Here is a 279328-nt window from a genome sequence, read left to right on the forward strand (position 1 = left end):
TTCAGTGCTCCTTTCCATCTCTCCCACTAGCAAAGCCTGTTCTCCTGATGGCAGTTACAGGTGAGGGGCATCAGGCATCCTGGGGGAAGGGATGGGGTCAGCCAAAGGCAGGAAAAGCCCCAGAGCCTGGGAACAAAGGGGCAGCACGAGCCCCAGCTGTGGGTCTGGGGGAGCTGCCCCTATCTCAGTCCTCACTATTTCAGCTGATAAATATAAGCCCAAACAAGGCCCTGGCAGGGGGTTAGTCCTTCTGCTGACTGAGGAGAGGCAAGAAAACAGCAAGAGAGCAGCTTTGGGCTTGGTGCTGGGGGGGAAGCGGATGCTCTGGGAGTGGATTAACCCCCAGCACCAGCAGTGGGAGGGCAGGGGGTGCCAGGGGTGTTATTTACTCACCAAGGAAGCAAAATGAGATGAACAGGACTTGCCTAGGATTAACTGAGCCCAAAAGCCCCCCCAGCTTCACTCCCTCACTCCTGAGAGCAGAGCCACACAGCTCCCTGGGCTTTTCCCTGGAGTGCTCCATGGTCCTTTACCTGCTCTGAAAGGATTATATTCAATTTCCAACTGGATACTGATTCCTCTTCCTGGTTTGGGCTGTTTCTTTGCTGGCATCAGTGCAGAGTCAGGCCCTGGGATGAAGAACAGCTGTGCCCCATATCCCAGTTTGGGGCATGGCCTGAGTATTTTTGGGGGAAGTCATGATGTAGAGGCAAACTACTGGTTGCATCCCATATCCAAGATCCCGTATCCTGATGCTCACTCAGGACATTTTGGGGCCCCAGCACAGACCCCACCAGCCTGGGGCTGTCCAAACCCAACCTACCTCTCCATGTGTAGGAAAATGGGAATATTACAGCTCATTCTGCTAGGAAAGGAAAGAAGGGCTGGCTCTGCCTCAGGCACACAGTGCCCTGGACAGTGGGCAGGAGTTGCTGTAATTTGATATATTAGAGCATAACCCCACCTCTTGTGCCCCTAGGACAGGGTGGGGGCAGGTGAACACTGACACAGCAGCTGGATGCTCCCCATCCCACACAGCACCAAGGGCTCTCAGCTTCAGCATAAGGAAAAGAAGGTGATTTCTAAGGGAGGTGGGGAAAGGGGCAGCACTGGCTGCTTTGTATTCTGCTACTGCAAGGACAGAGGAAATGAGTTTTCTTTAAGCAAGCTTTAAAAGGACAGGAAATATCCTGGTTATTTCAGGCCTGTCCTCAGCTTACCCCGGGATGGGAGAAGGGTCAGGCTTCAGGGGCTTAACCCAGGTGGAGCAGGGTAAGGATGGGGCTGGGGATGGAGATGGGAATGAGGGTGGAGATTGTGATGAAGATTAGGGTGAGGATGGGGCCAGGAATGGAGTTGGGCATGGGGATGAAAATGAGAAGGATGGGACCAGGAATGGGGTTGGGGACAGGAATGGTGCCAGGGATTGAGCTGAACTCACCTGGGACAGGTGCTCAGCACTTGGGAAATCACTGCCAAGTGATGGTGGCAGAGGGACAGAGCAAAATCACTGCCAAGTGATGGTGGCAGAGGGACAGAGCACATCCCCAGCCCATGAGTGGAACATCCACAGTGGTTCAGGTTTCCCAGGGCTGTTCTGGTCCTACCCCAGCACCCAGAGCCATCCTGGCAGAGCCAGTGCTGGCACAGCATGCAGCCTTTATCTGCCCCACATCCCAGCCTGTTTGCACTGGAAGTTTGTTTTATCACAGAACCACTTTAAACTCTGCCCCTTTTGGGAGCCCTCTAGGTGAAAAGTCAGTAAAACACAAAGGTGGTGTTACTCTTTTGTCTTCTTTTTCTAAAAGGTGGAGCAGGACCCTGGCAAAGTCATCTTGACATCCCCAATCAAACAGGGAGGACCCCACATTTCCAAGAGACTCCAGCCCAGCCTGCTGGAAATGTTGGAGCCGATTCAGGTCAATTAAAGTTGAGGTTTTTATTGAATTAAAATGTGAAAGTACATAGAGCCAGCCTAGTATTTGGGCTGTTATTTTTTTGATGTTAATTTTTTTCACCCCACTCATGAAAGTGATTTAGAAGGTGGTAGGGATTGCTGGGCTGGAGAAGACCTGGGAGATGGTTCTGGAGCTTGGAAAGGACATGAACATGTTCCTTACACCTGGGAGTGTCAGCAGCAGTTCGGACGTGAGGAATAAAAGTGCTTCTGGCAGCAGCAGCCAGGTAAAATCCAGGAAAATAGTTGGAAAGCATTCCTCATGGGATGCACTGCCTTGGCTGGGGAGCCCAGGTTGTCTCCAAGGCTGCCTAAGCCTGGAAGGAGGTGGCTGTTGAGCTCCAGCTGGGATCCAACCCCTGAATTTGCTCTGATCAGCACAATAACTCACATTGGCAGAGTCCACCGGGTACAAAAACATTCATTAAAACAGGGCAGTGTCCCACCAGCCCAGGGATCACCAAGGCCAGAGCAGAGGAGGAGCCCAGTGGGGTCTGGACCTTCTCCCCATTTTTAATGTCTCTGCAAGATTTTCTTTCCAAAAGCTCCCGGCTGCGGCCGGCTGTGCAAGCCGAGTATTTTTAGCAAGTATTCATGCGAAACAGCTCGGGATAATAATTTGCAATGTAAAGTTAGAGGCTTCCACAAAAACTCAGAGTAAGCAGATTTGGGTCAGCAGGACTTTGTGCTGATTGTGCTGAAAGGAACCATCCAGCCAGGTCCAGGGGAGCCACATGGGGCTGGAGCTGGGCACTGAGTTTTCTGGGTAATAAACTCCCACTGTGCCCACAGGACCAAAACCTGAAATCCTTCCATGTGCTGTGACTCTGCAAAGTCACAGATAAATAATGTCACAAGGAAATAGTCACATCCAGCATGACAGCCACCAGGAGTACCCAGTGCCTTTCTGGACTCGTATTTTCCCCCATCTCCCTTGGGCTCTTTTTGCCATCATTGATCCTTGAGCAGGAGGGAAAAGCTTTGAGAAAACAGCATTAATAAATTCAGCTCCTCATCCAGGGGTGGGCAGAGAAGGAGAAGGGTTTAACACCATGTGCCCAGGGGCTGCAAAGCTCTGTTTGGGTGGGACTTTTATTGCTGTGAGGATGCCACAGCATCCAGCCCAAGTTACTTGCACCAGAATAATGAGGGAAAGAATTGTCTCACATTTTTAATTGTTTCAATAAAGAACAGAAGCATCTCTATAGATGGGACAACTGGGCACATCCTTCAGGATGACACCATCTCATTTTCTCACACCTCTGTGGCCCAGAGAAAAACCCTCCATGATTTTCCTGCTTCCTCAGGGTGAAGGAAGCTTCTGTCTGAAGCAACCAACCAGAGTAAATTGAGGATGAAATGTCCCAGCCCCAGTAGGGATTTTTGTCAGGGCTGGGTTAGCACCTACCAGTGGACAATTTCCACTTCTGTCCAGTTCCTTACAAGTGGGGCAGGAAATGCCACTTTAGTTGAAAATGGGGTTTAGGTGTTTAGACTTTGTCATAAAGGGTTATAATTAAAATTTCACTTTAAAATGGACTGCTCTTAAGCTGTGAGTCCATAAAATATGTGATCAATTGCAATGTGAGGCCTCGAGGGCTGCCTGCAAGCTTGGTACAGAACTCACTCTTAACAGAGATTTGATAGCAGAATTAGAACTGCAGCAACTGAGAAAAAAACCTCAATACCACATGGTGCTGTTCTCAAAATGGCTTTTTCCAGTTACATTCTGCTTTTACCAGCTGTTATGGGCTAAAAAAAGTCCTACATAATCATAAATGTTAATAAATACAGTACAAGTACAGGCTTCTTTCCCTCTGTTTTGCTGCCATTCTTTGGGGTCCATATTCTTTATGCTCTTTTCTGTACCACAAATACAAGTTGGTGGTTTTTGTTTTGTTTTTTTTTGGTGCTTTTTTTTCTTTTCCCTTTCCCTTGTGTGAAGAAACACCTCTGCAATCCCTAAGATTCTTGCTTTGGGACATAATTTTGTCCTCACACCAACACCAAACAACTCCTAGAACTATTAAAAAATAAGTGCTCAAGCCACATAATAATTATTTTTACTGTGTTTTAAACACACAAACATTAGGGCACCATGCACCCTTGTCACTGTATGCATCTGAAATGTACACTTATGGGTATTTTCAGGCAGCAGAAGTACTTTTAACATTTTCATGAGGGAAAAAGTCAAAACCAGGGAATGGCACAGCTCATCAGCACCAGCTCCTGATGAATGGGTTTGTTCTGCTTTCCCTCAGAGCCAAGGTTAAAGCCCTGGGCTCATCCCAGGCCACAACACAACACAGAGGTCAAAACCCTTTGGAAGAGGGAGATCCTTTTACCTGGGCTTACTTCCCAAAGTGTGTGACTCTGTGCCTCTGCTGGGTGGAATGACACGGACTGACGACGTGAGCAGCTCCGATTGCAAATAAAAAAATCTTTATTGCATCTTAGAAGCAAGTCTTAAAAAAAAAAAAAAAGAAAGAAAGAAAGGAAAAAAAAAAAAAGAGAGAGGAGGAAAAGAAAAATTTTCCATGCACCTACATCCTTGGGACTGTCACCAGAAAATGATGAACATTGTAAGACAGAGACTCTATGCATACACGTGTAAACAATGGTTATTTCTTCTACTGGAATAGCAATTGCACTGTAAGATCCCTTCAAACGTGGCAACAACCACCAAAGCCTTGGGTTTTCTCCATTCTTTCACTTGCCTCCACTTCCCAAAGAGCAGGCAAAGTGGAACTGAGGGCAATGGGATGAAATAGGGCTGGAAGATAGATAGAAAAATATATTGTTCGCTGGTTTTTATTTTGTGTTTCTGCTGAGCAGGATATTTACAGGTACACAGGTCCCAAGAGATCATCTGCTTCAATGACAATGTCCAGTCAGTGTCTAAGTCTCAGTGTACAGGGCTCCCTATCTGGCTTTAAGGCACTTTATTTCATGTATTTTCTCTTACCTTGCTAGGTGTTAACTCATAGGGATCACACTTTCCTTGTATTCAGCCTCCTCATCCCCAGTTCCTCTTAGAATACCAAAAAAAATTCCTAAACTCACTGAAGTCATTCCAAAAATGGTGAAGAAATTGGGGGGAGGAAAAAAAAAAAAGATTCATGAAAAAATATTTTAGAAAGTAATCTTTGGAGATCATTTACTGTAAGTATGATGTACACTACCTTATCAGTGAGAAGATGCAATACATTCCTAATATATATATATATATTTACACACGCATATATATATATATAAAATATTAAAATGACTAACAGATATTCAAGGAAAGGTCAAGAACCTAAAACAATGGATATTAAATAAATTAACGGTCTAGCAGATACAGAAAAAAAAAAATCCCAAAACAAAACTAGCAATCAAATGTAATAATTGTTCCCAATAACATCACGTGACCGAAGGAAATCGACGCGATCGGGCGCGGGACACTCGGTGCAGAGGAGTTCCCCAGGCTCTCCTCAGGGATCTTGGACTGTTCATTGTGTGCTGTCCTTTGGCTGCCAGAGATTCTCATCCCCAGCCCCTTCCCCTCACTCCTCAGCATTCCCTGGTCCCCGAGCTCAGCCTCGGAGGGCGGCTGAGGACAGAACACAGAACCCACCACGGCTTCCCCAGACGTTCCGAACACCAAACACAACAATCTCCACAAGGACGAACCGGATCACGGCTTGTGCTTACTTCCTTCCCTCGCCTGCCCATCCTAAGTGGAGGTGTATTTGTAAACTGAAATAATCAGCTACTAGGGAAAAACAAAAACCCCTCCTGCGATTACCACCCTTTCTCATCGCCACAGCGACTCGGATTTTCTAACGCAATTTGAGAATTAATGGCTAATCCTGAACCAAAGGAGCAGAATCTTTGCACGGTAGCAGTCACACCAAAAACATTTAGACACAGCTTTTTGTCACTTGGCTTTGCACGCTCAGGTCCACATTTACAGAATCCCAGCCGTGCAGACGGCAACGGAAATGGTAGGAAACAATCTTTTGTTCATAAGGAAATTCTAATTCAAGTCAGATTTCCGCTGATCAGATAACTCTTAAACAATTTTTTTTTTTTTTTTTTTTTTTTTTTTGTTTGAAGGCAAATATTGATCACAGTTTTGTTCAAAACCAAAAACACAACAACAAAAAAAACCCAAGGGCCTTGTTCTTCTCAAAACGAGCGCTTTGTAAGAAAACAACGATGATTTCTAAAATATATCCTGTGTGGTCTTTTAAAAGTGAATTATCAAAAAACATTTTCCCAAAAATAAATTAGATAATTAAAAAAAAAGTCTTTTCCAGCATAGCTGGACATTAGGCTGTCCTCACTGAGCCATTAGTATTGCTGCTTTTCCCAAAATTTGGGTCGTTTTTTTCAAACCATATTTCAGCCAGCTGTTGTGCGGACCCATACGTTGAAGCTTTGGACCCCAAGCACATTTTATATTGTTTTGGATCAAGATTAGGGTCACAAAAAACAGGGTGATGCACATGGACTACTCCAATCTCTTGGCTTCTGAAAGTTTTTAAGCCAGCTTGAATTACTTTGTTAAATAGATCTACATCTTCAAGGCCCCAACCTTGGATGGAGACATCGAAGCCACCCGCTCGAAGAAGGTCACCTTTGTAAATACAGGTGATACCAAAGCCATAGTTCCTCCAGAAACCTGTTTTCTGAGTGAAGGCAAAATGATTGTCACTAGGAACCTTTCCACTATAAACAATCTTTGGATCATACTGGCTAAAAATGATGGGAAAATATACTTGCTGACCCAAAACTGTGTTGGCTCTACACCGCTGGAGGAATTCTGTGGTAAACACTAAGTCAACATCACAGAAGAAAAGTAAAGACTCGTTCTGGAACTGAGAAGATCCGACTTCCAGAGCCAGGGCCCTTGAGAACTCCCCCGACACCGGCAGAACCTGCATGTCAGCCTTGGGGTATTTGGAGCGGTAATCTCTCATCAGCTCGATCTGCTTCGCTTTGTCAGGGTTGGAGTTGGAATTGAAAAGCAGGACAACCAGCTTGACGTTCTGGTTTGGAATGAGGCACGTCTTTTCAAAATTCCCCATGAACCTCGCAAACATGTCGAACCGTCCGGACAGAGGGATCAGGATGTTGATCTTCTTGTCTTTGAGCTCCTTCCTTTCTGCTTTGGACCTGCTGAGCTGGAAGGGGACAAACATCTTCAGCGAGTTGGAGAGGAAGGACAAGGACCCAGAATCCTGGTTGATTTTGCTGGCCAGCTCTTTGGCATCCATCTCTTCGTGCTCCATGAACTGGATCTTGCTGAAGGTCTGCTGCAGGTACGCGTGCCTCCTCACGGGGACCGTCATCTTCTTCCCCTTGTGCTTCTTGTAGAGAAGCAGCAGGTCCAGCACGTACTCTGCTCCGTACATGGGGTTCACCCTGCGGTATCCATACTGTATCTCCTTGAAATCGATGATCCTCCCCCGTGTCTTGGCGTTGGCGTTGATCATTTCCATCACCTGCATCACGATGTCATCCAACGCCTCGCGCTGGGACGAGTCCATCCCTCTGCGCGGCGGCTGCCCGTCGGCGCCCGAGTACAGGTATTTCCCTGTAAGGAACTCCCACTCCAGGATCTCCTCGCGATGGCGGGGCTGGAAGCGCATGAAGGAGGGCGGCATGCCCAGCTGCAGGTCCTCCTTGTGGATTTCGGTGTTGCTGTACTTGCTCATGAGCACGATCTCGCGGTGCAGCTGCACGGTGCGGTGGCGCAGCTCGGCGATCTTGCGGCTCAGCATGTAGCTGTGCAGCCTGTACTGGTACGGGGGGTTCTTGTTGGGGTGCAGCGTTATAGCTCGGTGGATTTTGCTGTTCCTCAGGTCCCGGATGTAGCCTTTTTTGTTCTTCTCATAATTCTCATAGAACAGCTGCTGCATCTGGGGAGAGAGAGAGAGAGGAGAAGTCAGAGTCTGGGCAGAGCTGACCCTGTGAAAGTTTGCCCACGCTACCCCGCTGGGAGAGAATTCCCCCTCGCTCACAGGGCCAGAAGGCTTTCTGAATAAGCTGTTCTTGGGTTTAGGCACAGGTTGTAGCAATACCAGCTGCTATTCAAGGAAATTAAGAGGATTATTCATTGTGAACTAGTGAAAGAAACATCTATCATGGATTTGGGATTACTACAGCCCATTCTAGAGGTATCACTGGCGGCCAAACAATTCTGCAGTAAGTCCATTGTAAGCTCATTTCTTCACAACAACACACCATCACCAGGAAAATAACACCATGAAGTGTTCACTACAAAACTCTCGTTATTCATTTGTTTCCCATTGTTTCCATATTAATAATAAAGAAGAATAAGAAGAGATGCCATGTACATACTAAGCAAATCTGACAACACCTTTTCCATTACACCCAAATGCCATTCAGGCATTAAAAATCCAGGTTTAGGCATTAAAAATGCAGGTTGCTGAATGTTTTAGTCAAGATGCCAAATATGTTACCTCAAGTGCTGCAATGCAAAGCTACAGCTGTCATTTTAAAATGTCAATGGACAGTAAAGTGCACCTGAGATTCCTAGAGTTACAGAAGTCAGGTAATACAGGATGCACATGTACACCAGAATAAAGACATCCTTAACGTGGCATTTGCTATTTCAAAACAGGAACACAGTGAGCTGAGATTAGATTCACAAGTCTTAGGAAAGCAGACCAACCAGCTTTACAGTCCTCAGCAGCTCAGGCAGTAGCTGATATCGTGAAAGGCAAACCAGGATGATAATGTAGAAAATAAACTGAAAATAAAACCTTGAGACCAAAGGCATATACCAGCATAGATAATGGAAATTTAAAAAGACCACGGGCAGATTCTATGTCACAGCACAAATGTCATCAACCTGCCAGAGCTGACACAGCACCCTCATTCAATATGGGATCCAATCTCTGTTACTGGCAGTGGAATCTGCCACAGGAAACACGGCAAAAAAGTTTCTGTAAAAGGGCTGTACAGGTCAGCAAAGAGCCAAACTCAAAAAAAGAACCAGGGAGAAGGTCTCAAATATGATGGCAATCAAATAGAGCACTAAAAAGGAAATCACCAGCACAGAAACCTTCCTTTTACCAGCTGCTCAGAGCCAGCACAAGTCCTGTTTTATTGGGCCTTGGGTTGCATTTTTCCCATTATTGTGGACAGACACTGAAGCTCAGGGATAAACTTACACCTGGATTTAACTGCTGCTATCTCAACAAGCTGGCTGTGTGCATGCTGAAACCTGCCACTGGGCATATCGCCGCCGACAGCACGGAGCAGGCTGAGCCCGCTGGGAGCAGGGGTTTGAATCTGAGCAAACGTAAATCACTGCGAAGGAGCGAGGGAGGGATTGCAGCAGGACTGAGAAAGAAAGGACGTTTATTTCGTGGGTCACCACCAGTCCCCCACCCCCTTCTCCTTCAAGTTCACCTTCTTCCCGCTCTCCCCAAGTGATCCCTGCTGCGTGCACGCTGTCTGGGAGCAATCCAGGCCAGAGGATGGATGGATCTGCACAGCAACGCAGCCAAAGGAGAACATCTTGGCCATGGCCCCTTGGCAGGCCTCAGATGAGCTGCCTGTCGAGATGTATAATATCCCTTTAGAAGGCATGCAAGATTGAACAGAGCACTACGGGCAGAGGTTAGCTGGTCTAATCCCACGTCCAGCAGAGTTAACCAAACTGAATGAACCTCATGCTTTCCCAAGAAACACGTTTTTTCCACTCACCCAAAAGACTGTTCTTCATTTGTATCCCTGTATTGTTTCCTCTAGTAATGAAGCTTGATTTTTTGGGTCACGTTGAACCTGGCTGTTGCTGTGAAGGGCTCTGAGACCTTAAATCACCCCCACTTAGGGTCAGTCCTGTGAGCATCATTTATTGCAGTGGAGAGCTCTCACGGGAAGAACAGGATCAGTCCAACACTGCAGGACCCACTTATTCTACTGACAACACTGACCTATCCTCTAAAACTATGCACATGTAAAACTACAAGTATTAAATGCATATGGTAACCAATTTCACTGACATTTTAACAACAACTATAGGCCGAGGCTTTTCCAGGAGTCCTGTCACATCAGATAAAAATTCTTAAATCACATCATTAGGCCACCATTATTTAAACAAAAATTGACAACAGGATTTAATTTCAAGTCTTGTTTTGAATTTATAGGACAACAAAATCAAGACCATGCAGCCTGAATGCATTTACTCCAAAATTGCTACCTAGGGCATTCTGAAGAGGAAACCATGACAAGCAGAAAGACTTTCAGATTACACAACGAAGTTTTAATAGAATACTGATGGGTAGGAAAATGTTATGGAACATCCCAGTGCAAGTAAAGATAGGAACCCCTGGCAAATGGCACAAATTAAAATTAAGAAGCATGTTTTACAGCTCTGGCTTGCCACTCAGGAGTAACCCCTTAGGTAGACTGGTTACCTTCTAATACTCCTTCCTACCCTTTCCCAAAACTAGCTTGATTCAAAAACGGAAAATAAAACATATCTCAGCAAGCCTTTAGTGGGCTCCAACACAAAGCAATTTACAACTGAAACATCTACTATCATGCACCTTGCCCCAGCCAAGAAGGTGACAACTGCCCGAGCCCTGCGCTCCAGCCAACCCTGCGGGGCAGCTAATGAGAAGCACCACAGTAGCCAGGCTTTTATATAATCCCATTTCTCAGGAGAATGTCTTGCAACGCTGGCAGAGTCCATGCTTTCCCTGTGAAGTGTCCCCCTCTCCCACTGCAGTGTCCCCCCATGTCCCCTGGCACTCAGCAGGCTGCAGCAGGCACAGGGTGTGCCAGGATCCCCGCGGGGAGCCAAGGTACACCCCACACCAGCAGGAAACACAAAGAAGGGTGCTGGAAGGGGTTAAACAACTCCCTACAGAGAGTACAAGGAGTTACAAACCATTTCTTCACAGTGACACCAAGTGCTGCACACAAAGCCCAAGTGGCCAGTGGCCAGCAGAGCAGTTTAACCCTTCTCAGGCTGAGGTGCTGGTAGACACTGGACCCAGGGCCACAGAAGGGCTGTGAGGCCCCAGGGCTTTGTCCCAGAAACCAGCCCCACATGGATTCTGTTTGCTCACCCCCACCTACAAACTTGAAGGAAACGAGCAGCTCCCTCCACGTCGTTTGACAGCTCCACCAACACTGATTTGCCCAAATCATTAAGGCTCCCCAGCACTGGGTTCAATCACACACTGGTTTTTGACTCCACGCAACACTGGACAGCCATAAGGAAGATACAAAATCAGAATTAACTCTTGTGTACATCATCAATAGGTGGGTGGAAGAAGGCCATAGAGAAGGGAATACCTGTGATTTATTTGCTCCTCCCAGTCACTAAACACAGACGTGGGGAGTGACACAAGCCCAGGACATGCACGTCTCCCACAGACACTACATGCCAAATTCTCCATGCCTGTTACCAGAGTCCTCTCTGAGAGCTGAACTCTTGCAAACTCTTCTTCTAGTGAAACAGGTTTCTCTATGATTCTTTTTTTTTTAAAAAAGAACCTTTCATGGATATTAATTTTGCAATGATTATATTCTAAGCATGCTTTATTCTAGTGCAGAGCACTGAGAGCATAGGGATACAAAGAAGAGCTACTCTTTATTGACCACTATTTACTCTAGACCTGTTGAAGCCTTAAAAACCCTAATGTTCCCCAAACCATTAGAGACTGAATGTTTAAACTGTGGTACAGCTGTTGTGGGCACTGCTGGCTCATATCCAAAAGCCCAACTGAAAGGAGAGAGTGTTATGTTCTTCATTTTAAATGAAGAAGTCTTTTGCAGGCCAAAAAAAAGTGTACTGGAGAAAATGGACTTTAAAAATAAGACCAGTTTATGCAGAAACTGGCCTGCAGCCATGGATTAGCCCCCAAGGGCTTTCTCTCACAGCTCCAGATTGTGCTACCAGAGCCCAGAAAACACAGCCCCACAAGCCTCATGAACAGCAATCATGGATAAGACATGTTGTATGGCAGGTTTCAAAATGCCCAAGATGGGTTTCAATACAAAGCCCAGCTAATTAAAAGCCCAAATGATGGTTAATGTCACCTAGCTCAGAGCACTTCTGTCAGGAGTGGGTGAGGATGTGGGTCCCAGTGTGGAGCTGTTCTGCTACAGGAGCACTGCAGGTGCTGGGACAGCCCCCACCCTGCCCCACAGCTCTGCAGCCAAACCCAGGCAGGATGCTCAGGTCCATCTCCTCCTTACAAAGATGTGCCACAGCTGGTGGCAAGGGGGCAGCTCCTGCTGAAGTGAAATTAAAGTCCTTCTGCTACCATGTCCCAAGGAACTGCACTAGCACCATTTTGCCACTTTGCACTGGCTAACCACAACAGATCTCCAGTTTTCTGGTTTATACATCACCAATATAGCTCAACTGATGAAAAATTTTGCCAAGGGAAAGGAGCAGCAGGGTTTTGTGACTTCCCTCTGCTGGAGGGGAAGACTGTAGGGACCTCCTGGATACGACTCTCTGTATTCAGGGTTCTTTTTGTTTAAATCCTGATGCTTTATATCCCACAGCTAAGCACTGACATGACTGAAGCCATTCCTTCAGAGAGAGTTATTATGGTGGAGACAAACACGAGGAAGTAATGGATAAACACTCACTTCCAGTGAACCTGGCCACTCATTCATGGCTTTAAGCTCCCCAGTTGCCACTACAGGAAGGGATGCAGGAAACACCATTTGGTGCTGGGAGATCAGACTTCCCTCTCAGCTGGCAAGTGAAGCCCTGAGCTCTGGAGCACGATCAAATGATGTGATTCTTCAGACAAGTCACTTTTCACACAAATTTCATCATGTACTGCTGGTTCACGCTTGCTTTGTTTCATAAAGAGAGGCAAGAAAATCATCCTGAGCAGCCAGTACCCAAAATTTCCATGGCTTGGGGTAGCAGAGGCAGATCCAGCTGTGACCTCTGGGTGCAGTAAGCCCAGGCATGCTCTGAAGCAAGAAGTTTATTCTGCACAACACAAATGCCTCTTCTTATATGATCCTAAGTGGAACAGTGCTGGTCTCACTCAAGAGCCTTGCAGTGCCTCCTGCACTGCTCTCCTCTCCAAAGTATTCCAGCAAGGAAGCCAAGAACTCAGGCAAGTTTCAAGCACAGCAAACTCAAGGTCATTGAATTCCCAAGGAATCTGTGAATTAGGAGAGTTACTGCTGGAGTTCAAGCTTTTGTGAACCATACCAAGTAGCTGTTTAATTAAACAACTGTTTTTATCCCAATCCTTTCTTGTTTAAGCAAGTAGAAGAGCTTAAAAATTACTTATTCATTTACAGTTTCTCAAACCCAGCGGCCTTTAAAGTATTTCCAGCTTGGCAAAGGAAAGAAGAAAACCTGCAAAAATGAATGGGTCTTCAAAACTGGCATCGAGTACCTCACCTCTGACCCTGAGCTCCACAATCTCATTACCCAAAACCTACACGTGGGAGCAGTCCAAGGCACTTGGGAACTGAGATCCTCCAGCCAGGAGGCAGAGAACTTCCCTCCTCCTGGCCCTGCATTAAACTGAGCTTCATCCTCCTGGTCTAAATGAGGATACAGAAACCAGATAAAACAGAATGTGCTAGTTAGGATATTTAGATTTAACAGTGTAAACCTTAGGAGAGCTGGATGTGATTGTGAGTTTTTAGTCCAAAAGGTTCTGATTTGACAGAAACAAAACCAAGTAAAATACCAGTAAACATTAACAAATGTTCTACACTACAGCTATTGAAGGAGCAGAACATGGTAGGTGCAAATGAGTAATTGTCATTGGGATTGCCTGAGAAAGTGGAATCCAAAGTTGCTTCTAACATAATTTCCAAATTACGAGTCCTGGTGCAAAGTGCTGCTCCTCACAAGGCTCGCCCTTGCTCAAGTCAAGGCTCTGACCCATGGGGCAAATGATTCAGCTCTCCCTCTCCAGCCTCTGTCCCAGATCCAAACAAAACCAGGGATACAGAGACTCCCCACTGATTGCTCATTTTAAGGCCACACTCAGACTTGCCCGCTGAATCTGCTGCATCTCAGCATTTCTTTTCCTTGTTGTCAACTCCACACTTTTACTCCACAGTACAGGCAGAGCACAAGAAAACTTGTTTTTCATTATGCATTTCAACAGGCCCATGAAAGCCACAGCCACAGCCCTGGAAGTCTGTATCTGCTCTTTCTCATGCAAAGTGTTAAGATTCCAGAGGAGCAGCACATGACCCTTGAAGGGGAGTTTCTTGGAGATGATGAGCAGAAAGCTTCTGACACCCTGGCCAATATATTTTGGATGCTAAAAACAGAGTTAGAGGGATGCAGTCTCCTCTGAACACAGACTACAGAAGAGAAGACCTCTTCTGGACTGCTGAGTGATTTTCCACCATGTGTTTTCAAGAAGCAGTAATGTAATCATTTAGAAATACTTTTGTTCATGGAATTCAAAGATTCCTATTTGGGAGCTACTTTCCACATCCAGTGGTTTTGTAGGAGCTGCAAGCCATGATGGCTGAGGAGCCTTTCTGGTCCACTTGGCAAGGCTACCAAAAGCTGCTGCTTAAAGGGGAGTGGAGAAGAAACCCTCTGCTTGGAGAAATTTCAGCTGCAGCCCAGGCAGCCACCCACCATCCCAGCATCAGCCCAACATCAGAAATCCAAGCTGGAACAGCACAGCCTCTCTGCCAGATTGGATGGGGACAGCAGTGCTCCTGCAGCACACACCACCCCAGAGCTCTGCCAACACCAGATTCTGCAAGAAGCCCAGGGCAAGCACTGGCTCCAGTGGGTCTGTCTGCAGGATCCCTCCCTGCCAGTCCTGCCCACGTGTGCCCACCAGCACAGCTTCCTGCTGCTGCAGGATGTTTCAGGAACCTCCACCCCAGAGCAGGCACACAGAGACAATGTCACAGTACCAGCACTGAAGGACAGGGCTGAGGCAGTCAGCACAAAGCTCTGAATCTCTCTTGAGCCTTCACAGGGGATTACTGGGAATTTAATTAGGCAAAGATTCAGCCTCACAATAGTTGCAGTTCTTCCCTGCATGTAAAAAGGTGGGGGTGTATTTTAAAAAACAGATTCATTTGCAAGACATTCATCACTTACAGCTTAAGCAGAACCATTTTGGATGAGGAAAGCCACAGCCCCTTTTTCATGGCAACAGCCCAGCCTTGCTGTTTCTGATCCCTTGAGAAGATTTGTGTCAGGAATAACCTTTTGGAAAGGGGCAGGAAAGAAGCTGGGAATGCTGAATTAAATCCCCAAGACAAGACCAACTGCCCAACTGCCTATGTCAAAGCTGCAGCTCAGAGCTGCAGTGCCAGAACAGTCTCAAAGACAGAGAGCATCTTCCATAACTTCATTTATAAATCCATCTGCATCATGCTTTCCTAATAACTGATGGTAAAGGCACTTCTCTGCCAGTCACATCATATCAGCTGATGAAAACTGACAGAAAACTAGGAAATATAACATTTCTAAATTCCTCTGCTGGTGAACCCTCCTCCCAGATGCCACAACAGCCACTCCAAGGGTGCTGCTGTGCTGTGCCTCTGCCAGGCAAGCAGCTGGAAGAAGGGATGTTGTCCAGGAGGAACTCTTGAAACCTCAGTCCCTTCCAAATTGCCAATGGCCTGTCCCTAGGAGGTGGCAGCTGCACACCACTTGAAGCTGGTGGGGTTATCTGAAACACAGAACCAGCCAGTAACACTCTGAGGGCTCTCTCTGTCCACTTGGTCCTGCTGGACCAACGAGTCTCCACTCGTGTCTCACCGGTGTCACCTGGTTTGCAACAGCACAAAGGACACGGTGATGGTGAATCACTGAGCATGGCACAGCCATCTCTCTTCCAGGCTTGGATTTCAGTGAGTGCTCCAATGGTGCTCTCCAGCTGCTTTTTCCAGGGTCATGCTGAGATATCCGTGGTTGGCTGCTGCTGAAGGCTGCTCTGCTCCAAGCGGGGCGGGAGCTGGCAGCACGAGGCAGTGCTGGGTTTCCTGCTCAGGTCTGCTGTCAGCAGTAATCACAGTCACAGAAATCACAGAATATTCTGAGTTGGAAGGGACCCAGAGTGATCACTGAGTCCAGCTCCTAAGTGAATGGCCCATACTGGGATGAAACCCACGACGTTGGTGTTATTAGCACCATGCTCCACCAGCTGAGCTCATCTCAGTACACCCCTCCCTGGCATCCAGCAATGAAGCAGGAGCTCAAGGTAAACTGGATTTAAAAGAAATCTCCTTTTACTCCTGTTGGTAGAAAACTAGAACAAGGAATGGAGTTCCCTACAGACCTCCCACAGAACCAGTGCCCAGTGCAGACACATTTGTGACACAGGCAGAGTGATTCACTCCTCTTTCACCCGCCTGTGAGCTCAGAGTGGTTCTTCATCTTCAGTCTGGTTTTCCAGCAGAGCCACCATTGCTGGAGCTGGTTTGAAGACTGCCTACAAGGGTCTGGACTCAATCACCAGCTTGTTTCACACGGGGAGCAGCACAGGGTGACAGCTTCCAGGGCTCACCAAAGCTGCACAGCATTGTTCTCAAGTGTCTATATGAAACGCGTGCACTTTTTTTTTTTGCCCAAAGAATTGTTTAGCAATTGCTCCAAGGAGGGGAGGAAAATAAAGTCACAAACCCTTGTTTTATGTGGAGAAGCCACATGTTTCAGTCAGCCCACGAGGATCCACAGCTGAGCCCTGGCCTGGGGATAGCAGAGCTTTAGGAGGCTGTGATGGTAACAAGCAGTAAGGCAGCTGCTGCAAAAAGAATTTCCACAGTGAGATGATGATTGCACAAGGGTTCCTCTGCTGCTTGTACCATTACCACGCACGACTTACAGCCTTCCTGCTCTTCTGTGCTGAGTTTAAAAACAAAATCTGCCCTTTGTCTCATCACTGGAAAACACATGTACATCATCCAGCGGAGACGTGGCACTGCCAAAACCAATCCATGACAAGGTCTCTGCCTCAAACAGCTCTGCCATCTAAAATAAGTGCAATACACAGCAGTTTGGTTAGAAAAGACACAGCTCCTTGATCAATAAGGGATCAACAAGTGAGGTTTGCCCATTCAGAGGGTTGATAAATCTCTCAAGAATTTGCCTTTCATGCCCTGTAACCCAAAAGCACCATAAATTGCGTATTAATAGCTCTAACTACAAAGGTCGCCTATTTTTATTGCTTGCTTTGCTGAAGCACAAGGGATAATATATTTTAAATAAGTCACTTTTTAGGAGAAAGCAGTGACTTACTAATTATTCATTTGGATAGGTTTACCAGGGTGGGTGCAGATTCAACATCCTGGAAAGAAAAATGGTGAGAGAAGGGAAAAGGGGTGAGAGAAAGGAAAAAGGTAATGAAAGAAGGGAAAAGCACTGCTGCACATGCACAGGTCTGGGACCAACCCATTCCTCTTCTGCAGTTTCACATATGCTCAGAACTAGAAGGAAGGCAACATCTTTCTAGGCAGCCACAGTTTTTATTGTCCTCCTGTCAGTGGAACAACTTTCTCATGATTAAAACGAGCTGTCAGGCAGACTGGCATTTCCCTCCTGGCCGTGTCCAAGCCAGCCCGTTCGTTCAAATATGGTTAAAGATTTCTCACAGTGTTGCTGGCTAACTGTATATGGTCTGAGGTTTTCTGGAAGTTTGCTGTCTGGCACAGCTTGGACAAGGAACAAGCAGCATTACTCTGCAGCACTCTGTAACCAAGTGCCTCTTGCATTACACACAGTCTGTCAGAGCCAGAGCTTCACCTCCACAGGAGTGTTTAAGCCTTGCTGATGTTCACCATCCATCATCCAGCTCTGACAAAAAGAATATTCAACTGCTCCCTTTGTAATGCTCTAAATTAAAACAGGAGATCTGGATGCTGATAAATGCAATTATGCTGAATGTAAATGCATTAGAAATGGAAAGGGAAAAAAAACAATCTCAAATACTCACACAGCTTGGGGAAGGATTTGCTAATCACACAAGTTAACTCTCTTTTGAATATTAGCCACTCATACAAAGAGTTTTTGGGTGTTTGTAGGGTCTTCTTTGCTTCCAACCTAGAGCACACTTTGTTCTGCTGGCTGCAGCCAAGCTGCCACAGCTGCAGTTCTGGTAGAACAGACCTGGCTCCAAAACTTGTGCCCATTTGCCTGCAGCCACCACGGCTTGGCCCCTCCATCCCTCCAGCTGCCATCCTGCAGCCTACAAGCCTCAGCTTGCACCCAGCTGCTGCTTCCTTTCCCTCTCCCTTGGCCACTGCAGCCTTTCTAGATTTGGAAACCAAGCAGCTTGGAGGACTTTATAATTTTCATTAGTGACTTTCCCATACTCCACTGCCATTTTTCCACTCATCTGGGAGACAGGGGCAATGGGAGATCTCCTGGGTGGGTTTGCCTGTTGGGTCAAGGTCCTGCTGCTTCAAGCAACCTCACGTGTGCTCAACAGAGAAAGGCAGGGAGGGAGGAAAAGCCATTGCTGAGAATGCAGAAGGAGCTTTAGCCAACAGATGGAGAAGGCCAGTGGAGTTTGCAGCCTCCTTCTGCAGACAGCAATGCCTTGTCTTCTTATGACCCATTTTTAGTTGCTGATCGAGGACATTTCAGGGATTTGACTCATAAATAGCAAATTGCTTGTGCTGGCTTTGCCAAAAAGCCTTCTCCTTGCTGCAGGAAGCCTGGGCTGCTTTGAAGTAGCTCCTGAACCAAGACAATTTACAGCCTGACAGCTCAAAGCTGCACTGGAATGGGCCCTGGTGTCCTCAGGGGGTTGTAAATCAGCGCGGCTCAGAGGCAGGCAGGGCAGGGTGCATGCATGGGGACTGTGTTCCTCTGCTGGGCCACAAAGGCACGGCCACAAGGGAGCCAGAGCCCTTCAATGGGGCTTTCAGAGGGACACACAGCACTACTTTCTGCCCTTTCCTCAGCACTCCTCCGAGATGGACTTGTATCATCTGAACTGCATGTTGTTCCCGAGCTCAGTGCGGTTTTGAGCTGAGCTAATCCGGGCTCTGACGTGCACCCTGTGAGCAAAGAGGTGCTCCCAGCTCCTAGCCAAGAGCAGGCTTGGAAACCTCCACCAAGAGCAAGCTTTTGGGAACAGGCTGACCTGGTGGCAGAGGGATCCACGGCTGACTCAGTCCTGGGGGCTGCACCTTGTGTCAGAAAACCACATGGGCATTGACACATTATGTGAGTCTTGAAATAGCAGCACTGCTCAGCACAGCTCATCTGGCAGGGCCCAGAGGCTCCCCCAGAGCTCTGGGTGGGAGGACAGCTCTCACTCTGCTCAAGGACATCTGTCAGGGACATCCTCCAGAGCCACAACCTGAGTTGGGATGCCCAATCCAGCAGTACTTTTCTCTAAAGCCTACAGAAAGAGCTTTGCATGGATCTCACCCCCATTTCATGGCTGTTTTGCCCATCCCTGTTTGGGGTTTTCCCATCCCAGAGCCAGGGAATGTCGTGCAGGCTGCAGGACCGTGCTCTTCATCAAGCCCTGCCTTTGCCTTGTCTTGATGTCAATGCCAAAGTCAAATAGAATCCACCCACCCAAACCAGATGTTAGAAACCTGTCTCTCTCTCTTCAGCCGTCCTCTGAGGTCTGGCCTCCTGTCAAATGCCTGAGGCAAGAGTTTTCTTTTTTATTTTTAAGGCAATGATAATACGTTCAAAGGCTCTTTCTTCTTTTTGGAGAGAGCAAATCTACACCTGGTCCAGAAGTGCTTCAATACACACCAACAACTAACAAATCTCTGCCTCTGAGAGAAGTTTGGCTACTTGACTTTCAAAATAGTTGTTTCCTCCCTTCACAGAAATTTTAACAGCTAATTCAGTAGTGCCACTGGAGCAGAGGCGACAAATCAAACCAAATCTGTTCAGTGTGCCACCTTTTTGTTCAGCAAACTGTCAAAAGAGAATTTTTATTCTCCCCTCTGGAATGGCATTTATTTCTACAGATCTTTAAGCCAGAAGAATACAGAGATAATCTCCTGGACATTTGTTTTCCATGGAAACAGCGCATCGCTGGATATTTCTCACAGATAAGAAAGGAGAGGAGCAAAGACACAGGGACAGTAGAAGGGAGAAGGACAGATCAGACCAGAAGGGGCAAGTTTGCAGCACCATTGTGTTGTCTCATAGTACTTCTTAAGCAAGCACCTCCTTTTGGGTACTTTATGTCCTAAAAAAACCTCAACACGTACCAGGAGTCTGTGTTGCGCAAAGATGAGAGATGGAAAGCATTATGCTGACCTTAAAATGCAGCTCAGGGGCCTGGTGCATCCCAGACTGTTGAGTATTAGCATTATCCAGAAAAGCACTGAAAAATGCATTGCAGGATATTGGAGAAATCTATATCCGGATATTAAACCTAGTAGTGAGTAAACTGTGAGGAGTGACTATCACAATCTGGTCAGACCACAAGCTTAACAAAGCCTAGGAAATAAAGCACTGTGACTAATTTGAAGCACATTAAAAGAAATCACATACAAACCCACATACAAATCCATCAACTCCCAAGGACCCTTCTCTGCCTCGTTTAGAAGGGGAGAGGACACAAACACATGAGATTTACACAACATGCTGTACTGCTCACTGCTTTATGCTGATTTCCAACCAAAGTACTGCCTGTTCTTCAGGACTGGGATTTCACACTTGGAGGATTTCTAAGAAAGAGGTTTTATGGCTGGGACTGAAGTGACGTGGCCAGAACACGAGGATCCAGCAGAGTCAGTGCCAGCCTGACAATGCCTCCCCACCACAGCAGGCACTGTCCCCTGGCAGCAGGGATGAGTGCCCAGGTTCTGGGACCCCCAGCAGAGAAACAGCATCATCTTAGCAGATGTACAATGTTATTTGCAATGAGTCAAGAATTCTGTCAAAGAAAACCTTCCTCCCTCTAGAAGTCCAGCTTCCTGGGCTCTCTGCAAGTTGGATTTCTCCTATGGTGCTCTCCTGTCCACTCTGCAGGGGACAGAAACCACCCAACCCATGAAACGTCAGCCTCTCCGTTTTGTCAAAAGGCTAAAGTAAAGGGAAACTAAAACAACCCCACAGCATCAAAAAACCCACATCAAAACCCAACCCCACCCACAACATCCTTCTTAGCTTCATCCCTCAGACAACTCACACTGGTGCTGAGACTGGAACTGTCTTGAAAGGACATTTATCTGCTCTGGGCCTGCTTTGTGTTCCACAGGAGAGCAGCTGGACAGGGATCAGGTGGCTCAAGGCCATGAGAAGTGTGTGCTTACAAGAGCTGATGGCTCACTCAAGGTGGAAGCAGGAGCTGAGCAGTTCCTATCTAACAGACGCCGTGTTAGATAGGAAGTGGTGAAATAAATGCCAGCCTGGAAATTTCCTCACAGGATAAGAGAAATACTGGAGACTGGAAAAGAGCAGATGACAGCAAGAGGTTTTAGTTTATGAGAGTAGTTGAGACCACTGCTAATAATTTGTGCCCTGAATGCTGCAGAATGCCAGAAGCAGAGAATTTTGTGAGTCATGATGCAGGTTTGTAAGAGATGCACTAATTCATGCCACTACTGAATGATATCAAATCCAAATGTCAAATCCACTCCAAACCCAGGAGTGACTTAGCCAACTCTAGATTTGGTTTCTTTCTTCACTTCCAAGTTACAGAAACCATGACCCTGATATAATGGTTTAGGTTTTAATAGCATGAATCTTTTGGCCATAACCATGAAGGAAAAAACCAAAACAATAATAAATCTGTAAGCCTCAGTGGCAAGCAAAAGAATGTAATCTTGATTCTCTTGCCCACTAAATAATTATGCTTACATCATGCTAAAATAAAAGTCTACATCGTGCTTTCTGTTAGTAAAAATACAAGGAAGAGATCAAACTGTCCATATATATGGAATTATAAAACCAAGCCATCTATCACCCAGACCAAAGTATGTAATCACGACCTAACAAATGGAGTTGAATACTCAGCGGAAACCACAGCTCTGGAAGACATTTAAAGGAATATTTCCATTTTCCTAGGTACTATATCAGGTTCTTGGCCAGACATTTTTGATTGCACTGTACTAAAAATACAGTCCTAGTTTCAGAAGACAAAAATTTTCGAAGCATGACGAAATGTGAAAGGTAATTGCAATGCACCGCTGAGCTATTTTATTACATTATCTAACATCTTTAAAGAGTAGATTAGCTCACAGTGCAAACATTCTGGTTTCCCTGATGTTTGAGTCCTGGCAGCGACACAAGCAGCAGGAAGAGCCGTGCCTGAAGACAGGAGAGTGGTGCTAGTGAGCTTCTGGAGCAGCTTTCCTCAGCAGAACAGGCAGCACTTTCCATCCAAGAACGTTGTGGAAGAGCTGCAGCCCTTTGCTGAGGCAGTCTGGGAAGATGCTGGGAGAGGTGTGTGATCTCCTGCCAAGCCCTCCTCAGCAAAACTGAATTAGCCAAAGGTTTATCAGCACCAACTGGGTCTCACTGCTGACATAAACCAGGGGGGAGCTGATTTGAGAAGCTGCTGGAGCCCACAGCCCCACTGAGCACAGTGGGCAAGAGCTGCCTCCCCTCAGCTGCCTTCCTTTAACCCTAACTTCTTCCTACCTTCCTTTAACCCTAACTTCTTCCTCCCTTCATTTAACCCTAACTTCCTCCCTTCCCAGAAGAAAAGCACAGTGCTAATGTGATAATACCTTAAGTTCTAAGGCTGCCCCAAATCAGCTCTTAGGAAAAGGACAAAAGCCTGGTCCAACAGCAGCTGTGGAGAGAGCAGAAGGGACTTGCTACACCTTCACCAAATAACTCACTGCAACGGATGAGATTTGTGCTCCACAAATCCCAGTTTACCTAGGAAATCCACATTTACAATGGCTGTGGTTGTGTGTTCCTTCTACTCCCTTTGCCCTCCCACCTATTACAACCAGGAACAAGGGGACTCCTCCTCTAGCTGCTCCATTATTCCCAGAGATTTTTCCCTTCCTCTTCACTCTCTGGCTGGTTTGTCCAAGAAACAGCTCTGGTTATGCAACAAAAAGCAGTGAGAAAGAACAATCACTAACCAAACTTCGGCTTCCTTTGTGCAGCCAGGCTCACAAACTGACTGCTCCCCTTGTCAAGCACAGGTTAAACCTCCAGAAAACCAGCATGCAGGTGGGTCCAGCATGGCATGGGATGCAGGGAATAAACAAATGTCTCTCAAGAAGGCAAAATGGAGGAGAAATATTTAGGTCTCTAGTTAAAAGTAGACAGTAGCTGCATGCTGCCATCACCCAGTATATGACATTGCAGTTTATTGCCCCATAAAACTCAGTTTTAAGGTCAGTTTGCATCCTGAAGGCTGTTTGCAAGCAGCAATTTAAATGTAGGGTTTCAAACACGATGTTACAAAACTGAAGCCCCATTTTAGACAAGATTGAATGAATTGTATTTTGAATGTTGTTTTTTCTAAAACATGTACAGCCTACCATAAAAACTAGTGAGAGAAACTACAGCCAGAATACAAGGTGTCAATGGTCAAGCATATCCTCATTAGAGGGTGGCCAAGTGATATTTATTTAAAGTGTTACACACTATGAATTAAACATTTATTTTGTGTCACCCAGTAAAATATCTGAACCTCATTTTGGCAGCTGTGCAAATTCTACCTCGACTGCACTGACAACTGACTGTACTTCTTTTGACTTTCATGCAGTCTCTCTTCTTTTTAAGAGAAAAACCTAAAAATCAAGAATGCCAAAAATGCAAACATTGGTGTATCAGCCCATGGTATGCAAAAGGAGGAGGAAAGCAGATCACCACTCACGACATCGCCTCTATTACGGTTGCAGATGGAATTACAGCATGATAATTAAAGTTCTGGGAGACTTGGCAACCTTATCCTGTAAGAGTGACTCTTCTAAAAGATCTGGGAACATGGACTTTCTGTTCCTGCATCGATGGTTTAAACAGGGAACATATTAAACATCATTTGGAGATCTGACCATCAGTTCCTTCCCCCACTAAGGAGAGAAAGAGCCTCACAGGTTTTGGCTTAGAAACCCCTCAGAGATACTCCTGCCCAAGGTGGCTGAAGCTAGAGATGAGATGACACTCCCCAAGAAACCCATGTCAGCCTGCTATTAATACTTACCCAGTCTGAAAAGTGTTTTGGCATGGTTTTAACAGGATTGCAGGATTCATTCCATTTGAAATGCTCTCTGGAGCACATGGCAGAGCAATGCTGCTGTGTGTCACTGTTCCATTGACTCAGCAGTAGAAATGTGCCACTTTTTCTACCTCAGAACAGGCCTGGAGAGCAGAACCAGCCTCTGCTATGCAAGGGTCAGCAGTGGCAGAGGCAAAACAGTCAGTACTAAAGCTCTAACAAGAACTGAAACAGGAGCTGTTGACACCTACTTCCATTGGGCAAAGCACATTCAAAAACCATGTTCTACAGACCAACACTTACTTCAGTGCCTGGCACAGAAAAGAACTGTCACCACATGCACTGGCCATTGGAGGGTTTATGATAGGTAAAGCAAGAGTAACAAGGTAGGAAAGGCACTTACAAAGAAAATCCAAATTTGACCACTAGGCGAGGGTAGTTACTATCTGACAGTATGGAAATGGGATTCCATATTAATTTAAAGGTGTAAGAAGATCCAAGAGCTGAAAACAAGGACACTACACTATCAAAGTGGCTGAACTTTTGACCAGCTTCACCCAAATGAAAAACATGGGCATGATTATAAACTACTGCCCAAATGCTCTGAAATCAGATTAAAGCCTATTTAAAAAAAATATTTATATTTTAAATAAAGTTGCTGGAAGCTGTTGCACAGAGCATCCCACTTGCTTTACAGGTGACCAACCATCCTGTCTGGACCAGAACCCCTAAATTATCCATACAGCTCATTACCTTACACAACTGTCTTTATCTTTCTCCACTTGTCCCTACTACTCATAGCCCTGTATTAATGAACTTTTATTTCAGAGCTGCTGAAGATTCCATCAGGATCAGGGAAGGTTTGGTGTTAAATGTAGTTCTGGTAGCAGAAGATAGGAGTGGAGAAGGTCAGGGGACATGGGGGCTTTACTCTGAGAAGTTGCTCAGCATCTCCCACCAGACCAAGTCCTAAGTAGGATATAGACTTTTTTTGAAGAGGTCTGGCTAGTTATCCATGGTGAAGGTCACTGTAGGTCACCAGAGCTGGTGTCAGGAACAATTCCTATCCCAGGGCAGATGGGAGACTAAATCCTTCCCACAGAGCCTCTCCTACTGCAGTGTCGGATATGCTTCTCTCTTAGGACTACTTAAGCATCTCTCCCCTAATCAATCATCTGTCTGTGGAGACAACCAGGAATTAACCTCATCCCTCCAGAGCAAAATTGGATTAGGCTGAAATTCCCGAGTTAATACGGACACACCTGGGAGAAACTGACCAGCCTGTGATGCACGTGAGATCAAACCAGCAAGTGCTCTACAGGCAACAGCTCCAAACACAAACTCTGCCTCCTTTTCCAATCCCTCGTGCTCCAGTTTTGGGGCAGGGGCAGCGGCCTCAGAGCCGGACCCGCAGCGCTGCTCCTCTGCCAACCGTGGCACCCAAATCCCTGCCGGGGAACGGCCGGGGCTGCGGCACTGCCGTGGGCTGCACCTCGTGGACAATCCATTGCCAAGCCCTGTGCTGAGCCAGCCCCCACACCCTGCCAGGAATGGGCTGAGAGCAGCCCCAGCCTCCCCATCAACGTGGACCTGCAGGCACACAAGATTCCTCCTGGCACGGGCCAGGCCAGCTGCACATTTTATGCTGCCTTGGTAATGACACTGCATTGGAGCAGTGCGAGCCCCAGCCCAGGAGGATAAGAACTGGAGAGCAGGAAGTCAGAGTTAAGCTGTGGGCACAAAAAGTGACTTGGGATTAAGCAGCGTTTTGCTTTGCTTAGACTATTACCCTGGGTGGAGCTCAGCAGCTGGGCCAGACATCCCTGAAAGGCACTTTGCCGTGCAGGACAGCTGGATCCTCTGAGCTTTGTGCTGGACTCCAAAAAACTCCAGCTTTGAGTCTAAAAGAGCAGCAGAGAGCGAATGCTGACTCAGAATTTTAGCTTTTTCCCCATGCCCCACCACATCCCAGCAGTGCTAGAAAGGTGCAATGTTCCCACACCCACGGCAAGAGGATAAGGAACAAGGAATTTTTTGGGCTCACTGATACAGTGAGAAAATGTATCAGAGCAATGCACCAAAGCTCAGCAAATTGTCTTTAAAATGCAGCCTGATTTGTGTCCAGAGAAAACCAGTGTTCTGTACCAATTTTTTCCCCTGTCAGAAGAGCTGCCAGGAGCACACGACGCCTCAGCTGTGCTGGGATGTGGGGAAGCTCAGCAGACAGCAGGATGAGCCTCCCTAAATGAGAAGCAGCAGGTTCAGAACCAGGGGGAAGGGGAGGGAAGGGATGAGAGAAGGAAGCAGATTACTGGCAGTGGCCAAGGCTATACTCATTATATAGAAAGGACATGAAAGGCTTTACTTAAAGTGCCAACGTCAGTTCAGTGTATTTATAAGGATTCAAACAAGTCCCACCGGGCACAACAGCCCGAAGGAGCTTTGTGTTTGTGTAATTTAATGGCTCTTTGTTCACTGAAGTCAAAAAGCAGCTCTGGATTTGGGAGAGTCCCTGGCCAGGCCCAGCTCCCAGGACTAAAAGAGAGTGCACTGAACTCTGGTGGGGCAGCCTGCATTAAAGGGCTGTTGTAAAATAAATCCTCTGATAAGAGCAATTAATGTTATCCTACTTGTGTCTTTTCCCATACTCGCCACTGTTCCTGCTGGCTGCCACGAAGGCAACTCCTCCTCCTGGGAGAAACTGCAAGCGAGGTGGGGACTTTAAAAATACACTTTTGCCAATTTCTTTTCAATCCAGCACACTGAATACAAGATATAAAAAACCACTCTGCAGCCTTTTGTTCTGGGCTGTATTTTTATTACTGGCAAACCCATTAAGCTTGAGGTTTTTCTTATTTTATCTTTGCTTTCAGTTTTTTGGGGTGGTTTTTTTCTTTTTTGGTAATCAAAATGGCAATAGTTTATTATATGCTCTGAGGTTTCCTGCACACAAAAAGAAAAAAAGGCTGTGCTACTATTCCTGTCTCTAATTCATCCCTTTTGCTTGCTCTGCTGTGGGCAAGACTTCAAATCGTAACCAGCAATTTTGTCTGCCTCCTACTTACCAAAAATTACTGCTGCACCCACTGGTGATTCACAGACACACACATTTGGTACCAGGACATCCATCTGAACCAGCAGATGCCTGGCAGCTCTGTCTTTTGGTCATTAAAACATGAGAGCAAACCAGCCTAAAAGGTCTCCCTGATAAACTAGTGGAAAACACACACGTGCTTTCAAAGGGGTTTTAGGCTGATTAGTTGGAACAATATTTTCAAGCCAAGAGGATGATACTGGAGCATTATACATCCTTGAGATATGTTATCTGAAATGTACCATTCTTTGTCAAAATGGATGTCTACACTGGCTATAGCTGGGTTATTTCTAAGAAAGACAAGGAAAGGGAGAGAAACCTCTCCTGCATCAGTGGATTTCAACAGAACTCCAGCTCCAGGCAGCCAGGACATCCCTCAACCTGCGTGGAAGATCACCCTCCACTAAGGCAGGGCTCAGCATCCCCCTCAAGCACACAGAAGTGCTGCCCAACACCAAGCTGTATCTCCATCTTCCACACGGTATCCACAGAAGAACACGCTCATTTGCATCCCCAGAACAATAGAGAAATTAATGAAGATGACTGCAATTCATAGAGCCTTGTGTCTGCAGCAATGGAAAGGTCAAACAAATTAAGACTCTGAATTCTGGGCAGAGATTTCAAGCTGGCTCTCTAACATTTGCAACACAAGGGAATAATTAGAAAACATCCATCAGCTCCATTTCCGTTCACAAGGCTGTTACTGTGAACATGGTGATGAGCTGTCCTCTGCATAGCTAGATCTGCTCTCAGATTATGGTCAATTACTTCTCCTCAAGTATTTCAACTCCCAAACACAAACTTCACTTCCCTCAGCTCCCAGATCTCAGACCAGCCGACCACACACAACACCCCTCGTAGGAGGAGCTCCGAAAGGAGCTGAGCCCCTGCAGGGAACCACTGCAGCTCCCAGGGACATCAAGGATGGGAAATGGTCCCTGCATTCAAAAAAAAAAAAAAAAAAAAAAACTCTAGGTACTATAAAAAAGACAAAAAAGATCACAGGAGCTCCAGGCTGAACACACAAAGCCCACACCACCTCCCTCCCTGTAGCTGTGAAGTCACATTCAAAGGCTCGGTCTCCTTTACAAGGAAGCATCCTGCTGAGCCCAGAGGATGTTTTGGGATTGAGGGACAGGAGAAATGCAGGACACTGCAGTTGAAAGAGCACATTTTGTGTGAGCTGTTCCATGGGAGAGCTTGCACACCCAGACATTTCACTCCCTACAGAGCTGGCACAAACTTATTTTTAACAGACTAAACCAACCTGCCCCCCCTGGGATGTAGAGAGTTGCTCAGAAGAGATCTGCTGGTTTGGCTCTGCCTCCCAACTCCAGGCTTTTTTACCACACAGCTGAGGAGAAGAGTGCCAGTTTCTGGAAATCTGGGTAGGGATCCATAAACCTGGGCAATGTCTCCAGCTATATTGTGAAGAAGGTGCCAGGAAAGATTCGATGCAGGAGCCTCAGCAGCATGACTGAAAGGAGACAAAATCCCTTGCCAGACGTCCTGGTGTGCTGCTTTGGGCTGGGATAGAGTCAGTTTTCTTCATCTTAGCTGGTATGGGGTGTTTTGGATCAGTGTTGATAACACAGGGATGCTTCAGCTATTGAGAAGTGAGTCATGGACCACTCTGCTCCTCATCCCACCAGCAAAGGGGCTGGGGGGGACACAGGGAGCTGGGAGGGGACACAGTTGTGACAGCTGACCCCAGCTGACCCAAGGGATATTCCAGACCATATGAACTCATGCTGAGCACGCAGAGCTGGGGGAAGAAGGAGGGGATGCTTGGAGCAATGGCATTGTTTCTCAAGTCACTGTTTGGCATGATGGAGCTCAGCTTTCCTGGAGATGGCAGAACACCTGCCTGCAATGGGAAGTGGGGAATGAATCCTTTGGTTTTCTTTGTGTGCATTTGTGGCTTTTGCTTTACCTACTGAGCTGCCTTTACGTCAACCCTCAAGTTTTCTCACTTTTACTCTTCTGATGCTCCCTCTGTCCCACCAGGGGCTGTATGGGGCTGGGGCTAAACCACAGCACCTGGCAAGGAGAAAAGACATGATCTGAAGAGCTGGTTTAATATCAAATTCTCCTGTGATCCAGGAGAGCTCCCAGAGAGAAATCAAGGAGGAAGAATGAGGAAGAGCTCACAAGAAGAATTTTCCCCCCTGTGCTGCTGCAGGCAGTTGTAGGACAGGCACCTGCTCACCCCTCAGCTGAGCTCTGCTTTCTTTGGGGTCTCTGTGTTCAACAGGAGCTCAGACTCAACCAGCACCTCCAATGAAGCCCCTTAATTCCCCCATTTGGGCAGCCTGGTCCAGGGGAAGGTGTCCCTGCCCATGGCAGCAGGGTTGGAACTGGATGGTCACTACAGTCCCCTCCAACCCTACCACCCCATGATTCTGGGTACTAAACCTGCCTCCCATCTCCTGACAGAGATCAGCAGACAGTGGGACTCACCTGGATCCAGGATTCCCAAGAATGTTCACTTCCACTCTGCATCATCTCTGGTCCCTCCTAAGCCCACTTCACTCACTGCCTGGCCCAGGAAAGCTCACAACTGATGCACAGTTTTTGTTGTAGCATGGCTGCCAAGGCCAATATTGATATCTGGCCATAATCCTTCCTAACCCTGTGGAGATCTCTGGGAGATCAGCATGTTGCAGCAACAAGGTTTAGGGGTTAATAGGTGCTCCATTAAAAGCTTGCCCTTAGAAGCTTTAAAACATGTTTTTTCCCAAACACTATGACGACATCCCCCACCATGTCATGCCCTTTCCATGCTATCATCTGAGCAGCCAGATGCAGCACTGCCCTTGTCCCACTTTCCCAGCTTGCATTTGTGTCCCTTTTCCCCCAGTTTTTCTTTTTAATTTAATTTAAAATGTTGGTAAGTGCTGGGTTAGCTGAAGCTCCATTACCTAGAAGTGGCACAGAAAGAAAAAAACCCCAGACTTTTCTGGTTTTGGAAATAAAAGTGCTTTGGCTGCCAAAGAAAAGAAAGAGTTACACCCATGTAAAGCTTTCACTTAGGGAGAATTAATACAGCCAACTGTTTTTGGATGGACTACTGGCTAACTACAGTAAAAAAAACAAAAAAAGAAATGAGCAAAAAGAGTCCCAAGCCCTGTCCTCTCCCATTAGACTCACTCCAGCTCCCAGCTTCTCCTGGGTTCCTGTTCAGAGGGAAATCCTCTGTCACCTCTGTCTAGACTACTCACCTGAGTGAGTTTTTACTGGAAGAAGTGCAGAGATGCAGATTCCAGGACCATAAACCTTTCAAGCCACACATGCTAGAACACACATACCAGCTGTATTTTACATGTCTGCAATGGTGTATATACGTGTCTCTACCATCACCTTAGTGACACTCCCTGCTGTGTTACTGCCTTGCTGGCCACCAATTCAAACACTTCCATCCTCAAAATGCTTCACAAAATGCCCCTTTAAAACAGAAGCTGCATCTGCAATTCCTAGCATGACTTATTCTGCATACTATAGGATTCTGGCTTGATTCCTGTCACCTCCCACAGAGCCAGTAAAGCTAAAGATCTGTCCAGAAGGACACGTAATCTTAAATGTAACACTGCTGAACACAGCCATACTACCACAGCTGAGTCCCAGCCTGGGTAATTAGAGATTTTATTCCTCTATTGTCCAACTGCTGACTTCATTACAGACTCTGTGAAATTCTCTCATTAAACTCCCTGATACTCATTAGCAATAATTAAGCAGGGCTGATGCAGGAGACAGAAGAGGTTAAGGAGAAGGGAGTGACTTTTCTTTTCTGCTTTTAGCAAGTCCAGTGCTAGTGGGTGATTTAATCACTCACTTCACAAACCCTGCAGCACTGCAAAGGCTCTCACTGCTGCTCTCACATCCTTCTGGGCTTTCTGCTGCCTGGCTGCTCCCCAGAAACACAGCAAAGCCATTTTAACAGGAACTAGATCAGCCACTCAACAATTTCTTCTGGACAAAGTGGTAAGATCAAGAGGATTTTCTGCATGGACATAACTCTCTCCAGCAACATGAGCTGATGGAAACACATTAAAATGCACCATGTGCAATTAAAAGCATGCTGACTTGAATTTTTCCACTTACAAATAGAAAATTCAGCTCCTCAGTACGTATCCTCCCCTTCCTCCCTGATTTGCAAGTTTCAAATTCTGAATAATCATTATTCTGAATAATTTGCCCACAGGCACAATGCTGAGAAGACTCCTCACAAACTAGGACATCTCAACCCTATTCAAAATTCCCAAGTGCTGCTCCAACTTGCTTATCAAATGTCTGATTCCGGCGGCGTGGAGACAATCAGTCTGTGCACCGGTGGCTCAAATATCCCACACTCTTGCTCAATTTTGTCCTGGGATTTTTTTTTCCCTAATATTTTTTTTTCTGGTTTCCTCTTAAAAAAAAAAAAAAAAAAAAAAAAAAAAAAAAGGCAGCAGCTGTTCCAGCAGACAGCTCCCGGATTTCCCTGGATGTGCGTCAGTGGGATGATGCTACTCCTCAATCTGGCGGCCATCCTTCAGACAGAGGGAAGGAAGACCGTGGTCATATCTAAGCTACTGAAAATCTTGGACATCATCAGCAAAGTAAGCCAGGCAGACAGCTTTCCACGCTTGCACTTTCTAAAAATGAATCATAAAAAGACACGACAGTGGATAGGACAGTTTAAGCCAACCAGTCAAAAATAAGCCAAAGCAGAACAGCACTGCCAACGTTGCTCCACTGTGTTATTTCACATTCAGGAAGGTCTTACAAGCATTTGCAGAGCCTTAAATTAAGCCATCAGCACCAGACTGGACAGCATGTGGACATTCACCACCACTGCTCAGTGAAGCAGCGTGGCGAGCCTCCAAGCTCTGCCTTCCTACAAAGTGCCTCTGAATAGTGCATTTTCAAGCACAACTCCACCTTTAATTAATCCAAGATGTACACTAACTCTGCATCCTCTTACCTCCCCAGAAATACTCAGTTTAAAGTCAGCTTATTGGTTTCATATTGGAAACCCAAGACACAGCCAGGAGTCCAAGATGACACAGCCAGGGCCACAGCAAGCGAGGGAGATGCTACAAAAGAGATTTACACATCTTTGCTGGAAGATCTCAAGAGAAGCAGTATCTGTTCTGGGCCCACTGCTTCCCACAGAGTATGACAAAATCACACTGAGTCAATGTAAATTTGTCATATCCTGTGAGGGAAGAGTTTACCCCACCAGCCAAAAGGAGAGAAGGAGCTGTCAGTCTGTCTTAACGAGGTGCAGCTGATCCCTGAAAGCAGCCAGAGCCCAGATATCATGACACCAGCTGATAAACCCTAAATGAAACTATTTTGCCTCAAGCAATATTATGACAGGGCAAAACCACATCCTTAGCAGACACCTTCTTGACCACGTGCTGAGAAATCTTCATGGGAGTCAACCTAAAAACCTGGCAGGCACAGGGGACTTTGCCCAGTGGCAGTACAGAGGGTCAATCTGACTTCCACTCATGAGGCAGGAATTCTTGCCAGGACTGCAATGGAGTGTCTATGCTGCATGTGACAAGATCTGCTTCACTTCCTCACCACCTCCTGCCTAAAACTTCAACACAGACAACAACATCCTAAAGCTGTCCCTGCTGCAGACGAGCCCAGAAAACGTGTCTGCCTTCAGCCCCTTACAAATGGCTCCTGAGTGACATTCTTCCAGATCAAAATGAGAAGATCCACCCTACCCACCCCCGAAAGGCTCACCACAATTCAGTCTTCACCAAAATGCAATGTTAGACCCACCACAACCAGAGTCACTTTAGGGAGGTGCAAGTGGCCAAGCCCAAGGCCGGCGCTGTGGGCGATTTGGCCCCGCAGTGACAACCCAGATGTTCCCTGTCCATGCCTCCCTCCCTCCCACCTCCTCACGGCATTAGTCACTCAGAAGACATCAGAACAAAGCCACATTCAGGCTTGCCAGATCAGGTTCTGTTTGCTTCAAGACCACAGTGGTAGACAGCTGTTGCACATTCTGCCCCGAGGTCTGAGCGAGCTCCTCACAGGATTAATGAAGCTCTGATCACAAAGGGCCTCTGAAGGCTCCTGATGGAAGTGGGGCTACTGGCACTGCCTTGAACCCCATGAGCTTCATTGTGTGGCCCAAACTCACAAAGAGTTTGGTTCCATCACATTCACATCTGCCCCTCAAAGAGCTGTAGGTGGCTCTTAGGTGACTCTGCAGCTCCTTCACCAGAGGCAGCAAGGCCAGCTCCCTCACCTTGTCCTTGGAGGGCACCTGTGGCTCATGAGTGTCTGGCCATCTTCTGCTAAACTCTCTGCAGTTTCTCCATGACCATTCCAAGCTGAGGGGATCCTATTTGAGATGTATCTCACCAGTAGCAAACATGGTATGAAATTCCCTCATCCTGCTGGCCAGACTTCCAACATTACACACAAACATTAAATCCCTTTGCTATCTGTGACACCAGATTGAAGCATTTCTCCTGTCATCTGCTTTCCTTATTTAAGAAGTGATAGATATGCACACAGATAAATGCACAAAAATCTGGCTAACAGCATTCTCCTGCCTTGAAGGTGTAGATGATGTTAAGTTTATTGGTGGGCAGCCACAAAAGATGCAAAAGCAACATGACAATACTAGCAAGTGTCTTGCCCTGAAGCAGCGCTGTTTCTTGCTTAAAACTAAATGCAAGGGTATTAAATATATTTAAAGCCTAAGGGTTATAAACAGTTCAGTTTGGAACATTTTTACTTTTAGACTATATATGTATTGGTATTTACGTAATCAGAGAAAAAGCAGGGCGGTTTAATCCATAATGGCTTTTTTCTCCCTATAAATAGGCATTTAATCAACAGAAGACAATGCATGGCATCCTGAAAAACCACTGAAATGATCAGATTTGGCAAACAAAGCCCTGGTCTTCCTTATTTTCTGCATTAATTCAGGAAAAGAAAGAACTGGACTTCTTTCAGAACAGTTGTTCACCTTAAGGAGAATGTAAAGAGCTGCTGTTCCACCTCACATCTGCTTTCTGTGGTTGCTTCACACTCAGGAGCACAGCCAGGGCCAGGCAGCACCTCAGCCCCTTTGCTCTCCCAGGCTAGTTCACCTGCTGAGAAAGGTGAAATAAACAAACCTAAAACAGGGAAGGGGTGAGGGGGTTGGATTTTCATTTTACATGCTCATGAGTCAAGAGAAGCTGTGGGGGGAAGGAGCAGAGTCAAAATTATTGCATCCATTAGCAGATGGTTCAGCCTCATCCTACACCTTTCAGCTGACATCCTCCAAGCCCAGAGGTAGTGATGGATCAGCCCTCCCCAAACAGCTGCAGAGGAAGGCCTGAAGAAGGGCTGGAGGTGGGGGGCACACCTCTCCACCCCCTCCAAGCAGAGCTGCCTGTCTGCTCCTCCCTGCAGCCTCTCCTACGCTCTCAGACAGGCTCAGCCCCAGGCAGGCTGCGCTGGAGCTGCAGGGCTGCAGCCCTGGCACCCATCCTGCCTGCCAGGGAGGGCACTCTGCTGGGAATGCTCCAGCACTGAAGGCAAAATCCCAGTGCCAGCCCAGCCCAGGGCAGCTCCCCAGGGGGAGTGAGTGTGCTGCTCCCCAGTGTGCCCCAAAGGGATGTGTTTTCACTCCCAGCTCATCCCAGGGCCCTAAAGGATGGCGCTCTGAGGGCTCCCATGCACCAGGTCCAGGCACCATCACATCTCCATGCAAGTGCTTTGTTCTCATTTATGGCTCCTTGAAGTTGTTTAAAGTTCTTTTTACCCCCCTTTTTCTTATAAAAGAAAAGGAAGATGCTGACAGTGCAAGGGGCCACCCAGGATGTCAAAGCACTGCAGGAGGCCAAAAAGGAAAGTCACCCATCAAACTGTTTGCTATCCTGATGTCTTCTTACAAGAAAAGGCAGTTCCCACAATCAGCCCTATTTACTGCAGGCTGTAATTCTGCCTGGATGGCAGGATGACCTCCTGGATACTGCTCTAGTTGCATATGAATGCATTTGAGGCAACAGTTAAAATTCATGAAGGCAGGTTTGGGGTCTCTCCCTTGCAAACATTCAGAGTCCTTGTGCTGACAGGGATGAGGTGTGTCAGTGCAGAACACACAAACGCTCAGCCCAACGGGGAAAAATTGTGTTTTATGGGGCCAAAAGAATGACAGACCTGGAACTTAAGGCCTCAGCCCGTACCTCAAGACCACAAGCCCCAAGAACAAGAGAAATTTTACTTGGCACAAGCAGGGATGACTGAGCAACAAGTACAAGGAAGGCAAAGGTTTCAATCTCTTCTGAAAATCTCTGCCCAATGGCAGGGAACATGTGGCTCTCAGCCATATTATTTGTTCTAGTTTATTATGCATAGCACAATACAGACAGTAACAAGTGCGTGTCAAGATGTGGCCTGTTAAAAGTGCTGAAAACATTTACTGGGCCAGTAGCAATGAAAAGGTTCCCTACCCTTGTATTACACAGATAGAGGTTTACCACACACAACCCCAACTTGAATGCATTGCCCAATTTGCAGCCAACAGCCCTAAGTCTCAAATGTTTTATGAGCTTGGACTCCTTCTCTGATACATGTGAGCAATTGCAACTGCAGTTGCACTGGCACATCCAACAGGCAACCACCATTGCACAAGGATTGCAAAAGGGTTGCATTTTCCACTGGTTTACCAACGGCCAACGCCAGCCTACAGCCATTTCAGCAGCTTCAGGGAGTGCAACAGAACGAGGCAGGCCAGGAGGATCTCTAGAGATCATCAGGTCCCATCACTCTGCTCAAAGGAGGGCAGCTGACACAGGTTGGTCACTCAGGGCCCTGCTCAGCTGGGTCTGACTGCCCCCAGGGATGGAGACTCCACAGCTCCTCTGGACTCCTGGCTGCCATGACTGACCACCCTTGCAGTAACAAAGTTCTATCCTCTGTTCAATGTAATTTCCTGAATCCCAGTTTGGACCCACTGCCTCTCCCCCAGGCCCTGAGGACCACTGAGAAAAGGCTGGATCCATGTTCTTCACCATTCTGCCAGGTGTTGTGTGTGCTGGTGAGATTCCCCTGAGCCTCCTTACTCCAGGCTGAGCAGCCCCAGCTCTCCCCACACCTCAGCCCCTCCAGCCCCCTCACCCCTTCTCAAGGTGTGTCACTGGACTCCAGAATGTCCATGCCTATCTTGTGTTGGGGAGCCCAGCTCTGGAGCCAGCACTCAGGTGAGCCTCAGCAGGGCTGAGCAGAGAGGAATGTCACCTCCTTGGACATGCTGGCCACACTGTGGCCAGAGAACCCCAGGATGCTGCTTCCCACTGCTGCCAAGACATGGTGACATCTCACACTGAGCTCTCTGCCCACCACATGCCAGTCTGCAGGGCTGCTGCCAGCCAGTCAGTCAGTGCCCTGTGACCTGTGTGAACTCAGGAAAGTTACAAGATTGCTTTTACATCAATTCCCCCCACCCCAGCCTGTATTTGCACTCCCACAGCCAGAAAATCACACGCACACAGCTGACTCACACAGCCCGTGGCACACCCCCAGGTCTGCCCAGAGCCTCACCCATTTGCATTGAGCTGTCACAAAATGCCACCAGTGTGACACCTGAAAGGTTCTTTCCTTGGGGTAAGACAAGTACAAAGTTCAGATCAGATATGGATCAAAAAAATCAGCCTAACATCGTAATTGGTGTAATTAAATGTGCTTTGAACCATTGAAGGAAGAGCACACGAGGAAATAACACTGTGAAACAACAGGTAATGACAGTGTTAGCACAGCAATTACTGTGTGCAGGCTTAAAAGGCAACTGGAAGGTAACAAAGAGAGGGCCAGTCAAATCAAAGCTTGAGACAGCAAGTTAAAAAACCCTCAAACAGCCTTAAAATTGTCTCACTTCAAATTTGCATTCTCTCTCCCAGAGATGATTACAACCTTTTGATCTCTGCAAGCAAGACAAATTATATTACTGTGATTAAAAATTCCAGTCCTTCTGTTGCCCCAGGAAGCAGGACACACACAGGGCACAGCACCGAGCTGGCCCCTGTGACAAAGGTGCCAGAGATCCAGAGAACAGCACAGCAGCATTTCTTTCCTGAGACATCTCAGTTCCTGGGCACAAAGAGTTAAAATCCTAAGCTGCCACGACTTCAAGGATGCTCAGCTCCTTCACCCAGAGTGCAGAGCAGCAGCTGACCAACACAGCCAAGCCAAAAGCTGCTCTCCCAAAGGTGAAACTGCACACACCCCTTATTTGATTTCTCGCTGCACATAACAAAATTAAAAGGGGAGGGGGGAAATCAAGTTAATTTTACCCAAACCTAATGATGAAGGGAAGCCAAACAAACTACCACATCTTTCCTTTTCCTTTCAATAAAAGCTGCCTCTGTCAAAGCCTTAACATCTTCTAAATGCATGTCAGCAAATCCATTTAAAGCTCAAACTCAGAATTTTATTCTTCTGTGACCACACAGCAGAAGAGATCATTCCTCCTTTGTCCTCCTGGAATGATTTGGGCTGAAATCTAGCAAAAACCAAATTTTAAAGCTGGGTCACTCCTTCCCCCCTCCTTCTCATTGTGGTAGGGTCTCAGTAGCAACATTCAGTGTGAGTCAAAGGGGATTAGGGAGAGGTTCAGGAGCAGCACAGTGAGAAAATGAGAAGTGTTACCTTTAGTAATTACCAGAGGAAGACTTTCATGATGTTACCATAGGAATTAATCCTTATATTAATATTTAAAGCATGAACAAAGCAAGGGCTCTGGAAGACACGATGGGGAGAAAGCAGCAATTTACCCTTGCAATGCACCAATTCTAATTTGAGGAAAAGAAAAAAAAAGTAAGCTTGAGACTCCTAAGGAAATTGTGCTGTCTGGGTGAGAGGGCGAGCTCAAAACCAGAACCACTTCCTTCCCCATGACATCTTCTCAAGAGACTGGCCAAACCTATCTAGATTTTACAAGTGTCCAGAGCTGAACTCCTTTCTATACAGCATCTTGGGAACACACACCAGCAACACAACAAAACATGGTTTTCTTAACCAAACCAAACACTACGAGGCAATGAGGCAGGAAGAAAAGATTTCTTTCCAAATTCTGCAGTGCTCTTCTTAGTGAAGACAAAGTTCAGCACCACAGACATGAAAAAGGAGGATGGTGTCACACCAGATGTTAAACTTATCTTAAAAATATTTTTTAAATGCCAGACATCCCCTGCAGATCACTGCTTGACAGCAAGCCTGAGCAACACCTTCTGAAGCAAAAGCAGGGCAAACCTCAAGCAGCCCCAAAAAGATGGGATATAGGGAAGGAATTGTTCCCTGTGAGGGTGCCCAGAGAAGCTGTGGCTGCCCCTGGAACTCTGGCAGTGCCCAAGGAAAGGCTGGATGGGGCTGGGAGCAGCCTGGGATAGTGGAAGGTGTCCCTGACCATGGCAGGGGGTGGGATGAGATGAGCTTTAAAGTTCTTTCCAACTCAACCCACTCCACAATTCTATGACTGCTTTCAATAGAAAATAGAAAATATAGAACAGAAAACAGAAAAAATAGAACAAAATCCTGTGTAAGTGCTGTGACATGGCATATGGAATAAAAACATGGGTCATGCAAGATGCACAGAGAACAGAAAAGTGAGGGTCTGGAGTAGGTCTCTCTTTAAAAACTCATTATTTCAAGAGAGCCTGCAGATTTCAACACCACTCCATGCAGGAACTGTGATCTTCAGTCTCCTTTTCCCTGCCAATTTTCCTCAGTCTTTTGTGTTGTTTTTATTTAAAAAAAAAAAAACACTGTGCACCAAATGCTGCATTTCTAAACATTACACATTCATTCCCTGTTCTACTGGTCTGTTACAAGGCTTCTTCTAGATTCATTCTCAAACCATTTTAAACATTTGGAATATCTCCCATGTGGGGGAAGAGTACAGAGCTCCTGGTCTCTGCAAAGACAGCTCAGAAGTGGAAAAATCCTATTAGCAGCCATTTGGATATTAAAGACCAGGCCAGGGAGCAGAAGACCTTATTGCCTTCAATTTACAACAGAAGGTGAATGTTTCATTTTTCCTGGCACACTAGAAACAATCTGAATTCTGGAGTTGTATGGTGGCTTTGAGATGTGAAAGCAGCTTGCTCAAGGAAAAAATAAGATTTTTAGCTCTTATGGAGGAAAGTGCATGTAAATCAGTTGCTGTGGTTAAAGTGAATAATCAAATTCTTCAACGCCTCATGGTTGCAGAATACTGCAAACAAGTTTGGGGGAGCATGCATGGAAAGGATAGGAAGAATAATAGCTAATAAGAGAGTTCTCCAGCTCCAATTTCCTAAAGCTGATGTCCTGAGTACATCTATGACAGCAAAAATAACAAGTCTCTTTTTTTTTTTCTTTTTCCCTTTCCCTGTTAGCAACAGCTATAAATGTCATCAACAGTACCAGCAGGAAACCTCCACAGAGGGTAGGATGTGAAGAAATAAGATGCTTGCTAGTTTTAGAAACCATTAAATTTGCCATTTCCACTGAACTCCTACAATCACTCCTTCCTGCAAAGTTCAGGGACTCAAAAAATAAAAAAGCCATCCAAGCAGAAAGAGAAAGTGCCTCAGCAGCAGGGAACTGCCACCAGCCTCCCGTGGTGACACCCCAGCCCCATGGCATCACACTGCAGGCAGCAGGAGAGGCCAAATTCCTCTGGGTCAAGAGGTTCAGAAAGTGAAGACTAAGTCCTCTGTTCTCTCCCAAAAAATACAAGATGTTTTCAGAGGAAAGACTGCACAGCCCAAAGGACCTTGTTCTCATGTTTCCATGAAAAATCTCCCAGCTCTGTCTTAGATGCCAAAGAGCAAGGAGCACCTTTTTGGAGAGCTGTTAGTTTCTACCTTCAGAAAGATACTCAGCATCACTGAATTCATTCTACCAACTTCTATTTTCCTCAGAGGCACTGGCTAAGTTGATAAACCCTACAGATTTACCTTGCAAGCTTGTGTGGAATGGGAAGCCAACGGGACAGAGACCAATAGAAACATTCCTGCCAGTTTAAAGAGTGCTCCTTTAAGGTCTGGGGGCTGAACAAATCAACTGAGTACTGAAGAATTACAATTAAACCCAACTCTTGCAAAAATGTCATTTCAAGGACAAACCTACTGCTGGAAACCTCTGAAGAAGCCTGTATGAGCAGCACGAGAAAAATCAGATGCCTTCAGCTTTCAAACACTGCAGCTTGCTGCAGTCATGGGGTGGTTTTGCCTTATGGTGGGACAGCAACACTCAGACTGACTTGAAATGCCTCGGCTCAGCTCCCAGGTACAGCTTCACTCCAGGAAGAAAGTGTTTTTCTCACACCTTCCCACTCAGGCCCTGCTTTCACACCGCCCTGCACTGCAGACACCCACAGGAACCATTATCTGGGAGCCTGGAACTACCCACTTAAAGGGAAAAAAAAAGTGAGAGCTGTCAATGGGCTGCCAAAGACCCAAAATAATTTTAAAATGCAGTCATGTCAGCAATGGTATGGAAAAGCAGAGCACTGCATCCTAAAAAAGCCAGATCTTCACAAGCACCAGGTAGCCTGACCCCAGCAAATACAGGTCTTCATTCAGCAGGTTAAAAAAATGTAATTCAAAGAAAAAAATGTCAGCTGAGCTGCCTCATGCACCATGGATTCTGGTACACTGTCACTTTGACAAAGATTGCTTGTTAATATCAAAAAGCAGAGCAGCAGGAGCAAGAACCAGCTCCTGACAGTGCCTTTAATTCTCCTGCAGCACAGTTTTGGAAAGGAACAAACCCAGGGCTGCACCAACCTTCCCACGTCCCTCCTTCCCTGAATGCTGGGGGTATGACCAAATGCTTTTTGTGTTAAAGGTCAGAATTTGAAACAGGAACAGGGATGGTTTCATGATCCTTAAAGCAGCAAGAGCTTCTAGGTTCACCTGCAGAAAGTATTTGAAAAACAGTGATCAAAAATAAGTTTTCCCAGGTAACACCAAAAACCCAACAGCCCAGAATGTGAACATTTCACATTTTGAAGGAGAGGATGGTCACCCCAGCACAGCACAGCCCTTCACCCACAGAAGCAGAGGCAGAGCAGCCCCAGCCCAGGTGCAGGCTGCACTCCCATCCCTTGCAGTCTGTCCCTGCTGTTCTGGGAGCTGTTTTATTGAGTGTCTGTTCTGGAGCAATTATTGAGTCTATTGGCAGCAAATGCTCAGCAGGGCACAGCCCCAGTGAAGAAGGAGGGTAACTGTGGCTATGGGACATCAGGAGCTGCTGGCTATGGACACATCTCAGTGCTTCCCAAAGACAGGAATGTGCACCTTCTAGTGAAAAATAAAGAGTTTGATGGGTTCATTTGAGAACAGCACTAAATAAAGCAAAGATTCCTGCAGAAATGCATAACGAGAGCTGCAGGTAGATGAGGTTGTGATGCAGCAGAGGCTCCAGGAGCCAAAAAGCCAGGCTGGATTAGCAGGGAGAAAAGCAAAGCAAACATCTGCTGCAGGACTGGTGTTTAAATAGACACTACCTAGACTTCAAAATGAGAAGTTTTCAATAACTGAAACATTAAAGGCCTCTGTACTGTCCATAATACTTTACCACCCACTTAAAAAAAAGTTGGACAGCATTCCCAAAATCCATCTTCATGATTTAAAGGCCGTTCAGGAGTGTTATGGAAACCTGCCTAATTCATCCAGACAGTTTTGACAAATCCAAACCAATGTGTTTAAATGTTTAGCAAGGAAACATTTTTCAGAAGATGTAATACCTTTTATTAGACCAACAGATACAAACAAGGAGCCCGAGGGGCTGGGAAAGCAAAGAGACTGACAAGCTTTCAACATCTAAGTCTTCTTTTCCAGTCTGAAGATGGGCTGTTGGCCTGAAAACCTTTCTGCTCAGACTAAATAATATTAGAAAAAATTAGAAAACTTGGTCCTCCTCTAAGTTCCCTTCACTTGTACACTTAAACTGTCAAGGCTTCCCCACTAAATCGTTAAGTGATGAATGTACCTTTGGACTGCATGCTTGAGCACAGCACAAGGTTTGCAAATCCTTTCTTTAAACAATGAGAAAACCTAAATCCATGTAGGGAGAGTGCATAGTGCCATCCCTTGCCAACCTTTGCTTCCCTGCTCCACAATGTAATGGCAGCCTGGTGTCCTTCACCAGCACATCCTGGACCAGCAATGTCCCAAGGCTCAAGCTGTCAATGTGCTGCTCTGCCCAACTCAGCAGCCAGGGAACACCAGGAAGATGTCTATTCCCCCAGACTTTAAAGGCTTTCTTGGGAATGATATGGCTTTTATAATTTTTAATGGCTTTATTACACTTTTTAATTAATCATTTTAATTAACGATAAGCAGCCGTGTTAAAGTCTTAAATCACTTTTAGCCAGCATTTAGCAAATTGTGTCATTATGCCATAAGCTGCCATTGGGGGAACACAGCTTGGGAAAATTACTGAAATTTTAAATTTTGATAAGCTAACTCTGATATGATTCAATTAGCAAAGCCTAGGAGAAGACATTTTACAGTAACCAGAAGATAAAGAAGATAATAACAAAGACTCAGTATGTCTTGGAAAGTCCATACAAAAAAAAAGATACTAAAAGGACTAAAAATATGGACTAATTAACATAAACATAGCAATAAATCAATACCCAATAAGGAATGGAATACTAATTAATGACAGAGAATTATGTAATTCAGAAAGAATGAACAATACTTCTTTGTTTGCTAACGAAGTATAAATAGGTGAAAAAGTATTGTATCCATATCTGTGTAGAGGCCAGAATTTTGTCAGCCACTCACACAACTCCTGGCCAAAAATAAGGCAGTGCCTTACTTGCTAACATTAAAAGACAGTCTTAGAGGGTTTTATTTATCCTTGCAATTTTGAAGGATTTTGGTAACAGCTTCCCAGGAAAAGCCACTTTTCTGTAGCCTCGTAGGAAGGTTGGGATGGAGGAAGCAGGGCTTACAAAAGTTGTCACCACACACATGACACACTGGAAATGCTGTCATCTCTAAGAGCATGGAAGAGGGAATGCACAAAAAGTCACTCTGGAGCTGTGCTGGGAGAAACACGACCTCAGTGGAACGTGCCCTTGGAATTCCTGTGCTGCCCCTGTGGACTGCAGGACCATGAGGGGTGGCTCCAGGATGGGAACATCTCAGCTGCCCCTCTGGCCTTCTGAACGAGTCATTCTGAACATATTGCACAGCCTTTTAAACTGTCTGTCACTGGGGACATTTGGAATGATGTCACCTAACCACCACCAAGGACAGCCAGGGGCCCTTCCATGAGCTGCACCGAGGATGTTGCTGGATATGAGAAGGATCTTCACCAGAGGTCATGTTTAACAGAACCAGAGAACCCCAGAATGGTTTGGGTTGGGAGGGACCTTAAAGATCATCTCATTCCAACCCCCAGCCATGAGCAGAGACACCTTCCACTATCCCAGGGTGCTCCAAGCCCTGTCCAGCCTGGCTTTAGACACTTCCAGGAACGGGACAGCCACAGCTTCTCTGGGCACCTGTGCCAGGGCCTCCCCACCCTCACAGAAACAAATTTCTTTTGAATATCAAACTTAACTCTGCCCTCCTTCAGCTTAAAGTCATTCCCCCATGTCCTATCCCTGCATGCCCTTGTCACAACTCCCTCTCCAGCCTTCCTGCAGTCCCCTTTAGGTACTAGATGGCTTCTAAAAGGTGCCACCAGATGTGTCTCTTCCATGGTTTGACATTTCTGGGACAGTTTCACATTACAGACACCACCACCAAAGGCGTGCTCGACAGGCAGAAATAAAGATACACCCTGCTGGCCTATTACTCTCAGAATGTGGCCACCCTACCCAAAAAAAGCAAATGCTGCTGCTGCCAGGGGATCCTCTCCAACAGTGAGGCATGGCTGGGCAGCTCGAGCTGCAAGCAAACATCAGCACTGTGACAACTGGCTCCTCGATTTCCTTGCTGAAGGAGCAGAGACCACAGCGAGGGGCAGGCAAGGAAAGGCAGAGCTGTGCCCATCCCTGCGTGTCATCTCACACCCATGCAGTTCTCAGAAGGGTTTGATGTCCCTGCCAAGCAGCTGGCTGTGATTCCAAGGAGACCTGGAGAGGCTGCCCGGTGCTGGGCGGTGGTTGGGCACTCAGCCTGTGCCCAAAGGCCAGCCCGGAGCACAGAGCTCAGTCCAGCCCTGCAAAAGGCAAAGCTGAGCTCTGAGAGCACCTCTGAGGCTCCTCTGCCTGCACTCAGCCTTCAGGAGGGGCTGGAGCAGCACTGGGAGGAGCCCTTCCAGCAGCACTGAAACCTGTGCCAGGTGAAGACAATCTGCAGGGAGACTCAGCACTGTCAAATGCTTGCAAGGCAGGCATGAATTAAAGAGGTATTTTAAACACCAGCTGCCTCCATCCCTCCCTGAAAAAATATGAACCAAAACCACGACCAAATAGGAGGGCTTACAGTCTAACAGTACCTTAAATAAGTAAAGTCAATTTTGCATGTGACTTACATTTTAATACTGTATTAAATTATATATATTTTTCACTGCACCCCTTAGTAAAAAAAAACCTTAAATAGATGCCTGAGGCCTTTTGGGCTGCTATTAACAGCAGAGACAAGAGAGTTTGAAACACACACCCTGCAGGGATCTCTGTGCACGTATCCAATTACACACATTTCTGTTTCCAGAGTCTCCTCCTGATAAGTGTCTGGAAGAAACTGGAATTTCTTCAGCATGCAAAACTTCTGGGATGAATTTAAATGAGCGTCTTCAGCATTTTATGAACAATCTCTCACAAAGAAGCAAACTAAAAGACAAGATTCATCATCCAAAATAGGCTCTAGGTAAGGTTTTGTCATAAAATTCCTGCATGACTTATGGGAAATGTCCATTCCATGGAATGGAAATTGGAAATGGAAACTGGACAGGTATAAGAAACTGCTTTCCCATGCATTAAATAAGCCAGATGACAGCCTGTTTAAGTGGTATTACAGACTGGGCAGAGCTGTCTCTAACCAAGCACGATGTCCCTGCCCTAGGAGATTTGGGGAAAAGTCAGAAATGCCCACTGCCAAAAAGAAAAGCTCTATTTTATTGTCATGGAGGCAGGGCCTGAAACCAAGTGCTAGAGTCAGAAAAGGATGAAATAAAAATAATTTTTTAAAAATTAAAAGGAAAGTAAAAAAGGAAAAATAACTTGTCAAAAGAGATACTTTATTACCATAGAACCTGAGCCAACTGTACAAGAAGGCTTTGCAGCAAGCAAACAGCTCTGCCAGACAGCTGTGAGAACTTCACACTTAACAGACAACCAAGCTCAGCTCTAATCACCTCCTCCAGTGCTACTCCAAGAAAGATTTGCTCAAAATCTGCAAGTTAAAGACAATTCTGTTTATAATTTATAGTCCTGGGATGGCCAAAGGCACTCTCTTACCCCAGAGGAGAAGCCATGAGGCTTGGTAACAATACGAAAAGAAAAATGCAGCCAAGAAAACACAAACAACAACAAAATCCAACAAAAAACCCAACCTCTCTCTGACCTCCAAACTTAACAAGCCAAAAATGAGGTGACACACACAGCAGGCAAGCCCAGGCAGAGCAGAGAGAGCACAAGGCAAAAGGTGAGGCACAAACATGTCCACCTGGAAGGGACACACAGAGGAAACGGGGCTACAGACTCACCAAAAACCAGATGAAATCAACCCAGGGAAATACAGAGCCTTCCATCACACCTTATCCTTTAATGTGGTGGGCTTGCAGACTGAATTTGTACAGCACAGGCCCTTCCAAAGTAAGGAGTCCAGAGAGGGAATAAGTGATTCCCCTAAGCCAGACCCTACAGACACTCAGCATCAGGCTTTGTTGCCCCGAGCTTTGCATTCCAGCTGTGGCAAAAGTTAAGGACAGAGGAAAGACACCACCTCACGTGGGTGCACATTCTGGGAGGGTTTTGTATGCTGATGCTTTAGCAATCCTGCCATTCTTAATCACCACTGTGGTGAAAGGTAATGTGTTTGCCCATTATGGCTTACAACTGGGAAATATTTATGGAATGAGCAGCACGTTAACATGTCTTTATTTCCAGCAGTTAAACAAGGCTTCTGAGAGTCCTCCCTAATATTGTGGACATTTGTTTCAATGCATGAGACTCTGTGCTCAGTTTAGGATTAAACTGTCATAGGGGGATTTACTTATTTAACTGAATACTTGCTTTCTGAGAGAGAAATTCCAGTTGTCTGCTTCTCAGCTCTATCTAGCCATCAATACAAGCCAATTTCAATTTCAGGTTTCCTGAATGCCTGGATTGAAAGAAAAAGAGGTGAAAATAAAAATCCATTTTTTCACAGGAAAAAAAAAATCAGCCAAGACAGACAACAACAAAACCAACAAAATAATCTAGCAGCATTTAAAAATCCACACATGGTTCTTCCAAAAGGTATTGAGAAGCCTCTTCTGCTCAGCCTTTATTACTTCCAGCTTCTTTTAACACACAAACTTGTCAAAGTCTGACATGCAGAAGGGACTCTTGCAGGCCTTTCTTTTGTCTGCTGTCCAAACTTGTTGGATGCCCTGAGTGGCTGCAGAGTGGAAAGGAAGCAGCAGCTCTTGTGGCACAGCCCTCAGCGCCCCGGGCAGATGAACACCCAGCAAGCACAGGAAGGCAAACTCCCTCTCAATGGAGTTAATCAGATCAACAATTATTTTCCATAGTGTCGTCATGTTCAAGCATAAACACGCTTATCTTTGTGCTTAAGATACAGCAAAGGCAAAGCCCTGCTGCAAAAATCCCTTTTTCATGTCTGATTCTGTTGTGGGAGCCGTAATTCTCAGTAGAAAAAAGGATTAAGGACACAGAGTAACTAGAGTAACTTCATTCTGTCCTTAACACTCCAGAATTTTGAAAAGTGCGTAGAATTGCAAATATTAGTAAAATTTAGTTGAGTTTTTTGCTATTTAAGTTTCCATAATAATGTAATACTGTTTATTTTAAAGGCTGTAGGCAAAGGAAAGAGGAGAACATTATCAAGGTAATACTATAAAAATGCCATGTTCCAACTACAAAAATCATTATTAACAACAAGATTTTTGGAAACAACTCCTAAACTGTTCACTTTTCAAAACTGTTTCTCATCTAAAAAGTCCTTCAATTTTAATATTTACTTCCAAAACCCCAATGTAACAGCTATGATGAACTACCAAATCCCTCCCTTTTTATACAGAAAAAAACCCACAACACAAACAGAATGAGCAGTGCAGGGCTGGAATGAACACCAGCCTAACTTCTACCTACAGCTTCAAGGGCAAGGTAATACGATTTGAGTATCAGAGGTAAAAAGGATTCCACAAAGACACACTCCTCAACAAATAAGTGACATCCAAGTGTCTACAAAACCCTTGGAAAGTTAATAAACTACTACAGGAGTGCCTTTTTCTCTGTCAAAAGTCTAATTAAAGCTGCTGGCTTAAAACTAAATACTGATACATACCCATGAAATCACATTTTGAAAAAATGAAAAAAGTTCAGGGAGCCTGGGTGGAAGTGCCAAGCTGCAAGTGCTCTACTCCCTTGGCCATGCCAGTGCTCAACAAGTGTCCAGATTTTAATGAGCTTCCATTTCAGGTTAGATTGGTTCAGCAGGTCAGGCCCATCACCACTTTGGGGTAAGTGGAAAGGCCTCTCAGGTTCAGGAGCAGCCCAAGGCTCAGTGCTGAGCCCAGCTGGGGTTTTCCAGCCAAACACACAGGTCAAAACCCAGCACTGCAGTTAGGCACAGATTAACCAGCCAAACCCATCAGTGCAGTTAAGCACAGATTAACCAGCCAAACCCATCAATGCAGTTAGGCACAGATTTTCCACCCCAAAAACCCAGCACTGTAGTTAGGCACAGATTAACCAGTCCAAAACCCACCAGTGCAGTTAGGCACAGATTAATCAGCTGTGTGACTATTCAAAGCATGGAAAGTTCTCCTTCAAGAGGGAGGAGAACCACAATTCTAACAAAAACTCTGAGAGCCAGAAACCCCAATCCATCACTATTATTGATCACCAGAAGAACAAACAACCCACAACTGCCCTCAAACCTTTAGACATCAGTAGAAAAAGCAGACGTGTCTTTCCACCTTTCCCACCTGCACACGCCTAGCCCCAGGCAAAATCTTTTTAAGAAAGCATTTTAAATATAAAAAGCTCTTGGCTTCATGTTGCATTGTTCAGATGTTCCCTTTCTGCTGCGGTGCCCTTTGGAGTGCTGGAAAGGACAAAGAATTAAAGAGATGGAAGAGGAGAGAAACAAGACGAGGCATTCTCATTAAAAGCAACCAGCCCCATGTATGAACTGAAAGTTCAGCTGACAAAAATATTTAACATCTCAGTCTGGTCAGGGAAGTTTTCCACTGAAAAGTTCACGTTTCCAGGATGTGGAGGAGGAAAGCCAAGATCTGTTGGTGAAAACCAAGACACAGCACCTGCTCACACAACTGGGTACCAGGTTTGGGCAGCTGCTTGAGAAACCTCCCAAGTCCAGTGGGCAGGTAAGAACTGAAGCCACTGACCTGGCATTCCTGAGAATTTCCAAACATAGGAGGGTCCCTTTGGTCTCTTGTGTCCAAGTAATGTTTTCTCCCAAACCAAACAGAAAATCACCAGCATCTCAGAAGCTCTTGCATTAGCTTAAGGCTGATATTACTGAAATACAGCACAGTCAGATGCCCATTTCTTTACCTGATACCAAAAATAATCCTGAATGCCATGAAGCTTCATTAATCACTACCATCAAGTAAGAAGCACCAACCTTTATTAAAGTGCTTTCACATACAGCAGGAAGGGCAATACTTGAACCTGCATTAGCAAAGGGAAAGGAAACACTGCAGATATTACCCTCTCCTGCCAGCAATTAAAGAGGCTCTTCATGGAAAAGCTGCTCTTTACAATGTTTGCCCTACTTAGCATTAGCTCTCAATTAGTAAGAGGCAATGCTCCAGAGGATGGTAGGAATCCAAAGAAAAATACTAACAGGTAGAGTAGAGGTCGAAGGCTGTTAAATGAGCTCACAAGATCCTCTGGATGGCAATAAGAGGAGAAAAACAGACTGAGGCAAACTAAATGCTGTTTCTCAGTGCAAGGCACAGCAAATGGTCCACAAGTCATGTGGTTGAAGGAAAGACTGAAAAGCATCAGAAATTCAAGTCTGTGGAGGAGATGACCCCAACAAACGACCTAAATACGAGTCAGAGTGTGCACAGCAAAGAGTAATGCCTCTGGTTTGAAAGGAGCCACGGTATGACCCCGGAAAACATGACCAAGATTTGTAAAACAATAACCTAAATGTGAAGGAACCAGTTAACAGTGTAACTAAGGTAACTTCTCTGACCCTAGGGCAAGACACTATTTGGCTACAACTTAAAGGAAAAAACCAGAACTCCCAAGGGACTAATGAAAAAGTCACTCAGAAGTAGTTGAGAAATGTCTAGAACACAGCTACAGGATGAGCAAGAAGGAAGTCCTGAGCTCTCCCTTAGGATTTCAAGGCAGGGGAAAAGTGAAGTTTACAGGTGTCATCTCAAGACCAATTACTCTTTTCTATTATAAAAACACCCTGCCCCTTTCCATTTAGTAAATTTCAGGTTTACAGCATATTTTCTTGTTACTTTTCCCAGTTGAAGCCTTTACCAGCCCTTCAGCATAAGGGTACATCAGAACCTTGTGCATCAATAATGTGTTCATTATTATATAACTCTGGCATTTTATATCTCAATTAATGTGCCAGTGTGCACAAGATACTGTTAATTTAATCACCTGTGTAAGTACCAAAGCATTCAGCTGGGCAGGACCGCCTGAACCACAGCTGTGTTTTCATTTACCTTACAACCTCTGATGAACCTAACCAAACAAAAATGCTCAAAACCAATCAGATTTTTATTTGCTCTGCTCAACTACAACATAAATCATGGGAAAATGATCAATAGACTACAGTTCTCAGACTGTCAATGCTTACTGAAAACCAAATGCAAAAATAATTAACATCCAGTAGAAGATTTTTGACTGGAGCCAGTTCAACCAGTGAAAAAGTGATTTTCAAAGCACAGGCCCATGTTCAGTACAACACTGATACCACGTGGGGTTGCTTGTTTTTCAGAAAATACTTCCTGTACTATGGAAATCAAATTCTTCAGTCATCATTTACATGTCTAACACATGGCAAACAATGCAGAAAACCTCAAAGCCTTGATCTCGGTGTTGCAGGAAAGTGTTTATTCAAGTTGCAGGCACCTTGAAGAAGTCAGTATTGTATGTGCATTTTACAAGACATGTCACTTACTAATGTATGGAATGACTTCTGTGGTTTTACATATGTAGGAGCATTTTTCACATCTGCAATTCCTCATTTCTTTCCTCCGCTTTATTTAACTTCCAAACACCAAACTTAGTATTGCCACAAGAATGCTAATCCCTCCCTCTGTCAATGGAGACAGCAGGTAAAATAGATAACTCTTAATAAAATTGCTTCTCCTACCTCCCCATACACAAATTTTCTTCCTAAATTCCCATTTCCCCCCAAGTGCAAGGCCCTTTCCCACCAACAGGAGATCTTACATGGTTAATAAAAATCAGGTATTTTAGGGCTTGACACCCCACCCCCAGTATTTATAAAGGATTTTATGCATTTCAAAGGGAGATTCCCAGCTCGATAATGGAAGAGTCATTACTGGAGCCTAGTCCTGCAAAAGTCCAAGACACTGAGCTTTAATGTCATGCCAATCTCATGCACAGAACAGCTATTTTGGGTAATTACAGAAGTTGTAATAATGCCTTTGGAGTCCCATGAAGTTGAGCTCACTCAAGACATGTAGTCTTGCAGGAAGAAACATTTTTAACTGGGATTCAATTTGTTTTAATAAAATACTGAGAAGCCTATCCTTTAGACATCAGAGGTTTATAGTAGTACTTGTAATTATCTACAAGATTTCTAATCTTTAGCTGATGTACATCAGCATAACCTTGCTACCTGATCAAGTTACACTTATTTACATCAGAGGAAAATTCAACCTTATGCCAGGCCTTATTTAGCAGTACCTCTTGCAACTTATCTGTATTTCACTTTCAGTAATAATATATTTTTTAGAAAATAATCTTAAATGTCATCTGATACAGCACTTGCTGTTTGGAACTGAGCATTTTACCACAGCAAAATTCATTCCCAATTGTTTGCAAATTAAAGACAGTTCAACCCAAATTGATTGGGAGTGCCTGCAGAAAGTTCAAGAGAAACATTTGTCAGGATAAGGCATTTTGGGGACGCTCCTTTTGCTGCAGGACAGGTGAAGGATGAAGGCCTTGGTACATCCCACAAGCACATGGATCTGAGCTTTTTGAGGGAACAGTCTGTTCTTCAAGTAGGCAAAGAGCAGCAAAAGCCAGCAAGAAATAAAAAAAACCCCTATGATAAAATACTAAAAGCTTGTTAGCTACTGTGCACCTTGGCTTTCAGTGACGTCTTCACGTTTCAAGTCCCTTCTGTTAGCCAGGCGTGATTAATTCCCCTTCAGTTTCCCAAGCCTGCTTCTGCTTAGAAGCCAATTTAGCAATTAAATTAATCGTCAAATATTTCTTGCCAGAGAATAAAAAAGAAGTTTCACTCGCCTGGGCAAAACGCAATTCCCAAAGGATTTGAGCATTTAACGAGCGGAACAGTTACGAAAAAATGTAAAAACTGGCAAATCAGACAGCAAAGAAAGAGACAGGAAGTGACAGATTTAAGAAAATACCTCTAAAGTAGAGGAAATGAGTCGTCCTTTAAGAAAAAATCATACATATAAAGCACATAAAACAGAGTATTCTTTGTAGACTTGACTGAAGAAGGAAAGAAAAAAAAAAAAAAGAAGAGATAAAAAAAGGCACATCCTGAATAGCATTAAAAGCAAGGCAGCTTCAGTGGTCAGCCTCTTCTAGCCAAGATGGAAATTTGCATCATTTTAAAAGCAGTGTCCAAAGGCTATCTGCGAAAGAAAAAGTGTGAAAAAAGGACAGAAGAGGCACTAAATGCATGGAGAGGAGTGACTTGAGCCAGCAAGTGGACACACAGCTGCCCGTGTGAAATAAAAGGTCTGCTCCATGCACTGTAAAGTCCTAAGGGTGATAGTCTTGACAGGATAAAAGGAGTTTTTTAAAAAACCAAAATGCACCTCTCGCAGGAGGGATGTGCTGAGAAGAGCCTTGTGCTGAGTTTCTGCCCAGGTGAAGTTTCTGCCCAACTGAGAGACTTCTGCAGGGCTTTACAAACTGGAGGCCGCTGTGGTACCCAAGGTCTGGGGTGCACTTTTATCACAGGCTGGCAATTCTGGGCAATTCCCAGACTCACAGCAGCAAGAACTGCCCAGCTGGACCCACTAAAGTCCTGGACACCCCAGCACTAGGTCACAAAGGGGACTGGGGGCAATCTGAGGACAGTGCTAAGGGCTTTGTGTGACACTGACATTTTTAAAAGGTACCTCAAGCCTTGCTTATGTGAAGTTCAGTCTTTGTTAAACACCCATTTTTTGAAGCTGGTTGCTATAATGCAGGAAATGTCACACATAAAAGAGCTTTATGTGAGTGCAAACATCTTACAGGGCAAATTTAACCTCTGAGATTGTGTGTTCATCCCTACAAAAGAACATTCATTGTCCAGACGTGCTCAGTGAGGTTTTGCTGGAGAGGAGGGGGAATATAAGGAAAAAACACCCTCACTGCATTTTGCAACTACAAAAGGCACTTCTAAGACACTTTTGTATAACTACAAATTCTCTTTCGTTATATCGTTACCTCTTTAAATTAAAATTTACCTGGGTTTGAGTCTTAATTTTTGGAATTATTTGTCTTTCCCAAGGTAGAGAAATGAGACTAATTAATAAATGTGAGAGAAATTAGACTAATTAATAAATGTGAAAGCCTTCTGCCACAAGGATTTCCCTTGAAAGGGCTGTAACAGCAATTCTAGCACTGAGCTGCTTCAAGCAAGCTCTCTGCCTGGTTTTCTCTGCCCATAAAGGCAGCAGCAGCTACCCTGAGCAACAAGCCTGCTACTGTAATACATCACTCATCACAGCCTAACTGGCATGATAAAGTGTTTGCTCGTGAGGGGATTGTGTGGCCAGTCCAAACAAAGACCACTTCATCTTGCATTTCCTAGAAATCTTTTTTTCTGGAAGAAAAAAGCTCACATCCTGAGCTGTTCCTACAGAGAATCTGGGAAGCCTGAGCCACTCCCCAGCCCTCCCCTCTCCCCACAAGGCAGAGCTGCCTGTATGCCCTGTCAAATAACTGCTCTGTTGCAGATCCCTGATGCATTTCATTCAGTTACAAATGAAATAATATTATAATCACTTGGGGTTTTATTACTGTTACCTGGAGACATTGCCAGCAGCTCCCTCCAGCACTTTGCTGAGTGGATGAGATTTGCAGCAAATCTAAAGCAATCAAGCCAGCAAGGTCATCTTTATTGCAGAGTGAGAAATAAAGGCTGCACGAGCCTCACATAGCATTTCACTCCTCTCCCTCCTCATTTCCCTGCTCCCTCCAACAGCTCCAGTTCCTGCAAGCTCTTGGGGAGAAGATGTGGAACTGCTGGAGAGCATCTCCCCATCCCTGACTGGGAGCAGGGATGCACATATACAGATCTATTTAGAGATATTTACATGTGCAAATCCCCATTTCTTCCAGCATTTCCCAACAAACAGAAGACAGAGAAACCAACAAACAGAGTGATCTATCATCTCTCCAAACTATTATCCTGTTAAATTTGCTGTGGTGTGGGCAAGCAGGGATTTACCCAGTAGCAGCTCTGGTTTGAAGTGCACAATCCAGAGATGAGTGTGCCTCAGCACCCTCTGAATGTCCTTGTGGTTTAATTTCCCTTCAGGTCCTAGGAATTTCCTGCTTCCACTGACATTACATGGCTCTGAGATTCCCTGGCTACCCCTGCATGGAAAGCAGAGCTCTCAGCCTTGACCTTCAGCCAAAGTGCTGGGGGCAGGAGGGAAGGTGTGTTTGGCCACCTGACATGGACCCTTCCTCTTGGGCCCTTCTGCGAGGTTGGAACTACATTTCCCAGTTACACCTGGGAGATCTTCCATCCCAGCCTGGTTAACCTGCACATCCAAGTCCCCACTCTCAACATCCAAAGGAGACCTGCCAAAAGCCAGCATGAGATGGAGGGTGCTGCCTTCCCAATGCTACATTGCCTCATTCAAACACCATCTGATGTCCAAGAGCCACATGACAGCTCATCTCCAGCCTCTGAGAGCCCGCTGGCCTCTTGGCCTGCCTCCTTTGGTGGCCAGTGAGCTCTTGATCCCATGAGAGAACCAATGTGGCCACTCCACATGGGAGGTGACAAGAAAAACAGGGCAGATGAGAGCTGGCAGAGCAGCCAGGGAGCTCTCCTAAAGCACAGACAAGTTCTCTCTTTCCCAAGCTGTTTGTGTAAATTGAATTTGCTTCAAGTTAAAACATCATTCAAAAGACGTGGTTCTGCTCTTGCTCACTTAGTGCTGGCCATGGCACTGGGTGCTGTCCTGCCACTCACTGCTCCTCCCTCAAATCTCCTGGCACACGAGTGTTCCCAGGCCAGGGCTGGAGCACACAGTCTCTGCCCTTCCTGCACAGCTCCCAGACTCCCAGCTGGGACACAGCAGCCCCTGTGGGATTGCAGACTCCACACTGCAGCGGATCAAACATGGAAGGAGCTCCCTCCACACTGCAGCCCGTTACCTTCAGCCCAGGCCCACTCTGAGGGAATGAAAAACAACCCAAATTGGATCATCCACATAACCACAGCACCACAGGCCAACGGGGAAACTGCCCTGACAGGACACAGTGCCAACAGCTTCCCTGGCAGGACACGCTCAAATCCAGGGGGCAACTGGATTTGAGGAGAATGGACAATCCCATGGTCTGTTTGAAACGTTATAGAAGACACAGGTTGAATATTAATCAGAAAGAAAAAAGTACTGATCATCACCATATCAATGGGCTCAGTTTAGCTTTCAGTGCTCATTATTGTCTGGTGTGAGGTGCAGGACTGAGTCTGTGCAGATATTTCCAAGCTGCAAAGTCATAGCTACGGTTTTATCCCCAAAGCCTCTAGAAAGGACTGCAGCAACTCCATCAAACACTTGAAGATTTAAAAATAAATTTTAAAAACCCCAGCTCTGCAACAGCATCATTCAAGTGACAATGCTCAGGAACGGGGTCTGGAATATTTTACAGTGATTGTGCTACATTCCAGCACACATATTTACTTTAGCTGACCACAGAGTGCATGAGCACACAGCTCCATGAAAAGGGGTGCTTTCCAGTGTGTGGCAACCGGGGGAGTCTAACCAGAATATTAAGAGACAGCCATATTTTACTATTATTTACCATCGAGGCACCACAAGAACCACTGCAGCTCCTTTCTTCTGAATATAATCATCATATTGATAAAACTGGCAGCATTCCCAAACTGGACACGGCTTTTTTGTCCCACCACACAAAGAGAGGCAGACACAAAGACAACCAGTGACGTTATATTGGCTACCAAAGAAAACAAAATCCAAGCCACTGTTCTTCACTGCACGCTCTCTGCTGGGACAGGAAGAAAACATACTCTAAGAAGTCACTTTCAGACCTGTAAAGAGTTGACTGTTTTGCATGGTAACTAGGCATGAAATTACAGCAGCTCCAATTCAGTGTTTTTCCTATGCTGGCCATCAGTCACGTGCACGAGTGCTCCCACTTGGATTTAACTCTGATGCCACGCCAGAACACATCCCATCAGCAACACACTTGTCACTTCCATGCAGGATGGTTTTGCTGGCACGTGGAAGCAGCTGAGGCTCACAGCATGTTGCTTTCTTGGCAGGTACTCCACCTTGCCTAGGGGAGACAGGCATAGGGGAGTTTTACATCTAGGGAAAATAAGATTATTGTAGCCCATCAGATATGATTTCCGGCTTTAAGGATTAGAGCTGTGTCCCAGCCAGAGCCAGGGAAAACAGCAGGTTGCTCCTTAGCTTGCACCTTGTAACATTTTATTGTTTACCTGCATTTATTTCAGACTAACTTCCTTTCTGAAGCCTATCTCAGTCTTTCTCTGCCCACTCTCACCACACACCCAGCCCTCCCTACTCTCAGAGAAACTGCAATTAGGGTTAAGCACATTTAAGTTTCATATCATCATAAAGTAGTTCCTTCAACATCTTCAAGTGACTGTGACTGCTTTTCCTCCTCCTCCTCAGCACTTCCCACCTCAAAGTTTAGTCCTCTGAAAGGTGAGCACCTGTAAACAGCTCCCTGATTTACCAGACAAGAAACTGCTTCACTTGGAGCAGCAGCTACAAAAGGAGCAACATCTGCTCTGTAAGCAAGCACTCAGCAGAACGTTGCACAAGAGCACTTACTTTAGCCTGCCTGATATTGCAAATGCCAAAGGAATCTGGTTCCCTCGTATCTCTACTCACGGGACCTCTGTTTAGAATATTTGGAATTACTTAGGCTCCAGCACATTAATAAGACCCCCCCTGGGTTTCACTCTGGCTCTCTTGCTTTCACCAGCCTTCACCTCCAAGAGGTTTTTTCCCACTGCTCCACTTTGCTCCCTGGTGCCAGGGAAGGGTCTCATCTGCACCCCTGCAAGCTGGGCCCCTCAGTTTCCTTAGGAAATCATCTCCAGTGACTGCCTTGGGCCACAGTTCAGAAAGAGCTGATGGAGAACCGCAGGTTTGTCTGCAGGGCTCCTCGCTCCCAGCTCAATTCATTCTTCCTGATGCCCTCTGGGAACCAGAGCACACCATGCTGATTCTTTTTGACATTTCTGCCTGTGACTTTTCTGCCCCTAAACAGGTGGGGAGGGGACATTTCCTGATCCCACTCGAGGAAAAGGTCCATTCCAGCAGAAAATTTGGTTCTCCCTCTCCCTCCTGAAAACAAGTCTGCTCCTGCCTCACCTCATTTCAGCCTGAAGGTGGAATTTTAATTGCAGTAACTGGTGAAAGAGGGGAGGGAAGGTGTGGTTTGGCTGCAGGACACAGAGTCAGGACCTCTTACACTCTACACCTTGCCCTGTTCATTCACCTCCTCCTGTGCCCTGGGGATAACCCCGTGCCATGCAGGGAGAGCTGCTGTTCCCCAGCGTGGAAGGAGCATGGGAAAGGTTTGCAAAGCCTTTTGATGGTAAAGCACAAAATTCTAGACCCAGGGTAACAGCTCCCTTAGTGTGCTGGGGAATCAGGTTCCTCCAAGTTTCCCTGCGAGCAAGGTCAAAACCACACTTCAAGTTTGCCCGAGAATGACAGCCAGTCTAAAATTAAGCTGAAAAGTAACTTCTCACCCTCTTGTGAAACAGGCCACAAAAAAGCCTAAATGCATCTTCAAAGCCAAAACAGATCTTCAGCAAAAAAATACTCCCTGGAGAGGGGAGCAAGCACAGGCACACGTTCCAAGGCAGAGCTGGGTGTCGACACCAAGGCCTGGACAGGGCAGAGCTGCTGCTCTCAAGGGACAAGGACTCGTGGTGTAAAGTGCCATGGACCCACCCCAAATCACCTTTTGCCACACTCAGCTACCAAATCTCATGATTTATCCACACTAATGGAGCAGAAGAGAAGAGCAACGTCAAACCAAAAGAGCTTAACATGAAACAGCACATCCCTCTCATGCTCTTCCTCCATCCCACGAGACCTGTCTCATGGTAATTTGATGAAAAGCTGTTTTTCCACCCAAGCTCTACTTTGAGTCGAGAAGCCAGCAGTGACAGCATCAGAAAGCTATTTGGGAATGGAACTGAAGAGCTGTCAGATAGCTTTGTGGGGTTAAAAAAACCAACTTAGAAAACCAAACACAGGAGACAGGAGATGGCAAACCTCAAGATGTCTGAAGACCACAGGAGACAAACTCAAGAGATTCCCAAATCACCAGGACTTTGTCAGTTTACAGAGCCTCCTCTCACTCCCTCCCCTACATTTCAGGCGATGAGTGTGCATTTCTGGGCAGGACTGGTTTCAGCCAAATGTCTGTGGAGCAAGCATGAGGACACGTGCAGGAGAAAAAAAGTAACAGTGGAGGCACGGAAAGATGGGGAAATTAATCCAAAGGCTGCAATAAAGTTCAAACATTTTAAGAAGTCAGGGTTCTTTTCCATTTAAGTGCCTGGTGAAGGACTGGGATGCCTCTGTTATGGTGCACACAATGTCCTTCAAGCCAGGTCTGTCTCTGGAGCAGAAATTCAACACACTTTTCCCCAGAGAAAGTTCTATTGTCCTGCAGTCACTGCCAAATTCAGATGTTTCATTCTAAGTGTGAACCAGAAGGATTCCAGTCTGCTTTTAGAGAGAAAATCTCCAGGCTACCGCTCCATCCCAGCTTTGTTCAGGGCAGGACACAGCACAGCTCCCTATCCTCAAAAGGCAAGGGAGGCAACACATAAACAACATATCACTGTAGATCACAGCCTGGGAGCTGCATACCTCAAACACTGAGCAGCGCTAACAGTCTGAGGCACCTCGACAGATGTATGGCCAAGCAGCTATAAAGGAGCCTTTGTGCTGCCTGAACAGGAACAAGGCATTTTCTGTGAGGGACTGGGCCCGAGCACCGAGCACCACGAACGGGGTTACACATTTCACACCTCCCCTGCACCAGGGCAGATGGCACAAGGCAGGATGGAGGAACGACCCACCTCAGGGATCTGCAGGAGCCGCTCTGCAGCCACAAGGAAGATGACTTTGCCCTCAGCTTCCCTCGCCCTCGCTTGCAGGTCCCATGTCAGAAGCGCCTGGTTTAGCGCGGAGCCAACCCGCCATTGAGCAGAGGCCTGTCCCTGCAGGACAGGCCGTGCAAAAGATCATCACAAATACTTGTGATCCACCAGACAAAGGCTTTTCATCCTCATGCTTAAGCAGCCAGCTGCTATTTTATACATATTTTGAAACACACTTTGCATCTTCGCCCTAGTTTCCAGTTCTGAAATTAGGCTAATTCTTCAAGGCCGCAGGAGCCGCGCTGTTATTTTTGGCCTAGGGAAGATAAGAAACCGTGGATGGTTTTCCCTCAGTACAAGCACACACAGCAGCAGCAAACTTCAGGATTCAGCCAAACACATTATTCCACAGGATCAGAAGTGGCTTCCAGTTGGGCACAGTAAAACACAGCAAGAAAAAGTGCAACTGCAAAAGGCTCTCGCAGTGACTGCAGTGCATGTTTCAACTCCAGGGAAGCAAAGACGGGGGGGAAAAAAAGAGAATATTTGAAAAAGTCAAAGAAAAATTGTTCTGTCCAAAACCTGGAAAAGCCACAGTTAGCAAACATTCCCAGGGAAGCAAAAGCCCTGCTGCTTTATGAAGATTAAATCTGCTATTGTCTCACAGTTGTTGGCTGTTCGCTTTTTTTAAAATAAAGTTCCCCTTGGCCAAAGATGTTAGGAAGTATCTTCAATAAGAAAAGGATATAAAAACAAGTATGCCAGTTAATAAATCAGTGATAAGGTTAAACAAACAAGGTAAGGTAAGGTGAAGGTAAGGTTTCTTGACAAATCATCTGTGATAAGGTTAAGCAAATTTCTCTTTTGTCAGGACAGGAAAGATACACATGCAAGGGCACAATATTTTCGCTGACATGGACAATGAATGTGAGAGGTGTATGTTCTGAGTCACTCACGTTGGACAAGACTTTTTTTCAAGCATATGGTCTGAAGACTGCAGGAAACCATTTAAAAAAAATGTGTAAGGCATTTAACCCGCTCTGCATCTTTACATTGAGGGGGACTGCAGGAAAAACCTTTATAAAAAATTCAGACCTTAGATACAGACAGTTCCCCACTGAGTATCTACGCAGAATTACACATAATGTTAATTCTCAATAACCCATCCACCAAGAACTTTGTCCTTCTGAGGACAAAGAACACTGCCCTTATCCAGAGATGCTAAGGGGCGAATTCTGCTGTCCCTTGGGCCAGTATTTTCTGTCTCTGCAAGACAGTAACACACAATTAAAAGTATGGTTACAAAGGATTAAGGCAGCTCAGTTAATGCAAACTAGCACTCTCTCCTGCATTCCTCACTAATACAGTGGTGACATAACCAGCCAAAACATGTAGCTTTAATTCAAATAAGGTTTAAAGAAGTTACTGCCAAGTAATTACACCCATTGAAGGCCCATGAGCAGAGGAACCTTCATTAATACCCCGCTGCCATTCTCGCAGCACTTTTCCAACCAGCTGCACCAATCTGAAGTGGCAACCATGAACAAGAGCAGGCACCAAGTTTTCATGAGCAGACTTGTGCCTGCCTTTCAGAAGACACTGACACATGGCTGAGCACAGCCACGAGGACACAGCATCCAAGTGCTGGCTGCCTCCTCAGAAGGGCTGGGGCAGCCCCGAGGTAGAGGAGCTTTCTGGTAATGTCCTCCTTTATTTTTCTGATAACACGCTTTTCTTTGCAGCTGAAAGAAGGTGACAGTGGCACTTCAGGAACTGCAGGCAGTTTTCTACTACCCTTTTCTGCTTTCTAATGAACTGCTGGCCGAGTCCAAGCCATGGGTTCCCATTTATTTCATCGCTAATCCTAGCCTCTGTGTAAGAACCTGTGCTTAATCCACAAAGAGTACCGGATGCTTCTGAAGACTGCTTCCAAGAACAAAAATATAGCACTCAGCTGGAGCTCCCTAAAGTCATTCAGTAGGAAGGATTAAACCCAGAGACTTGGATGGAACTTAGATCCAGTGGGCATGACCCTACCTGTGCTCTCTTCGTTACACAAGAGCATGTCGTGCCTTTGGCTTTTCCTAAACCTCTTTTTAAGCTAATGACTCCAAAGCACTGGCTCCAGGAGCCTCATCTCACAGCTCTGCACAAACATTCAGGGCTCACATCCGTGTGCTCTCAGTATAAACCAGTACAGACCCAAATGAAGCTCTTTGTGGCAATGCTCCCAGGACACCAGATCACCAAGCACAGAAGCTGACCACTGGAGCTGCACCTGCACTGCAGCCCTGGGAGCGAGTCTCTGCCAGCAGCTCAGGTAAAAATGGCATCACACAGGCTGCAAAGCTCTCTGTGAAAAGGAAAAACTGCTTCCATGCTCACCTGCAAAAGGGAGCTCATTGTAGTGGCTCTCCTCTTACCACCAACACTTCACATCAGGGCACAACATTGAAGCATGGACAAGAGATAAATGGACAAACAGACATTTCCTATCCAAAGAGCCTTTAAAAGAATGGTCCCTCTTAGCTTGGGTCCCTAATAGCAATATAAATTACATGCAGGCATTGATTCTTTTCCTGAAGTCACCATTACCACACCTGCTGCAAGTAACTGGCATGTAGTTCAGTGGGTTCTCAAGAGTCCCCCCATAAAAATCTGTCACAGCTTTTACTTTTGTTTCGGTATTGTAGCACCAGTTTTAACTTGCTCAAGACACAACTGAAAAAAAACACTAACTTGCTCTCAACTGAGTACCAGCAGAAGTTTACCTTCATGCAAAAAAACTTAACCAGAAATAACCAGAACTCAACTTTCAGTTTTGCAAAGGCTCCCAAATACACTTTTGGCTGAAACTTTAAAATTTAAGAAAACAAAGGCAGTTAGTCCCCAAACTTTTCCAATTAAGTTCCCAACTTAACTGTGACACATAAAGGTCATTTTGGCCTAGGCATGCAGGAAGATAATCCCCACCCTTCAGGCAATTGGGATTTCTGGCAAGATTTTAAGAAGTCTCCAGCTGATAACCATGAAAAGTTCACACCACCAGGAGTCCAGATAAGCTTTTAACACAGGAAATTAGTGCAAAATTGTTTTAAGCATTTTCAAGATCAATTAAGATGGTGCAACAGTAAGGCAAAGTAGAATTGAGTTCTCTGCTTCAAATCAGATGGGTTTGGAATACAAAACAGCAGCTCTGGAGCTGGGAGGGGTCTACAGGAAATGAGGTTAGACAAATGCAGGGCAATTAATCCTCTGTGCAGTCAGATTACAGATTCCCCAACCCCAGGGCCACCAGACACAGTCAGAGCAGGGTTTAACTGCTGCAGGTTGTCATCTTGCACCTTCCCGGCCCATCCAGGGGCCAGTGGTTCTCCCCCACAGCCTAAAAAGCCAATCTCTTTCCTGACATGTGAGGTACACTCAGGGACAACACACAGGGAGACTCAAAACAGTCCTCATCTGTAACTGCAGATGCAAACTATGAAAAAAGCAGCCCCAAATGCCATTTTCTGCCTTGTCAGCGCTGGGGGACCATAAAGTTCATCAAGGACACTGAATTTCAGAGAAGCAAAAGATGAACTGGGAGTTTCTGGCTAGGCTGAGTCAGCTGGTGTTAACAGCTCTTTTTGGGATCTCTCCCAGCACAGGCAGCAGACCAGTGACTGCAAACAGTGTGAACTGGGGAAAATGTGACTGTACAGATCACAAATGCATCCTCAGACACTGCCCTGGTACACTGTCAGCCCAGGGAGCAAGGCAAGTGTCTCAGCACACACAGCCTGCTAGGAAATGTTCTTTCCCAAAGCATTAGGAAAACCCTTCCAAGCAGGTTAGTGCTACACACCACTGTGGCTACAACCACTGTCCAGAACAACTCTGGGTAATTATCCATGCTCATTCACTGGAAGTTCACAAGAAAATTATCTTATTACACTAAATTTGGTGGTTGGGTTTTTTTAAAGTAACAAATAGGTGTTACACTGAGACCCATTGTATCCATCCATTTAAAAATTCCAAGCTTTGTTTCTTCTCTGTGATAATTCAATTGTTCCTATTGAAAAAAAATCAAGTATTTCTTAAAACACCATACTCCAAGTAGCAGGTAGCACTGAAAGCGTTTGAGGTGTGTGTTCCTACCCTCCTGTTGGTGACCTCAGCTAAGTTTACATTAAGCCCCTTCCCTCAGCACTTCATTTTTATTTCCCAGCACCAAACAAGTCTGGCTTTTCTCTCCCATGCTCACAGGCTCTGACACCTCCTTGCTGCTGGTGCTTTAAGCTGCTCACAGAACTCGGCTTTAATAGATTGAGGGGAGAAATGCAAATATTCTCTCCAAATTAACACAATTAGCCCCTCCCCCTCCCACAATTACCTTCTTCATAGAGATCAGCTAAAAACTTCCACACTGAGAGCCCCAGCTGGCATTTTATGTCCCTTCAGTCAAGAAAGACAATTTTTAAATCTATTTTTATCACTGTCTAGTCACACAGGACACTTACAGAGATCCTGGTTTTATACAGAGATATCCATGAAATGGTTTATTCCCCCAACCTTCATCTTTTATACACAGAAATAAGCACTAAAGAAAATGGAAAAGGAAACTTGCCAGCTCAATGTTTGGTCAGATATCATTGACCCATAGGAGGTAACTGACTACAAAGGGGTTTGACATTGATTAGATTTAGAATTTAACAGTGTTCTTCCAAGGTCTCCAGTCAGGTGGGATTCCCCTACAAGAGGCAGGGCAGCTCTGATCACAGCACAAGTACCAGAGTCTCACAGCTCCAGCAAGCTGTAAAGTAAGATTTTACCTGCAAAAGCAGGACAGATTTCCCAACAGTTCAAAAGAAGAATACACAATAGAAAGCCTCTAGTCTCAGACTCACTTCCTTCTGCCTATCCCCACTGCTGTTCAACAGAACAAACTCAAATCCTCAACTCTCTTCTAAGGGCCTTAATTAAGACACTGGCATGATGAGCTATTTTCTTAGAGTTCTTTGTCCTGTCATGCTATGAAGGATTAGCCTTTCCTGACTTGTCCTCAAGATAACAACTAATCCTGATGTCTCCCTCAACTCAACAGGCTTCACAGACCCTAATTTATAACAAAATCACTACACTCCAAGACAACAGTAATAGGGGGAAAGCAGTACTTCTGTTTGCTGGATTCATGGCTGAAGCTTCCTTAGAGTCTGCACAACACCATCAAAGTCCTCATTTCAGCAACCCTCAGCTTAGGCATTAGGTCAAGTCATCCAGCTAACTAAGGACAGATTAACCATGTGCTCACAAAAACTAGGTCAGTCCCAAACAGGCTCTACAGCCTGCAAAGGCCTCTCTGTGTCAGCAAGAATCCCCCAGCCCTCCCCTCTGAAAAGGATGTTCTGCAGAAAGTGAGTGGGACCCAGACTCACGTTCTGTTCCAACACTTCTTCTTCATTTCTACAGCACAGAATAAATCTTGACCAGCCTGCATCCAGAAGTCAGTAAGAAACCAGTCAGTAATGTCAAGTTCTCCCTCTTTGAATATCTGGTTCTCAAACACTCAGTTATTCTCTGAAGTGAAAGAGCCAGGTCAGGACTTGGCTGAAGACCCGAGACCTGTCTCCCATTCCAAACCTTCCAAATCCTCCTAACCCACACCTCGGTTCCCCAGACCCAGTCTGCAGCCTTTACTCTCTCCTTTGACCTCTCTGCCCTCCTCCCCAGCAAACACTAAAATTAGACCACAGTGACCACACTACACTGCCTCCCCCACTGTTGTCATGAACTCCCTGTCACATCAGTCATGTATTTCAGTCTCACCCCGAGCCCCATGCATCACCTCCCCTGCCCAGATAATGCTCTTCTCCAGTTTTACCTGTCTGTCCTTTGACAAAGTGCCATTCCTCATTACCTTCAGGGAGCTCAATCCCCATCCACCCCCAGAATGCATGGCCACCCACTTACATCTTAATCTGAAGCCAAAAAGACATTTCTGAGGCGTTCCAAAGATAAAATTTACTGCTGGAGGAAAGATGGCTTATAAACATCCACTCTAAAACTCTGGGCGTGCTTGTATCCTCCCTCTCTCACACACACAATTCACTTCACAGGTTTCTTGAAATTAAGAGATGCAGTGGGCTGCACACACAGCGAGATAAGGTGTCTGTGCTGTCAGGGTTTGTCAAGTTTCCATGCTCTGAATTCAGAAAATGTCCAAGCTTTGAAGCCAGGACAATACACACATAAAATAATGTCTTATTTCAGGAGTGCTGCTGCTGGAAGCTCCTACCACAAAGACAAGTCAAATCTTTCATCTGCTGGCTGGGAGTCCAAGGGGAGGTTCATGAAGCAAGAACAACCAAACACCACAGTCCAACCCCACTGCCCCCAGTGTCTGCAGAGAACAGAGGTGCTCCACAGCACCCTCGCAGCCCCCATCCTGCCCCGCTCCGAGAGCTCGCTCTGTGCTGGGTGTCACTCACCACCCAGCCACAACAGGATCAGTCTCCTTGCTGTTAATGAGAGAAGGCTAAAGCAAAGGAACTGGAGGTCACCCATTAACAGCAGCACCTCTTTCCAGTCTTTCAGATCTGATCAATCACTGCAGGACTATAATTCTTTTTTTTTCATTTCCAGCTGTCTTACAGAAAAGCATAAACTTCAGTTTTGCCCTTGGGAACATCCATCCCAGAAACGGTATGTTCTGGCACTGCCAGTGTACTTGGCAGATATAATGAGCTCTTTAAGGGCTTTTTTAACTTCAGTGAATTTCAGAGTAGCAATTATCTTCAATTACTCCAGATGAAAGACCACACAAAACATTAACTCAAACCCCCCTTCTCCCAAAGCCCCCTGCTATCCCTGGTCACCACTGTTCTACTTTTTCCCCTCACCAACACCCAAAAGGTTGGACCTGCTCTTCCTTGCTACTTTTGTTTCCTGGTGTGATCACTGCCCTTGTCATACCTTCTTTTCCATATTGTAAAAAACCCTGAGTCCTTTCAGGACATTTTAGAGTATGTGTTGCGGCCTGGAGGAAAGCACTGCTTTCTCCACACAGATACACTTGCTGCATCTCACCTAATTTCTCCCACAACCTCAATCAGAACAGGAGATAAAACAGACAAAATTGGTTATTTGTACCTGCCAGAGGTAGGAGAAGATGCTCCACTGGATCCACTGTAGGATCCACTATCCACTATTGCACTGTAGGACACAGAGGAAGGAGCTGGGATCACCTGAAAGCAGCATATGTCAGAAGGGTTTTAAAACAAAAGAAATTAATGAGATATATCAGCACTACCTTGACTTCTAGCAGCTACAAAGAGCCTGTAATAAAATTGTGAAGCTGCTAACCACAAATTAGAACAATACTCAGCAACAGCTGCAAAACAAGGCTGAAACAACACCAAGCTAAACAGCAGTGACTTTGTAATTCAGGTGCATTTAAAGGAAATATTAGATACAAAACTGAGATCAGCAATACTTTTGGGATGGTTTAAATCACAAATGAAAGAGCTTGTCATCAAAAGCAGAACATGTTCTCAGGCTGAAATCCAAGACCCTGCGTGGCACCACATGGCAATGTAGGAGAAAACAAAACTTCCATGTCCCTGTGATCCACATGAGATGGACTGGAAGAACTACTGGTGGGAGGAAAGGGGAGAAGGAAGGAGACTTAAGTAGGCAGTCTTTTCCTGAGAATAACACTCAGCAATGTGCCTGAAGTACCAGTATTCACTAGAAATGCAGAACCATTTCTGAGGAAGTTCACTCCAAGCCTTTAGTTCTCTTCAAGAAAAAGGACCACACTCTATATTTCTTCATGAACTCTCAAGCTTCCTTCTGGAAGCTTCAGAGATTTCACAGCTCCATTCTTTTTGTGACTGTTTTCTTATCGTTTGATGCAAAAACTCTCTGGCTTTGGCTGCTCCACCCTATAGAGTGCTGAGTTTTACAGCCGTTTGTCAAACAGCAGCGACAGTCCGGGTTTCATTTTTACAATGATGATAATCCTTGCCCTAAAGAACTTACATTTAACAGCCATGTCTCATCTGTGACTCACTCAACCTTTGTCAAATAACAGCTCTGAGCCTGGTCAAAGGAGCTTAAAATCCCTTGCAGGCTGCAAACTGCTCTCAAAGCAGCAGCCTGGGTGGGTCAGAGCTGCCCAGAGCCCAGAGAGCTGCAGTTGTCCTCAACCTTGCACACGCTGCTGCTGCTGCTTTTCTGGGCTGAGATGACACAGGAAGTCCAAAGAATGGTGGTGTCAATTCCTCTACTGTGTCTGCTGGAAAGCTCCTGACGGCAGGAAGAGTGTGAACAAATCCTCCCAAGTCTTGAAACGGGCAATAACTGATGCCACTCTAATGAAGTGGTCTGAGAGGCACTGCAGAGAGCAGAGGAGTGACAGAAACACAGGAAGGGGGTGAAAAAAGGGGCTTTGAGACAAACTGCTGGGAGCAGAAACGCCACACAGAGCTGGGCTGGTGATGCAGTCGGGCACACCACCAGAGCCAGGGCCAGGGAAGATGAGCAGCATAGTAAAGACATTGTGGGATCCTAAAATCACAGAAAGGGGGCAGTGACAGTCATGGAGATGAGTAAAACGATTCTGGGCAGGCAGCCCACCACGAGAACAGTGCAGGGAAAAGCCACCCGTGGTGAGGACCAGCAGGGCACTGCACGCCCGAGATGCTAAGAACGAAACCCAGCGAGCTGGGGGGTCACTGCAGAGACCTGAACTCCTCCCTCGTGCTGCCACTCGAGCCTCTTCAGAATAGGACGTGCAGGCTGCAAAGGAGAAGGCTGAGGTTTAGGATTTCTGAGGCCAACACTGCTCTGTCTGCTGAGCCTTGTGCTGTCACAGCTTTTCTTCCAACGGGAATTGTGAAGGATGTGGTGGCTGTGCCCCAGCAGAGCACACACAGATAAACTTTTTGCTCCATCAGAAGCTCAGTGAAACACAACATTTTGCAATTCACTTACAGTGGCCTGTTACTTGATGTTCATGAATGTACAAGACATGGAAAATGTCACTTTTACACCAAGCATTTCTAACACAGCTGTTGCAACAGCTGTGTTTCTTCACACAGCTATTGCTTTATCTGAAATAAAATACCAGGCACATTTCGTCTGGGCAACAAGAGGACCAGATAAAAAAAGATGACAGGTATTTAAATTGAAAAGCCACAACTAAATGAGAGTGGACCTGCTTCTTGCAGAAGCTGTGTGCTTTTGCCATTGAAATGCTTCCTACTCTCCCCAACAGCTGAGCCTTAACATCCCACACTCACGGGTTACTTCTGAACACCCAACAGTTTATACACTTCACACAAACCAATTTTAAGTAATTCATAGCACTTAGGAGAATCCAGCATTAAGGCTAATAACAGAAGCTCATCAAACAAAAGTGATTATGAGAAAGCCCCATCTATTTCTGTCAGACAGCATTCCCAGTGCAGCTGTGGGCTATGATTGGTTATTTCAATCCAATATTTAGTTATATTGAATTTAGGAGCTCTTTGACAGTTTCAATAGGACCAAAATGCTGACCTTCAGTAACTTATCAAATGCCAGATGGTACAGGCATTCACAGCAGAAGTTATTTCAACTCTGAATGTCTACAGTAAAAATTTTATGCTGTTAAAAACTGTGGAAAAAGTTACTGACTCTTTACGAATGGCTAAACCACAATGCTGGCAAAACATAAACTAGTTCCAGGTCTGAAAGCAGGGAATGTGGACAGACACTGTTAGCCCAGAAAGTCTCCAGGCACAAAAGATATTAATTACTAACTGCAGCTGGAAACCTCCTTCCCCTTCCTCAGAGGCTTCCCTGTCGCTGAACTGTGAACTGAAACAAAGCAACAGCTTTTGGGGGCAGAAACTCAGTGCCAAAAGTTAAACCCAAGTCTTTGCCAGTGAAAGAGTGGCTCAGCAGCAGTATCTGCCACTGTCTGTGACCTCACTGTCACTGTGACCACAGTTCCTGTCACAGGGGCAGAAGAGCCCCCCTTCACCACATCTCATAAAAGGACAAAGCCGTAGTTGCGTCAGGTCGTAATGTCTGTGCACAGAGACAAACTGTTCAGCCTCTCTTCTGCTTTCAACTTCTCCCATATTTCTAAGACAGACCCACCAGCATTTACCCTGGTGAAAGTGCTGCCCAAGCCCAGCAGCTGCTTTCAACCAGGCAGTCTGTAAACACCCAGGACTCAATTCAAGGAGCCCAGCAAACCTAGGCAGGAGAAGCCCCTGTCACCCCCAGGGAGGAGCTGCCAGCTCCCAACAAACAGCAGGAGGAAACTGCCACAAGCAGATTCTCTAATTTTTTATCTCCCAAAATGCCAAATTTGCAGGCACATCAGTGTGGGCAGACCGTGAGCTTTGGTAAGAGTGGTGGTTTGCCTCTGCTGACGTCAAGGACTTGCTGAGCAGGCGCCTGCAGGATGGGGCTGCCAACGAGTGCCCGGAGCAGCAACAGATTTGGGCTGCCAGGAGGTAGCTCAGCATGCAGGGTTACAGTGCCAGCCACCATGAGACATTTCCAGTTTGGGGAAAAACTGTCACTGTCAGGGCAAACATCTGTCAGCCTCACACATTTCAACTGCAGTAAGAAACACAGTAATTGTATCATCCATTCTCCATGCTGACACCAAGATGTGCTCGGCTAAAGAAGATAAAGGAGGCTTGGACAGTCAGGACTGCAGGCACTCGAGGCCATTTTGATTTCAGCTTATTCCCTTTCTATCTAAATAAAAGTATCTGTGAGAATAATGAATGTTCCTCCGTTTCCCTCCTTCCTGCTGCAATTCCAAATTTTCACAGGTCTTTCCAAGGCTGACAGGAAACAAAAAGCGCAGAAACCACGCAGTCGGATGGTGATGCTGCAGAGGGAGCTGAGGGGACCTGCTGTGTACAACAGCCACCCTCCCCTCTACCTGCCCCAAAAGCCCCCTCCCCACTGCCCCATCCTTACCTCGTAGGACCAGACGCACTGCACCCCCGCGAACCTGCGCACGCAGCGTCCCACCTCCACGTCCTCGTGCGTGGTGTACATCTCCCGCAGGCACTCGCCGATGTGCGGCACCATCCTCCGCAGCACCTCCCTGCTCATGATCACTCCTGGCCCCCCCATGCAGAAGTTCTCCCCCGGCTCCAGCGCCAGCTTCCCCATCTCCTCCGTGGTGCCGAGGCCAGTCTGGCCCAGGAACAGGGGCTCGCTGCTGTTCAGGCTCCTGAGGAAGTTCTCCAGTTTGTCCCCTTTGATGTAAACGTCGTCGTCAGCCCTCATAAACCATTCGTATTTGTCCAAGTAGTGGTCATGCATGTATTTGAGCATCATGAAGGATTTCTTCTGGGGGGGGTAGGAGTCATCTACACCTGGAAGGGGCACGATGGGGATGGGGATAGAGGTGTCCGAACCCTCGCTGGAGAAGAATTCGACCTTGCCAGGAATGGTTTTGGACCATGTTCTAGATTGGAAAAGACAAGAAGGAATAATTAAATATGCAAACCAGGGCAGGCAGAGAGTGCTGCCACAGACTGTGGCTCACCTGCTTTGCAAATTTTCTTTTTTGAACACCTTGAAAACTTATTTTTTACCACACAAATGAGGGCACTCACTTGGTGCACACAGCAATTGGTACAATATACACAAAATTCTGATATGACAAGAGTCTGAGTACCATTTTTGCACCTCCATGTGTTAGAAAAACAATTTCTGTGACATTAATTTCACTAGTGGGAAGCAGGATTCCTTAAGCACACTCAGTTTTGCACTAACAGTTATTGATCACAAAACACAGATGGGAGCCAATACGGGCCAACAATTGACATACAACTGAATTTACTGCTGTCAGCTGAATTTACAGCTTCCCTGTAAGTTATTCAGCACCATAGCCACCTTCCACTCCCTCTAAGCCTCCCCAAAAGCTCAAATGTACACTCAGAAATACAGACTTCCAGAGAGTAAATTCACATGAACTTTTAAGGAAATGGCATCCCTTGGGAAACCAACCAAAGAGCAACTTCTCCAGATGGTGTGTGGAGAAGCAAAGCACAGAGCATGGAGCAGAAGTAACCTCAAGTGGCTTTGTCCATACCAGCAAAGTTCTAAGAGATGCCTGTAAAACTCCTAATTCCCACAGTAACATGGTGCTACCCAACACCTGCACCTCCAGCAGCTTTCCAGACATTTCATTCCAGGTTCTAGTGGAGAGGAACCTGCATGGAAGAGGAGCCTTTCCTGTGCAGAGCAGCACAGCAACATCTGCTCCACACCTTCCGTGCTCCTCTCTGACAAATCCAACCCATCTGCGTGGGCAAACTGGGTCACTGATAGCAGGAAGAGCTGCAGGATGATTCCTCAAGGCAGAGCACAACCTCCTCCAGGGAGGATTTTCAGTCACGTAACTGCTACAGCCTTGCCCTCAAAAATTATTAATTTTAAGCTTGCAGTACCATTTTCTGAGATTCTGTCTGGGATAAGAGATCACATACCCCTCACAGAAACTCACAGAAAACTATTTTAGTTGGTAAACCAACAGGTTTTGCCCCTTTTTATATACAGGGAGAACAATCCATAATTCTGTTTGGTGACTATACTCAGAATATAACCTAAAGCTGATGTGAAAAGACTCTCAGGGTAAAGGACACAGTATTCCCTCAATGCATCACTGTCACTCTGACCAGATGCCTCTCAGCACAGGCTTCTTGCCAATACCTGAGCAGATTTTGGGCAGCACAGACCATCTGAAATTTGAAATCTCCAGAATTAGCTATGATATAAAGCCTGAAATGTAAAAATACTTCAGGAGAAATATTCCTTAAGTTCCATCAAAAAATGCAGAGGTATTTAATGAGATTACCTAAACATCAACTTTGACACCTTAACAGTTTCTCACTAATTCCACTGTGTGTAATGAATATCACCCAATTACTTTAAAAGCTTTGTCTGCTGGATTTCTCACTGCCATGGGTAGTGTTTCATAGCAAAAGTTTAGATCTGAGCTTCCCAGAAGAGCAGAGAGTAAAGCAAATGGAAACATTCCCACTGACTTCACAAGAGAGGTGATGAGGCCTTTAATTATCAATGAAGCAATTAATGCACAGTACTGCTGGTTATAAATCACATCCTGGTAAAGCACTGAGAACTGCCCATTTCAAAAGGAGACACGGTCACATCCTGAACTTTCACTAACTCTTAAGGAAGTTCTGCTGTTTATTTTCTGACACCCACACTCCACATACAAATCATCCACAGCTCCTCCCATATCAACTCCCAGTCTAAGCTTAAAAGGCTTTTCTTCACTAAAGATGCATTTAAATTTTAGTGTTACAGAAGGAAAGGACAGAAGGAGTTAATGACAAATGCAGCTCATCTCATCCACTGAGACACCGCTTTGGGTGGACCCAGGACACTCTGCAGACAACCACCAGCTTGAACTTAGAACCTAAAGTCTTTAGGAAATTTCTGTTTACTTACTTTTTTATTCAAAAGCAAACAATGTATTTTCAGACTTGCTCTTCATACCCTGAAAGATCTGCCTTTATCATGACTATAATCTCAGGGCCTCAGGTCTTCTATCACTCCAAGCTTTAGCTCCTTTCTGGAAGTCATCAAGCCCTTCTGTTGATTTCCAGTTTAAAATTACTCCCTGCTCTACAAATAGGTGCCCTCACCTCAAGAACCACTAATTACTGTCAAGAGAAGAGCTCCCATTCAACAGGAAGGGAACAAAATGCATGCACATCCATAAACCCTGGCACATTTGATTCCTAGTCTCTTTAGTGCACTAAACCCCTCATCCCAAAGCCAGTTTGAGCCCACTTCCCATATGAGCCACATTTAGGTTTCCCATTAGACCAGGGGTAAAACAGAGACATTCCTGCATGTGTGCAGGAATGGGGACAGAAACACCGTGCCCCAACAACATCCACATCCCAAGGACCTGTGTGAGCACCACGATGTCACTCCAGCCTTGGGATCTCATGTCAACCACATCGACTGTGCACCAGCACAGCTTGACTGAGCCTTTGTTCACCTCCTGCAACAACACAATTCCTAGGATGAGACAGCTCAACGTGTTATTTGTGACCGTGGCTTTGTTTGAACCCAAAGGGACGAAACCCTCCCACACGGACAAACAGCCCAAGTGTCTGTGCCAACAGAGCACGGCTCGGGCACAGGCTGAGACAATGGAGTCACCACGGGCTGCTCCTCACGTCGAAGCCACAGCTCGCTGTGGCCCTTTCTGGGGACAGAATACAGGGACAACTGTTTGCTCAGGAAACGTGGTGTTGCACTCAAAGAAGCCAAACCACAGAGGGTGAGATGAACTGTAAGTAGGTTTTTCTGGCCCCAGTTATCAGCAGAACTAAGGACTGATAAATGCAGTTATGAATTCTGATCAAAGCTGCTTTTAACTTTTTTATCCAATGTTGCAAATAATCAGACCTGGCTCCATCACCAGCAATTCTGTAGTTTAGTATGTCACACCTACATTCCTTGCCAGTCCTCCCACCTCCACTGTCGTTTACCTTGTCTGCTCTCATGTTATGGGCAGCAACCTGACCCTTCAGCTCCTGAGCACAGAGCTCTTGTCTCAACAGCTCCCCACCTCTGTGGTCCCACCAACACCCCCTTCCACCAGCTGACATGACTTTCCTGGTCAAAGTTCCTCCAGTATAAGCCCTGCAAAAGATATCTACAAAAGAACTGTATGTTTGATAACAAAAAAAACCCCAGAAAAATATTTTTATTGAAATTTGACACCCTCCTTCTTCCCCACCGCCTTGTCACCCTGAGCTTTTTAAAGGACACATGGACACAACATTTCTGCCACCAGACTCTGTAGCTGCACCTGCAGAGACCACCTGGGCTGCAGTGATCGGTCACCGAGAGCTTCAGTCAAAGCCATTTCAACTCTGTCCACAGAGAAATATCAGCTTGAGAATACAACTGATACTGCCCTGAACTGGTCATTTAAAAACCCTGACAGATCCCAACCTTATCTCCCCCGTGTAATCTGAATCTGCTGCTTAAGCAGGAGGACGTGCATGAATCAGGACAGCAAGGCTCTCTATTACCCTCCCCAGGAGGTAAAAAACCTGCACAATGCTGGGTGGCCTGGTTTCTCTCAGTGCACAGGGCACACAACTCCACAAACCAGAAGGCTGTGTTGACAAGGAAATCAAAGTGAAAATTAAACAAACACAAACTAAATGAGTAATGGCTCCTCAGGAAAAAATCTCTAAGCAGAGGACAGGAGTCCAGTGATGTTCCAGTATTGGTGGCTACCAAATCAGTTTTACCATCCCTCCTTCACCCAGTTTTGCACACTGGATATCCTACGTGTACCCTAGGCTAAGCAAGTCATGAGGAAACTGGGTTGAAAAGATTTTATCTTTTTAGCTGGTTCCCAGGAATTAATGAAAGACAGAAAACCTTGTGCACACCAAGAGCGCTAAAAACCCCCAGTATTTTCTAAAAAGTGACCACAATTGTAGTCTTGAAATGTTGTCAGAAGTTATTTCTTCATTTTAAAAGAAGCTTTAAAGCACAACTTGCAGCAGGAGCAGCACAGATCTGGGATGTTTTCTCTACAGTTTCCAGTATTTATTATTTATTTGTATTATCTTGCTTATCAGCTCTGCAGACTCGGCAGAAGCACAGTCAGTGGCATTATGCAGACAGTGCTCCCTTTGTAGAGACTCAGGCTGAAGACTGACAAAAAATGTATTTGCTTTTTGTCTGCAGCTCAGGAAGTTTCCCTCAGAGGAGATCAGAGGAATCATTTAAAGTTTTGAGAAATAGTCATCTTGTATAATTATGCTGAAGAAAATCATAATTTGTGAAGAACTCAGCAAGACAACAGACATGAAAGACTGATGTCTTGAGTGCAGCTAAATTCCATGTTGAATTAGGGCTAGTTTGGCATCACCCATTCTTCCAACAACATTTGCTACAGGGGAAGCAATGAACCACAGCTCAGGCAGGAGAACTGAGCTTGGAAACCAGCAGGATGCTCCTGCACGTGGTATTGTAGATAACACATGGGAGGTCACCAAAAACAAGCTGTTTTTTTAAATTTCCAGATCTCTGTCACTAAGATCTGCATTACAGAATTCAAATTTTGAGGAAAAGTTCCTTTCAGGTTTCTGCAGGACTGCTTTAACAGAGAACCCAAGCAGCTTCCACAGCTCTCTGAGTCCTTTGAGCTAAACTCCTCCAATTTTAAGTGATGCTAGTTTTCTGTCCATGCATATCCACCTTCCTTGTGGACACAGGGACAGAAATGGATCCATCACCCACAGACACACAGTTAGTGGGCCGGGCTAAGATCAGAGCCCAAGTATCTCAGAGTTTTGAGCCATATGGTTATTTTGGGGGGGTGTAGATGACTTTGTTTTACTTACCCCCTGCCCCTCATATCAATGACAGTTGCTCTATGTGTTTCTTTCATATAGTTCCTTAAACATCCTCACAGATTTTAGGTTACTGGCCAGAAATGCCAAGTACATGATGTTTCTGGTGGAGGGTACCTGAGCAGGACACTGAGTTCTCACTGCTTCAGTACTGTGGTACGATTCACACATGAAGTGAAACACGTACTGAGCTGGCACGACACTCAAAGTCACTTCACAGGGCCCCCTCCCAAGAGGCAGGAGCTCCACAATCCATCACATCCCCTCACCAGCGACCAGAATGGGCCAAACCACCCGACAGATGCAGATCTGAATTTGGGAGCAACGCACGTACAGTGTGTATGCGCAGGCTTAGAGAGACAACACAAACCTCCCCCCGCACCCAAATCCTTCTGCTGCCTTTCACTTAAGCTCTTCCGAGCACTCAGGTATTTGTATTCCAGCTTCCTGTAAGCCACCACCAACTGAGGCAGCACGTTGGAAATGGAGCCTCCGAAGGGCATCCTTCTGCCACCGAGCAGGGATGGCTCAGCACAGCCCCGGGCATCACTCATGGTCCTCGTGGCACTTGACGGTGCCGTGGGGACCGTCCCAAACCCAGAAGTGCTGCGGCTGTGTTCCTGCAGAGATGCTGCCAAAGGCCAGCCGCTGACATCTCGCCATTAACTGCATTCACACCACTCTCCTGCCACGTTTCCCAGGAAATCTAGTTGCTACGCAAACGGAAAAAAAAAAAAAAAAAAAAAAAAAAATGGGTTAACTGCCTGATATTTCTGTTCCTGAGACAGCAGACTTAAATCTTCTGGGAGACTGCTTATTCCCATCCTCTCCTTCCTGCAGCTCTTTTAGGACAACTCCCCTCAACTGCAAAACCATTAGCACATATTGTTGCACTTTCCCTGAACCCCAGCCATCCCTTTAACTCCTTCCTGCCCAGCTCTTTTCCTGACTATCTCTTCTCCTTCCAAGTGACACCGTGGCTCCTGCTGCTGCACTTCACCGGCCTCCCGGAATGGAAGCTCTGCTAACCTGGCTGTCAGATGCAATCACTGCTGAGGCTGCAAATCTGCCCTCCGAAAACCTGTGGCTCTAAAGCTCATTCTCTGCCTCCCAGACTACAAAAGCAGGACTGTTACAAAGAGCCGGCGGCTCCCGAAAATCCAGCGGGCCTGGCTTGCCTTGCAGTGGTCATTTCGCTCATGATTGATGTTCAGGAAGTGGATTGCTTCCCCTCTTGTTAGACCCTATCTGGATTCACAGCAGCCAGGATCAGCAAATGCTTTCCGCTCCGGTCCCTTTTAGCTGCGTCTGTAAATGGCCTTTGAGCCACAGCAATTTGGAGGTATTCAGCCTCTGAATCCCTAATTCCTTTCAGCGTGGTATCAAGGCTCTGCACACGCTGCCACCCCGGGAATGCCTTGCTAGCAGCTTCCCATTTCACTGGCTGTGCCAGCGATTCAGCTCACCAGGATGCTTTGTCAATGTAGTAATCCCAGCAATTGTCTGCTTGAGTACTTCATGGCAATCAAAAGCCATTTAAGATTTCAGGTTTGTCTTCCTCTTCCCCCCTCCCCATCTTCCCCCAAAGATGTCTTCCTGTCACCAGGACATTAGCTCATTTCTTTCACCAACGGAGGTGAGAAAAACGCATTTAGCCCTATTAAAAGTTCTTTATCCGTCTCTTCCAAGAACAGACATCATCTCTAGAGGTTAAACCAAAATAGCAGTGTAGTAAAAAGCGATGCTCAGATCTCCATCTAAGGGCTGAAGGAGCCCGATTCCATTAGCTGAATTTGTTAAGTTGCATCTTTAGCCATTGTTTTGTGAGAGCAGATGTCGCAGATCTTGTTCTCTAAACCCAGCTCCGCCACAGCACCAGACTGTTCAGCAAGCACAGGCAAAACCAGGCGAAAACAAGAATCCTTCCCACACCAGCAAAGTGAATTTCTCCCCAAAGAACACTCTGGACAACACAGTGATAAATTTCCCTTTTCCGAATTCTTGATGCAAAATCTGATGGATGCTAGACAAAGTATTCTGCCATAAAACCTGGTATGCGATGTCCCAACACGACTCCAGCCTCCCTGTATGTAAATCTAAATTGCATAGCCTGTGAGATTTGCAATCCAAAATGCTCCATCCCACATGGTGAAGGAGAACATAACCCTGAAGAAACAGATTCCTTCACCCATTTCAAAGCATCAATCATGTGCTTTCTGTAACTTAATTACAGGTCTACTGCTGGAAGAAGGAATTAAGTTTCCATTAAAACCATCGCTGGTGGACAATATGCCTCAGATTGCCCAAATAAAGCAATTTTATTGCATTGGATGCTGATATAAAGACAATTTCCTGAAACCAGAGCTGAGCTGGAAACGATGGTATGATGGCCCATCATACATAGCTTTGCCACCCTGCTCTTACTGGCCAATAGGGCCAAGTACTTTTCAGCCAGGGCAGGCAGGATATGGAGAAGGGTTTGTTCTAGCACAAGACTAAAGGGGATGTTTTATTAAAGATCTGCCCCAGAGCTCCTGGCTGCTCTTCCGAGGGTGCTGGCTCAGCCAGAGCTGGGGTATACCCGAGCTGAGATTTTAGCTCTCTTTCAGATTTCCCAAGCAGGCTTCCCATGCAGCCTCCCAGCACTGCCTGCTGGCGCACACACCGGAGCAATGAGCATATCACAGCACATTTCAGCAGAGCACAGAGTTTCACCAAAGCCACAGACACATCTCTCACAGAAGAGATTATTATCCTGATGCTGCCGAGGCTTTGGACAGAATTCCCATTAGCCTGTGGCACTCACGGCCATGCCCAGCCACACCTGGGGACCACGGCGAGTGGCACGCAGTACAAAGCACCAAGATTGCTCCTGCTCCAAAATCAGGTGTGCTCAGGTAACAAACACACGGCTCCGAGCCCCTGGCTCCTGCATTAGCTCAACCAGTCTGAAGCACGGAGTGCTTCGCCCAGGCTGGCTCTCCTCATCCGAGCTGCTTCACTACCTGGTCCAGCCTCAGCAGCGGCTGCAGAGAGCCGAGGTGGGTTTTATTCTTTGTTCCCAGATGCCTTTTCTGGGTGTCATTCCCAAGCACACGCTTTCGGCTTGGCACAGTGGTCTTTATCCAGGGCATTACAGCGGTCCCCAAACTTTATTTCTGTTACCGTCATGCTGTCAGCTCGCTCCACAAGCAGCAGCCAAGGACCGTACCAGCGTGGCGCAGCTGCGCCCAAGGCAGAGGCACCGAGGGACGCACTTTGATGCCCGTGTCTCCGCCGGTGACCGGCACTCAGCGTCCCCTCGCACCGCCGGGGATGCCTGACCCTCAGGCAAGGTCACCGCGACCACCTGCCAGGTGGAACCTGGCTGAGCCAGACCCTGCGGGAGCGGCAACGCGGCTCACTGGACCCCTCGCGTCTCAGCCGAGCTGCCCGGGCAGCGGAGCCGCGCTCGGGGCACCGCTGCTGCCGCAGCCCGCCCGGAGAGCGCCCCGGGGCTCGCTCAGCGCGCCCGGGTGGGAGCGAGGAGCGCTGGGGCTGACCGTGCCCCGAGGCTCGCTCGCACCTGCCCCGGGGAAGGGCGAGCGGTCCCCGAGGCCGGCGGGGGCATCTCGGCTGCAAGGGCATCCCGGGCCGGGAGGTTTTACCCCGGGGGAACCGGCCGACCGGCCCGAGTCCAGCTGAATGGGAGCGAAGCGAGCCGAGCCCAGCTCGGCTGAATGGGAGCGAACCGAGCCAAGCCCGGCTCAGCTGAACGTGGCCGAACCGAGTTGAGATGAGTCGAGCCCACCCGAACCGACCCCGAGCCCATCCCAGACCCCAGCCCAACGCAGCCCACCGGACCCCCATCCCCGCCGGGTGCCCCCGGCCCCCCGCCGCTCACCGGTGCGCGGCCACGGCGCGGCTCCGCAGGTACTTCTGCGCCGTCATGACCCCCACGAAGAGGAAGCTCTGTGCCGGCGGGCCGGGGCGGCGCGGTGGGGCGGCGGCGGCGGCGGCGGGCGGCGGGCGGCAGCCCTGCGGGCGGGCTCGGTGGGGCCGCGCCGCCGCCGCCAGCTCGGAGGCGCGGGGCAGGACGAGGCGCGATGCGAGCACGAAGCCCAGCACCAGCCCCAGCAGGACGCTGAGCCAGGCGCGGCGGCCGCGGCCCGCCATGCCCGCCCGGCCCGCTGCTCACAGCGCCGCCGCCGCCGCCAGCCGCGCCGAGGCGCCCAGCGCCGCCATGGGGGAAGGGGCAGGGACGGGAAGCGGAGGGAGGGGAGCGGGGGGCCGCCCGCCTCCCCGGCCCTGCCCCTCGGCACAGGCGCCGTGTGCGGCCCCGCCGCGCTGCCCCTGGCCCCGCCCGGCCGTGGCGGAGCCGCCGCCGCGCAGCCCCCGGTGCGGCCCCCGCCCCGCGGGGGGCTCCGGGACTCGGCCCTGGGCAGGGGGCTCCGGGAGCCGCGGTGTGACCGGGGGCGGGAGCACCTCCCTGGCTGGACGTCCCGCCCCATCTCTGGAAGTGTTCCAGGCCAGGTTGGACGGGGCTTGGAGCAGCCTGGTCTGTGGGAAGGTGTCCCCGCTGCCCAGGGCAGGGAGTGGGATGAGATGAAGGTTACGGGCCCTGCCAACCCAAACGTGGTTCTGTGACAGGGACCGGCACCTTAACCAAGCATTCCACACGGGGGATAGGGAACCTGGCCGTATCCCACACTGAGACCTCGAACTGGGACCCCAGAACCTCAGCCCAGCTGTCCAGATCAAGAGGTGCAGGATGCCAGGAGAATGTGGATGCTCTGGGGACAGGGACTGGTACGCTGGACATAACCCCAGGATAGGCATCCCAGCACCTGCGCCAAGCCCCCGTGCAGAACCCTGGCTCAGATGCCAGAACTGGGAGCCCAGCCCTTCAGACTGGGATGGGAAGACAATGGGGACAGATCCAGCATAGGCACCAGGTCGGGTCCCTGCTGCCCAAGGCCCAGCTCTGCCCCATGGCACAGAGTCCAAGGGGATGCAGGTGGTGAGGAGCAGCCTTCCAGCCCTGTTTGCCTGGCACTGGTGCATTTGTGCAGCCCAGGCTGTGGTGACAGGGAGCCAAGGCACAGGCACACTCTATTTTTTCCCACCTTGCTAATTAAACCAACCAGAAATAGGTCAGTCTGTTTCCATCCGCAGGCTATAGTGAGTACTCAACAGATTGAAGACTTTATTGCATGAGGATTTCTTTTTCCTTTGTCCACACTGACTCTCCCATGTGTTTCATCTACAGAGCACTTCAGTTTCAAATGCTGCAGCCACGAACCCCTCACATTTCACAGGAAAAAAACCTTCCAGTCTCAACAGAAGAAACTTATCAAGTACTACCCACTGACCTCCTGCTTATCATTGTGGTTTCTTCCATTTCCTGCCCACTTTGGCCTTTCCAATTGCCAGTCTTTTCCATTTTAAATTTTATTTATATCATGATGTCATCCACAGTGAGCTGAAAAGAAGAAAGGCTTGGTGTAACGGCAGCAACTTCTTGAGCAAGAACCATTGCAAAAGAGGATATCACACCACATTAATACTCTAGAGTAATAAGCCAAAGAGTGACATCCATGACAGACTTTTTATGATCACAAGTAACTGTCTCTCTTCTGGGATTGAGCAGGTAATGACACAATGTGCTTATCTAATGAGCTCAATGATATGTCTTGAAAAAAATGCTTTTGTTTGGGGTTTATTGCTCTTGTGATGGTGCAATCCTCATACCGAGGTCAGCACAGATGAACTCGTGATGTCAGGAGCACAAATAACACAAGGAAAGTGCCACCAGGATTTATGGTATTAAACAACAGTAAAATTGAATACAAATAGAAACTAGATAAGGAATGCAAACAGTGAACAGGAAGGAAGAGCAGGACGTCTCCTTTTGTTTGCCCATGGGCAGAACAGAGATGTATTGAGTGAGATGAGTTTGTGTGAAGAGGCAGAGAAGACCTAAATGGCGAAAGAGAGAGAAAGGAAGAGCGGCCCAAACTGGAATACACACAAGGCAGATAAAGCCAGGAGGAGCAGGAACACCATTGCTTGGCAAAGGCCAGCTGGACTGTCCTTTCCACTCTAATTCCTTTCTACTTTCCAGGGTTTGCAATGCTTCACAATTATTTCTAACTACTGGTGCACTGATCCTTTCCATCAAGCCTGGGGGTATCCTCAGCCTGTGCCACTCTGCACACGTGGATCTTTTATTGCACTTAAAAAAGGTTCTTCATTAAACTCTGCTTCTCTCCTCTCCCCACAAGCCTGATCATCAGGTCCTGAAATACACCACACCAAGAGACATTCAAGTTACAAAAAAAGCAAGACCACTCCTTTCCAAGAGAGGCACATGTGGCAGGTCCATGAGCAGGAATGAGATTACTCTGCCTGCTCCAAATCAGCTGTAAAAATCTCCTGATTCAAGGGAAAGCCACTGTGGCCTATGAATTGCAGGAAAAGGCAGAGCTAGCGTGGTTAAAAAGCAATAAAAAGGAGAAAGGTTGGGGCTGGGGCTGAGGAGCTGTCAGTTGGCTTCTTCCCACAAAGAAAAGAAGTTAGTCATCAGAGCTGAGAACTCCGTGCCACTTCAGCACACATGGAAATGATGAAGCAGAGCAGCACATTCCCCTGATGGATCTCCTCAGCCCAGAGCTCTCCTGGGCACCTTCCCACCTCGCTGCACCTCCAGAGCAATTATGGTCCTGGAGCTCCCCACGTGCAGGGGTGGTCAGAGAATGCTTGGGAAGGGGCAGGAGAAGGAAAGGGAGCTTTCCTGCTGCCAGGATTTGACCTGCAGAGGCACAGTCAGATTTCATACGAGATCACACCCCAGCTCTAAGGCTGAGATGTCCAGCTGTGAAGAAGGGGTGCCACCTGGGAATGCTGCAATGCTCACCCAACTCCCACAGCACATCCACATGCCTCCCTTTGTGTCATTTATTGTGCCAAACTCACATTTCAAAGTTCCAGGCAGGGACTTTGCCCCTTTTACTGCTTCTGCCCCTGTTCTCGCATAGAGCAGCTGCTGGAAAAAAAAGGGAGAAAGTAGATTTAGGGAAAACTTGAAAAGCATGGCTTAGTTCTTCCAGTGGAATTATAATACTGTTACCTGCCTAGAGTGTATTTTTAATCTGGATGGCAGCAAAAGGTCATACTGCATAATCACATTTAAGTGCCATTCCCTATTAATACAGCTCTTGGTCTCAATAGCTGTCACTATGTATCATGGTTACCATATATTAAAAGACATGATATTTTTCTTTTGTAACACAGTCTACAAGCATACAGGCATTTTTATGCAGCATGTTTTCAGTTCCTTTTGGGATGGCTGGAGGAGGTATTCTGAGGGCTCTCTAAAATCTGCAGAGGATGCACATGGTGTGTGCTCATCCCCACGCTCCCATCCCACTCCCTCCAGCAAGATTAGCACCCGGCCCAGCCACTGACAGCCCACTTGACAGGCCCACATGGTTTAGATTCATAATCAGATTAACAAAACAGTAATCCTATTTTTAAACAATGAAGAAGCCAAGTCCTTGAGCTGCCTCTGTGAGTGTGTGCATACAGAATAAATGTCATCCTTTTGGAATAAAGAACCTAAATACCAAATGAAAAAAGTTTCTTCCACATAGGAGACTTTGTCCTGTAGAGGAAAGGAATATCTTGCATTATTACCACTTCTTTTTCCCACTGATGTTGATCTCCAGTAAGCCCACTTCCAATACTTGCAGAATTTACCTTCTGTAAGACACATTCTTTACCACATTTTAAAATAATAGTTACCAAAGTGAACTACTCCCCAAATGCTCCAGAAACTTTAATTATGAATGTTCCAGTACTCAAACTTATACTTTAAAAATTGCCCAGGCACTGGAAAATGAGCACACTTCATATATTCAATGTAACAGACTCATGGTGGAAAAAATCTCACTGGGCAACCAGTAGCATTTGTCTCTGTCACACTATTTCCAGCACCGCTGCATTTTCCCAAATGATGCGGAAACTCCTTTCTCAGCTCCAGCACCCACTTTTTTCCTTTTTTTTTTTTTTCCCCTCCCCATCCTATTCTAGTCCTGCCAGGCCCAGTCTCAAGCTGTGCTTGGGCAGATGACTCAGAAGAGCCCCTTCTGCAGGAGCTGTGCCTGTTGTGAAGGGGCTGTGCCCGTTCTGCTGTGCCCGTTTTGCAGGAGCCGTGCCCGTTCTGCTGTGCCCGTTGTGCAGGAGCCGTGCCCGTTCTGCTGTGCCCGTTGTGCAGGAGCCGTGCCTGTTCTGCTGTGCCCGTTGTGCAGGAGCCGTGCCTGTTCTCGCTCCCAGCGCCGGCCCGACATTGCCATCGCCCGGCCCAGCCCCGCAGTGCAGCGCGCTCGCCTTCCCGGCCGGGAGATGCGGGAATGTGCAAAACCCTCCTGCTCCCCAGGCAGCTCCTCGGGTGCCTGCTCAACCTCCAGGTGCCACCCGGCTGGTGACAGGAGCAGCGCTGCGGGGAGCGATGAGGGCACTGATGCATTTTTAACGTGGTGCTGCCAGACCCGAGTCAAGAACGCACTGGAAAAGCCCAGTTTTAAAAGTGAGCATCACGATGTCAGAGCCTAAAAAGCAGAACACCTAAAGAAGTGGCAATTACATTACCTAAGAAATGGAATTCACAGGCAGTGTTGCCCCCTCCCAGTATGTGACAAAGCTGTACAATCCGATTTTTTTGTTTTTTCAAAGTGCATCTTTTAGGCCAAGCTGACAGTAACTCCCCATTTTAATGCAGGGTACTAGAATAGATTTAAACACCCGGTATTTCAGGGTATCCATTTCCCCTCCATTCTCTTTAAATAAAATTTTTCAAGTTCTTTTCCCTGCCTCCCTCCATGACTGCTACGCACAGATCCAGCTCAGAAGCTCAGCTCAGTAACCACCACACAGAAAGAATCTATGCTAGAAGGGGTGAAATTGTACATTTACCAGTGGAGATGTTGCTCTGTGCTGAAAGTGCTTTTTAGCAGGTGTGCACTTCAAAATAAAATCACAGCAATCAATACATGAGAACAGCACCTTCCTCCCTGCCAGCGCCTTGCCACAGAAACCTTCAACAAATTTGTATTTTCCCCACCAAAGCTGAGCTAAGGGCACCTATTCCACTGAAGACATTGGTTTCTCATTAAAAAAAAAACAACAGAAGGTTTTGAAGTTGCTGCCTCTGGAGCTGGGAATATGGGCAGGGTGTGTGTCAGGCTGCCTTGGAAGCTCTCACAAAAATCAGCTACAGCAGTGCAGCCGGGCCAGGACACCACCCAGCCAGCAGCCTGTGCCTCTCCTTTGTGGTTGCAGAGCTGTTCCAAAAGCCAAGCTTTCATTCCACACAGGAGGGAGGAAAAAAAAAAACCCAAAGCTTCAGCCCATCCAAGTCTAGACCAGCTTTTTTTACAGCTGGAAATTGCATAGTTTCAGTGTTCAGCTATAGCAGGGACAGAAATACACTGAACCCCACTTGTGGCTAAACTGATCCCTAAAAAAGTGCCACTTTTTAGCCTGCTTAAGAGCACAATTCATCCAGAAGGTGGATCTGATGCTGAGATGTGTGCTGATGTGCAGCCAGGCTTGCAAGGACCCAACTGCACAAGAAGGGAGCTGCATGCTTGAGCAGGAGGCAGAAAGAAGAGCTTTAGAGGGGTTTAAATGCAGCCAGTACAACAGGGCTGCTGGTGAAATGTACAGGAGACTCTCAGGCAGGATGCCATCCCCCTTCAGAGAACTCTGGAATGCAAAGTCATCTAGGGAGGGGAGTAAGACACAACCCCCCCAAAAAAGCCAATCCAAACACCCAAGCTGAGGACCAGCAGTCTGAGCACAGAGCCACTGCAGAACAGCCCAGCTCCTTGAGTTTTGAGTCTGAATAGTACAGAGCTGCATAAAACACAGCAGATGAGATTTGTTAGTACTGGCATTTCACACCTGCACTCAGATTTTGCAAGGAGAGCAGTTCCTTGCAGATACAGGTGCAATTATAATTTTCATTCACATTGATCTCTGATTGAGACACAGATAACTCTGGAACACCTGGGAACAGCTCTGCTGACAGATTCCCCCATTGCACTCACTCCCCCAACCCCCTCTTCTGTTTGTTATTAAAAATTTCCAGCATAAGAAACATATTTTTTAAACACCCAAGTATGCAATATCACTTTTAAAATCTTTCCCTCATTTCACAATGTTTTTTAAAGGCATAAATAAAGCCAAATAATTTTTATGAGTCTGACATCGTTTGTTGCTTTGTTCAGTTTTAACTCCAGTGCTCAGGAACTCCTGATGAATAGTTAAGAGAACTATGCACAAACCAGATCTCATCTGCAATTTAAAGAAAACAAAAAACTCTGCTCCTCCAGCATATAAATCATCTAAAAGCAACAAAAAATACCAAGCAAGTAACATCTTCAGAAATTTTTTGTGCCTCTGAACACTTGCTTGATTTTTGGATTTTTTAATACCCAAAACAGATTATTCTTCAGTGGTTAAATACCATTATACAGCAGTGAAATAGTTTATTACCCAGCTTCTTCCAGATAGAGGTATTTCCAGAACATCTGCATGAGTAAAGCAAGAGGCTTCTTGCATAACTGCTCTAGTGGGGGGAAAAAAAAAATCTCCTGAAGGCTTTTTAATATGATCTTTCATAATTCAAGTTCTTGGGAATTCATACCAAACCAGGAACAATGGATTCATTAAATAGTTCACTTTCACCTAATGCTTTCTGCATGCTTCACTCCTGAGCTATAAAGCAGCAAGCAACCACCTTTCCATAATGCTTGTGGTCAGGGGAGAGCTTTCCATTTGAAGTCAGAGGAAAAACCCTTCCCTCTTGTGCAGGTTGTGAGCCAAAAGAAAAGTTTTATGAACTGAGGTTCGTCCTCCCACCCTGCTCAATAGCTTAGAAGTGTCTGACTAAGAAAAATTCAGGAACTTGAGAATTAAAATTAAAAAAATAAATAAAGGAGAAAAAAAAGTTGAAGCTTCCAGAAATATGCACTTCATTTCATTTTCACTTGACATGTCTTATTAAACCTTAGAATTGGGCAAAAAGCCATATCCCTAGTCCTAGCCAGAAGCAAGTCTTGAGACACACAGAAAGATTAGCATATGCTCAGTTAACACCTGCTTATTTATTTTGCAAATGTTTTTACTCAATTAAATAAACCCATCCCTGACCATTTTATGAACACAAGGATTTCTGTGTCTTTAAGACAATCACCTCCCCCATTTGTTTTTCTGAAGACAACACCCCAGTCTGTTGCCTGTTTCCCCAACACAAGGGAGAAGATATTCCCTAAGGCATTACAACTTAGTCCTCTTTCCTGAGGAAGACTCTTCAGATTTAGAAAATATCCCTCCCCACCTCTGTTTCTTTTTGCCTTCTGAAGGATTAAAACCTGAAGTTACATACACTGGCCTCTGAATGAATTTCCACAGGAACATCAACAGCCTCACTTCACCCTCCACACACATGTGACCAAACACTTTGTTGTGTCCAAAACAAAAGGTTCTTGGCCTTACAATTTCATTACCAACTTTAAAACTCTCTAATTTCTAGTCAAGACAAATATCAACATGCATATAAACAGTATATTCAAAGCTGACACTCATATCTATTGACAGGTACAAATATTCCAAGAGTAAATACTCAGTAACAAGTGCTCAGAAAGCCCTAAGCACTCAGTTACCACTGCTCCCTACCTCAATGCCCACAGAGCAGCACCTGGACACAGGGACACTTGTCCTGTGCCAACAGGAATTATTTCACTCCTTTCCACAGACAACCTGGATTTTATTTGTCTGTTGCATTTCAGAGAGAAAATCAAGGGGATGGGATGCTTGGAAAGTTTGGTTATGATGACCAGTTGTTTTCTGTCCTCAGTGCTGGACACACACCAGAAGGATGAACACCACACACTCCTTGCACCCCTCACTTGCCATGTGACACTGCCACTGGCCAGAGCCCTCCCCAGCACACACCAGCCTCAGCTTTGGTGCTGCACAAGCTGCAGCAGGGTCACTTCATCTCCCACCTTGCTTTTTACACATTTATTACACTAGAACAAATGTCTTCTATAAAAAAGATGGGGTAGAAAACCACAAGATTGCAAATACTAGATTTATGATGTTTGCAATTATATTTAATATTAATAGTGTATTGTTTTTACAAAGCAGTTGAAATAAAAAAAAAAGAAAAAAGGGAAAAAAAAAGGAATAGCAAGAACCCCCTGTCTGCTGTCTAGCATCAGTAATCCTCACTGGTTTGTTTACCATTTATAAGGAAAACATCATTCATGCTGGCTTGTCACAGAGACTCTTCTGCAGTAACTGGTCTTTGGTGCAAATCCGTGGCATTTGTCAGATCACCTGTGCTTTTTCTGGAAGTCCCTCTACCTAAATTCAAGGTGTCTGCCAATGATAATATCCTTCCTCTCTAAATGACTGTGTTTAGCTGGAAGGTAAATCTGGTAACATGTCTGAGGATGGTAAATATCCTCATCTTACTGAGGTAACGTGAGCATAGATAATGAAATTTGCCAGAAATCCCAGATCTCACAATCCCAGGTGATTCACCTTGGCTGGAGACTACACTCCCTCTCTACAGAAGAGTGATAATGAACTGATTATGCTGAAATTGTTTCTCTCTTTGCCCCCTCTAAAAGGATCAGCTATTTTTCTGGTTTAGGATCAGCCAATGCGTTACAATTTGGAAACGGTGTAAATCAAACAAACAAAAAACTGTTTTAAGTTAACAAGTGCACTAAGCCAGCCCCAAAGGAGTGCCTGTGACAGGCCAGCTGCAGGCAGTGGGACAGGGGTGGGATCAAGCCTGCTAGTGCCAGGGGACACTAGGGATGTTAGCCTCATCCACCTGCTGACGGGCCCCGCCGGCCGGGCCTCCAGGAGCACGTCCCTCCTCCTTCTCCAGACAGGGGGTTATAGCCTAGAACACACAGGAGAAATCCACTTAATATTCATCCTCCACAGCCCTTCACCAACACACAAGGAACACCAAAAATAGATCTCATAATATTTACACCTTGCTCATACTTCACACACGCAGCATTTTAGGGAAAATGAAAGCACAGAAAACATCCAGACTTGAGAGGGTTTCTTTCTTTAAAAGCCATTGCTAAACACTTGTGTTTTAATTTGATCAATTTGGATTAAATTAAATTGAAATGAATTACCATTTAATTTTTCTAAGTCTGCACTAAAGCTGCAGTGCTGCTCTGCAGGATAAACAGAGCAGCAACAGCAGCTCCTAGAGTAAACTCTGCAGAGTGTATCTGTTCTGCAAGAGCCTCAACAGTCAGGGACTTAACACAATCCTTTATTCCAGTCCTGCAAGGAATACTCTGAAGGTCAAAAGGTAAATCCACTCATTAACACTGCAAAGTATTTTTTTAGAGCATTTGAAAGGCAAGCATAGGCAGTAAGGCAAATACACTTTAGCTGAACATCCTAATGCTGTAACCATGGGAAACTTCACGTCAGGAGAACACACTCAGAAAATTACAACTTGGCAAACATCTTCAATTTGTTCTGCACAAACCTAAGAACCCAAATCCTAGCAGCACTGCTAACTTCAAAGCAACCTGCTCCACTGAAACTCCCAGCATCACCTTCATCTTTGAAATTTGTTTTTCTCATATCAGCCAAGTTTTGCTTTCTAGCTTAATTGAGCAGCTGAGCAGCACAGATGGTTCTTTCACTTCATGCTGATCTACCTCAGGAGAAGATCTGAGACCTCTAATTCTGTAATGGGTTACTTAAGCAAGGACTTTGCTGAGGATTAAACTAGGACAGGTAGCAGCTGGAAGGGTGCCCACACCCAGCTGCCCTGATCCTGCCTCTCCCCAGGGAGGTAAATATCCCATGACAGAGATACCAAAGATAGCTGACAGCATCAGACATCATACCCTCATAAGATGAACCAATCTATTTGATTCCTTCAAATGCCAGGAAAAATACTCAAAGCAGAAATCCCAGCACTGCACTGTTGTTCAGGTTTAGTATATTTAATCAAGAATAAACAGGTCTCATACAACTAATCAAGTCACTAAGCACTGCACCCTAAGTGGGCTTCCTTTTCAGCCTGATTGAGGCTGTCTGGATGATCCACTCCACCACAGAAAACTGTCATTAAAATACTCCCAAATTAGCACCTGCAGCTATGGCAAGGGCTCTTGGGCTGAGAGGAGAGGAAGCAGACTGCCTGCATGGCCAGTGAGCCTGGCATGGGCAATGTGAGGCCATGGAAAACACTTCATCCATCAAGATGGTTCCAGCAGGTGACTTAGTTTAACAGTGAGACCTTCTGGTGCTTTGTGAGAGTTGGTAAGATTTTATACATCCACAAGATTTGTATTTCAATAGGTCAGCTCTGTGGTATATGAAAAATAAGGTCACATTTTACATAATAATTTCTTTCATCATCTGAATCTGCATAATACAAAGTAAAATACCCTCTTCCTGCATTCAGTCAGTACTACAGGTGCTTTAAAGGCAGACCAGATACTAAATTATCGAACTTACAAAATAATGGGGGAAGGATCCCAGAACTACTGTAAGAATCTGTAATTCTGAGGGACAAAAATCTCAGTAAATTATACCAAAGCATATTTACAAAAAAACCTGACACATTCTTTTCCCAGGGAAAAGCACTCCCAAAACTTCCTGCCAGCTTTTGTACAAAGGACAGAGCAGACCAGCTGATCATAGATAAAGAGCTTGTTTGTAAGGAAGGTTTTGTTTCTTCCTTGAAAAAGACAAGAAGTATGTACAGAGTCCATAGACACAGCTGGAAAAATGCCCTGTCCCAAGCTCAGAGTGTCTGAAGGATTCCATACTCACCACCTCCTCTCAAAGGCTTCTTGTTTGGTTTAGATTTCGGGACTGCTGAGGCAGAGGCACCAGATTCTACTTCTTGCTGTTCAGAAAAGCAAAAAGTTACTCAATAGGAACTTCAGCTCCCTGAATGACAGGAACACAACTGTGACCTGATTAGCATGGCTGTTACCTGATTCAGTTTCAGGTTTCCTTTGTAGCTCTTTCCTTCCTGCATGCTCTCCCACATCGCGATCTTCTGCCGTCGCCGCTCCTCCTCCAGCTACAGAACAAACCCAGGACACAGATTTAATCTTAACTTTAATCTTAAAACTCAGATTTCAGAGCCAACAGAATCCCCAGAAACAGCTACAACAGACTCATCAAACTGTATTTATCTGATGCACCATCTCTGAGATTATGGGAGAATTTACTCCTTTTATACAGCCACATCTCTCCCCCTCCTCAGGATGTACTGACTGAGCCTCCAGCTTCTTTTGGCCACCTGATGCTTTAAAAGATTTTGAAGGTAAAACAGAACCAAGTGGCAAGTTTAAACCCAGAGTCTGTGAAAAGTACTAAGTCAAGAATATTGCAGTAATTTAATGCACAACGTGGGGTTCTACAGAAGAAAGAAAGGACTTTTCCTTTGTTTTTAATGCAAACATTACTTGAAGCATCAGCTACAAACTGAGGTCTGAGTGTGTGACTGCAGAAGCAAAACCAGAAGAGGTAGGATGATGATCAGTTATTACTATGCTGATCACACCCATTTTCTGCACTGCCCCACTCAGCAATTTTGCTATTCCTCGTGATCTCAAACTGTAATACAGACCCTTAAACTGCAGCAATGCTAAGCCACATTTCTAACACTTCTATTTGCCTTTCAGAGCAGAAAACACACATGTGCCATGGGACAGTTAATTTAAAAGCCAGCAAAACCCCTCCAGCCATTCACTGCACCCACAACAAAGCTCCTGCAGGTTCAGATTTACCTGTGAAAAAATGAACACCAGGCCCACAGCGACCTGGCCCACAATTTCAATTTGCTGCTGTCTTTTACAGCAACAAAGTGTTTAATGACAGATTTATGAGAAAAAGAAAGAAATGCTCTCTGGTTACCTGTCTTTGCTTTTCTTTGTATTTTTCTGCTTGTGCATTCAACTCCTCTTGCATCCTGAGGCGAGCTGCTGCCAAAGCTTCCTGCCTTCTTACCACCACATCAGGCTCTAGGAAACCAGGAAAGAGTTTGCAAAGCTACTCAAAGTAAATCCTAGATGGTCTCCTCAAAGAATTGTAATAAGGAATGGCTCACATCTCTCCCTGCAGCTGTTTTGCAGAAAATCACAGCTCAAGTTCAGTTTCCAGCTAATCTTTCATAATAATTTATAATGCTGAATTAAACTTCAACATGTTTTACTGTTTTAAATCAATTACTTCAACAGGATTTTAATAAGGACAAAAGGGTACCTAACCATAAAATTTAAACCTCACACTTCAAGGACACTTCCTTCTATTTCTGAAGGATTTGTTAGATACAAATTAATTCAGAAATATCACTCAGGCTTTGCAGGGACCATTTTTACCCAGAGAACTTCTTTTACGCAGAAGGATGAGGCAACCAGCCCACATTCACTCCTACTCCTTCTGGCAAAGGGTCCTGCTGGTGTCAGTGCAGCAGTGGATTTAACGCCCTCCATCAGCAGAGAAATCACTTACAAACATGACACACATCTCAAGAGACACCTGGAGGTCTCAGAAAATCCACACTGAGTCACCACTGCTCTTCATGAGTGACCTGTGAAGGTCAAAAGGAAAATTATATCCCCCAAAAAAGGCAAATGTTGCCGTTTTCTTCCAGCAGCTGAAGCATCTCCCCATTTGTTTGCCTCATTTTTTGCTATGATCCAGTGATGAATATGAAAAGGAAATGTCAGTACTTTCAAAAATTTCATTTTACAGGCAGTTTGGGCAATTAAATAGCCATTTAATTATCATCACAAAAGAACAGCAGGAGGATAAGAGCACACAAATAAGATTTTACTGTGGGGCCAATGTGCCCAAGGGATCAGTGCCAAGCACTCATAGATTTGGCAGGTCCACGAGCACAGCCTGTGCTTTTCAGCAGGATGGTGACTGTGTGAGATTTACAACCTGTGCCACACTCCCAAAGATAACACAGACTGTCACACCCCAAACGTACACAGTCCTGCCAGAACAGGAACTGGGAAAGAGTAACTGGAAGGGGTGATGAGTATCAATGAAAAGTGAATATTTACAGAAGTATTTTCTCCAGGATTTAGATTTGGGTGTTTTGGCTTTGTTCGGAAAGTCTAGAAGTAATTTGGTAGCTGGCCACAGGTGCTGCTAGCCTCCATCCCCTCAGCTGCTGCCCACCGAGGAGCAGATACCCCAGAGTGACGTCCCACTCCTTCACTCCCAAGCACGTTCCTTTGGGACACAGCTTTTCCTTCAGAGCCTTTTACGAACACTCCCCTCGGCCCAGCCTTTCCCGGTGATCTCCTCACTCGCAGATCTGTGGGCTCAAAGGTGACCCCGAGCACCGCTCACCATTAAACCCCTCACACCGGGTCCCTTCGGGCTGTCACCGCCTCCCGACCCCGGCGCGGATCCGAGCGGCCTCAGCCAGGGGGCCGGGCCCGCAGGGGCCCCGACACCGCTCTGCACTCACCCTCCGCCGCCTCAGCCGCTCCGGGCCGGCCGCTCGACCGCGCCGCCAGCCCGCGGGACACCTTCTGCACGAGGAGGTACACGGCGACGGCGGCCAGCAGCAGGTACCAGCCATAGCTGGACAGCACCGAGCCCACTGCCAGGAGACAGGCCGGGGGTGAGCGCGGGCCGCGCGGCACGGGGCCCACCCGGGCGGGGGAGCGGCGCCGGCTCCGCGCCTGGGCCCCGCCGCGCCCCGCCCTCACCCCCGGCCCGCGGCCCCTCACCCGTGTGCTGCAGCGCCTCCAGGCCGCCCCGGCCAAGCGCCGGCCCGGGCGCCGCCGCGGCACCGCCGTCTCCGAAATCCATCGCCCGCCGCCACCGCCTCACGTCCGGGCCCGCCCCGCTCCACCAATCACCGCCCCGTCCGCCGCCGCCTCACATCCGGGCCCGCCCCGCTCCGCCAATCACCGCCCTGTCCGCCGCCGCCGCCAGGAAGCGCCGCGCCGCCACTGGCAGAACGCCAGGAGAGACGTTTGGCAGCCCCGACCAATGAGAGAAGGGGGTGGGAGAAAGGCAGCCAATCAGGGTGCGCCGAAACGCCTTCCGTCCCGTCCTGTCCCGCCCGGGAAGCGGATGCCGCACCACCAGGAGAAAAAGGGACCGTTCGTTTATTGAACAGCGAAATCCGCGAGAACGGGGGCGGTGGGCCCCGCCGGGGTCACCGGCACGGCCCGGGACGGGAAAGGGCTCCTGGGGGGACCGGAGCGCGGCACGGCCCGGGCTACGATCCGTTTGGCACTGTGTCCTCTTCCATTTCTTCTTCACCGTCCTCCGATGGGCCTGAAAGGACACGTCAGAGTTTTAGGGCAGCTGCTGCAGACGTTGCTGTTCCTTTTCCCACCCCTCTGCAGAAGAGTAATAACGTTGACGTTTAAAAACTCTACAGACAGGAAAACCAGGGAGCCCTGGTGTACAGAAAACTGGTGCTATGGCCGGCCTGCAGCTGAGATCCATCTCTGCAGAGCTCCCAGACTCACTGCTGTACCCACACCTGAGGCACTGATGCTCTGCAGAGGTCCAGAGAGACTCTAATTCATCTAATTTTGTTAAATTGATGCCTCAGTTTTAGCTTTTATATTTTTCATATTCTGTGCTGCTTTAGTCTGTGCTTCTGAGCTTCACATGAGGGTTGGTGAGCTCTCTTCACAGAGCAGGGAGACAAAACAATTCCTGCTCTAGCTGGGCACTAAGGACAAACAATCCAAATCTCAGCCCAGGAGCACAAACCCCGTGGGCTGGAGAGAGAAAAACAAGCAGGGTGGGAGTGCCTGGGCTAAAGCTGGGCTGGGACAATGAACTGCAAGGTGCAAATGGAGCAGAGCTGATCCCAGGGAGAGACCCTGTGCCCGGCCGTGCATTTTGGGGCCATTTTGGGTCATCTTGGGTGCAGCCCTGGCTGGGCTCTTGTGCTGCCCAAGGTGGATCCATTGAGGCCTCCTAATAAATCCCTACTTTATTCTTTATCTCTGTCCAGCCTCTGCTCTAGGTCAGCCTTCACAAAGCACAAAATAACTGGGATGAACTTTGAAGTCATCCAATGCAGCAAAGCCCCTTGTTTGGCACCTGGCTCTGCAGGGAGTGCAGGGGACAGCCCGGAGCTGCCCCCAAGGCCAGGCATATCACAGAGCCAGGGATGTGCTGCACAGATGACAAACTCACACTCTGCCCACCCTACAGAGCTCACATGCAGCATCAGGAGGTGAGGAAAAGAGCTGGGCTGTGTTTAAGGAAGAGCAGAAGCAGAGAGTGACCTGGTTTGCGCTCCCTGCCGGGGATCTGTCCCGCCTGCAGCAGCCCCTTCAGCCGCTCCACCTCCGCCAGCGTCGAGGCGTTCGCTATGGCAGTCTGGGAACAGAGAGCTCAGTCAGTCCTCACACAGCCTGGGCAGCCTGCTCACAGCCAGCACACAACCCAGACTTCTACCAGCTAAGGCACACCGAACACTTTGGAAAGTGCTACTGAATTCAGGTTCTAGAAAATTCTACAAATGACAAATCGTTACCTCCCCCTCCATTGGAAGAACTCTAAGCTCAGGTTGACATTTCATTGAAGTTTTCAAAATACAGATAGGTCAGGAGAAAACTTACAGGAAAAGACCCTAAACCAGAGCCAGAACACGCTGATCTATTTGTCTGAACAGCACAAAGAAAACTTTTGTTCAATTTGGATCCATGACAGCTTTTCTCCTCCACTTTTCTCCTGACATATTTACCTTAATTGCCTCCACGTCCCCTGGGGAGGGCCCAGTTTTCTTTTTGTCTGTTGGCAGACCAGCCCCTGGATTGAAGCTTCAAAAGGAAGAAAAAAGACCTGTTACACTTTTTGAAGAGTAGCTGCTTCTCTTGAATTGAAATGCTTCCAAACTAGGTTTGAAAGCATTTCATTCCATCAAGTGTAGTATCTTATCTTTGTTAACAAACTGATACAGTGAAGAATTGCCTCCTTCAGAAACACCAGCATCTTGTCCTCACTGTCCCACTCCCCCCACCTTTTCATCTGCTCCGAGGCAGAACTTAACTTTATTCATCAGGCAGTTGACAAAAGCTCTTCAATTTGGATGTTGTTGAACACTCAGCTGCTCTGCTGCCATTACAAAAGCAGGGTGGATAAATAAAGAGTAACTGAAAATAGGGTTTCTGTTCCCATGTGTCAAATGTGGAATTACAGCAGCCTAAAGTAAAGCCTACGTTAAACTGGAATTCATCTTAACAGTCAAAAGAAAAAGGTTATCTGCTGTTGCTGCTTTAAGGAGATCACCTGACCTGAATCCCTTTCCACTCACAAATTCGAGCTCAAATCCATCTGTTATAGGTTTAAATGCTAAATAAATTCAAGACATTTTCTATTTAACCATGAATTTGGAAATGCTGTGATCTGAAATCTTATTACCAAATTCGTTGATCAAAACATATGACGTACCACTTAACAATTAAACTAAATAAACATATACTGTAATAGCTTAAATAAAGATTTTCATTTGTATTTCATCTCCTAACTACAGCAGATTTTGCAGTTTATTCCCAAAATAAATACATAATTATTTATTTTGGGAAATAAGCAAAAGAATTTGGCCAAACAAAACCAATCATCTAGGAGAAAAATCCCACCAACCACAAATTAAATGATGGCCACCTCTCTGCAGTTAAATAACAAAAATAAAATTAAGGTTTCCTGCTTGTTGCCTTCAGTGACTCCACCCTGACCAAGTTAACACTTTCAGAAGTACTTCTGAGATGTATTCACCAACATCCAAAACTCGGGGTGCTTGGACAAGGCACTTGTGGCTCCCAAAGCTTTTGAGGCATCCTGCCAGCAGCTGATATTTCAGTTTTCTGCCTGATACTGCACACAAAGAAAGTGGTGTTTCTGAAGGAGGATGCCAGTGTAAATTTGTTTGTTTTATCTTACGTTTTTGCTCTCCTGGCAATATCCTTTGCAAGCTGTGCACCCCGTTTGCCCTTGAACATTTTCTCTGCCTCCTGTCGCTCCTACAGCGATACCACACACACACACACAAAGTTAATTTGAGAACATCACAGTTTGCAAAGCTTCTGTCTTGGCCAAGAAAGACACTTTGGCTCATCCTCATCAGTGAAATTGGTACATGGAGATCAGAGGTAAGAACAAGCAGATAAACATTGCCCAAATACTCAGAGATTTATCAACCTCATGCTCTTAATTTTAAGAGCTCTTTCCCACACTCATCCCCCACCCAGTGGTGTTTGCTCATTTCTTTCTCTAGAGCTGTCTCCTACCAACACCAGAGGGACAGGAAAGAGTAACACTCAACAAAGGCACTAGAACTTAATTATTAACATAACTAAACAGATTATATCCTTAACAGAATGAAACCATAAAAGAAAACAATGAGAGCGTTGTTGAGCCACTTACAGAATTTCAATAAAATTTACAACTATGGCTGTTAGTCGTGAATTTTCAAGAATGCAAAAAAACCCCAGAAAACCCAAAACCACAAACACCAAAAACAAAACAACCCCAAAAACAAACAAACAAACAAAAAGCAAACAAAAAAACCCCCAAACAACTAACACCCCCCCACAAAAGACCAATTAAAAAAAAAAAAAAACAACCAAAAAACCCCAAACATTTAAATCAAAAGCAAGCGGACTTACTTTGAGCTTCACTTTTTGAAAATCCAGCACTCTGACCTGGGGAACTTTATGAATTAGATATAATCTGTAATGTTTCTTATTTGTTACAGGATTCCTTAGAACACTGTGAAGTAAATAAAGGTTACAAAATATTTTAAAATGCACTTGTATTGAAATATATTAATATACTTGAAATGCATCATGTACTTCCTGCTGTAACAGACAACAAATAACACCATGAAATAAGCCTAGTGAGTGCTTTGATATTAAGGAAACTATTGTAAAAGCTTGCACTTTAGCAATTCAGTAGATTTAACTGAAGGATGACACAAAGAACAACCTCAAAATAATCATAATACTCCCTCCAAAAAAGTAACTGAAATGTCACTTTTCTCTCTGGACACTGATCAACTGAAAAATCACAGGACAAACTGTGTTTCTTTCTTTCCCTCATACCAAATGTAGTATTACTGAAAAGTCCTTGTTTACATGTATTTTAAATTATTTTTTATCAACAGATTAAACCTTTTGGTTTTAGGTTTTTGAAGGTTAAGTTCACTTCAGCACTTGTGTACTGGTTTCTAGAGCTGTTAGATCTCATTAACCCAACAGTCTGTCACAGATATAAAACCTCAGACATTAATTACCAGATCCGCATGAAGAGCAGAGCAAACACTGTTTATCAATTCAATTTTCAGACATAAAGGATCTGTCACAGCTCATAAAAAGTAGAACATTCCTGACCAAAGCAAAGGACTAGGCCAGCAGCAGAGCTTAAACACCAGATAAAGAGCAGCTTTTCTTTTTGGGGTTACGTACCTCAGGTAAGTCAGGGATTTAATAGTTGATAATGGATCCAGTTCACCCTGGGTAAAGGGAGCACAGCAAGAAATTTTAAGGCCATTTAGCAAAAAAATCAAATATATGAAAACAAAGTTTCTGAACTCATATCTATTTTAGAGATTAATTAAATTACTGCAATTATTTTAATAGGAAAACCACTAAGCTTTGTGACTGCTGCTTCACTGCATGATGCAAATCGTGTTCATTAAAGCATGTACACAATTAACTACTGCCAAAACTGCAGGATATTACTCTAAAGGGAAAGAACCAACTATTACCAAAAGGATATGGCACTACTCTCAGAAAAATGGTTAATTAGAGGGATGAAAACCACAAATTTTCAGCTTGTTTAGCTTTATCCTGCATGACAGCTTACCAGTTCAGCAATGTTGTTGTTGGTGAGAATGAGCTCTGTGAGGCTGGGCAGAGCCTGCTCCAGGTTCTCACCAATCCGACTGAAGAACAACAAAAACAAAGGTTTCATTTAGGGCAGAAATTAGCAATGCTGGAAATACACAGAGTAACACAGAGGATCTCCCTGTGAACAACCCAGGGTGACACTGGCAGAAGTTTGGGTGAGCATCCAAAACACTTTTCTAATAAAGCTGGCAATAAATCACTGCAAGAATATTAGGAGCAAGATGAGACTGAAATCCATCCCCTTGCAGGAATCCCTTTTTTCTTGTCTTTATGGAGATGATTACTGAAATCCAAAGATGTGGCCAGATCCCAAACTCTGCATCTCACTGTCCTGGCTGAGAAACAAACACTGACTTTTGCACTGAATCAGGAAGGAAACTGAAAGAGGGCTCACACAGTGCTCAGTGCTGATTTTACTGCCTGAAACAAACACTCCTGCCCCTGCCCAGCACTGAAAGACACACACCCCTCTCTCCCAAGAGCATTTTCCTCTGCCCAAGGTCCCAGAAGGCCAAAGCAGAGCCCCTTACCAAATCCTGTTGTTGTTCATGAGGAGCGTTTTCAGCCTCCGCAGCAGGGGGAACCCATCCAGCTTGCGGATCTCGTTGTCAGAGAAATCGATGGCATCAAACTGGTCCAGAGTGGCCCCCAAGTTCTCAATGACTGGGATTTTATAGCCTGGAGAGGGAGTGCAGGGCAGGGATTAGATGGTGCCCACAGAGCAGAGCAAAGCACAACAGAGTGTGTGGGGGCAAATCGGGATGGACTGGGAATGCTGATAAGGCTCAGACAAAACACCTCGGGATCGACTCTGTTCCACACAGCTCCCAGACCAAACCCTCCCCCTCAAACCCAACAGCCCTCATGGCTTTTGGAATCCTTCTTCCTCCCCCTCAGCAAAACACCAGGTCCCTGCCTGGACGTGTCCCCCGAGCCAAACCCACCTTTCCAGCACATCCCTCGTGCTGAGGCACATCCCACCACCACAGCACATTCCTCCCACATTTCCCCAGTTTCCCCTTCCTGAGGGTTGGTACGAGACGATCTTTAGGTTCCTTCCATCCTAAACCGTTCTACCACTCTGTGATTCACCTCTCACATGCCCCGCAGGTTCCGAAGCCACTGGACCCTCTTTAATCGCTCTTCATTCCCGGCCCCCGGTCACTGCAGCCCCTCCAACAACATCCCCGACCTGCTCCGGCAGCTCCGGCCACGGCAGGCGCCAGGCCCCATTGGGAGATCCACCATGGACCCTCCAAACCCCATCACAGCATCTCCTCCGGGACCCAACACTGTCCCACCACCAGGCTCCATCACTGACCGCCCCACCACATACACCCCACACACCCGGGCCTCAGCCCTCCGCCCTCGCCTTCCCAGCACAGCCCCTCACGCCCCGCGGGGCCCGCGCACCGCGCAGGTCGAGCTCTCGGTCGCGGACGGCATTGGTGTACTGTGCCGCCTGCTCGATCAGCTCCGCCGTGAGCTTCACCATCGCGACACACGGCGACAATCGGCGACAAACCGGGACACACGGTCACACACCGCGCCAGGCCGCCCCGCGCCGCCGCAGGAGAGCGCGCCGAGCGCCGAGCACGCGCAGGCCGGGCAGGCGAGCGCCGAGACAGCGAACGGCAGAGACCGCCCCTTCCCGCCCCGTACCGGCGTTCCCCTTCTCCTCCGGGACTGATATAGCCCCAACACGCCATCTCTGCGTTCCGCTTCTCCTCAGGGACTGACACAGCCCCCAGCACCCCATCCCTGCGTTCCCCTTCTCCTCAGGGGAGATACAGCCCCAACACTCCATCCCTGCGTTCCCCTCTTCCCAGGCCAGCTCGCAGCCCCAGCCTGAGCCATGGCTCACAAGCCCAGGAGGGTCTTGGCTTTGCTGTCAGCACAGGTGCCCCCAGATGTCCCCTCCTACCTTGTGGTGTTTCCAGGCGCAGAATTATCTGCAGAAATGCAGGCAGAGCAGGAACCTGCTTCACGCCATGGCTGGAGGCTTCCCTTCAGACAGAGCCGTGCTCGAGCACTTGCTGCTCCCCAGGGCACTTTCAGCTCTCAGTGCTTTCCATGCCTCCCAGCAGCAGGTCAGCCTTTGCTCCTGGACATTGTGTTGCCCATAAGCACCTTCCCCCTGCAGCTTTTGGGGCAGTTTCTCCACCACTTCCATGTGCATTCCTGGGCTGAGATGCTGTGATGGGCTGGGAACACCCCACAGGCTGCAGCACCACACACACCCTTTATCTGTGAGACAAAACGTGCTTGCAAATGTCACTACACCCCCCTAACCAGCTTTGGGAATTTGGGGAACAGCAAGGAAGGGCTGGGAGTAGCTCTGGGGGAGCTGAGGTGGCTCTGGCTGCTGTGTCTGGCCAGGAGCTCCCTGCTCTGAGGCTGGGGCACTGCCTGGCACCACTGGAAGGGCTCAGCTGGAGGGTGAGCCACACTGCAGGTGACTGGACTGATAGTGACGTGTAAAGGGACATCCCCAGACCTCCAAAACCTGCTGAATGTCACCATTGCTCCTGGGGAAATCCTTCCCAGGCCTTCAGGGCCTGCAGAGCAGGACGAGGAAGGATGATTTCTGTCTGTGCTGCTATCGAGGGAAGGATTTTTTTTGTGAGCCATGACATTTCTGTGAACCCAGAGGATGTGATAACAGGCTAAACACTGCTGCCACGCTTGGCACTGTCTGGCATGGCTCGTGCTTTTCTTTTGGGAGCTTCTCAGGGCATCACCCCAGGCACGACACCCGCCTGTCCCCAGGACTGCAGCGTCAGAGCTGGCCCTGCCAGGGATCAGCTGGGCTCAGGCAGCTCCTGTGCTTCCTACTGGGAAAACTCCCTCACCAAAGCTGTATGGGAAAGCACAGAGTCAGGTTTTTATAACAGCTGCATTTGTTTTATAACATAGGAGGGAGCAAGAACAAGAGGGAGCTGTCACAAGGAAAAACCCAAGAATTAGCAGTGCTGTTGTATGTGACTCAGGCATCATGCAGCGTTAAAGACAACAGAGACTTTAGTCATTTGAGGCAGTTCTTACAAGGAGACTCTTTCCAGCCTCCTGGAAAGCAGGTCCTGCCTCTGACAAGGCCAAATAAAGCATGGACCTGTCTCCCTTAGCACAATACATCTGTTTGCCTCAGCTCTGCAGCCACAATAGAATTGTAATTGCGAGCAGATGGATTTTGGGTCTCAGACGCTGCACACAAGCTCTCCACAGTCCTTTCTTTGCAATGGAAACTCAAAGCAATGATTTTTAAGATCTGTGCTCCCCACCTGCCAACTGCACAATGGCAGATGGCCGTGGCTGCAGCCCCACGGCCAAACTGCAAACGAGGAGTCAGGCTGTGCTATGATTTTCCAGAAAACAGCTATTACAAATTTGGCTTTGGTGCCAAGAGACAACAGAGAAATGAGCTTTAATAAATTGCCTAAATATGCATTTATCTGGAAGACACAGCCACTTTGATCCTCTGAGCATACCAGTCAGACTTTAATAGCTCCAAGCAAGTATTGCAACAGCTTGGAGAAATAATCTGAATTTTATTACTTTACAAGAATGATTTCTGAGGGAAACGCTGGAAGCTGATGTTGTTGCATGAATTCAATGTGCAGAATTTGTTTTTCTTTCCCTGGCAGGCTGGAAGGCAGCAGAAAGCAGGATAGAACTGGGACTGCTGGGGACTGGTCATCTTAAATTGCATTGCCTTCCCCAGTGTGTATTTTAAGTTATGTCAAGATGTAAGAGTAAGCATTTTCCTTTCTTTGTAGCATTTCAGTAAATCTAAATATACCAGGGAGCAGTATTTAGAGGCAGGCTGCTGTGAGCCAGAGAACTGGAAGGCTGGCACAGTAGTCCTGATCCACAACTCCCATTTTCTCACTAATACAGCAGGAGAAAGGAAGTTTGGTATTTCCAAGCAAAGGGGCAGAAGCCAGGAGTGTGTCACCCCAGTTCTGACCTCTGGTTTGGCCTGAGACTGGAAGGGAAATCCTGCAGCAAAAGGAATCGCTGTATGTGATTAATTCACATTTATCATCTGATGAATGTGAAGACCAGCAAAGTGCAGGAGCCCAGAGCTGCACATCTCTGAGAAAGCATCTTCCCTGTGGGAAGGCTCCATTCTTTTCTTTTTTTCCCCACTTAAAAAGCTCAGTTCCAGATATCTAGGCACTACCCTGGGCACTTGGCCCATGGTTGTTGCAAAACCAACACAACAAACAAAGGATTCCACAGCTCCCTCCATGCCCAACCACACCAGCAGCTCCTCTCCTTCCCAGATGGCCAACAGAGAACAGTGGCCCCGTGCTGGGGACTGCAGTGGGGAACTGGGGGGCTCAGGATGCTCCTTGTATGAGTGGGAAAGGGGAGCAAGTCCTTCTGCCAGCTCATCCAGGATCCCCCACACTGGAGAATTCACCCACCCATGCCCCAGCACAGCTCCAAACCCCAGTGAGATGGCCCTGGGTGCACCAGCCCAGCCTGGCACAGGGCAGGTATTCAGGATTTGAGTTTCTTCTCAAGGTTAAAGACCTTTACAGCAACAATAGTGAGGTTTTTGCAGATGCAGGTCATCTGTTCCTGAGCATTTCTCCCCCAGGTGCTCTGAGCTGAGCAGGAGCACCAGCCAGGGGAGCTGCTTTGTCCAGCAAAGTAAGGACGTGCAGTGCCTCCAGTCAGGGCTGCATGAATTTGGAAAAAGCACAGAATCATTTGTCAGGGGAGATCAATAGTTTATTAACTTAAAGATCAGTTCACCAAAGCTCTGTCTTTCCTTGGATTTGGTCCAGGCAGGTGAGGGCTGGAGACAGTGTGGCTTTCCCCTCCTCACCTGGCTGAGGTGAGCTCTTGTGGGCAAGCCCAGGCAGGGCAGGTGTCGTTGCAGCCAAAACCAAGCAGGGATTATCCCAGCTCCGTGTGGAACTGGTGACAATTCGTACTGGGAATTTCACTGGAGAAAGGTTTAACTCATTAAAACTATTAACAATGAAAATCAGAACATGCAGCGTAGGAAAGAGTGTTTACATATGTCTGGTGCAAAGAGTGGCTTTGCAGGGTCAGAGAGGAGAAAAGGAGAAGGAATAAGACACAAAAAGATACCCCACTCCCATATAAAAAATAGTCCACAGAGAAAAAAACCAAGGATTGTATAAGTTATTTTTTAAAAATCTGTAAAACAACATAGCCAAGGATATTTTAAACACAATTATATAAACACCACATGACTTACTATTAAGAGAGAGCATGAAAAGGTTTGTTTCGGGGAGGGGTTTTGTAGAATTAAGTTTCCTGGCTGGATCCCTGGAATGTCTCATTTGGGAAATAGATGCCCAAGAAAAATCACTGCCATGAACAGGAGGATTTTGTGAGAAAGAGAGAGAGGGGTGTACCCAGCAAAACAGGGGGAGGATCGTAACGCAAAATGCCAAGAAAGATTAATTGGGACAACATCTCGTTTGGAGGAAAGATTTAGCTTGTTCCAGAACTGACTTGATCAGCAATGTACAAGCAGTCCCAGGAGGGAAATGCATTTCGTGGTAAGGCTGGTCTGTGTGGACAACCCGCCCAAAACCCTACAAACTCCTTGTAGGCACACACACGGGTTTTGCCTGGCTGCAGTTACCTGCAGGGCAAAGCCCTGCTGGGCTGACACACCTGCAGAGCCACGTGGGGCAGCTCTGGCTTTGGTCCTCACACCTCCAGTTATTGCCACGGCCAGAGGGAAGCGGTGACCGACGGAATCCGAACAGGAGTGCCGGAGTGGGCTGTGGGCCATGCTCCGGAGCCACCTGGTTCATCGTTTACCTATGTACAGAGCACGGGCTGGCAGTGCAGGGTTAGATCAGCTGGACCTGGCACGAGAGGGCACCAAAAGTGAGCCAGAATGGGCTCTGTCCTCGCAGGTGTGTGAAGTCCTGCCTCCCTCGTGGCGAGGGCTCCCGCCGGCCGCTCGGAGCGGGCGGATCAGTAGGATTTCTGCGAAGAACCAAGTGTGTGTACATGGATTGTGCACTGGTCCCTGCTCACCAGGAGTGTTTGAGAGTGTTAATATCACCACTTGTCTGCTGCTTCCAGGCCTTGATCACTCAGGGTACGCTCCAATCTCTGCTTAACATATTGCTATAGAAACGCGCCGACAGTGATATTAAAGCTATCAAACTTACGAGCGAATGCTTGACAGCACCATGTAAACTCTCCCAAAGCTGAAAAAATAAACTTTTGTCCTAAACATTTGGCAAAACTGGGCTGGCAGTCAGTGGAAGTCCTGGATGGATGCAGCCGCTGAACTTTACCCGGCCATAAGACACGTCTGACAGCAGAACTGCACAAACAGCTTCTTTTCACAGAGCTTGTTTGATTTCACCATCTCACAGAAAGTCTTGTCAGCTGGGAGGCCAGAGTGAGGAACAAGAGAAAATGAGAGCAGATTAACATTTTAAATAAACAAACATTGCACATAACAGGCGCAGCAACTGTGCCAGTGTTGGGGGAGCCAGAATTGAAAAGAAGTTGCTTTTTAAGAGCATCTTTCACATGGTTTTAATGAAGGAATAAAGAAGCTTTGCAGTGAGTGGGAGAATTAGCCCCAAGACTTAACTATAACGAAATACAAGTGCTTGGATATGTTTGAGCAACAGGCAGATATCCAGAAGCAATGCCAGGTGAGCCGCCTGCCCCCCACAGCTGGAGCCCAGCCCGTTGCAGCCATGCCCCAGCAAGCCCAGGAGCTCCAGCACTTTTAGCTTTAAATGGTGAAGGGAATCCCCCAAAACCTCCCAATTTTGCTACCAGGAGAGCGCTACTGTGCCAGCAGTTCTGCCACTTACCATTGGTACAGGTTTCATTTGTGACACAGGAACCACCAAGGAGGCTGTAACCTTCCTTACACCTGAGGCAGTTTCCACTGGAGCCCTCACAGGTTGAGCAGTGGTCATCACACCTGGGGACAGAGACCTTGCTGTGGCCTGAGCCAGCACCAACACCCTGGTCAGGCCACCCTGAGTGGGCTGTCAATCAAAAGGCATCTGCTGGCACTGTGACAGCCAGACCAAACCAGAGGATGTGGAAAATGGCAAATTTGAAGCTTGAAACATTATTGAAGCCCTGAGTTTGGTGAGGCCAGCTCAATGCCCAGTGACAGCTAGTGCCAAAAGGCAAAAGCTTTTGGGAAGATTCAGTGGGACATGCACCTCACCTCCCAGCCATCCCAGCTAGAAAAAGATCTGCAAAGGGAAACTGTGCTGCTCTCATCCATTTGCTCAAAGAGCTCAGCACTGTGCTTCCTGTCTGGGGACAGTGGCTTGTGGAGACTGTGCCTGAAATCTCTGGGAAGGGATGCTGGTCCCTTGTTCCTCCCAGATGAAGAAACAGTGCAGGTGAGTGAAACCCCAGCGGGCAGGGATGGCGCTGTGTGTTCCCAAGTCAGCTTTAATCCTTCCCTTTCATGTTTGCTTTCATGGGGCTGAATCCACTCCCACTCCCCACTTAAAGCTCAGAGCTCCGGAGAGAGTGGGAGCAAATTGTTGCCTCCTGGCATCTCCCTGTCTCCCGCACACAGCCCTGTGCTGGGCCAAGGAGTGGGGAACACTCCTCCAACCTGGCCACGGGGCAAACGGAGCAGGTTTAATTGAAAGCTGGAATATTTATCTAAATATTGCTGTTCCTCCCACACCTCCTCCAGAGAGCCCAGGGCTGAGGCTGAGCCCCTTCCACCATAGCCCCAAGACACCTTGGCTGGCTCTGGCAGGGGAGCGTGCGGCTCCACTGCTCTGAAATCTACAGGGCAGGGGCATGTGGGGTCCAGCCCCACAGCTGCCCTGTCTCCCTCATCCCTGTTTTAATTTCCATCAAGCTGAGAGCTGTTTCCAGCATGATCCTATCGTGGCTGGCAGTGCTCCCCATCAGCCCTGGCTTTGCGCTGGTGGTTCTGTACCTCTTGCAGACTTTGTTGGGCAGCCCATGGCTGTCAGCAGGGTAGAAACCCTCACGGCAGGTGGGGACACAGCGCCAGTGGGGTGCAGAGCCCTCGGGGGTGCAGGGGGCACAGTCCTCCTCGCCTGGCCCTGTGGGGACAGGGAAAAGGGAAAAATGGCACCTGGGTGGTTTTGGAGACAGTGCAAGCGTGGCCACAGGCACACATGCGATGGGGCACCAGCTTGGCTTTGTCTTGCTCACAAACGAGATGCTTGTTGTGCCACGGGGTCCCACTCATGTGCTTGGCTCCCACCCCAAACAACTCAGCCTCCATCCCAAAAACCCAGCTGGGACCCAGTGTCTGTCTCTCTGCAGAGCCAAGAGCTGCCTACCAGGGCTTGGTGAGGAAGAGCACATCAAAATCCCCTCTGGGCCATCAGCCACCACTCCTAAGCATGGTTTGGATTTCCCCAGGGTGGAAAAGAGGATGCTGAAGTGGGCCAAGGAGGAGCTGGAGAGGGAACATATTCCAGAGAGGAGCTGGGAAAGCAGAGGGACCCGCTCTGATGCCTGTGTGTTGTGGCTGGACAGCAAAGCTCAGTGATGGAGGTGGTATCATTAAAGGGCTTCCATGCACCAAGCTTGAGAAATGGTTATGCAGGAAAAGGAGGAAAGAAAAGGCTGGAAAAATAATTGTGGTGGAGTACCTTCACACTGACTGGAATAAGAATTAGAAGGGAAATAATTTTCTTCAGGGATTAAGAGCCCATTCCCTTCTAGCCTTGCCAACAAGATCAATAAATATTTTGGATTTAGACTAAGGCAATTGCCCATGTATGATAGAAGAGGTTCATGCCACTGAACATGGATTGCCTAGAGATCATATTATCATCAGATCTATGACGATTTCGAGGGCAGACGCAAACATTAACAATGGAAAATAATTGGACTTGCAGGAAGCAAGAAAGGCAGGATTTAAAGGGAATGCTGAGCAATTTGAGGCAGCTGGGGGAAGCCAGGAGCAGCCAGCCCAGCACCGTGGGGTGGCTGGGATAACATGGGATAACACAGGATAACACACCTCAGCTGCCTGACATTTTTATCCGCTGCAAAGCCACCTTCCATCACTCCAAGAGGGTTTTACAGCCTCCCCCGCAACCTTATTAAACTGAAGCACCTGGCTTCGAGGAGATCGAGAAATAAAAAATGGCTCTAATAAAAATGTAAAAACTCCCCTAAAAACCTTTCCAGCATGAACATATACCTCACAGGACATGCTGGAGACTTGGGATTGCTTTCCCTCAAGCACGCTCTGCCTCGGCTCAGGGTGGGTACACTGGGGATTGGCACCTGCTGCAGAAGGGTTTGGGGTTTTGCACGGGATGCTGTGGGGCCAAGGACATACCTGTGCTGGCGGGGCAGGTCTCGCACCGCTGGGCCTCCCGGCTGAGGTACATGGCAGGCTGGCACTCTGGCACACAGCTCTCCCCTGCCAGGCTGCCAGAAAAGCAGAGAACATTTGCACCCAAAGCTACAGGGTATGGGGACTCAACACAGCCCATTCCCATCTCCTCATCCCCCAGTGTCCTACGGCATCCTCAGCCTGCAGCGCAGGAGGTGTTGGAAACCCAGCTAGCGTTTTAGGAGAAATTAAACTCCTGCCTGGACCAAAGGGACAGCTGCCGGTTCCTTAATTAAGTATCCAGGAGGAAATAGAATTTTTTTTTTTCCCATGGGCAGCCAGCCAGGCTCTCCTGAAGACCTTTTGCACCAGTGAGGCTCCCTGGAATAAAAGGAAATTGGTTCAGCGCTGTGGCTGGGCTGGTGCTGCTTCGCCGTGGCAGGGATGATTTGAAGTCCCGGCTTAAAAGGATATTGGGCAATAAAAAACAAGCACCGTGTGGATTATGTCTGACAAGTGCCTCCACTTGTGCTTTTCTGAGGGAGTAGATAATCTTTTGGCAGTGGGAATTTCTTTGTCTGAGCGAGCCCCACAGCTACACCATGGCTCTGGCTCACTTACAGTGCCTGAACACTGCAGACTGCTATGGGATTGTACTTCCATGAATAATTGGGGACAGAAAACAGCCTCTCCCTAGTGCTGACATTGGGCTCTGTGTCCCACAGATGCCATGGGGCCAGCAGCAGTGGCACCCAGTTGTCCTAACAGGGTCAGGGCTGCCCTGCCTGCAGGGCTGGAAAATCACTGTCCTGTACTAGCCCCACTCAACAGGTACATGAAATAAAATTTTCAGCATGGATGAATCTGAGGGAAGGGTTTCTGCATTTGCAGGGAGTATTCTCAGCCTCCCTGAAGCAGCTCAGGCTGGTACCAGCTCTACACAGCACTTACCCACCACCCTGGAAAGAGCTGGGGAAAAAGAAATTAAATTTAAATCACGGTTTTCAGCTAAGAAAGAGACGCTAATCACCACCTTTAAATTCCCAGACCTCCAGCACACTGCACCACAGCTGCAGCACTATGGAAGCAGGATCTCTGGTCTTGAACTTAATTCACTCTCTAATTTCCCATCGGTTTTCCCAAATTTAAACCACAGGTATGAGTGCTGCAGGTATGAACTCCTCCCATGCTGGTGTTTTACCTGAATCCCTCTTTGCATGCTGTACATTTGTCTGCTTCGCCGACACATTTTTTACAGCTTTGATGACATTTCAGACAGCGTTTCTGACCTTTCAAAAAACAAAGCAAAGCAGGGAGAATAAAATCTGGACTGTGATTTGCAAGCAGCAGTAGGAGCTGCAAAGCCCCACTGCACCCCAGCACCAGCTCCCCAGGGTGGAAAGGCACATCCCTCCCCAGCAGATCCCTGCTATTGCAGGTGACCTTATCTGTCGCCGCTTGCTAAAAAGAAATATGCTTTGCAAGCAGCCAGGATCATTAATTAGCGTTCTAATTAAGAGCTTTGAGTTGAGCACCTCTGCTTTGCACCACCCTCTGAACACCCAGAGGTTTCCCTCCTCCCTTCTCTGTGCAAAGTGTGTCAAGAGGGAAATTCAAAACCAATACTCAAGAATCAAGGTGTGTTCTCCACCCAGAGCACTTAAAATAGAAGCAACCCCTGCACATCTTCATGCTGCAACTCGCAAGTGATAAACATCCTTACGTTCCTCGGCGTAGAACCCAGGAGGACAGAGCACCACGCAGGTGCCCATCTCGGGGTGGTGGTAGAGGTTCCTCTTGCAGGCCGTGCACTGGCTGGGTCCCCTCCCGACGCAGCGCTCGCAGCCCTTGTGGCACCGCCGGCACCTCCGGGCGCTGTTGTCACCGAAGAACCCAGCGGGGCACGAGCTCACGCACATCCTGGGGAGAGGGAACCGGTGGCATTGAGCTTTGGTGCCAGCACTGGTCACCTCCTGCCTCAGGCACCCCCCGTCCCCTTGCCTGCAGTTTTTGGGGTGTTCCCCAGCTTTGGCAGCAATTGGAACTTGTTTGCTTCTTGTTCTTGTGATTTACAGTGTCTTGGAAGTCACAGCTCTAATACGGAGACAGGGAATCTCTTGTCCCAGCTGTAGGCAAAGTTTCACTGTGCTGTCCCAAGAGACTGAGGAATGGAAAGCCCAGTTCCTGACAGTTCAGCTGGCTGTCACTTGGGTGTGGGTGATCCCAGCCAGTGAAGCCAAAGCTTCTTCCCCAACATGATTATGTGGTCAAGGTCCTCCAGGACTCTCCAGCTCCATGTCTCTACCCCACTGTACCCTAATTCAGGACAGGGATCCTCACACCTCCTCCACCCATTTAATTTCTCATACACTTCTTTTTCTGTGCAAACATCTATCACCCACACTAAGCTGTGAGACCTGAGGAAAGGTGCTGCTGTCAGCTGGAGACCCCATGGGGACACCCCACCACCACCACTCACCTGCCAGTTTTCACACTGCCCAGGCTGTAGTGGATGCAGTTCAAGCACTGGTCAGCATTGGGGCCATCGCAGCCCTGGTCACCACACTCAGGATGGCACGGACCTGAGGAGGGAGAGACCAGCTCAGTATGGGAGAAGCTGAGCACCATCCAGGCACCACTGCCAGGATGCAGGATGCCCTGAGCACACCCTCCCCGGAACAATGGACACCTGGACCCTTCCCCCGTCTTATTCTCTATGCTATATCTATTAAAGTTCAAATTTTATCCTATCTATCCTATGGAGCTGCATGGCTTTGGGTGCTTGTCTTTCCTGCAGCTCATTCTTCCCAGAATGAATCCCATCCTTTGGCTGAGCACTGGTGCAAGAGCAGCTTTGAAAGAGGGACCTGCTCCTCAAGGAGCAGCAGAGACACCCGCCCCTGCCTGTGCTGGAGGAGGGAAGGTGGGCAGAGGAGCTTTTTTTACCCCTCTGACAGCTGCACCACCAATTTGTGGCTGGGACGGGGCATTTTCCTACCTTCTAATTTCACCATCCTGCTGCCCTGTGCTGGCCACAGGCCCTGCTCCTCCCAGCCCGCCTCAGCCCCAGGCAGGATCAGGCCTCGTGGCTCCCTCAGTTTTTATCAGGGTTTTCATTTTCCTGGGCACTCTGCAAGGGACAACGTGGCAGTGCTTACCCGCGTACTCCTCCTCCTCCTCAGCCACCTCCACCTGGCTCTGCAGGAAGGCGGCTCTCGACGGCTCCATCTCCGACGTTGGCACTTCCAGTGACCTGCCCCGGGACTGGGGCCCACTCAGGGCAGTGTAGGGGTGCTCGCCTGTCCCATAGAAGATGAGGCTCCACTCCTTCAGCTTCCCTGTGGGGCAGACACAACATCAACCATCCCGCTCCCTGTCTCCCCCATCTCTGGATGACCCGGTTTTGGGAGAAGCAGGAGGATGGACTGGACCATCAGGGTGTCACTGCTGGCACAGCAATACAGAAGCTAACAGTGAATACCCAGAAACATTAATGAGCCCCTGAGCTTCCAGCCCACACAAATGCAGCTGTTTAAGCCACTTACAATGGATTTTTAATTCCGTAACTCATCCGAGGAACTGTACCATCACCCAGTCTCCAAGTCCAACACTGGAGAGAACCAGTAATTTTAAAAGCTCCACAATAGAGGATTATTTCTCTCTGACAAAAGCCACCCGGCACACACTGGATTATTTCTTGCTGCTGTTGCTCCAGCCCTCTCTTTGCCTGACACAACAGAAGTCTGAGCTTGGCATCCCCCAAAACACTGTAGTGCACCTGGTGAGACCCCCCCAAGGCCTTACACCCACACCTAGACCCTCCACAAGCCACATGGCTTTGGGGAGAGAGTCCAAAAATGCTTCTGCTTCTTTCCAACACTGTTTTTCTTCCAATTCCCCATCAATGCGAGTCACTTCATGCCTGCAGTGTGCTCGGCTTTAACTCCTAATCCCTGTGTTACCAGGAAGGGCTTAAAATTTGCAATACCCAAATCCCTTGGCTCTCCCAAAGGCATGAGAGGACACACCTGCTGCACTGAGCAGTGCTGGTGTGGAGCCTGCGAAGGGCCGAGCTCCAGCAGCATCAGCTGGGGAAGTACCTTTGCCAAAAGAATTGAATTTGTTTTAAATCTAAAATATCCTGCGTGAGGAAAGCCCAGGCTGCACAGCGCTGATGTGGGGGTGCAGCAGTACCAGCGACATGACACTCATAGTATTTAATTTATATTAAATTAACCAATTTAGTGGTATTAAATTAACTTTAAATACTCATTTCTGCTACAAGCTGGGAGCATCTTTCCTTTTTCCTCCTGCTGTGCCCTCTCTGCTTCAAATCCAGTGCAGACTTTTTGAGGGGATGACTTAATGCACTCATTTTCATTTTGTTTTGCCAAACCCTGATGCCCATGAGGGGCTCAGAAACACCAGCCACAAACTGTGAATACCAGGGCAAAAGCAGCTCTGTGGGCGCTTTGCTGCTGCTCTCCGAGTTCAAAAGATTTGGGGTGAAGGCAGCAAACAGAAACACTTTCTGTGCAATGCACCCCCACGTGCACCTCCCGCCAGAAAGTAGCGTGGGAGAAATTTTTAATATACTCCTGGCTTCCTATCAATGATTGTGTGGATTTAACACCCCCACAGCACACGCCAGCCCCAGGCAGGATGCTTCACGTCCTGCTGCCCCAGCCAGCGAGGCGGGGCCGGATCCTGCCCACATGGCTCCTGTGCTGGGAAGGGGTTAGGGAGCAGGCAGCCAAGCTGGGGAGGGGGGACACAGCAGGGTTGGGGACATGCAGGGGGCCAGGCTGAGCCCAGCCACCCCCCACCAGCATGATGGCAGTCCAGGGAGGATGTCCATCCGTCTGCAGCCTGAGGGGCATGGTCCCCTTGCGCTGTTGCACAACCAACCCACATGCCAGATGTCCCAGCAGCAAAGCAAAACAAACAAACAACAATTACAGCTCTTGGGTTTCCTCGTTTTGACTCATTACAGTTTAATTTTGGAAACCTGGCTCTCGGGTGCAGCCAGTTTACTGCTACTGCTTCTGCTGCGAGAAAACCAGCTTCCAGCTCAGCCAGACCAGCAGCCTCCTGCATTCAGAGCTAACATTTCATTCCCATTTTGAAAATCTGGGCAATACAGTTTTGCTAGAGACCATAAAACTCACAGCAAAATGTATAGCCAAGTGAAGCAGCCTAGAAAGGGATTTGGGAGCAGGAGGGCTTGGTGGGCACTGGGGATCCTTACCTTGCACGGCGGGGTTGCGCACTTGGGATGGCGTGTCGTGGATCTCCAGGGTCCACTCCCCCGCCGCCCGCTCCCCCCAGCAGTGGACAGTCATGAACTCCCAGCCCTTGAATCCTTCATTGGAGTGGTCAAACACCCTGCAGCGATAATGCCACACACCAAGAAATGTGACTTTGAATGTCGTATTTTATCAGAAAAGGTAGATGGGTTGAAATCCCAAATTGAGGATTTTAGGGATCTCTGCACGCACACACCCTTGCACAAAGCTCCCCTGCAGCTGAAACCTGCTCATGCTTCCCACCTTCACCCCAAAACCCAAGAAAACTTACAGCAACCCCCTAAGGAGGTTGCTGCCCAGCCCAGATGCGCCCAGGCTCAGGCTGCTCTCACCTCCTGGCGAGGAGCTGTGACCGTGTCCCGGCCGGGGAGATGAGGCTGATCTGGAGGTCCCCCCGGCGCGGGTGGGCGATGCTGAGCCGCACCACGACGTGCTCCAGGTACAGCACGTGCTGGTCCCGCTGCTCGGCGCAGGCGCTGCTCAGGGTGCTGGCCCGCAGCACGTGGTCAGCTCGGATGTACCTGCCAGGGACAGGGCACGGCATCAGGATGGAGACAGAGTGCCCCTGGCTCCCTGGCATGGATGCCCTGTTAGATGAGACCCTGGTCTCCTGCTGCTTCACAGCAAAAATTATCATATCTGCCATTGCAATTCCCAGTGTCCTAGCAGGGGAATTTGCTGAATTGCTGGATGGTAACCAGATGAGTTTGAAGTGCTTCGAAGATCTATGCCTTATGGGCTGCAAGGGCGCTGCTTTATTATAATTACGAGTGCAGCACTCCACTTTGGGCTGTAATTAGTGTCTGTATCAGATAAATAGCTTCATGAACACACTTGGCTCTGCACTCATTCCTGTTTTGCATATGCAAGTCTCTAAAAGACTTTTCTGATTAACAACTCTCTTGCTCTACAGCCAGGCATTGGTAAATGAGGAGTCACTTGGTCAGATCCCACTCTTCACCCAGTAGGGACTGACCTACCAAGGATGAGATGTGAACCTGAGCTGGAATTCAAAGAGAATTTTAGGGATCCCTGCACGCACACACCCTTGCACAAAGAGAAGAGAACCAAGACACTGAAAATTTGGTAATTTTTGCAACAAATCACCAGTTTTTGATGTCTTCCATCAAGACAAAGCGTGCAGTGTAAGGGTGGAGAGACCAACACATCTCTGGTCACATAGGACCCACCAAGCAGGCAAGGTGGGTTTGGTCTCTCACTGTCAGCCCTCAAAAATTCCCTGCTGATCACTCATCTAGGAAGCAAATTCTTGCAAAAGGGGGAAAAAGAAAACACCCACTGTCAAAGTTGGCCCTGGAGAGCCCTAATGGGACCTGCACTTCACTGAGCCATGCGCAGACCCCACAACACTCACTTGGGCACCCTGTCCAGGCTTCCCACGCAGACGTGCTGGGGAGGAACCATCCTCCACTTCTTGGCTTCCACCACAATAGCGTCAGCATCCACCAGCCCAAAGCCATATAGATGGCTAACTGGAAAGAGAGAAGACTCAGAAACCCTCAGCCTTCCCAGCAGGGATCAGGAGCTCCTCCTCAGCACTTGGTGGAGCATCCTCCAACCATCAGGGAAGGTGTGGAGTTGACCCCATTGGGGTATAAGGTGTTTCAGCACATGGAGCTCATCACCCTGGCCAAGTTACACCTTAAATCCACGCTGACACCATGGAAAACCCATTGCTGGGAGCAGCCCAAGGAAAGTAGCAAGAAACTCTGCAGCTCAAGAAAGTCTCCACCAAACAAGTTTTCCAAATCTCTGCCAAGCAAGAGTTCCAAGCATCTCACCCCATGAATTACTGCCCTCTCCTCCCTGCACTTAACAGCCCGAAGGTAGGAGTGAACCCAATAGTGGCCACCCACAGTGAGTTGTTCCCATAAGTGAAGCTCTGGAGACCTTTATTTTCCCTTGGCTGGCCGTTCTTGCCCTGCCATCCCCACGGCCTCTCACCTTTATGCCCCGCTCCATTGGTTTTCCAGTCGGGTGCTCGTAGGTGCCCCGGCCGCGAGGTTTTGACCAACAGATGCTGGACATCCCTCCAGGTGAGCAGGGGGCTGAAATGACATGTGGTTCATGGGGTGGCTCTGCTGCTCCCAGTCCTCCCAGCAGCAGCAGGTACCCCACTGAGTTTAAAAAAAAAAAAAGGCAAAAACCACAGCAGCCACCCCTCTTTCCTGCTCGAAAAAAAGCAAGACTTGATGATTTAAATGCTGACAGCCTGCCACCACTTGAGGTGCTGAGCAGAGTGGTGTGCCCCAAGAAGGGATGCCACATGCCCATGGGAATTTTAGGATTTACTCCTGGATAAGGCCATTTAGCTCTCAGGCTTTAGGGTAGAAATTAAGCACATCTGGAAGGTTTTCCCCTTTTTTTTTTTGAAGGAGACAGGGAGCAAAGCTGAGGCAGCATCATGGGCTCAGCAGCTCGCTGCTACACAATGCTGAGCAAACCTTCCCTTTAGAGAAATAACAGCAAAAAATTGCTGGAAATAAAACCTGGGTTGTTCATTAAATAGAAAAATTAAACCCAAATCGCCTCTACCTCCCCAGGCTGGGTTTATGTGTTCAGAGTGCTGGACACTGAGTGCTCTGTGCTTCTGAGCCCCCTCATGACCCCAGCTCAGGGAAATTGCTGGAGAATTTTCCTCGCTTTACTTACAGTCAGTTGTTCAGCATCTCAAGCTGGGATTTATATTGCTCTCGAGCAACATTTAAAGAAAGAAATTCAATTTATTCTCTGTTGTCATAATGGAATGCCTGAGCACCAAGCTCTGGTAGTTAATGTTGCGGTTTATGCCTCAGCTAAACTATTCAAAAATTACATCTAAAGCTTTTAATATATTTGTAATGAAAACTGCATCTCCGGAAATGCTCTCACCCGACCTGGGTGTTGGGATTAAACCAGACAAGGAGGAATGGAGCCACAATCACCATCCCTGGATGAGAGTGCAGTGCTGCCCTGAGGCTTATTCTTATTCTCAGCCTTTATTTTATTTCCACTCCATAAAAATAATAATAAGCTCATGAGAAGACACTCCATGAAGCAACACAGGGATGCCCAAAGGCTCTTCCTGGGCTGGGGGACCATGATGGAACCAGGATGGGACTGGGATAGGGACAAGAGGAAAAGAGCATCTTGTTTGAACTAGGGGTGTTCAAAAAATCTAAAATCAAAAATCACTAAAAATCAAGTTCTGTGAGTTTTTGACATTATGAAAAAGCAGTCTTTTTCCCCCAGAAATGCAACACTTGCTGAAAACCATCACTTCTGCTGACATTTCCCAATGTCTCTGATGTTTTCTGACTTTTTTTTCCCGGGAAGTATTTATAAAACTCCCGTTGGAGCTGGCTGTCAGCAGTTTCAGTGCACCTACTGAAAAGCCTGACTGATGTCACCAACCCCAAACTTTTCAATAGATGACAACACGTGAAGAATTAGATCAATGAAACACCTGTGGGAAGATCAGATTCCAAACAACAACACTGCCAGCAAGGAGCCATTTAAAACAACTCTGTCATTTCAGTCACTCTGGAGGAAACAGAACTGCCTTGTTTCTTTCAGGTTGTGCTCACCAGGTGCTAAATGTGGGAAGATTTCTCCTGACCAGGTCACACTTACTTTGCCTCCAAAGCCAAGGCGATGATGCCCGCGACCATCGGGGCGGACACGGAGGTGCCGGTGTGGCCGTCGGTGCAGCGGTGCCGGAGATCTGTGGTGACCTGGGAGAGAGGAGCTGCAGCCCCCAAAGTGCTCCCAGCATGGGCACTACCCCATCCAGCACCCCAGATTTGCTTGGGATGTTGCCAAAGGGGAGATAAGCCTGCTGGTATCCAACCCCTGCCACGACTCCAATGCCATCAGAGGGCACAGAGCCCCAAAAATGGGCTGCAGATACATTTGGTGCATGAGAAAACACCCCTGTACTTACATCTTCCTTTGCTCAAAGGTGCAAAAACTATTTGAAAGGGGAAAAAAATCCCTTTGGGTGTGGATCAGCTGGAGGAAAATGTGGATAGAGCAATGTGAGCTGGTGTGGGTACACATGCAAGGGTGCATGTTGAGCTGGGCCGTATTAAACACTTTCCTTAAAGCCTCCAGCTTCTGATCTTGAACAAGAATTGACATTTGCAAAGGGGGAAAAAATGGCATGTAAAGCTTTTTTCTTTTAAGACAGAGCATAATGTTTGGGTACCAAAAATTTGGAGAGGAGGTGGGGGGCCAAGAGATGCTTTCTCATTTTAAAAGGCTCCTAAGTTTTGAGTTAATCTAGTGATTTCTGATGGGAAGCTGGTTTGGGTTTTTGCCCAACAGTGCTCCAGTAGCACTGGACTGGGACTGGCCACAGCCATGCAGACACTCCGGGTGTGCCATGAAAATGGCATTTGCATTCTGTTTTCTGGCTGGAAATTCATCTTTTGGGGGTCAAAGAAATCATCCTCAATAAAAAAAAAAAAATTATTTACTTGTTAAAAAAAAGCCCACACAATTTTTGGTCAGAGGACCCCACTTGGGTAGAAATCCCCAGACTGGGTAAGGTGCTGTGTTGGTGTGAGATGTTTTACTTCCCAAGATTCAGAAGATGCACAGGGATGCCAGTAACAATCAGCCACGCTGTGACCAGGCCACAGCAGCTGTTGGGACAGAGCAAATATAGCCTGGGTGGCAGGGAAAACTGCACTGATCCACATGTGCATACACTTTCAGGCAGCTTCATGGCTCCAGAAAGTCTCATCTCCCAGTTTGGGGCTGTCACTCCCCTGTTAAATGCCTCAATCCCCCCCTTTTTTCACTTTCAGGCTAAAAATTCTCAAAATTCACTTTTTAAAAAAAAATATATATATACAGTCAGGAAGCACCTTGGGGAACAGGTAAATATTTACACGGGTATTTTTGCAAACCTCCAGCCCTTTCACCAATTTACCAGGGAAAATGTGACATCCCTGTGCAAAAACGAGAGCAAAACCCACTGCAGGCAAAGGACAAAGCCTAGCTCTTACAACTGAGCCATCACCCAGCCCAGCCATGCAGAAAACACCCAGGGGATGCTGCCCCACTGGATGTTGGGGTAAAACTCACAATCTTCCGCTCATAAAAGGCGCCGCTGCTGTAGGTGGTGGCGAGGGTGGAGGCACATTCCTCCAGGTACCAGGGTTTGTAGCCATTCTCAGTGGTGCTGCTGATGGAGATGGTGTAGATGCTGTTGGTGTAGCCATCACAGGAGCAGTAATCGCCCTCTCTGCCGCCGTTCCCCGACGCCCAGACGAAAATGGACCCCAGTCCCCTGCGACCCTGCGGGCACAGAGGGCATGGAGGGTTAGAGGAGGTGTTTGCCCAGGCTGAGAGGTCATCTCAGCATGGGGAGGGGTTAGTCTGGTGTTTGGGTGTTTGGTTAGGGTGGAAGGATGGGTCCCAGCACTCAGCCCCCTGTATCAGTCCCCACTTGTGTCCCTTGGCTCAGTCAGTCCCAGGCAGTGACTCCCAAAAACCCAGCAACAGGATTTTGGCATTTTCAATGGGGGAAAACATCTTGGGTACTCAAAGTCCCTGGACCTCAACATGGTGCTTTTAGGGATGGCCCTGCAGGAAGAACTGACAGGGAACTCCCAAACTCCAAAGCCTACAAAGCCCCTCATGACCCACCAAAACCACCAGAATCCTTCTCCCAGCCTATCCTTTAAGGTTTCTTTTGCATGTCTTTTCTTTTTTAACTCCTACCCTTTTCTCTCCCCCCATCACTTGGCTGGAACCTCTGATAAAGCCATCCCCACTGGGTACAGCTGTGACCCCACTGGGAACTGGGGGTGGGAGGGGTGTGCCTGCTGCCCAGAGCTCCCCAGAGCCAGGGGAAAATCCCACCTGGCAGCAGCAGCTGTGGTGCCAACAAGGGGCCCCTAAAGAAGCCAACACCACGGGAATGAGCCCCATTCACTCCTCCATCCAACCCACTGCAGGACACCCAGGAACAACCCAGCCCTGCGGGGGTTCACAGCAAGGTGAACATCCTAAAAAGGAGGATTTTTGGTGAGCCAAAAGGGTTAGGGGCAGGAAATGAAGTGGCTGGTTCTCTTCCGTGGCCCGTGAGGCAGGGCTCTCCGGGGAGGATGGAGTGCTGCCGGGCTTGGCAGGCGTGGGAGCAGCGGAGCAGCCCCGTCCTCCCCGCGGCTGCTCCTGCCATGGAGAGATTTCGGCGCTCGCCTGGGCAGATCTGGTGTTTACCTCCCTCCCACTGCTCTGTGGCAGCTTCCTCCACAAAAAATAATAATGACAACAATAATAATAATAATAAAGCAGCTTTGCACTGAAGGAATTCGCTGGGATTTATTGTGGGCTTTAGGTGCCGGGGGGAGCAGGAAGGTTTATTACCTGTCTCACCCCCCTCCTGGGGCAGAGGCTTTCTGAGCTGACCCTGCCTCTGGATAGACAGTCTAAGTCAGGCTCTTACTTTATGAAAGTTTTCATTATCTGGGCTGCCTCCCAGCAAAACTGGGTGGGTATTTCCCTAGCAAAGATTAGTGGAGCTGTCTGGAGCTCTGCAAGAAAAAGTGCAATTGCCAAGGGAATTACTGCCCCGCTCCGCGTCACGGAGAGCTCGACCCAGCTTGCCAGCCCACCAAGCCTGCTGCTGGCATCTCCCATCCCACTTTCCAGGGTTTCCTGGATCTCCAAGGAGGCAGCATCCCAGCCCACACACTTGGCACACATACAGAAAACGACCGTCCAGCTCACCCACACCAAAGTCAAAACACCTTCAAGGATGGGTCCCACTGCATGCAACCCAAGCTTTCCCAAATCACTAATTAGAGGAATGAAACCAGACACAATTGGCCAAGCATCTGGAGATGGAGCAATGATTTTGATTGGGATCAGAAGACTGGGAGCCGAGACCTCCCTTTCATCCCTCACCCCGAGCGTCGCACCCACGGGACCCAAGGAAGGCTCAGACCTGCTCCAAACCCACATCCCCTGATGCCCAGGCAGGGCTGCACTGGGGGAAAGTGGGTTTGGAGACAGCACGGTCACATGAGGACATGAGCAGGCACATGAATGACACTACAACAATGCACAGCTAACACCTGACAGCATTTCCTGGTGAGCAAGAGCTCACCACATATTGCAGCTCCTTTGGATTGGAAAAATCCATTCTTTCCCTCTGGTCTCAAACAAGGAACAATCAAGATATCTGTAAGCAGACCCCAAACATCCAGCTTCTTAATTTGCCATCCTTTTAAGACAATGCAATGCCAATGAGGGTCTCCTGGCTGCTATAAAGCCTGAATCTGGGCATCATTTAAACCAGGGAATCCCTCCCTGGCCAAGCTGGGGCTGATCCAGCTCACCCCAGCAGCTCGTGGGTTGGCTGTGGGATGCACAGCATCTCCTGCTTCCGCAGCTCTGCAGGGCCTGGGTGTTTGCCCAACAGCACTCCATGAATGACCAGGATAAATATCCCCTCGTTAGCTTGGGAACTAATAAAGTGTGGCTGGAGGAACAAGAAACAAGATGATAAATTACCCCAGCGCAGTCCTATCGCTAATAGATAAAGGTTATTTTAATGTTTCCATTAAAAACTCAATTTTAAGGATTTATAACTTGGTTACAGCTGTTTGCTCGGGCTAAAGGTGGCAGTTAACTATCTGCTTGCAGCTTCCCTTGTTGTTTAAGGAGATGGAGTTGGCAATTACGAGTGGTGCATGTGGGATAGTGAGTGCTGCAAACACGGGGTGGCAGTGGTGGAACTGGGGTGTCCCCTGCGAGGCAAAAACAAGCATCCTAAGAGAGTGGGGCTGTGCTAGGCAAGTACCCTGTTGCTGCCCGTTTGCTCCTGCATGGAAAAATAAGGTCTAAAAAGCAGCTTGTTCCCCATATTTACACGGCGTGAACTCCCCGGCACTTCAATGGATTCCTCGGCAGGCTCACCGCCCCAGCAGGAAATCAAGTAAACAGTGGGAAAAGCACTCCACCCTATTTTTAGATAAGAGGCCGCCCCAACTCCCGGCACGCTACGGGAAGAGGCAGCAGAGGAAGGAGTGGTGGCAGAGGTTGAAGTGGGGGCTTCACAGCCTGGTCTGGGGCTGCTGGCAATGGAATCCCACTCCCAGATTCTCTGGAGCACCCAGGAAACAGCCACTGTGGAGCCCTGAGCCACTGCAACACTTACCCACAGCACCCACCAAGCTGCCAGAAAGGCCTTTTTCCCAATGCTTTAGCCAATATTGGGCATTCTTTTAAAGTATCCAAAAAGGGAAGGGGCACAGGAAGGCCAGGGCACCCCTAGCAGGGATTGACAGCTGTCAGTCATATGTGATGTTGGCCAAACAAGGACAACAATCCACTGTCAGATCCTGTGGCAACACCCATGTCCCTCCCCAGCCAAGACACAGCCACTTGTTCTGGGTGGAAAACCAGGGGAATGCTTAACATGACAGAGGCCACTGGGAAAGGATACCAGGAGCCCAAAGAGCATGGAGGAGAGGGTTGGACATACTGGGGATTGGATTCTGCTGTTTCCATCCACACCAGCATCCAGGGGAACATTTTGGGGTGCAAAGTTACCCCCCCAAGAACCACTTTGAGTTTCTTATCCCGGCAGAGCTTCACACAACCTGGGGCCTCCCTGCTCTGCCGGGGCCATGCCGAGGGGTCCCACCATCACCAGGCACCTCCCGCCGTCACCACCCTCGGCTGCCAAATCCACCGGAGCTCTTAGGGACGCTGGGAAAAACTAGGAAAAATTAGAGATGATTGGCTCCCCACCCCCAGCCCTAGTGCTGGCATCGCCACGCAGGCCGAGCTGCCCATCCCCACGCCAGACCCCGGGCCGGCCGTGGCCCTTCCCACAGGACAGGAGGAGGAGGGCGAGCGCATCTGGGCGCTCTGGGATCCACACCTTTTTAATGCCTTGCTCAAAAGCCTGTTTGGCCAATAGACCAGGTCCATCAACTGTCTTCCCATCATCATCTGGCCCCCAGCTCGCGCTGTAAATGTCAATGTAATCGGGTCTGATGCCAAGCGACTTCGCTTCAACAACATCTGTTACATCTCCATCTAACATACGAATGCCTAAAAGCACAAAAACATCAGACATTAGGGCTTCATGGCGTGGATGACAGTGTGAGGATTGCAATCAAAGGGCTTTGTTAACGGCGGCGGAAACCGCACGGCTCAGGCGCGCCTGGAATAGCTTCAGCCCGTGGCCCCGCATGCCAACAAGCCTGGCAGCAGGATGCTGGGGAGCTACGGGGAAAGTTTTCTGTGTTGCTGGCTTCATGGCAAGTGATGGAGAAGGGGGTCTTAAAATTCACTTCCCGCCTCCGGTGGGGAATGGGTGGTGGTAGAGGTACTGCACTCCCAGCGACAGAATTCCCACACTAAAATCCTTTTTTCTTCCCTTTTGATTCCTTAGCTAGTGCATTTCTTCACCTGGAAGATTTTGGTGTTTCCTGAACACTCCTGCCCCCCAGCTTCAGGCACATTGGTGGGATGAAGCCTCTCCCCTCGAGCGAGGATGACTGTGACTGTTCCCAAACCCCATCACTGCCCAACTGATGCCAGCGGTTCCCTGGAGAGGGAAAAACCCCAGGAAAAAAACCCAGGCTGTGGTTTTTATGGCCAAAATCAGAGCCAGGACCCCAACACATGGTGGGACAACAATGCCACTCGGGATAACTCTCACTTTCAGCTGGGAATGCCAGCAGGTACCAGCTAGGATGCTCACAGGCAGAGCCCACCAGCCATGGTGGGATGGGCTTGGGGACTGCTGCACACCCCCAGCCTCTGACTGCTGCAGTATGAGAGCACAACCCCCTCTGCTCTCCATCACCCTTTACCTGCTGGGTTTCCTCTCTGTACAGTGGCTAGAGGGTGCCAGGCACCTCAGTAGGCTGCCCAGAAACAGCCCCTTGCAGGAAAAGCAGTGCTGGAAATTTCAGCATCGTATTTTGTCAGCCAGGGAGAGTCTGGTTTATGAAAATGCATTTCCCCTTCCACATGTATTTTGTCTTAAAGCAAACAAATGCAGGCAGATGTCATTCCAGCTGCAGCTGCGCTCTGGACACCAGTCAACTCAAATATCTCCTTCTGACGCTGTCCCCAACCAGCCAAAACCAAGCTTAGAAATGTAAAATCAGGCAGCAGAGCTGTTCCCAAAAAATTCCTCTTTGTCAACAAGAAAACACAAGGAGAAGGGGCGAAGAGCCAAGCCCAGTGTCTGAGCTGCACACGGCAAGGAAAGCCAGCTGAGGGATGGGGTTTGTGCTTGCTGTATGAGGCTGTTCTCATCAGCAAGCCCAAAATCAGCCTAAAGTCAACACAAAGCCAACCCAAAGTCTGCCCAGAGACAGCCACCCACAATGAGGGGCTCCCTGGTCAAATAATGGGGAGCAGGAGGGAGCAGGGGTGGGTGCTGCAAAATAAATGAGCTTTGTGTCACACAGGGAGCAACGCCGACCTCCAAAGCAAGTGTTGGAGGAGAGGGAAGGGGAGGAGGAATGGCAGGAGCCCTTTCCTTGAGCAGTGATGTGTTTTGCCCAGGGCATATGAAAAGCAATGCAAGAGCACTGAAGAGCAGCCAGTAAAATTAGATGGGAGCTCTCCAAGTGTGACAAATAGGCTTCCCCAACAAGCTGTGCTCATTAATCGCTGCTTTATTTGTGTAATCCATCTAAAATCACTCTCGCTGCAGCTATAGCGTATTTTCCTCCATGATCCCAAACTTGATACGGCTCAGACTCTATTTTTCCCCTTTGCCTGCTCACGTTGTGGGAAGCCCCCAGCCCCCAGCCCTCTGCCAGGTGTCTTGTCTCACTCAACACCTCCCCAGCACACCTCTGAGGCAAGGCACTTGTTAAAGGGAGCAAATTAAAATGAGACCCAGAGGTCGTCATTAAGTCAACAAGGAACGCTCGTCTCCACATCTGCTGTAGAGAAAGGAGCATGAAGGGAATGGCCTGATCCAGCAGGATCCAATAAATCCCACCATGAGCTTTGCCTTGCTATGCTGCTGCTTGCTGTGTGCTTGGAGATGGTTTTTTAGAGGCAAGAAGCCTCTAAGAAGCAAAAAGCCATCACACATGTAGGGGGCACAGGAGATGGGATGGGATGATGTGCCATAGCCCTTACAGCCCTACCAGTCCACTCCTCACCCTCCCTGGGGTTATTTCTTCCCTCTGGGAGTTTTCCCAGAACAGACAACCACAGGAGGTATTTGGCCAAGAGCAAGATCCCTGTGAACACTGCTCCCATGCAGACACAACCCTAACAAAAGCTGTTTCCTGCACAGCCAGGATGAATAAGCCAAAAGAAGGAATTAAACCCCGAATCCACCGGTGGGCACTTGGGTCCCTGCTGCTGACAGTCACTTCTCCCAGCACTTGGGTGGTAGGAGGGGCTGCAGGAAAAGCCCCTCTCCTGTTCCAGCCGTGCCAGGGATGGGCTGAAGGCTGAAAGAACCCAGCTCCAGGCATTTGTCCCCTACAGTGTTCCACCAGCCATGTAAGGTGGGACACGCCACTCCCACCCCTGCTAAGATCCTCATGTCCCCAGGGTTGCTTGGGTTGGCCAGAACTGCCAACCAGTTCAGCTAATGCAAATGAACTCAGCAATGCTAATTAGCACTAGGATCCAATTTGGTGATAGAGATTAATTTGCTTTCAACACACGTTACTTGAGGGGCTATGCAGAAAATCCCCCCCTATATGCATCTCTGACCCCCCACTTTCTTGGTGTTTTTCCCCCCTGAGAGTATTTTTGGGATTCTCCCCAGGCCCCCCTGCTCTGAGCAGCTCCTCAGCATCCCCTGACCCCACAAACGAGTGACATCAGCTCTGAACCTCAGCCAGCACCACTGACCACAGCAAACACAGCCACCCCACGGACAAGGGGTCAAAACACCACATCCTCAATCCACATGCACCCTCACAGCAAGGATGCAGCCCAAGCAGAAAGTTTCCACCCTAAATCCATGGAGCCAGAGTCCCCTGCATGCCATAGCACCCATCCTCCTCCCCCAACACCCCTGGGGCTCCCTGCAGCCAAGGCACCAGGGAGGAGACTTTCTCCTGGGGGAGCAGCCTCCCACCTCTCCCCCAGGAGCCCGTTGGTGTGACCAGGGTGGCCGTGGTCCCTCAGGGGGATGGTGAAGGGCAGGGGAGCCATGGAGGTGCCAGCCTCACCTCCGATGCGGGCGTTGTAGGCGATGCCCACGATGCAGTAGGAGTTGTTCGCCGCCGCCGCCACCTCCCCCGCGCAGCGAGTGCCGTGCCTGCCGGGAGAAACCCCCATCAGCTCGTGGCCAAAGCAAAGGATCCCTCCAGCCACACCCCACCCAGTGCCCAAAACCAGCCCCAAGGCTGGAGCAGAGGAAGAAACTGCCCTTACCCAAAACCCAAACCAAGCAGGTAGAGGAAGCTAATGCTGAAAGCAATTTGCTGTTTGCATTTTGCTCCTAAATCCAATTTGCTGTTTGCATTTTACACCTTGATGCAATTTCCTCTTTGCATTTTGCACCTAAATGCAACTTCCTCTTTGCATCTTGCACCTCTACGCAGGCTGCTCTTTGCATTCCTGTTTCCTTTCCACCTGTAACCATCCCACTTTAACTGAAGCCCAAAAAATGCATCCAGGTTTTGTCGTCTCAGCCACCCATCCTGACTTATTGGTTCAATCCCCAGCCAGGGCAAGGAACCCCCTGGTGCTGTATTGGATGGCTGGAGGATTCATTAGCAATTAGTGTGGTTGGAATTTGCATTGAACATAAAGACTCTGTGCAAAGCCCTTAACACAGCCTACTCTGCAGCACTGGGAATGGGGAAAGGGACCTGGAAGTCACCCCAGAGGGGACACCCAGCCTCAGGAACACCCCCAAACCCCTTGCTCCATTACAATTATCATCACATACTTGTTCTCATTGCTGGCATCGTAGCGTGGAGTTGGGTCATGGTCATTCCCATTAACATCGTAGCTTGCAAGAGGGTCCTGAAAAGATTAGATTCACCATTAAATTCAACTTACTAGGTGCTTGTGGTGGCCAGTAGCTGCAGTGATGGCCAGTGCAGGCAAGCAGAGCAGAAAATTACATTTTCCCTTTAGTTTCTGTCTGTTTGCTCGGAATAAATAGTTTTAGGCTGCAGTCCTGAGTGTTTCCCAGGGGAAATATCCTGCTACCTCAGGATGTGCTCCTCTGAACCCCAAATCCTGCTGGCTTCAGCACCCCCCTCCCTCCCACTCTGGCCATGTGGGGTTTGAGCTGGGGCTGAACGGCTTCATGCAGGTTTTTGGCTCTGCCCTGGTGAGCAGAGGGAGGAGGCTGCTTCCCAGGCAGCTGCAAAGGGAGTTCCCCCAGTCCTCTTTATCTAAAAAGTTCATTTCCTTCTTAAAAACATCTCAAGCTTTAAAAAAAAAAAAAAAACAAAACAAAAACAACAAACCTTTTCCTCTAAATATGCCAATGCACAGACTTCAGCTGTGTTTACACACTGAAATTCTCCATAAATCAAGTCATGGTGAGGATCAGCCCCAGTCCATCCCATCCATCCCCCAGCTCACATAGTTCTGCAGGAGGTCAGGGTGGTTCCTCTCTATGCCGTCATCCAGGATGGTGACCACCACGTTCTTGCCCGTGTAGCCCCTCTGCCAGGCTGCCAGGATGTTCATCTCCGACCTGCACCGACTGTTTTTATCACCGCAGTGCTACGGGGACAAACACAGCTGCAAAAGGGCTGCAACCCCATTCCAGCCCATCTAAGCAAACAGCCAGGCTGGGAGCCCATTTAATCAACCAGAAAATATATTTACAACCCACCCCCTGCCATATAACTTGCAGATTTGTTATAACTTTACTCCACAGACCAAACCCATCCTGCAGCAGTTAATCCAGGCAATGCTATCTCCCCATTATTCTTTTCTTCTTCCATTTCAAGTACTAGGGGCTCCTGGGTTTTGAAGTGCTCACTTCCTTTCGGCCCTTAATTTTCAATGAATTTCCCTGTCAAATACAGATCGATGAAACAGGCAGGAGAAAAATTATATTACAAATAGATGGCTGCAGCTCTGGGATGGGTAAAATACAGCAGTGCTGCTCCCAAGTCTTTGCTGTGCATACCATGAAGAAGGGCTGCTAACAAGGGTGAAACACTTCAAACCAGACTCTCAGGTGTATTATTTCACAATTTTTAATTCCTGCTGCCAAGCACATTTGATGCTATTATTTCATTACTGGCTGTGCTGAGGAAAGATTGATGATGCATTTGCTTAGAAATAAATGACCCCCCATAAAGCAGTGACAGGGAGACACCTACCAGGTACCACATGTTGGGCCACACTGGGTCATTGAAGGCCAGGGCATGTGGCTCCCCTCGGACCTGCCTCTTCACCCTCCTCTTCACCTCCTGCTGCTGCAGCCAGTCCACCTGCAAGCAGAGACCTGGGTCAGCACCACCCACGGGCACCGAGCCTGGCATTGCCCACTGAAATGGGATGTGGGATGCAGAAGCAATGCCAGCCTCAGCTCTGGCAAACCCCCATCTCTGCAACCAGAGCTGCTGTGGAGACAGCAGCTCCATTTGGAAGGAGACGGGATGGATGGACAGACAGACAGGGTGAGCTCAGCTCGTTGTGCTGTCTAAGCCAGAGCAGATTCCTCTGCTGGAGCAGCAGAGCCCTGGAGCACAAATAACGTCGCCTCGCAGCGCGTGCCCGAACCCCCCCGGCTCAGCGAAGCACAGAAGCACGCGCTGGAGTCCCGCTGGAGACAGACCACATATTTCAGTGTTTAGTCAAAGTTTTGGAGAAGACTCAGGTGCTTGGCTTAGTTTTTGGGCTGATCCTTCCTGCCGGCTGGGAAGCAGCAGCTCAGCCCTGAGGCAGTTCCACCTGGCTCCAGGCTGCTCATCCTTTGAGCTCCTTACTCCTGATAAAATAACAAAAACTGGGGGCTTTGCTCAAGCACAACACACATTTCCCAAAAATATGTGATGGCCACACACGGCTGTGGCAGATCTCAGGGGACGTGGCCAGCTCCACACAAGTATTTTTGGCAGTGGCTGCGTGTGAGGTGGCCTTGGAGCCGACCACTCTGACATTTGTTTGCGTTCCAGCGGGGCATGACATGCAGAGAGATCAAACGGGAAACGATCTGGAAAAGGCCATGATTGGGAAATGCTGGTGTTTGCCCATGGTGCTGTGGTGGGAGCTGCCTAAGGTGCTGCTTTGGAAGTGGCCATATCCCATCCTTATCAAATATTAACCACCCCCCAGACCCTTATTGCCACATAGGGCTTTCCTGCCTTCAGCATGGAGGTGAAGCACAAGTTTAGCAAAAAAAGGTTATAAAAGTAATTTATAGACCAAATCTTTACAGATGTTCATGCCGGGGGAGAAAGGAGGCACCAGCCAATGAACTGTGAGGGCTTTGGGGCACATCCCTCCTTGCTGGACACTTTCTTCCTGATGGCTCCGGGTCTTTTTGGAGACTACTTATGGGGATGTCTCTATTGTTGTGACTAAGGTTTTGTAACAAAAGGAATAAAAATACAAAGTGCAACTTCTGTTGAGCTCATTTATGTAAAACTGTCAGCTGAACTGAGTTCTTGCACAGTTTATTGCTTTGTGCCTCAGATGGAGGTGGATGTCAGAAACCCGACAGCTTCCAGCCTAGAGCTTGGGTTTTAAACACATATATATTATAAAGAAAAAAAACACTGTTGAAAGGGGGAAAAAAATGTATTTCATAGAAAAATGATTTTCCACGCTGCCTTGGCTGCCGAGAGTGCACCGCTTTGCTTACACAGTGATGGATTTAAACACTGGAAGCAAAAATATAACTTCATGGTCTAGTTAAAAAAAAATAAAAATACATTAAATAGAGGTTATGGCCCAAATAACAGGCTTTTTTCCTTAAAGCACCACTCCCTGGCGGCATTTCCATGAGTCTGGCTGCCCAAGCTATAGCTACCACCTTTCCCCGCTGCTTTGTAGGATGCAGGAATGATGGTAAGGTGTGGGATTTTCAGGGGTTTTGCCAGGAGCTGCCTCACAGGGATGTCTTCATCTCAAACAGGCTCCTGATCGACCCCAGCGCTGCCAGCTGGGAGTCGATGGAGCCATCATGTGTGGACACAGAGGAATCAGCAGTTTAAGGACATTGATTTCAAGGAAGAGTTGATAAATCAGTGTGGCTGGCATGGGAAAATAGGCAAGCAGGAAGAGGCTGGGGCATCCCTGCAACAGCTTCTGCAGCTCATGAAACTCAGATCAACTTCCATTGCTGATCCAGGCTGGGGAAAAGCTACTTGAAAATGTAAAATAAAGGGGAAAAAAAGGCTTTTTAGTACTAGAAATGGCCCAAACTGCTGTAGTCTTGAGGCCTGGGGTCCCAGCTCTACCCTTGCAAACCCTAATTATTGCAGAATCACAGAATGGTTTGGGTTGGGGGGGACCTTAAAGCTCATCTCACTCCAAATCTTCTGCCATGGGCAGGGACACCTTCCACCGAACCAGGTTGATTCAAGCCCCATCCAACCTGGCCTTCAATACTTCCAGGGATCCCAGTGGCTGTGCAGGAGTTAAAGTGGAGATCCAGGATAAACAAGATGGTTCCAGCACATTTGCCATGGTTAAAGAACAGCAAATAATTCAGATGGGGTTGATTTTGCCGTGGTGCATGGCCAGAGGCACAGGAACCAAGGCCATGGCATCCCCTGATGAGGATTAAGAGACTGGAGCAGTGAGGATGGAGGCTCAAGCACTGCATGGACCAACACGAGCATTCCAGCAAGCAAGGGAAGTTTATGGCAGTAAGAGCTGCAAGTGGAGCCCGAAGAGGGGTGGCACAGCATGGTATGACCCCACTTTGCACCCCACTGTCCTTCCCCAGCTCCCACCACCATGAACTATTCCCAAAATTGCTGGATTTGCCACATCCTTCCTCCCTTTCCATCACATCTCGTGGCTTATATCAGCCCCAACAGGAGCAGCCAGCTGCCCCAGAGGTCTCTTGGGACAACAGGGCAGCTCAGCAGCACCGTGGTCACACAAGGATCAGGACCCTGGCTGCTTCCCTGTGTGTCCTGGAGTCTCCCCTTCCCCAGACTTCTGGGGGTGGAGAGCTTGGCGTGGTCCTCCTGCCCAGCTCATGCCACCGAACCCCACAGCAAACAAATAACAGCACTGGAAACAATAGCCCCCAGAAGGCATGAACCACCCAACATCTGCAAACAACCGGATTGGCCGGTTCCTCAGGATTTCTGCAAGATTTGTTTCCATCCTCCCTATTCCAGCTCCTGTCCTCGTGCCTCGAGGTGATGTTTTCCTGCATGCAAGCTAAGCTGGTGCCATCCAAATGCATCACTTAAACGATTTGTAAACGTGCATGGGAGAGGGGGAGAGACAGGACATGCCAACAGGTTTTGAACTGATAAGGAAGGATTAAGAGAACAGGAGTTAATTGCTCCAGCTTGGAGCCCACAGAGCAAGGTAAGGTAAAGGTTAATATGACTAAAAGCCAATTGATTTAGTTTGCATTATAACCAGACTCATTTAAATGGGGGTATTTCAAATGCAGAGAATTCGTTGTTTGCTGGGATGCCTGTGCACTCCCTGAGGGCGAACAGCTTTAATTAAAGCCCAGCACACTTCCAGGGCACCAGGCTCCCTTCGCCGAGGTTTCCCCCGCTGGCAAAGCAGCCACGCGAACGAACGAACGCCTCCTCCTCAAAAATGTGCTACAGACCTTGTCCAAATATTTAACAGCAAATCTCTCCGGAAAGCCTGCGGAGCGCAGGGCTGCTGTGTGTGTCTGGGGAGATGTGGACGGGACCGGGTGTGGAGCGGGTTGGAGATGTCTTGGGAAGGAGCATCTCAAGGGTGTCTGAGCACCCCGAGGATGGCCAGGCATCGCTGCAGGCACCAGCAGCTTGCTACCTAAGGCTACCTTCACCAAAATGGCTTTTTCTGCTTTTATATCCCCCTCTCCCAAAAAAACCTTCCCACCATTAACCCTTCCCCTGCTCTGCACAAGTCACATCTCACAGTGCTCAGGGGGAGCTGGGGGAGGAAAGCAGCCAAAGGGGAGCCCGAACCCTTCCCCACCACCCCAAACCCAGCTCGCCCAGGTCCCTCCTTGCCTTCTTCCCCCCCACCCCATTACTTTTGTCAATTCAGCTGCGCTGAAAATCCCTTTGGATGCTTGCTCTAGGAAAAAAGCAATGCAGAGCTATTGCCAAGGATTTCACACATAGCAACCATTGAGGCAGCAAGTGTTGTGGCAACTGGATCAACACCCCGAGCATGCAACAGCCTTTCTGTCCTGGAAAGCTTTTCCCCCTTTTCTTCCTCCCGGCTTTCAGGCAGATGTTAGTGTTTAGTCACTTTTACGTATTTTTCACCACCGCTCTCCGTGCCCGTGCCCAATGAGTCACTCGTGTGTGCGCAGGGCTGTGGCTCAAGGGTAGCATGTCATCCCGAGATGCTACAGCTCATTCTTGACCCAGATCAAGCCAACAGCCTTCTCCAGGGACAGGTGGGGACCCCCATCCCACCACCCTGCAGGGGCTGAGGGACACTAGGATGCCCAGCCCCGTACCTTGGGGTCCATGCGGAGGAAGTTGTGCGGTCCCCGGCTGCTCAGCGTGGAGCGCTTAAACGTCTTGCTGTGGTGAAAGTGGTAGTAGTCTTCCAGGCTTCCAATCTGCAAAAAAAAGAGGTTGTTTGGGGTGTTTTTTTTAAAGTCTGTTTTCCCGTGGCTGCCCCCCCATTTTGTACTGGCAGCATCAGTGCAGCCGTGCCCTGCACCCCAAATCCCTCACTCCCACAGAGCTCCCGGGGCTGGGGAGGATGCAGGATGCTGGCACAAGCCCTGGTGCCACCACTGTGACAAACAGCGTTGGTGGTCGGACGCTGCACTGGCACAACAGAGCCCGGAAAACATTTTTATGAATTTTCACCCATTAAATGCATCTTTGAAAACTGCCTTTCATCAGCTCCCAAGCAGAAATAATGAGCTAAAAATGAGCTCAGCAGCTGCGGCACAGCCAGGGGAGCTGTGCCTCATCCTCCTGCCTTCTCCGCCCGGCGCTCCGACTTCGCCCTGGCTGCACAGAAGGAGAGGTGATGCGATCCCTGCCCGCCCTGGGACGCTCCTGAGAAGCGTGGGATATAAATGTGCATCGCCTGGAGTGAGGGATGGCAGCATTTGCAGGAGAACACGGTGCCAGCCACACCACCCTGCCAAGCCCCGGGGTGGCTGCGCTGCCTCCGGCCCTCTCAGCCTGGCATCTGGAGACACCACAACTCCTCTTTTTTCATCCCAAAATCACGGATAAAGTCCCGGGGCTATGCAATGAATCGAGGGATCTCAGCCAGACACCGCATGTGAAACATCCCGCGGGGATTCACAGCCAGAGGGACGGGAATGACCCAAAAGCTGCACTCACTGGTATGTGGCTCCCAGATCACATAATTTGTGTACAAATTGGGACTTTGCTATAAATTCACTTTTGCCTGAGTTAGTTTCCTTTTTTTTTTCCACCCCGCCAAAAAAACCCACATTCCATGTCAGGAGCTGGATGTTGGGAGCCAGTGACATTCCCTGTGTCTTGCTCACAGGACCAGAAAGGGCCATCCTACAAGCACCCACAAGGCAACATCTTTAAGACCCTGTGTGACCCAGGGGCCAGGGTGACATTCCTGAGGCCAGACCAGGGCTGGCTGCAATGGAACAGCAGGGAACAAACAGGTTTGTCTGGATCAGATGCTAAAGCAGATGACAACTACTTACATCTTTATCACACTTGATACTTTGAGATCTGCCAGTGTCTCTTACAAGCATTAAATATTTAATTAGCCTTGCTCTGCCTTTTATGCCAGGATGTCATTTCACCAACTTTACTGCTGTTAGTGTGATTTTTATAATTTATTTCCACTCAAATTCATTTAAACCCTCCCTCTTCCCCCTTCACATTGCAGAGTAGCTGGGCATTTTCTTTAACATCCACATAAAGAGGTTGCTCATTGCAATCTGTATTTGCCTTTTAAACCCATTCTTCAAATCCATTTGCACTTAAAGAGAAGGAGGGTGCTTCAACCTCTCCATATTTTAGGGAAACCTTGACAAGGCCACACTGCCTCTTGCTCACTCTGCCTGGAAATCAGAGTACAGGGCTTACCACAAAATCCTGCAATGGATTTAGGGTTTGAAGGGATCTTAAAGACATCCAGTTCCAACCCCTGCCATGAGCAGGGCCACCTTCCACTAGACCAGCTTGCTCCAAGCTTCATCCATCCTGGCCTGAGATGGGTCATTCACAGCTTCTCTGGGCAACCTGTGCCAGTGCCTCACCATGCCCACAGTAAATAATTCCTTCCTAAGTAAAGAATTTCTTCCTTCCTTTTCACAAATAAATGCAAAATTACCACGCAATGCAAAGTAGCAAGAGCACAGGGAAGGTAATGATCTCATCACAGGCTCTGGGGATACATAGCCAGAGCAGCAGGAAAAGAACTCTGTGCCCCACTTCTTTATCCTCCTGGGATTTATGGGCAGAAAAATTAGAAAAACCTTCCCATGATGGGAATACCTTGAAAGTCTGAGCAGAGGTTGGTCCCAGTGGACCAACCTGGTAGACCTCCAGATGTCCTGTTCCACCTAAGATATTCTAAGGAGAAAAATTTGTAAATGTCATTTTTCTTTTAAATGAAAAAGGATTTGTTGGTCCTCCTTGTGATCAGTCAGCTCAGTAAGGGCTCTATACTGCAATCCCATTTCACCCAAACCATTTCATCTGTGCAAAGTACAGCTATACCAGCACTGGTGCCCTCCCAAAGGGTGGATCCAACAGGGAAGGCAGTGAGCCCTCCCCTCCTGGGGACACCACCCATTCCCATCAGGGACAAGGGGTCCAGTCGCTGAGCTCCTGCCTTCAGGAATGTAATTCTCAAATGATCACGGATGTGCTCAGCTCAGTAAGGATCAAGCCAAGAGCTGCGAGATGACAGGAATCCAGGAAAGCTCCAAATACAGCCCAAAATTAATCCCATCCCTCTCCTGCACTGCAGGTGAGACTACTGAGGATGTGCCCACCCTTCCAAAACTTAGTGTTGGACACCACACATGGAAAAATTCATATAAACCCTGCAACCAGGATGGGAAGGGGCTCACCATCACCCCCTTGCCAGCGGCACTGCCCAGGGCTCCGGCACTGTCCCCACAGCGCCCTCGGCCAGGGCCTGTCCCGGCTCGCCCCGGCACGGCCGAGGAACAAAGCCCGGCGGGAGGAATGAGCAGGCGAGGAATGAGCAGGCGTTCGAGGGTGTAAAAGCCGTTTCTTTTGTTTAGTTGTTTGCTTCACTTAAATAGAAGTTGACGCAAGTGATTCCCCAAGGGAAATGTCACTCTGCCATGACCCAGAAGGGTTTAGAGTGTCCTGGCTCAAGGTTTGGGCACTGGAAAATGCTCAGAACTGTGTGTGCCAACCCCAGTAGTGCCTTTCCCAGGCAGTACCGTGTCAGGAGCCTCCAGGATTGCATCGCAGAGGAAAAGATGTCACCAGCCAACAAGGCCAGGCTGAGTCTCCTTGCACCCAGCTGGGTCTTCATCCAGCAACCATCACCTCTCCTCCTCCCTCACCACTTTGGACTCCACTCAAACATCTTCCCAGGGTGATAACATCCTTGGCAGAGTTTCCCAGCAGGTTTTGTCCAGAATCAGACCCCCCAGGAGGGCACATCTCACTGTGGAAAGTACCATCACCAGCAGCTCCACAAGCTGATGATGCAAGAGGAGAACACACCATGAACCTTGAGCACAACACTGCAAATGTCACACACGTGCAGGGAAAGCAGTCCCTCAAGGTTTAACCCTGGACAGGACGCAGTGGAAAAAGCCCAAAAGCCAATGGGGAAAGCTTGGAGAGATGGAGGGCTGAAGGCAGGGCATTGAGAGCAGCTGGGGAAGCCCCAGCGGTGCACGAGCTCCCAGTATCCATGGGAAAGGCGGGAGCCAGGAACACCCTGATGCAACCACAGAAATATTTCCCTTGCTCTCCAGCCTGCACAGGGCTGCCCTGGAGAAAGGGCTCAGGGGGAAAGGATGGATGCTCCAGTGGAGCCACATTGCACCCATGGGCCAAATGCCTCCAGCATCATAGGGATGAGCTCACATAACCGGGATGCTGGGGAAGGAGGGAGGGGTAACAGATGCTCCAGCAGGGAAGGGACACAGCAAAACCCCAAACCAGGAGCTGACGTTAGGCTGATGCAACTTGGGAGAGTGGGAAGTTCAATCAAGATATTCTCTGCCTGAAGAGGGATAAACACTGAAAAGCCCTTTGGGTTGCACAACCACCTTCGCCCAGCCCTGTGACAGACGCGATTGAACAACACATGTGATTTTCTCCTTGGTGGGATGGGAGCTGAGCACACAGGTAGGAGACTGAGGGTGCGATGTGAGGAGTTGTCCCCCACGGGAGGTCACAGACACTGGTGCAGGAGACAATGTGCCCAATTCAGCCTCCCCCAAAAAGAAATTGTTTATGCAGCACCCCGTGACTTTAATTATAGTTAAAAGCAGGGTTGCGATATAAAAGCAAGGTTATAATTTGTAGTCCGGGAGACACCTTGGGCAGGAGGACAACCTGAAGTGTCACCCAGCCAAAAAAGCGCCGGGCAGCGCCATGGCAATAAACTCTGAAACAAACTCCGAGGACACCAGCCTGCATCTGGGATTGCAGAGGATGAAGAAATTGAAAGGAAAATGAGCTGCTGTGCGGAAAATCTCTTTTAAGACACCAGTGTTCTGCGGGGGTTTGAAAGCAAAAGTTCTCTGTGTTCCCGAGATCTCCGATAAAAACCCGGGCCAGAGAGTCCAAAGTTTGTTAAACCCACAAATACAACTTTCCGGGGTGGGAGGAACTTGTGCAACCCCTCAGCGGTGCGGGGCGAGGGCACCCCGAGGAGGGGCATCCACCCGGGGGGAGCCCGCCCCCCGGCCAAAGCGCTCCGACAGCATCTCCGCATCGGCCCCGTTTTCATCACTACCGCTCCGGGGGGCTTATCTCCCGCTCCCGGGACCCTCGGCATCGCCTCGGTCCCGGGAGACCGGGTAGCTCGGCGAGAGCTCCGCCAGCGGGGAGATCTCGGGGTTCATCTCCCGCTCCTGGGATCCTGCCCCGGTCCCGGGAGTACAGGCAGTTCCGCGGGACCCCCGCCTCCTCCCCGGTCCCGGGACCATCGTCGTCGGCTTCCCGGTACCGGGAGTCCCAGTGCGACACCCCAGGAAGCTCCCCGGCGCCGAGATCCCCACGCCGGAGATCTGCCGCAGGCTCTCAGTGCAGGAATCCCCGGCAGTTTCCCGAGACCGCTCCGCCTTTCCGATCCCGGGACCCTCCGTAGCTTCCCGGAACCCTCGGCTCCTCCCCGGTTGCGGGACCCCCGGCGTGAGACCCCCGGCAGCTCCCCGATCCCCCGCAGGCTCTCGGTGCCAGAACCCCCGGCAGCTCCCCGGTGCACCCGCCGGTCCCCAGTGCGACCCCCCCAGCCCCGCATCCCCCGCTGCCGGTGCCCCAGCACCTGCCCGCTCCCGGAGCCCCCCGGCCCCCGCCGCCCCTTACCTGCCCCAGGCTGATGTACCCGTAGGCGGCGGCGAGGCGGGCGGCCTCGGCGGGGCCCCCCCGCACCCGCACGGCCCAGTGGTTGGTGTAGACGGTGCGGGCGGGCTCGGCGGCGGCCCCGCGCCCGGGCAGCGCCAGCGGCAGCGCCAGGGCCAGCAGGCAGAGGCGGGCGGGCGGCGGGGCGGCCGCGCTCCCCGCGCCGGGGCCGGCGGCGGGCATGGTGCGGGGCCGGGCCGGGCTGGGCGGAGCGGGGCGCTGCGCCTTTTAACCGGCCCCGCAGCCCGCGGGGGCGGGGGGATGCTCGGGGGGGGGCGGGGAGGGCCCGGGAGAGCGGGCGGACGGGGCGGCCCCCGGCGCTGCCCCCCCGCGTCCCCCCGCCTGCCGCCGGGCAGCCCCGCTGCGTGCCCGGCGCTGCTCCTCGGAAACCCCCCCGCACACCTCTGCAGCCCCCCTGCCCGACTCCGGGCAGCTCCCCGGACCTCTCCGTGCACGGCTCTGTGTCCCTTCCCCGCATATCTCGGGACAACTCCCCGTGCCCCCCGGCATTCCCCCTGCGCGTTCCGGCGCTGGTGCCCGAGCAGACCCCCTGCGTCCCCCCGCGTGCCGCGGTGCTGTTCCGCGGAACCCCCCCTGCCTTTCCCTGCATGTGACCGAGCAATCCCCTGTTCCCACTGCATCCTCCCCTGCGCGCCCCGGTGCTGCTTGGTGAACAACCACCTGCATCCCCCCGCATCCCTCCTCACTGCCCCAGCACTGCCCTCCGGGTTTACCCCTGCGCCCCACTTCATCGTCCTTTGTGTTCCCGATTCCCTGGGGCACCTCCCCTCCTTCTCCCGCAGACAGCCCCCATGCATCCTCCCAGCTCTGCTCCTCAGGTAACCCATGGCACCCTTCAGAGAGAGCCCCCGCATCGCCCCCGCATCCCCCTGCATGCCCCGGCACTGCATATTCTTTTGTGCATCTGCATTCCCCCGGGCAGCCTTTCATGCATCCTCCCAGATCTGCTCTGCAGGTACCCCCTGAACCCCGCAGAGAGACTCCCCACATTGCCCTTGCATTCCCTCAGCAAGCCCATCGTGCATTCCCTGGCTCCACTCCCAACTTAGCCCCTGCATCCCCCTGGGCATCCAGTCTGAGCCCCCCTCCCCCTCTGTCGCCCTGGAATGTGTTGGCACTCTCCACATCTTCCCCACCCTGTTCTCCCTGCATCCCCGAGGCATCTCCCTAGCCCCTCTGTACAACCCCCACAGGCACATCCCACTGCACCTCCCCCCTGCATCCCTCCAGCACTGCCCCCACATCCCTGGCATCCCCCCTGCACCCCCAGGCAAACCCCAGACAGCTCCTCCTGGGCTTGGGAAAGGCCAGGAGGAACTGGCTGGTGGGGAGGGTTTTGGGAGAGGACTCCAGATAAACCTGGACACCCGAGGGGCACCACCGTAAGCCACGGGCTGGGGCAGACAGCTGGAGTGCTGACTCTGCCTCCCACGGATGCCATTCAGGGAACAGCAGGGACCTCGTGGGATATCAGAAACTGGGCTTTGTTTGGGGAAGGTGGTGGCACACACAAAGGCTGGGCTCAGGAGCAGCCTGGGGATGGGGATGCTCTGTTCCACAGCCCTCCCTGCCAATGCGGGCCCAGGCCGGCAGAGAGCTGCCCGAAATGAAAGGATGTTTCAGTAGCATTGCATCCACTCACATCACAGGAGGGCTTCACCTGAATCATAGCCAAGCTTCAGAAACGTGCCTGGGGCTCCCAGGCCCCTGACAATGAGCAGCTGCATCCACAGGCTCTAGCCAGGATGGTCTCAGGGTGGCTGTGATTCCCAGAGTGGGTGTTGTCTGTTTTCCAGACCCTGGCCAGATTTGACTGGTATTTGGGGCACAAGCCCCACACCCCATCTCTCTGAATACAAACATCTTCCCGAGCCCCAAACAGATTTGCAAAACTTACCTGGGTGTGCAGGGGTGAGGGGGCATCCAAGGAGCAGTAAGTACAACCCATCAGGAAGCTGGAGAGGAAAATCACAGTCTGGTGCCACCCACTTGTACCAGCCCTGCCACCGGGCAGGTGAGCTAGTGAGAGTCTGAGGAAATAGGGAAGTACTCCCAGCTTAGCAGTGAGATTAATCCAAGGGAAATTTATAGGGAGGCTGCTCTGCATCAGGCAGGGCCAGAATCCTCTGGCAGCTCCTGCACTGGGCTGGCTTTGACCCATTTGCAGGCAGCAAATACATGGAGGGGCTAGATGGAGGTGAGTCCCTGTGCCACAGGCAGGCTTATCCTGGGAAATTACAAATATCAGCAAAATGGGGATTTGGAGAGTTTCTGTGTGCAAACAGTGTTGTGCTGGCAGTAGGGATGGGACAATTTGCTGCCATAATTTGCAGGCACTGGGGAGTTGGGTGACTCACCATAAGACACTGCTCACTGAAATCACTGTGGGTTATCACCGCAGGGACACTGGAGCCTCCAGGGCTCACCACCCCACCGGTCCTCACAGTGCCCTGTGAGCACCTCGGGCAGAAATGATGGGTTGTATGTGACCATTCCTTCTGATTATGCAGTGAAGGATGGTTTCCATTAGCACCAGCACATTGCAAATCCAATCCTCACTTCCCATCTGGTTTATGGGCTTTTCCTCAAGTTTCCCATTGATTAAGGTGTGTGAGATGGATGAGCAGTGCTAGCGGGTGCTGGGTGTGCTACGTGTGTGATGCACATCCAAAGAGATGCAGGGGGCAAAGCCAGAGGAGAGGTGGGAATAGATGAAAGAAAACCCTTTGGTTTCATAACATCCACCTCCCTCTGCTGGGGAAGGTCTGAGGGATGCCGGCAGGGGATGCAAAGTAGGGGCAAAGTATCTCCACAGGGAGCAGAGAAGGGCGAATGAGCTCTGGCAGCAGCAGGGAGGGTTTAGGCTATGGCAGTGGGAAAAGCTTTCTGAAGATTTTCAGAAGAGTGAAGACAGGAAAGAGGTTGCCTTTGTGGGAGTGTGTGTGCAAAACCTCATTGTGTCTGTGCTAGGTGATAAAAAAATGGGCAAATCCCAGAACAATCAGGCTGAATCCATGTCTGGGAGTGCTCTGCATCCCACTCCAATGCTCATCAGTGATCATCATGGCCATCAAATCCTAGCTACAAGCTACATCACAGACCTCTCATCCCGTAGCCAGGCCATTCACCACAGCTCTGGATGTATCTGCCTGGGGAATTGTTACCAGTACAAGTAAAACCCTGTGCCCAGCTCAGCGTGCAACATCATGTGAGCTGGCTGAGAGCCTTGCCCAGATGCTGACTGCAATGTTGGGACCCCGGTTTTGCTGCTCCCTGTTCCCTGCAGTACTCCTGACCTGTCTCCCACTGACATAATTTTGAAATTTAGAGTGGTAATTTTCCCAGATGAACCCAAGGGATTTACCAGGGATGCCAGGAAAGACAGACTTTGGCCTCACGTGCTTTGCAGTGGATGTAGACTAAGGCAGAGGCTCTGGTTAACTCTTTTCCTGGGATTATTTGAAAACCTGGAGAATTACAGTGAGCCACCAATGATACAATAAATTTTGTGAGCTGAGAGGTTAAACAGAAGCTGCTGCAAAGGAAGCATGGAAAGAGGCACTGCTGAACCAGTAACATTTAAACTCTCCTGAATAAAATTCATAATAGTCCTGGCATTTTATATCTGTCCATGAATTACAGTTAAAATCCCACCACGTCCCACGCACACTCGTTGCTCTGTACGGCAATAAGATTACAGCGAAGAGCTGGACGAGCAGGGAAGAATGTAATTTAAATGCTGCTCCTTTGAAAACCAAGCCCTTCTTTTTAAGGCACGTTCAGAAAAGGAAAGTATAAATAACGCACCCAGAAGGTGCTATTTTTTCCAGGGGTGGGATGGCAGGGTTGGCACTGAGCTGCCTGCCCTGGGCTGCAGGATTGTCACCCTGTTCCTGCCTGCGGAGGAGGGACAGGACAGTGGGAGCTGCGCCTCTGCCTGCTCCAGCGCAACGAGTTAAGCAAACAAAAGTCGTTTTGCAAACACCCACGGTTCAGAGGTGTCCCTGGGATGCCAGAACAGGGAAGCCACTTGGCTTGGAGCCATCGGCCAGCCTTGCTGGCAGGAGCTGCCTGGTGAAAGCCCCGGCCACAGGAGCCGGGGTTTTATCCTGTGCGTGATGAGAGCCTGTCGACACGGAGATTACAGCACAAATCAGGTTAAAACCCATTTATCTGACCCAAGCAGAGCCCGTGTGCTGGGATGTGCAGAGGCGTGAGTGGGGCCATCGCCGTGCTGATGGCTGCGAACTTGTCTGGGTCTGCCGGAGAGCCGGGCAAACCCCGTCCATGCAGCTGTGCACGGTGGGTAATCCAGGGCATGCAATAATTAAACCAGCACACCTGGAAATAGCTCTTTCTGTAGCTCCCAGGCTTAACCAAATGAATGAAATTTGCTCTGGCGTAATTAAAGCGATGCGATTCAGGATCTTGTCTGCAGCGGGCAGTTACTGCAGCTTGACTCTTCACTCTCCGGTGACAGCCACATGGAAGAACCCCCAGCTCCAGCCCCTGCACGATGGCTCCAGTGCTGACTTCTCACCATCAGGGTGCCCATTAACACCAGCCCATTAACAGCAGTTCATTAACACCAGCCTTCAAACCTGTCCGGCAGCACAATGCCTCCAGCGTCCTCCGGCAGCTGCCCCGGCTCACTCCAGCACACAGCAGAGATGGCAAAACACCGGGCTCTCGGCTGCAGTCCCTGCTCCCCTCCAGGCACTTGTAAATCTGCAGGAGAAATCAGTATTCTTCCATTTTAACTATGTTAAACCACGACACATTTATATTCACTCATCTCAAACAATCTCTTTATTTTTTTTTCTCTGCTTGCCCTTTTAGGTGTCAAAATAACCCCAGACTCACTAGTGGCCAGATGGTTTTGGGGGTATTAATGGTAAAATCCTGCACATAAGTGAGCTGCCAGTGAAACTTGCCAGTGGAAAATAAGATTTGGAGACTCCGTGGAGCTTCGTCCCCATGGTTGATGTGTCACAGCAGCACATGGCACTGGTAATGCCACCACTGCTGTCAGCATGCAGCAGCCACAAGCTTTGCAGCTGGAAAAGCCCTGGGTGAATTCCCAGGAGATTCATGCTCACTGGAAAAATCCTGTCCCTGCCTTTTTCCTTCCCTTTCTAAATCTGGATTAAGCTTTCAGTCTGAAGAGGTGACATCAAATGTGACGGAGAGGAAGGAGGGGATGAGGTGGAGCAAGGCCCAAGGAGGTGTGGACAAGCAGCAACTCTGGGCTGGTGCCCAGCCCTGGTCACAACACTGCAGGGAGAGGGAAATTAATTTCCAAATTCTTGAAACACCCATTTTATAAAACTCTGACCCCTGGCAGCTCTCAGTGAGAAATGGGTAAACTTACAGGGGAAAAAGCACTCCGGCCAGGGTGGAAGGGCTCAGAAGCTTAGGGATCACCAAGGAGGATGTGCCAATGGTTTTCTGCCATCCAGCATCTCTTCCAAGCACTGAAGGCAGCAGCCAAAGGGATTTAAATTGGGGATTAGAGAGGCTGCCTGGCTGCAGTGGCACACTTGGGGTACAGAGCATCCCCAGAGCCAGAGGTTTTAGCTGTAATTAGACCAACATCTGTCCGGCCATGGTCAAGGCTTGTGCAGTCTCTATGTTGCTCCAGGCTGAGCTGGAGATTTCCCACAGGCTCCTCCTGCTCTGCTTTTCTGCAATTTCACAGATATCAGAATTTTTTTTCCATCTGATGAGTTCTTCCTCTTCAGAAAGATTAAATCTTGATTGTCAGGTAGTGCTGTAGCAGGCAAGAAGATTTCCCTACCTAGTTCAAATGTCATCCTAGTAAAAACGCTAGTAATAAAAAATAAAAGAGAAAGGGCCCATTATGGACTCAGGCCTGAAAAAATATCCAAAAGATGGATCCTGAAGTTTAGAAACAATTGAAGCTCAGTGGCCAAAGGGCGCTCTGGGGACTGCTGAGCCCAGCACACACATTCATAGGGTGGGGAAATCAATGAAAGATAATTGACTGTGCGCTGGTCTTGAACTAAAAGGGAACAAACCCAAGCATTTTCACCCATCTCAAATAGGTTTGGGTTTTATTGCTATTTTGGAAATTAGGGCAAGGAAGGAAATGCCCAAGTGAGGGGTGGTAGAATGGGGAGATGCTTCACCTGGAGAGGGTGCTGGGACAGGGAGGGGACCACAGGATGTGGCACCCATCCCACTTGTGAAATAGGAATCTTTCCACCTCTTCTGGTTGTTCCCATCATCCCACTTCATCTGAGAGCACTGTACCAGGGACAAGGATCAGAGTCAAGAGGGTGCTGGCAGTAAACCGAGCCGAGCCAACCGCACCCCTGGGAGAGCAGGTCTTGGAAAAGCCGGTTACACCGGTGCCACGTGGGGGACGTGTTGTCACCATGCAGGGGGAGGCTATTTCAGGTTCCCCCAAAATAGCCAAAGGAAGCAGGCTGTTGCTGTTGGAATGATGGCTCCAGGGCTGGATTTGGGGCTGGGGGTCACCAGGAATGGACAGCTAGAAGGGGCTGGGGGTCACCAGGAATGGACAGCTGCTGTCTGCTCTCTGTGGTGGCTTTACCAGATCAAACATGACTTTTCTATTTCACCCCCAGGTGGGGTGATGTACCAAGGACTTGGCTGTGACTGGCACAGGATGAGCCTCCCCGCTGCATTTTCACTTCCCACCAAAGCCCACTGCACTGGAGCAAGCACCAGGAGCAGAAACACAAGAGCAGAGCAGTGAGCCTGGGAGTGGGGAGATGTAAAGATCAAACCAGCAGCGATTTCAAAATAAAATCCAGCAGCCCAGGGAAAATACGGTGTGTCCTTGCCGAGGCTATCATTTATGCCAATTAAAAAAAAAAACCAACAAACTGGCATGGCACGAAGGAGAGCTGCGTGGTATTTCCTGAAAAGGGTGTGGGGAGCATCCTTGGAAAGCCTGCCCTGCACAATGTGCTTGCTGTTTCCAGAAAAATAAAGTTTGCTGTGACCCACCTGTCCCTGAAAAGCAGCTATTTAGGGCTGGAACATGGTCAGCCTGGAGTCAGTGGCTGGGTCTGTCCTGACTGCAGAGCAGCTGGCACCTTTGCCAGGATTTGGGGTTTGGCATTTACCTGCAGCTTTTTAATTGCTGCAAAATGTCTTAGAAAAAAATGCAGGAGAGCTGCCCAAGCACCAAGTGCTCACAACTGAAGGTCTTTCCTCCACAGCTTTTGGCTGGTGGCCATTAACCCCCATAACAGCCATCACAGAACAGGACAGGAGGGGTTTTCTCCTTGTCACCTTCAGATTTTGGGAGTATTTTGACTCAGCTAGGAATCTGGGGGGTTTAGAGCAGCAGCTTTGGGAGAAAGACAGCTGTGGGAGTGATGGGTGAGAGCAGCTCCATGGGACAGTGGAGGGGCTCTGCTGGCAAAGGACAGGAGGGCCCCCATTGGGAAGGGACAGCTTTTGGTGGAGAAGCGAGTGTCCCATGGGTTTGTGTCCCCTCATCCCCTGGCAAGCTGGGACCAAGACTCACTCCCCATCCAGTGGCAGAGCATGCTTGGGGCTCACCAAGGGCATTTCTGAAGGTTTTGGCAGCATAGCAAGACTTGCCAAAGCCTAATCTTCAAGTGAGCTTACCTTTGACATGGAATTTCAACGGTGGAGTGTGGAAAACAAACATAAACCCATAGTTTGGATGGGTTTTTTTCTGTCTGAGTCCTGCTCAGAAGCTGCAGGCAGGCGGTATTTGGGTGACCAGACTGGATCCAGTGTTCTCTGGGCGGCCACGATGCTGAAAGAGAAGCAGCTCCACCTTAGGGCAGGTGCTGGTGCTGGAGCAGGGCCGACCTCGCCACCAATTCAACCATCAGCCATCATCTGTGGCAGAGACTGGCAACATCTGCTTCAGCCCCCAGCCAGGCTTTGAGCAAACACCAAGGTCTCAAGCCTTGGGATCAGTTTGGGGCTGAAAAATTAGAGATTCCCTTAGTCACATTGAAAAAAAAAAAGCCCTCTAATATTTATTTTCTTTCTTAATGAGGTTGGGGAATAAAAAAGGCTGTTTTCAGCAAATCACCCTTTGCATCCTGCAAAAGCACCCTGAGACCCACAGTGGGTGGAAATCCCACACAGAGCAAAACTCCACAACAATAAAAACTCATCCTTGGTGGAAAAATAACTTAGAAAAAAATTAGGCAAGACAAAGCAGGGTTCTGTGGAGCCCTGGATATATCTGGATTAGTCCTATAAAAATCAGCTGTTGTGGCATATCGGCTTCCCTGCAGGAGACAGCAGGAGAGATGTTAACCTGGTCTTGATTTGAAAGCTGCTTATTAGTCCTCATCAAGCATAATTATGCTTCAAAGCCAAATGAGATGTCCAACTGAATTCTGAACACACGTTAATGTTTTTAAATGTGAAAAAAAAACAACAAAACCCTATTTATTGAATCCCAGCCAGGCTCCAAATGATAAAATAGATGCTGCTAATGGCTCTGGGAAGGGAGGGCTGGAGCTTCACTGCAGCTTTGCCAATTAAATGGTTATTACTGACCAATTAGTCAGGAATCAACCCTGCTTTTAGTGATATCTGATTAAGTGCATCCTGCAGATCAGCCTCAGTTGTTAACCAGGGGAAAGAAACACCTTCTTCCCATCAGCCCCCCAGGATATTCAGACTGGGCAGGGTTTGTGCCCACCCTGTTCATGAAAAATCCCTTTTTCTTCCAGCACTACCACTATCCTGGGGAAAATACATCCCAAGGACCCACCTAGGCATGGCAAAACCTTTCAGAGCCAGGAAGGAAATGGGAAGGAAATGAAGGAAAAGGGGAAAATTAACCACACGCAGAGGGTGGCTTCTCCCCCTGCAGCTCACAGGTTGCTGCTGCCCGGCACATGCTGAGCCATGCCCATTCACAGGCTTTTCCAAATATTATCCCAATATTTTCTTTCAGTTCCCAGATAAATGGGCCTCTTCAGAAGGCTTTAAGCCCGCTCTGTTCCAACATTTTCTTTAAAGCAGCAGAGGAAATCTTTGAGTTGTGCCAAGCTGCTGAATCCTGCTTTCAGGGCTGAGCTGCAAGGGGTTTTCCAACAAAAAATAGGGGCAGTGTTGGGCTTTTTCCTTGTTTCATCAGGAAATATGAAGGAGGCCACATCACCCCTTAATCTTCCTTTCTTCCTGCCTCCTCTCCCACCCTGCAGTCCTTCTTTCCTGTGCTTTCCTGTGGTCTTCAGAAATTTCTGAGCATATTCCCAGATTTCCATAGGATGCTCTGCTCCCCCTGCAGAGCATTCTCCCTCTGAATACCCCTGAGTCATGGGGAAACTCCAGGGGACCTTGGTATCTCCTGTGGGACAGAGACAGCAAGGCCACAGCACCCAAGGGAGCTGAGGAAAGTGCCTATGCAACGGCCAGGGGGGGTGGAGACAGACAAAAGATAGGAAAGCACAAAAAAAAGAGCAAAATTTCAGAAAATGTCAGTGCAAAGAACCCCTTCCTTCCACGGACTGGGTGCAGCAACATGTAGAGGATGCAGCAACCAAAATGATACTGGATGAGTATGCTGCAAGCAGGGAAGCTGGTGTGGCTGAGCAGAGGATGACTGCTCACCTCCTTGTTCTAGGTGAGAAGACAGCTCTGGATGCCGTGGCTGGCTTGGACAGCACCTGGGCAGAGGGAACAGCCCTTGGGCACAGGGACAGGGCTGGTAAGAATCTGTATGTCGATCTGAGGTGCAACAGGGTGAAGGAGTGGAAGGAAAATAAAAAGACATTGTGGCTCTGGGAGTCTCTGATGGGCTGGAGGGGGACAAGAGCAGACCTAGTACGAGGGGGCACTGCTCAAGGTATTTCCTGGCTTCTTACTCAGCCCTACACATCTACAACTTGTGCTTACAGGGTCTGGATGGGGGCAAGAGAGGTGATGCTCCCCAGGCACTGAGATTTGTGGGGTCCATGGCCATGTGTCCTTGGGAAAGGCCACTAAGAACACCAAAGCTGTGATGTGCAGGAGCATCCCCAAATGATACCCAAAGGGGTCCAGCCCTGGTGATGGGACAAGATTGGTGACTGGGGATGGGATGTGGCCCTTTCCATTGTCCTCAGCTGGGTTTCTGCTCCTGGAAAGGGGGGAATCCCGTTTTCCCGGGCCACAGGATGGGGCATGAGGAGGCCAACAGTCCCAGCAGACATGGGATCCATTGTGGCCTCTGCCTGTCCCCGTCCTCTGGAGCAGCGCAAAGGCTGCATCAGCTCATTTCCTCCCGCCGTTCCTTTACCCCTGGGCATCCCTCGGGGCCGGGGCACGAAAATTCCCCGCAGGGCCGTGCCACGGGCGTCCGGGTGCAGCCGGGGGTGTGAAGGAGACGCCACGGTCCCCGGAGCCCGGGGAGCCCGGGGAGCCCCAAGGCTGCCCGCGGCCGGTGCGCCGGGCCGGCACTAGGTGGGGATGGCACCACGCCGCGGGGAGGAGGAAGGGCGGGAGGAAGGGCAGCGCCGGGGCTGGGCTGGGCTGCTGCTGCTGCCCGGGGAGCGGCGGGGCTCGGGCTGCGGGGGACTGCCGGGTTGGGCTGAGGAGGGCTACAGGGAAAGGCGGAGGGGAGGGATGGGGCAGGGATGCGGGCGGTACGGCTGCGATGCTAGAGACAGAGTGGCAGGGATGTTGGAGGCAGCAAGGACCACATAAGGCGTTATTGCCAAGGCTGTGGCTGTCAGTCAGTCTGAGGTCTGAGCCCCTCTCCTCGCCCCACTCAGGCTCATAACGGTTCTTACTGACGTTAATCACATTTTGAAATTTTAGAAAGGAAGTCAGACCTTCTGCATCCCACAGCTTGTTCCATCCATGGCTCTGTGCTAAGGTGGGACACTGGCACAGCTGAGAGCTGGGCAATTGGTCACCAAGCTCTTGGAAAGGCTGGGAGGTGGCCACAGAACTGGGAGAGGGATGCAAAGTGCCTGTGGTCTCAGTACAACCTCAGTGCAGGGCTAAAGAGGGATGGATCCATGTCAGGAGGAAAACTCCATCAAAGGGAATGTGTCACGCTGGCTGCTCAGCCATGCAGTACCTCCAGACCTGGCTGGGACACAGCAGGCCAATGCAATAACCCTGCATGTGAAAGGGCTTACTTGCTGTAAATCTTTGCAGGATTCACTTGATCCAGTCCTACCTCATGAGTCACCACCAAAACCAGGGCACAGTGTAAATCTCACCCCCTCTCTGCTCACAGCAAGACTCAGCTCATTTCCACAGCCACTGTACAAAGCATTTTCAGGGAAAGCATCACCCTGAAGTCCTGAACCAAGAGACAGGATTTTTCCAGCCTCCTCCTGCAGGGACCCAAGCATCAGCAGCAGGAATTTGGCCATCAGCATCTGCAGGGAAACCCAAGGTGAGAAACAACTGTTCATATACATTTTTACACCAATTTTTGAGGAGCTGGTCTCACCACTGGGTTAGGTGCATAGACCACAGCCAAGGAAAAGTTGCCTAATTTTTGCTTCCCCTCTTCTCAATGAAAAAAGCCAACGAACCAGCCCAGTCCTGCGGCATGTCTGTCAAAATCCATGTTCACTACAGAAATGGTGGCTCAGAGTGAGCCACTGAGGTCTGCACCCTCGAGCCAGGGGACAAAGGAAGTCAGCACCACTGGGAGAGGAGCATAAATCAGAATATTGATTTAAATGTAACTATTGATTTAACCCCTTCTGCTGCTCTGTGTTCCTCACATGCTCATCCAAATCAGAGAGAACATAATTTCAGACAAACTCCATGGCTGCTTGCTGTGCAAGCCATCAGTCCCCAAAACTCACGAGTCCCTTTGTGCTCAGGAACCAGGCTGGGGTGGCAGGTAGGAATCAGAATCAGGATGGCCAAGGATAGCCCGGAGAGCAAGAGTGCAGGAAGCAGGGTCTTATTACCAGGGGTCATCAGTGCTACAGGTACCAGATTACACTTTTCTGAGGGTTTGTTTCTTGACACAACAAACAAAAACAGGTTCTGAGGATATTATTTTATATATATATACATATGTATATATATACATATAATATTTTTATATATCCCAGCAGCTCCAGGAGGATCTCAATGCTGCATTGCATACAGGAAAGCTGGTGGCTGCAATGCACCCAGAGATTCTCCCTTACCTTAAACTCAGCCAGAAAAATCCCTCCAGAACCTCTGGAGCTGCAGCTTCACCTTCTCAAAGTGGCATGCACACAGCAGAGGTGTTTTGGAGAGCTCCCATGCTTAGACAGAGTAGGGAGGCAGTGGGAGGTCAGGACTATGGAGCAGGAAGTGATCCCCCCCAAACTCAATCCAGTTTGAAAGCCTGGCAAGCACTAACACTAACAAACAGTCAGTGTGTTTATATCCCACCTTCCTGCCGGAGAGCAGGGGTTATTTTTGGCATATTTTGTCATTGGTGGAGATGTCAGTGAAGGCCAGGAACAGTGCAGAGCTGTCGGGAAAGCCCAGAGGCAACTGCCCCAGGCACAGGATGATGAGATGAGGGATGTGGGAAGCTGCTCCAAACCATTTACACAGGGATTGGGTTTTGCCTGCAGGATGTGGGGCACAGCCCTGGCTTCAAAACACCTGGGGACTAAGAACAGCATGGACTGTCCTATTCCAGCCCTATACCATCCCCACGCTGCTCCCATTCACCCCGTGCAGCAACAGAGCAGGAGTGTCACCCTGAGCCCTCACCCATCAGGTGCTTCACTCCTTCCCACCTTTCCTGCCTGTGCACGAACCATGGCCATCAGCTGGGCACCAACAGTGATGTTCTGGCATCATCAGCCACCTCTTCCAGCTTGCACTCACTGTCTTTCATCAGGGATTACTGCTTATGCTGAGTTGAAACAGAAAAGGAGGAAGAGAGCACAAAGCAGCATTGCTCCTGCCCACTTGCCATTGTGCCACAGGGCTTGGCCACATTCTTTCCACTCACTGCTGGTTTAGAGATAATTTAAACCACTCACCTCCCCTGTTTTCCTCCAGCAAGTGACCTCCTTACCTACAGTTTTGGATCTGCTTTGTCCCTCCTGTGAGCACCAGACGTCCTCTTCAACCTGGACTGCTTTTCCTGACAAAACCAGCAAGATCAGCAGGGAGAGCACACGAGTTCCTGTGAGCGCTTGCAGGCTGATGGCTTTGGCAGATAGCTGGGTCTTCTCTTCCAGATATGTAACTAAAATAGGGAGCATGAGTAGCTGGAAAGCCCAGGTTTGATTTGGGCAGAAGCTTGGACTGGTATCAGCCAAGAGGAAAACAGGTAAAACCAGGATTTTGGCAGGTCAGGAGTTACTGGCCAAACCTCAGACCAGGTGTGATAAGCTCAACTGCCTCACTGCAGCAGGGAATGTGACTGGAAGCACCATCCTTTCACATGGCTTGTCCATGAAACACAAGATTTAAGCCCAGAAAGCTGGTGGATACGTGAAGAAAGGCCTTCTTCCATGCCAGCTTCAGATGTGTGGTCTCCTATCTCCTTCAGCCTTTGCTGCTGCTTATTCCCCAGCATCACCCGAGGCCACCCCCACACTTCTTGTTTAGCACAGGTAGTCTGGAGGACTGCAGTCCACCTGAGAACGGATTTAGCCCCTCAACAATGGTGCAGTTTGAGAAGATGCCACAGGCTCTACTCGGCATCAAGAGCCTGAATTGAGCCCTATCTTTGCCCACCCATTCAGATCCAGAACTTTCTCTGAGCCTCTTTTATTAGCCCCAACCAAACAGAAGAAATTAAGAACATCCCCATTAATTCCCCATGCATATGAAGGGGGTGAGGATTTCTCCTCTAGCTCAGGAGCACTGTGGCCTCATTGAGCCCAGCACTGGCTTTCAGTCTCACAGGCATGTTCACCTCCTCCCTCCCCAGTGCTGAGCAGAGAACAGGGCAATTCCCTTAATGAGTCTCCGTCTGTCCAGCCCTGCTCAAAGCAATTAGCAAAGCCAGGCACTAATGAACTTGGCTTCAGAGCACCCCGGAGATGGGCTATTGCCATTTGAAGTGGAGGAAAACCAAGGTGAGAGCAGGTGGAGTGGCTGACCCTGGTCACGAGGTACCTTGGGTTGGATGCAGGAGACAGAGCTCCCTGCCTGGAGCAGGGAAAGGATGGCAGGTAGACACGAGGGCGACCACAGCTCTCTCATGTGGTGTCTGTGGCTGGAGAGACTGGTTTGTCCACGTTTGGGAGGGCAAGAGGGACTCCCCACCCATCCCAGTCCTGTCTCATCCCTGAGTGGCTTTGGGGAAGCTGTGTCTCTGCAGCCAGAGCTCCTGACACCCACCTTGGTGGAACTCCTCTACATCCTGCCCCCTAAGTTTTGCAAGACCCCAAATGATGCCATTGAGGCACAGAGCAGCAGGACTCATGGGTCCCCTTGCAAAGAAACTTCCTCAGTTCATGACTCACCATCCCACCCTCCCTGGTGTCACTCGTGACTCTGTTTCACTTTGCTGCAGCAGCATTTCACCATCTCTTATCAATGCAGAAGACAACAGGCAGCCTGTCCTGGCTGCAGACACGTGCCCAACACCTCTCCCTGAAGCATTTTTGGACCAACCTCCCCGTTGCTGTGAACTGAACATCCTCTTGTAAACAACAGGTTCCCCTGCAATGCTGGAGGGGGTCAGAGTGGGTGTCTCCAGGTCTGCCTGCAAGGGTGAGGATAGCTGATAAATCACAGGGATGTGGCCTCTGCACCACAGGCTCTCACAGCACACACGTCCTCACATGCACGTTGACGGCATGCTAAAAATATTCTTCACTTTTTGACCGATTAAAATTTTCCAGGAGAGTTGGAACCACAGCCCCCACCCTATCTGTAAAGCCAGAGGCTTCCCCTCACCTCCCCCAGCCCTGCCAGGAAAACAGAGAATACTGAACAACAGTTCCAGTAATTTGGGGGGGTTTGGTTGCTTTAAAAGCCTGGCTAAAATATAATATTTTTTCAATAGTTTATTTTGTGATGTCTGGCACCATTCTGGAGCTAAACTTGGCACCCTGTCTTGCTCTCATACACCCACTGAGAAGGCTGTGGGTGAGCCGGGATGATCCCACTTCCCACCCAAAATCCCATTTTGATGGCTCAGGAAATTAAACAAAGAAAATATGTTTTAAAACCAGCTCCCACCTGGTGTTAGGCAACAGAAAGCTAACACTGGCTTGGTGACAGCTCTGAATGCTGAAGGCCAGTCACGATTTTCTTGACATACCTTTCAGAGGTGCCTGTTGTGCCAGGTAAAGAAGGAACCTGAAGGATACTGTCAAACCCCTGGCCACTGGCCAGGCCCCTCTGTGCCATCACTGGTGCTTCTGGCAGCATTTTCTTTGCCTAATTTGGCTCTTGGCCATGGAGGAGGAGCAGGGGAGGCACAGAAGGTGTTTATACAACATGGGGATTGTCTTGGCGAAGCCAGAGCCTTTGCCAAACTGAGCTGAGCTGATAGGAAGGAGATGTCATCAGTGTGTTTTTTGCCAATTATCACTAATAATTATTTGTGTGTAGTTTCTCTTACAAGTTCCAGTCCTGGCTCAGGCCCTGCTGTTCTTGCAGCCCTGTGCAACAAGAGCAAACAGAAGGGTCCTACCCCAAAATCCTGCAGGTGAGAGGAGAGGGAGGGCAAATACAGTGCTTGGGCAATGCCCTGACCATGGTGATCAGCACAATGCATCCTCCCTTTTGATGCTTTTCCCTTCTCACACCAGGTACAACCAGTTAGATCCTGTCTGTCCTCCCTTGGCTTTTCCGAGTGTGTTTGGTGCCTCAGCCTCTTGTCAAAACCCAGATTCATCACAGCACAGCTATTAGCTGCTCCCTCCCATGTGAGATGTCTTTCTGCTGACACGGCAATCATTCTCCTGTCAACGTGCCTTGACAGTACCAGGATTTCTCATTTCAAGTCCTGGTGTGTCCCAGGGTGATTCCCAGCTCCTCCATTAACCCCTGGCCCTGCAGGATGGGGGTAGCCTGCCCTGATGGATGCTCTGCTATCCCTTCCACCTCTGGTTAGCAGAAGCTGCCTCCTGTTTTCCTCTCAGCACTTGCCATACCTATGCAGAAGAGCATTCAACCTGGAGGTAGAGGGTGTCAGACTTTTATTCTCCTTTCCTTCTTATTTTCTGTGCTGAGAACAATGGAGGCAAGGTTTGCAGAGGGAGGTAATATCTTTTTTTAGACTGACTGAAATAATTAGAAGAAAAACCAGGCAGGCTGTTGGGTACATGAGCCCTCCAGCAGGCCTGAAATAGCTGCAAAAGTCTGCAAAGCTGAATACCAGTGAAGAACAATAGCTCTAAGCATGACTAGTGTTAACCACTTCTGCTACCAAAGACCATTCCCCAGCTGTTTTCCTTGGGGTATCACCCCTCTGCCAAAATCCACTGTTCAGAGACCACCCCCTGGCCAGGAGCCACTGCTGTGGCTGGGGGAGCCACGTGGCTACACAGACCTGAGCCCTGGACATTGCTCCATGCTGGCTCCATGGAGCATCCCTCGCCTCTCTCCATGCTGGGCCCTGTCCTGCAGCTCCTGGGGCCTGACCTGACCCCAGCCCCAGGGACACTGCACTACCCTGGACCCTGCCTCACCCCCGGGACCCTGTCTGACCATGAGGACTCTCTGATTTCAGGCACTGTCTTACTACAGGAGTCTGGCCTGACCTCATGGGACCCTCTCTGATCCCTGGGGATCGTGTGAGACACCAGGGAGCCCCCTGACCTTTGGGACCTGCTGATTTCAGGAACTGTCCTACCACAGGGTCTAGCCGGATCCCTGGGGACCCTGCCTGACCCCAGGATCAGTATGTGACCCCGGGGACCCTGCCTAACCCTGGGGATCCTATTGGATCCTGGAGACACCGACAGACACAGAGGACCTTCTGATTTCAGGGATCCTCCGATTTCAGGGATCCTCCCATTTCACAGACATTGTCTCACCACGGGGGTTTTGCCTGATCTCTGATGACCCTATCCGACCCTGAGGGATCTCTCCTACCCCGAGCTCCATGTCCCGCTCCGGTTATCCTGTCATCCCTGGTTATTCTGCCCACCCCAGGGTCCATGTCCCACCCCGTAGCCGCCGTCTGATCCCTAGACCCCGTTCATCCCCCTCCCCTGGACTCAGTCCCAGCCCGTCCCGGGGGCTCCCATCCTCGTGGGCGGCGGGGCCGGGGCCGGGGCCGGGCCAGGCGGGGGGGCCGGGCCAGGCGGCGGCGGGGCCGGGGCCGGCGGCGGGGGCATCCCCGCCTCCTCGCTGGCAGCGCCGGAGCCGCCGGAAACCCGGTGGTGTTGCTGCTGCCGCGGCTCCGGCTACCCCAGAAGTTGTTGCCGAGGGAGAGCGGCGGGGCCCGGGCCGGCACCCCCGGCCCGCCCGGCATGACCGTCCGCCCGGAGCCCAGCGGGGCAGCGGGGCGGCGGCCGAGCCCCTGAGCGGGCGGCGAGGAGCCATGGAGCAAGTGAGTCCGGCCGGGAGCGGGACGGGGAGCGGGGGGACCTCGGGACAGGGAGGGGGGACCCCCGGGCCGGGCGGGAGAAGCGCCTGCCGGGACAGGGGGACCGCACCGGCCACTTCGGGGTGTTTTCGGGTGTTCGCCGGCGCTGGGACATCCCGGCCCCGCTGCGCCCGGGGGACGGCGAAGGAGACCGCGGGGCGGGGGGTTCCCCATCCCCGGCAGCCCCCGGAGAGGCTCGGGCAGAGCCTCGGCAGCGCATCCCCGCAGCCCTCGGGATGTTGGACCCGGCCGGGAGGGGCTGCCGGGCTCGGCCGGCGCTGGCAGAGCCGGGCTGGTTTCCACGCGTGCTCGGGCCACCCCGAGTGACTCCCGCTGGGGTGTTGTCCTGCCCTGCTGGAGCCGGGCCTGGGTCGAATCGCCAGCTTGGCCATGGCTACGCACCTCCAGCTTTCCCCACTTCTGTTCTGCTCCTCCTTTCTGTTTGGGACGGGTTTAACTCGGAGAAGGGCAGTGGTGCTTCTTCTGCACACGGTTTTCATGTCCATGGGATCAGACACCCCAATAATCCATCCCTGTGAGAATTGATTAAGATGCTACAAATTTGTTGGCAAGTTAAACAGGTCGCTTTCTCCCCTCGTCTGGCCACGCAATTATTCCTGCTTCCTTTCCTTGGATGAGGTTTTGCTGCTCAGGCACAAAGAAAACTCCCGGTGGAACGGACTGCCGGAGGACTTCAGTCTCTGTCTGGTACATGCGATCCCTGTAGCTGTGGCTTGTCTCTCCCCCCTCACACCCCCTTATTTCAGCTCCCAACATTCTGTGGCGAGAATGAAAGCTCTTTTAAAACAGCAGGGAGACGGCAAAGCAGCCCAAGTTGGTAGTGACTGAGAGTTGTTATTATCCGCTGGCATCCATGAAATTAATCCACAGCAGAGAAACTGCTTCCAGCTGGTGGCTGCCGGCCAAAGGGGCTTCACACTTACCCCAGCATTGGCTGGCCCTCTCATGGGCTTCTCTTCTTTAGTGATGCATGAATCCTCCAAGAATTGCTTGTAGAAGGGGTGTCAGAGGCAGTTCCCCAAGTTCCACGTGGATCTGAGCAGTTTGTTTCCAGTGAAACAATCTGTTCTGCTCCAGCAGGCTGGGGAGAAGTGGAAGTGCTAACAGCAAGGTTTGGGAGATAACGTGGAAAGGGAGAAAAAGAGTGGACGTGTAGGGATGCAGGTTGTCTCCTGGGAGTTGTTCATCAGCACCTTGGTAAAAAGGAGTGTGAGACAGTGAGATGCTTGATTGAATTAAAGTTGATGTAACTGGCTAAGGCACTTCTGTGATCTGTGTAACTTTAAAAGCACCACTGTGATTCAGCTCTTGGGGGTTTGTTTTGTTGGAAGACATGAAGACTGTGTGGGTTTGTGGGCCCATAAAATACAGGGCAGGGGAGAAAAAACTGCCTAGTTGTTAAATAAAAAGCCATCTTGTCTGATTTGGGTTCTCTGCTGAGCTGCAAAATGTGAGGCTAAACCAAGCTGAAGGAGTGGGACTCGTGTTTCACCTCTAATGCAAAAATGGCTCCTTTGGGCTGGTTTTGGGAGCGATGCCTTTGGCCTGAGCCAGCATTGGGATAACTTGGTTCTTCCTTCATTTACACTGGCTCACTTGGCTGTCAGGGGGCTTCTTCTCATAGAATTACCACAAGAGTGAATCCAGCCCAAGAACATCCCAGGAAGTATATCTGAATATTTCTTGTAGAATGCTCATATATAGCGGAGTTAACAACAGCAGCTCATGTCTTTGTGTCATGCTCCCATTTTAATTGTGGAATTGCAGGCAGGGGACACAGGATGGACACAATGCCCTGCTGCCGGTGCCCTTCCCTGGCCAACCTCCCCTTGCCAATTTGGGGCAGGGCTGGCAAAAAAATAATCTGCAAAAATGTCAGGCACCATCTCTGAGACTCTACTTGCTTTTGCAGGAAGAAAGATTGCAGTTGAATCATCTGGGGTTTTTATGTCCTAAAGCTGCAGGTGAGGGATTACAGCACCTGCCCCCCTTGTGGGATGTTCTGGGTATGTGTGAGGTGGAAGCTGCTGACCCAGAGCCCAGCAGCTCAGCATCCCTTTGAGTGCTGGATCTCACCCCTCACATCTGCCATGTAGCAGGGACTGGAGAAGGCTCAGGTGACTCCTGTGCAGTGCAAGGGGCAGAGCTGTCTGCTTGTGCCTGTTGTCACTTGCTGAGAGCAGCACTCTCCATCTCATTGCACCTTCCCTCTCCTGGGCTGCTCAGGTGGGCTTGGAGTCATGGATCCTCTGTGTGGATGCTCCTAGGTGCTGGCACAGCAAGAAATCTTTCCTGGTATGGAGGGTTCCCCCATGCTTGGCTCCTTTCAGGTAGAGGTTCCAGCCAGGGCTCCTGAGTGATCTGAGGAGCTCCAAGGCAACCCTGCAATGCCAAGGAGGGAGGTGCAGTCCCTGAAAGGCTGGAGAGCCAGACCCCAAAACAGCTCTGCCCCTGCTGTGCCTTGTACAGAGGTGCCAACATGAGCCCCAGCTCTGCTGGGGCAGGTTGTTTTTCAGAGGTAGATGTCAGGTGCTGTGTCTTCACAGGGAGTACTTTTATTTTAAAACCAGTGTAGTTTTTGCTCTGCAGAGCAGAGCATGGATAGACATATTTACCATGTGACTTCAGCCTTTCTGCCAGGTGGTAAAAAAAAAGCCCAGCAAAAATTCACCTGCCAAGCAAAAAAAAAATAGCCTTAAAAGAGTGAAAACATTTTAGCAGTTGTTGTTCTGGTCTCACTTGAATAAACTCTTCACACAGTGACATCCATGCACAAGTGCTACAAGGGAGGTTAAAGTCCATGCCCAATTATCTAAAAATGACATCAAAAGGGTTCTCGATCAGGAAACCAGCAGGTCTGTATTTGTGCAGGAATTGATGTTTGCTGAAGTCGCAGATCTCAACTGAATACAACTTCCTGGCAACCTAAAAAGTCAAGTTTAAAAAAAACCCACCCTATGTACTCCCTCCATTTCCCGGAAAACTTTTTGATGCTCAGTCATCCTGTATTGTGGCCATTTCAGATGCAGCTCAGTATAACTGAAATAACTTCTACAAAAGGCACTGAGGCTGTTACAGGTTTCAGCCCAATTTTCTTTTAGGCAAAACACAGTTTGAGTTTCTTGTCCCCAGTCTGCACCCGAGCGTACCGGAAAAAGCCCAGCCCCTTGCAGATCGTAGTGGAGGTCAGAATAAATGTGGGTGCATGGGGTGTTTAATCTGCTTTTCTTCTTCTCATGGGTGCGAGCTCCCTCTTTGGAATAAGAGCTTACCCTGATGAAAGCTGCTGTCCAAGGGTGTGTTCAGTGGGAGATTGGTGCATGAAAACAGATTCGTTAGCAAGGCTCTCCTCCAAATTTTTGAAGCTTGTCCATACACACTTGCTCTGTCCTGGCTGTGGGAGTGTCCAGCTCTGACTCTGTTCCATGCACTTGGGATTTTCTCATGTTATGAAACAAGATGTCTGAGCTCCAGCTGGTCCAGTTTGTGCAGTGAGGGCCATTTTGGGATGTTTAGGGCTCTCTTGTCACACACCCTCTTTTTGTGTGCCAGCTCTCTGCAGCAGGATTGCTGCTATTACACGTGGGGATATGGAGAAAACTGAGTCTGGGGGACAGTGGGGTCCCTGGGAGGAGGTTGGAGCATTTGGGCTTGGCCTCTCCTGACAAATCACAAGGTTGGTGAGGTGATTGTGTAAGGGGATTTGGCTCAGCAAGGGATTCCTCTTGCCTTGCTCCAGGGAAAGAGGCTTATTGAGGGGTCCGTGGGGTGTGGGGAGCAGCAGGGTACTGCAAAGGAGGGATACAGGGATCCTGCCTTTGCAATGGCTCTTCCAGTGCACTGGAGAGGAGGAAAGCTTTCATCTTTTACCTGCTGGGAACATTTTAATATGGATGTGGTGAAGCCCTGTCCCTCATGCTGTGAATTTGCCCACAGGAGTTGGTTTGGGGATGGTGACCAAGCATAGACACCCAGAAGAGGAGTTTGCAGAAGTGGCCTTGGACTAAAATATGAGTGTTGGTACCGATGCCAGCAGAATCTGTCGTGCTGGGATTTATCAGAAAGCTGGAGGAGCAAAGAGGAGAGGAGGCTGCTCTTTTTCAAGGTGCACTTGGTGCATGAGTGAGCAAGGAGTACCTCCCCAGAGAGGGAAGCAGAGCCCCTGGGGGAGCAGAGGAGCAAGGTGGACTTGCTGCCATCCTAACAGTGTCTCCAGGGATCTGTGCCCACTTACCAGTCCTGTGAGAGCTGGTTGAGTTTTCCTCTGGAAGATGCCAGTCTCCCATTGTGATGTGGCGGGGAGGGACCACATTTGGTGGGTGCCAAAATCTTCTCTGGGCTGGCTTCTGATGATGGAAACTCCTTATGCCTTCTTTCCTTGCAGGAAACAAAGGAGGAGGTCTCAGAGAAACCAAAGTGTGCTCCAACTGCAGAGAAATATGGCTGGATTAAAAAAAGCAGTGGGGGGCTCCTGGGACTGTGGAAGGATCGTTACATCCAGCTGAGGAAAACACAGCTCGTGGTCTACGAGGATGAGGTATGGTCACAGCCAATGGCCTTGAATGAGGGGCAGGAGCAAGCCCCTGGGGACACATGCATGTCCCTGTGTATTTTACTCTTCCCTCCAGCCCACTCCTTTTGAAAGGGCTTCTCCAGATATCTCCAGGAAGGGTAAACTCTCTAAAAGAGACAGCAGCTGCGTTTTAAATATATTATATATTATAAATATTTTAGCCACTGAATATTTTGACTGAGCCATTGCCAAAATAAAAAATGGGGGGCAGGACATCCTGTGAGAAGGTGAACAGAGTAAAGCTTTGGGCGGAAGCAGGATATATGCAATGAGGTTTTGGCTTTTGAAGGATAAAAGTGATTGTAGCAGGCTGACTTCCCACCTGCCACTTGAGGGGATGGCAGGCAACCCTGCAGCTGTTTGGCACCTCTCAAGCAGCTCAGATTGTTGCCAGCCAGACTCTTCAGGGTTTCTTTTAGCCACTGAAGGATGCAGAGTGAGATTGTGAGTGCTTGCTGTCCTCCTTAAGCACGGACAGTCTGGATTTGGCTCATCTTTTCCCTTTACTTGAGCCAGTTCTGAGCAAAGGACCCCTGGGAGCCTTGTCCTGGACTTCCCTAGATAAACTGCATGCCTTAAGTTCATGGCCGCACTTAGAGCTGTTTCCAGACAAATGAGGAGTAAGAGCCAAGCCAAATCTGTCCTGCATTTTCAGGCAAGAAGAATGAAAAGTGCAGGGCTGCTCCTGCCAGGATGCAAAGGTGGCTTTGTCCTGAGTCAAGCCCTTGTTCCTGGCCTGGAAGCAGCTTCTGCAAGAGCAGAGTTTGCCCCAAAAGTTAGAAATTACAGTGCAGATCACAAGCTACAACCAAGAGGGGTGTGAGATGAGGGGTGGGTAGGTCTAAGTCCTGTGGTGGCCTGTGTGTGCAGCAGGGTGGGGGACTGTGGTCTGCACAAGGACCACGTGCCTGTGAGGTGTCAGGCCCAAGAGGATCTGGGTCATGTGTGGGCATCAGGACGATATAAAAGCAAAATCATGTAAAGCTTCATGTGCAGTGTGTCAAGGGAAGAAGAATGGGGAAATGTTTCAGCAGCTGCATTGCTGTGGTGGTTTCAGGAACAAAGGACTGACAGTGAGTTCAGTTCTCTTTTTTAAAAAGATACTCTTGCCTAATAAAGAAGATTTGTTATAAACAATTTAGGTTAAAGGGTACTACCTCTTCCCTTATGCTGAACGCTCCTGCTTTTCCCAAATCCCAAAGCTTTCTGGTGTCATTTGTTCTTAGCTGTGAAATGTCATGAAGAGTGTAAAAATAATGACAGGAGAAGTCAATGTCAGGTGATGAGTAGTTTAGAAGGCAGGAAAAGCAAGGGGGAGTTCTCTTACTCAGAGGGATGCAGCCTGGTCCTGCAAACTGTTGACTCTCTGTAGATCATTTCCCAGTGCCCTGGACACCTGTTGACTCCAGCTGAAGCTTCAGGAACTCGAAGATTCAAAATCTATAAACATGACGTAGGTTTTTTTTGAAGGGCATGCCTTTAAAAACAAGATACATGGAGGGTCTCATTACCACAAGGGAAAAGGAGGCTTTTAAAGTAAGATTAATTTTCACAGACATTCAGAAGAAGGAAAAAAATCCCAATCATTTAAAGGGTTATTTTATTATCTCAAAAAGGAAAATGGCATTTGTAACAACCAGGCATAATGTTTTCTGGTAGCCTGCGGATTGTGGTAACATCCTGTAATAAATTGCATCTGTAAGCTACAGTAGCTGCAAGGTCCCATTATTGTAAATAAGGGATCATGTTAATATCTATAGGCTATTAAACTGGCTTACAGTGAAGTCAAATGTCTTAGGAGAGGAAATTGCTGCAAAATTATCTGGTAGCACAATAGGATAACATGTGATTGTGCAGACTTACTACAGGGAAACCAAAGGAAATGGCAATTTTCTGCACTCAGGAGGGGTCTTGTTGCAACAGAATTGAGGCAGTTAATGTTTATTACTGTATTTATCTTCCTTTAATGTGAGTCAGGGCAGTGTGGTTGTCTCTATCTTACAAATGGGGAACTAAGTTTTTGAGATGGGAAGGGTTGATGTCTAGGCAGAGTCTGTGGTGCAGTGTGCTACGGTGCTTTGCGTTTCTGGAGTTCAAGGTGCCATTTTTCCCACTGGACCTTCTCCACTTATCTGCTCTGTGTGACCCTGGAGAAGAACACAGCATTCCAGACCATCCTCAGGCTGAAACATTTACAAATGGGGTTGTTCAGTACTTGCTGAAAAGGAAAGGAGATAAAACCTCAGGCAACAGGAATAAAAGGCATCTCTCCATATGTATGCTGAATTAGACTTGGATGGGTTAAACGGGGGTCAGCTTCTATGTGGGCAGGCAGGTTTGGAGGCTGAGCATTTCAGCTGGTCTGAGCCCATCAGATTTCCAGGAACTGAGTAGTGCCTTGGACTCAGTGTGCTTTTCTCAGTGCCTCCCGTGTCCACCCCTTCACAAAGGGGTGCTAATGTTGCCTTTAGCGGTTGTTTCCCATGCAGGCCGCCTTGTTGATGCAGTTGCATGAACCTGGCTGCACTTGTAGCTGAGGTTGAGGTGCAAAACAAGAGCAGAAGGGGCAGCCAACACGAGATACAGACAAGAACATTGTACAGTGTTGCTGGAAAGTACAGTCCGAGCAGCACACAAATACCATATATCATCATCAGTAGCAATCTCCAGGAATGTGCTGGAGATTGATTCCCTGCCCTGCCCTGGGAACATGTTCCCCAAGTTGCATCTGCTAGTCAGGCTTTGGGTTTGGTTTAAAGCAGAGCCACCTCCTGAAGGCAAATGGCAAGTGCCTATTGTGTTACCTGGAGCAGATGGGGTGAAAGTCATCCCACATGGGTTCAGGTTTCTTTCAGAGGACGGGGAATGAAGGGAGATGGCTTTCTTGTTCTCTGCTGTGCCTGCATCTACAGCACCCTCCATCTGTACCCTCACCTAAATGAAGATGCAATTAAGCAAGATGTTTGCATATTCCATACCCAAATGTCAGGAGAGGAGGCACTGATGCAAGTACAGGGTGCTCAGATCCCAAGAAACTGCTGTGCAGGTCTGCATAGAGCCAAGAGGGCTATTTTCTAGTGGGGTTTCTTGTCTTCTTGTCTCTGCATATTCTTGCAATAAAAAACATACAAAGTTGTTGTTTTTTTTTTTTTTTTTCCTGAAGACCAGGCAATACAATGTAGGGTGACAAGACAGATCATTATTATTACTTCATGGATTAGAAAGCATCAGTCTTGAGTTTGGATTTTTTTACCCCCTAAACAGTGCAGCTAGTGCTTAGACCTGTTTTCTTGTTGTTTTAGGGTTTCTTTGTAAGTGTATTATTTGACAGGGAAAAATCCTACTAGATTCTAGAGACAAGAGGATCCACTTGACGTTCAACAGTTAGACATTTAAAACATCTGCATTTTGCCCCTGGTAAAGTGATTGCAAGGTATACCCAAAACTGATTTGTTAAAACACTTTGAGAACCTCAAATAGAGAAATAAATTGTAATTTCAGACATTTTACACTGAATGGAGGGTCTCAGCCCCTGAGTGTGTGTCAGTGAGGAGATTTTTGCTGGGAATTAGGCCTTCATATAAATAAAAATTTCAGGGAGTCTTTTCCCCCCACCTTTTTATAAACTTTTCATTAAGAAAATTTGCCAAGTGTGATTCTTCGGTTAAGCACGTGCATTAATATGTCCAGATGTTCAGTAACTTTCTTCTGAAGGGCCAAGCCAATAGACACAGATAGGTTTGTCACAGGATGTACTCCATGAAGAGTTAATGGAATAGTTTTTCTGCATTAAATCATGAATGTAAGGGTTCTGTACCAGGATTGAGCTTGTCCAGAACATGTGTCAGGGCAGGACTCTGGAAGTGACCTTGTCTGTGCATGGTGCTGAGTGTCCTTCAGGTCCCAGGAGGCTGAAGGGACCTGGGGACCTGCATCAGGGTCAGGTCTTTAGTTCTTTATCTTAGTGTTGCAGGACAGACAAAGGATCTCTTTGTGACCCAGGTAGGCTCACAGAGTGGGGATGGCTGCTTGCCAAGGGTAAAACATAGACAAAAGCCCCATTCTGCTGCTCCCTGAACTCAGATGCTTTTCTTTTGCCTCATACATGGAGTTTTTATATTTCTCTGGCTGCTTTCTTCCCTGCTTTCCCTGAAGAGGATAACTCACTTGAAAAGTTCAGTCCCTGAGATGAGGGAACCATAGCTTGTACAGTAAAGGTGTCTCTGGGAGACAGCATCCTGCATGTCCCCATCCTCTCTGCCCTTGTTCCTGGCCAGACCACAGTCCCCAAAGCCTCCCCAGAGAGAAGACAGGCAGCTGGAAGGCAAAAGGCAATCTCACAGCAAAACCACACCTTTCCACTCTGCCAAGTCCCCTTGTTCCCCAGCTTGGTGTTCCACAGCCCTTAGGACATGGCGCACGGCTTGCACAGGGAAGAGTTCCTGTCCAAGAGGCAGGACAGATGGCATGGACAGGGAGGGTGACAGGGGCTCTGCTGGGGACAGAGCTGCTCTTGAGAGCAGGGAGGGTGGGCAGGAGGCTTGGGGCTGGTGTCTGCTCAGAACACTGCCGAGCTCTCAGCATCCTGAGCTGAAGGAAGGAGCTGGGAGCTGCACCGGCCATTCGGCAGGGCTGTAACGTGGGCGGTCGTCCTCCGAAGGCCAGGATGAGATCACCCATCCCCGAGGCATGTATTCCTGACCTCACCCTTCTCTGTCATTTCTTGGCCGCAGAGGGGTTATTATTTCCATGCCTGTCCTTTTGCAGTGACATTGTGATACCAGGATTGCAGCAGGAGCCTTCAAAGGGCCCGGTAGCGTCAGCAGGATTTTATCGGCTGAGTTTTAGGTTTGGGCAGGATTCATCTCCTCCTCCTAGTATGCGTTTTCCCAGTTCACATTCACCTACTCAGTGTTAAATGAAATAAACAGTAATGTCATTAAAATAATAAACCTAAATTAGATCCAGACGTCCCTCGGTGGCTCAGGACTTGCTCTGTGTACTGGCATCAGCTCTGCCGGGCCCCCATCCCCAGATAGGAGGGTTAAAAAAACTGAAATGCAGGCTGAGTTCTGCACAGTGACTTAAATGTCAAGTGGTAAAGGGAGGAAATTCCCCGCAGCCCACTTCCCTCTGAACTCTCCATTCCCTGCCTCCAGCCACGCAGCAGCTTCCTGGCTATGACATGTTTCCTCATCCCACACCCCCTTCTCCACTACAGGAATTGCTAAATACAAACTCATACAGGCACAAGGAGCTGCCCTGGGAGCAGAGCCTGAGCTGGGAGTGGTTATGGCCAGTGATTTTAATTCAGGATGGTACTGGAGAGGTTCATGAGCCATGCTGACTGTAGCACTTCACTGGCAAGAACTGCTCTGAGATTCTCACTGCTCATTTGTGCTTAGCAAAAGGGAGCTTTGGTCTCTGCTGGGCTACTGAGACATGAAGAATATTATCTGCCTGGTGTTACGCTGCAATTCCTATTAGGGATGGTGCTCTGCAGCTGAACTGAGCCACGCACCACGTGTGGAATTTTAGTTATGTTGCTGGGAGAAATGAGCCAAGATCACGGCCGGCAGTCATCAGTGGAGATACTCCAGAGATAAATATTCCCCACTGAGATGCTGGCCCAGACATTTTTGCTGGCTGTACCGGGCTGTATTTCCAATCCTAAGCGTTTTGACAGCTCACAGTGTGGCTGCAAGAAGACTGTGTCCATCACACATGGCTCCTGCTGACCTTTGTGATGTGAGGACTAGTCTGCCCCAGCTCAGTGTGGCAGCAGGGCTCCCCTCTTATCCCTGCTCTGGCTCAGGCTTCCTGAGGGGGCTGCTTGGACCATCATGATGCTTGTGTCATCTTTCCTATGAAGAAGCAGAAATCACATCTCCTCCTTTCATTGTGGGATGGAGGTAGCGTCACTTCTGGCTGCAGATGCCTGGATGAGGCTAACAGCAATGACAGAAGCTGGTGTTACTGTCCCCAACCTGTTATTTGCTCAGCCACTCTGGACCACTAGGCCTGTAGCTTAAAGACCAGGGTATTTTCTTAATGAGATGCCAGCCTGATTTATGGGGCTTTCTGGCTGCATGCAGGTTATTTTTAAGGCAGAAGAGCTTTTAGACAGTTGCAAAGGGAAGAAATGTAGAATTTGATGGTCTATGATTGATTTCAATGCCTCCTTTTCATAATAATGTTTCATTCCCTCTCTGCAGGATGAACAGAAGTGCATAGAAACGGTGGAACTGGAGAGTTATGACAAGTGCCAGGAGCTGCGAGCACTACTAAAAAGGAAAAATCGTTTCATTTTAATCCGCTCCCCGGGTAAGAAGGTAGGATTGCCTTTCTCATCACCCTCGAGTTTGCTAACTCCAAAGTGAGTTCCAGCCAGCTGTGCCCAGAGCAGATGAAGAGATCTGAGACTGAGCTCCTTGGCAGCTGGGAGAATGACCTGTAGCTGTGAAGGGTGTACAGTGTGTAAGAAGGAAAGCTACTGTCATGTAGATTTCTTTCTTGTTGTGGGGAAAGCATCTTCCTGTGGCTTGACCTTTTCCTCTTGATCTTTTTTTCCCTGCCTTAGCATTTTCTTTCTTCCAGTACTCCCTAAGTTGTACTTCTTAGATCATTCCCTATGGTTCCTCCATGTCCTCTGAGCACCTGTGGATGCTGCAGCTTTGCCCAAGTCCAGTGAAATCAATAATTCCAATCCATGCACTGAGACAGTTCCTGGAGTTAGAACCATTGATCCTGAGAAACTCCAGTACAAATTTACTTGCAGCCAAACAGTTCCTAGGAGAAAAGATTTATTTTGCAGAATTCATGAAACCCTACATCTGTAGCTTCCTGCACAGCATCTGGTTAGATCCAGAAGCTAAAAACCAGGCTGGCATTGCAAAGAGACTATACATCCATCTGAGCACTGGGTGTATGCAAGGACATCCTGCTTTACTTCCTATCTATAGTCATCATCACTACACATCTTTTGATGTTCTTCTTAGCTCCTACTTGCATGCTATCCATTTCAGCATCTTTATGGGCTAGAATTCTTCATTGTTGCTTTGGGGTATCACACTTCGCCTTCTAATGTCAATTTGATTTTTTTGGCCTAAAAGTTCTTACTAAATCTCCCCATGCAAATCTGAGAAGTCGTGAGGGACAAAAACACATTCATTTCTGTAAGAACATGAACAGGCACAAATACCAACTTGCTGCTTTCCCCCATCTCCATTTTGTTTAAATAAATGGAGATTGTTTAGTGCTTGTTGTCACTGTTGCTTATTCTTTCACTCCAGTCACTTAGTGTTTATACATATAATAAGACCCCAGCTGACTTCAGAGCACCATTGTGCTAAACTTCATTCAAAACAACAAAACAAGGACTTTCCTGCCCCAGAACCCTGGGCTAGTGAGCTCCAGCAGAGTGCTGGAGCCCAGAACACATTAGGAAGGAATTCTTCCCTGCAAGGGTGAGGAGGCCCTGGCACAGGCTGCTCAGAGCAGCTGTGGCTGCCCCACCCTGGAAGTGTCCAAGACCAGGTTGGACAGGGCTTGGAGCAACCTGGAATAGTGGAAAGGTGTCCCTGCCCATGGCAGGAGGGCTGGAACTGGATGTTTTTTCTCTTCCAACACAAATGATTCTAGGATTCTGTGATTCTAAGTGTACACCTATTCCCAGGGAGGCCAATAATACCCTGTGTGCTCAGAGATGGGCAGCACTGTAGGAAGAGGTATTATCTGCCAGCATGTTACTGAGAGAGAATTGTGTAATACCTGCATATGTCTCTGCACTGCTCCATGAATCAATACAGGGTGTGAGACCTGTTCCTAAACCTTTCATTTCTTGCTATGAGAAAAATATGCCCAAACTGTGCCCAAAAGGGTAACTTCATCCTTTTGGCATGCTGGCAAGTTTACAGCTACCCTGTTTTTCATGCCACTGATTCAATGGAGACCTAGATAGAGGCTACTTTTTATAAGGCTCTTTTGGTGAAAGGAAGGGCTTTTATAAATGAAAAGTTCCCTGTTTGCGGCTCCCCTCCCACCCTTCTTTTGGCTGGGAATCTGGTGAGGGTGTTGACACACAACATACTTTGGCAGATGTTAGCACAGCCTTCAATTAGGAGGCCAACGTACACAACTGTCCTTCTTCTGTTTTGAAATCGCAGCTGTGGCGATATATATCAGTTAAACATTTTCCATTTGGGAGGCTTGCTGCCATCCACAGTTTAAAATCACCCTGTGAGCCAGCTTGCCAAACCCTGCCACATCTTGCTAAGGTTTTTTTCTTTTCACCCTCTCTCTGGAGCATAATGGTGAGGAATGAGTTTGAGGGACTTAGCAACAAGCTAGGAGAGGCCATTTCTCTTTCAGTGCACAAATCTTGAATGCAGAGAGCCCAGTTTAGTTGCAGGGGAATCCCAGTTCAAATCTTGGATGGGATATTTTTGAGCAGAGATGAATCAGTCAGTTAAAACTACTCTCCAGCTGAAGTTGCACCTGAATAAATAAGTTGTCCTGCTAACCACTGGTCGTTGATGAATGTACCCCAGATTCTGCTTGGCCTGTTGACAAGGATGACATTTTTGTTAAGCTGTGACAATATGAGCATGTAACACGCCTGCACTGGTATGGAACTGAAAGGAAGCACTGCCCCCTGAGCTTCAGTTTTTCAGTGAAGGAAGCTGGCTGTGTGCAAAAGCCCCGTTCTGCTTAGAAATCTCAAATGCTTCATTCCATCCACAGTAATTAAGTGAAAAATTTTGGATGCAGAGAGCTGGCCTTCTAAGAAAGGGCAGTAGCCTTGGCCTGGAGACTTTAAAATGTTCTACTCACAATGCAGAAAAGCAGTGTAAATGATGCTTGGTGTAAACTCTGAAAATTACCAAGATTGTCAGACGTCTGGTGTTCAGTGAATCTGAAAAGCTTCAGCTCCAGGGAAGATTAATATTGGGAAGAGGGTGGTGGTAAGGAAAGAGTCCACCAGCAAGTCCTGCAGCTCCTCAAGCATCCTTGCACCTGTGGTCAGGGATGGAAACTTCCATTGCTTGTTTTTTCCTCCATCAAGTTTTGAGGTACCTGGAACTGTCTTCACCAGGAACCCAGCCTGGAAGCTGCAGTAGAATGTAGTGAAGCTTGGGGGAGTTTGCTCCTGGGGTCTGCCAGTCTGGCAGAGATGCTGCATTATTCCTAGGGATGATGTAGCTCTTGGTTCAGCTACAGAAAACCTCCAGAATCCTCTGAGAGTAATCTCATAGAAACATGGAATGGTTTGGGTTGAAAGTGACCTTGAAGATCACCTAGTTCCAACCTCCCTGTCATAGGCAGGCTCTTCCTTGCCTTCTCCTTTCCCCTTCTTGATATATAACCTGACAAAGTCATGTAGAAGAAGGCAAGAAATGACCTCCCATCTGGCAGATAGACTCTGCTGCATTCATGGTAGTTAAGATGTTACTGACCCAGCTCTGCTGCAGCTTCTGCTGGAGGTGACCACCCTGTACCAAAAGTCAGCAGAAGGGAACAGATCCCCCCAGCAGTTCACAGGCAATTCACAGTCCAGTTTAGCCTAGCCCCACCAGGCTTTGCACTGAAACAGATAAGGACCAAGCACAGGTTTGTGTCACCTACCTCTGCAGCAGCTCTGCAGAAAAGCTCAGCAAAGAAGTAGTGTTGGTAACAGTCTTTAACTGCAGCTACAAGCTCTCCAGAGCTTGTCTTTTAAATCACTTAGCACAGGTACAACAGAGTGACCCCAGGAACACTTCTCTTTCCTTGAAAGCAGGCTTGGCATTGCCATCAGGCTGTCAGTGCTGGAGAAGACTGATGTCTCAGGGAGGACAAGGAGCAGTGAGGGAGCCGGTGCCCGCTGCTGTCACGGACAGTGATCCGTGTGGGAGCTCTCCTGCCTGAGGTCTCGGCATGATTCAGCAGGAGCTGTGCTGTGCTCTGAGGAACTGTCACTAAATTGCGTAGCCTGCATTCATGGCTTACAATGGTCACTAGGTTTGGCCATGACAGCTTTTCCTGGCACACCATCCTGTTGTTTATGGCATGACTCAGTCTCAGCTGGCTTAGCAAGAAGGAGTGCAAATGTGTTACCCTGCCTGCTGCCCTCTCATATTGGTGTCACTGACTCTGCCTTAAATTTCTGCTGGAGAGCAGACCCTGCTTAATGTTTTGCAGGAAATACCCATCTTTAGATGCATCTGCTGGTATCTGTAAGTATTCTAATGAGTAAAGATACAGACAAGAGAAATTAATTTGTTCCTTTTTTGCTGAGAGCCTGTGAGTCTCAAAGTACTATGCAGAGTCCCAGTGACTGGCAGGACTGAGACCAGCTTCTTCCTGTCTCTCCTCTGCAGCTTCCTGCTTTACAGAGAGCTCCCATCCTGGTTTGGGTGAGCTTCCTTCCCCCAGTGCCTTGGCCGAGGACAGGAGCCACAGATGGATGCAGACAGACCAGGGACTGCCAGGCAGCAAAAGGCTGTGGCTGGCAGCAGCCTGAGCATGAGCCTTGGATTCCCAGGAGCCTGACTCTGCCTTGATGTCTGTGGATGTGTTATAAAAAGGAGAGAAAAAATTCTAATATACCTGGGTACTGGAAGGAACCTGCCCCTCTGTGTCACAGCCCCAGGGAGCTATGCAAGCAGGGAGCAGGGCTGCAGCAACATGATGCTGGAACTGCCCACACTGCCCTGTGGGTCCCACTGTGCTGCTCATCCTCCCTCACCCAGCTCCCTTCTGCTGCCACCATAAGTCCCTTTCTCTCATCATCCACTGGATCTGCACTTGATGGCAAAGGGTTGCATGCCAGAGGGACATCTCAGCTTCTCATTAACGAGGAACCACCCCCCTGAGGTTCTCTCTGCTCTGCCACAGAGTTGCTGACACCAGTGCTTAGTCACAGACCAGGAGGCTTTATTTGGAATGAGGCACAGAAAGTGGCATTGGAAGAGGAAACTTTAAGTGAGGCAGGAATCCTTCCCCTGAACAACGTGTACGGAGATTTCTAAACCCTGGTGCAGGCTGCCAGGTCTTTGCCAGGCAGTGCAGCAGCTCAGCTGCTCACAAGTAGAGCTTTCTCATAAGCTTTTATAATCACAAAGCTTTGGGGCAAAATCGTTTCCAAACAAAAAAAGTTTTTAAGCACACACAAAACCAGGCCAGCTCGGACTAAAACAAAATCTGGCCGTCGCTCTGTTTTGGAGCCTTGCCTTCCCTTACATTCCCTGGTTAGAGTGGCTCTTCTGCATCCCAGACAAAGGGCTCTTTTTCCAGGGGGCTGTGGGTCAGGCCCTAACCTAACCTCCCCTCTGAGCTCTCAGGAAGGCATGTGGTCCCGTCACCTTACGTGCAATCAAGTAAAGAATCTTTCCCCATGTTACTCCTTAACTCCCTGCTTGCCACGATGGTTGTGAGTGTATGGCATTTGGAAGCTGTGATGTAAATCCATGATAAATAAATACAGAAAGGAAGAACAGTTGGTTTCTAACAGCAAGAGTGGATGTAAGAAGATCAGGCTTTAGTTCTGCAGAATTTCTGATGGTCCCTTCAGAAGTTGCTGAGACCCAGAACAGTTGCTGCTTTGTTGTGCCGTGAACAGGGAGCTGCTAAGAGCACTCGACTGTCAGTCACCATTAGCTTTGTCCCCCTCATTTAATATAGTCCCTGTTTTATATAGACACTGCTGTGATTTTGGAATGTGGGGCCTCATTTAAAAAATGTCTGAGGCTACAACTGCTCTTGAAGGCAATGGGAAAGTGCAGAGTACCTATAAGGATGTTAAATACCCCCAAAAAACTGTTCCAGGCAAAACCCCCATGAGGCTGTGTTTTGAACAAGCCTCTCTATGGCTCCCTTCTCCACCTGGAAGAGGTGGATAATTTCAGTTGCCCTGAAAAGGAATTTGTGAAGCTCCCTAGATACTGTAGTGATAAGCAGGAAAGAAAAAAGACTGTCAGGGGAATCAGTAATTCTGTTTTCAGGGCAGGGCTGGAGCAGAGTGAAATCAATAAGACAAATTGACCCAGGAGGATAAAACACATGATGGAATAACTCAGTAAGAAGTGCCACCCTGTTGTTAGGGATGGTGCTAGGAGGAGCACACACAGCAGGCTGACATCCCTGCAGCCCAGAAACAATGGGAGTGTCTGACTTTTCAGTGCTTCATTTTGCAATGTTGCTGGTGTCCTTTAGCACAGGAGTATTCCTGTGTGCCTGTGCAGTGTGAATTAGGGCACCACATGGAGCTGTTTGGATCCCAGCTGGTCTGCCATGGAGCCACCTGTAAGGTGAAGATGATATTTCTCACCTGGAGTGTACTCTTGGCACAGCTATAATACTGGTGAGGTGCTCAGAGGAAACAGCAATGAATTAAAAAACACCCTGCCTATTGTCACTTCTGTGGGCAAGAAGAGATTGGAAACACTGAGCAAAGCCATGGGGCTGTCCTGGAGGAAGGGAAGAGCTGGCTGGCTGGAGGACAGGCCATAAAATCACCCATTCTCCCTCCTTATTTGTGACCCATACTTCTTGCCAGTTCCCTCTGATATGACCAGCTCTTCCCTTCTTCTTGGGGCAGCTCTTCAGACCCCAGAGAGTGCCTGTCTGTAGTGTTCACTGCTGGATTTCATTTGCAAACAGAAAAAGATATGGTGAATTTTTGCACTTACATTGCTCTTATGCCTCAGCGTGTCTGTACCCAGCTGGGTCAGGGTTTGAGCAGCCAGTGTCAGTGCCCCACATTCCAGTATCAGTTCTGTTCTGCAGAGCCACAGGAACAGGGAAGCAGGCAGAGCCCACTGCATGCAGCCTTCCAATTCCTGGTATTCTGGAGGAAGTGGGAGATAAAATGTTTTACTTCATCTGAACCAGTCAGTATGACTTGGACTTTCAGTCTGACTCTATGCAGTGTGACCATTTGCTGTACAACTCACTGATGCTCCAAGATCTATTCCAAGTGTTTTGCAGGAGGGAGAAACTTACGTTTTTACTACTTCAGTAGTTACCAAAATAAAACTACAACAAAAAGCTGTCCAGCGTTACAAAATCCTGTTCATGGGAGCTATGCCAAAGCACAAAGGAATCTGTAGTTTAAACACAGGCTAGAAGTGCATGTTATATAGAAAATGAAGTGATTCAGAGGTACCTCTGGTCCTGACAAGGAATGCTCAGGCAAAAATTCTCTCTCTGCTCTTGCAGGTTCATGATATCAAATTTCAAGCTCCAACTTTGGAAGAAAAGGAATCGTGGATAAAAGCTCTTAATGAAGGGATCAATAGAGGCAAAAACAAAGTATTTGATGAGGTAAGAGAAAGAGAGTTTTCAAACTCCTGTGTTTCTGTGTCTGTTCTCATCCATGGCTCCTTTAGCTAAAAGCAGAACTTGCCTGAACTCTTGTTCTCATCCTTTCTGCATGCCAGCCATGGTCCAAGGAAAGAGAAAGTAGTGTGCAAGGTAGGGCATGTTCCTTCCCTTCAGAACTTGGGATCAGAGGATTTCTGGGAGTTCCCTTCTCCCAGTGGAAACAGCCGGTGCAGAGAAGCAGCTGCAGCACTGAGTTATGTAGAGCTGGGATGCAGCCTGGAGAGACTCATCTTCCCCACACTGCCATGATCCTCAGCACCAAGCAGCCTGGAAATGGAGGTACTTGGTTAGGATATAGCCCAGTCTTCAGGACTGGAAAAGTCTGAAGTGACTCAGTCCACCAGCTATTCTGCCTGCAGTCTGGAGAGAAGTCTGGTGGAAAGTTACTCCGTGGCCCTGGCCAAACCTGCCTGCCTCTCAGCTGGCCCCAGCACACCTGCACTTTCAAATTCTCCTCCCATCCTGCTGTTCAGAGGGGAGAATGAAAATTGCACAACCTAGAGCCTGTTTAACCTTGTCCTGCTCCCTCTTAGTTTGTAAATCAGCCCTGAGCTAAACCAAGGGAGCAGCATCTCTTCTGCAGTTCTTTCCGTAACTGAAAGGAAATTAACAAAACCACCACCATGGGAATGACACAAGAGAAAACGAGCAGGGTAACGAGGGACAAGGAAATCAGCAAAACTGTTTAGCAAAGGAAACCAAAGCAATGAGTAAAGGTTCTGAGAAAAGGGCTAACTTGTGTGGATGCAGTGCTAGAGGTGTAAACTCTGAGAAGCTGGGCTTTGCTTTTATTCAGTACAGCGGGCAGTGAACTCTGCACACCCTTCAGCAGCACAGCAAGGTGGGATCTCATATCACCTCCCTGCCCTGTGAAGTGGGCTTATCCTCCTTACAGAGGGATCCAGCCTCTAATTCTCAATCATTCCAGTAAGGATCAAACCTCAGATTTAAAGTGTTTCCACACAGACAAGGCACAGGGTAATGGGTCAAGCCCTTGGCTCACTTGGACTATCTGTTCTCCCCTGAAGGAGCTGTACAACCATTTTGCCATACCAGCCATTTTTCTCTTTAAATCTCTATTTCACCCTCGCCAGCTTTCCTATTGTACAAACTTGTGGTACCAAGGACACACAGATGTTTCAGTGTCCCTGGTCACTGGTGCTGCCCCTCCATGGGGAGCAGACTGCAGCCCTTGGCCATCACAGTGTGGGTGAATGGTCATGAGCCAGCACAGAGAAATACCTGTCAGGGCACTTGAATTTCCCTCCTCAGGAGTGTGAGGCAGTGCATTTCTCGTCTGATTCCTGGAAATAAATTTGTTAATTCAGCTGGATCTGCAATTAATCCAGGTCACTGCTCACACCTTCTCCTCAGCATCCTGCAGTCATTAGAGCTGTGGAAGGGAAGGGCTGAAACAAAGTGCTGCTGATACAGTTCACAGTCAGGTCATGGTTATTAATGAGCTTTCACCTCTAAGATGGAAACAGCAGTTTTGGTGCTGTGTTCTGCCATGTGCAGGAGCTGGTCCAAGCACAGGGTGCAGTGGGGACAAAGCTCCTTGTGTCCTTTTTTCCCTGCCTCTTAGGTGGAGATAAGTTTAGCCATTGCAAACCTCTGAGACCTTAAATATCCATCACATACGTGCAGGGCTTTGCAGGCAGGCTGTAATTGAGTTCTGAGGTAAAGACTAGAGGTGAAATGCTTCAACATTTCATGTGTGACAGTGACAACTTTATGGACATGGCTTGAGAAATTAATGACCCTCTTACTTTTTTGTTTTCCTCCCCGTCCCCCTGTTAAAAGGTGAAAGTAGACGAGAGCCTTTCCTTGGACCACGTGACTCGGGACAGGGTGAAGGTGTCCCACGGACGTCGGCCACCCACGAGAAGTCACCTAAAGGAGGTAAGTGCACCCTGTTGGAGTGAGCCATCCCACCAGCTGGGATCACCAAGAGCTGCTCCTTCCACTCAGGTACCAAACCCCAGGGGAAACCCCAGGTATGGACAGCCTAGAGAAAGTTGCAAGGAAACAACTTCCTGCAGGAAAGATTGTGCCAGCACCTCTCTAATGAAGCTCCAGGTTCCCATAGATCTCTATCTGCTGCAGCACGTTACCATATATTTAGCTTTTCATAATTCATAAGCTGCTTCACCATCTGGTCAGAGCCATTAGAGACTGAAGCTCCTATATTTATTTTCAAAGACGTGATAATTTTCTAGCCACAATGGTCTAAAGGTAGAAGGACTGCATGGTCCACGGGGAGAAGCTGTATTTTTATTAAGCTAACTGGAGAAAGCAGACGAGCTTTCAAGCTTAGAAGTCCTTCCCTTGGTCTGAAACAGAATACATTATTCTCCTAGGCAGTTTTATAGACTAACCTGTCTACTTTTAACTGATTTTCTGGGTCTGTCACTTAAAAAAAAAAAACAAAACAAAAAAAAAACCACAAACCTGCATTTCATTTCCAGGGGAGAGGTTCTTACTAATGTTTGATTCCTGTGATTTATGAAAAAGTTTCTAGAGACAGATTGATATTTTAGCAGAGCATTAATCGCAAGCAAGGAAGGTTTTTAAATCAAACCTTCTTTCTTCAGACTTCCAAGATTCTGACTTATGTGCCTGCACAACACTCAGATGACCCTTGTGCTGAAAATGAGATACCCTGAGACTTTTTACTTTGCATAGAAATGGAGGGAGTGTGTCTCTCCCAGAGAAATGCATGAGAATGAATCATAGATTCCCATCCTCCAGAAAACCACAGAAGAAAACATGACAAAAGTCACAGCAACAATGAAGTGTGGATTCTGTTGCCTAATACGGGTTCAGTAAGGTGGGGAGCCCTTTCCTAGGCACCAAAAATATCTCTCTTCCTTGCTCAGATCACTATTTTCACAAGATACCCCTGAGGTTAATACCTCTAAAATGTCTCACCCTCAGCCAAATTCAGGGGAAACTGACTTACAAATTTAGCAGCAGGAATGAGGGGATAGAGCCTGCAGAAAGATGTGTATCATGGCTGCTGGCTGCAGATTCATGAAGGAAATAGCATGAACATGGATTTTCAGTCTTCAAAGCAGGCCAGGTAAGGATGGGTCAGGGCCAAGCCACCAGGATACAGCTTGCCTCTGTCTCTCTGCTGGGCTGGAAAGGCAGAGAGAGGCTTTAACTAAAGTCTCTGCACTGCAGGAGCCTGGCCCTGGCTGCAGCTATGCCTTCGTGTGGTTTTGGGTTCCCTCACACAGGAACTGTCACTGCGGTTCTCCCTGTGGGGCACTGAGCTTACACACTGCAGTGTCTTTGCTAAGTCCATCCTTTTTAGGAAAACCTCCCTACTAGTGAGATTTGCACACAGCCTGTGGTCTAAAGGAGGTTTAACCAGCTGAGGCTTGGCCCTGGCCAGGCTAGGATGACATTGGGTTAGAGGAAACAAGCAGAAGGCAACAGGATTACAATCCCTGGCCAAGGGATCTAAAGATCAACTTGGTTTATGACAAGCTCAAAAGCAGAAAAGTGAGTCTTTTGGGGGGCACATTGTAAATGAAGGGGGAAGAGGGATCCCACTACCACAGGAAAGAGAATAAAAAGGCAGAGCTTAACACCAGCACCCACAGGAAAACCAAGAAATTAGGTTATTGTGGTACAGTTTTTAAGACAGTCTTTTCAAAAGTAGTAGTAAAATAATTTCTGCACTTTTCTTAGAATCAAGGGCTGGGTCGGAATGGACCTTAAAAATCATCTGCAAGGGCAAAGAACCTTTCTCTAGACTAGGTTACTTAGAGCTCCTTCCAGCCTGGCCTTGAACACTCCAGGGATGGGGAGTCCACAGCCTCTCTGTGTAACCTGTGCCAGGGCCTCAATCTTATAGTGAAGAATTTCTTCTGAATATCTAATCTAAACCTGTCCTCTTTCAGCCTAAGGCCATTCCCCCTTGTCCTGTCACTCTATGGCCTTGTGAAAAATCCCTCTCCAGCTCTCTTGGAAGCCCCCTTTGAGCACTGGAAGGGGCTTTAAGGTCTCCCTGAAGCCTTCTCCTCTCCTGGCTGAAAACCCCAACTCTCTCAGCTTGAAGCAGCTACCCCTTGTTTACCATGCTGGTTGCAAGGGTTTTGCACTTTACCTTGAAGTTAAAGGATGAAACATAGAATCATTGATAGAAATTGAAAACTTTCTCTCTTGTTTTTCAGGCTGCCAAGTGTACATCAGATGGTATCCTGCGACTAGATCTGGATATAGTGGACAATGGACCACCAACCTTTGATTCCGCTGTCAGTGAAAGTGACAATGAACCACCTCAAAAAGAAACTCCAAAGCCCCCTATGCCACCCACAAAACCCATTGGCACAAAAGAAAACCAGGAGGCAGAAAACAATGTTCCTGACCAGGAGCATAAAAAACCTCTGTCTCCTCCACTGCCTCCAGATAAGAAGCTTAAGGAGAACATAAAATCAAAGGACAGTGTAAATGCCAAGGAAGAGGACTCTGGAAGTCCAGAGGAGAACATGGAAAAATCCCAAGCACCAAGTGAGGAGAACAAGGAGAACCTCGCTGAGGTCAGCAACAGGGTTATATCAAAAGCCCCAATTCCACTTCCTAAGAATGTGCCAGACAAGCTGAAAGTAGCTTGGGACCAACCAACCATTGAACCTAAAAAGACAGAAGACTTGGAATCATCAGGAGATGATGGCAAAGACAACCCAGCTGAGATTGCTGCTACAGATGTTTCAAAGCCTCCTGTTCCTCCTAAGGTTTTGCCAGAGAAAATGCTTGCCACAGAGAACTCCAGCCACGGTGACCTGGAAGCTGGGGGCTGGGAAGAGCAGGAGTCTGGCAGCTCCAAGCCCCCAGTGAACAGGATCACAGCCAGCGAGGTAGCAGAGTTCACATCCCCGACAGCTGAAACAGAAGAAGGAAATGGGAGGACCGCAGCCGAGAAGGAACAGCAAACTTCAGCAGAAGAGACAGAGACTTCCTTAGCTACAGAAGCAGACCATGAGAGTGTAAAAGAAACTATTGAGAAGAAAGATTCTACAGAAAGCACTTCAGTTCTCAAACTTCGCTGTTCTTCTCTGGGAGACTTGCTTTCTGATTCCAAAAATAAACAGAGAGCACTTCCAGGCCAAGGTTTCCCAAAGGATTCCCATCAATGCATAGCTAAAATGGAGGAGAAAGTTGCTAATGAAAGGGAAAAAGCAGAAAAGCTTCTGCAGAAGGTTTTACGTGAAGGTTTGGAACAGGCCCAGGAGGGGAATGGACCCCCAGTGGTGGCAGAGACCTTGCTCAATGAGGCAGTAGAACAGCTTCGGCAAGCTTCACAAGTTTTGCAAGAAATTAAAGGTCTTGGAGAACTGAAAAAAGAAGGAGCACAGAAACAGAAAGAAAAGCAAAAGGATCTAGTGACTCTTTATAGAAGAAGTGCTCCCTGATACACTCTACAGAGACTTCTTTCCCAAAATCAAAGCTAAACATTTGCATTTATGATTTGTACCATTGCTAGGCCAGTGTTTAAAGATGGTGTTTTGCTGTGCACACACCATGTTTGTGGGACAGAATTGAGCTTTCAGTTATAGCATCTTTCTTCATGTTTCACATACCAGTCTGGTTCTAATCCTCTTAGCACAGCAAAAGGTTACAGGACAGTGAACAGTTTCAAAAATGTGAATGTTCCTTAAGGATTCTGTCCAAAGTCCTTTCAGTGGATCAGGCCTTAAAAATTTCTGGTAATCAGACCAAGCCAGATCTTTTGAAAGGAGCAGAATGGCTATTCTAGCAAAAGCCCCTGTCTCTCTGTATTTACAGGCAAGCAAATACCAGATTACACTGGCACCTATCTGGTTTTCCCAGTTAAATCATTTAAGGATAAATGTAGTCAGTGTTTGTTCGCTTGCTGGCACAGTTTCCCAGACCATCTGGCCCGGTGACATCTAGGAATGTAAAGATAAACGGTTTAATCTTCTCCAAAGATACTCATAAAACCACATTCACAGTTAAAAAGTGACCTCACACAGAGGCAAACCAAACTGGCCAATTCCTGACTCCAAGTAGTGTCCCTGATGTGGAGCAGCTGTATGAAGGCACTTTGAGGCTGGCTTTGCAGTGCTTTAGGTGTGCTAAGCACTGTGTGAGTGAACACAAGTCTCAAAGCATCATTGCCAGGCAAGTATTGATTGTTCCACTTTCATTAATAGGGAAATTGAGATTACACTTGGCCTGTGAAAGTTTCTTCTACCAGGACAACACATTTATAATTGAGGAATGTACCTACCTGATAACTCTGAATTCCCTCAGCATTGCTAGGAGCAAATAGCCAGGCATTTGGAGAACTTGTGTTCCGGAGATCCCCAGGAGCTTCCTAGGAGAGCTGTCACAAAGCAGGTTTGGTTTTGTGTGTTCCCTTAGTGTTGTCTTGGGATGTAACTGACAGGAGCATGCACATCAGGCAGTGGGTCTGGATGAGATCCCCCTTCCCACTGAACACGTCTCTACCTGCTGTGTCCTGGCCAGCCTGAGAGCCATGGCTTGGCCCAGATCTCTCTAATTTACACACATGGAGGGAAAGGCATTTTGCACACAAAACTTTGGGGCTGGTCCCAATGGCTTAAGTATATGAAAATAAAAATGCATTTCATATGGAAGGGTCTGAGGAAGGCATTGCAGAAGGCTCCAGCACAATTCCCACAGCCTCCCCTGTCCACCACAGTTCCTGTGGTCTTCAGTGCTTACAGCAGGGGCAAAATAGTGTCTTTGCACTGCTACTGTGTAGCCCCATACCTGAGTTGGGTATTCTCTATCCTTGCTATGAGGAGAATCGTTTGACAGCCCAGAGGGCTTCTACTTTTCTTGAGCCAGGCTCTGGAAACATGGAAAATGGCAGTCTTCCCAGTCTGGTTTTAAGAAGCAACATGCTACCTAAACTCTTTTCTCTCATTTTCCAGCACTTTGTTCTTAGCTCATCCATTTCTTTTTCTCCTTATTTCCTAGGTCCCACAAGTCTGCAGGGGGCTGCAAACACCAACCACAGCAGCAGTAAAGTTTCATTTGAGCCTCCTCTTAGGCTAGGCATAGGTACTTCAGGTATGAGCACAGAAAGGTTGGCTTTGGGCTTCCAAATACCCTGCTTTCTACCACCTGGAGCCAGCAAGACAGATAGTGACCATAACTGATGCTTCTGCCTCTTTTTATTAAACTAGCCTTGGTTTTGGTAGTGAGTCCCCTTCTCAAGACAGACGTAGATGTTGTATGAGAGTTCACTTGTTATTCTGTCACATGGAAAGTTCTACATGGTCAAACACTCAGGGCTCAGGTGCCAAAAAGCTTTGCTTTGAGGCAAGAAGTTTCCAATGTCCTAAGCCCAGCCTGAGGCACACAGCCTGAAGCAAACTCTGGACCTGTGCCATTTGCTGCTGTGGGTTCAATGTGAACTATGGGTCATATTCACCTTTCCAGACACACTTAGGACAAGGGCTAAGAACACAGACAATATTCAGTGCCTATCTGCTATCTAAATGTATTTTTCTGCATGTGCACTTTTGTTTACCGAACACTGTGTGGTATGAATGTGAGCTGTCAGAACCTGGTGTGCACTGGAAGTCGAGGGACATCAGCTCCAGAGAGCAGGCAGGCTTTTGCAAGATGCAGTTCTGTAACAATTGATAGATGGGGGAAAACCCAGTTCACACTAACAGGAGTATACACAAACCAGGGCAAACTGGGTACAGGTTCATATCCCAAAGCTGAAGCCAATCCTAAACTTCAGGACAGGCAAATCAAAGCCTGGCACTGAAATCCAGGAGAATGACATCAGCTTATGGGGTAGTTCAGTCCCCTAATTTATAAACAAATGCTTTTGCTCTCTCCAGTGTTTTCTTGTGGCAGTGTGTTCTGTGGATACTTGTCTGGCAAAGTGCTGGTGAAAATACCCAGACATCCCTCTCTGTTACAGCCAAACCTACAGGATGTGCTTATATTTACTGTATATTTTTATATTATACTCAATATTGTAATGAATAAATGTCTGACATTTTACTGAATAGCCATCAGTAGGAATCCTAACAGATAAATACCCTCTACCTGTTAGGAAATGGGCAAATTAAATAATTTTTCAACCTACAGCTAATTACTGTATTTGCTGTACTAACAGATCTCACTAGATTTGTATTATGTCTTGTAAATAGGTAAAACTTAAGTGGAATCTCTGTATCACCCAGTAACTTTACTGCTGCAAATGCTGTGGTAGAGACTCTTGGTTTCAATTATTTTTTCTAATAGATTTAGCAGTTTCATCCTAAAACATCCAGCTTTCTATGGCAACTCCCATCTTCAGTGTACATCCTGCCATCATGCACTTCTTTTTTAATCTTCCTTTAAACATGCATTTAAACTTGCATCTAATTCCTGGCTGCACTAAGGCTAGGGGGCTTTGTGCCTGAAAACCCTCTGGGCTTGGAGTGCTGGAGTGTGAGTCTGTGTTTTGGGCTGTGCCACCAGTTTACATGTCTGTGACAGGAAGGAAGTGAGTTTGCAAGTGAGCAAGTGTGGATGACGATCTGAAAAGCAGCTGCTGCAGCCCGTGGAAAGGCAGCACTTTGTCTCCTGTTTGTAAAGAGCTTTGAGATTTGGCAATAAAACCTCCTTTTAAAAATCTGCTGTTTCAGAATGACTTTGTCCTAAAGAGAAGCAAGGAAGTGCCACCAGAAGCAGCACACTAAGGCTTTGCTCTGAAGGAGGGAATGCTGCACAGGCTGTGGTCAGGCTGAGGTGAGCTTGGTGCTGTGCTAACCACAAGACAGGAGGAAGGAGAAGTGCTGGGGGCTGCAGCTGGCACAGAACTGGAACTGCTGCTGCACACAGGGCAGTTCCCAGCTCACCCCTGCCTGCCAGCTTGGCTGCCCTGGCCAGAAAGCATGGCTGAGGCCAGGATTTCCTTCAGGAAAGCAGTGGGAAGCATCACCTCACCAAGTGCAGTCTCCAGTAGAGCTGGCTGGGCTGCTCTTAACGCCTTCATGTGGGCTTGCTAGTGTCTACAGAATGTGGAGCCCACTCAGCACTCGTTCCTTTGGTGGTGAGCAACACCAGAGCCTTGTTCCTCTACCCAGATACCACAAAGCTGCAGCAAGAGAAGGGGGTGGTATCACAGTGACTGCTTCCCTTCTGGATTAGCAGGTCAGAAATTGGTGAAAAGTAGGTAAGAAGTAGGTTCAAAAGTTAGGAGGAAGCAGGGAAAAGAGTGTAAGTGTACGTGCCATCCTGTTGCACAATAAGAACATTCATTTGGGTGAAAACTTGTGGTTAGCAAACCCTCTAAGCCCTTGTTGGGAAAGGGGCGGTTCCTCAAAGGAACCTCTAAAACACAGGGTGATTTTTACAGATATACTGCAGAGAAAGGCACTCTCTTCTTCTCTCACTAAGAAAATACGCAACACATCACATTTCAGCCTGAAAGTGGTGTTGATAAGGAAGGGAAATGTCTAGCACTACGGGAAATAATAAAATATGTTAAAAAATGCAAAAGAAAACATACATAGTATTGGCATATGAATAATTTGTCTGACTTGCTCTTAATTCAATGGATAGTTATGGTTTACTGCTTCAAAGTGACTGTCTTGTGCAATAAACTGAATTAGACAATTCAGGTCCTAGATTCCTTACTGTGATCCTACAGAACTCGATAATTTGCTACTGAAAAGGAGCAGAAAGATCTCTTCCAGTCCCAGGGGGCCAAAAGATTTACTACAGCCTGAGCTAGCTACAATGATGACTAATTATTCTTGCTATTAAAAAATGTGTTTTATCTTAAACATGAGTCATCAAGAGTGAAGCTCTCCAACATTTCCCCTTTCCAGTTTCAGACTCAGAAAATTTGTAGACATGAAAGATACCCACAGTGTTTAGAGAATGGAGATCAGTGTTTTGTTATGCTGTGAAAATTCACACACCTCAAAAAGCCAGCGCTTAATTTATTCCAGGAAACTTAGTCACCGTGTTCTAGAGCCTTACCTCAGAGCTACAAGCCACCATATTCCTGTGATAACCACTGGTAGGAGATGTTACAAAACATTAACAGACTCAGGGAATGATAAACCTCACAGGCTGTTCAGGTCTTTAACCCTGGCCTCCCTCTCACTGAGGAGCTGTGAGATGATCAATGTGGTGCCCCTGCAGACCCTGCTCACACCTCCTCAGCCTTGCCTGCTCTCCCAAAATGGATCCTCTTCTTCTGCTCTACATTTCAGCTTTCATCTTTCCTTACTTTTCCATTTCATGCCCCTTCTTTGCCAGAACAACTGAGCTCTAGAAAGCTCAAAACTGTGTTGACAGAAACTTTCCAAAAGTTTTAGTTGTGCAGCTGCCAAGAAAATCCTTACTCCCACCGTCATCAGATTCACAATCCAGTTTCTACATCCCCTGCATCTACAACCCCCATTTTTACATTTCCTAGTTTTACCCCATGCCCATGAAGGATGATTGTGCTTCAAAACATGGGCATTCTTGAAATTAATTTTAAAATTACTAGCTTAAAATAAAATAATTAAAGGCATCAAAATGTTCAAAGCTAGAACTGCCTCTCTTGGTGGTTCTTTTATAGTGTCTTCTGGTACAAAGACCTAAAGGTGTTTTGTAGCCCTGAATTAATTTTGCCTTGTGGTACACCCAGGAGAGATGACAGAGCCTCTCACCCTGCAGAATGAAGGCAAAGGCACAGAGAATTGAAGAAGTGGGCTCCAAACCCATTCTCCTGCAGCAGATACTTTTATTTTTAGTTGGTGAACTACTGACATTTTGCAATAAACATTGAATGACCAGAATTTCCGATGACCACATGAAGTGCTTCTAAAAACAGAAAAAAAATTCTGAGAACTTGTCCCTTGATGACTTTTCTAACCCTTAATAGGGATTGGGATGAACCTCCAAATTCTGCTTGTTTTGGACAATACGACAGTTAAAGAACTTGTATTCCCAGGCCATAAGTGGATAAGACATACTATGAAAATACTGCATATATCTATGATATTTAAGATATTGTTCATTTAAAACAAGAAATAAGAACTTGAAATATTTTGGAGATATTCTGGGGGAAAAGACAAAGCCATGTGGAGCAGAGACTATCAGGAGAAGAGGTCAGAGGCAGGAAGAGGGCAAGACGTGGGAATGCAATGCCAAATACTAGCTGTCATTCATGGGTAAGGATATGACATTTATGCAATGCAAACAGATTCAAACTCTCCTTCCCCACAGAACTACACAGCAGGACATATCCAGAAATGAGGATATTTGAATGCTGATAACTGACTTTCCTTTACCCTTTATTGAAACATTTAATTCCCTCTTGGTCTCTAAATAGTTTCAGATGCTTGTGAAGTTCTTAACTATATTAATATTTTTTCATTGCACAAAAACTCTAGTTTTGGAGGAAAGATATTTCTTCCTTCCAGAGAAACGTGCCTTGCACAGAAAGAAATGTTTCTTAGAGGACAAACCTGTTTTAGATACAAGTTATCTAGCACACCACTGCACACTGGGATATTTATCACTGAAACTGATAAAACATGAGAAGATCTCCAGAAGTCCAACAGATATGCAAGCCAGCATGACTAAGTGGGCAAGGATCTGTGCAAACAAAACTGCAAGTTCCTCAGCTATTTCATTTGCAACAAGAAGTGAGTTTTGAAATGCTGGCAAAGTCTTCTGGGTTTGTTTAGACCACATCACCATGACAGCAAAGCACTGCCCAGATCTTCATGCATTGTAAAGCTTTGCAAGAGACTGGTGAGGGGAAGCTCAAAAGGAAAAAACACGGTCAGATGTCATATGGGAGATCACAGGAGATACCCCAGCCCGTGGATAACCTTTCTCTCCAATCACAGAGCTTTTGACAGGTTCCTTCTCTGAAGCAATGCTGAATTTTCAACAGCATGGATTGAATTTCCTGAGCAAGGCAAATATATTCCACTTGTTTTCACGGCCAAGAGCTAATGAACTTGTGAAAGGTCAGCAGTACAAACAACAGTCATGTATTCAAAGGGCAGGACTGCTCTCAGCTTAGCCACACTTCTGCTCTTCCATCCAGGTGAGTTCAAAACCACCTGCCTTCCAGGGTAGAATCAGGGCCTCATGGGAATTGCTGGTGAGAAATTTTCTGGCAAAACATTTTCAGGTCAAAATAGCAATGCAAGGCTGGTACCAGAGAACTGCAGATATGGAAAGGTGTGCTGGTTTAAAAAACTGTACAAAAAATAATTTTGAGAAGCTGACATTTCAAAAGGTGACAATTTTGCTCTGCAGCTCGAAAACATGATTTCAACACTTTGGCTTACAATTTCTTAAGTAACTAACCCAAGCATTTTTTAAAATATGAAATTACATATTTTGATGAAGCTCATGTGATTTCTTCTTGTTTTCTCCCAAAAGTTTTAAAATTTTAAAAATGTTTTTCCTTGCTCTAGATAAAGGGAAGAAAATTTAAGCCCTTGGGAAAGCTGAGAAGATGTGAAAGCTTTTTCAGTCCAATCTAGGCAAAGTAGGATTCCTGTCCGTTTCATTCAAAATGAGGTACAAGGTTCCAGCCTGGCTCCTCCTGATCCTCAAAGGGGCATTGTTTAATTCTGAGATGATCCAGGCAGTCCACGAGCTGTGGTCCATTTATTTTGTCTCAAGACAACAGTAGCTGCACATGCACAGGGTTGGTGTTTTAAATGAGACAAAATGCCCACACAATCCCAGTAAATTTGCAGACATCAGAAGGAATTCTCAGATAGTCTGTAAGGAGTCTGGTCTCATCCCTGTAACAAGCTTGCATTTAAGAATGTCATGTTCTTCTAGTAAGCTGCTTGTTTGGAATCAATGTATTTTTAGCACTAAACACAAGAGATGTAAATCTGGGGGCTTGCAGCCAAGGCCACCACTCCTATAGAATAGAAAGAGCACAGGCTGTTCTCTACAGCTCCTGTTCTGCTCATTGAGACAGAGGCAGAGGGCAACATCCACAGCAGCCCCATCCTGGTTAGACATCCCTCCCATGGCCTGTGAGACCTGTCAGCAGAACAGAAGGAATTATTCAGCCTCCAAATCAGGACCCTTGGAGGACCCTTCCCATTCACCACAGTGAATAACAGCAAATTGAAATGCAGCCGCTGCCTACCCCAGTTCCCTGGCATTTAGCAGATACTTGCACTGGTTAATTATCACCAGTCCTGTCCTACCTAGAGCTCCCAAATATTGCAAAAAACTTCTTTAGGGAAGAACAAGTACACAGGAGTCTGCACATGCCAGAAATACCGTGGGAATAGAAAGCATCTGGGTTTGAAGATGTAGCATCCACAGATTGGTTCTGCACAAATGCACTGATGAGGAGAGCCAGCCACTGGGTTCTGACCCCAATTTCTAGATTCAGCAACCAACAGAGGCCAACAGAATTTAATTATGATTTTTTTCCAAGCGGTTGGGCACTCAGCTGAGTTGCTGTGGCTGTAACTCAGCTGTGTTACAAGCCATCTCCAGCAAGAAGGCACTGGAGCAGGAGGTAATTGAGGGTTGGCTCCCAGAGGGAATTTTCCCTTAAAAGGATAACTACATTGTCATGAAGAAACCAGCTCACTTCCACTGCCCGCAGAGCTTTTTGCAAGCACGGCTGCCAGAGCTGGGGGCGGTGGCGGGTATTAAGAGCAGACAGGCAGGAGCAGCAGGGCAGTGCCTGCTCCCTACATGCCACAGCTACTGCAGCCTCGCTCAGCCATGCTCTGCCATGAAGGGCTGCAGGACACGCAGGCAGCCCCAGGAGGTCACTTCAGTGCCATGTAACAACAGGCCAACTCCCATCATCTGCTTGAGGCAAAAAGAAACCCAAATGAGGGATTGCAATAAAAAAAACTCAAAACCCTCACAAGAAGCATTTGCACTCAAAATGAGCAATATTTTCAGAGAGGGGAAGGCAGTGTACCAGCTGAAAACGTGCCAAGGAATATTTCCAATTAAATATTTTTCCACCAGAAAATAACCAAAATCCCAGCTTTTCATTTGAGAATTTGTGGAACAATTCTTATCAAAACTCTTAAGATCCAGGAGAATGATGAAAGAGCAAAACCCCATGGTGGGTGGCCTCCCACCCAGCAGCACCCACTGAGAAGGGAGAGCCAGGTTTAGGGCAAAGTTCCCCTCTGGAAGACTCGGCCAGTTGACTTGAACCTCAGCTTCCCATAACCAAGAGGAAACTGCCTTAGCTCTAACACAGCCCTGCTTCATACCCAGGATACCTCCTTGTCCTCTGGACAGCCCACCCACCTGAAGCTTTGCACTGTGCTCTCTTGTGCAGCTTTTCATGGAATGAAGCTGAAATGGGCAAGGCTGGGTTTGGCCCAGCTGTAGTGGCAGGCACCGATTCCCACCTCACAGCTAAAGCTTCTCTTGGGTGAGGTTTTCAACTCTGACTCATGCTTCTGTCTCTAGCACAGAATAAACCACCTATCACACTACAAGAGAAAGAACCAGAGCCTGGAGTTTCCCTGCACCCTGATGAGAGAACAAAATATGTGCAAGTGAGCAACAGCCAGGTCTGAAATGAGCAGAGACTCCTGAGCTGGCAGAGTAAAACACCATCCCTTTCTTTGAGGACTGGCAGCCCACAGAACCCCAAGCAGCTCAAGTCCTTCCATTTCAGTGGGGAGTCCAGCCCAGAGAGTGGGTGAGACAGATTTCTGGTGACCAACATGTCATCGCTGCTGGAAGCAGGATCTCCTAGTACTGAACACCTTTAAGAGATAGACCACCAGCAACCTCCTCCAGACCACAGAGGTCAGCTCAGGAGCTGCAGCAATTGTGCAGCTGCTCCTAGTTCTGCCTGGTGGTTGCTCCATCTGGTCCCAATCCTGTTACTATCTTTGTGAAGTGTCCACTTGAAATAGTCCCATTTCAGGAACTCCACAAGCAGCCATGGAGATTCAGCGCACTTCCTCTTCGCTTTAGGGGTAGAAAATTTTATTTTCTAATCAGTCTTCCTCTGTAGAAAGAAGTATTAAAAGCTTCAGCAAGGTGTGTTAGTGTCGATAAACAGAAACTCAGGCAGAGCAAAACAGCAGAAAGCTGGAGAATTACAGGTGGCTACAGGCACAGACTGGTTGCCATTTGGCTTTTCTTTTCTATGAGTAACAGCAAGAAAATGAGTCAGACTCCATGGCTGAGTCACAGTGAGTGAATATAAACTTCCTTTTCAGACCAAGAGAACTTGGGCAGGTGGAGGAAGAGCTCTGCATAATCTGCCCTGGATAAACACAGCATGGTCCCTCCATGTGCAAGTCCTGCTCCAGGGCCTAGGATCTGGAAGCCTGTCCCAAAGGAAGACCTCGTGGTGGAAATATATGATAAACATATGACAACATCTGCCTTCTGTTTCCTGTGCTGTGTACAGATTATCTCTCTCTACAGATAACTCTGTCCTTCTCCAAGAGAAAGCCAGGGTTGTGCTTTAAAAACGCTGCTGATATCAGTGACAGTTTGAGTCAGTTCATTCTGTACCTGTTCTCTGACCACGTGTACCACCACATCTCAGCACCATCTGCTCAACACCTGAGTGATGTGATTACACGTTTGCCCGGGGTTGTTTGTTCCCTCATCCCTCCTGAGCACTGAAGCCAGAGGCAGGATAGGCAAAGTGTGTTTTCTGCATTCACGTGTGCTCTCTCCACATGCAGAGTGGAGCTGACGCCCAGCTGAGCTCCCCCACCTCCTCTCCACTGGTGTCATTATTTTCCATGTTGCTTGTTGAGCCCAGCAGTGAAGAAGCCCTGGGAATGCAGAAGCCCATGTCAGAGCATGATCACCAGCAACTCCAGCACAGGACTTTAAAGGGAAGCCTGGTGGGCTGCAGTAAAGTAAAAATCATCAGGCTACAATGTGACATCAGCAGAGCTCCTTGTAGAACAGAAGACTCCGGCTGCAGTCCCAGCCCCCTCCCCCTGCCTCCAATTGCAAGACCATAAAATTACTCATTAGGCTTGGAACAAAACGCTCTCGGCGCACTTGCATGTGGCTGGAGGCAGAGACAGATGTTTTGGGCTCTGGAAGAAAATTGCTGAGAGACAGAAATGAAACACTTCCAAAGCTGCACTGTGCTTGCCTGCTCCTGTTGGACTGCATGGGGGTCAGATTAGAAGGGAGCAATAAATAGCACCACTGAGCAACCCTTTCCTTCCACTTGGCTTTTATTAAATCCTCAAACACGATTTTCTGTTTCACTTCAAGTTTTGCACTGGTCCTTCAGCATGGCATAAGAGCAGCTCAGGGCTGTGCCTCTGGAAGTAGGCTTCAGCACTTTGGGTTTATGGTTAAAAGATCCTACATTTCAGCTGCACTTTTGTCTTGAAAAGAACAGGGAGACATTGCCTTTAGGAGCCAGACAATCCTCAGAGGCCCAGGAAGCAGAGGATCCTCCCTCTTTTTACACATGCAGTAAAGTGAGAATAAAAACATTGCCTGCAGGCATGTCAGTGAGGGGATTAGGATTCAGTGTCCCGATTATAGCTTGGTTTATCCAAGGCAGCCGTTCCCACCTCCCATAACCAAACACTTGCTCAGTTAAGTATCAGATTCAAACGAGGGAGGGCAGCGACTCCAGCTCCATCACACCATTTCTCTTCTTAAATTCAAGAAAGAATGTTCTGCCTTTAGATCCTTTCCTGCTACATTTGCTTTTGGTCACACAGTAGATGTTTAATACCATAGTACTGTTACATTCCTGGCTTTGAAAGACCAGGTTCTGTGATTCCAGTAAGGCAAACAGTTCAAAGCACAGACAGAATGACCACTGCTACCTGATCACCACCATGAGACACAGACTGTCAAACCAGTAATCTCCCAGCTACTGATCAAACCTGGTCCTTAGGCACTAAGAAAGTCTGAACACAACGGGCTCATACAGACCTCCCTCAGCCAAGCATCACAGAAATAACAAATTTTTTCTCCTACAGTTATTTCTCAGGTATCATTCAGGTACAAAAGATACTGGGGAGGTATTTTTTTGCCTCTCACGTATTCCTGCAGGATAGATGCGAGGCCAATTTTCCACAGCTGGAAGGTGAATATATAGAGTTGGAAGATGTAGTGGCCATATGTCAGTAAGCTCCATGTGCAGGCCAGGGATCAACTGGAGTGGCCTGGTGGTCAGGAACAACCCCTGCTACAGCGCTAATTACATGTAAGCTTCACTTTCAAAGCTACATAGAAGCTTAAGCTCATTTATCTTTACAAGGGATTTAAAGGCCTATCGGCTTTGGGAAGTGAGAGTGACAGGAGAGGGAAGTGCCAAATCACCAGCTCAAACTTCCAGTTGCTGTTAATATGGACTGAGCTATCTGTGTCAGCACCATGCAGCACACTGGCAAGGCTCACTCACCAGCCCTGACATCTCTGCCTGGCTCCTTGAGACATTTTCTTATCAACAAACAAACAAACAAACCCTTCAGTTTCTTTAACATGATTTCCTCCCAATCCCATAATACTGGATTATTCCTAAGCCTAAAGCAAAGAAGATCACTTTGTGATTCAGGCTGCTTCCTGAGCTAGGAGCAACAGCTCTGCTGAAATACCTCATTCTGTGCTGTCTGAAACACTACACAGCATGAGCCGAGTCTGGGAAGACAGGAAAAATAGAATTATAGGCTCGTGAAATGGACACTGACAAAACCCTGAAATGTCGAGCTCACTCAGATGCAGTCTGTGTTTAATCCAGTCATCAGACAGTCTCTGTTTAGCTAAATATTTGATTTCAGAACTGGGCCTGAATTATTATTGGCAAAGCTTCCAAGCTCCACAGGTCCCTCTAACAAGCTGTTCCTCTGTGGAAGCCTTGCAAGGAAATGAATGCAGCCTTTGAGGAAACTGCTGGAACCCTTCTCAGGCTTCCAGAGTGGGTTTGTGGAGTCCCGTTAGGTGTCCAGGCCTTCTGAAAGCTCCATATGTTGAATGTTAGAAGCTACAGGGCTGATGTTTGTGTGCATTTCTGGGATGTTCCCAGAGGAGTTCTGGCTCCGCAGCATGTCACAGGAACAGAGTTATCAAAGAAAGCACCAAAAATAACCTAGTCTACAGAACAACTAAAAGCCAAACCCAGACAAAAAAATAAATAAGCTGGAGCCACACATGAAGCCATGTAGCCAGAGCTGTAACGTGTATTCCATTCTAATGGGACATATCTGAAAGAGCACAGAGCTGGCATGGCTGGTCCCTTGTGAATACCCACAGCAGGGACAGAAAGAAGCACAATTCCTCATCAATGGCATCTGTGTACCACAGGGCCCAAAGATCTGGTCCAGGTGCTGCCAGGCAGAGCCCATGGTTCCTGTCTCAGTACACTGGCAAGTTTGACACCCTGTCATGTAAAAACAGTCCATCAGCACTGAAAGAGGAACGTGGTCATCCCCTCTCCCATGCAATATTCAATATCCTGTCTGTGGCAGCATATGCCAAAAAAGACAATCCTCCAAGGATGGAAGCTGTTCCTTGTTTCTCAAACCAGGCTCCCCTTCTATGAGCAGCTCCAGAGAAGCAGAAGCTTGGCTTCCCAAATTACAGGCAGCTGCAGGCAGGAAGAGTCACCTTCCAGTTTTGCTTCCAAAGGAAGATTATAAATTAAAGTCCAATTTGCTAAACCTCTAGGTAAGCAACTGTTTCTGCATAAACACATACTGGTTTGTGGGCTGTATTACATGGCTAACTGCAAATCTGACTGGCTTGAAAATCACACTGTATACAACTAACCCAGGGAGCTAACAGAGGCACATTTGAAAATTACATGGATTTAAGCAGCCTGGCTCATGATTTTTGAATGTGATCAAAAATAATGATTATCCTAAAGCAGTACCTAAAAGCTGTGCATGCAAAATAAGAGCACCAAATTCTCTGACAGAGAGCTTCACTTCTAGGAGAGAAAGCACAAAGCTGGCTCAGCTAAAATTATTCTTCAAGTGAAATAAAGCAGATTTTAACACCATCCTGAAGATGGGGTCAATGTCTGGAATATTTAGCAAAAAGGGGTCAAATTACCACCTCCCCCTGTCATTCCTTGTGCTACAACATTAGTGGAAAAATCCAAGAGCTGTTTTAGGTCTGTTAGCTAATTAATGGATCGCCAGGTGAATGTTCAGTGTCGTTAATAAATTGTCGCAGCATTCTGTACTTAGTATCAGCAGAAAGTCTGGGTCTCTTCCACCCCTGAACACATACCACTTTGGGAAGGACAGAAGGAACTGCCTACATCGCCTTTTTTTGTGCCTGCTGGAAACATCCAAGCTCAAACAGATGCGAACTCTCGGTGCATCTGTGCTGTTCCTCCTTCGAGATCAGCATTAACTCTCAGGAGAGCCGTGGGTGATGAGTCGTGGCTGATTCAAGCTCTGGAAGACAATGACATTAACAGCGGCAGTTTAAATCCAGACAGCTTTCCATCCAAGGATCTCTTAAAGCATAACAAAAGGCTAGCAAGAGCCAGAGGTCCCATCTAAGGCTGGGATGCACAGTACCTCCATAGTCCATGCAAGCAGGGATTATTCCCTGCCCTATTCAGGGCTGTTTCCCCAGCCCCCAGGCACTAGGATACCCAGTGGGAAGGGCTCAGCCCTTCTCAGTCACTCCTGCTGGCGCCGTTCCAGTTTGTCTGAAGACACTTAAATATTCATCGAGAAAGCGCAAAACTCCGTCTTGCCGGGTGCACAGATTGCTCCCCAGGGAAAGAGGACACCTGCCTTCTCCACTCCCTGCTCCATCAAATCATTAATTATTTAAAGTAACAGGAAAGACCAAGAAAAACTCTCCGCATCAGACATGCCTGCAGCCTGTTGTTTACGGTGCTCTCTGGGGTCTTGTGTGGCACGAGGTTTGTATCTCCCCTCCGGCAGAAACAAGGATCAAGCCCAGCTTTCCCCTTTCCTCGGGGAGGATGCTCTACCCGCTAAGCTATTGTACAAAAGAAGGGCTTCCCCTTTATCCAGACAGACCTTATGTTCACTTTGACTACCAGAGAGAGTGTCTTTTTTTTTTTTTAACTTCAGTTTGAATAAAAGGCAAACAAAACACAAATCCAAATCTCTCAGAGAAGCAGCTATCCATAAACCTCCACACATTCTGCATTTGTTCAAGAGCTTAGGGTCCACCTCCCCATTTCACAGCTGGGCAGGCCAAGCGGTAGTGATCTAACTGCATCAGCAAGCACTTGGCTAGCGAATCCATCGGTGATGGGTTTCAATGAAATGGAAACCACTGTCTCCCTGCCCTGAAGACAGTTCTGGTGTGTACAGAGGGGCATGCTTGGAGAAGCAGAGGGTCTCTTCTTATCTGCCTCCCCGCCCCCCCCCCCCCATCTTCCAACACACCAAAGGCCCCACGCTCTCTCACAGAAGCAGCACGGATCCACACAAGGGTCCCCGAGATCGGGATGTACCCCAAAACTGCGCCGAGCCCAGGGAACAACCTCCTCTGCCCCCGGGACTCTTCTGCTAGAGTAGGAAGTCGTGGCAGGTGAACAGCACTGGCACCCTCATGTGGTGACAGGCATCAGAGTGAGCTCACAGCCAAGATCAGCGGTACAGACGGAGGTATTCCTCCAGAGGGACTTCTCCAGGGAGTCCTGACAAAGACCATCTGTGGGCCAGCATGGTCTAGGGACGTGATATAAACCTGATGTAACCTCTCCTATCCTGAGACCAGCAGCAAAGAATGACAGAATGATCTGGGCTGGAAGGGACCTTAAGGATCATCCAGTTCCACCACCTTCCACGGGCAGGGACACTTTCCACTATCCCAGGGTGCTCCAAGCCCCACCCAGCCTGGCCTTGGATTCTTCCAGGGATGGGGCTTCATATAAGGTCTCCCCGGAGCTCTCTCTTCTCCAGGGTGAACACCTCCAGCTCTCCCAGTCTGGCTCCAGAGCAGAGCTGCTCCAACCCTTGGAGAATTTTTGTGGCTTCCTCTGGACTCACTCCAGCTGCTCCATGTCCTTCTTATGTTGGGGAGCCCAGAGATGGAAGCAGTATTACAGGGGAGGAGTACTGTGGGGGACCCACAGAAACAGATCTGATTACCCCCTCAACCTCAGCTCACCCCGGTTTCTTCCTTATCATACTATCAAAATGGAGAACAAAATAAAAGCTAAAACCAGCCCAAACGCTGAAACTGGAGAATTCACTAAAACTTTGAGGAAAAAGCCCTTTTGCCCCCTCCTGCACCTGCTGAGGGACGTGTGGTAACGAGCACCTCATTCCCAGGAAACATCAACCCCTGAGCCCTGCTTTCAGGGGAAAACAAAAACAAAAACAACCCCCCGTATTTCCTACTGCTTAGAAATCCCTCTCCTCCCGAATTGCTCTGGAAACAGAATTAAATTAATTTTAAATTAAACCACCACCTCGAAGCAGCAGCACTCAGCAGAACCGCGCTGAGGTGAAGGACGGCACCTGGCGGAAATGGCGGCAGCTGGATGTCCCCCCTCCCCAAACTGCCCGAAAATACCGTGTTTGCCAAGAAGTGGGCTTGTTTTATGATCTTTTGCTTTAAAGAGCAGCAAAAGAGCAGCGCGGCGGCGCCGAGGTGGCCTGCGAGGAGGCGGGGACGCGCCTGTCAGCCCGCTCTGAGGCGGCGGGGACGCGCCTCAGCCCGCCCTGAGGCGGCGGGGCCGCTGTGTCGCGACATGGGGGACGACTTGGCGTCGGAAGGCGACATCCGTGAGTGGGGCCGAGGCGGGGGCTGCCCCAGGGGGCGGGGGGCGCAGCGCCGTGAGGGGAAATCCGTGCGGCAGGGGCGGGCCGGAGCCGGCGGGGCTGAGGGGCAGAGCCGGGATGCCCTTAAATAGAACCGGACACCTGAAAATCCGCTGGGAAACAAAGCAGGTGGTTAAACCTACCCGTGAATCAGGACTGCTGTTGTCCAAAAGCATCCTGCACCGCTGAGATGCTGCACATAACTCTGGTACCCCGCACTTGGGGTTTTTGGCCTCCTTGGTGCCTCGGTCCCCATCCCAAGTTGTCTTTGTGTCCTACAGCCCCAGGTGGGGCTCGGTAGATGGGTTTTGCACGTTTCTTTGCATGTCTTTCTCCTCCTTTGCTGCTTTTCTACATCTTTTGCATAATAAACTGCCTGTGAGTTGGTGCGTTGCATTGCGGGTAAATAAAATGTTTTCCACACTGTTTGTGGTAACTGAATTCCTATTCAGTAAGCTATGAGGTACCCTGGAATCTGAGCTTGAAAGAGAAGGAACACTGCTAAATATCCACTGGAATGTTGCTGCTGGACAGGTGCATGCCATGCTGAGGAGTGCATTTACACTTAAAGCGCCGCTGTGGAGCTTAAGTTGGAAACACAGACCATCAAACTGTTACTCATTGTGTTGCTGAAAATAAATAAATTGTGGCTTATACAGCCTTAGTGATGCCAGATTTGTTACTGCATCTTCACAGCTAGTGCAAAGAGTAACTAAGATGGTTTGGCATCTCTTGAAAATGATGCTTTGTGTGTCCATAAAATGTAAGAAAACATTTCTATCACCTGGAGAGCAGGGTCAGCAGCATTTGCTTAATTTAAACATAGGATTTATTCCACTGAAGGGAGATAAGCATGTACAAGGAGGTGGTATGTGTGTAGCCATTGATGTTAATAATTAACAAAATCTCAGTGTTTTTCACAAACTCTCTTGATGTTTCCTCTCACCTCTGTCCATGCAGGGTGAAATGCCATCCTGTTAACACAGCTGACAAGGTGATAAGAGAGTCATAATATACAGTATAGGAAGTCCTGTTTCTTGCAGAAATCAGCAAATCCTACTGCCTTCATTGTAGCAACAGGTCCAGCACTCTTGAATACACACTCTCAGATGACCATATCTGGTGTTAAGTGGATAAACACACTATTGAATGATCCTGTCTAGCATTAAAATTTGTGTTATTTGTGTTTTTCTTGAGCTAAAGTTCTTTTGTTTGAAGGCAAGGGGAATGGAAACTGGAGAATGAGGTTATACCTCTGTTGCTCTAAGAGTCCATGGTAGGGATGCTTTTCTTCTGTGCCCTTCGAAGAGATGAATTGTGCTATTCAGGCAGCAAGTCTGGTTTTCTCCCTCAGTGTGGAGGAATGGGAACAATAATATGTTTTGATGCCTCTTGCATGGCACGTGGTTAACATGCAGTTGATATGTTGGAACAAACTGAATTTGCATTGAGCCCCTAAAACTGCAGCCTGGGTTCTGGAGAAGTGTAGAGGAGAGCAGAACCTCTGGGCCAGCTCTCCAGTAGGATGTGACAGGCCAAGGGTCTGACTCAAGCACTTCTTGAAAGAATTCCCCAAAAGCACTAGCACAGAGATTGAGTCCAACAAACACTGACACCAGCCTTGCCAAAAGCCTTCAGAGCCTCCCTGTCGGGCCGTGGCAGTCAGAGCCTTGCTCTTGTTTCTTGGCAGGAAGGTTTATTTGATGAAGGAGAAGATTGCTGGGGCAAGGCCCAGCATGGGGAGTAAACACTCTTAAATTGTGCCTAACTGTGCAGGACAAGTACTGCCAGTCATGGTAAATTATGTGCAGAACTGCCATGGTTTATTAAGAGATGCAACACTAATCACAGGCCAGGCTGGCAGTTTTGTGCTGCTTGGCTGCTTCAGGTTGCCTGGAGGGGACCATGTGTAAAGGCCTCCTTGTAGAGCAGTGGCATGTAGGTGGAAGGATGGAAGAAAGGGTCTGTGTCATCTCAGAGCCTTCACACTGACTCTGGCCCTCAGAGGGTGCCCAGAGGATATGAACCTCATGGATCAAAAGGTTTTGCAGCTGGAGCAAATCCCTGCAGAGAAAGACACTGAATTGAAGAGAAGTGGGTGGGACTGGAAGAGCACTGATGTGGCACAGGGGTAGTCAGGGAAGGAGAGACAGTGGTAGGATATAAATCCAGCAAGCATGCCAACATCTGTAGGGCTGGGATTCTTGCTGGAAGAATCTTTCTGCAGTCATTCTTCCCTGAAGCCACGGAGGCTGGTGAGATGAAGGGGAGGTTTGTTGGGGCATGCTGCTCCATGCCCCTTGCCAGCACTGTTTTAATGCTCACTCTTCTGCTCTGCTGCAGTGCTTCAGTCAGAGAAGGAGTTCCATGATGCGGCGAAGCGAAATGATACAGCCAGGATGGAGGAACTCATCAGGAGAGGAGTTGACATCAAAGCCAAAAACAATGTATGTCCTGGATTTTTCCACCTCCAAGCTGCAGGAAGTGCTGAGGGCATGTTTCAGAACTGCAGCTTCTTAACACTCCACTTCTCATTAACTGCTTGATTTGTCAAAACTTTAAAATACAACACCCAGTGCCAAATAGGGCCTGTAGCAACCAAGCAGTTTTCACAACACACTGAGACCCCCAGCACTATCATCCTGGCCACTCTGGAAAGCTGCAGTTGCCAGATAGACATGATGGCCGTGAAAGGCTCTTCTGATTTTGCTGTCTCTGTACAGTAAGACTGCGGGACAAACTCCGTTTCTGGTGCAGGTCTTTCCTTGTTGACTAGTAGGTTCACGGAGACACAGGATTGCCCCCATCCCTAGTATTTCAATCTGCCCATTTATTGTCAGCAGTGTTCTTCACTCTGTGCTGTCATTATAGTCCAGAACTGCAGCTCCTGAGCAGAAGGTGGCTGACACCTGTCTGCCTGACAGGAGAGCAGAGACAGAGGGCTGCATCCAAAGAAAACTCTGCACAGTGTGAGAAATTCTGGCTCCATAGATGGCCAAGGATATTTTGGCCTTCAGAAAGGCTGGTGGATACACACACTCTGCACACTCAGCCTTCCCTGCCTCTGTCCTTCCTTGCAGGCGGAGCGGACTGCCCTGCACTGGGCTGCGGGAGCAGGGAGCGTGGATGCTGTGCGGCTGCTCCTGGATCACGACGTCCCTGTGGATGACGAGGACAGTGTACAGAGGCGACTCTCCCTTGCATGTGCTGCACATGTGTTCAGTGCTGGGGCAGTGCTGGGGACTGGGTGCTAGGCCAGCAGTTACACACTGCACCTTAGCCCTGGGTGGGTGGCACAGGGTGGCACCCTGCACCTGCTGAGCAAGGGGCTGGAGCAAGCCTTGTTGGCACATGTGTTTGTTCTCTGTATTTTGGCCTTTTCCTTGCATGCACAGTGACTTGTAATAGGCTGGTAGAATCTGTGGAGTTTTCCATAGAGCGTGGGGACACTTGGCTTCTTCTGATTGTGTTGGTGGGGCTTGTAGGATGACAGTGACAGCCTAAAAGTTTTCTGTTCCCCATACAGCCAGGCTAATACACACCTTTAAATAGGTACTAGCTGCCAAGAAGCAGGTCTCTGCTCAGCTGTTGTGAATATCTGTGACAGGAATAATAATAATTGGAGAAAGTGCAAGTAAAAATATATACTAGTGAGAAACAAATAGATTAGGAAAACTTCATTAAGCCAAGAGGACAGCTTCCCTCCAGGATGGGGATGGGGATGGTGATGGCTGCAGTTTAACTGTAAGTATCTTTCTTTTTTGCCCAGTTTGGAATGAATGCTCTTCTCCTGTCTGCCTGGTTTGGCCACCTCCGTGTCCTGCAGATCCTTGTCAATGCTGGGGCCAAGATTAACCGTGTCAATAGGGTGAGGGCCTCCCCGTGTGGATCCATCACTTGGCTCTAGACAGTGTTGGGGGACAGAGAGGTTTACCTGTGAGCTCAGTTGTGTATGGCAGCATCTGCTCTGGGGACTGCCATCTGCACTCTGACTTATCCCTGAAGCAGGTGTAATAATTGGAGCTCTGGAGATGCACACAGCTTCCTCACCTCATGTTTGTGCAGTGCTGATGTGGGTGGTGTTACAGAAATGGGAAATGGGTTTAGTGAATCAGCAGTCCTTGTATTCTAAAACAGACCTTGTCTGGAAAAAGGGGGATTAATATTTCAGTGATAATTTGCTATCTGCAGCACAAGGAATCTTAGTCCTGGAGGTGCAGGGAGGATGAAATGGGCCTTTGCTAACAGGAATAGGTTGTCAAAAGAGACTGACTGTCCCACAGTATTTGACTTGTTGAATGAGCAGTCCTTTGTCTCCTCTCCAGAATGGCAGGAACCTGCTTCACTGTGCAGCTCAGAGGGGACACATCCAGGTCATGGAGTTCATCATGGAGGACTTGGAGGACATGTGTGTGGATGAGACAGACAAGGTAGAAAGGCTTTTCACAGCTTTGTTTTATGAAATCTGGTCTTGCTGTGCTGAGCTTAGCAGGAATGTTGCTCTTGGTCTTGGGAAGAGAATCGAATTCAGATACTGCTCCCAGAAGTCTTCCTGCAGAGTGAGCTTAGGGATGATGGGGATTCTGGCTCTAGTCAAGCTTCTTGCAGCAGATGATCTGATCTTGTGCTTTCTGAGCCTTTTGGACTGTGTTTCTCTGTTTCCTTCCAAAGATGGACAGGACAGCGTTTCACCTGGCTGCAGAGCACGGGCAGCTGGAGGTGGTGGAGTTCCTCCTTCGACTGGGTTGTTCTCACAGTGCCAAAGACAAGGTATGGGCACGAAACCACATGCAAGGGAGCTGAAGTCCAAGGATTAGGGGGTGTGAAAACCAGGGAACAGAATCCCAGATGAGGCTCAGGCAGGCAAGTTGTCCACAGTTGTTACTATGGCTGTGGTATGTCAGGGCTTTTCTTCCCTATCCACTTCAAGCCATTTTTTTGCTTAGTTCATGATTTCTCTCCAGGACTTTTCAGGCAGGATACAGAGCAAGCCTGATGGACCATGCTCCAGTTTAAGGTTCTTCCCTCGCTGCTGCAACTGTAGGAAGATTGCTTCATATTCGTGCTACTGGTTACAACCTCCTTTTCAGCCACACTGGATATATGCTGTGCAAGGTTGTGGTATATGAGCACTCAGTCCTTGAGACATATGTTTATAAAGTAATGTTTACTTTCAGGAAGAAAATAGAGCGTTGCATTTAGCTGCTAAAAATGGACACCTGTCTGTGCTGGAGAAGATTATAGATGTCGGAGTGGACCTTGATGAAAAAAACTCAGTAAGTGCACTAAAATTAAATAAAAACCACATCAGTTTTGCCCTTTTCCCCCCTAGAAATACTCTTCTGCCACAGTCATCAGGCTGAAAAGACGGTATTGAGAGGAGAGGTCTAGAAAATAGCTGATTTTATCTAAAGCCTGTGTGGGTAAAGGCAGGTCACACTTGCAGAGTATCAGTGAAAGGTGACATCTGTCTTGGACCAATTTCCGGCTTTAAAGTGTTGCCTTCTCTTCCTGCTGTATCTGCACACCTACCTTATCACTCCATTTAATCTCCCTTTCTCTCCCTGACCCTTGTACATTCAAGTGTCTAAGTGGTTATTGAGTTTTTTAAACTAAACCTCACCATGCTTTGAAGTATTGACATAGTCACTGAACATATGGACCTTCTGTTTGAGATCTCTCTTTTGACAGATCCACTCTAGAAAATTATGTGGCTGGAACACAGTTAATGACTTAGATAGCAAATATTGGCTTAGTATCACTGTTATTTATTCCAGGGCACACTCCCAATTAAGTTTATCAGCATTTTTTTTTAGTCTTACTTGGTTACTGTCTTTGAAAAGTGTATTTGATTGTGATTAAGATCTGAAGGAAAGGGGGAGCAACATTCTGTGGTAACTGGCAGCATTTGTCTACCCCCACATGAGTTGCCCTTTCTGCAAAGAGCAATAATAAAACCAGATGAAATCACTTAGGAATTTTGCTTGCTTGCTTCTGTTTTCTCGTATGAAATGAGCTGCAACCCTTGGAAGGGAAAACCAGTGATAGAGGGTCACAGATTTTGAGTTCTATCTCTGAGCTATTCCAGGAAAATGGTTTGTCTTCGCTGTCCGTGTGAAATCCTTTTTGGTTTATTGATGGGCTGGAGGGGAGGAAAGATGGTGATCACAATGTCTGTCTTGTGGCCCACAGCCAGTGACATTCAGGACAGAGCAGTACTCTGGTATGTCCAGGGAAGATAATTGTGTCCTCTATTTTTGTAACGATCAACTGGAGATCCCTGGCCCTCAGAACTGGTACTGTAACATGTCAAGGATTCAGAAGATGGGGTGGAGTCTGTGACTAGTTCCACTGCTCTGTCTTGGCCTTGCCTACAGAAATGTTGCTTGTGTCCTTTCTTGCCTTGTGCAGGAAGGACTCACGGCTCTGCACCTGGCTGCTGAGGGGGGACACAGCCACTGTGTGAAGCTGCTCGTGGAAGTGGGTGCTGATGTCAATGCCCAAACCCAGGTTAGCTCCATGGAGGTGATTCCATTCCCAAACCCTACTTTGTGGATTTATGACCACACATGTGGCTTCCCAGGTCACCCATCATAGAGAGAGAGGTCATGTGGAGCCCTGCATTCAGGAATAGCACAGGGAGTTTAGAGGAAGGTAAATGTGGTTTTGTACAAAGAGGCAGGTGAAGCTCCCTGGGACTGGTTTGGCTGGAGACAGTCTCCATGAATTTGTCAGTGCTGGGCCATGGGACTCTTGCAGGGGGGAGCAGGGAGCTCTTTGTGGGTAGTCTGTAACAACTGCAGCCTCTGGGAAGAATCCCTGAGTAACACTCCTCTCTTCTGACTTGCCTCTCAGAAAAAGATGAACTGCCTTCATTATGCAGCACTGCACGGCTATGAGGAGATAGCCAGGATCCTCATGGATGCAGGAATCCACACGGATGCTCTCAATCATGTGAGTCCCTCTCAATGCTCTCACCACTAAAAATAAAGTAAAACCAGTTTGTGGAGCTGCTCAAGAGCACAAAGCAACTCTGGAAAGACCAGTGCTGCAGCATCCCTGTCAGCTCCCAATGACAGGCAGCTGAGAGTAGGATGTGCTGGGCACAGGATGGTCCTTTCAGTGCTATGAGCTAAGCTCTCCCTAAGTGTAGGATCTTCTTTCCACAGCAAAATGCATCAGCAATGCACATCGCAGTCCTGCAGAACTTCCCAGCCATGGTGAAGCTCTTCATCAGTGCAGAGTGTGACCTTGACATTCCAGATAATGTAAGCCTGCAGCTCCTGTTCTTTGTGTTTGAAATGTGAACCAGATTCATGGGGGATTTTATCACCTTGGGGACAGGATTAAAGAGGAGTACTTTAAAATGTGGAGAACCTGGAAGTGCAGCTTAGGAAATGTGAAACCTGTGAAATGATTCTAAGTGTTGCAGTGAGGTAATCATTTGATGGTGTTCAACATGAGGGCAGTGCTGTATCCCCTGCAGCATTGCATAGTCCAATTCTCTTATCCTTGCTGGAAGCAGGTTGGAGAAATTTCAAGATGGAATATATTCTGCAAAATGTTTAGAGGGCTGAGAATTGGAGGCAAACCTGGAGGTAGCTGGTTGTCTCACCAAACTGTAATTTTCTGAATGAGGGGCTTTGTGTAGCTTGTTTTGGTTAATCTTCATACTTGTAACAATGTTCTCTACTGATGATACTGTAAAATTGACACATTTTATGTTCAGTTTTACTGGTTTCCATTAAACAGTCCCAAGATCCTCCTGGTAGTGTTCTGCCCTCCCAGCCTCACACTTGTTCTCTGAAGTGTAGTCCTTTCTCCCTCCTTCTGCAGAGGCAGCAGACCTCACTCCACATCGCTGCAGAGCACGGCAGGCAGGACATTGCTGAGATGATTCTCATTGCAGGAGTTAACCTGAAGCTAACAGACAAGGTAAAGGTCTCTATGGGTGAAACAGGTTCTGTGGGAGTATGATAGATACTAGATAGATAACAAGATGAACAATGCTTTCTTTCTCAAAGTTGTTCTAGTTCCTTCTACTTGTACTATCATGAACAGTAATATCAAAGATTTCCTCAAATAATGGTAAGTAATATACCCGAAAAATTACAGCAAATATATTCTAATAGGTTGAAAGGATCTGTTTGGTATAGATCTGGCACAGTTCTGGGGCTTTTGGCATCTGATAAAACCAACAGAATGAATTTCAAGAGCCCTGAAAATGTAGCATGTGCCCAAAAATGCTGGAGGCCCTTGGGCAGGGATTAAAATAGTGTTTGCCATTTGCAGTGGGTTAGAGCAAGTGCAGACCTGAAGCCACCTGGCTGAACTGGCCTTCAGCTGTGGTGAATGTTTGTCACCTTTCAGCACTCCGTGGAACTGCAGTGACACTCAGCACAGGGGACACATTCACACTTTCCTGTATGAAATTGGGTTTCTGCTCATATCTGAGGCTAGAACTGTTCTTCCTGTTATGCCTGGTGCCTGGGCTGGCTCGCTTTCCTTCATGCAACTTTCAAATCTCATTCTTTTCTGCCTTCTGATTTTAGATAGAAATACAAATCTCCCCCTGGCCAATCCAAAATCATATTCATGAAAGGAACATAGCCACATTTTCATAGTCTCATCAGCCTGTGCTTCTCCTAAGAGACCATTTTTAATCATGTGTATCTGGAGCCCGTAAAGTTAATGAGGTTGTGTAAATCATTTTGGTTTCATGTGTCAGCAAACCTGCTGTGCAAAAGGCTGTAAAATACCTTGGACTGCAGAGCTGAGCTGGTTCTCTGATGGTTGCTCTCATGTTGGTGGGTTGCAGCTTTTCCAGTTGGTGGGTGAAGCTTTTCCAGTGGCTCCTGCAAAACAGGCAGATCCCTTGTAGCAACAGAGGAGATGCTGCAGAGCCTGGAAAACCACTCCCCATGCCCTGAATGCAGGATCTTGACAGCAGCTCACATCTGAAGTTCACAGGTGAAGAACAGGTCCTGGTGGTTGCATTACTCAATAGTCCATGTGCCAGCTGCTGCAGATGCTGGGTGGTCGTGGAGACTGTACCTTCTAAGGTGCAAAGTCTTTTCCAGCTCATTTTTCCTTTCTAATTTCAGCAAGGGAAAACATCTCTGGATGTTGCTGCTCGAGGCAATCACATCATCTTGGTGGACATGATTATCAAAGCTGATCGATTTTACAAATGGGAGAAGGTGAGCAGCTTACACAACAGCCCCTGTGCTTTCTCCTATCCATTGACACTCCACATACCAGCTGTCAGAAAAAGAAATACAGGACATCCCGTGACAACCTGACCTCTATTTTCATCCCCTTACTTAAGAAAAACAGAAGTCCTCACCATGCCAACAACATCTACTTAAGGCTTTCCTTATTTAAAAAGGCCTTTGCTGTTAGAAATCCCAGGCAGCACTGCTGGGAATAGGGGCTTCCAAAAATTATTTAACAGCTGTTCCCAAAGGGGTAGAATTAGTTCCTTTTCCCAGAAGGAGAAACTGAAGGACTTGAGCAAAAAAATGCTTGGCCTCAGGTCACCAAAATGGGATTTTGAGAGTTTTTCAGCAGTGGAGGGAGAGAGTTCTTGTTGGAATCATACAACCAACTTCTCCCTCAAAGTGCAGCCTCTCAGCCCCAGTCTCCCCTTTGAAACCCTGCCTACCCCAAGTCTCTGCCCAAACCAAGCTGAGCAGAGTGAGCTGAAAGTACAGCCCAGTGTCACATCCCTTGCATGTTCTTCAGTTTGGTTCTCCTCTCATGGCAGTGCTCCAGAGGGAGAAGTAAAGGAAGGAAAGGGGTGTGAGCTGCCTGTGGCTCAGGTGCAGCTTCAGGGTCATGCTCAGTGTATCAGGCCCCCTGCATTGGCTTCCCATGCAGCCCTAGAGAATGTCATGCAGCCTCTGCAGCCTGGCATGTAAGCGCTGTGAGCATGAGCTGACGTTGCAGGGAAGCAGATTTAATTAAATGATTCTGCCCCCAAACCCCAGATGAAAGGGAATGTAGAAATGCAAATTGTGATCTGGATGGGCTTCCACGGCGAAGTGGCCATTAATGGTGTTTTAACCCTGATGAGCACAGAGTGAAATGAGAATAAAGGGAATAAAAACATGAGCTGTGCCAGAAAGAACTCAAAAGGACCACAGAGCTGGGGATGTGGGAGGCTGCAGAGCCACAGGCACTGCTGCAGCACCCCTGTTCTGGCTCTGCAGGACAACCTGAACAGCGAGTCCGGCTCATGGGTGGCAAAGCACTTGACCTTTAAGCAGGATCACAGGCTGGAAACACAGCACATTCGCTCAGTCATGTGGAGATTAGCCACTAAGTACCTCAAACCTGGGGAATGGAAGAAGCTGGCACATTACTGGAAATTCACGAATGACCACGTTAGGGCCATTGAGCAACAGTGGACAGGTACAAAAACACTTCCCAGGTATTTTCCTTTCTTTCCTTGGACTTTGTTTCTAGGAGATAAAGCTTGCAATATGAGCAAAGCATGAAGAAAACCAGTTGGTTTATTTGAAGCAACCAAAAGATTAGGTTAAAAATTCTGGTTTTACTGAATGTGGAATTACCTACACACTGTAATTTCTCTAGGAATAAGGCATGCAAGCAGGGGAATTAGTGGTTCTTTGCTCACTCCTTAGGAGACATTTGGTAGGCCTGTGAGTTCTTGCTACAATTCTTGTTCTACACAGCAGAAGAAACTTGCTGGTTTTACTTCGAGTAGCAAGAAGGCAGTGAAGTCTTTAGAATTTAAGAAATACATTAGCACAAGCAGGGACTGAGGGTCAGAAACAGACCACTGCTAGTTCTGGCTGTTTCAAGAACTCTGTAGTTTGCATGATGTGAGCAAGGGGCCAAGCTGTGCTTTGAAGGCAAAAACAGTATTGCCACGAAACACTCTGCAACAAACCCAAACTCAGCCATAGCCACTCCATTAAGTTCCACACAAATCCAGCAATCCCATCACAAGCAGGAATTAAAACCACGCTTTACAGACTCCTTGTAAAATGCAGAGTGGAGGGAGGGGTGTGCAAACCCACCAGGGCAGAAATCTGCTCTGGTCAGGGTCGTGCACTCTGAGTGTGGGATTTCATCTGTGGTTTGATCCAGGCACTAAAAGCTACAGGGAACACGGGCACAGAATGTTGCTGATCTGGCTCCATGGTGTAATCACTGCAGGAGAAAATCCAATCAAGGGACTGTACGAAGGCCTGGTGGGGATCGGGAGAGGAGATTTAGCAGGTAATACTTTTGTCTTCCTTCAAATAATGCACACTGAGCATTATTTGAATTAATTTACCCAAATTCTGGGCTTAGACAAGTACACAGAGGAAAACTTCAGTGAAGCCAACTCACATGAGCTGAAAGCACCTGCTCTGCCCCCTTGCTTCCATCACATGTAATCTCTCTTTCTTAGGTTTGATAAATGAAGAGATCCTGCCATGGCTTTATTGTTCTGTGCAGCAGATCATTCTCTCTTACAGAAAGTATCAGGAAAAAAGCAAACGCAGACTCCACCTCTCCACGGAAGTGCACAGCAATGTAGCACCAGGGGCATCCTCAGCTGGTCTCACAGCCACAGCAGAAACACTTCTCTGCTGCTGAGAGAAGGCAGATGCAACCTAAGGGCTTCTTGTCACAAACTGCTGGCACAGCTGCACCCTACTGGACAGGAAATGACAAGGGTAAAACAAATGCTCATGGTCAAAAACGCCTCTACACAGAAGGGAGATTTTTATCAGCAATTTCAAACGGCCTGAGCCCCCTAATGAGTTTGGTGAGCAAGCCTTACTTGTCATACTGCATCAGGAGATAGTACAGTTCTACTGTAACTTGTCTACAGCACAGTTTTGTATATAAATTTTCAATTGTCAAGTGTTTAAGTTACTGAGGGCAAAGGCTTTGTTCTCAGGAATGTTCTTTACTTACCTTATTTATTCCCACCATAAGAAGAGAACTTAAGCAAAATCAAAGCCACTCTGGTCCTTTTGGAACCTGAGGGGATCTTTAATGCTTTGACTCTTCACAAAAGGTTTGAGAAGAGTATTAACATATGCTGTTTATAAATGTACATGAACATGTATGTTTATAAATCAAATAGGTGACTCTGACCATTTCAAAACATCTTTTGTCATGTAATCCTTCATACTTATTTTTTACAGTATCTCAAGGGGGAAATAATGTCTGTATTTCAATAAATCTAGATTTTACCCTTTAAAGTTGTAAGTTATATCTTGTAATTTTTATTGAAAAAACACTACAGCATTTTTTCGTAGAGCTAAACCAGTACAACCTTATAGTTAAAGCTTGAGATTAATTCAAGCAGGTGGTGGTGGTTTTCTTCATTTCCAGAGGTGTTTGTAGAGGCAAACCAGGACTGCAGTGAGCTCAGCTGCTGTTTTCTTGGAGTCAAAACAAGAGACACTTACTGAAAGTGAAGTTTTATTGAAAACCATTTTTATGCAGCAAGAAAGTTAAAAATTCAAATGCTTTATTTCAAATAGAAACAAACTAACTTACAACACAATGTACGAAGCACATAAGTGATGGCAATATTGACACTTAAACATCATTTAAATCAAATATTCAACAAAAATATATGTCAGCTTATAAGTACACAATCTGCATGTGGTAATATATACAGCCAAGTGAAAAATATAAAAAGAAATACCGTTCTGCTTAAGAACATGATACAGTGAAGACTTTGGTAGAAAAAATGTCTTTTATTTTTAAAAGTGTAGTCTTCTAAGATGCTTCCTTGAATCCAAAGACTAAAAATTAAACAGATCTATCCCATTACACTGCTGTCCACGGGTAGTGCACCGACTGTTGATCCTGTTGGAATCACACAGTGATAATCGGCTAACACGAGGGAAAAGGCAGAGTGGGAACAGCTGATTGTACACAGGAAGACCACCAAAGCAATGCCTCTGTTCCACTGGCACTCCCAAGCCTACTGCTCCTCTTGCTCGTTGCTGGTGTGAAGGCTGATCTTCTGGACTTCCAGCTCTTCTGCACTGACCATGGAGGGATCAATGGCTGCGTACCGGGTGCCGTGGAACTGCAGCAAATGGATCTGTTGGGCATGGGAAATAACAGAAACAGGTGTAGGAGCACGGTGTTTTGGTAAAATAGAAACATTCCTTCTGAGTAACTTTTGTGAGGGTTAAACCACGGCTCTGGAGTACAGGAGTTCAGAGACAGAAAACCCCCAAAGCTGGCCCAGCACAGACACAGCTGCTCCCAGTCCTGCCCTTTGGTACCAGCAGCACAGAGCACACAGGGAAGTTTAGTAACAAAAGAGCTCAGCAGGAGTTTCCTTCTGCTGTTGTGTCTAAACACGCTCATAGATTGAATTCAGGAACTCACTTGAATATACAAGTTGACTTCAGCACTCCTGCAGAGGTAGGGGAAGTTGCCTCCTGTTTTAAGGTGAGCTCTTCTGGCATTAGGGTAAAGCTTATACATTTCTTCTTTTGCTTCCGTTGAAAGCGCACTTTGGTCGAACACCTGTGGAACAAGTCCCAGCAGTGAGTTGTGAACCTCAGATTTTGTTGTTACATCAGATTGCCTGCATGCTGCTCCTAGAGGAGACCCTCAGCTTCTTTGTGGAATGGTGTTAATGAAACAAAACAAGCAAACCTGGGCACTGACAGCTAGCAAGCCAATACTGTAATATTGAAACATATGGCACAGAATATCTAATTCATAACACAGCACAGAAAAGCCACAGTGTTGCCTAGTCAGCAGAAGGCTTCCCTAAATAGGAAGCTACATGCTGGAAATGCTTGCTAAGTTGCTGACTGAATAGTCTGGCTCCACCTGCCAAAGGGAGGAAATAGTGTTTAATTAAAAAATTGAGATTCACTTACATCCATAATGGTTACAGGGATGTCTCGGATTTTGTGAGGTTCTACATAGGAGTTCTGGCAGTTGAGGGTGAGTCTTGAGGCCAGCTCGCTCTGGCCCAGGCTCTCCAGCTTGCAGTAGAGAGAAACACTGATTAACAACATATTTCACTGCAGGAAGTTAATGCAATATTAATAATACAGCCAAAGAGGAGATAGTTTTAAAGGGATGAAGGCTGTAATTCCAATTTAGTATTACTCTGCAGGAGACAAATGCCTAAACCACATTCCATGAGTTGTTCCTGTCCCCAGAGCATGGCCTACAGACCTATCCCACCATTTTCTCCTTTTCCACCTCAGTTCCTTAACTCCTCTTGATTGACACAAATAAACAGAACTAAGGTAGAGGGTCAGTGAATCAGTTAAACTGCTGGGGCTGTGACAGTCAACACTGCTAAAGATCCACTTCCCACTCCTCCCTCCTGGGTCATGAATACAGAAACAGCAGAAATATCTCCAACCTCCCAGTCAGTAACTACAGGGTGACACCACAGCCCTAGAGCACACCTACCCTGTCCACCATGAAATCAATCCCATCAGCCATCTCAGGATCTAGAGGACCAGATGCAAAATTCCCAAGGACAATTTTTTTCAGCATAAAAGCAGGCATTAGCCAAAAGCTAAAACAGAAATAAGATGTAACAATATCTTCAAGCACCAAGGACTCAACATCAAGATGCTGTATTGTAAATGCTTTCTTTCCTTGCAGAGGTTTTGTGTTTAACTTCAAATTAAATCAAATTAAATCCTTGAAGAAACTTCTAGTTACATGGCAAAAGTATACTTTAAACATGGTGAACAACACTCTTCTTGCTCTAAATGGTTTTGTTAGACAACAGGCAGAGTTCTTTAATCTGGCCACACAAACACAGAGGATCACAGAACAATTAGTCTAATTCCACACTCTCACATTTCCATTCTCCTTGTAGTGTGCTTTTAAAAGTCACAAGTATTCCATCCCACACCTCCCTCCCCTAGGCTGGAATCAGGTTAGACACACATCCAACCAATCAATGTGACATTTCATTGCAAAAAAATTAATGCCATGAGTCTGCTTGCATGTCTGTCTGCTTTACCTGTTTGCTGTCCACGTCTGATTGAAAATAGAAGTGTCACTAAAGGCATTACACAAGATCAGAGATTGGACTCTGGGAGATTTGTGTGTGTATTCAGCAAACTTTTGAGCCAGAAAGCCTCCCAGAGAAGCACCAAAAAGGTGAACCTAATGCAAGGGAAAAAAAAAAAAAAAACCAAAACCAAACAGATGATGAAATGTGACCTCTAAGCAGAGTGTTTCATTACAAAAATAGGTCATTCAAGTATACCTTGTCCTTATAACCCATTTTTAGAAAGAATCACTGTTCATTCATCTCCTGGTTTTATGTGCAATATAAATGTGATAAATACTAACAAAAGGAAATGTTTCCCAAAGACTCATAGTGCTAATTTCTTTGTGTTCATCAAGCTTAAGAAAAAACTCAAATACTTCACTTTGTTCTCTATAGCTATTCCAGCCCAACAGACTGGGGTGTTCTGTACTATATGAGTTAGGAAAGATAACTTCCACAGGATCTCACAAAAAATGAAGTTAACCCAAACAATTTATTAGTCCTAGAATAGCAGTTGAATTTAGGCCAAGTATGACAATTTCCAAGGGCATTCACCTTCAAAAATAAACTAGTTTCAAATGTGAAATTGCAACACAGCCTCTTTATTTATAGGCTGTATTTTTGTATCCTGTTTTTTGTACTGGCTCTTAAATGAGACTGTTTCAAACATCAGGTTTTTATTGCAATGATTTGTCCACTGCCTTGTCTCGGAGCACTCACTTTATCCAGCTGAAGGTGGTCTAAGAGTTTCCTGAATCCATCACAGAATTCAAGGTGATCCCAGTACACTGGATACTGCAACTAAAATAGCACAAAGTTAGAAAAAACTGGCTGAGATCCTGCTTCAAAGTTGTACCAGTTCTCACATTAAAAGTTTCAAGACAGTGCTGTGCTTCTCCCACGTTATGAAGTTCCTCTTCTAGGTCCCCAGAGCCTGAGGGTGCCAACACCTCCCCCTCAGTTACACAAAAACACAAAGTGCCACAGAGCAGAGTTTGCTGGGGAAAGTGCAGCATTGCCTCACTCTGGGATCAGTGGCAGGGGAGGCTGGAATGGTTCTTCAGTGATTTTGTAGCATGTAACAGAAACTGAAGTCATTAACTGCTGCAAAAGACAGTGGTACTCCTAAAGCCAGGCTGTTTAATACATTGTACAGATCAACACTTCAGCTCAGGAGCTGAGAAGCCCCAAAAGAGCAGGCTGGTAGGATTTAAGGAGTGAACCTGCAGCTATTATATAGTCTAAGAACCATGTTATCCACATTCCCAAAGGAAAACATGGAAACCCTCAACTAACTCATGCATTTGCCTCAGGGCTAACAAAGATGCAGCTGGAGGCAAAAAATACTTGTGTCCAGGACACACAAGGAAGAAAGAAGGCTGAAGTCAACAAGGTTTTGGTAACTGCTGCTGTGGACATACAGCAGATTCCAGCCTGGACCCATATGCTAACTACTCCCTAGTGCAACTTAGCACAAAGTTTTTTGGTGGATTCCCTGAGTCAAAACTAAGAAGTTTGTTATCCAGCCTCTAATCAGAGCACAAGCATAAGTACACCACCTTTGACACAGGACTGAGAATACTTACAGCAATAACTCTGTAGCCCCATCCAGTCAGTGCCAGAATTTGCTGGAAAAACACATCTGCAGTCCCACTCACAGGAGGGAGAAATATGAGAGGGCAGCGAATGCTCCTTGGCCCTGCATCATACAGTGACCAGACTTTGCTGTCATCATCATCTACTATTATCTGGAAAGAGAGAGACAGAGGGGAGGAGAAGCACAAGACAAGTCAGGTTCTTCAGCCAGCTTCCAGGATGGCTTCTAGAAATTTCCAACTTCTAGTAAATGCTCTAATACTCAGGTCCTTCTTTTACTCTTCACAATAGCTTTCAGGCTGTTTTCTAAGTGGAATGACAATGTGGATACAGCTGGAACAGAACTGTGGCCACACACCATCAGACAGAATATTTTGTGCATCGTGACATAAGCTGGATGAAGAACTGCACCTCAGGAAAGGAGCCACCATGCTCAGGAGAGACCCAGGAGGTCAGTTCAGGGTACCAAGAGCAGCAGCAGGAGGCTGGAAGAGCCAGCACTGCCCCAGGGACAGCTTTTTAAACAACCATTGATATTTGCATCCACAGACAGAAGATGTTACAGGTCTGGAACCACACAGGCCTATAGAATCAAGCAGGTAGCACCACAAATTATTGATCTGAAACACTTAGAGCTGCCTGCCAGAAACAGAGACACACACAACTCCCAGGGCAGCACTGCAAGGTTGACCTGGAGGGGAAAAATGCTTCCATCACCTGGCAGCATCTCAGGAGCATCTGGATTGCCCAGGACACACAGCTGGCTGAGGGAGGTTACTCACACACGAGGTGCTATCCTTAATGAGCAGCTCCTCATACAGGACCACAAGTCCTAGCAAAATTAGTGCCTTCAGAAGTGTTAAGAATTGGGTCTTCTTTCCTAGCAGCACCAAAGCCTGACTTGTTTTGACAAGACCTGTTCTATCAGAAACTGCTTTCTATACTCTAGATGTTCTTTCAACTCCACAACAGAGCAGAAGCTGCATCTTGTACCAGATCAACAAGCACAAACCTCTGGGGAAAGCCTGAGTTAAGCAGCCAGAATGCATCTCCACTATATCAAGATTTTATAGCTTTTTGAACAGTAATATACAAGCACAATTTGCTTTTCCAACCCAGCAGTTAAGCTTCTCAGCAATCAGAGGAGAACAGTGTATCACAAATCAGATTTGCTTGACTAACAAATCTGCTGGTAATAAAGCCAGTATTTCAGGCTCTGGGAGCATGTGAGGAATCACATGGTAACGTTGTTTTCCAAAGTCTTTATGAAAAAAGACAGATTGCATACCAGAGCCTCCAGACCACTGAAACCATTTAAACATAAACCTTGAACAAAAGCCCTCCCAATCCCCACCACAACTCCTTGCACACAACCCCTGGGCTCCAGGCCTTGCTGTTCTCAGCTGTAATTCCATCAGCAATGCTGGATCCATTCAGGGTGGCTACTACCAAGTTTACCTTTAGGACTATTTCCAAAGGCACACCATAGTCTTTGAAAAAACTACCAAAGTTAGTCCATGCCAAGAGAGCTGAGACAGACAATGTTTCTTTCCTTGAAACAGACAGTGAATCAATGGTTTAAGCACTTGTTCTGGTGGATTTCTAGCCATAAGCTGGACAGTTTAACTCCAGCTCCTGAGCTGTGTAGGCAGCAGTGTGGTTAACTCCTGACTTGGGAGGGCACCAACCTTTTTCTTGTTCTGGTTGATCGATGAAGATCAGCTACAGTTCACACAGAAGGTAAAACCTGCACTGCCTCAAAACAAAGAGCAGAACTTTTTAGCAGGGCCAGGGTGTCCCTTGATGAAAACTTTTAGGAGGGACTCAGATAAGAGAGCAAGTGGCCTATGCAAATAGAGGCACACAGGCAAAGCAGAAGATTAGGTTAAAAAACGTTGTTTTCTATGCTGTACTTCCTATATCTGACCAGGGCAGGAAGGAGGATGGAGCTGTGCATTTCCTGTGCCTGTCAGGAGAAACATCTCAGCACATTCTCAAACAAACTGCTCTGGCTCTGCTTCCTTAGGTTAATCTGACAGCAGTTACCAAGGCTGGTCTTTCCCTCCTCTGTACTGCACATGCTTTGCACTTCTGGGGGGATAATGCAGGCAAATGTATTCCCAAAGAATGCTTCAGAGAATAAGTACATTTTCAAATCGAGCTTTTTTAAAATTCTTCCTCCAATAACCAGGACTAGTTTGTTTATTTCTTCATTCCCCATATTCAGCCCTGTGGCATCATTTGCCTTTTGAGGAGACAGAAGCACTCAGGAGGGTAAGACATTCCCAAGGCTGAAGGTCACCAGGTCACCATCAGCTTCAGCTTACACACATCCCCAGTTATGAAACCCTGAGAACTGGCAGCAGCTGAAGGCAGTGGCTGGCACTGAGCTGCAGCAGCACCATGTTTCCTTGGAACCAAAACCTCCAGCTCCTTCCATTCACCACCTTGCATCCCACCAAGCAGAACCTCAGAGCACCCACACATCTTTCTACTGGCCCTGGCTTTGGTGACCCAGTGAGGCACTGCCTGAAGGCAACAACAGAGCACGCGGGGTCAGCAGCAATGCACCTTTCTTATCTGCAGGATACAAACTGGCAAAAATTAATGAGAATCCTGCAGCCCTTCCCTAGAGGTGCTTCTGCAGCCCACACAGTCATCTAGGTAAGGGAACCACACCAAAGTCAGCTTAGCCCAAAATCAAACTAACACACCCGAGGCTAGACAGGACACTGCTGCTCAGCCTGCACAGCCACAGCAGTGACTGTGCTTGCAGCAGCAGGGTGTAAAGGCAGGGCTGTCCCTCTGTCTGGCACAGTTTGGGCTCCTGCAGGTCACTCTGTAACCACAGCCCCAGCAAGCCTGACCTGCAGAAGGTACACAGTGCTTTAGTGGGTCAGGAGCTACACACTGCCACTCAGCACGTAGAGAGCAGAAGTTGGAGCCCTGCACACCTCAAACATTCTCCTGGGGCTCAGTGAAAGGCAGTGGGGAAATCCAAGCAAGAGGAGAAAGTGGTTGGACAGTGTGACTAAGCAGAAGAAACTGTCTGGGTTTTTCCCCTGTGGTTAAGGACATTGCCTCTCTCAGGAGCCTGCCTAACTGCTGGGAAGGTGCCTTTGGACATTGCTTTGGCCTGAGGACAATGGGCAGGAACAGTGGAGGTGGCTCTGGCTGCTCAGTCCAGTGCCCTCAGGCTGCTCTGAGAGGCCACACAGGTGATGCCCAGCACACAGCACTCCCCTGGAGCCCCCTCCTCAGCAGGGCTGGCTCTAGGATGGCAGGTACCATGGCCATGGCTCACAGCTGAGACTGCTCCACAGCACAGGCAGAAGTGACCTCCAAGAAGCACGTGAAGATGAAGGGTGTGCTTTCATGCACTCACATGATATGTGGGACAAGAGTTCAGGAGATAAAGCAGCTCAGTAGCACAGCCACAACTGCTCTGCATTAGCCACACTGAGTCTCTCCCCCTAAAAAACAAGAGGAGATATTTCACCCACAAGATGTACATACCTTTTTAAGAGGAACTGTGCTTCTGAACCAGTTATAGTCAGGAGAGACTTTAATCTCTCCCATGGTGTTTAGAAAAAACTCAGCTTGGGTCAGCCTGAAAAAGAGAGAATGAGAAATCAATAGCACAGTTTCACCGTGGGCAGCTCTCAAAAGCTCTGCTATGTAAATAAAGCAGTGCAGGCTGATTTGCTCTTATCAGTTGATGGCACTACCTCTGACTCACACCAAGTTCACTTTTGCTCAGTTTTCATTAAAGCATGCAATTATTCTCCCAAGAGGCAGTCACCTGACTGCCTTACTGCACCAACCTAATTAAGAAATGATGATGCTTCTGTAGCAGCATTCCCGTGTGACAGCTGCAGAGAAAGTCAATTGTGTTGCAGGCTGTAAGTGGCTTCAAAACCTAAAGCATCTTCTTGGTTTATTTTAAATTGATATGGCACTCCAAGTTTATAGCTAATAAATATTCATACAATTCACTCAGGAATTCACACCACAGACATTATTTCATGAACCTACTCAGTATTCAGGTCACGTTTTTCCATCTGAGTATAACTGACCCAAACGAGTCCCAGAGCACATCAGGAACATCACCTGATCTGAGGCTTAATTTACAGAAAATCCTTGAAATTTTAATTCTATCCACACAGAAGCAGGCTCTTGTCAGGAGTTACCAATGAAGAAATCCTTGAAGCACACCAATTAATACAGCACAAATTGATTCTGAGTTGGATCCACACAGGAATGCCACTAATTCACTCCCCAGCCAGAATGTCCAAGCATACATAATGAGTATCTTATAATACTCCATTAATTAGTAATAAACACTGAGGTAGCTCCAAGATTTAACTGTTTGGGTTTTCTTTTTTAAGCAGTAAGAGACCATTAGCTTCCATTTATACAACAAATGGCATCAAACACTTCTGAAGTTTGCAGACTCAATAGCTTCACCCTGAAAGCCAGCTGCCTTGGGAGATTATTTTCATGCATTCACACGCAGCACTGAACATAGAAAAACAAAGAAACTTTTGCTCTTGTTACTTAACAGTTGCCAAGTTTAAATCAATAGATTTTGTTTCTTAATTCTTTATAAAGTAAGACTTTGTTGTGTTCTGTGAGTCACTCCAATTCATTTGTCCCTGCAGGAGAGCTGCTGGTGGACAGCTTAACCAGTTTATGGGGTTACAGCTGGAATAACAGTGAGCTACAATTTCCTCATCTTTCAGTCTTCATTTGCCATCTTCCAAGTGAAGAACATATTAATTTTAAAAGGGAAAGTACTTTCTAAATTGCATGACAAACACACACCTTCTACAGAGCACATGCTATACCTCCCATGTTCAAAGGTTTGAGGTGGGATGTTCAGCTGTGGCTGCTGTTTAAATTTTGTGTGGTTTCACTCTGGTGCTTGCACCAACTGTTCTGCTCTCTATCAAAGTCTGGCAGCAGGTAAAATTACAGCTAGGGTAAAAAGTATCTATTCCAAGAAGCTGCAAAGCAGAGCAGGTGCAAGGATGCTTTCCTGGGCTGGGGGCCTGCAGTCACTGGAGCGAGGAAACCACAGCTCACACTAATTCCTTCCCATAACCACACATCAATGGTTCCTAAAAGCTCTTCAGCAAACAACAGAGTGACAAAACCGTGGCAGAAAAATTACAGGAAATGCCTTAAAACACACATTATCTGGACTGTTACAGTGGCAGGGCCAAGAAGGAGAAGTCACAGTCAGGGCCCCGCAGGGACACAGAGGCGCCGGAGAGGGAGACTCTCCCTGCTGCTCTCTCTGGTTGCCAGAGAGGGTTGGCAACCTCCTCCTGCTGTGATCACCCCACTGCTTCTGCCACCTCAGTCCTTCAGCACCCTTAAGCTAATTGCTGGGAGCTGGGAGCACAGAGCTGTGCCATTACAGCTGGTAAGGAAAAGGCACCATGCAGGTGGACTTTGTGCTGGCCCTGCACCTTGTCTGGTACCACAGCGAGTTTAGAGTCCACCTGAAACCCAAATGCTGAACTTCCCAGTTCACCTGTTACCACTCCTGGAAGTGAGCCACTGGCCACTAACACTTGGGCTGATTTCCACCAGCTTTCTTCTGAAGGAGCATCTGTGATTGCCACTCCTAAGGGCTGCCCTTCTTTCCAGGCAAGAGGAAACTTGCACTAGAGACTGCCCTCTTACTGAAATGGGGTTTTTTCTCCTTTGCACAGAAATGCAGCATTAAATTTGTGCACACAAATACTCACATTAACAACAACTACATGTGCTTTCCAGCCACAGAGAAGCTGAACCATCAACTCAAAACAGGGATTCAGTTACTGATGGTAACTCAGACCACAAAGAGCGTGATGGAGGTCATGATCAGCCTCTAAACACCCAAGTTTCCTTTTTAGTAAAACCAAACAACATGAAGAACTTCAACATTTTAAAAACAATTCCTCTGGAAGAATCATCTCTGGATGTGCTCAGGGCACTTGGTAATAGTCTCCCTGTGAGTTATTCCGCTACACTAATGACATCCTCCATTCATTATTGATTTTAAAAGACAATGAGAAAGAAGATTCATGGGTATCTGGGATGTAGCAGCAGCACCTTCCCCTCTCCCCCAGCACTGCTCCCACCAACCCTGCCCCACGCTGCCCCCAGCCCCTACTGCCTCCCCCTCCTCACCCACATTTGGCGCCACAGCTTTGCGGGGAGAAGGGGACAAAACCCCAGACGCTCAGCTCAGGCTTTCCCCTCTGCAGAACAGGCTGAGGCAGCCCCTTCCCCTGAGACCCCCAGCCAATGGAGCCCCCAGGAGGGCTCTGGGCTCCCCGCGGGGCCGCGTCCCGACCCTCTCCCTTCCCTCCCTCAGGGGTCGAACGACCCCGCTCCAGAGCCCAAAGACATCCACGCCCCGCACTGTCCCCCGTCCCCTCCGGGCTGACGCTGTCCCGAGGAGCACAGACCGTCCCGAGGGGGCAGAGACCGCCCCGCTCGCCTCAGCGCCCACCGGCCCCTCAGAGCTCCCTCCTCGGTGCGGGGCGCTGAGATCAGGGGCAGGCCCGTCTCCACAGCGAGACCCCCGCCGTTCCCATCGCTGCTGGGCGCTCACCGGCTGGCAGGGCCCAGGGACGAGGACCAGGAGCAGCAGGACCAGGACCGGGAGCACCGGGGCCGCCGCCGCCGCCGCCTCTCTCCCCCTCCCGCCCCGCGCGCCCAGCCGGGGGCACCCGCCGGCCGCCACTTCCGGGTGCTGCGCCGCACCGCCCACGTGACCTGGGGCGGGGCGTGGGCAAGGCGGAACCAGCTCCGCCGCCATCGCTACCGAGGCGGAAGTGAGCGAGGTGGGCGCCATTGCTTCTGAGGCGGAAATCACGTGCCCGCTGTGTTAATTCATGTAACAACTTGCGTTGGAAGGGACTTTTTAAGACTCGTTTTGTTCCATCCCCCCGCGGTCAGGGACTGCTAGATCACGTTGCTCCAAGCCCCGTCTAACCTGGCCTTGAACACTTCTCCCAGGGATTAGGCCGCAGCTTCTCGGGCAATTTGTTCGCTGCGGGGCAGCTCAGGTTAATTGAGGAGAGCGACAGGTGATACTGAGTCATTCCTCTAATGAACAGGTGGAGTCAATTAGCCCCGTATAATTGGTATGTAATAAACAGGAGTTGAAGGTGAGCGGAAAAAACCAGACCTATAATTACCTGCAGTTATAGGTGTGTTCTCTCTAAAGCATGCCTAAAGGATTCACTTCATTTGATAGTATCTATCTATACAGTGCTCTTCCCTGATTGAAGACCACCCCACAACACGCGGCATCATTCTCTATTCGCTCTCAAAATCGCTTGTTTGCCTGAAGTTTTTCTGCTCCTGTCTCAGCCTAATCTTTTCATGAAAAGCTTTTAAATAACCCCATTTCTGTGATCTAAGGGAAATATTCCTCTCATATTGTTTTTGGAAAGATGAATTAAAGGGCGGAATCACCGGGAATAAACACACCTGGACGGTGTGTCCTGTCCTGGGCACACCGAGAGAGACGGGGCCCGCTGCTGGCCGCAGACTACATTTCCCGCAATGTCAAGCGGCGCTCACGCACCCATTCACTGCTGGGACTACACTTCCCATGACGCCCTGCGTGGCGAGTGCGTTCACACGGGGCGCGCTGCGGCGCGATACCCGCTGGGAACTGCAGTCCTACGGTGACGCGCGGTGCCGTCACGGGGGCGTTACCGGAGCGGGCGGGGTCGGACCGTCGCTAGCGAGGCCTTGTCGGCGGCGGGGGGAGCCGGCCGGGCCCGCGGCCGCTGCACCATGTCCGCCTGCCACAGCTGCGCCGCCGCCGCCCGCCTCTTCGGCTCCACGCTGCCGTCCGCCCGCAGAGGTAACCGCGCTCCGGCGCCGGCCTCCCCTCCCCGGGCCCGGCGGGGTCGGGCCCTTCGGCCGCGGCCCTGAGGGGAGCCCCGGCCCCGCCGCTGCCCTTATCGCGCCGTGACAGCGGCGGGGCACGGCGGCCTTTCCCTTTTTTCCCTCCTTTTAGCCGTTTGCTGGTGTCACCCGCGCGGTGCGGGTCGGGGTGAGGGCAGCTTTACGTGCAGGGAAGTGTCGGGGAATTTGCCCTCGCTGTGGGGAAATGTAATGCGAGGTTAGACTTTATTTCAGTAGAAGTGATGCTCAGCAGCTGCCGGCCAGCGTGTGCTACTCTGCAGTGCAAATAAATGTGTTTAATTGGGTTAAAAATGGCTTACTTGCCTTAATTAATTAAAAGCCTATCTTTGTGGTCGCCTAAACTTGAAATATTTCTCATAAAGATGGGCTTAGTTAGCAAAATTAATTATTTCCAACTTGGTTGAAGGACGAGACTGTGCCAGCTGCTCACTGGAAGTTGAGGGCTCTGGGAGGCTGTTACTTTTTTACTGTTTTTCCTTGTTTACCCTTTTCATGGTATTTTTGGGGGTGCTGAGAGCAGACAAACCATGTGCTGCTTCGGGTGGAAGGTAGAGCACTCCCAAATTGTGATGAAAAATCTCTCTGTTGCCACATTTGCAACAATATTTTCAATTACTCTACCCTCAGCAATAGCCTCATGAGTCAGAGATCATTTACTGCCCTTAAGAGGTGAGTTAACTCTTTGTAGGTGCCTTTACATTTCTATCTCAAATATCAACTGTGCTGTAAGGTTCTAACTTGTGCATTTAAATCCAGGCTGCCTGGTCTTATGCAACTCCTCTGAAACAATCAACTTTAAAGCAAGTGCTGTTTGGAATTCATTACAGAATTATCTTTTTTAAAATTTGTGGGGGTTTTTGGTCAGATCTAAGATTCGAAAGGATTATGTAAAAGAGCAAGTGAGAATAAAATGCAGACACAGCAATACAATTGTTTATCCATCAGCTTTCAATGAAGGCTGTTTAAAAATAAATGTATCTTACTTTTGTGTGTCTTTGTTATTAAATTCTGTCATCTGCCAGGTGCTTTGTTTGCTGTTGCTGGTTGGTGCAAACTTGGGAGAGTTCAGAGTGCACAGATCAGTGTAATCAGTGGAGTGTTATGTGGGACAGGTACAGTTTGTCACAGTCTCCCTGTCACTTTCCTGAGCAGTAGATGCCCCCAGGATCCCCCAGGCTTGCCCCAAAAGTCAGTATTTATTCTGTCAAGTATCAATTAAAGGTTAATAAGGTGTTAAGGAGCTTCCCATCGTTTCTTAACTCACAAATCCGAGCACCCTGGATCGGTTCCATGGCTGCCAGCAGTTAGGGACACTTCCTTTGAAGTTAGTGCTCCAAAAAAACATCACCTGAGCTGAACTGCCAGGTGTGTGTGAGCACACCCTGCCAGCTGTTACGTTTTGGAACATTTATCAGAGGCTGGATCCCTCAGTGGCAGCTGCCAGGCATTGAGCTGGAATGTTGATTTCCCCTGGAAATCTCCCTCTGGGTTTATTGACTCAAGGAAGTCGTGGTGATAATTTTCTTATTGCTTCATTGTGTAATTATACAATGATATTTTGTCCAAAACCACCACTCAGACCTCACGATAAGCATGTCAGGCTTTTCATGCTTAGCCCCAAGCTGATGTAGCAGTAATATGATTTTTTTTCTCCTGGTTTAGTCTTCACAGCTCAGTACTCAGTGCTGTGTAAGGTTTCATAGTTCATCCCATCCAGTTCTCAGTGCATTTTCTGTCTCACAAGAGCACTCTGAATTAAAATGAGAACTGAAATGTTTCAGCTTTTGTGGTATAGGCTTTTCTCCACAGGCCAAATCTCCCCATGTTACTTGTGTGACTCCAGGTTTTGTTCAAGGGAGGAGAGGTGGTAATTGTTTGATTTTATGGGGTCTTTTCTCAGTTCCTAAACCACATCTCAGTAAAGGAACCATCTCTGAGGAATGAGCCTCCTAGACAGGGAGCTGCTCAGAACAGCTATTGCATTGTAAACACTCACCACAGCTTGTTCCTTTCTGACAAGTGCACTTGGCACACGGGGTTGTCAGAGCTCTCTGCACATTCACTTAAAAGACACAACTGCTTCTGAGAGCCAGCCAGTGTTTTCAAGTTTTCTGTGATGTTTTTGTAGCTTACCCTGTGTAATCTAAAATGTGTTGCAGTGGCACTCAGCAGAGGAATTTAGAATGGGGGAGCTCATTGATTGTTATTCCTCCCTCATGTTTATAGACAGAAGCAATGCTGCTAAGAGATTTTGAAAAGATTAATTTTTAGTCGTGTTAAAAATAGTACAAGTCATCTTCAGGTTAGGGACTCTTAAGCAGCAGGTAAGTTAATAAACCAGCTTGAAATCTCATTTGACACTGTCATCTTCATGGTGACTTTGCAGAGCCTGTGAGAGTTTTCCTGGTAAATTAAGGTTCCTCTTCTTTATTTTTCTCCCTTCTTAGTATAGTAATAAGGTGAATTTTCAGAGTATCCTCTTTCAGCTAAGCTCCCATCTCTTGGTTGCTGTTGTTTCCTCTTTCAGAGCAAATGAGCAGTGCTTCTCTTGCCATTCTTACTTCTACTTATTTTTTTGAAGAGTTTCTGGATTTTCCATAGGATTTTCTCATCCCTATAACAATAAAACTGTGTGTTGTCAGCAAGTCTGTAGTTGCCATTGTTGCTGTATAGCTCTGCTGTCAGTAAAGCACAGAGTCCTTATCAAAACCAGCAAGCCAAGTGAGAAATTTGCCACTTTAAATGAGATGAGATGTGGATTCCAGGCTGTTGGTGATGTTGAAATCACAAGCACAACATATGTTGGCTCACGTCATACCCTGCCATGAAATGCAATCCTGCCTGTGTTGCAAGAGGAGGAAAAGGCTGTTTAGTTTCTCAGGGAGGGTTTTGTTCACGTTGGCAGTGAGGAATTTCAGCAAAGTTAAGATTACGCTGAGTTTGCCGGTGCCGGCCGTCGGTGAGTGCCAAATAGGACACAGCTTCTCACTTTTCCTCAGCACAATTCTTGTTGCCAAGAGGTGCCTCAGATTCCTGGAAACTAATTTTTAGTGGAGTTCCCAAGTCCAGCAGTGCAGTCATTGAGTCTGAAACACCTGATCTTTGCATAATAAAGAGACTCTTCAAAGGTTTCTCTCAGGGGGTTGAATTATTTCACAATAAAAGCTCTGAGCTGATTGTGTTTATCATTCTGAGGATCAGTTTCATAACTGGGATGTTCCCTTTTTCATGCCACAACAGAACTCTCCGTTGTCTGATGTTAGAGGACCTGAAATTATTTTGGGGTCTTTTTTGGACAACCAAGGTAGCTTTCAACAAGGTGAACATTAGGGTGACAAAGATAATTTATTTTGGATAGTTAAAAGCGAGCTGAATTCTGTTGCCAAAACCTGTAAGCACCACTTAAAGTAAATCACTTCTGAGATTTGATGGCAATGGAATTAAACCAGGAGTATTTTAGTATTTAACTTTCTTTTTTTTTTCTTTTTTTTTTTTTTTTCTTTTTTTAGGTATTACTTGTGGTCGTACACGTATCCCTGTTTTAGGAAAACTTGGGACTTTTGAAACTTGTTCTCTAAAACGAATTCCTCTTAGAAACTTTTCAGAAACACCAGCATATTTTGCTTCAAAGGATGGTGCAAGCAAGGATGGTTCTGGAGATGGAAGCAAGGTAATTTCCACAAACGGGGGGTTTCAATAATTTGTGTAAAATGTCCCTTACTTTTTAAAAAAATTTTTTACTTAAAATTAATCTTGAAATTTTGGCCAACTCCCAACATTTCTAATCCCTCAAATTGCTGCAACTGGCAGTGAAGAAAAAATAAATTGTATTGTGAATTTGTTAGGAGATATAAACCTTGTCAACATCCCACAATGCTTTTCCCAGTTTTCTAAATCTCTTTGCCCAGTGTAAACTTGAAAACTTTATTGGGTGTCATAAATCAAGAACAGGGTTTCAGGAAAGAATAGTAATCAGAGCTATTCTCCTTCAAAAGCCTGATGCTCCCAAGTGGACTTTTTAAAATTACATTTTAAATGTTTCTGGGTTTAGAACTGGTTTGTCTAAAGTAAGACAAGTCAGTGAGGACATGAGCTCACCTCTTGTTAGTCAGTTGTAGGCTATTTTTATCCTAGTCATTCTCTGTAATTATAGTTAATAAGCAGCTTCTTCAGATAAATGATTACCTGAGAATAAAACTGCTCTTTAGTCAGCAAATAACATTTTGAGAGTTCACAGGCAATAACTTTGCCTTAGGATGGCGTGTTGTGAACCTGAGGAACTGTCCAGGTGACACAGGTCTGTTCTGAAGGTGCAATTAAACTTTTTAAAAGATAAATAAAGAATATCAAATAAATTAATAATGGGTTTTTTTCTTGAAAAGGGTTGTAAGGAGAAATCAGTAGGCAAGACAGGTTTAAAAAATGAAGAACTGCCTTAAAAATGGGAAGAGAGATTTTTGCTGTTTCCTAAAATATAGTAACTTGTATTAATCAGAATATGAAGGCATAGATACAGATACAAGTAAAAAATGCAGTTTGAAATGCATGTTTTAGTACAGATTGCTACACCTGCCAAGGAAGTGAGAGAAGCTGTGGCTTCAGAAATCCACAGAGTTTAGATAATAAAATACTTTCTAGATATGATTTGTTTTCTTTTCTGGCATTAAAACATTAAAACACACTATTAAAAAAAGCACTGTTGACACAGCTTGTTATTGTTCTAGTGCCAGACAAGCAGCTCTAATGCAGGTGTGGGATACCTCTTCCATGGGCATCCAAGACTGGCAGACCTGAGAAATGCAGATGTATTTGTAAATAATTTGTAAATGTAAAACACTTCCAAGTGTTTATATCACTTTCTTCTACGTTTCCAAAGCCTTCAAAAAATCCTGCTAATCCTGACAACTTTGTCATTCAGCTATTGCAAAATTCCAATTATTTGATTCCAGAAGCACGCTGCTAAATGCCTACTGTACCAGCTCCATTGTTTGGGGCTAATTGTCTGGAAATCTCTTTTAGAAATCTGTTGGTGAGGGTGGTGGTAAAAAGTCAAGCTCTGGAAGCTCTGGGAAAGGAGGGAACCAACTGCGCTGCCCAAAGTGTGGGGACTTGTGCACACACGTGGAGACCTTTGTGTGTAAGTTTTTCTTAAATCTTCCTTGTTTTAGATAGGCACAGCTGTGACTTGGTGATTTAACACAGTCCTGATAGCTGAGGGGTAGCCTGCCTAATCACATGGTGTCACAAATTTTGTTATGCTTAGTTTGGCCTTGGTGTAACCAACATTTATTGTCTCTGCGGGTACATTTGTGTAATTCCCATGGTGTGTGGGGATGTGGTAGTGAAATTCACACTGTGTCTGTGAATATGCATTTTTAAAATAGTTCCTGGCATTTTATACTTAATACCATTTGAACTACAGATACTTTCATGTCTCTATTGTATAAGTATATACTTTATATATGTGCATTTGTGGTGTGTGTCCTTTCTTTCCTAAATAATATAGCTTTAATCCTGCATGTACTATAACCAAAGTGCTTATCCAGCAGAGGAATTAGTATCTGACAGATGGCTTACTAGAACAGTCTTCCATGGCAAAGTCAGAGCTATAATACATTCCAAATAGCAGGCTGGAAAGTCCAACTAGAAAATCCAAAATACTTGTTCTCCAGCAGCAATTGCTCCTTTTTTTTTTTTTTTTTTTTAGTATAATCCAAATTAATGCCATTTATTCTTTAAGTTCTATCAGTCTCGAAGATATTTCATACCTTATTTCAGCACTAATGAGACCAGCTTAGAAAACAAGAACTTTGGTCAGAAAGCAAATACCCACTGTTAGTTGGTGGGGCTCAAGGAGGAAGTATCAAGTCATAATCAGACTTGTGCACTAAGAGGCTTAAGACAAGGTCAGCATAAATGTGTTCAGCAGTTGTCAATAGAACAGCTGGCAAAAATAATGAGTGGATGTGCTGTTACTTGCTGCTACTCATATAAAATAGTATTCAAAATGATCAAATGTCATGAATCACGAGACAGTTCTATAACAATAACAATATATTTCTTTAAAGAAAGGATCAGTCCTCAGTCCTTTTTCTCCCCGGAAATAAGGTTGTTTTTCCAGTTTGTTTGAAACTATAGGCAACAAGGTATTCTGCAAAACCTGGCATTAGTTCATGGAACTGGAAACCTGATCCTGTCTGGTTTTCAGTGTGGTCTCTCCCTGGACTAGGTGGGGTTAGAAACTAGAAGGATTTTTAATCTCATTTACCTTCTAATGATTCATGAGCAGGCAGAGATGTTTTTGAAACTCTCTCACTTCACTGTGTGTTTCCCTTGGTGCTGCAGTTTGTGCTTTTGTCTGGAAATACCCTTCAAGCATTGTCCCAGAAGGATCCCTGGAAAGCAGAGATGTGATTTAGTGCTTTGTCCGTGTTGCTGGGAACACTTAAGCATGCCTGGAAACTTCCTTAGGAGCAGGGTTTATTCATAGCAACACTATGGGAGAACATATCCTGATAGATGCAATTTAAAATTCCCAAGTAGTGAACCCACTTAACTTGCAGTGTCAGAATAACACAGGTTCTGTAAACAGCTTGGGACTAGAAACACACTTTTTTTCCAAAGCTCCTGTGAGTCCTGGTAGTGTTTTTTCTGGACCTGTGTTACTCTGGTTTAGTCTGTTAATTTGAGCAAACTGCTTCCCAACCACACTTAGTAAGGCAGCTGGAAAACAGAAGTTCTAATTATCTTAAAATTTATTTGAAAAAAGAAAACAAAAACTGAGAAAAATAAATCTGTCCCATTCTGCCCAAAATGAATGGGTTGTAAGTTGTATTAAGCCTACTGTAACTTGATTTTTTGTTGTTGCTTAGTCAGGAAAAATGATGATTTTGCACAGTTCTGGTTAGAATTGCCAACCTGCAGAGCCTTAAATAGATATCTAAAACCAAAGGAAAACATGCAATTAGCATTTGTTTCAGTTTAAATGTTAGGTTTTCAATCATTGTGAGTGAAGTAGGGAAGCAAAATACTGAATAAAAGCCATGTTCATTAGAAAATTAATTGCCATTGAGTGGCAGTGTGACTGGCTGGTTCTCCCGTGGAGTTTGTTTTTGATGGAGCTTCTCTTTGTATCTGCAAATCTTGCAGAAAGATTTGCTTGGCAATGGTTTTCCAGTAATTAACAATGAAGGGAAAATATGAGGCAAACAAAAAGTCATTTTGCTTTGCCCTCCTTTCTCAGCAGTTCCTGTATTGTTTTGGGTTGTGAAAGTCTGTAAGGAGAGTTTGTGGTCAGTGAAATAAGACTTGATCCTCAGATGTGGAGTGAAATCCAATAGCTGTAAAGCTGATTGACATAAGAAGCCTTATCTGGATGCTGCTTTTACTGTCTCCACCTGATGCCATCAGGTTACTCCACCCTCCAAGCAGCACTTGCCTGCTTTTGTACATTCTCTGAAGCTTCCCTGCTTTCTTTTTCTGGTTTGGGGTTTATTTTGTACCTTAAAGCAATTTGATAGCAGCCTATTATCTCAACCCTACAACTTTTTTTAATCCTCTGATTGATTGTTTCTGTTTCTTGTATGTGTTTCTTGTATGTTTTGTAAAAACCTGCCATTTCCTTTTGGCAAGGTCAGCTCACAGACTTTAGAAATGCCTTTGCTAATGCAGTCTCTGTGGCAGTGTTGTCTGATTAAAAACAGCACTTGACTTGCATTTTGGCACGCTGTAAATATTTGCAGACACCTTAATGACAGGGAGGTAATTTGACATGGATGTTCTTTGTTGTGCTTTTATGTGCTTGCTAAAATCACATATGAAAACATGCCAGTATTTAGGATTAGCAAAGTTGCCTGCAACTCAATTGTATTCTCTTTTTTCTTTTTTTTTAATGAAGTTTTAAAGATGCCCCGTAGTACTCTTATGGTCCACTCCTCATTTTCTGGGGTTTTTAAATCATTTATGTGGATCTGTAAAGGGACCAACCATTCTCATGGCTATTCTATCCTAAATGAGCCTTGTATAAGGAAGGAGAACAGCCTCATGGCCCTGGAGTCATCACAAATACCAGAGGTGTTTTGAGTGAGCCCTGGGAGAAAGGTTGGGTTGTTTTTTTCCCCTATGATATTGTTGCTAAATAATAGTTACATAAGAGGAATGAGCTTGTGCAAGTGGATTTCCATCACATTCCCATGAGGCTGATAACAGTAGTTTTGGAAGGTTGCCAGGAGAACTTCCAGGCTGTTACCCATAATTTCTTTGAAGAAAAGTTAATAAAGCTGTGTTGGTCATAGTATTAGTTGCTACATTCTTAAAGTAATCTGTTGGTCTTGCTTATCCAGGTATAAGGTGGGATTAATGGTAAGAAAAACCCCTCCCACTCCTCTTTTGCTGATGCCAGTCCTATGGAAGACAACAAGTTATAAATAAGCAGCTTGTTTATTGCTATAGAGGGTGCTGTTACAGTCAGCTGGTGCTACAGTGTTCAAGCCATTTTCTAAAAACTTTTTATGATTTCAGATGTTCTGACATGGAAGTTTTCATGGGGTTGTTTTTCTACAGTTACTTTGCTTTTAATTAAATACATTTATTAGTTAGTATATTTCCTTTAAATCTATCCTACTGCTCGTGAGTTGCATTTAGTAGCATAGTAATGTGGCTAGAAAGGATCTATTCTGAATTACTTTTATTATTATTCTCTACTGCCTGTTTTTATTATTTCAACTTTGCTTTGCCAGAGGAAAAGAAGAGCAATGCAGGTTCTCATTTTCAGGCTTATGAAACCAACCTTTGCAGATTTCTTAAGGCATAGTTCACAAAGGGAGAGTAGGAGTGTTTAGCTTTTGGAATTTGAAAGAAATTTGTCCTAGTCTTGACAGTAAAAATAAATAAGGAGAAGATGTTGCAAAACATCAAAGTCCTTGATGGTTTGTTGCATAGCACAGCTGCCTCTTGTTGGGATGAGCCCTTTGGGTGACCCCCCTGTGCTCAGTGTCCTGGGCTCGGGTGACTCGGGCCTGATCCACAGTGTTCCAAAGCCAGAGGGATGCAGAGAGCAGCAGCTGCCAGAGCCCTCCTGTAATGCTGTCTTTGATGTTCTAGACTGCTTCCCTGCACTTTAGTCTGTGCCTAACCACAATGTTTTGCTGTCAGTTTGAGAGTTAGGAACATTTCCTGCACAGCTAAAGCCTTCATTAATTTTGTCTCTCTCAGAAGTGAGTGTGATGCTACTGGAGAAGTATCAAAAGGAATTTTGTGTTTAATCCATTGTCTGGTTGTTGCCCAGAATTCTGATTTTTCTGGGGTGAATTGTGTTCCCTCTGTGTCAAATTTCAATAGCCAATAGCAGCTTTTAAATGTTCTAAGGTGAGCAAGGGAGAAGTGTTGTGTAAACACAGGGAGACTGTGCTGTCTTACAGGTGCTTGTCCTGTGTGACGAACTTGGGCAGAAGCAATTCCTCTTACTGCTTTGTTTGACTTTTTCTGCAGCTTCCACCCGTTTTGTGAAGTGTGAAAAGTGTCACCACTTTTTTGTTGTCCTGTCAGAGGCAGACACAAAAAAGAGCATCATTAAAGAGCCTGAGTCAGCAGCAGAAGCTGTGAAATTGGCATTCCAGCAGAAGCCACCACCTCCACCGAAAAAGGTATGTTCTTAATTCCAGCCAGAGCCCCCTCCTGTTGCAGCATGGAGAAATGCTTCCTTTAATCTGCATCAGGTGTGTAATGGGCTGCTGGGACGGAGCAACAAACAATAAAGATGATTAGCTCAAGATTAAACCTTTGTGTGCTGTGTGACCCAGCAGAGCACTGATAAAGGGAACAAGTAGATCCAATAAACGTTTTGGAGCTTGTTTTCCTCTTTGTCTTGTGATTTCATTTTCTCCTGTGTCCTTGAGGCTGACCTCAGCCCTCACCAATTGCAGTAACTTTTCTTTCTCACTGTGGCCTTGCATTCTGTATCTTTATTTTAGCAGCTTCTTTCTATAGCTGCAGAGCCTTTTATTTGGGGTGGGTTTGGGTGAGAGCTGCAGCTGGTTAACTTGTGGCCATGGTCCTTCTGAAGTCACTTGGTTTCCTCTGGACATGAATAAGGAAGCCTTTTATGTTTCTCACTTTGTGGACTGTAATGGTTACTCCACACACCTCCTTGATAGGCCTCTTTTAAGAAAATAAGTGTTCTTAAAATTTCTGTTCCTCTTAAAAATTTGGGTGAAAATAAGCAATGGGCTTATGTATTAACACAATATAAATGTGTAAGCATCAGGTTTTCTTAAGTGAACTTATCAACAGGAATATGTTTTGTATTTTCGAAGTTAGTTTCTGTTTCTCAGGTAATGATTCGGGTATCTTATCTTTGGCACAATATGCTATTGTGCTGCAAGATGATTAAGAAGTGTTACTAAGATTAAGCTGTTTTTCAGATTTACAACTACCTCGACAAATACGTTGTTGGTCAGTGTTTTGCCAAGAAGGTGCTTTCAGTCGCTGTGTATAATCATTACAAGAGAATCTACAATAATATCCCATCTAACCTGAGACAGCAAGCAGAAGTTGAGAAACAGACTTCTTTAACACCAAGAGGTTTGTATGATATTTGGTATTTTTTTGGTCGAATAAATTGCTATTTCGGGGCCCTAACTTGAGAAATCTAAGAAAGGTTTTACCCTGACACTGGATGTTCTATAATTGAAATTATAGAAGAAATTATATAAGAATTTCTACTAAATATATAATTTTCACTGTGAACTTCTGTGATTTATTTAAATGGTAATCAGAAGGTTTATGGTGCTTTCCATATGAAATGCTTTGCCCTTTTTGCTGATACATATTGTGGGGTATTCTCCTTTAACTTTCTAAAGTGAGTCTCCTAATTTTTTCTTTCTAATCTCATTTACTACTTAACTGTAAATCTGCTGCTGAATCTGCAAGCAACAATGCAGATCAGGAAGGTGATATTTTGCATAGGTAAATTGATGAGTACTTAGATTTCTTACTTCCCTTGCTCCTGCTGGCAGCATCTGCTGGTCACCACAGTATTGTTCCATATCTAGCAGGTGTAGATGGAGTTACTCTTGGCAGTACTTTTGCTACTGAGTAAGTGTGTAGCTATGTTGATCTAATTTATTTTTAGAAGTAGGATTAAGTTGCCATCTCTGACTCAAAGTGTACCTTCGGTGGTTCTTTTAAAAGGTGTTTTGTTCTGTCTTGCAAAAGCTACGACAGAAATCTTCATTTTTTTGAATTAACACAAGTCTTTTAAATGAGGAGGGAATATTGGCAGCAGTGTTCTGGTAATGGTAAGAGAGCAGTTGTGTACCTGGCACCAGGAATTTCCTGACCCTCTTCAGGGAGATAACATGGTCCATAGCCACAGGGACTGACAGTGAATGTTTACATATTTCAGAGCTCTGTCTTATAACAAGGAACATTGTAACACTCAGGGAGAGATTTAAGGAATCTTCTTCAAACCAAAAATGTTATTCCATTTTTTTCCCTTCTATAATTGGCTTTAAAGTGAAAATCTAATTAGAGGTAATAGATTGTTGTTGTTTTTAGAAGTAGATAGCTTGCTGGCATTTCAAAAAGATGCAGTTTGGGTTTTGGGTTAATTTTGACAGCAATAAAAAATAGCACTTGTGGGGATTTCCTGTCAGAAATACAATCATAGACAGTGATGAGATGTATTCAGAAGAGGGCAAGAGGTGGAGAATTTATAAGCTTTTCTAGACTTACTTTTTTATGACTGTTTTCATCCTCTCTCTTAGAATTAGAAATCAGAAGACGGGAGGATGAGTACAGATTTACAAGTAAGTGAACCCTCTCCTCATGTCCTCCTCTGCAATACCTACTTTATGACGTGGAGAAGAGTCTTTAGTGACTGCTAGTTTGAAATGCTGGGTGAAGTCCAGTGCTTGTACTTTTTTTGTCATGGAAATCAACAGCTTGGGTTTATTTCTTCTTGTATGTTAAAAAAATATAAGAAATTATAGTAAAAATGAGTAAATTTGTAAGGACTGAAGATTTTTCTTGCTTTTTAATGTAGAGGAATGCTTTTAGGTAATCCACTGTAACATTGGAAATTCTTTTCCTATATGCCTCTGCAAAAGTGTGGTTGGAACTCCTGTTTGTGTAATAATTGTGCTGTATTTCTGTTGCTTTCCTCCCTGTAAGCTTCTGTACAGGGAGAATTCTAGGTTTGCAGAAGAACCTTGCTGTTACTGTGTGTTTAAAGTGGTGACAGACCTTGTTGGTGCTCAAACAGTACTGTTATTGTTCTCTTCAGAACTCCTGCAGATTGCTGGAATCAGTCCACATGGTAATGCTTTGGGAGCATCAATGCAGCAACAGATGAACCAGCAGATACCTCAGGAAAAACGGGGAGGAGAAGTACTAGATTCAGCCAATGATGACATTAAACTTGAAAAAAGTAATATTTTGCTGCTTGGACCAACTGGATCAGGTATAGAGCTGCATGTTTCTATAGGTGTCCTATTTTTCATGAAATTTTTTGTTAATGGGTGATTTTCCTCTTCTGTGATTATTCAGATTTGGTTTATAAAAAAACTAAACAGTGAATTTCAAATTTGGATTCCAGTGTTTTCATGCCGTATTAACATGCTGAGCTAGTGGCCTTAAAAAAAATGAGCTGTAGTTGTGTGGTTTTCTTTTTTTTGTTTTTTTAATGCCTCTATTTACTGGCTGAATAAAAGATGCCACTTTGACTAAAAAGTGGCAGTTATAGTTTCACTGCTTTAGCTGGCAAGCTGAGATGCTGCAGTTAGTGCTGTTTCACCTCTGGGACAGATTAGTTGCAGGGGGTTGGAAAGAGAGATTATTTTGTATGTTCATAAGACTTGGGAGTGGTTGTGCTGAAGTGATGGCATTTTGCAGACTTTTTGGGAGAACATTCACTAAACAATATTTTAATTCTGTTTCTTCCCAACTTCAAAGCAGGAGCAATTGGACTTTGCACTGCACCCTGAGTGTCTGCAAAGGACTACTGATTTATTTAATCTTTAAACTCTGCAAGTACATGTATTATGGTTTTTATATTGTGTGACATTTTGTGATACTGTATGCATTTCAAGCTGCCTTAAATGTGTATTATTAAACTAAAACCAGAAATACAGCCTGCCAATGTAAAAACCACTGCTTATGAAAGCTATCTCCCTTGGAAAATATTCTTATATTAAGATGCTGGGATGACTCAATGTTTAATAAGAGTAATAAGGATCCTCTGGTAAATCCTTGAATGGTTTGGGTTGGAGGGTACCTTAAAGCTCCCCTTGTTCTACCCCTGCCATGGGCAGGGACATCTTCCACTATCCCAGGTTGTTCCAAGCCCTGTGCAACCTGCCTTTGACACTTCCAGGGATGGGGCAGCCACAGCTTCTCTGGGCACCCTGTGCCAGGGCCTCACCACCCACACAGCCAAGGATTTCTTCCCAATATCTCATCTAAACCCACCCTCTTTCAATTTAAAGCCATTCCCCCTTGTCCTGTCACTACACACCCTTGTTAGAAGCCCCTGTCCAAGTTCTTGGATTTGTGTGCTCAAAGAGAAATATGTGTCAGTTCTGACATGCAGCTTTTATTTTACCAGGTAAAACCTTGCTGGCTCAGACTCTGGCTAAATGCCTAGATGTCCCTTTTGCTATCTGTGATTGTACCACCTTGACTCAAGCTGGCTATGTTGGGGAGGACATTGAATCTGTCATCGCTAAACTCCTGCAAGATGCCAACTACAACATAGAAAAAGCACAGCAAGGTAAACTTCTCATGTGTGGTACAGACACTGTTCATTTTGTTGAAGTGCTCTAAGCTTTTGAGACCACTAGTATTCCTGAAATTGCTGTCTTGCTGCACGTACCCAAAGTTTAAATCAGATAGAATAAACCTGAAAAGAGCTCAACATGTGTTTTTTGGTTTTGTCCACAGCTGGACAAAATTACAGATTTTTGCAGTTGGGAAGTAGAACAGACTGCTGCTCCCTCAAATCTTATTATTCTTTGTAAATAAACTCTTGCTTCTCTTTAAAAGTAGGGTCATCTTTAATCCCATTTTCTGTAACTGCAGGAATTGTTTTCCTGGATGAAGTAGATAAGATTGGCAGTGTTCCTGGTATCCATCAGTTACGGGACGTTGGGGGAGAAGGTGTTCAACAGGTAAATATTTCCATGGAGTGATTTTACTTCCTGAGTGAACAGGACATAGGATCCTGTCATGTCAAACAGCGTGGGAATGTATGGAGTCATAGTTCCTCAGTTCCTTAATTATTCACCTTCAAAAGCCACAGCTTTCCTCTTGACTTCTTTAAAAAACAATCTCAAAAGCAACTTGAGGCATCCTCATGACAGCATTTTAGTTCAAAAATGTCTTTGCAGCATTCAGACAGCCAGTTCATAATGTAGGCAAGAACAGGTAACAATACCCATTTAAACAAAACTCTTCAAGCAGCTAATCATTATATGCATAATGTGCATGGGAGCCACGTTAAAGGAACGTTTTTGTCCTTGAGTGGGATTGTCTCATAGGGAAAACTGAGATTTTTGACACTTACTGTTACTATAAAGGCATAAGGGAGCAAAAAATACAAGTATATTTGTGAAAGTGAACATATCATGATGTGCCCTTTTACATGGTGCTACAGAATAGAAATTTTTTATTGCTTGTTTCTTCTTTTCTTCTTAGGGCTTGTTAAAATTACTTGAAGGCACAATAGTAAATGTTCCAGAAAAGAATTCTCGGAAACTACGTGGAGAAACGGTGCAGGTTGACACAACAAACATTCTGTTTGTGGCTTCTGGTGCTTTTAATGGTCTTGACAGAATTATCAGCAGGAGGAAAAATGAAAAAGTGAGTGCATCAGGCTGTATCCGGGCTGAAAAATCATCATCTTGATCACTGTTGGCAGTACTGACTTCTACAGGTCTTGCTGTATTTGTAAACACACTAAATTTCTTTATTTCAGCAAGTGGTGCTAAAAACCATCATCATCTTAAAAGGCCTGATCCTGCAGTTCACTGTTTTGTAGATTAATGTCTGGGGACAGGGTTCTGGCTGCAGCATTCTGACAAAATGTGCTCCCTGTCTCTAACACTAAAGGAGTGACTGAAATTCAAGTTATTGTTTGTGTTATTTTGTGTAGCTTCCCATGTAAGCAAACTTGCCTGCATTTGCTTCACTTATGAAGTGTCACTGATACTTGTAAAATGACCACAGCATGTTGATAACCTTCTTTCTTTTAAGAAAAAATTGCTCTTGTACTGATGTATTAATCCTTCACTGAGGAAATTCAATCTTTTAAGAAACTGATTGTATGCAAGGGGTCTAATTTTACTCTAAGTAGTTTCCTGAGCTCAAATTAGTATGTAATGATATAATCAGTCACTGCAGATTTTTTAATACTCGTGGAAAGTGAGTAAGAACACTCAGTTATTACAGTTCTCTAAGCAGAACATGTTTGTTTTTGCAGTACCTAGGATTTGGGACACCATCTAACATGGGGAAAGGCAGAAGGGCTGCAGCAGCAGCTGATCTTGCCAATATCAGTGGAGAGTCTGACCCACAGGAGGATATTGAGGAGAAGGATCGCTTGCTGCGCCACGTGGAAGCCAGGGATCTCATCGAGTTTGGCATGATTCCTGAATTTGTGGGACGTTTGCCTGTTGTGGTTCCTCTGCACAGCCTGGATGAGAAAACCCTCGTGCGGATCCTTACAGAGCCACGGAACGCTGTGGTTCCTCAGTACCAGGCACTGTTCAGCATGGATAAGGTTTGAGTTTTCATTTGATGACTCTTTGGTGTTCATTTTTATAAATACAGTGTTTTCAGTCATGCTTGTACTCGCCACGCTGAGTTATAAATGACATGATTAACTGAACTTCCCATTTTTTTCTGTGTAGTGTGAATTAAATGTAACTGAAGATGCATTGAAGGCTATAGCCAGACTGGCCCTGGACAGAAAAACTGGTGCCAGAGGTCTTCGATCTATAATGGTGAGTAAATTAAGTCTTATAAACAATAAATGAAGCTTCCTGGATTTGTGTGTATGGACCTAATCTTGACCCTTTCCAGTGACAGCCACATGGATGCAGTAAGTCTTTCTAAAGCTGTGAGTATTCAGAGTTCTTCCAAGAAGACTCTATGAAAATCACTTGTTTCTGTAGAAGAGGGCATACAGAAATATTTTTCCCTCTATTTTCTTGCAGGAAAAGCTGCTGCTGGAGCCCATGTTTGAAGTGCCCAATTCTGACATCGTATGTGTGGAAGTTGACAAAGATGTTGTAGAAGGCAAAAAAGAGCCAGGATACATTAGGTAAAACGGTAACAGAAGTAGCAGAACAGACCAGTAATACAACTAGACAGGTATTCTGATGGAATAAGCACAAATCCATGCACACAACCTAAAAAAGATTCAATGCTCTGTATATTGTACACAGCTGAATTAGTTCCTGTTCTGTCTTAGAGACTTTGGATTTGTATTGCTTTAGTTTTTAAGCAGAAATTTTAAAATAAACATATGTGAAATTACTTTTGTGTGTGTATACCTGTAGAAATGGAAGTAAATTTTAAGGTAACAGTAAAAATTTGAAATTCAGTTGTGACTACTGAAATTTCTGAAATGAAAGAGTTTCTTCCTTCGTACTTTTTACCATAGATGTGGGGTTTTTATACAAGCTCTGGGCTGCAACAATTTTCTATGTTACTCTTGCGGCAGTGGAGAGCCACAAAGGCACATCTATTGATTTGCTGAACTCTTGTTAAAATAATCAGTTTGATGTTGTAAAGAGTATGATAATGATGTGGAATGTTGAAAACACTGGACAAATCTACATAAAAAAAAAAATCCAACAATTTTCATGAATGAAGGATGGAATTGAGAGAGAATGGGTCAGGTTAAAACTGGTTAAAAAATTAATTTCCGGATTTCAGGTCTGAAATTTAGGAGCTGTGTCTTGGTTTCTATCACTGACAATGTTGTTTGAGTGGTTTTCTCCACTAAGGTACATTTACTCATTCCAGCACCTGGTCTGTGCTGAAGCTTGGCTCAGCCTTGTGTTGTTGGAGTGAAAATTATTACACTGATGGTTGCTTGAAGTGATTTTGTATAGCACCAGAAATACTAAATTTATTGATTAAATCAAACAACTTACTGAAAGTCAGAAGGCTAATTGAATTCAGCACATGAGCCTGTGTGCTGGTGGCACTGCAAATGTGCACAGCAGCATTTCCAGATCAGAAGGTCAGAACTGTTGTCATGGGGCACTGTGCATGTGACATGTTTGTCAGAAGCTATGGAAAGCGTCTCTTGTTTTTTCCCTCTGTGTATAAGGTATCTGATCATTCCTTCCAATCCTAGGGCTCCCACCAAGGACTCGTCAGAAGAGGAGTATGACTCTGGAGTGGAGGAGGAAGGCTGGCCTCGACAGGCAGATGCTGCAAACCATTAAACACTGTCAGAACTCTGACCTGCAAAAAGCTCACTCGGTTCTTTCCTTGCGATTGCCTCTGGCTCCAGCCTGACCCCAAAGGCACCAGATCTGTCTCGGATACGACTCCTGATGAGGAACTTCATTAGCTAAATCAGATCGTGTATTTTATTGCAGCATCACCTTGATTTGATGGACAGAGTGTGGACTGGGATGGCATAATGTTCAAATATGAATTGTATATTACACTTGTTCAATTAAAATGTATAGCAAATGCAGCAGCACCTGCACTGCCCTTGCCAGAAACTAAACCAGCAGCACAGGTGCTGCCAATAGTTAGATTTAACAATAATGTTACTCTACAAGTGGGAGTTCAAAATTAATAATTAGTAGAGGGTGAGTAAACTATCTTGGCTCCTGGTATGGCTCACAGGGGGTTCTGTTCAGGTCAGTGTTAGAGTCCTGCTGGTGTGAGAAGCCCAGCGGGCAGTGGAGTGGCTTGTTACATTGGTGGGGGAGGAAGCCCTTTTGGCAAATGGGACACGCTTTGTGACACTGCTGGGAGATTCTGCTAAAATGTGACACTGGTTTGTTACAGTCATTTGAATATCCAATAATACCCTTCACGTCTCCATTGGGAGCTTTAATCACCCTGGATACTGTGAAAGAAGGTGAAGTCTGGCTTTCCAGAGGGGTAAACAAGGATGCAGTAAAACCATCTAAATTTGGATGAGAAGTCGCCATAAATTTTTAAATATTAATGTTCTAATATAGTACATTTTGTTTAACGTATTGGAACTATCATGCATCAATTTTTTGGTGCCAGGTATTTGCCCAGCCTATCTTATAATGTTAAGAGATGAAAGAAGTAAATGTATAATATTTTTTCTGTAATCAGTTGTGATTGTTCACATGACAGTGCTTTTTAAGTTATATTCTAAAATGCTAGTATTGCATCTTGTGGGTTTGTCTTTGATTTTAGTCTCACAGCAAGCAATTCTCCCTCTTCTGTTCTCCACCAAAATTAATTCAATCCTTTAGGAAAGTCTTTGTAAAAACACTAAAGGACCTGTATGTTTTTGATTTGTTTCAGGAATTAAAATTGTCACTTAAAACTTTGTTTTGTCCTTCAGTGAAAACGTGGACTTCAGTTTCCCTAAAACTTTAATTCACACGTTTTAAATAAAACTTTCATCCTTCTTCTTAGTCTAGTGGCTGTTTTAGGACAGGAAAGGATACTGAAAATCTGCTGACCCTATTTTTGTCATTAATTTTTGTCATGTAAATTTTATGTAATACTTGTGTTCTTCCCTAGCAGCAGTGTGATATGCAGTTGTAGCCAGGTGCAACAGATTCTTCCCGTGGGATTACAGATTCTTTTCAGGTTAAATGACCCACTAATGGTTCAGAAAAAGCTGCATTTGGAGTTGAGGATATTTCTAGAAGCTTGGTCCTCTCGAAATGGGAATTTGTGGTGAACTATCTGTAACTGCATCCTCACTTTCCTTTTTGTAGAGTGAAAAAACATAACAGCTTTTAATTCTGAATCCTTTAATTCAAATCCTTTTTTAAACAGATAGAAAAAACCACCACATTTTAGGTGAAACTGTTCAACAACTTAGTTTTGAAAGTTGTTTGGAATTCTGTAACCAAGAACTGTTTTTAAGGAAATAAAAATGCCGTGTAACTACAGTTTGTACTTCACCTCTGGCGTTTGAATAAAAGCGAATATTCAAGCAGTGGAGAGTTGTCATCCCTGACGCCATCCCCGCATATTTTAAGTTTTAGGAGTAGATTTTGAAATTCATTTTTGAAGCGGAGCGCGAGGCGGGCGGGGCGGGTCCTCCGGGCCGCCAGGCGGCGCTGTGGCGCGCAGCTGAGGCGGGCGCTGAGGCGCTGTCATGGCGGCGCGCTGAGGGCTGCCGCGGGATCATGGCGCAGCCGCCGCCGTTCCCCGCCCGCCTCCCGCCGCCTTTCCGCGCCTTCCCGCCGCCCTTTCCCGGCCCCGCCGTCCGCCCGGCGCCCTTTGGGGTAGGGCCGGTAGCACCGCCGCCTTTCTTCTTGCCGCCGCCGCCGACTGCGGGTGAGGGGGGACCGCGCTTCCCGCCGGGCGTCCCCTACTTAGCGGCGGCCCCGCCGCGGGCAGCGGCCGAGGAGGAGGCGGTGCAGCGGCAGCAGGATGAGCTGTGGCTCTCGCAGTTCCTGGGCCGCCGCCGCGCCGCTCCCCCGCCGCCACCGCCGCCCGCCGCTGCCAGCCCCAGCAGCGCCCGGGCCGTGGCGGTGGCGGCGCTGGGGCGGGTGGCCCGGGTGACAGCGCTCTGCCGGGCCCTGCGGCGCAGCGAGGACCAGGGCGACGAGCCGGGCTGGGCCCGGGCGCGGGAGGAGGCGGAGGCGGCGCTGCGGGAGCTGCGGGAGGTCGTGCGGCCCCTGCGGGAGCCCGGGTACGCCGAGGCGCTGCGCAGGAAAGCCGAGAGGGCGAGGAAGAGGAGGCTGCGCCTGCAGCGAAGGAAGCACGAAGCCAGGGCGGCCAAGGAAGAGGAGGCGGCCCGGGCCGCCGAGCGGGAGGCCAAGATCGACCAGTGGCGGGCTAAGTGCATCCAGGAGGTGGAGGAAAAGAACCGGGTATGGTCCCCAGTGCCTGGTCCTGCCTCTCCCCGGGGCTCCAGGGCAGCGCGGTGGGGCAGGGGTCACCTGCCAGTAGTGGGGTCACGGCGGGCTGTGCCTTTTCCACACCTGGCTTTGACTCCCTTGCTTCAGTGGGTGCCACTGGGGTGCTGCATGACTTCCGCATACTGAGAGATGTGCCGTTTCCAAGGCCTGCAGCCCTGCTTCTTGCTTAGAAGTCTTGTTGGGTGCCTCGGTTTTGCCATCCTCATGTTCTAGGCCTTGTCATGAAATTGGGGTTTAAGTTGTTTCCGAACTCCTGGAGGTTTTCCTCTCTGGTCGCAAGTGTCAGCCTGTCTGCACAGCTACCCTGTGGTGGTCAGTGCTGTTTCAGTATCCATCAGCCTTCCCTCCTGCTTTCATCCTTCTAAAGCTTGTGGTTTACAAGCTTTTTGATCTTATGGGGAAGTAAAACATCTCCAAAGCAAACAATACCACCTCAAACTAGACTCGTTGGGAAGTGCTGTAGGCACCTTTCTGTTTGTTTTTGGCTAAAGAACTCCCTTTCTGCTGGTGTGCTGCTAGGAAGGTCCAGAGCATTTGGTGAGGGAGGGTTTGTGGTCAGACTGTGGCAGGTTAATGGTCTTAATTGCAGAACTGTGGAATCAGGATGGTTTCTGTTTATTGTAAAATATTTACCCTAATTTCTGTGGCTAAAGGTTCTCAGGCTTTCATAATTCATAAATAATCTAGGAAGTGTTCAAAAGTATGTGTATGTGGCACTTGAGGACATGGTTTAGTGGTGAACATGGTGCTGAGTTGACAGATGGACTTCATGATCTTTCCCAGCCTTAACAATTCCATGATTCTCTGATTTAGCCCAAATTTATGAGTCCCACAGCATTTTTTTTTCTGAAGTCTGTGTTATTTTAGCCTTTTTTCATAAAAAGGCAAGGCTGGATGGTTGGCTTGACTTGTTGCTGTTACTGAAGTCACTCTGCTCTTCAGTGCTTTGCTAATCTCTGAAAATACCATTTGGTTTGCCTTTGAGGGGTATTTCACAGATCTCATCTGTTTTTTTCCTTCCTTTCCTAGGAACAAGAGCTGAAGGCTGCTGCTGACAGTGTCCTGTCCGAAGTCCGGAAGAAACAAGCAGATACGAAGAGGATGACGGACGTCCTGCGCGGGTTGGAAAAGCTTCGGAAGCTGAGGAAAGAAGCTGCTGCCAGGAAAGGTTCATTACAAGATTGGTCTAAACTTTTTTAATTGCACACGCAGGAAATAAGATGAAGGTGCCCTGTGCTGACTAGCAAGGCACAGCTTCAAAAAGCTGTGTCTTCATTGTGATTTTAATTACAAGAATAGGTACAAAGTGCTGAATTCAGTGGTTGTGTTCATATGTTTCCAACCTCTTTCTGGAAGAAGGATTATTCCAGTAAGAATTCCATCTGTTAACAAGGTTAAGCTCATATTCCTCTGAGATTTTCCCAGCTCTGCTCTCAAGTCTGGTATCAAACCCCCTTCTGAATCTGAAAACTTAAAACCACTTCTTTTTCTGTTCAGGTGTTTGTCCACCTCCTTCAGCAGATGAAGCATTTGAAAATCAGGTGGAGAGTCTCAAAACATTGCTCAAAACTCGCACAGAACTGTATGAAGCTGAGGAAAGAGCATTAAGGGTTATGCTGGAGGGAGAACAAGAGGAGGAAAGGAAGAGGGAAATGGAAAAGAAACAGAAGAAGGAAAGGGAAAAACTACTACAGCAGAAACTGGAAATGGATTCTAAGCTGTTTGGGGATCCAGGTAAATTCTGCCTCCTGTTCTTCAGAGTGTTTTTTCACATCACATCCCCATCTCACAGACACTGGATTTGAAATATGGGCACAGATCTAGTTGAGAAAGGAGTCATCCACTGGAGTAATTTATGGTCTGAGAATGGGGGATAAACATAGTGCTGTTAGCACCTCTGGTGTAAGAGGAACTGTTGAGCTCTTCCACATGGACTGCAGCACATCTCAAGCTGGTTTCATGTTGTTTTGCAAGAAGAGGTTGTAGATTAAACTGAAGTGAGAATAAACAGAATAGATTGAAGACTTCCAGAACAATAGATGCTTTAGTCTGGTGCTTTGATAAGTGTGACTCCTCAGGTAATCTGTAAAGATTCAGTGTCCCTATGTTCCCCTTTTTTAGATGGTAGACTCAGGAAGTTTTTCTAGTCTTGGCTTTCCTCTGACAGCTGTGGTACAGACCAGGAAATGTGTAACATATAAACAGTTCTGTTTCATATATTACCTAGGGACCTGATGTTAGATTACAGCTGGGCAGTAGCAAATGATTTTGTGAATTATGGGTTTCTGGAACTCACTAGAATGGAAGGTTTTCCTGGATTATTGAACAATTTCTGTCTGTGTTTTCACAGCTGAATTCCCACTTGCCCATCTGCTGCAGCCTTTCAGAGACTACTACTTACAAGCTGAACATTCTGTAGCAGCTCTAATCCAGATCAGGTAAAACCAAAGAAAGCATTTTGTCATCAGAGATGGCACACGCTGTTTTTTGCAATTGTAAATTCAGTGCCCCTTTTGGTTTGTCAGCTTCCAAATATGGTTATGCAATGGATTGTTCTGTTTTTTTCAAGTTTCTTGCTTGAGTCATATCCAACAGATGCCTGTGTGAGGCAGAGTGCACTTCATGCATAACCATTCAATTTAACACCAGAACATCAAATTTTCACATTTGTCTTTTGAAAAACAAGTTTAAGGGTACAAGTATTGTTGGTTTTGTATCGATCAGTAACATCTAAGTGGGCGTATAATAAATCTTACCACCAAATTAATCCCAGCTCTCCTCTCAAACAACACTCTCTCTCTGTTGAAGGCATGAATGGGATCAGTACTTGGTGCCAGCTGACCACCCCGAAGGAAGCTGCATCCCTCCAGGATGGGTTCTCCCGAGTCCCCCCACCAATGACACTTGGGCCACTGCTGTCAGATAATTTAGCAATAAATTATTTCAACGTTGGAGGATTGCTTCATTATAACTACGTGTAAATATGAGAGGGCCCAAAGAGGAAGTCTCATCCTCTCTTTCGGCAGCCAGGTACTGGAAAGTCTTTACTGGAACGTCTTGAAAAAAAGTTTAAGAATTGTTTTTGCTGATTGACTGTGCAGGGAAATAGCTGAGCAAGCCCAGAGCTGCCAGGCCTCTCGTGGTGGGGAATTAAAATCCAGCTGCGAGTTCTTCTTAAATCTCAATCTTAATAAAGGAACATTGCTGATGGTGGTATTTGTGCCAGTATTAACATCATATTTTTAGTGGCTTTTATCTTTATAAAGGATGATGAAAACTTCAGAAATTAAGAAATTTTTTTTAAAATAAGAGATCATTAGTAAACATGTTTTTCTTCTTAAATGAAGCATGTCAGGCATCACTGTCAAAATAGTTCCTGTATTTTTGGGTGTAGAAACAAACCTATTACAAGTTTAAACGAATTCTGAAGTACAAACAAGACAGGATTTTTCAAGGTTGATTAAAGCAGCTGTTGACATTTTATTTTTGTGGACTAAAGCTGATACCAAAACATGGAAAAAATTCCCAGTTGTGGTGAAATAGGTCAGACAGCCATGTGAATAAAGACAAATTTGATGAATAAGCCTGCTGGAAAAAACCCAATAAAATCTGCAGTCTAACCTACTCTAAGTGTTTTGACTATATAGATAATTTTGTATATGTCTATAATATTTGATTAAAAACCACAGCTTTATTTTGTAAGGTTTTTTTGGTTTTTTTTACAGAACAAATAGAGAAAAATGGATTTTTGTTTAAAGCATTTTCATGCCAGGGAAGAGATTTGTTTGAGTACTCTGCATATATGAAATACAACTCCAAGAAGGACAGAATTGTTGGGAAAAGGTTTGTGTGAAGGAACGTCTCCTTCCTGCAAGGTGACAGAGGTGACACCTGATGTCAAAGCTCTCCAATGCTTTCCATATTCTGGACAGTTTGCTTGTAACTGTGACAGGCTATATGGATTTGGAGCTTTGCTGTTCTGCACAGATTGCTGTGGCAGCTTTCCAGAGCTGCAGTCCTTATTCTTGCTAGCCCCAGTGTGTGGGAATTGAGTTAATCTCTCCAGTGCTTTGCCTCTTGGCGTCACAACAGTGCGTAATTCATATGTGTCATTGCCTAAATTCAGTACCTGGGCCTTAGGTGTAATGTCAGTAGTGTCCTGGCTGAACCTTTGCACTGGTTTCTGTCAGTAAGAGACATGAACTGGTAGCTCCTGACAGAACATGAGTGCAGAAGTGTGCAGTTCTTGCTCACCTCTAGCACCCCAAAATACAGATTGCCATGAAGTTCTCTGCAGTTGGTGTTCTGATTTGCTCTTCCCTACATCCTCCCATCCCTAATGTCACTTCCAGCATCTCATTCCTCCAGACCCAAGGCTGAGTCAGATCCTGGGGAGTCTTCCCTGATGAAAACGCACAAGATCAAACATAAAAATAAAAACAGCTGCATAAAACCAATACAAACCCAACACTTTCAGTTCGGGCAGCTTAGTGACCAGAGGATGCTCTGCTTAAACAATTAGGCTCCTTATCCCATCAGCATGTCTGATGGAACAGCCCAACTGCTTAAGCTATGATTATCTTAAAGCTGTCCAAGTCAGCTGCTTGTCTGACACTGCAGGAATTTAAAGAGCTGAGCAGTAGATAAGGAGGCAGCAAAGCAGCAGCCCTGTTCTCCCTGCCCTGTGAGGAGAGAGCTCCATGAGTTCATCTGATGGTAAGGACTGCTTTATATTGCTAATAAACACAGGGCTTGAAAATGCCAGGGGAGGATCCACCTTTCTGTGTATTTGCTCCTGTGTAATGACATCTGCATTGAAATGTTTAATAGCTTTAGTGAGGAAGTTGTTGAAGCCACAGATGGGGAGGAATGTTTAAAATCTCAACTCATAAAATACATGGACACGTGGTATTAATTTAAAAAGTGTGTGTTCAGACTTCATTCCCATATTTCTGAGTATAATATTTCCCACTGTTTTTAAATTTTAAAAACTTAGTGTAGCTCAGAATAAGAGAGATGTTGGCTGTGAGTTTCCAAATTCATTTGTATCCTATTCCTCCCCTGGTCCTGGTGCAGTTTGGGTTTCTCCTGCTGTTTAGGCACATCCTTTTCCTGATGAGAACTGGTTCATGCACTGGCCAGTGTCTTTGATGTGAGGGCGAGCAGGGCTCCTCTGGAGAACATGAGGTCAGAGCCCTTGTAGGAGTTCCCTTCTGGTGGGAGTTGGTGTTTATGGCTGACCCTCTTTTACCCTTTTCTAGTAGCATTTTTGTTGTGATTGCTTCTGCCCCAAAGTACTTCTTGCTTTCTAAGCTGTGGTTTTGGGAATTAACACTTGTGTGAGCCTCTCTTAAAGCACAGTATTTATGCAGTGAAATACAGAGAGGTACAATACCATAATATATTTTCTTCATTGTGGCTTCAGACGCACACACTACCCATCACCATCCCTTAAAGTATCATTTGAACCTAAGTGGGGGCATTCTGGGTGACAGATGCTGAGACACTGCTTTCCTCAGCACCCTGGGATTTTGGGGAGAACCAGTTTACAGCCCAAGCTGCAGGGAAGGTCAGTCCTCCCTGCATGCAGGAGCTGCTCAGGCAGTAGCAGAAAGCTGAGGGAAGGTGGCTTTGCTTGCAGATGTTTTCAGGCGTCACCTTTGTCAGTGCTGACGTGGATTGTCCCTTAGGCTGAGCCCTCTTAAGCTGAGCAGATGGCCTGGCTCCACGTGGGATCCCAACACGTTGCCTGTGTTGCATGTTAGTGGCAGGACATGTGCAGGAGCACAAAGCTCATTAGGGGCTCTGCTTGTGCAGGGGTATTAAAGGCTCCTGGCGTAAGCAGGCAAAGTGACAACCCTGTTGTCATTCTGGTGTGACTGACTGAGTTGCCTGAGTGATTGTGCATGTTGATTGTGTCACTTTCTCTGACCTGGAAGCTCTCTGTGAGTCCTTTGCCAACACAGGAAACTTCCCTGAACCCCATCTCCCATTACAGACTCTTATTTTTGCTTTAAACAGGCAGTTTTGTCATCCTTGTGTATATTCTTCTGCATATTTCCTTTTAGTGGAATGTTTATCCTCGTTGTCATAGAAGCTGTTTGTTTTTAAAGGAAAAAAATAATTGGGAAAAGCTCTTAGGGATGTCACATACATATTTACTGTGTGACCTGAGGATGAGTGCTGAGGACTTTGGGATGAGCAGGCACATGCTGCCAGTACCAGAACTCAGTGGAAGACTGGCTACCAGCTCCTAACAGTTTATAATCTATAAAAGAAGTGATTTTACACACTGTCATCACTGGGAAGCTGAAAACTCGAGGATTCATGTAGCAAGTAATGGCTTTTTAGTAAATTGAGACATTTGTAGAGCTGGAGATGGAGACATTTGAAGTAATATTTTCCTGACAGCATTCCCAATTTACCAGCAATTTTTCTCTCCCCTGCAATTCCTGATCTAAAACCATCACTAAACTTAAAATGAATGCATGGTTCCTAAAAGCTAATCTTAAAAATTGCTTGTTTGACATCCTCCTAATTCTCAAGCTTGCCTGATGCATCTAGTCTCCTTGCCTGGCTCTCAGTGAGCTGCTGCAGTGCCCGAAGGAATGCCCTCACCCCAGCTCCCTCGGGATGCTCTGTGTGATGGCTTAGCAGCACGAGGCCATGTGCATGAGCTCTGTCACCACAGGTTGTGTAGACAGGGGAGACCTGCAAGGTGTCCTCCTTGGCTGTGCTTTCTCCCTCTGTAACTGGAAAAGGTGCTCAGTCTATCCCCAGCTTGGGGAAGGGAGCGTGCAATGGCAACAGAGGGAGAGGGAGAGACAGAAGGGATAGGAGAGATGGAGGAGAAAAATGCTCAGTATCTCTGCCAAAGGAAGCCATAAGCTTGGTCAAGTCTTTCTGGCTCAAGCTGAGAATAGCAAAGGTTAGTTCAGACAAAGCTTCCTGGTGTCAGTAAATAAGATTTTGCCAATCTGTTTTTATCCAGCTGGCACTTGAAACAGCTCATCTTTCTCTCCTTCCAGCCAGCTTAAGAGATGTTCTTACAGTTTCTGTTTCCCTTCCTCCAGCAGCAAGAAACCAGGCAGCAGCAATGAACTACCTGGATGAAGTTCCCTTCCGGACAGCCATGAGCCTCAGTGGGGACTCAGAGGGAGAAATCCCTTTGGTCACTGCTCCGGACATTGAGCTCCCTGACTGCACAGACATCCTTATGAGCACCATGGTGAGTCCACACCTGGGTCACTGCTGGGGGATGCTAAAAGGAAATCAGCAGTGTTCTCACAAAAGAAAGGAAGGGAAACCTCTTAACCGATCTCCTCTTCACTGGCTGGTTTGCAGCAATATTGGGAGGAGTTGATGATGATTTGTGATGTGTGGCAGTGATGATGGGGTTGGTTTGGGGTTGCTTTCTAAAAATCCTTTCTAAGAAGGAAGGTTAGGTTTTTCTGGGATAGGTGGACAAACTTCAGGCTCTGCCCTGGGGTTGTTTTCTCCTTTGGAGTTATCACTGTCTCATTTATTAATATTTATTAAATATTTGCCAATAAATCTACCAGCTATAAGCAGGCAATACTACCTGTGCTGGAAGCATATAGATAATGTTTATATATATATATATGCACCCCGTGTTTTTCTCCCTATTTAGTGATGAGTTGATGCTCCCCTCTGAGGCCAAACCATTGTGCTGCTAGTCCAGGCTGATCCTTATGGAGGGACGTGAGGGTGTTTTCCTTGGGGAGGCTGATTTGGGTCCACAGCTGACCCAAGTGGCAAGAACAGTAAAAACAGCATTCCTGGGCTGTGAATGTACTTGCCTGCCTGTCAGGAGGAGACCTTGTTTGGAGAGCTCTGGGACGGGCAAGGCTTGTTTGTTCCAGGAAAATCCTCAGATTTCAGTCACAAACACACTTATATTTTAAGCCGAACTATGTGGAAATGACAACTGTGTTTGGGGACCAGCCGAGACCCTGGCGCCACTAGATAATCCTATGGCTGGTTCTGCTTCTGCCCGAGGTGGCATCTCCCTTCTTGGTGGCTTCTGAGCCCCTGAAGTGGCTCTGCCAAGTGCTGCTAATGAAGGTCACAAACAACTCTGCCACCATTCTGGGGGCAGCCTGTGGCTGGATGCAGTGCCTTTCAGCAGCTGCCTAAAATTGGGATGTCTGCACACTCCTGCCTTGCACAGTCAAAGTGACACAAACACCTCTAAGTATAAAATACGTTTCCAAAGAACTGTAGATGCAACTCACAATAGCAATGATTTCATAAATAAGACTTTTCAAATATAAATTTGGGGATTCCCTGCAGAGATGTGGCTGGCACTGCCCAATCCTACAGCCAGCCCTAATGCTCAGGGAAATAGGAGCTGATATGGGAAGACTGCAGCCCTTAAGATGCCTCGTGGAGTGCATGGTTTGCTCCATGCCACCTGGTCTGGTTTCACATGTCCTTACCAGCTGCCTCTCGCTCTTCTGCAGCACGACTTCTCGCTGGAAAGGAAAGTGCTGTACTGGGTGGAGGTGGCCTCTCAGCAGCAGACCTCCCGCCATCGAGTCACCTCCGAAGTTGTCCCCACAGCTCCCCCGTGCTGGCTGCTGCTGGTGGACCCTGCCGACAGCTACGGGGGGCGGGGTCGAGACGGGGCAGTGCGGCGCTCCATCAGCCTGAGCGCTGCCGACAGCTCCTACGGGCACGCCAAGGGCAGGGTGGTCCTGTCCGACACCGAGAGTGACACCTGGCACTCAGAGGAGGGGGAGTACTCGGATGATGAGTACTCCTCCACCTCTTGGGAAGAGAATGACAAGGATGAAACATTCCTCTCCAGGAGGAGAAGCTCTGCAAGAAGTGTGTCTTCACGCCCTGGCTTTTACCAGACCCGACCAAAGACATCGCCCGGCTTGCTAGAGCCCTCGCCAGAGAACAATGTCCACAGCCCAGCCAGCCCAGATCCCAGCAAGCAGAGAAGATCCATGGTGTTATTTAACAACATGAAGAACGAGTTGGAAGCCGCCAAGAGGAAGCTGGCTGCTTTGGTGCATCCTTTGAACAGAGCTTCCACAGGGAGCAGGGGGATCCTGGTGCCACGGCTGCTACCCCAGTGCCCTGGCACCAACCACAGCGTCAAGTACGGGCCAGATCCGGACGTGTCCCAGCAGGGAACTGTTGTGCCAACTCCTCCGGCCACAGCCGCGCCGATCCCTCCCATCAAGCAGCACAAGCCCACGGTACCGGTGAGAAGCTTCCTTTGCTGGCCCTTGGTTCATCACTGGGCGAGGAGGGAGGTGGAGAGCATCGAATTGGTCTCATTTGGTGGGGGCTGGCCAGCAACAAGGAAGCAGAATGGGGCTTTGGAAACACTGGGGCAAGAACATGAGGAATTTCTGAAGTTTTCACGACAAGTGAAGAAATGGTTTGATTTTGTCACTGAGGTTGAAAGAAGCATTCTGGGTGCACACTTACTTGCTCTGTCCTAAACATCTGTGTTTTTCTGAAGTGGGGTCTTAATCTGATTTTCAGTAGAAACAATAAGAAAACAGTGAAATACGGAGGGGTTGTCCTCTTTTTGCTACATTATCGCATTCTAACAGATGTAAGCAGGGTTTATAGGGAAATGTCCCCTTACAGTCATTATGTCTTTTCTAGGAAACTTTGGACTTCCTACTAGAAATACAGATCATTTAGTGATAGAGACAGTGATGTGAAAGGATGGAGTAAGTAGTACTCTGTCAACTTAAATCTGAATTACACCCTGCTTTTAAGAATTTGAATCTAATCCAGCTGCTTCAGGGGTGTAGGAGATGAATTACTGAAAATCTGCAATAAAACCATCAGACACTTGAATGACCAGGTTATTTATATGCAGTTGCATTTGACACGGAGTAATTAAGGAGAGATTAAATGCCCATGTGTATTTGTACAACATCCACACTGAGCACTCTTCTCTGACCTGTATCTATAGCTGAGCCTAAATTTAATTAAGTCCAGTCTCATTTGATGCTCATTTGATGTTCCTTGTATGAGAATTTTCCTCTTCTGGAGAGAGCAAGGTAACCACCAGCATTCAGAAGCATTGCCTCATCCTGTGTTGTTTCACCTCATTCCGTGACCTGGAGCAATAAGACCATCTGGTTTTTTCCTTGCAGTCCCTCAGCCCCTACACTTGCCTCCCCCCTGCCTCCACGCCTGGACGACCTCTCAGCTGCCACAGATCCCAGCCAGATTCCTCGGCTGACCTGCTCTCTGCGCTGAGCCAAGAGGAGAGAGACCTCATCGAGCCTGTCATAGCCCTGGGCTACCCCACCCAGAAAGCCATCCTCACCCTCCAGAAGACAGGAAGGCAAAGCTTAAGTCAGGTTGGTAGAGCTGGCACAGTACTGTAAGAAACTTTTGGTAAAGGAAAACTTGACTTTCATGGAGAAAGTCTGTCTTCTTTGGGGTAGATTTTTGATGGCCTTGCCTTTCCGCTTTGGTGTCAGACCACAGCTGACAGGATTTTCCATGAGATTCCACTTTTGCTGTAAGAAAAAAGCAATGAGCCGCCCTCAGCTTTTCAGCACATAATCATGGCTGGCTTTGTTATCTGTCCAATCTGTTGTGTGAAGCACTATGTCCTTTTGAGGTACACATTTTGCCCCCATATATGGCAACTTTTTGCACATCATTTTTCCCAGCTGTTGGATTCATGTGATTATTGCCATGGCTCATCCTGTCAGAGTGGGACTGAATACCTTGGAAGATTTGGTTGGGCTCTCTCCAAAACACAACTTCCCTCTGTTGGAGCAAGTACGGAATCCATGCAAACATTGCAGCAGAGTCCCAGAGCTTTTTTCCTGAGGAACCCTCTATAATAACCTGAAATTTATTGAAACATAACATGCAGCCTCTTCCTACCCCTGGTATGTGAGTACATCCCTGCCTGCTGTGCTGCATCCTCATTCCCAATATCTCTGTCCAGATGAATGTCAGAAAAGTCCAGAGTATCCGTGGTGGGCTCAGAGTATCTGTGACATGAGGGAAGCTGCTGGCTCTGACTTTCTTGGCAAACTTGGGGCTGGACCCGCCCATCCCAGCAGAGGATTTTAGGGCTAAATCATCCAAGTAGTTCTTGCAAAGAGAGAAGGGTCTTAATCACAGCTGAGCAAGAGGAATATCCGTGGGGCTGTCAGGCCAGGGAGCAGGAGCAGATCCTGGCAGGGCATGAGCAGGCAGAGCACCAAGCAGCCACTGCTGGCTGCCAGTCTCCTTCCCATTCCCCTGGGAGCTGCCTTGGCAGTATGGGCCAGCTCTCACCCGCCAGGTCGGAGCTGCTCTGTGGCTGAGTCATCCTGCAGCTTCCGGCTCCCTCCTTACTCACCCCAGCTGGACCAGCTCCCCAGAGCTCGCTGGAGTTTCAGGTGAGCTGAGGTGGGAAGGGAAGCTTTATGTCTTTAATCCACAGAGGTTTCATCTAGGCACAGAGAGATGGGCAGAGCCCAGCCCATGTTGTTTCATAGAGCCATGGAAGGGTGTCTTGTAGCAACTGCTGGCTTCAAAATGAAGAAACAGTGCATCTTATTAAGGGTGGAAATGGGGACAGCCTGCTCCCTTCTGTATAAACACCAGGACTCCCATTCCCTTAGAGAAGAGATTACTGCACCAAAAGACAAGGTCTGCCTTCTATCCCCTGCCTTCTTCACCAGCAGTTCCCATCTTTCCAATTTGTGCCCAGTGCAGCCAAGATAAAACCTGACCTGTCATGCATTTTTTACAAGTACCAAACTACCAAATTAGTCTAAATCTTCCTGGAAAATATGTTCCTGTTGAAGTCAAAAAGAGGACCTGTGCTCTTTATTGCTTGCTGGTGATACCTGAGGTTTTGATGTGTGACAATAACTACTTCAGCTGTGAGGATTGATGGAAGTACCAGATGGTAGCCAAAAATTGCTCAACTTCCTTACAGTGTCAAGAGAAACTGGCAGAGCCCACCCTGGTAGAGAAGGCAAGGCCTTCTGTAGCCTTCTTTAGAAGCAATGCTTTCCTAATTTTGGTGGAAGAACTTCTCTGAAAGGCTCAAGTAGGATTAGTTGCCCCAGCATGCCAGAGGATCATGTAGGATGTCATGGCCAAAAAGGCACCATTGCATTTTGATCAATGATCACTGATCAATTCAAAATGCATCGTTGGTCCATGGAGCCCTCAATGTACATGTGAGCTGAGACATGACAAAGGCAGCAGCTGGTCACTGTTAAAAAAACTCTTCTTGTTTAGTCTTGAGGATACATGTATATAATATTTTTAGTGATAGAAAACATTGAGTTGACAAAGGCACTGATTTCATGCTGGGCTTGACCAGGCTGCCAGGCCTATCTGTGTTATGCTGTGGGTGAGTGGCTGTTCTGCCACAACAGGGGAAGAAAATACAGCAATGATCTGGGGTTGTCATTAGCCCGGTAACAAGGGAAATAACATGAGGTGAGGAATGCCAATGACCAGTAACTGTCTCCTTTCTGAGTTACTGGGCTCCTTAAGGCTGACACTTCTGAAAATCCCTACCTGACTGTTCAGCCAAAATAGATCAACTCAATGTTTGAAAGACTTTTTTTGGTCTTTTTCCTGTTTTATGGCATTTCACTGAGTCCTTGTCTATGGCAGTGCTGGAGAAGGTGTAGGTCTTTTTGCTGGTGAATCTGGAGAGAAATTAATCAGCTTCTCCTTGGATGAAGAAGCTTTGGAGAGACCTGTGGAATGTTTTTATTCCCCCTGCTATTGTATAGCTCATTTATTATTGCCTGTCCCATATGTTTTTGGACAGTGAGTGATTTTCGCAGTATTTAAAAGATGCTGCTGGGAATTGTGCTGTCAGCGCTCCAAGAACAACGAGGAAAGCCAAAAATAACTGTTTGCTTTCAGTAATGACAGCACACAGGTCTCCCCTGGGGTGGGCTCTGCTCTTGGACCCTGGAGCAAACCCACGGGAGCCTGAACCCCAGCACATCAAAGGGATGCGGGGTCAGCTGAGCAAAGTCATCCCACCGGGACAGTCCCTGCCTCACCCTGGAGGCCATTGCTCTGCATCTCAAGTGTTCACATGTTTGGTTTCCTCCTTGTTCCCATTCCCACCCTGGGAGGGTGAAGGGGGACCAAGATGTTGTGTCCCACTGGAAATCCTGCAGACAGACAGACAGACAGACCACCCTGGCTGAGCATTAGATGGGAACTGGCAAGATGGTGGTGGCTCATGTACCCTTCGTGGTGTGTCCTTCGGAGGTGGCAGGGGGGCTCCTGACTGGCCTTGCTCCCCATGCCTGCAAGGCTGGATTAACCTGTCTGTCTTCCTCTGCAGTTCCTGAGCTACCTGGGTGCCTGTGATCGGCTGCTGAAGCAGGGCTATGAGGAAGGGCAGGTGGAGGAAGCCATGGAAATGTTCCAGTACTCGGAGAAAAAGGTCAGAATGGGATGGCACAGCCCAGCCCTTTGTGCTGTGTCCTCCAGGCTCTCTTTTTCAGTGGGTTGCATGCTTTCCTCTGCCTCTACAGGCCCTCCTGCAGCCTCAGGGAGGGCCAGACCTCTAGGGCAGTGTCACCATAAGGACCCCTGGGGGAGGACACCTGCTCCTTCATGCTTCTCTGCCCTTCTTCTCACTCTGTTGTGTGGAATGATGCTCACTCAGCCTTTGCTTGGGAATCCCATCCTGAGCCCACCAGCACTCACTCTGTCTCAAGCCCTGCCAGCTCTCCCTTCTAGCCCCAGGGAGGAGGACCATGGAGAGCTGGGCATTTGTCTCCATCATCAGTCTCCCTCTGGGGGTAATGGAGAGTCTGGGAAGGTAGAACTGCATGAAATCCAGGCTGGCAGTGTTTGCCAGGATGCCGATGCCTGTAGGATTGTTGTGTCACCACTCCTTAAGGCAGTGGTAGTGGGAGGGCACCTGGGTCTGAGTGTCAGGGAAGGGTTTATTTATTAAGGACACAGCTCTGGGTGATGTTGTGGTGCTGGGGCCCAGCCTGAGCAAAGTAGGGGAGCAGGACAAGTGAATTCCAGTTGTACTCGCTGCCATTCCCTGCTCTCTTCATAATGCAAGCAAACACTGCATGGAATTGATATAAACGTTATAGGGAATAGTGAAGCTAGAGGCTGACTTTATTAAATATTTCTTATTTAAGAAGTTTCAATGCTGCCAGGGATATATATGCCCTCAATCTGCTGTCACGATGATACAACTCAGCCAGATCTTCTGAGTGCAGCCTTGTCCCACAGCACTGCTTTTTCTGCAACTACACGATATATCCATCCATGATAGCATCATTCTTCTCTCCTCCTTCTTCCTCCAGGCAGCTGAATTCTTGCATCTGTTGGCTCAGTTTAATGATATGGGCTTCCAGCAAAATGAAATCAAAGAAGTTCTTTTGCTTTGTGGGAATCAGAGGGAGAGGGCACTGGAAGAGCTTGTGATGAAAACCCACTGAGCAGCATCCTGGAGCAGTCAGAGCTTCCCCTCTCCACACCAGACCAGAAGGACTCAAGTGATTCTGCTGCTCCATCCCCACCCCTGGAAGCACCAGACACACAACTTCAAAGCTCTGCCTTGGTGTCTCATTTTATGGACATCGATCATAAGAGTGTTTGTCATGCAGGCACTGACTGCATAGCAGGAATGTTTATCTCCTCACCCACACATCCCCACCCTTGATCATCTCAGCTATTCAGATTAGAGGAGAGGAGATCCAAACTGCCTTTGGCTTAGATTTTTGCAAAAACCAAACCAAACCAGTGTTCTCCCTCCATCTGGGGTGATGGTTGTCATGTTTTCAGCTACAATCAAGTGGGGATTCTTAAAAGATTATATAAATCAACAGAATAAATTGTTTTCCTAAAATCTGAAGGTTCCTGCAGGAACATGTGTTGGTCCTGTCTTGGGAAGAGTCTCAGCTGACTTAGTCATGGTTGAATATTGTAATTGAAATCCACTTTGATCTCATTAGCTTCTCCTTTTAAACCAGACATGTGAGGAAAATACACAGTTCCATGTGGATAAAGAAAGAAAACAAGCTGCCCTTGCTCTGAAACACATGAGGATTATCCAGTGCAATGAAAAATGGTAGAGGCAAAGGTTTGTCCTCAGGCAGCTTCATGAGATAAGAACAGAGAGATGGGGAACTGCTCACTGTCCTCATGCTCTGCCCAAATCAGGAAAATTCAGGGGATGCTTCCCTAAACTGTGAAGGCAGTGGTTCCAAATGAAGTGAAGCATGAATATCAGCATCAGGAACATCTGTATACCCAAGGGAATTTCTGTATGTAACTGAAGGACAGAGAATGGGAGATTCAGATCACTGTACAGGATGTGTGTCTTGGCTTGGCAGTGGAACAGTGGACAGTGTTTTCACATAAAGTATGTTATTTTCCTGTGAATTAGAAACAGATGTAATTTCTTTGAGTAAAGATGCTTGGGGGGTTCTTCTGCAACATGTTTGTCTTTTTCTGTCAGGATGCCAACTGGCACAACCCAGCAGAGAAAATCCTTAGTTGTATTAGTACCATTTTCCATTGTACCCTTCCAAACAATCTCCCAGCGTAATGTGCTGCCATCAAGGTAAAACACTACATCCATTCTCCCTGGATCTCCAGGTGGGTGCCAGACAGCACAGGAAGGTACAGCTCTCTGTGGCTGCATTGATTCTTGCCTGGATGCAACAAGGAAACTTGGCGTCCATGTTTTGGGGGAGTTGACCCATCCATCCCCAACGATGCTTTATTCCTGCTCTTCTTTAATGGCATTGAAACTGAAAATGTGGCACCCTGTATGTCCTAGGGAGATATTCCTGGGGAGCTCACAGGCTCTTTTTGGAACTCCCAGCTCTGTTTTTCCTCCTGCTTTCCCTTGGTTATACAAGCTTTTATTTTTGATACGGCCCTTATAAGGCAAGTCCATCTACAGACAGCTTTTCCTTACATTCCCCCTTGCCAAGATGATGTCACCTTAAAAACGAGACTTGCAAGAGGTTAAGCTGTGATTAGGCAGATAGCGTCGCCTGGAACTGTGATCTTTGGCGGAGTGAGCACCGTGAGGATGGAAAGATAAGGGTGCTGTGCTGGTGCCAGTGGTGCTGAATTCTGGTGGAGCAAAGCACACTGGCAGCATTGTGCCAGCTCACTGTGCAAAGGCTGAGCAGCTTCTCACCCTCCTTAGTGGTTTGCTTGGTCCTGGATCTTGGATTGTTTCTTGCAGAGGTAAGAAATGTATCTTTTTTCTTTCCTTTGCACCTAAAATTATCTTGTGTTACTTTCTGGATCACAGTCTGGACTGATGGATGCAACAAATGGCTCTTGGGAGCATCCATGCCGTACTCAGCTGCCTGCCAAGACTCACACTTTCCCTCAAGTGCTACACTTAAAAATCTTAAAACCTTTTGCATTTTGTTGATAAATGTTTTTGTAAACCCCTGAACTGTCGAGGAGCATGTGGAGGTGGGGAGGAGGTTGTATCACTTGGTGTCGGAGCTGGAGGGAATGGGTGAGCCTGCCAAGTTCTGTGGTCTAGGGCTGGCCACAGGAGCTCAACATAAATATTTTAGTAACAGAATTATTTTAACTTCATTTTAATGGATGTTTAAGCTGTTTGTTCAGCTTAAAATTGTTTTAAAGCAACATGTTTCCATGTGCTGCTCTCAGGAGAAGACAACGTGAAATGTTAATTCACAGAATTCTGTGAAATGTTAATTGGCTTTGTCTGGGAAGGGAACAATGATTTGATCTGATGGGTTGCTGTAACATTCCACCTGGGGACTGCAATGCTACTCAGCTCCCAGTGCCCACAGTGCACAGCTGGGACTGGGCTGTCGGTGTCCCCTGCCTCCCCTGTGCCACCGCCAGACCTGCAGCTCCACCGGCAGCAGTCCCCTCACGGGTGACATTGGGGTGGTGGCCTGGTCCAGTGGCAGAGGGCAAATGGGGACAAGGCACGTCCAGTGGTTTTCCATCTGGCTGTGGGTGCAAGCTGGGGTTTTCTGGTTTGTTTTGGTTTGCAGTTGCGTTGAGTGGGTTTATTCTCAAATGCGGGAACTGTTTTGAAAATGCTGAGAACTTGGCGGGGATCAGCAGTGGAGTTATTTGAGGCATCCCAGCTGGTATCCCTTCTGCTCCCTCCTGGCCTGCACAGCACAGGCAGCCCAAAGCCTGCCCCATGGATGGGAAACCAGCTGAGCTGGGGTCTGGGTTTGCTGCTGCCCTGGTCCATGGTCACAAAGGGGAGCTCTGTACTACCTAGCTGTCCCCAGAGCTGGTGTTGAGGGCTGTGAGCCCTCCACACCGGGTAGTGGGATCTGATGGGAACAGCTCCTCTGGCTATGGAGCTCTGCAAGCCTGGTATCACCAAGTAATGGCTCCCTAGCCCTCATTGCCTTTTGGCACTCTCTGTACTTCCAGGCTTTGCCATGTCCTCAAAAGACCCTGACTTGACTAAAGCAAGTCTCTGGTGAGAGCCAGCACTTGCCACCCCGTTGGGTCTGTGCTGGGGCCTGAGGGGGATGATTGATGGTTCCCAGGTCCCAGAATACCCTTAGCACATTAAGCACCTGATGCCCAGGAGCTGCTTTCCTTCACTCCCCATCTCCCTTCCTCCTACCAGGACCTCGCTTCAGCCACAGAGAATTCCCAGGGGAGTGTGGGGCTCTGTGGGAACTGCACTCCCACGTAAGGCTCTGAAACTGAGCCACAGCTGAAAAAGCATTCATGGGGAAGAAGCAAGTCCTGACACAAATCCCTGTTAGGAGGTATTTTCCTTCAGATGCACGGGAGCAAAAAACCCCAAACTCAAGAGTAAATGAAAAACACAGTAATGAGAAGCTTTTCTATAGCTTTCATTTTAATTCCAGCATGTAATGAATGATTTCCCATCAAGGCAGAGAGGAGCTGGAATGCTGCACACCCTTAGAGTGCAGTCAGAATAAATAAATCCCATGTTTGCATCTCTATGGTATCTGTCCTCTGTAGAAGCCACAATGTCCTGCACACAGCTGGCTTGTGAGCTCATGGCTGACAAGACTTTGTGCCTGTGCAGGGCAGGAAGAGGCAGACAGCAGCTGCCCTTTCCCTCTGGCAGGGTCTAATGTCACCTCCAAGGTCCAACATGATGCATCCCTGGACCTGAGCACAGCTCTGTGGAGGAGGAGAGGAGCCCAGGGGAGCGGTGAGTGCAGAGCTGAGGCCATGTGCAAGGAGAGCATCCTGACGTGGGATGGGGGACCAGCTACGTTGCGATGTCATGGTCACGTCTTGGCAGCCGCAGGAGGAAGGTCTGCAGGGAGCCGCTGCGTGGGAAACCTGCCCGCTCCTTCTTCTGCTTCCAGGTGTCCTCTTCCACGGAGTAGAGGAGCGTCAGCATCTTGTTGACAGTGTAGATGGTGTCACCCCTGACGACGGCGGTGAAGAGAGCTCCCTTGCTGTTCATGAACTGCCCGGGCAGGGCGCTCCACTGCCGGGACGTCAGGTTGAAGCAGTCGATGACACAACGCAAGAAGTCGTCGTAGGGGCCGTTGCGCATGACGTAGAGGTTGTCACGATGGGCCACCATGCAGTGCCCGTAGCTCTGGTGTCGCTTGAGCTCGGTGACGGGAAGCCACGCGTCTTGCTGGGTCTCATACTCGTAGATGACAGTGGTGTCCAGTGGCTGCCACAAACAAACGAAGATCTGCCCCAAGGCTTGGGCACAGGGCGCTGCCGTGCTCGGTTGCGGCAGGTCAGAGACGAAGGTCCAGGTGCTGGAGGCCAGGTCGTACCTCTCCACGGACTTGAGCGAGATCTTCTCGTACTCGCCACCAATGGCATAGAGGTAGCCCTCATGGCCCACCAGCCTGACATCGTAGCGCAGCTGGTGAGGGCTGGGGAACTCGCTCCAGGCATTGGCATCAGCATCGTAGCAGAAGCTGCTCTCCACCACCTGCTTGTTGGCCCCATAGACGCCGCCCACGATGTAGATCTTGTTATCCATGGTTGCCATGCCGGCTAGGAATGTGCTGGCGCTCAGCGGAAGGCAGGAGAGGGTCCTCCATGTGTTGGTCTCCTCGTCCAAGTAGCAGATGGTCCTGGAGAGGTCCTCCAAGAACTCGAAGGTGGGTGTGTGGGCTCCCACTGCCACAAAGGTGCTGGGTAGGAGGGCTTCCACATAGGCCAGCAGGTCATCGGAGAGGCAGTCCAGGTACTCCTCCAGCTCAGCATAGCTGTCCCTGATGTAGAGTGCAGCACAGTGGAAGAGATCCAGGAGGCCGAATATGGCAGCGGCTTGGTACAGCAGGATGCAGTTGTCAGAGTTGATGGAGTGGATCAAGTACTTGGCCAAGGGCTTCACCTGCAGGAAGGCAGCACATTCCACTGCCTGGAAGGTCTCCTCGCTGCCAAGGATGGGCCTCTCGCCTGCCAGCACCCGCAGCATGGCGAGGAACCCGGCTGCACTCAGCTCCCCCAGCCCAATCTCCTCCTGCGTGCTCTCCCTCATGCCCGAGCGGAAGAGGGCACGGAAGTACTCACTGCTCTCCAGCAGCAAGGCCTTCTCCACTGAGAATGACTGCTCCTCCACCCGGATACGCACCCGCTCCGGGGGTCCTGCCTGGGAACCTTCCTCCTCTGGGGTCATCCTCGCCTGGGACCTCAGCAGCTCTCAGGGGTGGGGGAGCACCCAATGCCCCTCTGTGCTGTGCCCCTGCACAGCCCCCTCCGGCCTTCTCCACCCTTTGATGCCTTCGCTGCACTGCCCGGCAGCCTTGTAATATAAATACCTTGGGCTAAAGATAGCTGAGCTCGTGACCGGGGCCCTTCAAAGGCATCCACCAGGCTCAGCTGCCCCCCCAAACTCAGGCAGGGTTCCAGTGTCACCAGCCAGCACTGGGCACAGCAGAGGTGCCTGGATCATCCCATGGAGTATGCCCAGCCACTCAGGAGAAACCGGGTTTTGCTCTCTCCACTCTAAGGCATCCTCCTTATGATGCCCTATGGAACAGTCCCCAGCCTGGGGAGGGCAACACACTTGCATGGCTGGGAAGAACATCTGGCCACAATATTTTTTTTTTCCTTTAAAACTTGCAGTTTACAGCCCAGGGAGGTAAACAACATCAGCAAATCTCATTGCCACCCAGGTCAGCCGTGTGAAAAGGGCTTGGCTGTTCCTCAAGTGTTGCCATGGGCAGGGAGAGACCTTCCTTTGTGACCCTCTCGAGGGCAGCGGCATCTGCAACATCCATCCCAGCTGCAAGGAGCCATAAGCCAGCCTGTGCTTCATCTGGGGATCTCATGGTGAGAAAAAGGCAGCAACCTCTTCTCGCCAAAAACCTCCCCTCTGGCCTCAGGGCTTGCTCAGCTCCCCATAATACCTGGCTGTGGGAAGAGATAAACCCCTGTTTACTGACACAGAGCTTGACAGTGAGGAAAAGTGTTATTTGTGGCACATCATTTGTTTGTGTGCCACAAATCACAGATTTTTCTGGCTAGAAATCCCATTTCAGCTCCGCCATGGGGTGCCAGGGAAGGCTGACAACAGGACTCACTTGGGGGCTCCTTCCTGGATTTCCCCATCACTACCTGTGATTAGTTTGCAGCTGGTGTTTTGTTTTGATGAATAATTTAACCTGAGCAGCTCATCCTGTTGAAGGTCTATTTTTTGCTCCCTCCTTAACCCCTTCATCTCAGCAGCTGGGAACTTTCCAGGCAGTGCATGATGGCAAAGCTGTTGCCTCAGGATCATTGCCACAGTGGGTTCCCCCAAAAATCTGAGTTTAGGGAAGAGTGGGAGAATTTTCCACGTGGACCACTGTAATTGATCCTCATGGATACTGAGCTTAAAATACCATGTTTAGTTCCAATTGCTTTTAAGCACCCTAGACTGTGACCAAAGGGGGTCTGGGGTAAAGGGTCCTCAGAGGGGCTCTGCTTTCCACAGGGGAGTTATCCCTGTGATCCCCATCCTCCCCATCCCTGGGGCTTGCAGGGACTTCCACCCTCCCAGACTATTTTGGGAGGGTTTAAAAATATCCTGCCTGTATTAACGGGCAATATTCCCAAGGGCGCAGCAGCCCCGCATGGCCACGGAGCAGCCTTGGCCCCCCATCCTCGGCTACGGCCCCCCCGCAGTCCCTCGGGGCCGGCCCAGGGGCCGCATCCTGTGGTCCCGGGCATCGAGCCCTATCCCAAATGGCTGTGATCACCATGACAACGCTGACTTCAGCCTCCGCCACCTACTCAGGCTCAGAGCCACTGGGTGCCGGCTGATGGATTGGTACGGGCACTGGTGAGTACTCCCCGGGCTCCCTCTTCCTCTTGGGACCGAGGCTTTTGGGTGGCAAAAGGGTATTTCTCTCCCTCGATAGCCTCTGCCGGCAGCAGAAGGTGTCTGTGCTTGATTGCGTCCGAAGGTGCCGGGCAGGTGGCGCGCAGGGTGGCAGGACAGGCAGCTCCGGGTGCTGCTCCTGCCTGCCGGAGCTGTGATGAGCGCGCCGGCCTCAGCCAGGGCAGGGGGACCAGGCTTGGGCTTGCTGGGCACACGGCGGGGAGCTCAGGAAGGTGCCGGGACATGGCGAGGTGGCCACCAAGCCGAGGCACGGCAGATCCCGGGCCCGGGCATCCCTGCCCGAAGCCGGGGCAGCTCGGGGTGCTGGCGTGGGCTCTGCCGGGGGGACCGTCCTCGGGGTGGCCGGGGCAGCGTGTCCAGCCCCGCGGCGTGGCAGCTTTCCTTACAAGGAGTTTGGCTGGAGCCCGAGCAGCGGGAGCCGCGCTCGCCTCCGCCTGCCTCATTCATCGCAGCCCCGGCCCCGCGCTCACGGAGAACCCCGAGTCCCCTCCGGCCGTGGGTTTTAAGGTGAGAGGCTGCGTTTCTCTTCTCTTTTTGGGGTGTGATGGGTGGGCAGAGGGCTGGAGGGTTCTTCTCTTTCGGTGGGGTGCTGGCCGCCACTGTGGGATGAGGATGCCAGCCAGCCTCAGGATGCAGATGGAGGAGAGGGGATCTCCTGCCCTGGTGCTGCTGAGCCCTTCTCTCCCCCAGGCTGGGGCACCCACGAGCCAGGCAGTGAGAAGGTCCCCATCCGACGTGGCAGAGGGTGCTCCATGTCCCCCGGCTCTGTCCCGCAGGACCGAGGATGTCCTCGATGTTCGGCAAACCCCGAGCCAGCAGCGAGCGGCCGCCCCAGAGTCCCCTCCCTGAGTGCAACGTGGCCATCCTGGGGTGCAGAGGGGCCGGCAAGTCAGGTGAGATGGGCAGGGCAGGGCATCGGGGAGCTGCCGTCAGGGGACACCTGCCTCACCTGCCTCTTTCACCTCCTGCAGCTCTAACCGTGAAGTTTCTAACCAAGAGGTTCATCAGTGAATATGATCCCAACTTGGGTAAGAAACATTCTTATCCCATGGAGCATCCTTCTCATCTCCCACATTTCCCATGAATATGGCATGTAAGGGGAAAGAAAAAACAACCCACCCAAAATTATATAAAAAACAAGGGCTGGATTTGACCCAAAACCATCTGTGAAAATAGAGGTGAAAGCAGTGCCCTCTCTGAGGCCACTTCCCATGGGAACGTTGGCTCCTCGCATTGCCCCCAAAAAACCAAAAGCTCCAACCAAAAGCATTTTTGAGTCTCTTTGAGGAGCATCTCATATCTGTTGGGCAGGGAGGAGGCTGTGGAAATGAGGACGGGTGCACAGCAGGCGACCCTGGGGCTGAGTTTTGCAGTGAGCAGTTCTGGGCGGGTTTTTTCCACTCATTTGAGTAATTAATAACTATTTTCTTGGGCCTGACTCCAGGCTGTGGGGAAGAACCATAAATGATTTATCGGGACATTAAGGAGATATGGACCTTGTCCAAGAACCAACTCCAGCCCCTGATAATTCAGTGACTCTTAGAAAGAAGGATAAATCCTTTCTTCCTCAGATATTTTTGGGAATGTGGTTTCATCTTCCCACGTCAAAACCTTTCCGAAACACATCAGTTAAAAGCTGGCCCAAAGAAAGCATCTTTCTCCTGGGGGAATGGCTCAACGGCTCTCCCTGCCTGCCCTCTTCACAAAAGAAAGGACTGCTCCTCTCACTTGATTTATTGGGAAACAGTCCCATGTCAAGGCCCCAGCTTGCTTTATCTCATCAGGCCATGGCTTTTAGATAAGGGCCGAGCCCTGGGTGCAGTGATTGTTGTGCCAAGCTCCTTCCTCTCCCTCCTTCTTCTGTGGGAGCCCACACTTGCAGCACAGGGAGAAATAACTGCTCCTAGCCAGGCTTGCACAGCAACATCACCACCAATCCCTCAAAATAATGTCTCAGAAAGGAGTAAGGTGGGAGGCATTGGTGGAGGATGCTCCTCATCAGGGCTGAAATTTTTCCATGGTTTCCCAAGCATCCCAAGCTTTGCTTGGCTTTGAAGAAGAGAGGATGTGCCAGCCCATCCTCACAACCACTCTACTTCTTGCAGAGGACACCTACTCCTCGGAGGAGCTGGTGGACCAGCAGCCTGTGCTCTTGAAGGTGATGGACACAGCTGACCAGGTAAGGCATTGGAGGTGTGATGAGCAGCTGGACCATGGCCAGACCACAACTGGACTGCAGCTCAGACACTCCTCCCACCCCCAGGATGGCCCCGGGAACTGCGAGCGCTACCTGTGCTGGGCCAGCGCCTTCCTGGTTGTCTACAGCATCGACAGCAGGAAGAGCTTCGAGGGCTGCCAGCGCTACCTCGAGGTGCTCGCCCTGCACGCGCGGGGCTGCCAGCGCCGCTGCCCCGTGCTCCTGCTGGGAAACAAGCTGGACATGGAGCAGTACAGGTACCGGGCACGCGGTAAGGCTGCCTGCTCCCCGTGGGAGAGAGCTCACAGATCCCCATCCCTCCTGCTGGGATGCAAAACCCAAATCTGATTTCTTCATGGGTATTTCTACTCCCATTAGTATTTGCAACATCCTCCCACATCCCTGAAGTTTCTGCTCTCCTGCCCGAGGGCTGGTGTGTTTATTTTGAGCCCATTGGTATTTTCAGTAGGATGTTTTTTGGCTGAGTGGTGAGGCAGCGTCACCATCCCTGGCAGGGCTTGAGCCAGAGAAGCCCCTCTGGACATGCCCTTCCTTTCCCTGGAGCCCTCTAGTTCCAGCCCCACTGCCAGGACTGGATGTGCCCAATATGTTTTTCTGGCCTTTTGTGCTGCTCTGTGGTCCCATGGGCCCCTGAGTCACATGCATTTCTGGAGCCCTCGTGCTCCCAGGATGGAGGTATCTCCCTCCCCAAAGCAAGGACCTGCCCCATCTCCTCCTCCCTGCTTCCCAGTGCACTGTCATCACACCCACCCCTGGGTTCCTGGAACACATCCCTACCAGGAGAAGCTCTGTGATTACCATTACTCTGGGATTTTGGGAAAAGCAGAACTCTTTTGGATTCATGTCCCAGGGCAGGGATGGGCAGGTGCTACCTTGGTGCTCTTTGGGAAGGAGATGTGGGATGCACGATCTGTTACCTGCACCTTTTTTGGGTGGCTGCCATGCCCCAAGAGATCCTGCACCCATCCCCTCTGCTCTCGCCAGGCAGGTGCTCTCAGCAGAAGGGATGTCCCTCGCCAGCAGGTTTGGGTGCCTCTTCCATGAGGTGTCGGCATGCCAGGACTTCGCTCGGGTGCAGCACGTCTTCCATGAGGCCGTGCGGGAGGTGCGGCGCCAGGCAGAGTGGAACCTTCCCGTGCGGCCACTCTTCATCTCCGAGGAGCGGCCCTGCCCGCCCGTGGCCACGCCGGTGGCCCTGCCCACCCACCACAGCTTGGCCACCTGCACCTTCAACAGCCTCTCCCCCGTCAACTACAAGGAGATGCCCTCGGTGGCCCAGGCCAAGCTGGTCACCGTCAAGTCCTCACGGGCTCAGAGCAAAAGGAAGGCTCCCACGCTCACCTTGCTGAAAGGCTTCAAGATATTTTAGGACACGTCCCTGTGGGCTGCAGAGAGGGAGGAGAGAGACCTTCATCCATCCCCCCAGCTCCACAGGAGCTGGAACCTTCCCTGATGGACTCACGGGCACTGCAGCAGCTGCTGGCAGACAGTGACCCCGGTCTCCGTGCTGGGGCAAAGGCAGCAGTGGCAACTTGGTGAGCAGGCAGAGTGCCAAGGGTCTGACATGGGCTGTGGCATCGCTCTGCCTGCCCCTACCCGGTGCTGCTGTGGTGCTTGTACCCTGTCCTGCCACTGCCACTGCAGCCAGCCCAGTTTTCTGTGAGGATGCAGCAGCTTCCAGAGGAGCCAGAGCTGTTGGATACCATTGGGAAGGGAAGGGCCAACCCCACGGCCACCAGCCAGCTGGGCACCTGGCCCACAACAACCAGGAATGAGGAACTAATCATTAATCCAGCATGGAGGCACCCATCTTGTTCATCCCACAGGTCCCCAACTAAGCAATAAGTAGGAGGAATTTTTATTTTTTTTTAAATCCAGATAAAAAAGGTGCAGATAATGTTTCAGCTGCTTAAAGGCCTCAGGTGGCCTGTAATTGATACCCACACATCAAGCTAAGTCACACCAAAATTGCTGCTTTTTTGCTCAACTTTTTACACTATAGCATCCCTTTGCAAAGAGATGCTTTGCTGACAAGGACATGGTCTGCAAAGTCTGCAAAGTGTTTCAAAGACTGATGTATTTCCAATAATGTCCTAAATTATTTCATGGGTTCTGTGTGTGCCCAGTGAAGGACACAAAGGGAATGCTGGAGCAAACCAAGCTCTAGCTGTGCCTGATCCAGGGTCAAGGGCTGGATGATTGGTTTCAGGTGCTCTATCAGATGAAATGTTCTGCTTCTCCCTGGAGTTGCAGTTACTTTACAGAGTAAAATATCCATGTGTATATTTGTACATATAGCCATATAAAAAAAAAAATATATATGACCTTATTGACAGATTCAATATGGCATTTTGATCAACCACTTTGGAAAGTATTTTAATAAAGAGGATTCTGAAAAGATTAAAAATGTCTCAGCTTCAGTGTTGCTGTTTTCCTGATGGGAAGTGAGGGTGCTTTCCCTGGCTGACTGCAGGCCAAGCTTCCCACTTACTTCCCTGGCTCAGGTCAAACCTGTTTGCAGCACCTGAGGGAGGAGATGAAGCTGGCACTGGAGGGAAGTCTGGAGCAGCCAGAGCAGTGGGGGAACACCAGCGAGGCAGGTGCCGAGCCAAGGGCCCCTCCTGCAGGTGCAACTCTGCTGCTTTCTTGTTTCACACTTTTCTTTCTCCCAGCTAAGCTGCATTTTTAAACTTGCACCCCTGTGAATTGAGACATTCTAATACCTTCCTTAAGGCCTCAATGGGCTGACTCCAGCTGCCACTATATGGCCTCCTCAGACATCTCTGTGTACAGGGATGTGACAGTCCCATCTTTCCACTGAACCATCACGTCCCCTGGTCTCTGGTCCTGGGGCCCTGGCTGCTGCTTTAGCGGCTCAGCCAAGTTGTATTCCTGCACAGGCATCAGGGCTTGCTTGGCATCGAGGTCAGCCTCCTGTGTGGTCTGTGCTGTTTCTCCACTCACGAGGATTTTCCTTTTCCTGCAGGGAGGGACAACAAGGACACACGAAGTGAAGCAGCAAGCCCAGCCCACATCTGAGAGCACCAACCCTGGTGAGGGTCACAGCCATCAGTTTACACCGTGCTCCTGGAACACGCCAGCTGCTTGTGGGCAAACGCCGCCAGGTCAGCTGTGCCAGGTAAGTGCTCTGAAGTGTTTGAGCACACACAGCTGCGATTCACACTTGGAGAGCACCCAGCTCCTGACGCCAGGAGCAGCACGCAGCCAGCCATCACTAGAGGGAGAGCGAGGCAGGCTCGCAGCGTTAGCGCTTCTCTCCTCTGAAGACGGCAGCTCTGACTCAGTGCTAAGTTTTCGCGCCCGAGCAAAAAGTGAGTTGCTCCTCAGCTACGGGATTGTGCAGCCACCGGGGAACTGTATGGGGATGTGGATGGGGAAAGGCTGGGAGTCCTGCTCCAGAGCCCCTGTACTTAGGGGAGAGCACCTCACACCACAGTTACCATCACTTCCCTCCCAGCAGCCCTGTTGGGCTGGGCAGAGCTGTGCAGACCTTTATTCGATCCAGGGCCCAGAGAAGGGGCTTGTTCCAAGTGACACACAGCAAGCAGGAATCAGGCAAGGTTTTATAAGAAAAAATGGTTCAAAGGGAGTTTGCTCTTCTCCCCATCACTCAGGGCTTATCCTGCCCTGCCAAACCCCTGTGGCTGTTTGCCTGGGAGGCTTTCAGGGCACCACTGCACACCAAAAGATTCACAAATTTTCCCGTCTCACCTGTTTCGCACAATGTTAATGGTCAGAAGAACAAGGCCCAAAATCATGGTGGCAAGGGATAGTGCAAGAATGGAGTAATTCCATGTTGAGGCTGAGGGAAAGCAGAGAGGCAGTGTTAGCAGGCACAGCACAGTGTGATCCATAGAGCCTGGCCAGGGGTTTTCTGAGGACACACAAGATGCTCTGTCCTTGATTTTTGTGGCTTTGAAGTTGATCCTCATGACACTGACCTGCTGCTATGTCAATCTGCTCCCTCCACCCTGCCAAAATCACAGGAGACCTTTGCTCTCTTGGCAGGCTCTGCCTAAAAAGAGGCTGAACCCCAGAGACACGCTCAGCAAAGCCTCCTGCCTATCTTCACCTATGGCCTGCTTATTCCAGAGGCAAGACTGAGGGTTTGTGTGTCTGAGGTAAATCACCTCCTCAGGGTAGTGCCCTCAGGCATCTCTTAGGCAAGAACGTTAACAGCCAAGGGCTGTGTCTCAGCCCGGAACACCAATGGACTTACGGTCTTCTCTGCGGAAGAACCAGAGCAGCTCCTCCAGCTGTTCCAGTTCCAAGCCCAGTGGAAGGGTAATGTTGTCTGCCGTGTGCTCGTCCATGTGTGTGCTGGCCAGGGTGGTTGGGAGGTACTTGTGCTCTGCCTCAGCTGTGGTGGAAAGAGAAAGATGCAATTGTCACTCACTGCAGCCCTTCAGACTGGAGGTGATCTTCTCCTTCACTCCCAGGGTCGCCCAGCATGTCTCTCCAAGCAGGCAGAATGCAACCCTGAGTGCACAGCCTGATCTCATGAACTGAGAAGTGGAGAGTGTTTTTGGCTGCAGACCCCATTATGGTGAGGCAGCAGGGCTGCAAAGACTTCAGAATGCTGATAGGGCCTTTCAACATCCCCCATCTCCCACCAAGGAGAGGCAGCTCCATGTGCCACAATTCACCAAAGAGTTGCCTTGCCAAGACCAGTCCTGGAAATCTAACTCTGGATTGCAATCCTCCAGAGAGAAATTCTTATTTATCAGGCTGGCTTGTATACACAGCTTGACTCTAGCAATTTTTATCAGAAAAGCTTCAGTGTCTGCAAAGGAACCAACGTATAAGTGTGCACAGAACATACACACAGAATACAGATGGGAATGACACCCAGCTCTGGAATAGGGGTGCAACTTCTTCCTTGGCTCAGTCAGGCTGCTGGTGGTGTATACTGAGAAAAATAGCCCCATAGAAAGAAAAAAACTGTATTTCCAGCAAGTTAAGGTCTTTGCACATCACCTCCTTCACCCACACCATTATCCTTTAAGCCAAGACTCTACCTTGCAGCAGGAAAAATGGGATTATCCAGAAGAACTTCATATTTGTGTATGCAGGTGGGATGGATCACACCTTCACAGTATTTCTTCAGCGTGGAGATGCCTGCAAAAGACAGAGAGACTAAGAATTTGAGAGAGAACCTGCTTCCCCTCCCTACTCCAGCTCTATTCAGAGAGTATCTGTTTCCTCAGTATCTATTTCCTCATGAGAATGTGAGTCTGACCAGCCAGGACAGGGTGCAGAAATCCCTGGGCCACCAAGGTGACAGCAGAGGGGGTCTGGCACGGTGTCTGCTGCCCAGGTTGGACCCCTTGCTGAGGTGAACCTGTACAGATGTGAGCTCAGCTGCTGTGAGCCAGCTCCTCCCCAGCTAACAAAGCTTCCCTGCTTGCTCCCCTGCCATAATCCCTAGAGAACATATACTTTGCATATGACTACCTATGGCCAACCCATGGATGGCAGAATATGGGTGTGGAGATGAGGAAGTGGAAGGCTGACCTCCAAGAAGAGGCAAGGCTGGCTTGCTATTGAGTCTGTGGTGTCTCCCATCCCTCAGGGAAACAGAAAGTCCTCCTTGACCTTTAGTCCCTCATTTATTAGTGGCATCAATCCAACTTTATTGCTGCTCCTCCAAATTAGTTCTTCAGCGTCCTTCGAAGGGACCTGCCCTGAGCAGGGGTTTCTGGCTGTCCACTGAGAGTTGGTGAGATGTTGAGGTGGCTCTCCCCAGCCCACTGCTCGCTGGCCATCACCCACTGGCAGGTCAGCGACACCACAACACACATGCATCCCTCAGACATTCTGGCCCCACAGGCCATTAATTATTGTATGAAGACTTTTACGACAGTCTGATACTCCCAGCTTTTACCTGCCTTTGCTGTGTGCCCTGGTGCTGTCTGAAACTTCCTCCCAGGCATGTTCCACTGTGCCAGGCGTGTCAACAACACTGCTGCTGACTCCTCGGGGAAACATTTGTCCCGTCGGTTATAGACCTAATGATTGCTACTATTTTCCCCCCCATTCTCAATGTCCTCACAATTCAAAGTTCATGTTTTATAGCTAACCAGGCATGCAGGCTTACTCCCTGCTGCCAGAAAACCACCTGCTAGCAATTCTTTGAGGAGGGGACTCTCAAGTACGTGGTCCACTTTGTATTTCAGAAAATACGGGTAAAGCTGCTCCCTGCAGTTAGGTGTGCCAATCACCCTTCCATCCAGGTAACCTTTAACTTATTCACATGGATCACCCCTCACAAAGGAGGAAATAAGGTCTTGGTGCCAATGAAAATAAGTTACAAGTCAGCTACACCCTAATAAGAAGTGGCACTTGAATGTGTTAAATCTTGCTGTGCAAGGCTTTTGAGTAATCATTTGCTCAAAGAGGAATATTTGACAAGCATGTTGCTGATTTTCCCCTAAGGTGTTTCATAAGCTGTGGGCTACCTCTTGGTCTCTGCACACAGCAGGGATGCTGGAAAGCTGCTGGAATTACTTCAGTCTGCTTCATCAAGTAGTGACCAGCAGCCAAATCTCCCCAGATATGGGGGGCTAGAACTTTGTGGGTAAAACACAGCAGCAGAATGAACCCTTATTGTGCATTAACAGGACATTTAAGTAAAAGACTTTAAGGGAAACTTCTGTTATTTTACAGACCTTTTACATCTAAATCACATTAACAAAATTAGTTTCCTTCACCAAAGCTACAAAACAAAGTGTTCTCAGGTCAGTGTGTCTACTCCAGCAGAGACTGAGCAGAATTCTCTCCAAACTACCAGTTTCCCCAGTAAGAAAACAGTGACGCCCACAGCTAGGCTGGACATGCTCTGAGGAGTTTGGATCTTCCAGCCTGGAAGAGATTGTTAAAGGCATCTCCTCCAGCCCCCCCCACACAGCTGCTCTGCCCTGCTGCCCACAACCCAACATGGGTGAGCACTGCTCCAGGAGACCAGCTGGGACAACGTGGGGGATGCCCTTCCCCATTGCTCCCCTGCTGCACATCTCAGCAGTGACTCCGGTGGCTGATGGACAGGGATGAGCTCTTAGATCCAGGCTTCTGCAACTCCAAGTGTGCACTTTGGTCTGCTGTCCCTCTGAAGGCTCCCAAGACCTTTCTGAGGCTGCTCCTCAGCTTGGGTACAACAGGGGAAGCTCAAATGAGAGAGAGCTCATGCATTTTATGCTCCTATGGAAAGAACAAAGAGGCCAGTGCCTCTCAAGAAACATTTTACCTGTGTTATTTTGAGTTTATATTGACTCCTGAACGTCTTTGTAATTTCTTTCTTCTTGCAAATGGGATTTTAACATCAAAAGCTGCAAAATCTGTACAGTATTATGCATTTCAGGATCAAAGAGTCACACAACAATGCTATTTCAAATCCTCCTGTGGATCTGTGGACTTTGCTAGCATTCAATGAAATCTCAAGATATTACAGGAAAATGTCAAGGGACTGCTTTTTGCTCTATGCATTGATCCCAGCACTTAAATGGTAAAAACCTTTCTCATAATGGAAGCCCTTGAAGATCTGAGACTTATCACATGCAGAAGGCAGAGCTGAGGGATTGGTGCTCTAAATGCTGGCATAATCCAGCAAGGGGGCTGTGACATGTGGGAACATAGGAACACACACCTCCACAGCTGCACGTGGACTCTTCCCAGCCAGGGCACAGCACCTGGTGGTGCTGTGAATCCACCCTGTGCTTGGTTTTTGTCAGCTCTGATATTCACAACTGCTCACCCAAGACATATTTTGCCCTCATTCTACAAATGAGAAGTCTTTAGATACATATTATACTGGTTTAAGTAAAGATGGGGAAAATCTTTTGGAAAGACCATCAAGTACAGCTTCTGTTGAGATGATAATGTCCCTCTGGGCTCCGTATTCAAAACTCACTACACAGTATGGGACAATGCATTTAGAATATCTCAGTCTTTTCAAATTAGTCTCCTCTTGTCATCCAGACTCTCTCTCAGGTGGTTGTCCTATCTAGCAGATTGTGTTAAAATGGGTCAGTTATTTCAAACACAGTGTTAAAGTGGGATGTCCTGTCTTTGGGATTCATAGAGGATATATATACAATGTCACACCACAGACATGTAAATGGATAGTATGTTTTATAAAGGTACATTAAGGTCTGAATGCCATTAAGGAACACAAGAAATTGTTTAATATTTAAAATATTAAGGCAAGAAGGCAGTCTGTGTTATTTTTTAACCTCTATAAAGTAAAAAGCTAAAGAGAAAATCTAAGTTATATTACACACTTTCCTTTGACTGCTTTAATATGCAGGAGTTACTTCAGCCTGCTTCTTACTTGCCATTCAGACAGTCTCTCCTTAAAAAAACTGCCTTCACTTAAAATTTCCAAGGATTCAAGCCTTCTAACTGAAATAAATAAATAAGCCTTTCTTTACAGATAGCTATAAATTAACCCAGCAGCCCGTGCAGCCCGAATGCCCGTTAATCTCTGCTAACTCACCAGAAACGTGGATTCCCAGCAGGAAAGAAGCTACATTTCTTCTTTAAGCTCTGTCATCCGAAGACATCTCCTCCGAGCACCGTGGTAATACAAGGCTCCCTGTGCTCCTGCTCTGGGTATGCTATGAGCTGTGATTCACTCTGCTCCTGAGTCATGTGTGAAGGCCAGTTCAACAGGTGAGGTACACTCCAGCCCCTGAAAAACACACCTCTTTAGTGGGACCATTTACAGCACGAGGTGAATGACCTTTTGCCAAAGAATGAGCTGTAGCAACTTCCAGTTTATTTGCTCAGGTTATTGGCATAATCAGTATTAAAAGAGCACGCTGAGTAGAATGACACTCAGTAATAAGTTACTCTTCAGTTAAAATAAATTATAATGTTCACTCTGCTTGGCTCAGTCCTCATTGCATACAGGAAGCATGTCCTGATAAAGCAGATATTACCCTTTTTTTCCTTTTTTTTTTTTTTTTCCGTGAATGGCCATTCTAAGGCTGTCAGAGCATCTTAACAGAGCAAGCAACTTTGCTTGCAAAGCTTGAAGCACCAGTCAGAGATTTTGCCATCCCAGTTTCACAGGTACTGGTAATGCCTGGCTAAGTCAATAGTCTGCTAAGAGGCTCTGCAGACTGATGTGCTACTTTTTGTGACAGCCACATTAAGAAAGAAGGATTCCTCCCCCCTGAAATATCTGATTCATGGATGGAGCTGCACACTGCAAAGCAAGAGAGATGCATCTCACCAATGGGCTTGGGACACACAGCTAGCTCTGGTTAGCTCCAGCTGAACTGCAGATGGTAGGTGTAGTATCCGTATGTTTGTCCTGTCCTTGGAGGTTTTCAGCTTGAAATAAAGTGCTCAAGGCCCTGTATGACAGGGCTTGGAGCAATCTGGTCTGGTGGTAGTTGTCCTTGCCCATGGCAAAGGTATTGCAATGACATGATCTTTACGGTCCCTTCCAACCCAGGCCATTCTATGATTCTATGATCTTTGGCATTGAAGCTTTTTTCAATGTTAATTGTTAATTGTGATTAATCCTTTGAATCCCATCTCACATCCAGAGTTTCCCTGGGCAGCCCCTGTGAAATATCACCCAGCAAATGTGTGCTCCCCAAACAGAGATGTGACACTGCTCAGCCTCAGCCTGGCAGCGATCAGTGAGAGCTCAGAAACGCATCCCTCAGGAAACAAGAGCTGCTCCCTGCAGCTGGAGGCATGTCCAGGCAGGACATTCCACCACATGGTAAATCGTGCTATCTTTCCTTCTCAATTCCAGCTGGATCTTTTTAGAAGTGCCACCAGTGTGGGGAACACTTTTCTAGCACCTTTGGGAGCATGTTTTTGTTGCCATGGAAAGAGTGCACAGGAATAGGACACAAGTGGTCTCACAATCAAACCCTCTGGCCTTGGGAAAGCTCAAAGAAGACAGTTGGCCCCTACAGAACAATCTCTGAGTAGAGGGATAGAGACACTGGCCACAGTGAAGAGGTGACTGCAACATAAGGATGGTGACTGCAAAACCCCAGAAGGTTCCTTTTCATCCCAATTTTCTACATGGCTTGATGTATATATCTAGGGTCAGGATGCAGGTAGGTAGGTGGCTGAGATATGTTTAGGACTCAGCATGATGTACATGGAAATGAAACCACTGTTCCCCAATGTTTAGAGTTGGCTCTTGTGCTCAGTAATTCTCTCCTTTTCCAGAGAACCACAAACATGCTCAGGAGTGCTCCTCTCCAGAAGGGTGTATTTGATTCTGTGTCTCTCCTGACAACATTGGCACTGGTTAATGTGAGATATCTTTTTACTTCTTGGAGACACTTTCACTGTCTTTGGCCAGGAAGCAAAGTGGAGATAAGATCTGATTTGTGTTCTGTTTCCTCCTCAATTTGTCTTCACTACACTTGGGAAGAATTTGTCTGACCTTGGTGTTTTAATTTTGCTTATCTTTTTTGATCCCTTCAGTGTCTTTGACCTGAAATGCCTGGTTACAGAATAACTAAACATTCAGGGTTGCAATTTTTTTTCTTTCCATGTACAAAAGCAGAGATCAAATGCAGCAGGAAAGCCAGATTTTTTTTTTTTTTTTTTGTGAAACAATCAGATAGTTGCTGTCATTCTGAAAAAATTTATATCAAAATAAATCTTCAGTTAAAATTCACGAACATTGCGTCGAAGGCATAATAATGAATAACAGTCATAATGTGTTTGAAATGTGCTGTCATAGCAGAGCCAAGCATGAATTACGTGGGAGCAAGTGTACTGGAAGGAATTTAAGTCCACTTCAAAAACTCACTGCAAATGAAACTTTAATCACTTTGTGCATATGTCTGGCAAAAGCTCAGCATGGAGTTACAGCATTTCCAGGAGCCTTAACTACAGCCAGAAGTGAGAATCCATCTCTGGGCTTAAGTCCTGGAGGAACAGCAGGTGAAACTCAACACACGGTGTCAATGACACACTCAGTACCTGGATCTAATACCTGGAAATTAACACTGAGCAGCAGCTGGATTCTGGGTTCAAACTCACAACTTTTGGGCAATCCAGACATACATGTACATCCCTGGCCTTTCTGAAGTGTTGGTGACAAATCCAGAGCTTCACTCAAGACCTCAGAGAACTGGTATTTGCAGTCACCACAGAGGACATCTCCTTCCAGCCTTTCTCCCAGCAATCGCCCTCACTGCCTCTGGAAACCATGAGTATTTTTCAGCATCTGAGATATCATGAGGTCAAATTTTTCACCATCTGAGATAAGGCCTGAAATTACACTCTGTGCTGAACAGTGCTGCTTGCATTTGGGGCCTGTCAGCCATGAGTGTCTGTAATCACTTAGTTATTGTGCAATGACAAATTGTTCCCTGTTTATGATAAGCCAGACTGTTCACCTTCCCTTCTTTCCAAGCCACTTTCCAACTTGAACCGTGCTGGGAGCTTTAATCTCTTCTCCAGCACAAGCCATTCCTTCATCCTTGCTAGCCTCTTTTATCTATTTTATTTTATTTTTACTATAACCTTTCATTTCTGCACTAAGATGAGGTGACCAGAGTTGAAGTGTACTGCCTGTGACTAAACCAAGTATTTTCATGGGACTCCCCAGTCAACAGAGAATTGTAAGGTTATTTGAGCATTTGATTTTTGCATACTGATTAGGAAATTACCTCAGTTTTTGGTAGCATATTCTCCTTTTCTCAGGGTGCAGGAATGGAAGCACCCCAGTTAGGATGGCCTGACTCTTTTTTTTTCTTACTGTAAGAGCAATTTTTCATTCTTTTCTCCTTATTATCACCACAGGAGAAAATGGCATCTTCAATGTCTGAGAGAAGAAAACCCTAATCATGGGCAAATAGACATGAAAAAGGGAAGGAATACATACAGCACTGCTTAGTGCAGCACAAAATTTCACTTTTTTAATTGATCCTTTCCTCATGTAGCCGTCATAAAATTCTGCCACCCATTTTCCAAGTAATTTACATATTTCCACAGGCACATAGGACATTTACAGATTCTCACACTCCATGCTGCAGAAATTCCTAGTGTCAAAGATTGCAGGATAGACTGTGATTTAAATGTGCAGGGAATTTGTGTATGTGATTTACATTAAAAGCTACACAAATAATCCATCTTCCCATGGGGGGAAAGAATGTACTTAGCAGAATGGTAAAATATTTTCATACTTACGTTATGGGAGGAGACAGTTCTTTAAGTGGTGATTCTGACCCCAACATTTACAAGAAAACATTCTCTGAGTTGCTGCCACTGTTAAAATGAAGCTGTCCGTGGTGTCAGAAACTGAACTCTGTTTTTCAAATGCTGTCAGAGCCAGATCAGTGTCTTTGGGGTCAACACCCCTTCCAGTCCCTGACGTTTTTCTGCATTATCTTTGCACTGAGGCAGCATGGACAATTCCTGGTCAGGGTTAAGGGGGCACGGGTGACACCACTCAGGAGCATTGACACTGTGAGGCTGGAGCTGTCAGGGCAGCCCTGACGGCTTCCACCACCCCACACCAAGATCATGGAATGGTTAGGGCTGGAAGGGATCCCTGGAGATCACCCAGTCCGACCTCCTACCAAGGCAGGGTCATGTGAAGCATGGACACAGCTGGACATGTCCAGGTGGGTTTGGAACATTTCCAGAGGGGGAAGACTCCACACCCTCTCTGGGCAGCAGTCCCAGTGCTCTGCCACCCTCAACATAAAGATCTTCCTCATGTTGCGATGGAACTTCTTGTGTTTTAATTTATGGACACTGCTCCTCATCCTGCTGCTGAGCACTACCCAAAAGACCCTTGCACTAGCATCTTAGCACCCTAGGGTATTTTTATGCATTAAAGAGATTCCCTGTCAGTCTTCTCCAGGCTAACCACAACATGAAGGCACTTTGCTCTTAGAGAGCGTCCAAAGGAGGCCACGAGGATGGGGAAGGGTGGAAGGGAAGCTGTATGAGGAGTGAATGAGGGCACTTGTTTTGTCCAGCCTGGAAGAGACTGAGAGACCTCACTGTGGTCTTCAACATCTTCCCGAGGGACAGACACTGCTCTCTTCACTCTTGACAGTGACAGGACCCGAGGGAACGGCATAAAGATGAGTCAGGGGACATTTAGGCTGGATGTCAGGAAAAAGTTTTCAGAGGGTGGTCGGCCACTGGAAGGGGCTCCCCAGGGAATGGTCACGACCCCAAGGCTGCCAGAGCTCAAGAAGCGTTCGGACAACGCTCTGAGGCCCCGGAGGGGATTATTGGGGTGTCCTGCGCAGGGCTATAGGCTGGACTCGATGATCCTTTTGAGTCCCTTCCAACTCAGGTTCGCCGATAATTCTATAATTTTATGACTATGGCGGCGCCGCCTCAGCACTGAGCGCGGCCCGGCCGCGGGGCGGGTCCCGCTGCGTCATCGCCGCGCGCGGCGGGAGCCCCGCGATGCGGGCCCGGGTGCTGCGCGCCTGGCCCGGGGCCGTGAGGGCGGCAGGGCCGCCATGGCGGGTCCTGTTCTTCGGCACCGACCGCTTCGCCGTGACCACCCTGCGAGCCCTGCGGGCCGCCGGGTACCGCCCGGGCACTGGGGAGAGGGGTCTGAGAGGAGACAGGGCTGGGAGAGAGGGGCAGAGGGGACACGGGGACGTGAGGAAGGAGCCTTGGTGGGGGGGGGAGATGGACCCTGAGGGGCGCGGAGCCTGAGGGGACACGGCAGGGGCTGGGGAGGGTGAGAGAGGGGTGGGCACCGAGCGATGGGAGACGAGGGCTGGTGATGAGGCTCAGGGGTTAGTGAGGGATGAGGTGGAGTCGCGCCGGAGGGACCATGGGTTGGGCAGGGAGGATGTCAGAAAAGGGAGGGGGAAGGAGCCTGAGCGTGGGACAGGGGCCAGGATCATAGAGGCTGAGGAAATTGGCACAGAGGCACAGCGAGGGGCGGAGGTGACCCAGCCCTCGCCTCAGTCTGCCTGCACGACGCCTTCAACACCGTGTCCACCCCAGGGAGCCCAGCGAGGACTCGCTCGTGTCCCGGCTGGAGGTGGTGACCCTGCCCTCCCGCCTGCCCCGGGACCTGCCCGTCAGGAGCTGTGCCAGGGAGCTCCAGCTGCCTGTGCACGAGTGGCCACACACGGGACCCGTGGGGCAGTTTGATGTGGGTGTGGTGGCATCTTTTGGACGTCTTCTAAGCGAGGAGCTCATTCTGCAGTTCCCATAGTAAGTGTGTGGACCGGACATCTGTCACTGCTTCGTTAGCAAAGCTGCACTCTTGTTTTGGGGCAGCATCTGTGACTTGCAGTAGGTGAGGTCAGCATCCCTGGGTCCATATGCTTAGCCTGAGCCTTACTGCTGTCATGGTGAAATTCAGTGTTCTTTGACACATGGGTGTAAATTTATGCAAATATCCAGCAGAAGGTTTGCTTTTATTCCTTGCATCTCTTTTTGTGTTTGCTGAGAAACTCAAGTTTATATAGAGTGAATTTTCCATCAAGTGCATATTTAAACCGGTAACAGATGAGAACATATGAGCAGATAATAGTTCACTGTAATATATGTTGCACTCCATTTACGTATGTTTTAGGTACCATTCCTGTTCTAATTTGTGAATATTTCATTCCAGTGGGGTGCTGAATGTCCATCCCAGCTGTCTCCCACGATGGCGGGGTCCTGCACCCATAGTCCACACGGTGCTTCATGGTGATAAGCTGACTGGGGTGACAATTATGGAGATAAGACCAAAAAGGTAGGTTTGGTCCTTTGCAGACGACTCATTGTTGCTGTTGCCTCTCTGGGCTTTAAATAATCACTGCTGAAGTCATCATTTAACTCATTCTACATAATCACAATTTTTTTAATGTATGTAATTAAAGTTTTAAACACTTAAAAATGTTCATTTAACTATATGAGATTTACCACAATTACAGTATTTTAGTAAGTGTGCAATTAGCACTTCAGGCCTGTTCTCTAATTCTTAGCATTGTCACAGGGAATAGACAGAGAACAGTCACACAGCTTTATCAATAGGCTTGATATGACAAGAGAGAAAAGATCTCGTTTTCAGACTTCAGAATCCCCTATAATGTCCTGTAAGTGGACAGAAGACAAGAAATTGCCTTTCTAGGCGTGAGGAAGATTATATGTTTTAGTTTCAGCCCAAGCTCTGGCTTAAAAGGCTTGTGGAAGTATGTTATTTAGTTACCTTTTCTTTCTTAGATGCTTGTCTAATGATAGATCTCAGGAAAGTGGGAAGCAAATTTCACCTTAAGAATTTCAGGTTGTTTCTTCTTAGATCTCATGTTCTGAACTGTAAATTGTGTGTTCATATCAGTCTCAGCTTGCTGAGGAGAATCTTCTGCCAAGATTGGTATTCTCTTCTTTGTGTTGTCTTGTGAACCAAACATTTGATAATGTAAATGACATCTGAAAAATAGCTTTATAGGGGATAGAAAAGGATAATTAGCAACTGAGCTAATGTATTGAATGCAGACTTTTGAACTGCTAATTAAGCTTCAGCTTATCCGGTCAGGTTGGTTGTTTTCTGCCTTTCAGGTTTGATGTAGGTCCAATTATTAAGCAAGAAGAGATTGCTGTTCCTCCCCACTGCACGGCACAGGAGCTGGAAGGGGTGTTGGCAAAGATGGGTGCAAACATGGTAAAGTCCTGCCAGCTGTGTCACTTCTGACTGGTACTTTGCTTTTAATGTGTGCAAACAGAATTCTTACTAATCTTGTTCTGAGCTGGCTTCAAGTTTAGGAGGAGGATGATGTGAAACTTGGTGTTTGTGAGCACTTGGCCTTGCTGAGAGGAGAGCTCAGTGGTCTGTGATCAGGTGTCAGTGTCAATCCTGTGTGTTGCTGTTGTGTTTCTTTTCAGTGGAGAACCCAAATGCTGTCTGTGGAAACAGTGCAGGTTCTTGCATTTAAATTAATATCTGCTTTTTATTTGAATAGTCAGCTTTTGTTCTCTTCTGGGATTAATTAGAGAAGAGATCGTCCATAAAAATAACTGTGTTTTTTTGTTGTGATTCAGTGGGAAGGATGTCATTACTGTCTCTGTGTCAAGGATACACATTTTCTTAATATACTGAGCCAATTTTCTAAAAGCTCACAGGACAGTTTCACTGTTGAAAAATTAAGTTTTACCTTGTTTATTATTGATTGAACTTAGCTTGACTAATACTCTGTACAAAATTTAATTTTGCAGCTGTTAGCAGTTTTGAAGAACTTGCCTGAAAGTTTAAAAAATAAAAAAGAGCAGCCAAAAGAAGGAGTAACATTTGGTAGGTACACATTGTTTTTAATGTGACTTGTTTATTTTTTCCTTTATCAGGAGGAAAATTGAAGTTTTCTGCCACGCTGGCTTGTATTTTTTTTAGATTAATTTTTCAGTATGCTCTCTTCACTGCCTTTTGTGGCTTAAAAACGTCATACAGGAGAAAAATGCTTCAGAATTCTTCAGACTTGGAACTTTTTTTTTTTTCAGTTACTTGTACAATATCAAAATCACTGTTGATGTCACAAGATCTGAGTTTGTTATTCTTCATTGTTGTAATGCAGACAGAAGGGTTAGAACTGTACTTATAAACATGATACAAGTTTGCAGTGCAACGGGTAAATGAAGAGAACAACTGAGAGTAAAAAATAATCTGAATTGAGCTGTTTACAAAATATTTTCTTCAGTTTTTGTCTGAGCTACCTTGGCTGGATGGTAGACCCACTACTGGTCAGGAAAACCTGAGGTTTAAAATAGGATAAAGTAGTACAGCTGTTTGCTAAAAGACACAAAGCAAAATAAGGCTTCTAATTCCTCTTTTCCCCACAGCTCCTAAAATCTCTATAGCGAAGAGTTGTATAAAATGGGAGGAGCAAACAGCTGCACAAATAATTCAGTTGCATCGTGCAATAGGAAGTATGGTGAGATTGGATTTTTTGGAACCCTTTTCTGTCCTATAGCATGGCTGAGTTTGGTGTAGATATTTTAACTAATCACTATACCTCAATTTTAGTTATTTTAGCCTCTAACCTTGCATGTGTTCGAAAGTCCTGGTAGTTTTGTCATTAGAGGTGAAATTAATGTGCAGGAGAATTTTCATGGACTTGATCCCAAATGTGAAATCAGCTCAAAAATTTTATATTGTTTCCTTAGCTCTGAGATTTTCCCTGATGTATTTGAGGAGGTTTTGGAATGCTGCAGTGACATCTCTGCATGGCAGTAAACAGTGCAAACAGCCACAGTGAAGAGCTGTTGTAGCTAATTGCTAAAGTCATTTCTGCATAGGCTAATGGTTTGAATTGAAGAAGGGTAAGCAAAACTGAGTCTGATAAGGAAAATCTCCTATCTAGACATACAGCTAAATTTTCCCTTAATGTTATTATCACAGGTATTTTGCCTGAGGAAGAAATAGCTTGGAAATGTGAAAACATTCTGAATGTGTCATCTGTTTCTGTTTCCA

At 47.6% G+C, this 279328-nt stretch overlaps 14 protein-coding genes and 2 long non-coding RNA genes across 36 annotated transcripts in view; 8 read left to right on the forward strand and 8 right to left on the reverse strand.

The window, feature by feature from the left end:
- Positions 1 to 4377: 4377 nt before the first annotated feature.
- On the reverse strand, positions 4378 to 79430 carry CHSY1 (chondroitin sulfate synthase 1). The gene is made up of 3 exons (XM_059858648.1): positions 79144 to 79430; positions 69811 to 70306; positions 4378 to 7863 (listed from the first exon to the last, which is right to left on the reverse strand). The coding sequence occupies exons 1-3, from the start codon at positions 79413 to 79415 to the stop codon at positions 6271 to 6273; spliced, it is 2361 nt and encodes a 786-aa protein (XP_059714631.1). The 5' UTR covers positions 79416 to 79430; the 3' UTR covers positions 4378 to 6270.
- Positions 74353 to 76848, reverse strand: LOC132333494 (uncharacterized). The gene is made up of 2 exons (XR_009488186.1): positions 76727 to 76848; positions 74353 to 75973 (listed from the first exon to the last, which is right to left on the reverse strand). It is a non-coding gene; the product is annotated as an uncharacterized LOC132333494 (long non-coding RNA).
- A 167-nt stretch (positions 79431 to 79597) lies between the features above and the next one.
- On the forward strand, positions 79598 to 84286 carry LOC132333493 (uncharacterized). Of its 3 annotated transcripts, none has more exons than XR_009488184.1 (2): positions 79598 to 80889; positions 83331 to 84286. It is a non-coding gene; the product is annotated as an uncharacterized LOC132333493 (long non-coding RNA). The 3 variants fall into 3 exon arrangements; XR_009488185.1 differs by having other exon boundaries at positions 83393 to 84286; XR_009488183.1 differs by having other exon boundaries at positions 83447 to 84286.
- Positions 84287 to 87396: 3110 nt separating this feature from the next.
- SELENOS (selenoprotein S) lies at positions 87397 to 93216 on the reverse strand. The gene is made up of 6 exons (XM_059858650.1): positions 93065 to 93216; positions 92800 to 92934; positions 91230 to 91336; positions 90301 to 90390; positions 90135 to 90210; positions 87397 to 88221 (listed from the first exon to the last, which is right to left on the reverse strand). Exons 1-6 carry the CDS (start codon positions 93144 to 93146, stop codon positions 88142 to 88144), a joined length of 570 nt encoding a protein of 189 aa, XP_059714633.1. The 5' UTR covers positions 93147 to 93216; the 3' UTR covers positions 87397 to 88141.
- A 214-nt stretch (positions 93217 to 93430) lies between these two features.
- Positions 93431 to 99802, reverse strand: SNRPA1 (small nuclear ribonucleoprotein polypeptide A'). Its single transcript, XM_059858649.1, has 9 exons — positions 99629 to 99802; positions 98746 to 98893; positions 98172 to 98250; positions 97772 to 97818; positions 96974 to 97076; positions 96249 to 96328; positions 95053 to 95128; positions 94592 to 94685; positions 93431 to 93620 (listed from the first exon to the last, which is right to left on the reverse strand). Exons 1-9 carry the CDS (start codon positions 99708 to 99710, stop codon positions 93562 to 93564), a joined length of 768 nt encoding a protein of 255 aa, XP_059714632.1. The 5' UTR covers positions 99711 to 99802; the 3' UTR covers positions 93431 to 93561.
- A 3131-nt stretch (positions 99803 to 102933) lies between these two features.
- PCSK6 (proprotein convertase subtilisin/kexin type 6) lies at positions 102934 to 136613 on the reverse strand. 2 transcript variants are annotated; one of them, XM_059858652.1, is made up of 21 exons: positions 136459 to 136613; positions 131436 to 131540; positions 127153 to 127263; positions 126401 to 126544; positions 125754 to 125830; positions 125029 to 125117; positions 121746 to 121918; positions 117935 to 118147; positions 116477 to 116577; positions 114809 to 114912; positions 114219 to 114336; positions 113176 to 113364; positions 112786 to 112922; positions 110696 to 110875; positions 110017 to 110119; positions 109261 to 109457; positions 108739 to 108826; positions 107541 to 107632; positions 106155 to 106284; positions 105049 to 105161; positions 102934 to 104608 (listed from the first exon to the last, which is right to left on the reverse strand). In XM_059858652.1, the coding sequence occupies exons 2-21, from the start codon at positions 131445 to 131447 to the stop codon at positions 104511 to 104513; spliced, it is 2469 nt and encodes an 822-aa protein (XP_059714635.1). In that variant the 5' UTR covers positions 131448 to 131540; positions 136459 to 136613; the 3' UTR covers positions 102934 to 104510. The 2 variants fall into 2 exon arrangements, with proteins under 2 accessions (XP_059714635.1, XP_059714634.1); XM_059858651.1 differs by lacking the exon at positions 106155 to 106284 and having other exon boundaries at positions 136459 to 136591.
- A 17139-nt stretch (positions 136614 to 153752) lies between these two features.
- On the forward strand, positions 153753 to 180597 carry PLEKHO2 (pleckstrin homology domain containing O2). The gene is made up of 6 exons (XM_059858653.1): positions 153753 to 153967; positions 158409 to 158561; positions 164813 to 164929; positions 171795 to 171899; positions 173763 to 173861; positions 176144 to 180597. The coding sequence occupies exons 1-6, from the start codon at positions 153959 to 153961 to the stop codon at positions 177380 to 177382; spliced, it is 1722 nt and encodes a 573-aa protein (XP_059714636.1). The 5' UTR covers positions 153753 to 153958; the 3' UTR covers positions 177383 to 180597.
- Positions 180598 to 193523: 12926 nt separating this feature from the next.
- On the forward strand, positions 193524 to 205920 carry ANKDD1A (ankyrin repeat and death domain containing 1A). Of its 6 annotated transcripts, none has more exons than XM_059858659.1 (15): positions 193524 to 193660; positions 196040 to 196143; positions 196777 to 196911; positions 197466 to 197564; positions 198022 to 198126; positions 198368 to 198466; positions 198874 to 198972; positions 200108 to 200206; positions 200552 to 200650; positions 200866 to 200964; positions 201533 to 201631; positions 202801 to 202896; positions 203908 to 204109; positions 204812 to 204943; positions 205186 to 205920. In XM_059858659.1, the coding sequence occupies exons 1-15, from the start codon at positions 193627 to 193629 to the stop codon at positions 205245 to 205247; spliced, it is 1563 nt and encodes a 520-aa protein (XP_059714642.1). In that variant the 5' UTR covers positions 193524 to 193626; the 3' UTR covers positions 205248 to 205920. The 6 variants fall into 6 exon arrangements, with proteins under 6 accessions (XP_059714642.1, XP_059714637.1, XP_059714640.1 ...); XM_059858654.1 differs by having other exon boundaries at positions 196777 to 196875; positions 205119 to 205920; XM_059858657.1 differs by having other exon boundaries at positions 196777 to 196875.
- A 255-nt stretch (positions 205921 to 206175) lies between these two features.
- Positions 206176 to 217063, reverse strand: SPG21 (SPG21 abhydrolase domain containing, maspardin). Its single transcript, XM_059858660.1, has 9 exons — positions 216922 to 217063; positions 213831 to 213924; positions 210305 to 210466; positions 209439 to 209519; positions 208686 to 208831; positions 208121 to 208229; positions 207574 to 207681; positions 207071 to 207211; positions 206176 to 206777 (listed from the first exon to the last, which is right to left on the reverse strand). The coding sequence occupies exons 2-9, from the start codon at positions 213891 to 213893 to the stop codon at positions 206655 to 206657; spliced, it is 933 nt and encodes a 310-aa protein (XP_059714643.1). The 5' UTR covers positions 213894 to 213924; positions 216922 to 217063; the 3' UTR covers positions 206176 to 206654.
- A 968-nt stretch (positions 217064 to 218031) lies between these two features.
- On the forward strand, positions 218032 to 237423 carry CLPX (caseinolytic mitochondrial matrix peptidase chaperone subunit X). 5 transcript variants are annotated; one of them, XM_059858663.1, is made up of 15 exons: positions 218069 to 218187; positions 219275 to 219364; positions 221762 to 221922; positions 223272 to 223389; positions 227742 to 227896; positions 228674 to 228833; positions 230018 to 230059; positions 230536 to 230712; positions 231856 to 232020; positions 232329 to 232417; positions 232944 to 233108; positions 233728 to 234027; positions 234158 to 234250; positions 234464 to 234620; positions 235615 to 237423. In XM_059858663.1, exons 1-14 carry the CDS (start codon positions 218118 to 218120, stop codon positions 234572 to 234574), a joined length of 1896 nt encoding a protein of 631 aa, XP_059714646.1. In that variant the 5' UTR covers positions 218069 to 218117; the 3' UTR covers positions 234575 to 234620; positions 235615 to 237423. The 5 variants fall into 5 exon arrangements, with proteins under 5 accessions (XP_059714647.1, XP_059714648.1, XP_059714646.1 ...); XM_059858661.1 differs by having other exon boundaries at positions 218071 to 218187; positions 234464 to 234570; XM_059858664.1 differs by lacking the exon at positions 219275 to 219364 and having other exon boundaries at positions 218032 to 218187; positions 234464 to 234570.
- A 152-nt stretch (positions 237424 to 237575) lies between these two features.
- Positions 237576 to 241978, forward strand: PDCD7 (programmed cell death 7). The gene is made up of 5 exons (XM_059858671.1): positions 237576 to 238306; positions 239384 to 239522; positions 239852 to 240088; positions 240705 to 240792; positions 241163 to 241978. The coding sequence occupies exons 1-5, from the start codon at positions 237617 to 237619 to the stop codon at positions 241278 to 241280; spliced, it is 1272 nt and encodes a 423-aa protein (XP_059714654.1). The 5' UTR covers positions 237576 to 237616; the 3' UTR covers positions 241281 to 241978.
- Positions 241979 to 242079: 101 nt separating this feature from the next.
- On the forward strand, positions 242080 to 253214 carry UBAP1L (ubiquitin associated protein 1 like). 4 transcript variants are annotated; one of them, XM_059858667.1, is made up of 6 exons: positions 242080 to 243070; positions 245428 to 245582; positions 246838 to 247590; positions 248503 to 248712; positions 251682 to 251783; positions 252670 to 253214. In XM_059858667.1, exons 1-6 carry the CDS (start codon positions 243055 to 243057, stop codon positions 252802 to 252804), a joined length of 1371 nt encoding a protein of 456 aa, XP_059714650.1. In that variant the 5' UTR covers positions 242080 to 243054; the 3' UTR covers positions 252805 to 253214. The 4 variants fall into 4 exon arrangements, with proteins under 4 accessions (XP_059714650.1, XP_059714652.1, XP_059714653.1 ...); XM_059858669.1 differs by having other exon boundaries at positions 242080 to 242197; XM_059858670.1 differs by having other exon boundaries at positions 242080 to 242197; positions 245431 to 245582.
- Positions 253215 to 253955: 741 nt separating this feature from the next.
- RASL12 (RAS like family 12) lies at positions 253956 to 264301 on the forward strand. 4 transcript variants are annotated; one of them, XM_059858675.1, is made up of 6 exons: positions 253956 to 254569; positions 260453 to 260569; positions 260648 to 260704; positions 261782 to 261855; positions 261940 to 262130; positions 262879 to 264301. In XM_059858675.1, exons 2-6 carry the CDS (start codon positions 260461 to 260463, stop codon positions 263261 to 263263), a joined length of 816 nt encoding a protein of 271 aa, XP_059714658.1. In that variant the 5' UTR covers positions 253956 to 254569; positions 260453 to 260460; the 3' UTR covers positions 263264 to 264301. The 4 variants fall into 4 exon arrangements, with proteins under 4 accessions (XP_059714658.1, XP_059714659.1, XP_059714655.1 ...); XM_059858676.1 differs by lacking the exon at positions 253956 to 254569 and adding an exon at positions 258060 to 259616 and having other exon boundaries at positions 261940 to 262144; XM_059858672.1 differs by lacking the exon at positions 253956 to 254569 and adding an exon at positions 258088 to 259616.
- KBTBD13 (kelch repeat and BTB domain containing 13) lies at positions 256184 to 257969 on the reverse strand. The gene has a single exon (XM_059858666.1). The coding sequence runs from the start codon at positions 257967 to 257969 to the stop codon at positions 256587 to 256589; it is 1383 nt and encodes a 460-aa protein (XP_059714649.1). The 3' UTR covers positions 256184 to 256586.
- SLC51B (SLC51 subunit beta) lies at positions 264244 to 270497 on the reverse strand. 2 transcript variants are annotated; one of them, XM_059858677.1, is made up of 5 exons: positions 270407 to 270497; positions 266934 to 267033; positions 266135 to 266275; positions 265627 to 265717; positions 264244 to 264874 (listed from the first exon to the last, which is right to left on the reverse strand). In XM_059858677.1, the coding sequence occupies exons 2-5, from the start codon at positions 266971 to 266973 to the stop codon at positions 264655 to 264657; spliced, it is 492 nt and encodes a 163-aa protein (XP_059714660.1). In that variant the 5' UTR covers positions 266974 to 267033; positions 270407 to 270497; the 3' UTR covers positions 264244 to 264654. The 2 variants fall into 2 exon arrangements, with proteins under 2 accessions (XP_059714660.1, XP_059714661.1); XM_059858678.1 differs by lacking the exon at positions 270407 to 270497 and adding an exon at positions 267800 to 267816.
- A 4818-nt stretch (positions 270498 to 275315) lies between these two features.
- The window catches only part of MTFMT (mitochondrial methionyl-tRNA formyltransferase), a 7789-nt gene continuing 3776 nt past the window's right edge, over positions 275316 to 279328 (forward strand). For both annotated transcript variants that reach the window (XM_059858681.1, XM_059858680.1), the window contains exons 1-6: positions 275316 to 275450; positions 275881 to 276093; positions 276497 to 276619; positions 277426 to 277528; positions 278080 to 278155; positions 278698 to 278789. In XM_059858681.1, coding sequence (XP_059714664.1) covers positions 275326 to 275450; positions 275881 to 276093; positions 276497 to 276619; positions 277426 to 277528; positions 278080 to 278155; positions 278698 to 278789 — 732 coding nt within the window. In that variant the 5' untranslated portion in view covers positions 275316 to 275325. The remainder of the gene's footprint in view (positions 275451 to 275880; positions 276094 to 276496; positions 276620 to 277425; positions 277529 to 278079; positions 278156 to 278697; positions 278790 to 279328) is intronic.

Source organism: Haemorhous mexicanus, chromosome 13 (genome assembly GCF_027477595.1).
Source record: "Haemorhous mexicanus isolate bHaeMex1 chromosome 13, bHaeMex1.pri, whole genome shotgun sequence".
NCBI lineage: Eukaryota > Metazoa > Chordata > Aves > Passeriformes > Fringillidae > Haemorhous > Haemorhous mexicanus.

Excerpts from the sequence above, each read along its gene's own strand:
- UBAP1L (XM_059858667.1), top strand. Across the intron at positions 247,591-248,502 it reads AGCACAAGCCCACGGTACCG|TCCCTCAGCCCCTACACTTG; the intron begins GTGAGAAGCTTC and ends TTTTCCTTGCAG. Across the intron at positions 251,784-252,669 it reads TCCAGTACTCGGAGAAAAAG|GCAGCTGAATTCTTGCATCT; the intron begins GTCAGAATGGGA and ends TTCTTCCTCCAG.
- CLPX (XM_059858661.1), top strand. The coding sequence starts at position 218,118 with ATGTCCGCCTGCCACAGCTGCGCCGCCGCCGCCCGCCTCTTCGGCTCC. Across the intron at positions 223,390-227,741 it reads ACACGTGGAGACCTTTGTGT|CTTCCACCCGTTTTGTGAAG; the intron begins GTAAGTTTTTCT and ends CTTTTTCTGCAG. Across the intron at positions 232,021-232,328 it reads CATAGAAAAAGCACAGCAAG|GAATTGTTTTCCTGGATGAA; the intron begins GTAAACTTCTCA and ends CTGTAACTGCAG.
- SLC51B (XM_059858677.1), bottom strand. The coding sequence starts at position 266,973 with ATGAAGTTCTTCTGGATAATCCCATTTTTCCTGCTGCAAG. Across the intron at positions 266,276-266,933 it reads CCCATTTTTCCTGCTGCAAG|CTGAGGCAGAGCACAAGTAC; the intron begins GTAGAGTCTTGG and ends TTTCCACCACAG. Across the intron at positions 264,875-265,626 it reads ATTAACATTGTGCGAAACAG|GAAAAGGAAAATCCTCGTGA; the intron begins GTGAGACGGGAA and ends CCCTCCCTGCAG.
- PDCD7 (XM_059858671.1), top strand. The coding sequence starts at position 237,617 with ATGGCGCAGCCGCCGCCGTTCCCCGCCCGCCTCCCGCCGCCTTTCCGC. Across the intron at positions 238,307-239,383 it reads AGGTGGAGGAAAAGAACCGG|GAACAAGAGCTGAAGGCTGC; the intron begins GTATGGTCCCCA and ends TTCCTTTCCTAG. Across the intron at positions 240,089-240,704 it reads TAAGCTGTTTGGGGATCCAG|CTGAATTCCCACTTGCCCAT; the intron begins GTAAATTCTGCC and ends GTGTTTTCACAG.
- PCSK6 (XM_059858652.1), bottom strand. Across the intron at positions 113,365-114,218 it reads AGCCTGGACAGGGTGCCCAA|GTACATCCGAGCTGACCACG; the intron begins GTGAGTGTTGTG and ends TGTCCCTGGCAG. Across the intron at positions 109,458-110,016 it reads GGCAGTGTGAAAACTGGCAG|GATGTGCGTGAGCTCGTGCC; the intron begins GTGAGTGGTGGT and ends CCCTCTCCCCAG.
- RASL12 (XM_059858675.1), top strand. The coding sequence starts at position 260,461 with ATGTCCTCGATGTTCGGCAAACCCCGAGCCAGCAGCGAGCGGCCGCCC. Across the intron at positions 260,570-260,647 it reads CAGAGGGGCCGGCAAGTCAG|CTCTAACCGTGAAGTTTCTA; the intron begins GTGAGATGGGCA and ends CACCTCCTGCAG. Across the intron at positions 261,856-261,939 it reads TGATGGACACAGCTGACCAG|GATGGCCCCGGGAACTGCGA; the intron begins GTAAGGCATTGG and ends TCCCACCCCCAG.
- SNRPA1 (XM_059858649.1), bottom strand. The coding sequence starts at position 99,710 with ATGGTGAAGCTCACGGCGGAGCTGATCGAGCAGGCGGCACAGTACACC. Across the intron at positions 98,894-99,628 it reads CCGAGAGCTCGACCTGCGCG|GCTATAAAATCCCAGTCATT; the intron begins GTGCGCGGGCCC and ends CTCCCTCTCCAG. Across the intron at positions 97,819-98,171 it reads ACAACAACATTGCTGAACTG|GGTGAACTGGATCCATTATC; the intron begins GTAAGCTGTCAT and ends CCCTTTACCCAG.
- PLEKHO2 (XM_059858653.1), top strand. Across the intron at positions 158,562-164,812 it reads TCGTGGTCTACGAGGATGAG|GATGAACAGAAGTGCATAGA; the intron begins GTATGGTCACAG and ends CCCTCTCTGCAG. Across the intron at positions 164,930-171,794 it reads TCCGCTCCCCGGGTAAGAAG|GTTCATGATATCAAATTTCA; the intron begins GTAGGATTGCCT and ends CTGCTCTTGCAG.
- SELENOS (XM_059858650.1), bottom strand. The coding sequence starts at position 93,146 with ATGGATTTCGGAGACGGCGGTGCCGCGGCGGCGCCCGGGCCGGCGCTT. Across the intron at positions 90,391-91,229 it reads ACAAAGAAAAGCAAAGACAG|CTGGAGGAGGAGCGGCGACG; the intron begins GTAACCAGAGAG and ends TTTGTTCTGTAG. Across the intron at positions 88,222-90,134 it reads GAAGCCTTTGAGAGGAGGTG|GCTATAACCCCCTGTCTGGA; the intron begins GTGAGTATGGAA and ends TGTGTGTTCTAG.
- SPG21 (XM_059858660.1), bottom strand. The coding sequence starts at position 213,893 with ATGGGAGAGATTAAAGTCTCTCCTGACTATAACTGGTTCAGAAGCACA. Across the intron at positions 210,467-213,830 it reads GCACAGTTCCTCTTAAAAAG|ATAATAGTAGATGATGATGA; the intron begins GTATGTACATCT and ends CTCTCTTTCCAG. Across the intron at positions 207,682-208,120 it reads TTGATTTCATGGTGGACAGG|CTGGAGAGCCTGGGCCAGAG; the intron begins GTAGGTGTGCTC and ends CTCTACTGCAAG.
- CHSY1 (XM_059858648.1), bottom strand. The coding sequence starts at position 79,415 with ATGGCGGGCCGCGGCCGCCGCGCCTGGCTCAGCGTCCTGCTGGGGCTG. Across the intron at positions 70,307-79,143 it reads CGCGCCGTGGCCGCGCACCG|AACATGGTCCAAAACCATTC; the intron begins GTGAGCGGCGGG and ends TTTCCAATCTAG. Across the intron at positions 7,864-69,810 it reads AGTGCGTCTGGTCCTACGAG|ATGCAGCAGCTGTTCTATGA; the intron begins GTAAGGATGGGG and ends CTCTCTCCCCAG.
- ANKDD1A (XM_059858654.1), top strand. The coding sequence starts at position 193,627 with ATGGGGGACGACTTGGCGTCGGAAGGCGACATCC. Across the intron at positions 197,565-198,021 it reads AGATTAACCGTGTCAATAGG|AATGGCAGGAACCTGCTTCA; the intron begins GTGAGGGCCTCC and ends TCTCCTCTCCAG. Across the intron at positions 201,632-202,800 it reads ACCTGAAGCTAACAGACAAG|CAAGGGAAAACATCTCTGGA; the intron begins GTAAAGGTCTCT and ends TTCTAATTTCAG.
- KBTBD13 (XM_059858666.1), bottom strand. The coding sequence starts at position 257,969 with ATGACCCCAGAGGAGGAAGGTTCCCAGGCAGGACCCCCGGAGCGGGTG.